We start from the raw sequence: 241368 nt of genomic DNA on the forward strand, positions 1-241368 counted from the left end.
GACACTGGCTTTACTGCTGCTACCGCAGGGTCCCTAGCCCCTTGTCCCTCTCTCTCTCTCTCTCTCTCTCTCTCTCTCTCTCTCTCTCTCTCTCTTTCGCTTTATCCAGCCGAGCCTTGCTGCATAGGTGTAAACCATCGCACGACCGCGCTTTGATTAACCTTAAGCGCATAAATAGTGGATTCAATCAGACCTGCAAGAGCTGCCAGTCCGTACCCAATCGACAAACAAGCGGCAACCGGTTCAGCTGCACTGGGAAAAAATATGTTTCACAACTCCAGAATAGTCTAGAAAATATGACACAGTAATTATATATATATATATGAAATCAAGTGGAACTTTGCTTTCATAGATCTTTCCAGTTAGGTTGATATAATATTTACATAATAAGATTTTGATTGAATGAATAATAGTTCAATCATAAGTCTTTCATTTGCAAATTTCCATCCTTAATTATAAATCTCTATTCTTTAATATACAGTAATCAATTTCTATTCTTAAGTCTTGAATCTAGCATCTTGAAGATTCAATAATAATTCCTTTTAGCTCCAGCATTATTTGAGATGATATAATAAAAAACTATAATTTTAATCCTGATACAAAACATATTTCTTTTATTAGCCTCACATAAAAAGAGGTGCTTAAACTTGAGCTATGATCCAAACTAAATAATGCTCAATGAGAGAAATATAATTCATTTTCAATTATATTGAAAGAATATTCTCTCGGTGTACGCTCCACGTGTCTGCTCTGAACAACTCATTAGGTTCGATTCTTCTTTCGGAGGCTTCGCCAGAAACTTTTGCGGCAGAGTCATTGTCATTGTTATTGTTGGGGCGAGTTGCGCTTTTGTTGTTGCTGTTGTTCGGTAAGAAGTTTGGATGCGCTTTTGTCAGGTCTTGGAAAAGGGAAATGAAAATGAAAATGTTGTTGCTCTATTGATTATTGCATATTGATTGCTGTGTGGCTCTTTCTTATCGAGGCGAGCAGCGACAAATAAAGAAAAAGAAAAAATGAATGCATTTCCACTGCACAGCTAAATTATTGATACGAAAACATTCCGAGAGCTCCCCAGCCAGCTCCCCGATGCACCGAGTACACACTTGAGGCACACACGAACACAGACGCGATCCCAGAGCCAGCGAAGTGGAGTCGCCGACTGGTCTGGCCAGGGCCAGACAGAATGGAACCGTGTGGCAACTGCCACCAGCTGTGTGTGCCATAACGATCTTGGCTGGATCTTGGACCAGCTTCTCCACACTCCACTCTCCATACTCCATACTCCACACTACACACTCCACTCCAAATGCATTTCATACAAAGTCATCGTCGTCGCAGCCAAATGACAGTCGCCACTTTATAAGAGGCTGATCAATGGCTGGATCTTTAGACTTGTCTTGTCTTGTCTGGGGGCAATGCATTTTCGTATTGTTTTGATCTGAAATTCGTTGAATTTCGAACAGAATTTTGACAGTTGCCACTCAGTTGCATTTGAAAATTCCATGGAACACTCGTGGCCGGGGACCCAGTCGAGCAAGAGTCCAGCTCGCCGGCGATAAAGTTAATTGAGTTATTTGGGCTGACAGCTGATTAGTTGAAGTTGGTCCCATTTGAGCAAGAGAGAGAGAGAGAGAGAGAGGGAGAGGGAGAGTTGTGGGGGGACTGCCGGTGGTGAGGGCCGGGCAATGGGCAATTTTATGGTGCGTGGCAATGGCAAAGTGGAAAATTATTATGCTGCCCCATTAAGTTGCCGCCATTGTCATTGTTGTCGGGCTGCGACGTCGACCCACGCGCTTGTGGCACTCGAATTTCATGCCGCATGCAAATTTTTGTGGCGCATTGCGCAGGCGTTGCAGACAACGGCAGGAAAATATATATTCATTTTTTCCCAGCGATCATCAGACATGATAAAAGATTCAATTACAAGATGGTTAAGTGAGTTCAGCTCATGATTCGTGTGACTTTTCATGCTGGCTTACCTCTTCAAAATGAGAATATTAGTTTTAGAAAGTAATCAAAAAGATTTTAAGCACACGAAGTAAACAATAATTGATTTAATTAAAATACTGTTAGCCCAATTTTCATATTGGTTTTATTTTTAGAAGCCAACCGATCACTGATAGATCTATGAAAATTAAATTTAACTCAGAGTCAATACTCTTCAGTTAATTTTACGACTTATTTTTATAAAATAATTTAATTTTCTTAATTTATAATATATTATCTTATTCAATAGTACCAGTGTTATCTTCGTTTGGGGAAACGAATAAATGGAAGTACAGTTTCATATAGCACTATATTATGTAGTATGTATATACACAAATATAGATCCGTAAGTATAGTATTTTTAATAAATAATAAAATTTCAATTTTTAAGATAATTATTAGTTTAAGAGTTATTGCCAAAGTCTTCGTAACCTTAACTTGATAGCTGGAGGTAAAGATGAAAATGAAAACGGTAGCCTAAGATTAAAATGCAATTTTCTATTATCTCTGAAATTTTTAATGAATTAAATAATATTGTTCTCAAAAAACAAATCGGAAATGAGTTCCCTAATCTTACTGCTTATAGCTGAGATCCGGGAGAACGATTTTCAAATGTCATACATTTTAAGCTGATCAGCGATCTACATTTTAAAGTTGTTCACGCTAATTTTGATTTCTTGCGACTTCATCTTGGGAGAGTGTGAGGCAGTCGTCTATCCCGATCTGTGCTGCTTATTTTGTATTTCTCGGCCGAGTAGGCCTGACATGCAAACAAAAACAACAACAATGACACATTGCACAAATGCAAAAAACCCATCAAAATGATGGATGACACTTTGATGGTGAAGTCGGTAAGTCGGAAAGTGCGCAATAGTTGCACTTCAGGAAACCGCAAAGCAATTGCCCAATCGCAAAAAACTGACAGCTGCCCGGAGCAGCAGAAAGGAAGAAAAAGTCGCTCTCATAGCAAACTGAGATCTTGGAAGTGCGTAAAAAATCAAAAATAAATTAAAAATCAACAAACAGTAGTCGACACGTCAATGAATTTGAAATGCATGCAAATGCGAGCGGGCCAATTGTCCTCGATGGGGGGTTGGAGTGGAGGTAGCTCGCACGCTGCCATTTCAAGTCAAAATTCGATCCTCGGGGTTTTTGGCAATTGCCAATATATCGGCGCACAGCTCGGCTCGATGCCTTCCCAGGGGGAGGGGGTGACTGAGATTCAGTTTCCCATTGATCGCTTTGAACTTTTCCTTTCGCCACGGTTGCAATTCTCCATTGTTGCGCAATGAAACTGTATCCTTAGGCACTCGATTTGCATATATAGATCGGCATCGGGACAACGGCATCGGCGACACGTCGCACACACTTGATTGCCCTTGAATGGCAAATGAATGCATCTGGAATTGGCAAACCTCTGTCGGAGGTAAATCGATACACAGTGGGCACAATTTATGTTAGTTAGCCATGCTGCCGATGTCAGATCTGCTGTCATCTCAAGTGATCGCGTTTGCCTTTTCTCGAATGGTTCTATGATTTCCCATAAAGATGTTCATTTTGTACTCTTGAATTGATCTTTTGTGAATGTTTGCGAATCGCGATGATCGGTGCTATGCTTGAAATTCAAAACGCTGGGTACGAAATTTAAAATATATTGAAATGAATATGGAGGGCTACATAGAACATTCTACAAGTAGTTTGAAGGGGACCTTAAACTGTGATAAAAGTTCTTTTATTAGTGCTATAGTTTAAGCTGAAGCTTATCTCGTAACTCATATGCATATCTAGAGTCTATAGAGCACCCTTAATAAAAGCAATTTCTCCTTCATCCAAGTCTTACTCCCATTTTAATTGAATTACATTTCTCATAAATAATATTACATTTCATTATGAAGATTTCCGTCAGTAAAAACATTCCGAAATTTGCATGCTTGTTAAATTAACTGTTTGCTGCTGCGGATCATCCATGGAAATGTAATTGTTCTGCTCCCATTTCCAATTCAGGTCGAATGCTCTCAGTTCCCAGTTCTGAGTTTTGGCGCCAATTTTCGTTGATTTTCATTATTTTCGTTTGCATGTTATTGCAATCAGGAAAACATTGTTTGCCATTTAATGCAGGCATCAAACCCCTTTCTTACTCTTACTCTTACTCTTACTCCTTTTTTTTGCGCCAGCCAAATGTTGATGCTCTGCTTGGCTCTGAGACCAATAAATAAACAACAAAAGAGTTAAATTCAATTGCAACTCTTCGGCGACCTTTGTCAATCCCATACAATTACATGCTTGCAAATTTTTTCGACTGAGCTCAACCTTCGTGTTCAATTATTTTGCACCTATGCGAAACGATCGAAGGATCAGCGACTGCGGCAGACTGCGGAGACTGTGATCGCAAAAACTCAATCAAGTCGAAAACCCAAGTCTCGACCCCGTTTCGAATCGTAGATATTGTTCTCGACCTCCGACCCACAGTTCCAAATGCAAAAAGAAAAAACTTAAAGGAGTAAAAAACATTTTGTGCGTGACCCTTTTCGGCAAGCGAAAAGATCTTTTCTTTTTGTCAACTGCGCAGGTGAGAGATCGCAATTTGCGTTGATCTTTCACAGGGCTTGCCCTCCGGGGCGCATTGATTTCTTGACGACATAAACAATATTACGATCTCGACCGGGAAGAGAGTGAAAAGGGTGCAGCGCCTCGCGACGCTCCCAATGACAATCGTTTGCCTAACGAATGCGTTGATTTTCTTTAATTTCGTTTGACATTTTCGGTCTATTTTTGCCATAGTTTCCTTATTTCAGATTCATAAATTATCCAATCGATCGGGAGCTTTGCATCGTGTGAACCGCGAGGGAAACGCCTCTATAAGTACAAGGATCGGCTGGATCGATCTTAGAAATTCCCACAATTTGCATGCGGCTAATTCTAATTATACAAATCGCTGCTGAGCTGCGGTCATTTAAATCTGCCCATGGCTAACTGGCTAAGTCCGCTGCTCCGCTGCTCGAAGCCGGCTAAGTAAAAGCCGGCTTAGGCTCAAACTTACTTACTCCTTCCTGTGTTTACTTTTGCACCAGCTGTGGCGAGCGAGCCTGGGAAACTCCGAGCTCCGCTCACAGGTGTTGTCATCGTTGTCATCCTCGTTGTCGTCATGATCGGACGGACCGACTGTACCTCGTTGGGCCTGCCTACCTACCTGTTTGTTGGCATTGTCTGGCTTTAGCTATCTTTTATTTGGGAAATTCCCAAAACAAATGAAAATAAAGTGAAACGCACAACAAAAGTCAAATGCCCGGGGCACGGGTTCGGCTTTAGAATTGTATTATTTTTCTTCTTCATCTCAGTCTTATTTGTGGCCCTAGGCCACTGATCACTTACCACTGTGTAGGAGGAGGCCATTGTTTTTGCTTCTCTGCTCTGCTCTCTGTTCTCGCTCTCTCCCACTCCCTCTCTTTTTCTCTCTCTCTCTCTCTCTCTCTCTCTCTTTGTCGCTTTGTGCACTGTAAGTGATCCTCTTCTGTCTTTTATTTGCTTTTCTTTCTTTCAGCCTTGTGTCTCAGCTTTTGTCTCGCTCTCTTTGTGCGTGTCCGTTCAGCTACTTGTCTGCATCCCTCTCTCTCTCTTTCTATCCCTCTTGCTTCTGTATGGCAGGCTACGCCGGCGACAGACTGTCTGGCGCGTAGGCGTCAGGGCTCAAGAGAGTTGTGGATGGCTAGGAATATATGTGTGCATTTACATATATAGAATACTTATATCAGGCATATAGGATGTATATAATGCTGAAAGTAAACAATACTTGAAATGATGTTGCTCTTGGGTGGCTGAAGCAGGGAGAGTTTGGAGTGTTGTCTTTCAGGGGAAATTCATTAATATTAGAAGATTATATGAATATGCTTGTGCATCATTCCTTTGAAGGCATCTTAATACTAATTGCATTCAGATGACTCTAATATATAAATCAATCAAAGTAAAGAAGTCTTTCATATCTCAGAGGTATTTAATATTTGTTCCTATATTAAATACATTTCAAATTTCAGCTTCTCTAGCCAGCTACATTCGTTCTCAATTGAAAACAAGAGCGCTTTCTTATGCCGTAGTCTATTTGAAATGCGTTTCCTTTCACAGTTTGATGACTTTTATTTCATTTCCACCCCAGCAATTCGGTAAGCGTTTTCTTTATGAAAAACTGCCCCCGTCCGTCTCCGCGCATCCAGCTGGCCATCAGCCTAAATGACACTCCAATTTGGAGAGGCATTTCCACATTAATAAGCAAGCAACACATTGGGCACAAAAGCCAACTAAATAAATTCCATATACTGAAAGAAAAGACCAAAAAAAAGACAAAGTACAAAATGAAATAAAAGTAAAACTGCATTTTGTCTTGGGGCGCAGTCAACAGAGAAGACAGAGAAGTCGTTGTCTCAGTGCATTCCTCTAGTCCTATTCAGCTCTCTCTTGTTCCCTTGTTCGCCTGTTTGTCACATACTCTTCTACGAAAAGCGTGGCCAACAATGGATATGGATCGTGGATCGCCTAGGCAGCAGCAGACGCATAAACTATGCCCTGGACAATGGCCACAGAGCACTTCCTTTCAGTCATCTACCAACTACCTGCCGTAGGGTCCACGGGCGAGCTGGGAACTGTGGGTCGTCTTCGTCGTCGTCGTCGTCGTCGCCAGCATGTCTGGCAAGATCACTGGCAATACAATGGATAGAGAAACAGTCGCCCTGCTGTCTGTTAGATTAGTATAGAATTGCAGATCATTCTGAAATTTCATTTCGTTTCATTCATGCTATAATCTATTTTCTTTTAAATGCCCAACAACAGCACAAACACCATGCTAAATATGCTCAATGACCCTGTCTCTGTCCCTATCTCTGTCTCTGTCTCTGTCCCTATCTCTGCCTCTGTCTCTGTCTCTAACTCCGACAACAACGGCGACGCACTGTCTGCCAGGATCGGTATTCTGCTGTTGGTTATTGTCCACGCCTAATCACCTTGCTTTATGGAATAGATAAACCATGACAATTCACTTTATATTCAGATCGACATCGGTCAGAGAGCAAGTGTATCCCTAGTTGACAGTTACAATTGAGTGTCGCTACAGCCCACTGGCAGGGCGATCTATTCAATTGACCACCCTGTCCGCTGTCGTAGTAGCCTACCCCCTGCTCGAAACAATCAACCCCTCTTGAGCGAAACAATGCGAGATTTAAATCCAAGCTTAGCATAATAAAAATTCAAGCGAGCGTAAAACGCTAATCTCTGCCACAGAGTGTGTAGCCGCCTGTATCTATGTATCTATATGTAACTCTAGAGTCTAGAGGGTCCTTTATTCTCAGTCTGAGTGCAATAGTATATATGGCTCGCACAAATTTGTTTATTGGAAAATCTGTGCAGCGATGCATCAATCTGTCTGTGTTCGCCAAATGTCAGATTAGATCAACGTTGACATCGGAAAGGGAACTAGCGAGCGATAGAGCGGGAGAGTGAGAGAGATATAGCTAGAGTCCGATGGTACAGTCATGCCTCGCCGTCCATTGGGAGCTCAATTAAAGCGGGGCAAATGCTGTCATAATGCGCATTTAGTTGTCAGCAATGCTCCATATAAATTAATGCCCTTTGTAGCCACGCCATTCAAACTTCCCGATTCCCTCCTTGGAATATCAGACGTAATAATGTCGGGGCGAAAACAAAGCGAAAACGATGCGCTGACGCTGACTCAAATAAAATATAAAACACGAAAATAAAACGAAAAGTATACAGAAACACTCGGCAACAAAAGCGGCAACAAAAACAACAACAAAAGCTACACACATATTGCGCAGGATATAGAGACAAGGACACTGCTTGGCGTTGGGGTGGGGTAGCCAGGTAAGGTAGGGTCTGAAGTACGGGGTGTATGGTGCGGGGTGCGGGGTGCGGGCACGGGGAATTTATGTTTCAACAATTTCAATTGTTTGCTAATGTTTTTGTACTGCGATTGTTGCCATTGTATTCGGGTTGTCTAATATGGCAGGCAGGAGGAGAGTTCAAAGATTATGACTACGAGGATTGAGTATCGAATTGCCGTTGTTATCGATAGCCAGCTGACGGCATCAATCGAACGGCAGTCGCTCTCTCTCTCTCTTCCTCTCTCAGCCGCTGTCTCAGTCCATATTAACATTAAAGTGTGAAATTTCAAGTGAATTTTGACAAGAAATCAGCGTCGAACGCTAATCGCTGTCCGTTGCCCGGTTCGCCTTCTCGGAAGTCTCGGCTTGGAAAATCGGGAATTTCCTGTACTCGAGCGCTGCGTCGCACATCCTTTGGGCTCTTTAATAAACCCACTAATAAGGCCAAACAGGCAAAAACAGGGTCAAGGCATTAGCATTAGGCCAAACAATGCCTGTGAAATGCATTTAGCTTTTATGCAGGACACGCGTCCTTGCCGCGGAAATACCCATTGCACAAAGCAATCTGTTTCTACTTAGCTCAACTGCTTTACGATCCCCCTTCAGCCAGGCCCGGCCCGAGACGCGCTAAGGCAGCCGCCGCCCAAAAGGTCACTTTGCCTAATAACTTTAGGTCACAAATACGCCTCACAATCACTCCTACGCGAAGCACTGACTGCTGATCCCTCCCTGCCCGAGGGTCTGCAATGGGTGTTGTGTGTAAGTTTGTCATAAGGAATGCAACACCCCAGAGCTCGAATAGCTCGCACATGATTAGGCATTCGCTTTGACGCAGAGATCTGAATTCAAAGAAAAATACGCTCGAGAGAAGTGGATAATAAAATACAATAACTGCGTATAGCAAGCAGAGGACTTCAGAAGGATCAGAGCTGATCAAATACTATAAGTACTATGTAATAGCATTTTACTATTACTACTATGTAATAGTATATTTAATACATTTTGTTTTTGCTTTATTGGCAACTTTTGGAAAGTATAAAAGTCTTGAAAATTGTTTACAACATAAAATATATTAATAATTTTTTTATGATATTTTTTATTTGATATTTATAGAATCGAAATATTTACTCCCGTAGGAAATTTCAGCGTTCTAGCTTTAAAGCTTTAGAAGATACTATTTTACCCTAACTGCCACGCCCCAACGGCGCGAAATTTCAAATTTTTAGCAACGATCGACTAGCAAAATGTCCGTTAGCATTGTATTAACATATCACTGTAAATATACTCTTATATAACAGAGGGTTAACATTATACGGTTAATAAACTGTTTTTAACGGTTTGTTAACATGACACAGGTATTGTACTGCTAATTAACAGTTTGTTAACATAATTCTGTAAGCTAAGAGTGCGGCAACAGTGTATTGCTAATATACTGTTAACCAACATTTTTTTCACCCTACTGCTAATTTGTTTGCCTGGTACTTCCATAACTTGGACAGCTATTTTTGTGAAGTAGCAGGCGCGCAGAAATGAAAAGTAGGTTGCAAAAACTTCGTCAACAGTCAGTTTTACAGTGTATTGTTACCATACTGTCATTTAACAGAAAAACAAGTAAGAAAGCTCTAGTCGAGACTGCTCGACTACGAGATCCCCTGAACCCTTGGAGTAATAGCTATTTCAATAATTTTTCGCGTCTTTCAGCTTACATACGCACACACACACACACGCACGCACGCACACACAGGCATACATACACACACATACATACACACACATATACACACACACACACACACACATACACAAAGAATTACATACATATACACACACAAGCATAAACACGCATGGGCGGCAGTGAGCGCTTACTATGAGAACTCAATTGTTTAATAACTTTTTTTGTGGACGTACGATCTTCATGAAACTTTCAGATTATGATTATAACATAGATATGCATGTAATTGCCAAAGCACAAGTCTCTAGTATTTGAAATACGCTTTTTACAAAAGTGAGGGTAAGGGGGTGAATTTAGAGGTGGGGGGTAAATTTTAACAAAAATCGAAATTGTATAAATTGCATATAAGCATACATTAAAAATTTGGACACTCTAGCAATAAAGGTGTAGAAGATATAATTTTATAACTGGTTTTCGATAAGGTTTTTTATCGATAAAAAAAGATCGGGATGAGTTATCGATTTTTAATGATAAACTTGATATGCGCGCTGTAATTACGGACATTTTAAAAAAAATTTGAAGTCTCTAGCTCTTATATCTTCTGAAATCGACGCGTTCATACATACGGACAGACGGACAGACAGACGGACAGGGCCAAATCAACTCAGCTCGTCGTCCTGATCAAGAATATATATACTTTGTGGGGTCTGCCACGCCTCCTTCTGCCTGTTACATACATTTCAACAAAACCATTATACCCTGATTTCCCATTGAAAATGGGTTCAGGGTATAATAACATAATTCTGTTAATTAACACGTTTTTCATTCGGCTACTCATTTTTAATCGCATGGTATTTCCGGAGGTTACCGTTCAAATTGTGGACCAACGGCCATAACAACAGCCACCCAAAGTTATGTTTTGCATATTTTTAACCGTTAATTTTTATCTCTCTCTCTCTCGCTTTATATCGATCTCTCTATTCCTTCCTTCCCCTTTTCAGCATCCTATTTCTCTCTATACCTCTGTCTCTCTCTTTCTATCCCGTTCGCTGTTTATATATTTATATTTGTCTCTCATTTACTCCATTTAAATTTTTCTGTCTCACTCTCTATTTCTATATTCCTCTGTGTCTGTCTCACTCTCTCTCTTTCTCCCAATCTCGCTATTTCTATTTTTCCCGCTCCCTGTATCTCTGGCTCTAACCCGTTCTCTCTCTACAACGATAATATAAAAAAAAAAAAAATAATAATATATAATATAGTAATAACAATAAAATAGAATTATATTTTGTATGTACTTTAGTCTTTCACAAAATCCACCTCTAGCCTTGTCTAATGATGTATGGAAAATGAATAAACGACTGGAAAAACACTCAAGTATGCATTCGACTAATCAGCCGTAAAGCAGTTGCTTACTAATGGGCCAAGATTTCATTAACTGCCTGAAACAAGTCCAATCAGTGCTTCTGGCCATGATTGTAGCCGACTCGAAGTTGGAAGCCGACGCCCACAAGTAATAATGCGGCTTCTGGAGTTGGAGTGGCTCAACAGAGATTTCAGCACGCCTAAAGAGCCAAAACTGAAATTGAAAATATTTTAATGTGCCATATACCAGTTGAAAGTTCTCGCTGCATGCAGCACGTGCAGATGGCCTGAATGGCACAGCGAGATCTTAACAAAAGCGCCAAGTGAGACTGAGACTATGGCTAAGGGCATTGCATCATTGGCATTGACCACGATTACAGAAGAAGGTGCAGCAGCAAGAGCAAGAGCAAGAGCAGGAGCAGGAGAAGAGTAACAAAGCCACAGCTGAAGCGATGCAATGCTGGATGGCTGTTGTTGGTATGCTAACAATATGAGAATTTATATGACAAGTCTGTCATATTTTTACAAACGCTATAAATCACCCAACGCTCAATGCCTCAAGTGGCACCGAAATGAGGAAGGTGTGAGGTTCCGTACGGCTCCTTCCCGAACCAGAGCCAGAGCCAGAGCCTGAGCCAGAGGCTGAACGCAATGCAAATATGTAAATATTGCTTCAAGGCACGCGATTCTACACGATTCCTTGCGTTGCGTTTATTGCTCAGCTCGTCTCGACTGGACTATTTTTATGGTCTACTTCGGCTGCCTTGCGGTGGGTCTGAGCACTCGCTCAGCCCAGCTCAGTTCTACTCTCTTCTCTTCTCTTCACTCATTGCTCGAAGTGTTTCCGTTGAAAAACGAAACCGAAACTTGTACGAAAAATGCAAATTTCGTTGTCTTGTCGGGACAATTGACAATGCGATTGCTTTTGCTATTGCTGTTGCTGCTGCTGCTGCTGCTGCGGCTTCAAAAGGTAACCGCCATTCAGGACAACCAGTGGAAAAAAGGACAATTGCGTATTGAGGAACATCGTTTTGGCTGAAAGAATTGAAAATGCGGCCGCAACAATTGAGACAAATGGCGCATTGTCAACGTGCCGCAGCGAAGTCATATTGGGAGGTCCTTGCGCCGCATTGTCCCTGTGCCAGAGACAAAGACGCATTTAGTGGTAAATGCTCATCAAAACACAGACTCAGCGCCCGGGCACCTGGTCAGCCAGGTCCACTAGCCCAGCTCGCCTCTCATCCTTTTGCATGAGGTTAAATGCAGCATATGCAAATCTAATCCTAGCTCCGTCCACCTGGCAAATATTCAATTAGCCCAGCGATTGGCGCGTAAAAAATGCCCGCCAAAGCCACTCGAAAGAGCGGTGCTTCAGAGCACATTAAACCCGCCATCTATGGCCATAACCACACACGTACGTGGCTCACACCCACGGCCGATTCTAGCCGCAGCTTAGCTAGTTGCATAAGTGCTGGCAGGATTATCCCTTCTGCTCGGCGCGCATTGGCAAATGTTTCCACATGCCTTGGCATTTCCGCTTCCGTTTCGGCTTCCGCTTGGCGCCAACGGCAACGGCAACGGCAACGGCTTGGCCTCGCCATCCCCATTGTTGCCCCAAAAGTCAAGTGGCGTAAATTAATTACAGAACCAGCCCCGCCTCCCTCCCACACATCTGGCTTCGCCATAGAGCCGAGTCTCTCTGATATATCTGGTTGGTTTTGTTTCTCGCACTGCCGGTCCTCTAATTGCTCCAAATCCCACAGTGCCTCACAAGTGTGTGCGCACCCGTATGCATATACACATGTATATCAGCCATAAACACGACCATTGTTCGACTTTAAAGAGATGAATACGTTCGTGTGGAAATTAAAATGTTTACAAATTGAAAATCATAGCGCAATATTTTAATTGGATATCGCGTTAATGCGTGCCTGTGCATGCTGAAGGATCTGCAGCGCCTCGGAAAAATTATCGAAATGAATGGGAGCTCCTCTTCTAACTAGAGCCATTTAGTCTGGTTATAATTGAAATTTATTTTACAAAAATTGTATATATTTGCCACAAATTGTAATCTTGTTTTAGCTAAATCCAATTAACTAATTCAATGGAACTACACTTCTAGTAACAGAACTGAGAAACCATTAACTGCCTCTGCTGACATGTAGAGCCTGGACCTGGCAATGTCAGTTCCATTAAAGAGTCACATTTGATTTCGTGTTATCATTAGTATTAATTAACTGACATCATTAGGCAGAGAACTGACCCGCTTTTGCAATAGCGGCTACCAGTTAAGTCTTGGACCTAGGCGATCCCATTCACACCAGATCAGAGCATACCCCATATAATCGCATGCTGGTAGTCAGATGATCAATACACTGATTGAAGCCATGCTAATGATGGGCTTTCTTTTCATTTTTTGGCATTGATTTGGATGTTGTTTGCTTGTGAAATGCGTCGTTTTTTCTGTTTTCTGTTTTCTGTTTTCTTCTTTCTGGTGACAAAAGGCGAGCAACATTGATGCGGGATCAGCAGCGGCTGATGCTGCAGATCGGGGATCGTCAATGGATGGCCACTAGTCCCTGACCGTTACGCGTCACACGCTCCAAAATGGAAGCGGAGACCCGTTTGCTGTTCGATTCGTAGCCGTTGCGAGTCTTTATGACATGGCGCGCCCCCTTTTGACAGTCGCCGCATAAATTTGAGTTGCGCGAGAGCCTGAAAAGGTAGCCGAGAGACCCATAAAATTAACATCTTTGACGCTAAGCCGTGATTTACTTTTGTTTTAATGTCGCCGTCTTTGTGCCCTCCACTTGATACAATGCAAATCGACTTGATTTCGATATGACGATGATGACGCCTACCTGTCTTGCCTGTGGATATTTTAACTGAATCAAATTGGATTTGCATAACGTCCGAAAATCGTTAAATCGAACAACTTGGCTAGTTGCGCGACGAGGCGAGCGTCTTCAGCCATGAAATACTCTATTTAACAGAATGAATATCACATTAAAAACACTCATTTGGGCCAATCAGAGAATCGAATAGCATAAGATTGAAACACAAGTTATCTAACTAGGGGATACCCTGGTAATTATTTTATTCTATAAGAATGACTGACATAAGAGGCACGTTGCTTTCCTGGTATAGAAGAGAAGAGAGTATTTAGTTAAACCATTCAGAATGGCATGGCGTACAATTCAGACTAGGAAACACTCTTTGATCTTATATGTTTATTCTAAAGGAATTACCATAGGAAAACACTTTTGTCTCTATTTTCAGCAGGGACTTTTGTATTAGGCCATTTAGAGAATTTAAAAATAATACCCTGTAATTTAATTTGTTTATAATATTGGAATGTCTATTGGGAAAATCTTTTAAAGAGCATTTCATTAGATTGACATGGACTATGAAATACCCTGTACTTTTAAATGTTTGCTTGTTGTCTCCAAGCTCTAGCATACTTAAGGCCAACCAGAGCTTAAAGCAGACTTAGCTAGCTATTAAATACCCTTTAATATAATAACTCATTCTATAGCAATGGCTATATGTAAACTATTAACTATAATAATAAAACAGCATTAGAAGTTTGTCTACCAATCAAATACCCTGTAATGCTTTATGTGCATTCTATAGGAATAACTTAACAGCTATTCAGAACAGGTCTCTGGAATCATGTTTGTAGTGGTATACCCGTATATTCCCTGTTGCGCACTATGTGGAATCCCTCACTTGAACTTGATACACTTTACAGGGTATCAGGTAAGGCCAATCAGAGTGTTTGGCAAACTTGTTTCAAAGCTGTTGTTGCCTTAGCTGGCTCTTTTGCACGTCTAGAAAAACATGCCAAATCCTTGTTTAACCTTTGCACCCAAACGGCAGCTATTTAACTTTGGCAAACACGTAACATGTCCAAATTTTCGCGCCGCCTCGGGGCTCAGGGAGACGCAAAGACAAACTTTTCGCACACACACACACACACACGCATACACACAGGTCTATGGTCGAGTAGAAGGGTTTAGTTGGGAAACGGGTTCGACTGGAATTCGCATGGCAGTGGAGCGCTGGCAGGGGACGTGTCGCTTATAATCTTCACGCAGCGCTCGACTCGCCTGCCGTTGAAAGGATAATGGAACATTGATTATTATTTTGATACCACCACTCAAAGTCTGCAAATTAAGTACGCATTTATCTGAAGTAATTTGGGTTCAAATGTGCGGCAACTGCGGTCAAATTGTTGCCCATACTTGGCAGGGCGAGACAGCCTCCGCCGTTCCGTTCCGTTCCGTTCCGTGGACTGGCCCTGCCTCTGGACTCCTTGCTGCCTGCTGACTGGTTGCTTGAGAATGACATTAAATATATCGTATTTAAGTAAGAAACTGGCTACAAAGGATGGTCACTTTTGTCCACTTCCGCGCATGTGTAGCAAATGGCCCGTCATAGTTTCAATGATAAATGGCCATTCAAACGGTCACAAACAAGATGGAAATAAAGAGAAACTTAATGTACACAGAAATGCCGGCAGAGGCTAAGGGCTGGGGGAACGGATGCTGAGATTTGTTATAATTTGTGATTTGTGTTAATTACTGTTCCATTATGTGAGCTGGGCAGGGCTAGACGGCCACATAAAGACGGAGGACCTGCATAGTCGTTGCAAAGAAAGAAGGAAAAGCACAAACCCCTTTTATGCATTGTGGAATTGTCCTTGTGAATGCGAATCGATTCGGGAGTAGGCCACACATCACTGAAATGCCTTCTCTTTGAAAGCTTTTCTCAGCCCTCATCTTAATCTTAATCGTAATGTATGCGGCGGCGCACAATCAGCCACAAAATGGCGTCGCACAATCAATCTGTGGCAGTCGCAGCATTGTCCAATCTTGCTATGCATAATACAGACAGAGATCTATCTATCTCTATAAGCAGCCGTTCGAAATGCCACCTTTCTCTAAATGAGACAAATGCCAATGGCGGAGACAAATGCGAGCAACGGTTTCACCAACGCTACACACACACACACACACACACACACGAACACATACGAACACAAAAGCACGTGCCACTTGACAGAGAGCAGAGACCAAAGACAAGGCAGTAGGAGCGACCCAACCCAAGTTCCACATCTCTGGACAGGGCACTTGGCGGGCTGGTTGAGTTTTTTAATTTGACGCAATTGTTTGGCATCGATTTGAAACGATTTGGATCGAGTAACCCCAAGAATTTACACAATTAATGTCAAAATGCGATTCGGCTCTAAAGCGCTTTCAAATGTCACTGGCCATGTCAAAAGATTGGCCGCCATTGATGCCAAGCCGAAGTAAAAACAAAATCAAAAACTATATAAATCTTGTTTCGCTTTTTACTTCTTTCAATTCTCTATGTATGCATATGTGTGTGTGTATGTGTGACATATGTGTTTTGTGGCTTGTTGGCTACTGCAAAGTGCTACCAGTTGAGATTGTGATGTGACAATGGTAGCTGGCGTAATCCTAAAATAGTTAAGCCACGTGCAATGTTTAACTTGTCAGAGAAAATTATTAGAATATATGAGCTTTACACACATACATTTATTGGCATTTTCTATTCATTTTCGCCCCTGAATATTGTGAGTAATATTATGGAAATTCATTTATTTTATATACCGTCTGTTGAAGAAGAAAATATACCATTTATAAAACTAACGATTGTGAAATATCTAAAATGTATTCAAAATACATTTTATAAATACCAAGTGTAATACATCCATTATACTTATTATATATTATTTATTAATATACTTTTAATATTCTTTTTCGAAGCTTTTGGCCAGAAATGAGATCTTATAACGCGTACAAGCCTATCTTAACAAAATAGAAAATTAAGATCCATTGGTAATATTTGTTATCTACAAAAGTATTTATCGTTGTCTAAAGTAGAAGTATCTTTAGTTATCATACGCATGAAAAACATCAGTTAGAATGACAGAGGAAAACGGGAAAATAGAAAAAGTCTTTATGTATGTAGAGTATGGCTCTGGACTTATAGAAAATATTCAATCGAATTAATAAATTAATACTTATATTAAAATAATAATAATTTAAATTTAATGGAGTTATTGCTGTTTAATCATCTTAAACATATTTTGGGATTGTATATATAGATTCAAACCCGGTTAGAGCATTGAGATTTCGACGTGTTCCCCCACATTTGAGCTCCTCCAACTTAAGTTCGAATTAAGTTTCTAATTGGCTTTTGTTGTGCTCTGGGTCTGTTTTGTATGTTGTTTCATTTGGCCGGGTCCGAACTCCAGAGGCTCTTTGCGTATCGCTACAGCCAATTCATCATAATTCATTATATATTTTTGACACTTTCCAGCGTTGAGCCCACTGTTGTGGAAACTAATAAAGATGTCATTGGCAGACAATCGCCTGAGTCACCAGGTCCCTTTAAGAACTAACTCTCTCTATGTCTGGCTGGGCATAAAAATGCTTTATAGGTAAGCGAACCAAGGCAATTCATAATTTTCATAATTTACGCTTTGTTTGGCCAACATTTTGGCGCCTGCGAAGATTTTCCTTTGCAATGCATATGCAATGGGGTGTGTACCATGTTTTTCCCGAGGAACCGCATAACTCAATTTTACGATCCGAAGCTACCTACTTAATAAATCATAGAAGTCCTTAGCAGACAGCGCCCGAGACAGAATGAGGCAGAGAGAGAGAGAGAAAGAACCAGAGAATGTCAGTAGAATTTCATAATTAATTTTTAATGCTTGACTGCGTTGCACTCTTTATACAATTATGATTTATAGCAGCCAAATAATGTATATATACAATATATACGATATTCAGTTATTTTTTACTTTTTTTTAATTTTTGTACAACATTCACTTGAAATGTTTGGAGTGCATTCGTCGCAAGTTGAAGCCGTTTAATGCCCGCGCAATTTTTATTGTAATTGCAAAGTGAAATGTCATTATGTATTGCATTTTGTAGCCATTGAAGCAGCGTCAAGTGGCTCGGCCTGTTCCGGTGTCGTATCGTAGCCCATACTTGGGCTCGACGGTACGGGTTGCACTCGCAACAACAGCTGGCCGCACGCCAACTCAAGTGGCCCAACTTCAGAGTTGACTCTGACTCCAAATCCAGACTCCGTTTCGATTGCCGTCGGCAACCACAACTCTGACTCATATGTGTAATGCGTGTGTGTGTGTGTGTGTGTGTGGCAAGCCTCCAGCTGCTGCTGCTTACCTTGTTGTTGCTCCTTTCTTTGGCAAACTGTCAGCTGTGGCTAATTAAATGAAAGCCCCTCAAGTGCTGGAACTCTCGCTAGTTGGTTGACTGAGTCCCAGATTCAAAGGCCCAAAGACTCCAACGGGTAGCTGTGCACGCTCACAGAAGCGCGTAATTGTCAAAGGTTACAATCGAAGCTACAACTCTGGCATGTGTGTGTGTATGTACATGTGTGTGTGTGGGTCATGTGGCCGCTTTTGCTGGCATTCCAGCCAACACCAGGCAACACCTGGCCATAATGCCCAATGCGTTGGGCTATGCTAAATGCATAAATGCATTTCAGCTTTACAACAAAAATATAATAATTAAATAAATATAAATTAACTAATATATAATTAATGCTCTACATTTCTTAAATAAAAGAAAATATATATATTTCACATACATATTATACAGAACTTATTATTATTTTCTACAGAGCAGCAATTGCTTGACCCTTTGTGCTTCAAAGTTTCCCTGTGTAAGGACATTAACTCAGTCCTTAATTACTTTGTAATGCAAGCGCAGAAGTAACTGTAAATTTAAATACATTTTTAATGCTGATTATAGCTATGAATATACATAGAATACATTTCAAATTGTAGTTCCCTTATTATTGTTATTATTATTATGATAACTGACTATAATAACTACATATAATATAATAATTGTGTTTTTTTAAGCTCATCTCTATGGTTAAGTGATAGGGCAATTTTGCAGCTCGCTTCTGCTTGAAGAATGGCATCTATTCAATTGATGTTTGGCATAGAAAGCACTAAGCACAGCTGCCCCAGCTCCCGTGAGCGTGCGTATTCATTCAGTGCCCAAACTAGCCTCGCGCACATCCTGCACTCTCCACACGGCCACAGCCCACAACAGCTGCACTGAATCGCGAGATCCTTGCCGAAAATATGCTCGTCCTTTGTACGAAATAGCTGAGTGCGTATATGAGTACACTCGTATTTTCATAGCGTCGACGCTGCCACTCAATTATCGTTTTTTTTTCTGCTTCATTCTTTCCTTTGGGAAATCTGACCCCGCGCACAAAAAAGTACGGATTTTTTTAGGTTTTCGTTTTGTAATTGTTATTTTTGGCGCACACTTTAACCTAATGAATAAATAACATTAAACGCGCTCTAATGGGCGCGATTTTCGGCCGGGTCGGAGGCGGGCTGGGTGGTGGGAAAAGCGCCGTAAACCGTTTCCATTGTGCGATCCCGTTAAGTGGGCGCACTTGAGCCATGAGCTCTAAGTCCAAGCCAAGCCCGGAGTCGTGGGCCCTGTGAGAGCATATTTTCGAATTGAACTCAAACGGAAACTCCCGGCCAGAACGCGAGTAGACCCGTGCTATGTGATACCCTGCATCTCAGTTGCGTCAAAGGAAACTCAAGTCAATTCCAATTCACATTCACATTGATACAAAAGCTGGCCAACAATTGCAGACACAATGCCAATCAGCCTTGCCAAAGCTGCGCTAATTGCCAACGCAAACGGAGTAGAGATATAATGCGAGCCGTGATCGACACAATATGGAAAATTTTAAATTCAATAATCAAACATTAACAAATCGAACAACAGCGAAAAAAGCACATTCGAAAGTAAATACGAGTACATACAAATTGTTGTGTAACAAAGAAGACTTTCAGATACTCTACATTGCATAATGTGCATTTCACTTACCAAATGGATTCTGTTTGAGTGAATGGAATGGAATGGAAGGAAAAATAAAAAATATTATTAAAAATTAAAATTAATTTACTCAGATCTCCTTTGATTAAACTAATTTTAGCTTTTATTATTTTTCTTTATCTTTTATTAATTCAGAGATAATATATAAAATATATAATTTTAAAAAATATATTTTTTTTATTTACTAATTGTATTATTTGATTATTTATTAATAAATAAATTAAGATTAATTAATTTTATTTTATTTAGTTTAAAATTGTTTTTATTTTACATTTATTTTTTTATTTAAGAAATATTTTCTAATAAATAAATAAAAATAAAAATATTTTAGTAAAATGTTTATACTTATTTTGTAATTTAAGTATATTTAAGAGTCAAAAAATATTTATAATTTGTGAAAATCCTATTTAATAATTCACAATTCAACAATCAACTTATTCATGTTGTAAATTCAAATATCAACCAAAATGTCTCTCCATGCGATAAAAAGAAGAATATTAAAATCAACCAATGATAATAGACATAAAACAGATTAGAGACCTTCAACCAAATTAGCGGTAAACGGTCGTTAACCAAGCTAATAGATTGGTCCATAAAAACTAGAGCTAAATAGTGAGTGGAAGAGTCATGGAACCGAGAGCAGGGCAAAGGCTGAGCATCACGCCCCTTTTGCCCACTGGCTAATTTCGATGCCGCGATAAACATAAAATTAGCTGTGCCACGGATGGTGGCACTGACAGAAGGATGCACGGACGTCGACTCGACTCGGCAAGGACGCAAGGCAACTGTGTGCCGATTAGCTCCGACTGATAGTGGAGTGGCTGTGCGGCGGATGAGAACGCGGCCAACTGATGGCTGACACAGATAAGCGCAGCTGAGCCGCGTTTCTCTCAAGTGGGCAGCAATTAGGGGTTGCAATTGCAGCCCGGAAATCGTCCTTGACAACAATCTACACACACGCTAACAACTTGGCTCAACTCAACTCGACTCACGCCCCAAATCAGAGCTGAGCATAAAAAACCCAAACGCAACAAAGTGTAAATAAATTTATTAAACGCGGTCAACGGAAAAGGGAAAACAGAAAAACACAGTTTTTCACACCATTTAAGCGACAGACAAAAGAAAAATCAGAAAACAAACCATTATAGAAGCAAGACTTAATTAGTCGGGTGTTAGCGACTAGGAGATGCTCCGCTTTCTGTCTCAGTGATCAAGTTGAACCGTTTGAACTTAATCAGTTCATTTTCGAGAATATAAATCCATATAATCATATAAACAGAAAACGGTTAAACCATATTTTCCTCTGGGAAGGTTTGCTATACTAATGCAAGAGCATTTGATTAAGATTCAATTGAAGATCTTCAAAATGAGCCAGACTTTAGAATTTGAGAAGAATGTCAAAAAAAAAAAAAAAAAAAAAAAAGAATGTATGCAAGTAAATTCCTCTGCCAAACATTCAGAGTAAACCAAATTTTTGTACATACGTATTGCAGAAACTACTGGAGTAAAGCTGTAAAATCGATAATGAAGAAATTGGAGGAATTATAGAAAAAGATTGACAAACTCGTTCTTCGTTTGGTATGCAGAAAAGATGCAAGTCTCTTGCTTTTGTCGTATAAGAGATAGTTTCTGATGAACAGTCGCTCGTCCTAATCGAGAAAACATTTAGTCTACGAGGTGTGCCACGCCTTAATATGCACCTCCTTTATAATTTGAAAATCCATTTTCAATGGATTTAGATACTAAAAACTCCAGTTGTATTGATTTGGAAAAACGGAGCTAAGATACATAGATATCATATCATATCATATCATAAAGAAAGTACAAAATATATATATATAAATAAGCAGACAGGCGACCTTTGGACCTTTCTAAATCGATTTAGCTTTTCCTTTTGGCGTTTATACAACTAATGCAAAATACGTAAGGTTATAAAATGATTTAGTAGGTCGTAGCCCAATGAGCACGATTTTTTATTGTCTTGATAAACAGCGTTTCATACAATATTGTAAATATAGTTGTTGTCCGGCTTATTTTACAAAGCGATTAATTCCAGTGCATATAAAATATTTAAGCACACCCGATCCATTCGAATAAAATACAAAGATCATTAATAAACAATGCCTGACGTAATTTGTTAAGCCACGTCTATTGTGTCAATTGTTTTCGATTTAATTGCTGTGTTGCTTCACGAATTGTTTAATATCTGGCCAAAAGCACAAAAACCAACTCTGTGACGTCGACATCCGCCAGACACACCTGTGCGATTGCCCATTGGAGCTGCAGGTGACGCAGTTTCACTGGCTATCGAGTGGAGTAGCTGCCTTAAGCTAGTTCACCGTCCGGAATAAGTAAATGTTTTAATTGAGATAGAAAAAAGTCAATAAAAGGTCAACAAGTTCATGCAGTTGTCACTTTTCGTTGCACTTTTGCGAGGCATTCAAAGTCAGCGAAAATGTCTCCTGTCGTCAGTTTGTGCCAGCGAAAAACGAAGAGAAAAATGGAATTTGATATATGTATGGCCCATTCAAAAAGCTGAGCACTCTCATACCCACTCCGCATGGCTCGCATGGCTGTCAGCAACGAAATGGGCCAACGCGGCATCCCGATGCTGTTGCTCCTTTTCGTGACAGTTTCGAGTCCTTTTGCCGCCAGCTTACATTGTGCTTGGGTTTGCCATTTGTTGTTGCGTTGCTCGCATTTCCATTTGGAATGCTGCAAGAGTTGCCAATCGCTGCTCACTTACTGCGCCGAGGATCGCTATTCGATTTCAGGAATGCTGACAGCGTAACTTGAGAGCCGGGCCAACCAACATTCGGACAATGGGCAATGTTTTGTCTAATAAATTCCGAAACACTAAACTTCCGTCACATCATAAATCACCCAAAGGAGAAATCACGGGCTGCCGCATGATTTGATGAGGGCTGTGGCGGGGGGTATGTGAATAGCTAACTCTGTGAGAGAGAGCGAGAGAGAGAGGAGAGAGATGGTCGGACTACCCTCATAACACAAAGAATTAACGTAATTATGTTCGCATGTGTATAAATGACGAGGTTTTTGTATCAAAATTTGCAATGGTGTCGAACGTAAACAGAAACAACGAAACGAATCGAAACGAAATCAAACAATAAAGCGAAAATGAAACGAAGCACAAAAACACAAAACACCTTTTCTGGACATGGACATCGATGCGCAAATAAAACATAATGAACCTTAATGATATAGCACCCAGCACCCAGTCGGATATATAGGTTTGGGGTGGGGCATATTGGTATATCGATCGATGATCGTTAATATACGAGCTTCTATTCGTATCATTGTGCTAAACAACAAAACCAATCGAGTGTTAAGCGGGCCAGCAGCAGCAGCAACAACAACTGAATCTGAGCAACTGAGTGGAAAACTCGTCGAGCCCTATGAATTAAATGGGCAAACAAAAGCCACGTCTACAAATGGCTAAGACAAACAGTGGAGGCGACTCTGCTTCTGCTCTTGTTGTTACTCCTCATTTGCATGCTGCAGTTGCTGCAGTTGCAGCAGTTGCATCAGTTAACCCCGTTGCCTCAGTTGCATTAAGCAGTTGCCATTCGTGTGATGCGGCTGCATCAACAGTTCCAGTTGACGCCGCCACAGCTGATTAGAAGCCAATCGAGCCCAGAAGGCGCAACTCGCGCTCTGTTTGCCATCGTTTAGTGGCAGCCAGTCAAATCAAACAAAGCCCCAAGAAACTAAACAAATTGAGCAGCCGCACGACTAGTTGACCCCGGAATACACTCACTCGACAGGCAACTGGACGAGAGCTCATGCCAACCGACATTGGTTTGAAAACTGAAGGAGAGAATCTTCAAGAAGAATTTATTGTAATTTTAGTAAATTATAGTTTTCATATATAAAAAATAATTATTTACATTTTACAAATTTATTATTATTTTAATTTTCTTTTTGTTATACATATTAATATATAATTTTATTATTTCTTGATATTTATTTTATATATTAATTTCAATTTAAATATTCGCAAAAAATATTTTCAAAATCAGTTTTTTTTATTCCTGAATCTAAATCAGGATTTTATTAAATAGTTTGTTCAATTGATACCAACTCAGCAATAATTGAAAATGTATAATATTTTTATTATTTTATTATTATTTTATTTATTTATTTTATTTTATTTATTTTATTTTCTTATTATTCTTACTACTTCATATACAGACAAGACTTTTTAAATGCGAAAGCTTGACAGAAGAAAGGCAGAAACTATCAGTAAGGTCAGAGTATGGACTAGAGCATGGAGAAGAGCAAGAGGTTGGAGTAGAATCTGCAATTTTACAATAACAAACATCATTCAGGAAGGTCAAAATGGAAGCAGGAATAGAAACAGTGAATAATGTAGATAGCGAATGTAGTCCAACCCGATTAGAGTAATAATCTAGCTGTCTATTTACATTTATTTATTTATATAAAACTATTATTTGTATTAAAATTGATTTTACCTAAGCTAGCATCTGATTTGAATTCAAAAATTAAATTATTATTTGCTATATATTTTTTTTTAATTAATTATATTCATATATTATATTATTATTTTTCTTATTCTAACTGATTTAAACAACTCTAACTCTCTGCCAACATCATTCCCCTTCATATTTTGAAATTTCTAATTCTCATTCTCTATACTCACACCAGAGTCTCATTAAATTCCTTGTGGTTACAAACGCCACTGCATAGTCGTTATACCTCCCATTAGGATGCTGGCAGGGTACACAGGCTTTTGGTCTACAAAAGTGTAGTTGGCCAAACAGTAGTGGGCCATTGTCAGCTGGCGTTGACCGGGCTGGCAGCGTTTAGTTTGCTGTTAATTGATTGTTCACATTTTCTTGATGGTTTTAGGTCTTTGATTTTGAGTCGCATTCACAGGAATTTGTCGTGTCGCAACGTGTTTGAGGCATTCGTGTAATTAACAGTCGCGGGCGCAAGGATAATGTCAATTGACTTTGTCGCGACAGATCAATGTTTGAACAGAGGCAGCCAGGAGACAACAGACGGGCACACACAACACGGAATTCCTGATAAAAATGCACGGGTGCAAGAAGGCCTTAGCAAGTGCTGAGGAAATCAGTTGGGAAATGCGATAAAGACTCTTGAATAAACCCAATTGATAGTACGCTTCATTCGGCTTTCAATTAGGCTGAGTAAAGGCTTGTCTGATGATGGTGCCACACCCATTTATGCCACTTGTTACCCACGCTCAATAGTTGGCCCACATAATTGGCTTGGCCTTTGTGTCCGTTGGCCAACCCTTCGTTCCGTAGTTTTGGCCATTTGCGTATCTTTACATAGTTAATAGAACGTAACGCTTGTCACACATGTAACCCAGCGAAAGTAGAGCCCAGCCCAGCCCAGTCCAGTTCTCTAGTTCTGTAACTCTCGCTTTTGGACCCACGCCCAGCTGCCGCACATTGTTGCAGCTTGTGGCGTGTCAGAATGCAGCTGGCGAATTTATAAAAATTTATTTTGTTCTACAATTTGTTGTGACAAAATGCAATTAATGGCAACGCGATTGCCATCGAGATTGACGATTGCGTGCCTCGCGGTTGCTCTACTCCATATAGCTGCGATTGTACAGTTAGTAAGTTGGCCAAAAGTGCGACGCTAATGAATGAAGCTTGTGGCATGCCTTGGGGGCATCGTCATCCTCAACCTCTACCTCCAGCTCTACCTTATCGACATCGGCATCGGCATCGTCATCGTCATCGCTGTTGTTATTACTTCATTAAAAGCGCATTAATAGCGATGCCGACTGCTCTTCACTTGTTCGCTCCTCGATGTGTTTAAATCAATAATGAAAACAAGCAACAACAGCAAGAAACATCGAATATATCTCATCCGAAAAAGTCGAGAAACCGATCCCAGAGACAGCCCCAGCCTCAGCCCCAACCTCAACCTCGGCTTCAGCCACTCGCACTCGCGCTCGCACAATGCCGATAAATTAGAAAATAATGCGCGCCCATTGTCCGATTGCTTTGTTTCATTTAAGCGCTTTTGTTGTTTCCCTGAAGAGCTTGGAGCACCGACTGAGCTCCGCCCCCGCCACCCTCCCGCATTCCACAAGAACTGTGCCCCATTCACCTCTGCGACTGGCGGCCGGTGGGAAGCGAAAATAAATAAATAAAGAGCCAAAAATATCGAAACGTTTTAAATGCTCTTTCCGTCAGTTGAGCTTTATGTTCATTCACAAATTTTGACACACATCGGCGAATTCTTCCAGTTTATGTCGAATATATACATTTTACATAGTTTACATATGCAAACAAACGAGTTCGAATTGGAATGCGCCTTTTTTCCAAATTTAGAAGATCGTATTATTAGTCCAAACTAGATTCTCCAGAGATAAGAATGTTAAGTATAATTTTATTATTATCCCTGAATCGAATTCTATTTGCATAACAAAATGTTTGCGAGAACATGAATCTCAATAGTTTTTAGGTTTTATTATTTGAAATCGCTTTGTATGCCATTTGGAAAACAGAAAAATAAATTAATTGTGATCGACAAATTAAGTTGATGTTGAATAAACAGTATTTAGTTTTAAAAGGGCATTTTAGATAGTTTATATAAGATCCGATGACAATGTGACACGCCAAGCGAAAAGAAAGCCCACTTCAGAGCGAACATATCTGTATATGTTATACCTCGATCTCTTTTGATTCGACTTGAGAGTATCTCAGATCGCATCGGTTCGGCTTGTATATTTGATTTAACTAGTCCCGCGGCCTTTGTGTTACACGTTTTCTGAATGAAGCTGATTACTCAAATTTGTGCTTTGTCTACGATTCGTCAAGGCATTGATGGGGCCTGCGGGACTGTGAGCTCTGTTCGCCAACTTAACGCCAAAATGTTATTAAATATTATTAGTGGCCAACAATGGGCAGCAATAATGTGGGCTCTGTCTTAAGAGCGAACCTATGCGATCCGCTCCATTGTTGGTCTGGTCTTGGGCAGGGATTTGTTCGAATGCTCCAATGGGTCGCTCGTTCAGTCGTTTCATTCGTTTACAGTTATAATCCCTAAGCTATTGGCAGTTACAACAGTTACAACAGCTGTGGCGTTTAACCCATTGAGCAGATCAAACCAGGCAGACAAACAGCCAACCCAGTTATCAATAAAAACTATTTTTGCTTCCATTTCTATTGCTATTTGTGTTTCCATTTTCCATTTGCTTTCTATCTGCTTTCTTTTCGGCTCTATCGTCGCAACGGCGCAACGGCAGCTGGCGCTCCATATCAGAACGGTTTCTGTCCATTGTCAGACGATGTGTTCCCAGTATCCGTCCCATTCGCAGTCGCATTCGCATTCGCATTCCCTCTTGTCCTCCCTCGTCTACGTCCGTTGGCCGTCGACGCTGTACGGGTTATTTGTTTGGCCAGTTCTGTAAGCAGTTTAGAGCCTGCATTTCCGTTTTGTTGCCAAAAATGTAAACAGTTCGCATTGTGCGTAATCCCCGCCTGCACGACTGCGTTATGTAATCCAGTCAGTCAGTCAGTCGAGTAAACGAAGAGTTAATTATGTCATAATAGCTCAGATCTGGCGGGGATTCCACAACAACAACAACAACAACAACAATCAACAATTGCCAGTTGTTAAGCTCTGTTTGCCGTCTCTGTGCCCGAGTACTCGCATTGTGCCAGTTGTTTTGATTGTCAGCACACGCCGTGCCGTTGGAGCCGCATCTGTGGATCAACTCTGGACAGCTGTCTCTTTACCTCTTTCTCGCTCACTCTCTATATCTCTGTCTTTTGCCCTCTCCCTCTCCCTCTCCATCTGATATAGTGACAATGCCCGGGGCTCTTTAAAGCGTGCCTTAATCACAGCACCAGCCAATCGCATATCAAGTCCATTTCCTGCCTTTGTGTATTTTTAACCCAAAATAATATCACCTTTGCTTGCTCAACATTTATAGAATAACGGCTTATTCTGAATTCAACAAAATCTTTAGCAACATCCATGAATCGGAATGGGAGAATAATGATATAAATATTCGATAAAAATTAATTTGGATTTTGGTACATTTAATATTTATTTTTATCACTTTTTTTCAAAGCAATTCCAATACAAGCATTCAAATATAACTAAATATACATATTTATTTCAAAAAAAATTTGTATAAATATTTTGACCTTACAATTTGTCAAGACTTACTGAGTTTTCATATTTCAATTGCTTGAATATTTTATTTTATAATAAATAAACTAATATAAAGAGGAAAATAAAAGAGAAACATTAATTTAAATTATCATAAAGCTGAGCCTTCAAATAAGTAATTAACGTAGTCAATAAAATATTTTCAATTTTCAAGAAGTAATGAATTATTTTATTATTATTTCATGCAATTTTTAAGAATTATTGTCATTCTCCACTTAACAGAATCAAATTACCGACATTCTACTGTATATAGAAAATTACCTATAATATCCATACTAATTCACGCACTAAAAGAAAATAGCAAGTTTTAGCTTTACTTAGGTCTGCCCTAAATCGTTTAAAGACTCAGATTTTACAACGATTAAATGCTCATATATATTTATGAAGAAAAAACACACTCATCTTCATCAGCATCAAAGGCTCTTTTGAAACGCAGCCAAACAATAAAGAAGTGACAAATTTTAAACAAATTAATAATAAAAAATTAAATTATCGGCGCGAAACACCCGCAGCCACCTCAACCACCGCAGACGGGTGGTCGGTGGTTGGCAGCTGAGCACCACAAATCAAAGGCAGACAAAAGAGAAAAAAGATGAGAGCTACTTAGACAATAGTTGGGCGGTTGAGTGGTGAGCGGTGAGTGGTGAGCGGGCGGGTTAGGTGGTGCCTCTAGTTGAGTGGCTCGCAACACGCTAATAAAATACAAATTGACGATAAAATTATTACAAATTTATGCAAATATTTGCAGCTAGCGACGTAAAATCCGCCACCCCAACTCCGGCCCAGCAAATTAATGGGCAAACACTTGAGGCTTGGCAGGGGTCGGGGGACTCGGGGTGACTATCTGATGCCCTGGTGGTGCTGGTGGTGGTTAGCTCATGATTTGGGCAATAATTTATACGCCAATGCGCACGCGGATGCGAAATGTCCTGCTGCGCGTAAACAGGAAACAAATTACGCTCGAGAGCAGTTATGAAATTCCATAAAGACCGACGCGCCTTGGCACTGCTGCGCTCCCCATCCTCCTGCTCATCCTCATCGTCGTCCACATCATCTGACTGGACAGGAACAATAATGCATTAGACAGCCACATTTATCGTCGCACAGGATGCGCTGCCAAGGATGCGACTGCCAGAAGATGAGCCCACTGCCCACTGACAATGGCTGCAGGCTTAGCGGCGGGCGTTCCATCTAATGCCGCCAGCACGTGGAGACCCATGCAAACAGGATGTGCCGCACCTCAAATCCATCCAGGCCATTGTCATGTGAACCGTGGACGCCTGCCAGCAGACTTAACCCCTTGATCAGCGAACCGCGCAGAGCTTGTCCCCTCCCTATTCGAAATGTCGAGCTATAAAGGTGAATTTTTTAAAATTAAACACTTTTGCTAGAATTATTCTTTTTATTTTTTTTAAGCACTTGCATTATATTTTAGTCTGTAATTATATTTCAGCTCAACTCTTTTTCTCTGGCTTAAGTGCTTTGACACTCGGCAAGCACCACCGCACCACACGAACGTCCAGTGGCTGCTCATCAATCGCTGTCAGCCGCCACAGAGGGTTGTGCCAGACAACCACAGAGAAGACCACAGCGGTGGCTACTCTGCTGTTGCTGTTGATGGTGTTCTTGTTGTTGTTGTTGTTGTTGATGGTGTTGTTGACGTCGCTTCGGCTTTGGCTTGACAAATGAAATGTCTCGCACCTAATCAAATTTTGTTCAACTGAATGCGCCTCGCAGTTTCCGCTGCTTATTATGCAAATGCCAAAGACGAGGCTCCTGTTCCTGCTGCTCCTGTTCCTGCTGCTGCGGCTGTTCCTGTTCCTGCCGCACGCAAATCACTCGCATCGTGTTGCAAATTTATCATCATTTAATTTCCATTTGGCGTCGTGCCATGTTAATGACGTTGTTGACATCACTCGAGAGCGCGTCTCGAGTCTCTGCACTGAGCAGAGCTGGCGAATCGCTGTTATCCTTTTGGTTTTGCCTTTTACCGTTGCTGCAGTTACCCGCTGCATTTGCCATTTGCCGCTTGCCGCTTGCCGTTTGCTTTGACGCGCCTTGACAAATTATGTCCCAGTTGGCATCGCGCATACGCTTCGTGGGCCGCCCTCAATGCTTAGTGCTCAGTGCTCAATGCTCGGTTGCTCATTTGCCTAAGTGCGCTGTGTGTAGAGGCTTTTAATTAATTGTTAGCAGCGACTTATTGACGGTCTGGTTGGTTAGCTCGGTTGCCCATAACAACAACAGCAATAGCAACAACAGCCACTGCAACAACAACAACAACAGCAACGACAAAAAATGTCAAACTAGCACTTAAAAGCCGCCACGCTTTGCTACTTGTCAACCACGCGACATCCCCAACAATATGCTTTGCGTCCAGACCGAAACTCAAGTTAAGACCGCAGGAAATTACACTACACAACAAAACTGCAGGCGAAACTATTATACATATATCGAGGTCAAATGAGAATTTGAATATTTTTTTTTATTATTGAATGTTTCTTTTATTACCATTAAATTAATTTGCTAATTATTCTTCATCACTGCAGCCTAATGTATTATTTTGTTGGACAGTGCTGCGCAAACCATCCCCTGTGCCTTGGAAAATATGAAACAGTTTGACAAAAGCAACCACCCACAAATTAGGCTGTGCCACCAGACGCAGGGCGGACATCGTACTCCTGCTGCTGCTTCAACTCCTGCTCCTCCCACACAGTCGCCATATTGCCCAGAGGCCTGCGACAGCCGTAGAGCGGGAAGGCAGCAGTCCGCCAACCCGAATGCAAACGCCACTGGCAATCTGCTTCTTGACCCCTTTGCAGAGCGCGACATTTATGGCATTTAGCCTTCCGCGTAAAAGCGATATGTTGCACTCGACCTCGCGGCAATTGTTGTAGCGAATTGTATCACCTTTATGCTAATCCGTCTCGCTAATCCGCCGGATTAGCGATTCGCTTAAAAAAACAGACGGCAAACAAAACAAAAACAATTTGGAAAAACGACGAAAATCAGAAACCAAGCAGCAAAGACATCGCGAAGAACAATCTCTGTGTGCGTGTGTGTGTGTGTGCCTCTGTGGTTAATCCGGGTCCCGAAGTGCCATCGGGACAGGTAAAACAAAAAGCAGAGAGAAAAAACTGAAGCAACATAAAGAAATAAGGCACCTAGCAATCCCGCCACATTGCACACTCCTTTTGCTTTCCGGCGACGCAGACGCTAATCCGCCAATAAAGTCGTAAAAAAAGAAAATATTGCCGCGATTTGTTTTTGTCGCATCGTCCTTTGTCCAGACCCTCGTCCTTTGTCTTGCAAAATTATTTTCGTACACAAATCGCAGAAACAGGGCTATATACTTAAAACACAAGTAGGTACGGCGTACACTATTTAATCCACAGTCATAAAAGTAGAAATATCTTTAGCTTGTTTAGCTGCTCTATGGAGTTAGCTGAGCAGAAGGTGTGATAAGAACACGAGACTTACGAATTACGATTAGCGATAATAGAAGCCTCGTAAATTAATGAAATTGATTGACTGATGAGAAAGGAGAGTTAAATAGTGTAATGGGATCTTATATTGTGCTAAAATAGATTAGAGTATATAATGATTATTATCAAAACATATATCAATAATAATTGGAATTCAAGTACAGCTTACAATCTTGAAATCTATTTTCAATATAATTTAGTAAATGTTTGAATATACATTTTGTCTATGTTTGATATTTAATATTATCTAGTTACCTAGAACTAATTAAGTACAAGCATAATTATTATTCAATTTATTCGTAGTTTTATTTATTTTTTAGGTCTCAACTGATTGATTACCATTTTAATAAGTCAAAGGAGTTAGTTGACGTATGCAGCTATTATGTATAATCCCCTAATTGGGTTATATGAAGATGTTTACAAATAAAGTTTTTTTAATGGTCGGATATATAATCTCTGTGCAACCCCCTCTGCAGCGATTTTTGGGACTCCTTACCTGAGAGCAATTTGAATTTGAATTTTGAACTTGAGTCCGACCGTAACTTAACCTAAAACTCATTCTTTATATAATTATTCAATATCACGTCAATGCTAAGTCAATATTTATGGAATTTATATCGAGAGGAGAATGATATAAGAATGAAGAGAGACACGCTGTTGGAACAACACCAACAACGGCAATAACAATGCCTATAATAACAGCAATAATCAATATTTGATATTTTAACACATTTACAAACACTCACTCATACTCTCTCACTCTCTCTGTGTCCCTCTCTATCTTGCTCTCTACCGCACTCTCTCTATGCCAGATCGCAACACAGCTTGTATAAGCTGGAAAACAATGCCATTGGTTTTATTAATGACCGCAATTATTCTTATTATTATTACAAGTTAAGATAGGAAAGAAAAAAATACAACTGAAAACTCGTTGATTTCATCGATGGACGAGGTCTAAGGCGATCTATGGATCTGTTTGCCGTCTAAAATTTCAATGGGCTCAGCCCCCCTGTTGCGGCCCCAAAAACAAAGGCCTCCTCATAGCAGTTGACTTCGACTCAGGCGACCTTTGTTGGGCATCTTCGTATACCCTAGATCATTGTTAGCCGAGGCGCAAAATAAACAGCACATTAATCAATAGAAATTAATACAACGCCAAATAGTTGTATAATTCCTCAAATGTTTCTGTGTTTGCAAATCAAATTAAAGTTTCTCTCTATGTTAGATGATAAACATATTTGGTATACAACATGAAAAACATGTGGAGGCAAGGTTAACATTGTAAGATCTCCGAATCATACAGTCATACATAAGATATATATATGTAGATATGTAAGATATATGTATGTAAATATATCATTAGAATAGCACACTCTCACATGCTTAAAATTTTCAATATGATACGAGCTATAGTCCTACATTGATTTCTTATTGACATATATGTTATACTCTCTAAAACACAAAATTGGATTCTGCTTGTTTTCTACAAAAAAAAAGGTTTTAAAAACAGAAAAATTCCAATCCGTGTATCCCAGTATATATTTTAAAACCATATATAATGTTCATTCATTTCTATTGTATATATTTTTTATTCTATCTCTTAGACATCCATATTTATATATAAAATCCGCAACATCTAGTTACGGAGTCATTAATATTCTCATACTAAATGAGATTATCATTTACTTACACACATACATATATTCTATATGTTTGACCCATGTATATATGTATGTTTACGTATATCATATTTTATGTCATCCAGTAATTGATTTATAAATAGGCATTTACCAAATCTGTTTAGTATTTCCCAGTCTGAAATCAACTTAAGAAAAAGACTTGAGTTTCTGTTGAGTGTTTTTATCATTTTAATAAATGTTGTTTTTATTCATTTTTAAATATTTTGCATTTCCTTAAACATTACGCTTTTGTTTTAATTTTAATACAATTAATAATACATTTATGAATATGTTTTGTTTTGTGTGTGTTTTTATTTATTTTTATGTTTTTCATTCCATTTTTTGGATGGTGTCTTTAGTCTATAACGAATTCACGTGATATTTACAATTTGAGTTAGGGGCACAATACTCGTAACTAGGATATGAGGATGGTGCTGGCAAAAACAACAAGGAGCACACTCTTAGAACTAAATAAAATTAATTTACAATTAGGTTTCGCTTTCGGTTTAGTGACAATAAATTATAGACAATATCATTACATAAATTTTAGGTAATACATATACAAATACACACACATATATGCATGCGCATCTGCATACATTATTGGCTAGGAATGTTTCTTATGTTATCTCCTCGATCTTGCGCAAAGATTGTACTAGACTTTTGCGAGCGTTGCTTCATAGAGGGCGAGAGATACTATGATAGAGAACTACTAGATTGTAATTGGCTTACATAGAGCTTTTAAAGATTTAAAACCAGTTGGATCACTTTGGGAACGCGTCAACAATGCAAATTGTACTTTACTCTGGGACAGTTCGGTCCGCCCAAGCTGCCTAATATAGCACTGGCACCGGCCGCCTCAGGGCGCTGTCCATTGAACCGTCCATGCCGTTGGGCGTGATGGTGCCGGGTGAGGAGCCCGGCGAGGATGTCGAGGATGAGGTGTAGAGTCCGGCGGCGGCGGCGTTCGCGGAGTGGGCGGCATACAGCGAAGGCGCCGAGATGCCCGAGTAGATGCCGGAGTAGAAGCTGCTCAACGAGGTGGGCGGCAACTGTGACGCTTGCTGCGCCTCCAGGTGTTTGTGCGTCTGGTTGTTGGCCGCCGCGCTCTGGTGCAGCTTCGACAGCGCCAACGGATCAAAGCCGGTGAAGTAGGGCACTGGATACGGCTGATCGAGGTGGTGTGAGGGTGCGAAATACGGTGGCAGCTGGTGGAACGGATTGTAGCCACCGCCCGCCGGACCAGCGCCAGCTGCTCCCAGCTTCTGTTGTGCCATATTCATGTTCATATTCATGTTCATGTTCATGTTCATGTTCATGTTGCTTTGCATCTGGAGTGCGCCCTGGGGCCCAGAGGCCAATGGATTCTTGGGCTTGCGACGTGGGCGATACTTGTAGTCCGGATGCTCCTTCATGTGCAGTGCACGCAGGCGCTTGGCCTCGTCAATGAACGGACGCTTCTCCGACTCCGCGAGTAGCTTCCATTCGGCGCCCAGACGTTTCGAGATTTCGGAATTGTGCATCTTGGGGTTATCCTTGGCGATTTGACGACGCTGCAGACGCGACCAAACCATGAATGCGTTCATCGGACGCTTGATGTGTCCCTCCTGGCCAGGCGATGTGGCCAAGCTGTGCATGGAGCTGTTGCCAGCCCCAGAACCCACGCCCGAGCCATGTGTACCCATGCCCAGGCCGCCGCCCATTCCACTGCTGCCCAAACTGCTCTGGCTGCCCAAGCTGCCGGCGGAGCCAATGGAACTGTTGGGGGAAAGTGTCTGCTGAGCAGCCACGGCGTTGTGCATGTGATGCGCCATGTGGTGGCTCATGTTGTTGGCTGCTTGACTGCTGACGCCGCCTGGACCGCCGCCCGGGGATCCGCCCATGGCTGCTAGGCTAGCGGCCAATCCACCGCTCTGGGAGTAATGCAATACGCGCTTAATATCCATGTCCATGCTGGGGCTGAGCTGGGCATTGCCTAGGCCCTGGGACGCATAGTCGCCAGGGGAGGGTAGCTCCAAACCCTGACCGGCGCCCAAATGGAAACCGTAGTTGGGATGTGATGATAATGTGGCCATTATGTGTTCGTTTAACACTTGATATTGTATGGAATAAATGTTCACTCCGTTTGCGTTCTTGTTCTACTCTTGTTTGTCACTTCACTGTATTCACAATGTATCTGTTTTTATTTTATTCTTTCTTTTTTTGTGTGTGTGTGTGTGTGGTGTTCAGTTAACTGTAATGTCGATAGTGCGTCTCTGTGCTTCGCAGTTTCTGTTGCTGTTGCTGATAATATTGCTCTTGCTGCTGCTTCTGTTCGGCTCAACAGCTACACACTGACTGATTTGTCTGCGCAATAATTGAGACTGACACGACTACAGTCAAATCCAGTTTTCTGTTATGCCTGCAGAGGCCGTTCTCTCTCACACTCTCTTTCTCTCTCTCGCTGGCAACACCAGCGACGGCGACGACGAACCGAACGGCGAACTGTGAACGACAACCAACCCCCTGCACAGGTAGCTTTGTGTGCGCGAGCGAGATGGCAACTGGGTTGCCTTCTGCACGTACGATACCTGGGCTAGCTAGCGCTGTGCTTACTCGCTCTCGCTCTCTCTCCCTTTCACTCTCTTGCTCTCTGTTGGTGCTGTATTGTTACGCTGCTTGTTGGCTTTGTTCCATTGGCTCCTTTATTTCGGCTGCCTTGTTAGTTGTAGTTGTTGCCCATTGAGGGGTGTGTTCAATAGAAAGATTGAATAGCAGCAACAACAACGACGACAATAACAGCTCGCTCACTGTTCGGCTCGGTTCGTGTCTGGTCGCCTGCCTTGTTAGTAGTTTTTGGCTGCGCTGCTCCCATTTTTTGCCGCAGCGACCTCATTTGGAGCACCCGCACTCCTGCATTGCGCTCCTACGCTACACTCACTCTCTCCCTATCTCTCTCTTTGTCCCTCTCTCTCTCTCTCTCTAAAATTGCATTGATTTTTCGCATACAGTGGGCACACAATTTCCGTTATTGTTTCGCCTGGCGCTGCACTTCCGCGGCATGTATTGTTGTTTGTCCGAAGAGAGCTTCGGCAGTGTGAGAGCCAAATATACATATACGCTCAGAGAGTGCGCTTATGATTCTGTATGCGTGTGTGTGTGCGTGGCCCGTTGGCTTTACCTTTTCAGCCAATCATAATGGCGACTTGGTGTGAATTTTTGTATACTCTGGCCATTGTGGGTGTCTGTGTTGCTCTCTGTTCTATATACAAGCCGCATGTGTATTGTGAGTGGGCAAATCTGTATATATGAGTGGGTGAATGTGTTTGTGTTTCATGTATATGTGTGAAAAGCACATTTTAGTTTGTGAAAAGGACATGGAAACACGCTTTCCATTCTATGGCGTTGTTCGTTTCTTTCTATTTCGCGCTCGAAAGGATATTACTGCAATTATTTACTTATTTGGTAAAGAAAAGTGGAAAAGCAAAAGCGACACAATGCACCACACAACACAATTACAAAACGAGAGACGAGAGATGAGAGTCGAGAGAAAGACGCACTGAATGGCTAGCCAAATTTATATAAGTGTGCATGTACATAAAGTGTACCTATATGCATGACCATGTTTGTATGGGTGCCTGTACGTGGGTGTGAGTGAGAGGAAAATACCTATCTCTGTCTCTCTCTCTCTCTCTCTATTCGTTTGGCTACACAATGCGCAAAGTTAAAAGGAATAAAAATACACACAAAATGAAGTGTTTTTCTTGGCTGCAACTGGAAGGAGTACAATATGCCCTTGCTGATAATCAATTATAATAAGTAGCGTAGTATTAAGTATCTAAGTATCTATATTTTATAGAATAGTCATGTCTTGTTCATATCTCTATTACCGAATCAATAAAGCTGTTTGTGTTATGTTCAATAAAATTAAACTAAGAGTTGGAGTCCTCTTGTTTGCATTCTACGTATGGCACTTTTAGTATTAGCATGTTGAAATATGTTATATAATATACATATATATCATAACATATCAGATCTTAGTTGAGCAGCAGGAAAATGCTTATGTATATAAAAAGAAACTAGTGAAATGGACACTTTCCTACCCTGTTTATACTAAATGATATTCATGCCAATATACCCAATGAAGCCTTTATCCAACAGGGTATAAAAAGCTTTCAGCGTTTCCTTTGTGTTGTTCACCGAAAAAATCAGAAAAAAAGAATTTATATAAAAATGGAAAGAAAAAACTTGATGTGTTGTGTAATGGAAAAAGTTTTGTTCAGCTAGCGTTTTGCTTTCTGTCTATTCTACTTTTCACTTAGCAATGGAATACACACACAGAGTGAGTGGATGAAGGAGACACAAAGAGAGGAAGGAGCTCCAACTAGGATAGTGGTAGAAAGGAAGACAGACTTTTGCTTTTTGCCATACGCATCTCGCATTTAGTATTCAAATGTTGCCATGGGCTTTTGTTGTGCTTGCAAGGAAGGAAGGAAGGACGAGGTGCCGGAGAATAGTTTTGATATTTTTTCTGTATGTATGTATGTATGTGTGTGTGTGGGGATAGTGACAAAGCCAGTCAGGTGTTATATGTACTTTTGAGCACTCAATTCGAAATGAGAACAAGTAGAATCAACAGTTCTGTAATTATGAAATCCATTATGGAAAGTCTAACCCTAACCCGTTGAAAGGACTCGTCTGCCTTTCTCTGCCTGCATTGAATCCGCTCTCTATTATTCATTCTCCTTTTTACATTAAATCCCGAGAGTCGCGCATTTCATTGTTTGCCATCTGTTGTTGTTGTTGTTGTTGTTGTTGACATTGTTGTTGTTGTTGTCATTGTGAATTCTTCAATTGTGAATTGGGGCTCTGACTCGGGCTCTGGCTCTGGCTCTGACTCTGGGTTGGCCATATATTTGTATAGGTTTGTATAGCATAGCCAGCCAAACAATCCACTTTTTCATTTTTAAATTAAATTCTCGAACAATGCGGCCAAATGTGATAAATACAATGATTATAATGAGATCATAAAGATAAATACAATCGAAACAAAGCGCACAACTTTGCCAGACTTTAATGTCAATTAAATGAGGTTAAATTGTGTTTGCTTTTTGTGAATTGATTGAATTGTCTGCAATAATCGAATTGCGATCAAAGCGTTATTTAATTGCTATTTACTTAACTCACATATGGGTCCACATGACTCTACGACCATAGAGCATACCCAGCACCTGGCCAACAGAACATTTGGGTAAATTTGTGATTTTTCCTTTCCGCATCCAGTTCCAACTGCAGTTAACTTACATTTTCTCACGTAGTTGGCAGCCGACGCATCCTTTGTTCAGTTCGCATATTCCATTTCCCACTGTCCATTTCCCAGCACCCCCAATACACACACACACACACATGCACATTTGATTACAATTTCCGAGACGTACGTGTCCATTTGATTACTTCACAGATTTTGCGCTTTTCACGTGTCATTCTAGTTAAGAGCATTTTGCATGCACACGAAATCCGAAGATTTTTCTTTTACATTTTCATTTTTTGCGTGAAAAAGAGAAAAATTATGCGTCTCTATATCACTGTGATAAATGTTGTGTTAGATGAAATAGAATTTACAAGGAAAAATTATATTTTAGTTTGGAATAAAGATTGAAAAGTAAATACAATAAATAAGTAAATCTATAAAATTAAATACAAATAATAATAACAAGAATATTACATAAAATGATTATCCCTAGAGACTAATATTTTTTGAAAGGATTCCTTTATTGTCATCTTGTCAGGGTACAAAAAGTGAACATATAGTCGAGCCATAACTAACTCTTCGGCTCATCCCATTAGAACTAAATAGTCGGGCGATAAACAATAGAAGAGAGACGCAATGGAACCCACAGTTGGAACACAGTTTACATGTGCCAGGACGACTTCCGTTCGGGTTCACCTGATTTGACCAGGTCGAATCGCTGCTGCCGCTGAGCAATTGTCATTGGCATTGTCCTGGCTGCAGCATCTCCTGGCTGCAGCGTCCCTTTGTCATCCTGCATTGTTCGGGAATTCAACGGAACTCGAATTGTGTGTGTTGTCCAACGCTGCAAATTGTTTCAGCAATGCGAAAGACAACAACACAAGCTCAAATAAAAATAATGATAAATAAAATACAATAATAAATGGGCGAGTGTGTTTCAGTTGCAGCACTTCCGGCCAGCAAGGAAATGGAAATGCATTACCCAGAACTTGCCAAACAATTAACCTCTTCGACAACAAACAAACTACATTTCACAATTTACAATATTCAATTTGCGGCATTTGGGCAAAGGATAAGCACATGTAAACGCCTCGGAAGTCAGCCTCAGCAGCCACTTCCTTGGCATTTGCTAAGTGTGAGAATCTGTGAGAAGTTCTCGCCATTAACGGCTGGGAAAATGGCAGTGGTAATGCAATTGAGGAGCTGTCAGAGCGTAGGATATCGATGGCTCTCATAATGCATGCTCGATTTGCGCTCATTAGGTGCCCAGCGGAATGCCGCATATGCGCCGCTTCCCCCACCAACCCCGCCACGACTAGATGTCATAACAGATTAACTAAGGAACGCTCCTGATATGCGTGAACCGATTCCCGATTCGATTGTTCACCTGGCAGACCGCAAGAAAAAGCCCAAAGCCAAAGCCAAAGCCAGAGCCCAGCCACTTGGCTAAACGACGTTAATTTCTCAATCAGCCAAAGATGCAAAAAAAAAAAAAAAAAAAAAAAAAAAAAGGGTTGCAGTCAAATGACGAGCCTCGGCGCAACGAAGCCAAGGCCCACTTCATAATGCGGAATTCATCTTAAGTTTGCCATGTAATCGAAACGGGCCACTTAAGAGCTGACTGACTACTTGAGCAAATTTCTATATTTCTATATTTCTTCATTTCATTATTTCTTTATAATTTTTGCATACAGCACGCTAGAGGTATTTGTGGTCTCGGGGGCCATTCTTAGGGGTTGGCCGTCCTGCCTTCTGGAGTGCTTTGGTACGTCTAATTATTGTTGTCGCTCGACCCGAAAACGTCGCCAGCCGAAGAGCCCACTCAATGCGACTTTTGAAGTGCAGCTCAGTCGCGCGATTTCTTCGGAACGTTATATCGACGCAGCCGAATCCCACGGTGTGTGTTTACGACCAACAAGCACAGTTGGAACGAATCGGAGCCGGGCGAAAATCCACAGAATTAGCTGCCCGATGAAAAAATAAAGTGTCAAAATTCTGTGGTCCTGCGGTCGCCTCGGGCCAACATCATCGCCGTTCACGTTGTTTTGGGTAGGCGTGCGAGGGCGTTGCCCAACAGCCAAATGAGGCTCAGGCACGGCACGCGGTGAGGCCTGTCACTGGCAGCTGCCAAACCCCAGATGCACGAAGTTTTAGCCAAAGTGTTGACAGGCTGCTAAACGCTTTGATAGGTATATAATTATACCCTGTATCGAGCAAGAGTACTGGGCATAATTTACTAAATATTGAGAATATTTTGGCAAAATCAGGAATCATTTCAATTTGCTGTAATATACCCTGACTGTCAGAATAAATAAAATATATGAAATAATACTACATAGAATAAATAATACATTTAGAAAAAACACTAAATATCAAATACTACTAAGAATGTCTGCACACCATTTTTCTGTTATATATCCTGTAGTGGACGAAAATATTTACATATAATATACATATATACAATCTACAATATACCCTACGGATGCGCTCCATTTCTCTATTTTCTATTGGGTACTCCATCAACTTCTTCTTCCATCAGTCGCGCATACCCGCTGTCTGCCTGCCCGCATTGCTGTGGCTTCTTGTAATTAATTTTCACTCATTTGGCAAATGGGTTTGGGGCGTATTTGAAAGTCAAAGAGTTTTATTGCGCGTGTTTAATGCCATCAAAGATCAAAGTAACATTTTTAGCGATGGGAAAACGGTTTGACGCCTTTGCTATACGCCTTTTATTCTATGCCGTACTAACCTAGCCTCCCCCACTCCCCTCCCCATTCCCTGGCTACATTTATTTATTTGTGTTTTCTTTTGAATGCTGGAATTTTTAATGCAACTTTTGATTGTGTTGCGTATTTTCACTCAAGTGATTTGATTTTGCGAATTGAATTTATTTCATTTCGCTCTTAAGTATGTATGCATACCGCGTACCTTGTATCGCCTTTCAATCCATCAGCTAGTCAGTCAGTCAGTCTGTCAGTCAATCAGTCAATCAATCAGTCAGCCAGTCAGCCATTGCCTTCTTCTGGGCTATGTTTGTTTAGCGTCTCCCGCGAGACTCAAGTGGCAAAACATTATTTTGTTCAGGAAATTCAATTAAAACTTTGCGGTTTTTTGTTAACACCCCCGCAAATAAAACCTCAAGTGGTTCCCAATCAAAGCGAAGCGTATTCGGACTGTCATACTGATGGAGGGAGACACACCGAGAGAGTGAAAGAGAGAGAGATTAGGCGGGGTCCACGAAGGAAGGTGAATTCGGCGATAGAGCGTAAGATGAATGTATTTTAGATTTGAAGTGGCCAATATGCCAGAGACCCTACTAGCCGTAGCTTGTTTATGGCTAAATTTACAGAGTAGATAATAGATTCTTCTTGCTTTCATAATATATACAAGTTAATATGATACGACTATCTGATATCAAATGTTCGCTATCCCTAATTTATATATCAGATATCTCCTAAATATATCTGATATATCATTTAGGGATAGCGAACTGGCAGCTGTGGGATCTATTATATCCTTTACTGGAAGACCTTCCATAAGCAATATTTGAATTTGAATTTGAGCAAAATGATACCAACTTACCTGAAACTAATATACGATGTAGGGCAAAAGTAATCAGCCTATTGAAAATGCAATATCTTTGGCAAATGGTTTCAAATGCACATTTGGATTTGGCGCTTATAAAGTACACAAACGCAGAATACAAATCGCCTAGCCAAGAGTCTTTTTACTCCTCAATATTATTGAATGAATGAAGTATTTCCGTATCGCTGAAACTCTCGTTTCTGCCCGGCCAGATCACCTGATTTAGCGTTCTTTGTTGCAGTCTCGGGTTGAGGCAAACAATCATAAGAATACACTATAGGGACTGGAGCATGTCGCCCTGAGTTCTGCTTGGGCTATATAATTTTCCTGATGGTATAAATTATAATGAAATAAAATAAATATATTTCGAAAGCATTGCAAAAGTTTTTCGTAAAACAAAATTATAGAAAAAGAATATCGCGGGATGAATTTTGCCCCATTTGGTATCTAAGTACATATATATGATCTATAAATAGTATCCATAATTCTTAACGATCATGATGCATGTGATAGTCGAGTCGGCATGGAATCTTTCCTACCAAGATTTCCTTCTGAACTCACAATAAATGCAAGTTTGAGCAAAGTCGGCACGTCATCTCTAAATAATGTGAGAGGTTATTCACAATATGTGTAAATGACAATCCCAAACACTATCAGGCCCCTAGCCGCTGTAACTCTTCGAACTAAATGCTGGATGTGCCTTTTGTGATCCTTGTTTAGTCATATATCACAGTCCCACGCACTCAGCTTAGAAGTTAGAGCCGAAATGCAAACAGAAGTTAGCAAAGGTCAAGCGAATCGAACTCTGATTCATCATCGAGCAACCCTTGCAATTTTCACCCACTCACACACACACACATGCCCACACACCCACTCCACTTGAGGGCTGTCAAAATAAATTGCAAGCTTTTTTTCTTCTTTGCTTTTTTCTTCGTTATTTGCATAAATAATTTACTTTAAATAAACTCGAAGAGCGCTTGAAACTTAGCAAAGCTCAAGGTGGGGCGAAGAGGGGTGAGGCGGGGCAGCTCACCTGGGACTGCTGGGCCATAATTCTTGTTTAAATGGACCCATTGATTTGAATACTTTTTGCATTTTCATTTTTTCTTCTCGTTGGCTGCCAAGAAAGTCCCAAAGGACTTTCCTTTAGATTCGTCAAGTGTGCGACGGGAGCAAAAGAACAAACGCAAACAATTGCGATAGTTAGTTTAAGTAAAAGGGACAAGCCCACAAAAAGCACAGAGAAAGAAAAAAAAAAAAACAAGAAATAGAAAATGGAAAATGGAAAAGCAATCATCGGCCCACGACTGCCGCATTTAAAAGTCATTTGCAACGCCCCTCGCAAGCCTCGCTAAACGGATCTCATAAACCTCGATTTTCCGGGAATGGTTTTTATTGTTTTACAATGTTTGTGTGCGTGAGTAATTAAACAATTTCGCCAACTTTCTCGGCCAGTCCAGAGCCAGAGCTGCAGTTTTTACCCGAGTCACAATTTTACGACTGGGAAATTAACAAGCACCAAGATCGAGAGATCTTAACAGCCAACTTTTATGGACATGGCAAAACTCGCACGGTTGCTCTTGGACTGGCAAACGCCGCGCCAGGGAGGTCACACAAGAACCTTGCTAAAATAACAACAACAAAAAATGACGAAAGAAAGAGGAAAGAATGAGGCGCACATAAAGAAATAAAATAATATCATAAATATTTTTAGCGCACACAAAAGGAAGTGGGCGTTGTTTGCACCCAGCTAAAGATTCGAAGCCCATTGCCAGCTGCCCCATTAGCGGGCACAATGGAGGCCCAACAAAGGTCCTGGCGACGTTGCTGGCAAAACATGTGATTAAATTGTCGCTTACAACGAATTCGACACCTCGCCTAGCCGTGCCAACAGACTCTATAATTACGCCGACTCTACGAGCGAGAGCGGGAGAGGGACAGAATCAAATGCCTAACAATAAGTGAAGGAGAGTCTAAAGCCAATCCAGATCTGGGAAACTTTTGGTGTGACATATTCAAATCAGCGACGACTAAACCTTTGTTGCGATCGGCAAGGGTTGCCACCATATCATTATCGCCGCTCGCCGCGCTGTGGTGCCCATTGTGCGACCGCAGCTCAAGGGTTGTAGCTGCCAACATTTCCCAGCAGCACGGCCCAGGCTGACCAAAACAGCTACACTGCAACAAAATTGCCAAACTCCCTCAATCAATTACAGGAATTGCAAAAAAAGGGTAGTTTTTACTATAAATAATTAGAGTGTGTTGAGCATTACCAACTGCAGAATACTCACTCGCGGACTTTAAATTTGGATTGGCTTTAAAAATGTAGCAGATAGTCCGCCTTATTAAACTTGTTTCGTTATTCTATAATATATAGTATATTCAAAATTTAAATTAAATTTTTACAGCATCTAAATAGTAACTCCATTTTAAGGATTTTAGCTTTAACGCTTTTCAGCATATGTATTCGCCATATCTTTACGATCTTGAGTTGTCAGACCAAGTATAAATTCAAAAATTTAAAACATGTCATTATCAACTGATCTTTTTTGGGCATTTAAGTAATTCGTATGTAATTTATATTTCTTGAATCTCTATAAGATCCTAGCATTAGCCCAGGAATTCGATTTCAGGCTCTATATATATATTCGCTATATCTATTTGATATTTGGTTATCAAGGGCAGTATTCATTACATATTCTCTGCTACTCTACTACTGCAAATATTAGTTTCTCCTATGAAGGGTGTAGGGAGCAAGCTCTAATATTCTATGCATATATATTTATAATTTCAGTCGCTAGCTTCAATAGAAGCGAAATGGTTAGCGTTCACACGGACAGACGAACGGGCCACAAGTCGAGCATTGCACTAAACCAATATACTCCCCTCACTTACGTGAATGAGTATAACATACACACTGTTTTTTCGCCGTGTATAAAAAGTTTCGCGCTGGCACAGCATGTCCTAAATTGCTCTATTCAGACGCAATTAGAGTCAAGCTGGGCAGCTGAGCAGGCAAGGCTTGCAGACTCGAGAGCTGGATCGCTGTTTCGTTTTGTTTTTTAACACTTTCAATAGCTGCAACATTGCGCAGTTTAAGGATAATGCCAACAGAGATCCTTTCTGTTGCACAACAATATGGAGTAAACGTTTCCGGTGCCTGTGATTCTTGTTTTACTTTTTATTTTATTTCTTTTTATTTTTTGCAAAATGATCCCACGCGGCAGACAGCATCGATCGCTGATCTTGATATCGAGGCATGGCCTATCACTAATGGCCATTGTTTGGCCGCACTTGCGCATGTCTAGGGCAGGTAGAGGCACAATGGAAGGTGTCGAGGGCCCCCGTAAATCTGTTGCTACAATTTCAATTACGTAATCAAGATGCCGACGATATGCGCATGACAAGGGCCTTGTTGTTGGTCCCTTTGTGTCAGGCGATAAGCGGATGTTCCCAAGGATGCATGGAGCATACGTTAAGGAACCAACACCCTCCCGCCTCTACCCATTGAAGCGGATTTATTGGCCAGACGTCCATAATAAAAATGGTTATTATCATTCAAATGTCGCATTATGGGCACCCTCTATGACGCGTCGCGCTAGTTTGTGTTTGCGATGTCGTAAAGCCGAGTTTTACGAGGCGCATTTGAATTAGCGTTAAGTTTAGCGATAAGTTGGGGTTGAAACGGCTCGTAGACTAAACATTTATTGCACAATGTGGACAAAATTTTAACAGCACAGCACAGCGAAGAGCGAAGCGTTCGATTCAATAAAACTTGAACTAGCTAAGAGTGGCATCGGCAGCGAGCCGATTCACAAATTGGATTGCTCCGTGCTATCCGGCTTTGGGGCCGTGCCGAAGAACTTCTCGTACTCCTCCTGACGGCGGCGGGCGCGCGCCTCTCGCTCCATTTGTCGCTTTTTGGAGAAACGTTGGTGGATGCGCTTCATCTCCTGCACCTCCTTCATTTCCTCCTTCTCCTCGTCCTGCAAGCAAACAGAAAGACAAGTACAGCTCACTCTCTCTCTCACTCGCTCTCACGAGCTATGCCAGCCGACTTACAGTCATATTGAGGCGCAGGACCAGCGCTCGCCTGCCATCCGACATCGACTGGCTGTAGTGCATAAAGTTCTTGAGGCGCTCGCCGGGCGGCACACTGCGCTCCACGACCAGGACAATGCGTGCCCACTGGCGCTGCCATTCGTTGCGTATCTCGGCTATCTTCTGGTAGGTGTTGCCCATCATGGCGATCAACATGTTGACCAGCAGAACGCTGACAATCACCATGAACAGAAAGAACAAGATCTTCGCCTCGTATTCGTGCTGCGTGGACACCATGGCGCCATAGTAGTCCCCGAAGTTGGTCAGCGACATTAGAAACATGGCCACAATGGACTCCATGGGCGAGGGCATGGGATTCGATTCGGCATCCTGATCCTCGGGCGCAGATGGATTGTCAAAGGTCAGGAAGATGATGTAGAAGGCCTGAGAGAAGCCCATCACAAACACCAAGTAGATAGAAACGAAACGCAGCAAGTCTCCCATTACCATGCGATATATCATCACAACGAAGGGTCCGACGGTCTTGAAGCCCCTAGAAGACCCAGAGATCTTTAGTTACGTATGGGTGCATGGCATGTGTGCATCTCACGGACCGACAAAAGAAGAGGAAATAGGGCGCAGTCGTCAGCATGATCACCACTGTTACGTGATCGTCGATCTCGGTCAGGCAGGAGACTCTCAGCCAGGGTATGGTCATCATCAGCGCGCAGGAGAAGAGAAACATGACACGCGATGGAGCAGTCATCTGAGAGGAGAAACACCTAGTTATCTATATATAAGATCATTTAGATTGTCAGCTGTTATCCCACCAGATTCTCAATGAACATTTTGTAGCCCAGGAATCGCGCCTCCCTCAGCGCTACGACCAAATAGATAATGGCGCCCACAAAGTTGATGAGCTCGGCGATAATGCGAAGCTTGGCCAGATCCGATTCCAGATTCATGAGCGGGCACTGTGCATAGGTCTGCCACCAGGCGGGCAGAGTCTCGACCTCGTTGGGATCATAGTATTCCGTAAAGTTAAGCCAGAAGGTTTCTGTGCGGGCAAGAAATTAGAACTGGAAGATCGTTTATCAAAGATAGGGAAAACAAACTGTATTCGGTGCTGGAGGTGGCACGCTTGGTCAGCTGAGTGAGGCTGTGATTGCTGTAGAGATCGTGAGTCGTGCTGGTGTTCGACGCAGCCGCTGGACTGCCAGCCTGATCCTCGTCTTCATCCTCCTTGGCCTCCGGGCCCGGGCGCAGTATGAAGCTGAACAGCGAGATGAGAAAGTAGAAGGCAAACATGTAGAACTGCTTGTAGAAGCGCGACTTGCAGAAGGTGTCCCATTTGGTCTTCAGCAGATCGATGACCACGCCATCCAGCAGCTCCAGGTGCTCCAGCTTGTCGCCGAACACCACAAAGTTCAGCACCGAGTCCTTGTTGATGTTGCCCGTTTCCTCGTTAATGGTGTCGATCATGAGCAGCGGATAGGCGGCGCAAGTGATGCTGCCCAGCTGCCAATAGATCTCGCGCTCAATGCTCATCACGTGGAAGAACATCTCGACGCGGCCGAGCTTGGCCGCCAGCGTCAAGGGCGTCAGATTTTGAACGTTGCGCACGTGTATGTTGGAGCCCACCTCGTAGCCCACGTCGAACATTTCGATTTTCTCGTAGATGACCAGCATGTGCAAGACGGTGTTGCCATTCGTGTCCTGGAAGTCTGGATCTGCGCCGCGTGCCAAAACCAGCCGGAAGCACTCCTCCTGCAAAAGTTGATGATGATGATGATGATAGATGTCCTTGATGTTCCTTCACTTACCTGGGACAGGCAGGCGGCAAAGCTCAGCGGATACTCGCCCCAGTAGACGTAGCCATCGTAGTTGGTTATGGGCTGCAGCGCCACATACTCGTGGTCGGGCGAGTCTGTGCGGGAGGCCTTTGTGTCCTCGGCAGACATGAAGGCGCCACAGCAGCTAGGTGGGGCATACGTTAGACCGGGAGTCAGACTACGCAGGACCACTTACCGTTCCTGCACATCCGCATTGGCATCCAGCAAGTACTTGACCATTGCCGGATCCTCATTCACAATGGCAATGTGCAGCACGCTCTCGCCGTAGTACTCATCGCTCATGTAGATGTCCAGGATGAGCTTGGGATAGAACTTCAGCAGACGCTTCGCCAGATCTGCGTGCAGCGAGGAGGCATTCAGCAGGCAGAGATGTAGAATCGTTTCACCCACAGCGCCCCGCATCTGCGGGCGAATAGAGAACTCAATGCAACTGCAGCGGGTTAAGTTTATCTGAACTGAACTCACGTTAAGATCCCAGCAGACAAAGCGATAGGCCGAGGGATTGGATATGTACTCCGCCTCGGAGACCTCGGGACAATAGTCGTGTATGTTAAAGTCTTCGTCGGGATTCTCCAGGGCGCGTATCTCGGGCAGTTGCCTCGTCCGGGGTCTGTCCCGATTCCGAAGCAGCACCAGCTTCGATATGGGAAAGTAACGGCCAGCGCCCTTGTTATATAAAAATGGTTCCACCTTCGTTTTGATTGCATGATCGATCTCGGCAAACTGCTTGGTTTGGCAGGCGCGCTTCATCATGTCCACCAGAAGACCGCCGCCCTTGAGATTGACAAACTTATAGAGCGCCTGGGTGGAGACTCCCGCCTGTTTCTTTACGCCACTTGTCACATTGCTCTCGGTATTTCCCATGACGCAAGCTGGGTCCTGACCAAGGTATCAGGTATCCAGTAATCCGTTGGAGATGGTCGAAATTCCTCAAATTTATTTGTATTTATTTATTTTACTTTTATTTTTGGCGAAGCGCGACATTTTTATTCTTGAACCTAGTTTTGACTATGCAAAGTTCTCGAATTTCCTGTCTGTTTTTATCCTTCGAGTGAGCATCGATTAAACATTTCCATGAAATGAGCGTTGTCAATGCAACAGCTGAACTTGAGCCTAATTTATTGTTTACAATCCGTTGCCAGGCATCGAACTTGTTGCATTTTGTTGCATATCCAACAAGTGTTTCGCCCATATCCTCTGTAATTGCAAACTTGTAGATTCCAATAAGAAAACTTGAACTTTTCGCATTGCATGTTCCACGTTTCATGGCCTTCTTCCACCTTGACATACTTAACTAAAACATGATTACGTTATTATTGAATCGATTTAGATTGCATTTTCATTTATAATGAGTGTGTTTGTGACTATCTGCTATTAAAGCATTATTTTCTTTTACTAATATTACACTTCAAAACATTTCAATTATTGAATTGCAAACTGTTTATAGAAAAAATTAAATTTTTTTTTGCGCAACTAGCAAAATTTTTCAAATATTCACGGCGAATGGTCACCCTAAGCATTTAAAATTTATATTTAGCGCCTACCCCTGTGACGCGTAATTGCGCCATCTACATTGTATAAACAGAAACTGAATTAACAGAATCCCCGTGCCGCTTAGCACTGTTAAAGACTCAATGCTACGGCACTTTTGAAAAGTACGGTCATTTAACAGTGATAAGTATTTGTCCTTAACAGCTAAAAAGCTGCTTGCTATATTACGCAGAGCAAGATATTAAAAATAATTTTAATTGAAAATAATATATAAATATATATATAATAATATATAAATAAGATTGAGTCATAATGGATTTAACGGCAATTTCTTTATAAGGTAAAGTCATGAAATAAATATGTTTTCTATGTTATGCACTAAAATATTTAAAAATTCAAAAAAATCCGTAAATGAGAGAAACAATCCATGCGAAGTTATAGAGTCAAAAGATGTATTTATTAAAATGTTATTTCCTTATGAGGCAAACTCATTAAATTTTATTTGGACCAGATCGTTAGTTTTGATTATAGATATTAGCTATAATGTTTGATTTAGTGAGCTCCTCATATGCTCAACTTAGCAATTTTAGGATTTCCGAATTTCCAAACATTCATTTGAGAGCATTAGTTGTAAGTAGTTATCATAGATTATATATGTATGTGTATATATTCGCATATCGTTAATTGATTTCTTGATGTTAATTTACTAATGTAGAAAGACTGGACTTATCAAAATATATATGTATGTATGTATTTTGCATATAACATAAATATATTTTTCTTGCATATTCATAACATTGCCCAACTGGGCGTATATATGTAACAATATAATTACTATTGTATTAGGTAAGCATTTCAAAACAATTTAAATGTTAGATTTTGATCCCTTGGCTTGAACAATGTGTTTAAACAATTGCGATATTTATATTTAAATATTTATGTAATTCTTATATATTCGAGTACCGCTGCTTCATATAGAAATTGCTGTTATCTATGACTTTATATATCCTTTGTACTTTGGGTAATTATAAAATAAAATATATTTTAGTTAAAAGCAGTTCTTTAAATCCATCCTTTCACTTATTGCTAATTGTAATTGAATGCAATTGAGAGGAAACTAATGGCTGGGAATGATGTGGCCATTGGCCATCTTTAGCTTGCCTTTCCTTATGCTTTGGAAATATATGTTTATATATATATATTAGCAGAGGTAATGGAGCTTAAAGCTAGATATCATATATTTTCTAATGGATATATTTTTATATAAATATTTGCTCTTTTCTGTTAATCACCAACAAACACTTTCCTCGATCCACAGTTGTTTCATAATTGCCTTTTAAATCGTTAACGATATAAATATATATGTATATATGTAAGTATATATATATGTCTGTATGTATATACCCCGAAATTTAGATGTAAATTTGTGCAAAAATTAAGCCAATCAGTTGGAAATAAACTTTAGGAAGTATTTTAAGCCAGCCTTGAAAGTGTTGAGGGGTTAAAACAGCTGAAGACATATTTATTTAGGCTTGGTTTCAGAAGCAATTCGGAATTTGATCTGTTATATAACTTAATATTTCGTTCCTAGCATAGTTTTAGTGTCGATATATTAGATCTGACCTCTTATAATTTAGTGAAATAATTGCATAATTGTACTACCCAATCCTTATCATATTTATGACCTTTGCCCCACATCCTTCGCCTCACAGTCCGTCGGATCGATATCCTGTTCAATGAGCACCATATTTTTGGATATCTTGTCAGCAAGCTTCGTCACCGAGTCCGAGGGATGCTGCGATATAATGGATTTGGTTGTTGAACGCTTGCGCAGATACTCCTCCTGCTGTTCCTTTCTGTGCAAGTCGCTGAGCCTAAATGCCTCCAAGAACTCATTCAGATCCACCTTGCCGTCCCCATTGAGATCCATCATGCGGCACTTCTCCAGCATCTCGTTCTTGGAGTAAACGCCAGGCATATGGGCGACCAGCAGATCAATCGCCTTCTCGAACTCATCCAGCGTTATCTCACCTGAGCCGAAAAGAAGTCAAATTTCAAATTAAACAAACTCTGATTAGGCGAGCGAGCTAAGCATATTGAACCTGAGTGATCAGCATCTATAATATTGAATATGGTTTCCAAGCTGGCTTTATTGGCATACAAAGCGTCCATGACCGATGTGCCGTCAGCCTCGGCTTTCATCTGCAACAAATCGAGAATGCGGGTCAAATATGAAGTAAATAATCAGTTTCATTTTCATTTCTTTGCTTACAATAACATCCGTGTCCAGCAAATCCAAGGTTCGTATATAGTTCACGCTTTGACTATCCGTGCCGGGCGCCAGCTTTTCGCGCAGCAGCCGCCAGGGCAGGCCCAGCTTGGTGACACTCTCCATGACAAAGCACCACTTGGCAATGGTTATGCAGCCGCTGTCATCTGGGTCGTACTTCTGAAATTCCTCCTCCAGCTCATCCCGGTGCTCGCGCATTCGCACAGCCAGCTCCTTCAAGGCCGCGCACTCCACGATGCCCATGCGCTGCTTGAAGGACAGCTCCTTGGTCTGCGAGGCGGCCGAAATGTATTGGACAAAGTGCGGCACCAGCTGGTTATTCAGGCGCATATAAGCGCCCTTGTTGGAGCCGATGGCATAGTAGTTCGAGGCAGAGAATATGGTGATGACCTGCAATAGATATATGTATACAGTTATAAATGGACTTTCAATCAAGTCTAGTATTATTCTCGCCTTGTTATCATGCATGAACTCGTGTCCATTTGGCTTGCATTCGTGCGAGCGTATCACGTAACTGAGTCGATGGCGCTTCAAGAACGATTCTGTTGTATCTGGCCCGAACCAGACACCGGCTCCACGCAGCTGATTTGGCTTACAGCCTTGCGAGGCCTGCGGATCGCTCCACATGACATCGAAAATCTGCAAACATATTTAAGCATTGAATTTATGGGTAGAGGTATAATTGCTTTAGCTCACCTGTTGCCACTCAGCCTTGTCCAGAGCCTCGCCATCCATTAGAGGGGGACGCAGAATGGAAACATACTGAAAAGCAATTTACTATATATAACTATCCCATATCCAAATTGGTTGCATCTATGCCTCTACCTTTCCCCTGTCGATGCTTTTGATGAGATCAAGGTTGGTGGTATCCGAGAAGCCGCCGTGGACAATCAGCACGCGATTGTTCAATATGGATCCCAGTGGAAGCCAGCGGTAAACCTCATCAATCAGCGACAGCAAATACTTGTGATTACGCTTCAAAGGAAAAAGAAGAGCAGGTTTAAATAAGAGAATAAGCTAGGCATATTAGCTTTACTTACTGGATACTTTCCTTCTACTTCGCGTATAAAGCCGTATCGGGCATTCATAACACTGTCTTCGTGATTACCACGATTCAGGAAGACCGCATTAGGGAATGCCAGGTACAGCGATAGCAGCAGCAGGAACACCTCCAGCCCCCTTTTGCCTCTATCGACAAAGTCGCCATTGAAGACATAAGGATTGCTAGCGGACGGCAGGCCATTCTGAGAAGAGTATGAGAAGGAATAGAGTCGGGAATTACGAAAATCTGGTTAGACATTACCTTATAGAGCACAACCAGCAGATCGTCCAGTTTGCCATGCAGATCCCCACAAATCGTCACCTGCTGGGAGACAGCAGTCGACACCATCCAAAGGTTCGGCATCTGTTTGAGCGACTTGGCAGCCTCGCGCAATATCAGGCACACATACTTTGGATGCAGACGGTTGCCCTGCAATGATAAAGCGCGGATTTAGACCGGAAACTTAAGGGATTGGGAATTAGCACGTGACTTACCCGTTTCTTGCGGAACACATCAATCAATAGATCTATGTGGCTCTTCGTTATGGGCACTGTTAGTTCTATGCGCGCCATATCGCCGCTCTCCTCATACAAGGTACCACTCTTCTCCAAGCCAGAACCTATTGGGAATTGTTATCAGTTATCAGATATTGGAGGGGAGTGAAATAGACTCAGCTGTAGGACTTACATCGTTGTGAGTTTGATTTATTTCCTGCCTCTGCGGCCTGAGGCATGTGCTTGATAAGGTCATTGAAGAACTTGTACAGCTGAAAATAGAAAGCAATCAAATATTTAATGTGACCTATATAACAAGTTCCCTCAACATATCTCTCTACATATGTAAGTCCATGCATACACATGCGTATGTGTGTTCCTTAGCTCATTTAAGTATTATCGACTTTCGAATCTTAACAAATGCACTTTTCTATTCTGGCCGAGTTTCTCTGCTAATGCTCATTCCAGCAGACTAGTTCTATTTACGAGGGTTAGCCGAACCGAAAGCATTTTGTATGCAATTGCATTAACTGAACCATAACTAAATAATAAAAAATAAATAAATAAATAAATAAATAATATTTATATTAAGGACTACAAAAAGTGAAAACTGTTGATTGAAATCGCAATTATATTTACGCCTAGAAATAATGTCAGAGGTGTTCCTCAACGTTCGATTCAAAATCTCTTCAATCATGCCTGAATAGTTATAAGATAATATTATCAAGTCGTACATACTCTCAGCCGCTCAAACTCGCTTCAACAATTCCCAAATAATTATAAGATAATTGTAATGTTTTTAAATAAATCGGATATATTCTAAGCACAATTTCACTCGAGCGAGTTCTTTTCTACATAGATAGACAGAAGATTCAACCGCACACATAGACAGAAGCAAGAATAGTTATCACACATAGGCAGGAGCAACAATAGTTCTCAAAATCTACTTGATTAGATTTTTTATTTTATTACTAGATTTTATTTAAACTATTAAAAACAATAACTAACTAACTAATAAACTTGTCTGCACACCTAAATTAATCCATATTTTAATATAATATATATTTTAAATATCAAGTTTCTACCTTTTTGATATGGCATGGACAGATGGACAGATAAACAGCCATGACTCTTTCGACTGTTCCGGGCCTAAACAACAAAAATCTATATTGCTTTACATTGTATTTACGAAACCCTTTTTACCCTTTTCTAAATGAAAATTGAGTCAATCAGTAGAAAGTCAATTCAGAAAATGCTATCCTTTTCGCTTAGCCCCTACATAAATACATACTAATACAAAACTAATAATTTCTATATGATCCAGATATAGATTTACTGCATATGCATATATTATACATGCCTATCGCATCAGTTACTTACCTCTGCCTGATCCTGTTCGCAGGCATACTCCACATTTTGAAATATCTGCCAATTGCAACGCTTTCGCATCTCCTGACGCGCCTGATGACGGCGGAACCATTTTTGAATAAATATTGCCGCACGGATAGCTGAAACGAATTTTGCATTTAAATTGAAAGGAACTCAATATAATTCTGCCATATTCCATTTGCATTTACACAACATTAATATTTAATGCTACGAGCTACAGTAATTTGATATCGAATAGAGAAAACAAAAGTCTATTTGCGTTCAGTTTAGCTATTTAGCTGTGCCGCAGCTCACATCGGGCAACGTAATTCAATTCCGAAATGCACTTAACCTAATAGGACTACAACGCACTTAGTATTCTAAAATGCACTTCAGCGAATTCGCATTGTATTTGTCTAGGTGCACACGCTTTTTTCGAGGTCCTTGAAACTCCTGTGGAATGGAGTCGAGGACGCAAAAGTTGTCACGGACAACCTAATTGAATGATTGCTCTAACGTTTTTGGATGCAAGGGCTGCATAGCATACCTCTAAGCACAAACTGCATATACGTATATACAGTATATACATATGTATATATATATGCGTGTGTATAGCATGTGCTTCCTACAAATTAAATTATTACTTGCCGTTCTCGTCCATTATTATGTAATAGAGGCGAAGAATGGAGTACTAAAACAAGAGTGTCTCTATAATGTGTGTTGTCGTTGTCCTGTTCTGTTCTGTTCTGTTATGTTATGTTGCTGTTGTTGTTGGCACTAAATTGAAACATTCATTAAACTATTTAATAATAGTACAACATTTATTGAATAGCAGTCAAAGGCCGAGTGTTTTATGGTGTTTTAATTGCAGATTGCAGATTGCATTGCATACATTCTTCTAAATTTTGTTTACGTATTTTTCTACTTTCAATACAACCCATTGATCGGTCAGCTATAGTTGATTGCCCGACTTATCATGATACTTCGATTGCATTTATATATATATAATTTTAGCACTTTCACAGAGCGCCTCTGTCGCTTTATATATTCAGAACTTGTAAAAATCAATTATTATAGACTAGGAAACACTCTTTTCACTGTTGTTCACGCGGAATCCCATGCAAGACTGCGACTCGAATGACCCGCAAATGGTATTTCAGTGGTTCTCTAGTGGAAACACCCCTCGGCCCCCTCCCCGTGTCCCCACCCTGTGCCACCTATATTTGTCTGTGGTTCTATGTGAGTGTCGACCCAGTCGATTTTGGCCCCCTCTTGGTCAATAGCAATGTGGTCAAGCAAAGTGTCCAGGGGAGGGGGCTGGTCTGGGGCTTTGGCTGTCGTCGTCTGCTAAATTCGTTTGGGGAGCCGCACAAATTGTAACACAATACAGACGGCTGAGAACGCGACAGTGGGGCTGACCCCTGGAAATAAGGCTGAAATTGGATGGGGGCCAACAGGCGGTGGGGGGAGGTCAGTGTAGTGTCGGACATGGTATTGGTATTGTTTTTATATTATTTTTTGTTTTTTGAGTGTTAAAATAAGTAAACCACTTAGTTGTTTTAAGGACTGCAATCGCTCTCCGCTCTCCAGATCAGGTTTAGTTCGATATTTTGGTTGAAGTGTCTCCCACACCCTCCACAAATCAATATCAGGAAATTACGTACGATGAGGCGTAGGTGTTACCATGACAGATAAAAATAGATTTGAAATAGATATTTCAGTCGTGATTGACTGATCGATTGCCCGATGGATAGCTTGATAACGGTCGAGTTGACTTCTTAATTGATTCTTAATTTAATTGCAATGATTAAATGACTGCCAGATTTGCTTTAAACCTGATTGACTGACTGATTGAATGGCAAAGCTGATTGAATGCCTTACTATTAATTTGCTATAATTAACTGGCATACTGATTGGTTTCCTTACTGACTGATTAAATATTAAAGGCAGACTTGATGAACATACTGAGTGAATATTTGATTGAAATGGCTCAATGAATGCATTTTTTATGTGATTGACAAACTGTCTTACTGATTGAATGGTTTATTGCTCGGGAAAACTGATTGTCTGCTTTTATACTGATTGATAGATTGACAAATCGCCTGATTCAATGAATGACAAAATGACTGACAAAGTGCCTAACTGTTTGAAATACTGAGGATTGATTTATAGCTCGATTTATTGATTGAATGACACAGCCGATTGACAACTTAAAGAGCTGACGGAGCTGACTCACTAATCGACTGAATGATTGAATATCTGATTGGCTGCTATAATAACTGAATGAAACACTGATTGACTGATTGAATGACTGATTGATTGACAAAACTGATTGAATTAATCGTTGCTTCACTTACAAACTGACTGACAATAGTTGATTGAGTGAACTTTGCTAAGGACTCTGTGATTTCCCAACACGAATATGATTGACCCGTTAAATAACTCCCTGACTGAGTGATTGACTAACATCACACGCAATAAATGACTGATTGACTAATCCTGTCAACTATTTGACTGACTGTCTATTGCCTATTTTGCTGGGCCAATCGAATAACTGCTTAATTTACCAACTGACTGACAGAGTGAGTAATCGGCTAACTAAACGCTTGATTAATTAATGTACTAATTGACTGGTTGAACGATTGACAAGCTGAATGGCTGATTGAACAAATCGTCGACTTGTGGCTGACTAATTGACAACAATTAACAAAGCTCGCTGTCGCAGCCGTCAGCTGAGTGGACCTAATGCCTCACTCTGCAAAATTAATGAGTGCAAACAGACTTCAGATCGAGATTTAAAATTCTGCATTAGCAACTGCTGAAGAGAAGGCAAAGGGTATTTTAAGAGCTGCAATCGGATACGGGAAATACCGCAGGGAGGCTAGATCAACTAGGCAAGTTTATTTCTTTATTTATTTTTATTACCTTCTACATGTTTGTAGTAGATGTTGATAGAATTTAATTAATTGAAATTGGTACTCACATTTCTCGACTCGCGTTGCGCTCATGCCTCGGAGCGGTTTGCGGAAGTGCTTGCACCAACCTTTCCTGTGGAACAGCTGCAGCAGACTGGATGCGCGCGTATTTGGCTGAGGAGCGAGCGTTTGCGGCTGGCCATTGGTGCCCAGTGTGGTTGTCTGCATGCTGGCACCGATACGTTCTATTTCCGACGAGCGGCACGAGGAGGCGTCCTCCACGGAGGAGCTGCGTCGCTTGCCACCGCCGCCGCCAGCTCGCTGCAGGCAGACACAGCTGCGCAACATGTTGGCGCTTAGGATTTGGCTAAGCCCGGACAGGCGCTAACCTATGGCCGTGCCGTGCCGTGGCGTGTCGTGGCGTGGTGTGGCGTGGTGTGGCGTGGTGTGGCGTGGTGTGGCGTGGATGTTGTATAACTTGAAGAGCACTAACAGGTCGACGATGACGTGGACGAGGACGAGGACTATGGGGCGCACCTATTGTCTTCGGCCTCCGGCACGGCCTGTCTGCCTTAATTGCAGCTCCACACACAACTCGCTTCTAGTCGCAGTCGTAATCGTGGTCGTAGTCATGCCACATGCAAGAGTGTTTGCGTTTGCCTTGGGCTTTGTTTTAGTGCCATGTGGTACGAGTGTGTTGCCCTATGATGCCCCGCACGGCGTAATTTGATGCGGCCATACCAGTCGCCGGAAAGTGCGTTGTCCGTCCCTCAACTCGTATCTCTCGGCACTTACTTTTTCCTGCTCTCGCTGCCTCCGTTTTGTCTATTGCCTACGCTGCAATTCGGTCTACTTATCATATTACTTAAATATATATTTATCTAAGTCTTGCGGTTAACTGAAAGTAAATAAAAGGGAAATTCGCTTTATAGCAACAATTACGTTCATGGCGAGTTGTTGATAGCATGTTGTAAGCCCAAATGGGCTAACAGCACATCAACCTTATTACAGAGTGTGTAATTGCTTCAATTTTTAGAGTTTGCTTTTAGGCGTTCAGCCGAAAGTTTCTGGCCTTGATTGTATGCCGTTCAAGCTAACTAAATAAAGGTCTGTATGGACCTATGTGTATATGCACCTGCAAATGTACATAGATCTATCCAGACATACATATAAACCTATGTACATGAAGGTATGCTACATATACATATATCTATGTGAATGGCTATGTATAATATACATTACATATGTAGGTACATACATAGTTACATTCTTATATATAAATATATAAATACAAATTTACTTGCGTATATGGGAATTGTTGATGAATGTATGTGAATGTGGGGATTCCCATTTATGAAAATATTGTTTGTTGGTTTTTGTGGAGAATGTATGCGTCACTATTTATTTGTATTAAATTGGAACACAGCTATGATTTGCTTAAATTGTATTGATTAAGGTTGATGTAATATGTACATGTGATGTGTCGCGCTGAAGCTTAAGAAGTGTCTATATGTATTCTTATTACTAATGATGGTAATTGAGAGATCATGTTTTATCGATAGTATCGATCGAGAATTATTGTGATGCCAGATCGCCACAGTACTCCCTCCTAGACTTCAAGTTGTGAAGCGAACGGGAAGTCTAATTGTGCGGCGAGGTCTTCCAGTTGGTTGATTTGGCATATGTTGAGGAACTGGCTGTGGTGGAGGTGATGATGATGGCGTGATTGCGATGGTAGGTGTGAGTTGTCTTTCTGATTCAATGTAGGCAGGCTTGAGACGGTCGATAGAAACTTTAGTGTCTCGTCCCTTGATGATGATGTTGAAGAATTTTGGGTGCTTGCTTTTAACTTCAAATGGACCATCGTATGGTGGTTGCAATGACTCGCGTACCATATCATTGCGTAGAAAAACGTGTGTCGACTCTGCTAAATCCTTGAAAACGAATGGCTTAGTAGTGTCATGGTTGGCTGTTGGAATTGGTCGTAGATCACTCATGATCCTTGTTAGCTCTTGTGCGAACTCTGTTTGTGGTTGAAACTGTCTATTTATGTGGAAAAATTCTCCTGGCAGGCGTAGCGTTGTGCCATAGACAAGTTGTGAGGCTGTGGTTTGAATATCAGGCTTGTATGCTGATCGTAGTCCGAGCAATATGATTGGCAACTTGTTGGGCCACCCGCTCCTATTTTGGCACATAATTGAAGCTTTGAGAGTACGATGCCAACGTTCGATGATTCCGTTTGCTTGTGGATGGTAGGCTGTTGTGCGTAGGTGGTTAATGCCAAGGAGTTGCGAAAGTTCGTTGAAAAGTTTAGATTCGAACTGTCTACCTTGATCTGTAGTTATACGGGCTGGAACTCCAAAACGAGAGATCCAAGTGTTGATTAATGCTGCTGCAACTGTCTCTGCTTGTATATCTTCGATAGGTACGGCTTCTGGCCACTTGGTGTAGCGATCGATGATAGTGAGGCAGTATCTGTATTGTCCTGATTGGGGTAGTGGTCCAATCAGATCCAAGTTGATATGTTCGAATCGTTGAGATGTGAGTGCGTATTGTTGAAGTGGTGAGTGGACATGACGTGTAACTTTTGATTTTTGACATGGTATGCAATGTTTAACAAAGTTTTTGACATCGGTGTGCATGGAGGGCCAAACAAAACGTTGTTTGATAATGTGAAGTGTTGATTTAACGCCTCCATGAGCAATGTTGTGCATTTTGCTGATGACTGTACTTCTCAATGGCTGAGGGATGAATGGGCGTACAGTGTCAGTGGAGAAATCACATATGATTGGAGTTGAAGAGTGAGGTACGCTTATTGACTTGAGTTGTAGAGTTGTAGTCTTATCTTTGAGAATCGTCTTCAGTTCAGAACAGTTGATTTGCGCTTGAGCGATTTTGTTGTAGTCGATTATATTTGAATCTACTGTTGATATGCGAGATAATGTATCTGCTGTAGTGTTCTCAGTTCCAGCTATGTGTTGAATTGATGTTGTGAATTGACTTATGAAGTCCAACTGACGAAGTTGACGAGGTGAAGCTTTTTCGGGCTTTTGCGTAAAAGCGAAAACTAGTGGCTTGTGATCTGTGCGCACATCGAATATTCGTCCTTCTAACATGTAGCGAAAGTGTTTAATGCTGAGATAGATGGCTAGCAATTCACGGTCGTACGTGCTGTATTTGCGTTGTGCATCAGTAAGTTTAATGCTGAAGAATCCCAATGGCTGGCGTTCTTCGTTGATGATTTGATGAAGGACAGCGCCAACTGCTGTGTCACTTGCGTCCGTGCTGAGTGAGAGACTAGCGTCTGGTGATGGATGTACCAGTAAAGTTGCAGTGGCTAATGACTGTTTGCACTCCTCAAAATGTTTGATGGTATCTTCGGTCCAGGATATAGGCGAAGAATCGTTCTTCTTATTTCCCGGGATGAGCTGTACCAGCGGTGCTTGATGTATGATGGCCTTGGGCAAGAATCTTCTGTAAAAGTTGATCATTGCCAGAAAGCGTCGAAGTTCCTTTGCTACTTTGGGCAACGGGAAATCGATGATTGTCTTGACTTTATCAGGCAGAGGTGCTATGCCATTGGAGTCAACGTTGTGTCCCAGAAATTTGATTGAGGTTTGACCAAAACTACATTTACCAGGATTGATTGTAAGGTGATAGCGTCGAAGTCGTTCGAAAACTTGTTTGAGATGAAGTTTGTGTTGTTCTTTGCTGGCGGATGCTACAGCAATGTCATCAATGTAGACGAAAACAAAATCCATGTCTCTGAATGCGGTGTCCATGTAACGTTGGAATGTTTGGGCAGCGTTGCATAATCCAAACGTCATATATGTAAATTCGAATAAACCGAAAGGTGTTGTGATAGCTGTTTTAGGGATGTCGCCAGGCTCTATTGGAATTTGATGAAAGGCACGGTTGAGATCTATTTTTGAGAATATTTTCTTGCCATAGAAAATATGGGTGCAGTCTTGTATATGAGGTAACGGATACCGGTCAGGAATTGTCTGTGCGTTTAAAGCTCTGTAGTCGCCACATGGTCGCCAATCGCCTGAGGGTTTGCGTACCATATGTAAGGGAGATGCATATGAACTTTTTGATGGTCGGCAAACGCCGATTTTGAGCAGATATTCGAATTCAGCTTTTGCTGCTTTAAATTTGTCTGGAGTTAGTCGACGTGGCTTTGCAAAAGTGGGAGGCCCTCGGGTGTCGATGCAGTGTGTGACATCCGATGTTGTGGGCTTGGGTGCTGCAAAGTTGAGTTGAGTGATGTCCTTGAATTCTTCCAAAAGCTTGGCGAATTGACATGATGTGTCAAACGTTTTGACAGAGGACGGCGATTGTAGACTGCAGATGCCGCTGCGTGCAAGTAGTGTTTGCGCGTCGATTAACTTTCCTTGCTTAATGTCGACGAGTAAGTTGAAGTGCTGCAAGAAATCTGATCCTAGGATTGGTATAGTGGTGTCTGCTATGATGAAGTTCCATGTGAACGGACGACGCAGGCCAAGGTCGAGTGTAAGGCGAGTTGTGCCGTATGTGTTGATTGTGGATCCGTTGGCTGCAAATAGTGGATTCTCCTTGCAGATATTTAATCGTCGGTTTATTGTTGAGGTGGGTATTACAGATATGTCTGCTCCTGTGTCGATGAGGAATTTTCGACCAGACTTAGCATCTGGAATAAACAAACGATCAGAAGTGGAAATGCTATGTACTTCAACCTTAAGTTTTGGGCTATTTTGAAAGGCGTGTTGGGGTTGCCCATCGACGCTGCCTTTTGAAACCTCGATGGGAGTGATTAGTTTTTTGTCCCGTTGTTGTTTGACTTGAAGTTGCATGGAGCTTGACAATGTTGAGCGTTGCTACCGTACTTGTTGTGGTACCAGCAATATTGATTCGCGTTGCTCTGTTGTGAAGTATTGCGTTGATTGCTTGATGAGCGGCTGCGAGATCGACGATTGTTGTTGTTGTTAAGGCTTTGTGAAAGCTTTTTGCTTATCTCCTGGAGACACTTATCTTGGTCGTCGATTCGTTTCTCTAAACGACTCATGCGAGTCGCCAGTGACGTGTCCTCAGAGTTGATAGACGTCACTGCTTGGATGTTGTCACCTGAGTAATTGAGCGAATCTATGACAGCATCAGCTGTGGTAGCAAGTTGGCTGAGTGGGGTGTTTGGTGCACTTTGAAGAATTCCAACGATGACAGCTCGAGCTGAAGGTGGTAATCGTTTGATCCAATAACGTCGAACAACAGTTTCGTCATTAGTGGCATTAGTTTGCTGTAGTTGACTTAACAGGTGGCTAGGGCGTCCATCGCCGAGTTGAATACCAGTTGCGAGCTTATCAAGACGAACCATTTCAGACTCTGCGAATTTGGCGAGAATTGATTGTTTCAGCGTGGTGTATGGATTTGAAGTTGGCTCGTTCACTACTAGATCATGCACTTGCTCCAGATATTTTGGATCTGCGTAGGTTATAACGGCAGTGTACTTCTCGTGCTCTTTACGCGTACCGATGCCCTGCAGCTCAAACCAGCCTTCGAGTTTGGTGAAAAACATTTCGATAGATGTTGTTGAATTTAGTTGAGGGAATGGTAATTTGCTTAAAATGGCATTCATGTTGGAAGTATTCTCTGTAGGTAATTCCGCATCGGTTGAATTTTCTTCGTCGGCCATCTTGTTGCGCAGTTAGTTTTTTTTCGCGTCGCTTCGTTGTGAAATAGCGCGTGTTGGCTATGTGTGTGTATGTCGAGACGGCTGCGACGAACTGTGAAATTGTTGCACTTCTTTGTTGATAAAGCTTTTTGAGATCACTGGTAATGTAAAAATAAGTAGCTAAAATGTTTGCTACCGAAGTGATTGTCAGCGTGTGTTGCTGATCAAGAAGCTCATTTAGTGAAAAACCAACGGCGCGTATTTGAACTCGGGGTCACCAATTATGGGAATTGTTGATGAATGTATGTGAATGTGGGGATTCCCATTTATGAAAATATTGTTTGTTGGTTTTTGTGGAGAATGTATGCGTCACTATTTATTTGTATTAAATTGGAACACAGCTATGATTTGCTTAAATTGTATTGATTAAGGTTGATGTAATATGTACATGTGATGTGTCGCGCTGAAGCTTAAGAAGTGTCTATATGTATTCTTATTACTAATGATGGTAATTGAGAGATCATGTTTTATCGATAGTATCGATCGAGAATTATTGTGATGCCAGATCGCCACACGTACATGCTTGTATATATACATATGTATGTCTACATACTTAGACGCATAAATGTATACATAAATACTTACATACTCAATTGCAAATTATCATAATAACGAGCATACTACGTGTATTCTATATACATACATACATCGAGTCATATATAAATAAATGCTTGCGTACATATGTACATGAATGTACTTACGTTCATTCATAAATAGTTGCATAGTTGCATATATTCTATTACACATGTATTTACATGCATGCAGGCAAACACTCGTATTTTCAGAATTAAATACATGGAAAACATTATGTATTCACACATGAATACATGCAATCACATACATTAGTAAATGAATACATGAATTCATACATAATCCATACAGACATTCATACATAGTACATACATATGTATATGTGTGCATACATGCACTCGTATTTTCATTTGCATGCATGCATACATAACGTGCACACACGCACACATATTCATATTTACTTTCAATCGTACATACATTCATATATGTATGCAAACAACATCCGTATTTACGAGTACTATACATACTCATGAACATGTATGTATGTACATATGTATATGTGAACCCCCATATTACATACTGCATGATGAGCTAGTTTAAGCTAGCTAATGTCTATCTAAATACTAACCTACATATACGAAGTTACCATACACTTATACAGCATATAGACTCACACATACATTCGTCTTCATATACTTATATGTACATATATGCTCAAGCACACATACATACAATACATATACACATCCTATATTCGTCATCTGCATTCAGTTTAAACTAAATTACCAACACCCATGCATGTATATAAACACACACCCACACACATGCATGCATACATATATACAAGAAAACACTACATCCGTTTTCTGGCGTTGGCTAACGGAAGTCTGCTTATTGTGCAGTTGAATGAATAATGATTAAAGCTAAAAAAAAGAAAAATTAAAAAAAAAAACTATAGAGAATACATAATATGCTCAGAGTCCCTGAAGCGAATATCATTCGCCCATTTAACGTTTATTTGTTAAGTTGTGGGTGTCATCGGTGTTAATTAATGTCTGTCCATGACAAAGGCTGATGGGTGTGTAAGTCCGTGTATGGATGTGTGTGTGAGTAGTTGAGAGCGTGTGAGATGATGCTGCCCCTTGTGTGCTCCATTTCCCCATGCAGCCAATAATTTGGCCATCAACAGATAGATAAAAGCCTTAAAAGCGAGCACGCGAGAGACAATGTGAAAAAAATGAAGAATTTGCAGGACATTAGCTGCAGGCAACCCGTACGTACACACGTATTCCGTACAGCAGAGCAAGGCAGGGCAGAGCAAAGCCTTCCCTACCTGCTACAGTCGGCTAAAGTCTTGCAACAAAGTGCGCAAAATGAAGAAACCCGCAGCGTGGCTTATTGGCTCCTTTGCTTGGCGTTCGACTGGCCCCAATGGTAACGAGCACCACAACACGCATAAATCGTGTCGAAAATGGCGTCAAAAGTCGTGTGGCAGGAGCCGTGGGGCATGTGGCATGCGGCATGGGGCATGGCGCAGGCAAGTGCCTGCGAAACTTTTATCAAAATTCAATTTGTAGAGAGTGAAAATGTTTCTAAATTAATTTCCAATTTGTAAATAAGATTATTTCTTTAAAAAAAAGTGCGCGAGCTGCAGACGCATCAAACGCGAGGGTCGATCAATAAGTATCCCCTAGCCGAGCAAAGGTGCTGTCAGCCCGTCAACCTTCCAACTTACAGGATGATTTATAAGTTAACTTCTCCATTATTTTCTCTTCTTTTCTTATATTTACTTATTTTCTTTTAATTGGCTTTCTGTACTTCGGCACCTGGCTTGAAGTTGGCCCATCAAATTGGAAAAGTATATCTCAATATCGATTACAAATTCACTTTTTACTATTGCGAAGCGGAACACGCAAAGCAATAAAAGAGAAATTGGATGCTGTTTACGGGCGGCGCATTTTATTAACCGTGGTTTATAACTTTCAACAAATTCCAACGTGCTCTCCGTGCACCTTCCGGTGGCTGAACATAACTTTGGCCCCGATGTCCAATTTGGAGCTCTTGGAAATAATTCGCATAATGCGCTAATCAGCCTTGATGGAACACGGAAATATTCTTTTACTCGCATACCTCCCTTCGCAATCAGAGCAAAGTCAAACATAATCATATTATGCGGTAATTGTGCACGGCCGAGAAAATTAGGCTAATATGCTGCCATCTCTTCTAATTATGGGGAAAACTTTTGTTTTAGCCAGGATATGCAAGTTACGGCACAATTTATTTCAATTATTTCCATTATGATAAAGGTCACTTACGGACAACAACTTAACTCTGGACCATGGCCAGATAATGACAGGACAGATTGACTAATGACATCATCTAACGAATAATTACCAAATGTGTGCTGTACAATAGAGATTGGCGAGAGTTAAGAGTCCAGATTTCTGGGAAATGCTTATTTGCCGGATATTACGGAGAAGCCAAAAGACAATTTTCGCCATTCACGAAATCCCCACAGAAATGTCTCTATTCTACAAATTGAGAGGAATGTGTATCGTACAACAATAAAATAGATTGTGAAATGACTTTTTCGACAGGCTTTCAGCAGTGCTGGCGCACGTATACCCTGTACATTAATAGATACATATATGTAAATAGTTTTGTCAAATATACTCGACCTGCAGAGAATGCAGTTTATGATTAATGAAGATGCTAAGAGCTTTGTTTAGAGATTTGCCAGATGCAGATCTGTTAATAATAATTGTGTGTGTGTGTGTGTGTGTGTGTGTGTAGCATATCTGGGAGTCGGTCACACTCGTCCCGAAATAATTTTGGTGTTTTGTTTTGATTTATATTTATAAATATGTAGACAGTATAGATGCATATACATATATATGTATATATATGTACGTACGTATACATATTTTCACTCATCACATTCAACTGTGTGACTAGCAAATATTTAAATGTATATAAGTAAAAAATAATAATTACAATAATATAAGGAGAAGCTGTTGTCGATTTAAGCCTCCAGCTAAGAAGATATACACACGTATGCATAATGGCATACACACACTTAAGCAAATACACACAGCGAAAGTAAAAACAAATGCCAGCGCCTGACATTTCATGGACATGTTGATGTGCTAAAGAAAATATGTAAATTATATGAGTGTGGGCATACCTTCGAGGAAGAGTTCGCGGCTTAATGAACCGCACAGATTCATCTTAATCTTCGGCAGTAGAATTAACGGCACACACATACATGATACGTGTGTTTTGTTTGTATGTGTCTGTCGACGTACGTTAACACGAACTTTGTTGCACCATCAAATGACAGATATGTTGTGTATAACAGCGGCCATAACAGAGGAGAAACACACACACACATACATGTGTATAAAGGCGGCAAATGATTAAAAGAAGCCAAACAGCAAACTGATGCGGCGCACACACTCACGCACACACAGAGAGAGCAGCAATGTTACGGTTCTTAAATAGCACGACTTGCGTTGAGTGCAGCAGCAATGCGAATATTGCTTATATGCATGAAATGTTTTTGGTGGCTCGCGTTCCGTTCCGTTCCGTCTTGTATGGAATACCGATACGAACTGAAATGAGCTGAAAGCACGGAAATCCTTTTAGTCGATGTCGCTGACGCTGCGCTGGCTCTGCTGGCGCTGTCGCTGGCGTTGGCGCTGGCGCTGGCGATGGCGACGGCGCAGTTATTGCGAAAATGAAAGAAAACAAAAATCGTTACCGAAATCAGCTGATGGAGCGCTTGCCGCGTTTTTGCTGCCCCTTTCTAGTGGCGCGGAGGCTGCGCGTTCCACACACACTTTCACTCTCACTTCCTCACATAACCAACCATACACAAGCACTTAACATACATATATGTATGTATGTATGTGTATGTATTTTTTTTAATTCAATTTATTTTAATTTTTTTCTTTAATTCAAAATCTGTCCTGAAGGACAATGTCAGGGGTAAACAGCAGCCACACCCAGGTTAAAGCGATTATCTCCGCGAAAATATCAAAACCTTTCTCCGCGGCTTGAACTTTCACGTATTGAAAACGGCGCAGTTTGTGAATTCATTTTCGTTCTGCTAGCCTGGCGTTCAAAGGAGCCCACGGCCTACGGCCCAAGGCAGGGCTTAGCGGCTTTTAGCGCATTGAAAGAACTGGCTAAGACGCGAGCGCTCCCTTCACCAAATCTGTAAACAAGGTTAAGCGGTTTATTTCCCTTTTTATAACTCCCCATTTTGATGTGGAAAACAACACGAATAGCAACTACTTTGCATTTTTGCATGTCATGTATCCGGTTAATTTCATAGCAATTGGACAAAAAAGGGAGAAAAGAAACAAACATAAACACAGGTTATTAAAAAAATAGGAACAATGTTTCATAGGGCCCCATACATGTAGTTAAGTAATTAGTAAGTAAAAATATACTATGGCACTACGTATACGGTATACCTAAGCATTCGAATCAGCTAGACCAGAAGAACTCTTCAGTTTCATACAATTTTCCATATAATATATTGCGTATATTGTGAAACTGTCAGACAGTCGGAGAATATAGTGAAAGTTAACGTATTGCGGTAAATTCGAATAGGTGTTTACCTTTTGTAGCCATAGAGAAAAAGTAGAAAAGTTTCCTGGTTGAGGTAAAATTCAGCAGCAAATTTGAATTGAGGGCGCGACCAAGCGATTTGTCAAGGCCACAGTCCGTCCGGCCGGTTATTGTGTGCGGCCATGCTATGCCTCCCGTGCGAACCGAGCAAAAGCGAAAAGAATGGAAAAGTACAATAAACGAAAGCGGAATCAGCCCAAAGAGCTGCTACCCTGTTTCCAAGACGAAATTTTAACATATTATTTCAGGAGCAAAACTTTTACGGATACAAGTCTTAAATTTTATATATGTATATAAATTTATTTTATTTACAAGCATTTATTTCAATTATCGAATGAACTTGCGAGCGAAAGAAATGTACAACTAATATTTAATCATACATATATATAATTATATATAAGATCTACTTAAATACAATTACTTCGGTCATGGACATTAAAAATAAAAGGCCGCAAACAATAAATTCTGCGTCTGTCTTTGTCTATTGTTAAAAATCCATTTATACTGAAGGTGCTAATAGTATTTTGTAGCGTGCTTACATATACCGGTTCTACGTAAGTTTCGGATGTGTTTATAAACATAAAAAACTATTTGCAACTAGCATTCTTATACGCATGTGTTACATGCAAGGGGACAACTTAAATAGATATATATATGGTATGCATCTAATTATTTTGCATTGGACTTGCAGATAAAAGCTTATAAGATAGTTACTAACATAATCGCATTAGAGACTTGTAAATATACCCGAATTATAATATTATATACAATAGTTTTAGACGTGTACCTACACAACCAGTCACAGCATAAACACTCTAACATAGTATGTTCATGCCGTGTGTATTGGATCGCAGACTTGAGAAGAGCGCGATATGAATTTGTAAAAGCTCCTAACATAAAACCAAAACTTAAAATTATTGCTATGAATATAAACTAACAACTCATTGAGTTTATTGCAGCGTTCTTGTATACATTTAAATATTTTCGAGCAGCTCTAGCTCCTGGCTCCAATCTGCAGTAAGTATACAATGCCTATCGTTGATTACTGCATTACTTCGCGGAAGCGTTTTTGCCGCTCCAGGCTCTCGACCTCCGCCCAGCAGTTGCGCATATTGCGAAATAGCTATCAAGATAAAAGGTGAACCGTTTAGATGAATACCAAAGATGGCATGACAAAACTAACCTCATCTATCCAATTGTGCTCGGCCAGCAAATCATTTAGTATTTCCGTCGATGTCTTGCCGGGGCACTGTTGCTGTTGCTCTGTTACGCGCTGCGAGCAATTGATAAACAGATTGAACTTCTCATGCGCAATCTTGTGGAAGAGATCCGCACGTGCGGCACAAATACGACACAGCACAATGTCCTGGTAGGATAACAAGGTAGAGTCAGTCAAGATTACAATTGATAAATTTATAACTAGAAATGCTTTTCACCTTCTCGTATACGATTCGTGCATCTGCAGCTATGGTCTGCATGGTGTTTGGATTGTAGGGCTCCCCAAATAGCAGGAAACGAACTGCAATGCCTGGTTGATGGCAGCCAGCGCAATTCTTCTGGGTCAAGTTGTTCTGCACCCACTCAGAGAACACATGACACTTGGGCCACGTCTCGATTGACGAGATAATGCTACGTGTCCATGGAGTGATAGCCAACAATTTCCGCTTGCAATTGTCCATTATATTGTCTATTACACGCACGCTTCCCAGAAAGTAGTCATCTGGAATTACAAGATGCAATTAGAGTACGCTTTTGTTGTAAATGATTTATAGGGATCTACCTTTCTCACGCGTTATCTCAGAGAAGAAGCTTGGATCGAGCGCTTGTGATATCATTGTTTGTATGTAGATTTCGAAATTGTCCCGATATGACAGAAAGTCCTCCATTATCTTTTCAATAAACTGCTCGGTATCATCGGCTAGCAGCTCAGACCGCATGAACTCCACAATGGTCTCCGTGTGAGACTGCAGCTGTATGCGTACGGGTGCTTTGAGGTAGAGTTTCTTGGTTTCAAGATTCCACGATGCGTACTGGGGACATAGAAATAACTTTTAGAGCTTTCAGAACAGAAATATTGGTATTTCAATTTACTTTCGACATGTTGCGGTAAAAGGTTTTGCCGTTCTGACGAAACGGCTCATACTTTTGCAATATGCACTTGGAGTCCACCTGCCAAATGGTCGGCCAGTCATTAACCAGATCCGAACGCAAAACGATAAAGTCTCCAGTCTGTGCAAGAGAAGAAGAGAGAATTTATAGTTACGGTACAGGTATATACGGCAAGCTATAGCCTACTTTAAAGTTCTCGGCCGTGGATGCAGATGCCGTCCCCGCACTGCCATAGCTAACGGCCGCCCCACTCTGCAGATCCTGCTGCGGATTATAGCCGTCGTTGGAGCCATGCAACTGTGGCTGCTGCTGATGTTGCTGCTGTACCTGCAGCTGTTGCAACTGCTGGTGCTGCTGCAAATGTGTTGTTGGCTGACAATATGTGTTCTTGCGCGGCGTTCCCTTGATGCGTCGCGCTGCCTTGCGCTTCCCATAGCCCTTGCCGTCGTCACTCTGTGTGATACACATTTACATATATATTGGTACAGTTGGGTGAGGTATGGATTAGAAACGCTAGCGACAGCGGACGAGCAAGCAAGATACACTTACATCTTCCTCCTGCGGCGTCCAAACGGGATCCGTGTCCGAGTCAGTGAACTCCTCCGGCTCACCAACCGCGCCGCCCTCCCCAATTGTTGATGTATTCAAGAGAAGTGCGTGCATGCTGCTCTCCTTGGCCTTGCGGGAGCATTGCTCCCGACGTGGCGGCAAGTTTAAAGGGTCTGTGGAGAGCACAAAAGTAGTTAGCAACATCAAAGTGGTGGTGGTGGTGGTGGTAGTGGTAGTGGAGAGCGAAACGGCAACCAAAATGGCAATGCATGCCACGCGCGGAACAACAACTACGTCAACAACATAAACCCACAGCCGAGAAGCCATCGACGACACTGCCGCTGCAGCCATTCGTCGTTTATCTCACACAGGTAAATAATAAAAATACAAGTTTTTATTTTTTGATGATTTTTTCTTTCTTTTTTTTTTAAATTAATAATATTTGTTCTCGGTATTCCATCTCAAAAATACTTATGCTTTCTTTTTTTTTTTTTAATGTTGTATCTTTTGTTTTTTGCTTTTGCGATTCGGCATTATAACAATTTTAAAAGTTAAGTTTATGTATTCGGTTTTTACATATGCACAGTGTCCATGTCCCTGGTTTAAGGTTCGTTGTCTCTGTCTCGTCTGTCGAGTCACATGGATGCGATGTGGTCATTATCGCGACTAATGCTGCCACGGCCAAATCAGATTAATAAGGTGATGATGATTGGGCGCGGCGGGAGCTGCTGCCACGCTAACTGCTGTGTTGATGGTGGCTGCCGCCGTTGGCGCGTCGGCGGCGGCGGCGACAGCGGCGGGTGTGTGATGGTGGTTGTTGTTGTTGTAATTGTTGTTGCATGGCGCAGTAGTTGTTGCGATAGTAGAGTGCTTATTGGAATTATGCTGTTGGTCAAGTAACATACCTTGACTGCCGCTCCCGCTACCCAACTGCGCGCAATGCTGCTGCACAAAATGCTGTGCGGCGCCCAGACCCGGCGACTCCTGCTGCTGCTGCTGGGCGTATGGCCGAAACGAAGATGTCGTCTGATCGGCTGCGGGATGCTGTATGACAGAGGTAGATGTTGATTCAGCGGCTGCTGCTGCGGCAGCTGCCGCCGCCACCATTTGTGCATGCGGCCTCTTTTTAGGCAGTATTTGAGTTTGTGAGAGTATTTTGATACGATGTCCATCGTCGCCGACGAGACCAGCCAAGTTCTGTGACGCCTGACCGTCTGTCGCTGTTCCACACGGTGCCGTTGCCTGCGACGTGGACGCCTCATCGCCGGCACCGGGTTTCCCTTTGCGTTTGTATGGAGTACGTGGATAATTAAGCTTGCGCGATGGCTTCACCACTGGCGGTGGATCATCATCCCGTTCACCTTGTAGAAACTTAAGGTAGCTATCCATAAATTGCGTTTTCTTCTCGCCAATGGACGTGCCCACGCTAACAGGCTTCGGTGCGGATGGACTATACGCAGACGACGTCGAACTGGATGGGCAGAGTGTTGTTGTGGCCGGCGTTATCCCATTATTACTGCAGTCGTGCGTCGAAGATGAAGGCGGCTCCGGTGAAGGCGTTTTATTAGGATTACGTATGCCAAAGTTTGTGTTGTTTGTCGAGGAGTTCGTGTTGCGTCCATTTGTTGCCAACGAATTAGCATAGCCCTGTTTCGCCAAACTATTTGCATCGGCCAAGAAGTCCAGTTCCTCTTCTATGTTTGGCACAATGACTTTATTGCTGGCTTCGGTGGCGGCAGCAGCAGCTGCCGTCTCCTCCTCCTGCTGCTGCACAGCCTCAACTTTATCCTGCTGATGCTGTTGTTGCTGCTGCTGTTGTTGTTGCTGCTGCTGCTGCTGGTGCTGCAGTTGTTGCGTATACACCTGTTGTTGTTGTTGTTGTTGCGTGTACACCTGCTGCTGCTGTTGTTGTTGCTGCTGCTGCTGCTGCTGTTGTTGCTGCTGTTGCTGCTGCTGTTGTTGTTGTTGCTGTTGCATACATGCCGTGTACTGGGATGCAATGGGCTGCGGAAACGCTGGATAGTACTGGGCTAACTGCGTAAGATGTGATTGCGCCTGCGATGATTGTAGGTGTGCGGGCTGCGGGAGATGCTGCTGCTGTTGTTGCTGCTGCTGCTGCTGAGAGGACTGCTGGTGTTGCTGGCTATGCTGCGGATATGTGGGTATGTTGATGGTTGTTGCTGGCGACACAGAAGCCGCATTGTTCTCCGTTTTCAGCGGTGTATTCCACTTGCTATTAAAATCGTAATACGTATTTTGCTGTTGCTGCTGTTGCTGTTGATTGTGCTGTTGTTGTTGTTGCAACTGATGATGCTGCGACTCCTGCGGACTGCGCACCGTACTGTATTCACTACTTGGAATAAGCGTCTTCTTCGGTTGTCGTTTGCGCGGCGTCTTTGCTGGCTTGGGCGGGGGCTTTACATCCTCCTGCAATTGTACCAATAATAGATTTTTATTAACCCAGCAGTTAAATTTGTTCTCTTAAATTCATTTATATATTAAGTTTGCATTTGGGATATTTTCTTTTTATAAGTATTACAAAGATGACATAAAACTTCCTCAACAACAACGTCACGTCACAGTTTCAAAATGACCACAAGATTTCGCCAATAAGATAATTAGCTATTTTGCTATAATTTATTGGTTTCGACAGAACGTACGTATGTATTTATATTTAACGAAAGAAAGACAAAACAAAACAAGAGAAACGAAAACATAGACAACAACGATAAGCAATAACAAAAAGTTCATAATCAAATGAGACAAAACGCCGCCACCAAAATGTAAACAGTAAAATAACAGAAGATAGATAACAGAAGTTCTTCGCGCCGCCACAAGGGGAAGAAGGTATGAGAGTTAACATAAATGCTTTGCTAAATGGGCGATCAGCCAAACAAATGCTAATAGAAATGTTACTATTCCATATATACAATAATATATACAAATACATATATATATATGTATTTGTATATGCATGTATATGTACTCGTTATTGAAATAAGTACGTTGTTATACAAATGGCTAGAAGCGGTTCGATTATGAACTAGTTCTACTCTTTGAAATCGATTGCAGATTCGTATAACAGCCGTTAGGTGGTAAACTAAACGCGAAATCAAAACACACCAAAATAATAACAAAGCATAACAAAGCAAAGCACAACAAACTTAAAAACAAGAAAACAAACGGAAAATTAATCCAAAAATAAATACATACAAATGAAATACAAACCTTTGGCACTGTTTGAATCTGTGACGCTAAGCTGCTCGAAGTCCCTGGCGACAATATCATATTAGCCACAACGTGTTGCCGCCTGCCTTGTGGCGAGCTGGAACTCTGCTGCTGTTGTTGCAGCAGATGCTCCTGGGCTACAGCCTGCGCCTGCGCCTGTGCCTGTTGCAAGGACACGGACGCGGACGAATCTACATCGATGACCGCTGGCTGATAAAACGTTTGTTTTATCTCAAGACCCGGTGGAAGATTAAAGACGAGATTCTCGCCAGCATCTGTGCCGCCAGCCGCATCATTGGCATAGTCCAGCTGCCGATGCTCTTGCTTGACATGCAATTGCAATACGCTCTTAATCTCTTCTTGCCCATCCTCTGGCTTTGTCCAGCAATGCTGCTGCTGCTGCTGTTGTTGCTGCTGCTGCTGTTGTTGTTGCTGCTGCTGTTGCAGGTGCTGTTGCTGCAGTGTGCTTTGTATCACAGATGAGTAGGCCACCGTTGTGGGCGCTGCAGACGAACCCGCGCCTGCCACGTTCATTACGGTGCGTCGCGACACTGGCGAACCAGCCGAACCAGCCGCTACCGACGCTGCCACCGGGGCCGTTGCCGTCTTATAGACAATCACCTGGGGTGATCCACCGACATCGACCGTGTGTAAATTCGTGATAGGTGATCCGTCCGCCGAGCTCAATGCCGGACTCGCATACTGCGCTGCATACGCCGGACTCGCATTCTGCTGTTCAATGTGAATCGTTTGAGTATCCTTGCGTGCCAGCTTCAGTTTTTGCCCATCTATGGTATAATATGTTTCTGCCTCGGCAATCTCATGTTGCAATTGTTCTTGTTGTTGTTGCTGCTGTTGTTGTTGCTGCTGCTGCTGCTGTTGTTGTTGCTGTTGTTGTTGTTGCAATTGGGTGAAGTAAATTAGATCGTTGTACGCTTTGAGATGCGCCTTGGTTTGTTGTGTGTTTTCTTGTTTGATTTGCTACAGATTCGTTGCAGTTGTAGGCAGTTGGTTGATTTTTGTTTTTTGTACATAAATTTGATGGAAACGGAAATTGTTTTTGTTCGGATTTCGTTACATATATATACAGTACATTACATACAGACAGTTAAAGGCATAAGTAGTTGAGGCATAGTCTAAGCAGAGTTAGTATTTGGTTGTGTAAGAGGCGCATCAAAAGGGACCCAGCATTAAAAGCTTTGAAAGACTAACTAGCTCTAAGAAAAACTTGGTCATTTCAGTTATTTTAAACAGGATTTAATGTGGAAAGACAAGAATATTGTGAATATAGTGTATGATACTCAGCTAATCAACTGTTTTGGCCATTTCTCAATTATTTTCGAATTAGAAATCCCTAAATATCTTAAGCTAAGGTTAAAGCCTGTCCAAATTCATCGATTAGTATGTGTATTGAGCATTGCTTACGGAATACCAAGGATACCAACACAGATACTGAGCCCCTTGAGCCCCTCCTCCCCGGCCATGGCCTTCTGCAACTCTGTGTTAAATATTGTTGCAACAATTGGATTTTATACTCACCACTTTGTCGGCCACTAGATTCAGTTGCTGTTGAGCTTGTTGCTGCTGCTGTTGTTGCTGTTGCGCCTGCTGCTGTTGCTGCTGCATGGCAAGGAACGTGTTGGATATCATGTTGGGCGTGTTCCACGTCAGCGATGTTGATGTTAGGGCTACCGTCGTGGGTGATGGCGAGGCGCCACTCGACGAAGAGTTCTCGCCGTAGTAGTTCGAGGCAACATTATTAACGGCAGCGGCGGCTGCAGCTGCCGAGGAGACAGCCGCCACCGCAGCCTGATTCTGAAATGAACTGAGCTGCTTGTCCAGCGTGGGCAGCTGCAGTTGCTGCAGCTGTCGGTGCGGCGTGTTGACCGTCGATGAGGCATAATGCGCAGGCTTTGGCTGCACGCTTGCTGCGGCTGCATGATGATAAATCTGCTGGAATACTGGATTGTAGCTGCCAATGGGCGATGGGGGCACAAAACTGCCGCCGCTCGCCGCAGCCGCATTGAAGCTAGCAAGACTAGCCGCTGTAATTGTTGCTAAATGTGGATGCTGAAATTCCTCCGCTGTGCTGCCCGTGCTGCCTGTGGAACCGGGGACGATGCGATTGTAAGCGTAAGACCAGGGGCTGGAGTTGGGATCCATGTGGTGTGCTTGAGCTGGAAGCAGGTATTTTGTTTGGGGTTAATTTTTGTATTCTCAGTATGGCATAAACATCAAATGCAGATTCCAGGGCTGCACTATAGACACGGTCTGCTCAGCTCGATACCATATCGAGACATGCATACATACATACATATGTACATGTGAAATTCGTATTCGTACTCGTATTCGTTTTTATTCTTTCGTATTAAATATGTATCTCACTTGCCGCAATCACTGGCTTTATGATTATTCAAATGAACTTTCATCTTACAATATGTGGAAATGAGTACATCAATACAGTTTCGTTTTATGCAGCCCTAGCGACAAGTGCATTTTTCGCAGATACTTTGATATTTATACATATACACACATACATACAATGATAAATTATGCCGCGCACAGTTTGGCGTGTTTAAGAAGGCACATTTTCTCTTATTTTTACATGTTCTCTCAAATTAGACAAATGTTTTTGTTTTTTTTTTTTTTGGGAGTATTTACATACATATGTATGCGTGTAAGTTTGTACATCAGTTTATATTTCCTTTGACCACTTTTAACATATACATACTTATGTACGTATGTATGCTTAAAGTATATGTATGCAAGTACATACATACATGTGTGCGTGCGATGAGAGATAGTCACTAGCAAAGCAACTTGGTCGTTTTACTGTTTCGTTGCGTTCACACTGCGATGGATCATCTTTATGATTAGCGTTGATTATGCACTTGCCTATTTACGTTACAATTTTAAGTAAATTTATTTTGTAAACTACTACAATTGGGCTGCATAACTTTTTTGTGGGTGAAACAATCTCCAAAATGGCCGCTCAAGTACAAATGAACTATTGTTCATTTGAACGATGCACACGTGAATCAGTTCGATGAAAGTCGTGTGCTTATGTTAGCCTGAGTGTTAGTTTTGCTTTGAATTTTGTTTGATATATGTAGTTATATTTGTTTGGTGAGTATAGTTTACGGTATAAACACAATACACACGGTATTTCCATTCTTATATACAAACCTCGTATATGCATTTGTAACAACGTGCGTAAGTATAATACTTATGTATGTAAACACGCACATATATCAATTTATTTCACCTTCAAGTGTTGTAAAATTTGATATCTTTGTACACCACTGATCAACTAAACCGTAAGAAGCATTCCCACCGGTAAAGATGTTTGATCAAATAACACATTGATGCACACATATTATTTAGAAAATACTTTATTTGTTTTAATTGATCCTTGTCTAATAAATGCATTTATGATATATTTTATTATTTCTTATCTTTCGTAGAATAAAATCCGCGCAAAAATTATTTTGTTTTATTATTTCTACTCTTATAATATCAGACAATTAATTTTAATTCAAACACGTTATAAAGATATTTACGGTCATAATTGACATAATAATTAAAAATAATATAATAATGGAATTGAAATACTGCCAATCGATACTGCCTTTAATTGGTGTATTATCGATAGCTTGTCATCTCTATTAGTGACTGTCAGTTTACTCACTACGAGTTTTTTTTTTTTTACAAAAAGAAAAGAAAAAAAACCTGTGGATAATACGTATTAAAAACATTATTTGGTCAATACGTTAAAATAAAAACTAAATAAGTTAAATTAACACTTCTCAAATAAAAACTAAAAAGGTAAGCAATGTTGTATGAAATCCATTATTGCACTTTGCTTGAAATTTACACATTCTACGTGTAAGAGAAAATACGCCCATTAACTGTAATCGTGCTCTTTTAGAGTACAATGGATTTGGATTTTGGTGACGACTTTGCTGCTAAAGAGGAAGTTGATCCAGCTGCAGAATTTTTGGCACGCGAGCAATCGGTTCTTGGAGACCTTGAAGCTGAAATAACTGGGGGATCTGCGACAAGTGCAGTTGCCGCACCTGCAACCGATGATGGACTGCTGGGCGGCTTAGTCAGCACCGGGGCCGAGTTAGGCAGTGAACTCTCTGCCAATGTTGGAGGTGGCCTCGAATCATCGACTGGCAGCTTCGAGGTGATCGGCAGCGAGACAAACGAGCCAGTTGGGATCTCAGGTCCTCCGCCGTCGCGTGAAGAGCCCGAGAAAATACGAAAGTGGCGCGAGGACCAAAAGAAGCGGCTAGAGGAGAAGGATATTGAAGAGGAGCGTAAAAAAGAGGAGCTGCGCCAGCAGGCCAAGAAGGAGCTAGATGACTGGATGCGCCAGATCGAAGAATCCATTTCGAAAACAAAATTATCGTCTCGCAACGCTGAAGTTCAAGCCGCTTCGTTAGAAAATGGAGCAGTCGAACCCGGAACCGAGTGGGAGCGCATTGCCAAGCTGTGCGATTTTAACCCTAAGGTCAATAAATCTGGAAAGGACGTCTCACGTATGCGGTCAATTTACCTGCATCTGAAGCAGAATCCCATACAAGTACAGAAAATAGCCTAAAATATACAAATATATATAAATATAAATAACCCTATTACGCACCTACTGAAACATTTCGATTTGACTATTTAGATTCTGATACAAAGTATTTTTTGTAAATTCCAATTATATTAAATATGTATTACATACGATTATTTTGCCTCTGAAGTGTTATATGATATTGAATATAAATAAAAAGAAAATCTTATAGATATATGTATTGAATTTGTTTTATTTTGATCTATAACTAGCAATTCTAAATATTAAATATGTATCGTAACTATTTATTTGTATTTTTATTATTTTCTAGTGTAATGTCTGAAGAACTGATGGATAATAATAAGGATCGCGTCGAGAGCATTGAGAACTCGACATCTACCCACAATCAAAAACGAAAAGATTATCTACCGTGGGACGATTACTTCATGGCCACCGCAATACTCTCATCGAAGCGAAGTAAGGATCCCTCTACGCAAGTCGGCGCCTGTGTCGTAGACAACCATAATCGGATTGTTGCTATTGGTTACAATGGCTTTCCAAGAAACTGCAGCGACGATGAGTTTCCATGGTCGAAGGACGAAGATAAGAATTCGATAAAAAATAAATACATGTATGTGGTGCATGCTGAGGCCAACGCAATACTAAACAGCAACTGCACCGCACTGGACGGTACGCGTCTCTACACAACGCTCTTCCCATGCAATGAGTGCACAAAGTTAATCATACAATCGGGCATCCGGGAAATATATTATTTATCTGACAAGTATAGGGATAAGCCTGTGTATCAAGCTGCCAGGCGGATGCTTGATGCAGTTGGCATTGCCTATAAGCAGTTTATCCCAACGCAAAAACAGGTTACTATCGACTTTGACTTAATTAAGTAAAATGATGTGATTATCTTTAGTTAAACGATGCTACTAACGTAGAGCAGCTAATATGAACTAATTTAATTGGTTTTGTCCTGATTGTTGTGTAATTCCTTCTAATAAAATGCATACAAATCACAATTACATACATTATCTATATATATATTTGACATAACTATATTTCTAAAATGGTCTTCGGTTGTTGCTCAACATTAAAAAAATACAAAAATTACTGCACATCTGTCGAATCGGCCATGTTTGAGTTCTCCTCAGACTTTTTTGACACGGGCGAGTCGGATAGATGTGGGGAAAGGTCGCGCAGCTTTACCACATTCCCGACTGAAACCGAATTAGCAGCTTCTGTGACAGAGTAGCCAATGTCCGGCGGCGTACCTTCCGGATAGCCTAAATAGTAATCGGCAATGCGTCCAGCCTCACGCAACCCGCTTAAATACGCGCCGTGGACAGTGGCCGGATAATTGCGTATCGTGTGCTCACCGGCAAAGAAGAGCCGCGGCAGTTCCTCGGCGTCTTTGCTGAAATGTGGCTCAAAACCGGTGGGCGGAATTACAGGTGCGGCGAGCAGATCATAGTCGCTGCCAGAGGAGCCCACTGACACATAGCTATATGAGCCGCGGGCCCATTGATCACTGCGCCAGCGAGTGACGACCGTCTCTTTAGGCTGTGGCACCGATGTATTGCCGAAGATGTTCTTCAACACGGACATACAGCGCCCGATGATGATGTCATCTGTCACGCTCTCCACGATATTGGCCGCCATGCCAGCGACAAGAGCCAGCAGCACGGGTGACGAACTGATGCTCCAGAAGAGAAACATTTCCCCTAATAAAGTCAATATTTTAATATTGTTTTTAAGGAAATTAAGAGCAAGTCAGCTACTTACCACGACTAGCTGTCGTGCTGCCCACGTGCCCAAAGAGATTCGCATTGGGATCCCAGAATATACGATCGAAACAGAGTACCACCTTGTTCAGATTGCCAAATCCCAACCGACGTATCGCCTGCTGCTTCCAGTCTGGCAGTGGCGGATCAAATTTCACGGTATTGGCATGATGTGCTTCCTCCTGTGTGACGGCTACCTTTAAAACGCCTAGCGTGAGCGTACAGACGGCCAAATCGGCCTTGTAAGTCATAAGCGAGTTTGAAGTCTTCAGATTTTCGGCCACAATCTCAACGCCCTTGCTGTTGTACTTGATTTCCTTGACCGCACTGTTTAGACGTATGTCTATATTCTCGGTGAGAGCAACTGGCACACAGGAGTATCCATTTCGCACTGTCGTATGGTGCCCAATGAACTCGAAGTCATCGTCCTGATCCCAGTGCTTCAGCGACAAGTTGTCTAGGCGGGTGGCATTGGCAAACTCCAGATTGGCAAAGTGCCAGTCGAGTATCAGACGATCACGCGAGGATAGGTAAACCTGGCTGTATGAGAGAAAGTGTAAGGATCAATGGTTTATGTCTATAGATAAAATCTGACTAACCTCGGCGCGTTCTGTTCGATCTCCTGCAGTTTCATCTCCAATTTATGGCCCTCGATGCGTTGCTCCGCCTCGGCGCTTATAGCATCCTCCAGTTTGATTTGAGTGTTGCGAATCGCGTACTCCTGGGATGCATAACTATTTTCATTGTGCGCGCTCCTTGGCAGTCGCTGTTTAACTAGATTTTGGAGATCTGACTTAAGCGTCGCAATCTTCTGTAAAGTGGCTTTCAGCCGTTTTCGATGTTCAATGATTCTTGTTTGGGCAGCAATGATCTCGTGCATATGGGCAGCTCGTTTCTCTTGCACAGCTTTGTCTTGCATATTGATGATCCACTCGAGCGCATCGCCCAATGAAACGGGATTGTTGCCGGCATAGTTGAAGTCTAGACGATGCGACAAATAGCTTGCGGACTCCAGCAGGCGGTTAAATTCACGCTCGATAACGTCATCCTTTTCTTTCGGTACCGGTTTTCCGTCGGGTCCGTACAACGGACATGTCTGCTGGATTGGCACCAGATCCATGCCAATCTGTTTGCTTAGAATGGTCATGGGATTGCCGTAGACGCCAGTTACTACCATGGCGCCAAGGTCTGCAATGTAGCTATTTTTGCGAAAGGTGGCAATGCGGCCGCCAACCCGATCTCTTGCCTCCAGCACAATGACATCCATGCCAAATTGTTGCAGCTGTTGCCCAACGGCCAGTCCGGAAATTCCCGCGCCAATTACGATTACCTTGCCAAGTTTTTTACTGGGTATTGGCGACAGCCGCTTAAAGATGCCGAAATTTATGAAGCCGTGCCGCTCCAGAAACGAGTGCACTCGCCTCACCAGATTCGGGTCACTGTCAAAGGGCGGCGGTAGTCGCTTGAGCGCACTGTCAAAAGTCAACTGTGTCTTGGGATTATCCACCCACATGTGCAGCAGGCTGTTGCGTATATTAAGGAACACTCGATGACCAAGTATGCCCGAGCAGCTTATGTCTGGGAAGCACGCCTCCTCGTTGGGTGTCATTTTGCTAAAGGGCAGACGCGACTGAAAGACGGCACCTTCCTGACCCGAGAGTACCGTAGGGGTGCTGTTGTCACGCGCTTCTCCATTGGTCCCATTCGTATCCTTTGGCAAAGTACTGCGTGATCCAGTGCCCGTACTCTGATTAACCCCAGCCTCCGACTTGCGGGTACGTTGTTCGGCCTGTCCCTGACTGCGCTTATCTGTCGGGCCCGAGCTGCTACCCGAAGAGCCAGAACTGCATTTGTCGGAGGCCGTATTCTCCGCACTGGCAGTTGCCGGTTTATTTGTGTAGTCGACCTTGGGCTTGTTACGCCGGCTGGTACGTCGCTCGTCACTGGTGGCGGGTGTGTCATTGGAATCATCATCGAATTTTGCCTTTGTATGGCTAGCAGCCTGACTACCACTCCCAGAAGGATTTCGTTTGGGCGACGGCTCGCCGTCGGAGTCATCACTAATAAGGGTAACATACTCGATGGGTTCGCCCATTTTAGTGGCACTGGTGCCACTACCACCGGACTGAGTAGGCTTCATTAAAGAACTATTGATAATATTAGAACCAAAATGCTCTTCAAATCGGAATGCGAGTCACTTCCTTATTTCAAAACTTACATTTATGGTAATACAAAATCAAAACTCAAGCCGAACAAAAGTTGATATATAGTAGCTTAGAACGAATTTATTTCACACATCTTAAATTTATTTGCCGGCATTGAATGTCGGTATGTCTATTTGCACGCTAACTGTTACTTTAATTTATAACTTTAAATGTATTTTTTTTAAGCATTGCAAAAACAAATCCTCCGATGTGCGACGGCTTTTATCGTGTACTATTAATGTTATTCTACACTGTAATTAACAGCGTTAAGCACGAACTCAACAGTGACACGAAATTTAACATTAACTTGAGTAACAGAGCTCAAAAAAAGAGATTAATTTATAGCTGAAATTGAGATCACGTGTGCATAGGAATTGAATGTCCTTATTAAAAAAATAAAAACAACAAATATTTATTTGCTTTTTATTAACTGAGAGCGCCGAACATCAAACATAATTGGATCAGTGCTGTAAAATATTTATCACTTTGTCTATCGATACCAAGTATATTATGCGATTATTTCTGCACTTCAAATATAACGGCACATGTGAATAAACAAAAAAGCAGTGCAACAATTCAATAACAGTTGAAATGCATAATTCATCTATAGCAAAAAATCTAACTGGCTTATTGTGGGTTAATAAACAATTTTTTTTTTTTTAATTTTATAAAATAAGAAATTTAAAATGTTGGAGAGTTAGGTACACGTTTTAGTCACGTCCGTCACAGCAGCCGTCGTAAATAATCTCACTGACGCAGGCTTGCACTCTCTCATCGAAGAAGTAATCCCAATGGCAAGTTTTCTCCGTAACTTCTACACCATCAACACATTCAATGTAGTTGTGGCAATCGTTACTGCTGCTGGTCACGAGCATCGTTCCGCGTCCTTCGCACCGGTTGTAAGTGCAAACCACTGAGGTGGGCTCGGCGCACATTTGCCTAGTGTCGTCATAGAAATAGCCCTCTGGACACTGGCCCCACAAGGGATCAACATCGTGAACAGCGCCGTAGTCACCGCAGTAAAAGTACCCACGGCAAGTAGCCCCGTCCGGCTGGAAACCCTTAAGGGGTTTAGATTTCGACAGGCATGCATCCTTCTTGGAATGTGCATTGCAAGCGACTAGGTTCTTAGCCTTGCAGGTTCCGCTCTCCACGTCAAAATACTGCGTTGAGGTGCAGGACTTGAGCGTGTGCTTTTTACTCTTACACTCGTAGTACTCGTTGCAATCAGTCTCTTGCCGGAACTTTGTTTTATCCGGCAGCAGCTCACATATATTGGCAACATCCACGCAAATTGAATCAGTTCCGTGCTGGCAGGATTGCGTTGTTTCATTGAAGTGCTGGGCGCCCTCGCAGTGGCCGGCCAAGGACTCTCCATTTCTACAGTAGAGATAACTGTGACAGTCAGTTGGATCGGCGACCCACATGCCGTCCAGGCCCTCGCACAGGTTGCCACAGTGCGCACTATTACTGGCCGTCGCCTTAACGCACTTCTGAGAGCTGGCGTCGAACACGAGGTCATCGGCGCATTTGTGCAGGATGCCGTTGCCATTTTTGCATTCAATGTACTCATTGCAGGAGGCGGGCTTCCGGATGTGGATGCCATTTTGGAACAGTCGACACATATCCTCAAAATTATACAGCGCTTGCAGGGGCTGAGGCAGGCACAGGGCAAGCAGGATCACCCCAATACCAAATCTCAATGACACTAAAAAACAATGGGAAATTAAACAATAGTATATGGTAATATTCGCGGGAACTGTACCAGCTGCAGATGGTACGCAGGTCGCGCAAAACACCTGCCAAATATAAATTTGATTTTTTTTGCTCACCTTGCATTGTCGATTGATTGGGAAATACCTTTCGTATTTCTGATTTCGATGTTGCTGCTCAAATTGTTAGTCTTTGACTAAATGGGGATTGGTGTTTGGAAATAATTTATATATGGAACAGAATGTCGCTGATACCTTACACCTAATACCTGATACCTACTACTTGATAACTGATTCTGCAACAAATTAGGGGTATATGTTCTCAGCGGTTCAAATCTTATCTTTGTTTTGCTAAAATTTGTGCAGCTATTGCCGAATGTAGCGCCAACAAAAATAGAGTTTTCCAAATAGGCATTTTATTGATTAAGGCTAAGGCAGCTTACTCCAAAGCATTTCAGCAGCAATAGGTAATAACCAGCTGGTCTCGGCACATAACAAAGTATTCTTCGCTCATAAATCCTTCAAACTGATAAACTGATTGCCAAACGCCGCGGCGTTCATTAACTCTATTGAAATTATTTTTAATGTGCGTAAGACAGACATAGTACATATAAATCTAAACTTTTATTTATTTTTTCACTTGTAAGGGTAAATGCATAAAATATTAAAATGTGGTATGGGAATATTTGTCAGGATCGCTCGACTTGAATATACCCTATACACTGAAATCGTACAATATATACTTATAATTAATCAAAGCTATTGAATAACACATTTCTGAAATTCATTTGCTGAATAATAATAATAATAATAATAAAGTAAAATCCTGTTGGCCTATATTCTGCATATGAATTATTTAGAAAGATATAATATGCTAAATAATACGATAGAGAAAAAATTGACTGAATGGGAGAGAGGTAGAAATAATGATGATAGACAAAGAGCGACAGTTGGTAAATGAGAGCCAATAGTAAAAACCCTTAGAAGTGGAAAATTTTTATCGAAGGAACAGATAAATGAAGGAAATATCAGATATGAGTGAAAATACAGAGTTTTAGTACACTAATACAGAGACATATTGATAAAAAATAGGGCAAAATATTTGTGAAAACAGTTACTCCGCAAGAATGCGAAATTGTAAAGAAAGAAATTATTTCCGGGTTGTCCAATCTCCAGTTTATGGCGAATCTCCCGTTTAAGCATTTCAGATCTTTCTATTGAAGCTATGTTAGCCTTCAAGAAGAAATTCTGTGAAGAGGGATGGAAGATGACATAACTTGCCCTTCGGAGTAATACATATTTCTGTGGGTGTCTTAATTCGGTCTACCCATTTCATTATGAAGAGGATATTATGTATATTATAATTGTTCAACTGCCATATTACAGAGTCCTTGATAATACGGCAATATCAAGAAAGTATATTGCAAGTATTTTTTTGGACCGAAGAATAGATGACTGAAAATACCTAACAGCTTAATGCCTAAAAGTATATTATAGAAATAATCCATATGCATTAATTACCAACTACGAATTACCAATTAAGGCTGTTCGCCTGTTCAGCCTTAAGCTCTGAAGATAACTAAATTTTGAATAGGAAAAAATGAGAAGTAAAAGTTAAAATATGTGCCACATATAAAGGAAATAATTATCCAACCAATATTTCTTATAAATATACCCAAAATACCAAAAAAAAAAAAAACTCGCTCAAAAGTATGCATTTCATTAAAAATGACTTTTTTAAAAACGAATAAAATAAAAAATAAAAATAAAAAAAATAAAAACACAATCCCTTTAAGATGATTTCGTAGAACGCATTTCAACGGAAATGGTATTGTTCGTAAACGTTGTTAATGATATGGAACGACACAATGACAGGCTCGATACGATTAGTTGACGAGTAACGCAGTTAGCTGAAGACGACGATCAATAATTGGAATGTCATTGAATTAAAAAATAATTACACACATAAACAGTTGTCCACAAGAAATTGATAATCCGGACGTCACTTGACGATTGACGATAACAAAGATGATAAATCGAACCGCGGGTAAAATAACTCAATTACGTTCGATCGGGCTGGGTAATATGATTGGAGAATGTTCGCATATAAAGCCATTCGGTAGAAATCTCAGCCCCATTGCTACTTTCTGCTACACTGAATAGAGAAAAGGGAAAATTGAGAATATGTTAGGTGAGGCAAAGCATTATCGCATTTTAATTATGGTATTTTTCAATGTGTTTCAGTTGCGGGTAAGCTTATCTGCAAAAGTGCGAACAGTTTTAATTAAACGCACCCAGATAGGCTATTAGACGGAGCTGGCAGGCTTGGCTCTCTATATAAAGCCTATCGTGCGATTGGTAGGCTTAGTATTGAGTTGGTGTGCTCCTATAGCATACACGGCTATCTAATAAGTCAACTATAACCGAACCCAACCGAACCGAACCGAACCCAACGCGATGACTGGTAGGCCTGTGATACTAAATTACTAAAAATACCAAAAATACCAAAATGGATACCAGCAAAAGGATTGGGAATTAATCAGAACGCTTTCCATTTTGCAGCTTTCCACTTGAAGGCAACTGTTCTGGCGACGGCCTGCCTAATGCTGGCCAGCCAGTCCGCTGGCTATACGATGCAGGAAATGTGTGCGCAATGGTCGGGCAGTGGATATATTGGCAATCCCGCAGATTGCAACAGCTGGGGCTACTGCAAGGGCCAGCAGCTTATAGGCTATGGCACCTGTGACAAAGATCTCGTTTACGATTCGCTCACACAGACTTGTCAGCCAGCATCCACCACGAAGTGTTCGACCAGCGCCCAGAAGACATGCAGCGCACTGAAGACAGCTGGATTCGTGGCCGATCCCAACGATTGCAGCAAGTATACGTATTGCTTTGGCGATGGCACCTCCAAGACAGTGTCGTGCCCAGCTGGTCAAACGTATGCCGCCAACAACAACTCGTGCGTGTGGGGCCCAACATGCCCACAGAACTCCATCTGCCGTTTCATGCCCGACAATATCTTTGTTGGCGATCCGAACAATTGTGGCCAGTTTCTGCACTGCGTCAATGGGTACGGAAAGTGGGGCAAATGCACAAAGGGACAATATAACGCTGCCACCGGATACTGTCAAGAATCCTATTCATGCTCCGACGACGACACTAGTAACAACAGTAACAACAATGGTAACCCAAATCTTCCACCTTCCAAGATAACAAACTGCACCGATACGCAGGATTTTATTGCTGATGGTGCGACTTGCTACGGTTACTACTTCTGCAATAAAACTACAAATGGTGTTTGGGGCTCATGTCCGTTAGGTTTGGAATTTAATGCAGCGACAGAAAAATGCGTTTCTCCCGCTAGTTTATCTTGTACTGGTAACCGTTGTGCAAATACCAATTTGACATACGCCGTTGTTGCTGATACAAATTGCACGGAGTACACATACTGTCCGACTGGTGCCAAAAGCTACTGTAATCCGGAGTATCCCTACCTCGACGAGATAAGCGGGCAGTGTGTGCCCAAAAAGCCAAAGTACCCTGTTTGTGGACCCCAGGAAACATAAAAAGAAAGCTATTTTACAAAAACGGACAAAATGGATGATAATATCTTAATGACTGTAGTGGCTTCATATTCAAACATTGCTAAAGTCAATTGCACATAAATAAATAAATCAGTTAATCTAGCACTCTGACCTAAGTATTTTCATATTTTTGAAATTTGACAGGAATATCAATTTCGGGAACTTTGGTTGAATCCAAGTAGTGGATGGATACGATTAGATAAGATGCCTTTGTCAGGCCATAAAGGCCATGTCTCGAATATTCTAGTCAACTCGTCGAGGCCAGAAATCGCTCAATGATTCAATTTGACTATTGTATGGAATTTTTCATTCAATTCAGAACCGATCGAGGGTTGATGGCATGGCCACCGAAGCAGCGAAACAACGAAACATAAAACACCGAAAAAGCGAATCACCGAATCACCGAAATAGCGAAACCCGAAAAACCCGAACAATCGAACCGCCGAGTCACCAATGGGCCATGTTATTGCCGTGTAATTTACATGCTGTGCGCTATCAGATGCGAGTGCTATCGCGCACATTGATATCTGATATCAGAGACAGGCAAAGACATTGACATCGACATTGCCTTCCTTGGGCCTGTGCATTTCCAAAATTGATTTTTTCGCTAAACGGCAATGAATGAAAGAATGAAGCTTTGCATATTTAAGCAGGTGCCGATCGGTGCCAGCGCATCAGTCAAGTTGTTGAGCTGCAGGCGGAGCTAGCGATCGCAACAATTTAAGGATACCGATAACTATCGCCGATAACCAACGATAACCGAGAACAGCATGAAGCAAGGTAATCCCTCACTCTCTCTCTCTCTCTCTCTGTCTCTTTGATTGAAATCGATTCACATTGCTAATGCCGTTAATTGTAGCTAGAGGAGTCCTGCCCCTGCTTGTGCTTGCCGTGGTCGCCCTGGCCAGTGGCAGCAAACTAGCCGACTTCGAGTCTCTCTCGATAAGTGAGATGTGCGAGCTGCTGCCCACGGATACTAGCTTCCTGCGGCCAAATACGTGCAACTATTGGGTGCACTGTCCGAGCTATACCACCGCATTGGAGGAGGGCACCTGCGCCACGGGACTCAGCTATAACAAGGAGAGGGGCCGTTGCACCGTCGCTGAAAATGTCGATTGCCCCTACGAGACGACTGCAATGAACATCAACACCATTGTCAATGCCTGTGCTAACGAAACGGATGGCACCTTCCTGCCGGATTCCACAAGCCACAATTGCCAGGGCTATCTGCTCTGCAAGGGGCGCCGTGAGGTCAAGGCCAACTGTCCCAAAGAGCTGATCTTCAATCCAAGATCCCGCTCTTGTGTCTACCCCACCCAGTACAGTTGCCCGGGCAGCAGTCAAAAAACCAAATCCCCGGTCTGTCGCTCCCTGTCTAACAACACTCGCCTAGCCAATGAGCAGCATTGCCATAAGTACTACGTCTGCATCAACGACGTGCTCTATGAGCGCGAATGTGCCGCTCATAAGGCATACGATGTCACCCTCGGCCAGTGCGTGCCCGCAGTCAATGCCACGTGCTATGCCACCGCAGCGCTGCCCCCGCCAGAGAATACCTTCTGCCTGGTTAACGGCACAGCGCGCCAGGGCTACTTTGCGGACGACGAGTCGTGCAGCCACTACTACATCTGCAAGGCTCCCACGAATGGCAAGCACGACACGAATCCCCAACATCTGCGTTGCCCTCTGGGCTTGTACTTCGACTACGAGAAGCTCTCCTGCCGCGATCGTGTCAATGTTCGCTGCCCGCTGGACCGTTGCGTCGATACCACCTTGACCTATGTCAATGTACTGGGCAACTGTCAGTCCTATGCACGCTGCTCGAACGGAGTCACCGTCAGCACTGGCCATTGCCCCACCGATTACTTCTTTGACGAACGCAACCAGGGATGCACGCCCGTTAACCCCAACTATGTCGCATGCGCGGCCTGATCCTGTCTTCAGATTATAATTCTATTTGCAACTTATTAAATTAGACCTCAATTTGGTGGAAGTCAAAGAGCATTGCATATTCCTTTAGTTCTATTCATTCATATGTATGTATGTATGTACATATATGTATATATTAAAATTCGAAGGTCCGATTGTAGTTCCCATGTCGAAATATTCAAGTTAAACAAGTACAAGTTTTCTTTAGAACTATAAAACTATCTTTGAGAGAAGATTCTGCATATAAACTGCGTTATCAGGCAGTCAGAAATAAATGTGATATTTTCGACGAATTCGAGAACTCAAATACGAATACCGTGTACGACACATACTTGATGCCTGCTAATTAATACAGACGAGCACTGATAGCATGCAGGTGCTTGTAGCAACTAACTGGTAGTAAGAGTCACTGTACTGGTACAGATAAAAGGCAAGGTGAGGTGAGAGCAGCGCTATCACGAAAACAAACTGCCGAAATATCTCATATACAAGGTTTCGGATCTCACCTTTGAGGCATCTCGTAAATAATTTTGCTACCGCTCATCGCACGGACAATTCTATGAGCGGTTCGAGCTAAACAAATTGCAAGCCGAACAAGTAGAACAACTCTACAGCCTCTTTGAAATTATTCACTACGAATGTGCTAGCAAGAATGCGCTAGTTGCAACTGCCCGACTAGGAGATACCCTCTCTTTGGGCTTTACTAACGGAAATTAATTCCTTCACTAATCATCTGCTTAGGGCAGATTCTAATGAAGGTTTTTGGTCCTGATGACACCCAAATATGTGTATTTACCAAAATCTCTATTTTTCGAATTACTTTTTCTGCGAATCTCGTAAATAGAAATTCTCTATACTATTAATTCCTTCACAGTAAATATGAATTCTCCAGCTTTAATATTACATTTTTATGATAATAAGGAAAAAAGTACATTAATAATCTTATACTCTGTAACTTAATATACTAAGTATTAAATATTAAGTATTTCAAATTTTACAACATATAACATTTAAAGTCTCTAGACTAGCTTCCTGTGCTATGAGCACATGACTAGATCGACTCAGCTCGTCGTCTTGATCTAGGATATATAGATTATCTATCTATAAAGCCTCCCACTGCCTAATACATACATATTTACAGATATATAGCTATCACTCGACTGTATGTTTATCATATTGAACGGGTTAATAGAAAATATTTTTGAAATTTAATATTTATGAGTATACACAAAATATCAAGTATACGACGGCGAGTACGCTTTCTGCTTAACAATCTACAAATATATATTATTTTGAAATGACGTAATATTTGATTATCAATGTTTATATTTAATATTAACAGTATAAAAGTTTTAGTGAAATTGAAGAATCTGAATCCATTCTAGTCTCTAATCATTTCTGGATCTACGAGCTAACATCTAAGACAATGGTCAAACAGTTTTAAAACAAGTGCTTATCAAGGTGACTTGCACCTTATATTTTTATATAAATACACATGCATATACATATATCAAATTGTAAATCCCATAAATATTAAATCATATCACATTTATATTGTGGGCATTGCCTTCAGAGCCCACACGATTTGTGAGCAAAAAATAAACTTATCAAAGTCCATGGTGAGTAAATAAATAAATGACGCTATGCTTATGAAATTGACGACTTTGTGATATGGTATTGGGATATACCACTGTGTGCGTGCTTTTCAGGTGGCTATTGTTGAGTCTTCATCCATCATTGCCGCATTTGTTGTGGATTGGGTTGATATCGCACAGGCTACATAAGATATGATCTGGTCGGTGCAGCGCTGGGTCTGCTCGTCGAAGTAATCGCCATTTGGGCAGGTGCCCTCGCCAATTTTGACGCCGTCTTGACAAATGGCATAGCCCGTGCATCCGTCATCCGATTCGTTGGCCAGTTCGATGGCCGTATAGCCCAGGCCGACGCATCGGTTGTACTCGCACTTGATGTTCGATCGGGGCACGCAGGCTCCGCCAGCGCGGGCCGTGAAGAAGCGACCGTCATCGCAGTCGCCGTGCTGGAGCAGCATTTGACCATCGGCACCCTCCCTACAATAGTAGTAGCCATTGCAGCTGCTGTCGTCGGAGATGAAGACGCCTGCCTTGGGGCAAGTGTCCGGCCCCGCTGTCAGTGGAGGGGGCTCTGTGATAGCGCACTCCACATTCTGGGGGTAGTCACAGTCGCCCTTTTCGGCGTTGAAGTAGAAGGTGCCTGGGCAGGTGTCTTGGATCACTTCGCCCTTCCAGCACATCTCGTAGCCATTGCAATTGAGCTGGTCCTTGATGAAGACGCCATCGGGCAGAATGTTGCAATAGCTGTCGGGATCCATTTTGGCCACGCACGGAAAATCACGTATGCAGGACTCAGTGCCCGGATTGTAGTTCAGTCCGGGGTTGCAGACGCCACGCTTACCCACGCCATCTGCACAATAGTAATAGCCATTGCAAGAGTACGGATCGGGGGCGAAGCCATTCGGCTCTGCCGCGCATGGATCGCTGGAGATGCACTTGATATCAGTGGACGGCACGCAATCCTCACTCTCCCTATCATAGAAGAGACCGTTGTCGCAGGTGCCGCTCACGGGCTTGCCATCCACGCACTGTATCCAGGCATTGCAGGTGCGCGGATCATTCATCTTCGTGCCATCGACGACCAAAGTGCAAATGACTTCCGGATCAAAAGTGGCTGCGACACTTGGCACTAACACAAGGCCAACGCCAAGGACGAGTAGGTAGAATACACTTCTATCTGCAAAGTATATAGCTTAGATTAGAACTCTCGAAATGCCATTCAAGTAAATGGTTCCTATAAGAGGAGTACTAGATAGGTCTGAGTATTCCAGAAAGAAGTACTGTCCGCAATAATAGGACTAGAAAATGGGTCACTTTATGGGAATAGACAAGTCTTCCTTGATGAGGTCTACATTATTTTGTTCGTATCATATGCACACAGTATTCATTCCATTTTAAATAAATTTATATACTCAATTATCAAATAGTTTACGCACTCATATTTTGTGGTATGTAAAGAGAAGCGGAGGAGCAACTTGACCGGGCTAAGACAACGACTAACTGAGCAGCAGGCCATCCGCCTATTAAATATAGCTTGTCACGCTGTGTGTATGATACGGGGCTCATAATTTTTGGAGCATTAGAACAGAGCCGAATGTGTCGCAATATGTTAAAATTAAATACATATTTTTATCAACAGACTTAGTCAATTGATAAATTGGGAAAGACCGCATGCGTTCGATAGCTAGCGCCATTCGGGAATTGTTTAAAAATACTTTAAAGACAACATCAGGCACTTAAATCATCATCCAAAACAAATCAATGATCGACTGTCGCTATCTACATACAAAATTGAGTAATTTGAGGGATTCCTTTAAATCAATATTGTATTTATTGCTTCGATAATTATTGATTGCCTTACTTTCTATAAATATTGTACTGGAATCATTAACACTTAAGCCAGCAATTATTTGAAAAAGAATCGCAAACACTATTTATAACATTTATTTATTTATATATTTTTATTTATTTTTTTAAGCGGTATATATTATATCAATAGCAATGTTTAGTAATATAGCAAGAACATAACTAATATTAAAAAAAAATAAAATTATTTATTTATATGATTTTTTATGATTGATTAGACTTTATTTGTTTATTAATAATTGTGTTCATTCTTATCGAACTTTAAGCACAGTTTGAGAACATGGGCATAGTTTTGTGTGTTATATGATTATATGATTATGTTCATATGTGATATATTGTATATATAGCTTGATAAATACATAATATATAACAGAGTGACATTATAAGTTTCCTATCCTTTAAAAGGCTTTCAGGTGCACAATAAGAGTGTTGAGAGCATACTATGGTGTCTAATCATGTAGGATTAACTCATAGCGGATCCCTGGGCAACCATCAACATGGAAGCCCATTTTTTCGATTTTAAAAACTCTTTAATTTTTCATTTCTCCTACAATGGAGGGCATCAGGCAAATGCTTATTCTACCTACTTGTTAACCCGACCCTGAATGTGCCTTCCAATCTGCTTGGTGTCTGAGTGCAGATTCAGGACCATTTTTTAGTTATTCGCCAAAAATGAACACCTTATAGCCCGATCGGAAATACGCAGTGTAGTTGGCATAGATTGTTCATGTGCCTCTGATCAGACCGTAAGCTTAGCATGCTTTGGCAGCATTTTCCGTTTCAACTACCTTCGCGTTGCATCTTTTTTAAAAGTATATAAAGATAGCGCTGCATTTGGACCTGTGGATCAATACAATACCATCCAAGCAATAAATGAATAGTTTAATCGAAATTTCAGCGATAATGAGATCCTTGAGTTTATTTGTACACGAGCTGTATAATCATTTACACCTGTATAAAAGATTTTTCACCTACATGATGAATCATTGATTATGATTACAGTGAATGTAGAATCATAGTACATTATCAACAAGAACCGGCCGCACATTGTATAAAGAATAGAGTTATAATGTCGAAATTTATAAGACTCCCCGCTGCTGCCTAAGAGTATACTACATGTTCGAGGCTTGAGGATGATTCATTCCTATGAAATTTGCGTCTCTTGTTATTCAGTGTTTCTTTCTTTATCGCATATTTAACCTCTGGCGCGACAAGTGCTCAAAAATAGGTTTTCATGTTCCAATTAGTGTACGCATAGTACTCTTTAATGGCTGCACCCAGCGGACGCTGGGTGTGGGAACCCGGCCTTATATAAGGCTCGACCACGAGGTAATCATCAATTGTTTTTCTCAAAGTGTGTGAAATCAATAACAAACATCGCTAAGAACGTCGCATGGAAATACGCATGCATTTTGCATTGCTTGTGGGCATCTGTCTCGGGGTGTCCCAAGCCGCTGAGCAGCCGATTCACCAGGAACTCGCAGATCTGAGCCATGTAAGTGCCGGAGTTGCGTGCAAGGGAATGGCTGACTTATCAATGGGGTTCTTTCCAGATTTGCGAGGGACGTGCGGATGGCCATTTGGTAGCCCATCCGCTGGATTGCAGTGCGTACTTTGCCTGCCACAAGGTGACCACGCTCTTCTACTGCGACCAGGGCCTACATTTCGACCCGATTGAGTCCGTGTGCGATTTTCCAGAAAAGGTGAATTGCACTCCAGCGGATAGCATTGCCACCGTCACTACCTCCACGCCTGGGCTGGCGAATGTCGACTACAATTGGTGGCTGGGCCGGCCTCAGCCGGTCTTTGTGGCCGTCGATGTGGCAACCGGCCTGGCCGTGAGCCCCATGGACCGCTACGACCCGGAGCACATCGAGTGCCGGCACTTTGGCGCCTACTTTCTGCCCCACCCCACCAGCTGCCAGCTGTACTTCATTTGCGCCTACGGCCATCTGCACCGGCACCAGTGCGGACGTGGCACGCACTGGAACTACAGGAGCTCCGAGTGCCAGCTGAGTAGCGTCGCTGAGTGCTATGCCAACAGCCGTAATCCAGCTCTGGCTTCTACTCAGAAACCAACCGCGACGCCTGGCCAAGTCACAGTGTGCTACATTGTAAACGTCAGCAGCAGCAGCAGTAGCAGCAGCAGCAGCAGCACTATGCCCAGCTTGCCCAGTTTGCCCAGCGAACGGGAGCCGACAACAGTTGCCGTCGCACCAACTCCGCCAAGTGTGGCACACAGCACCTTGAAGTGCCCCTCGGAGCGCCAGAGCTATCTGCCGCATCCCGATGACTGTGGCAAGTACTACATTTGCATTGCGGGCATGCCGGTGCTCACCGCCTGTCCGAAGGGCCTCTACTGGGACCAGAGGGCTGGCTACTGTGACCAGGCCAAGAATGTCAAGTGCTTTCAGAACTAGCAAATAAATGCGTCCAAGAGCTATAAGCGTCCGTCTTGAACTGTTGACCGAAGTCTACCTTAGCGAACAGTCCAGTACTTGATAGGTCTTTCCCCTGCAGTCTATGCATTCGATGTTTCCGATACCTAATAAAATGAATCATCCATTCGATTACACTTTATTTGAACTCGTCTCAATAATAGGCTAATGCATTTCCTACAAAATCCTTGCCATAGTCAGCCGCTGCCATATCTCGCGTCGCTTTTGTATAGTCTCCGGAGTTTCCACCTCTGGCTGCGTCTGCTGCCAGTGAAAATCCGAGAAGCTGGCCTTGACACGCTGCCAGAATGTCACGGAACTGTTCTCCGGATGCGACTCGCTCACAAATCCCAACGCAATGCCAACTCCGCAAAGCCAGAGCAGCAGAGCACACGTAAGGCGAGGACTGAAGGATTTCGATACACTCATTCTTGTCGCTGGATTTGTACTGACAGATGACTACAGCGCGTTGTGGGTTTCTTGTTTATCAAGCTATCATATCAAATAAATACATAAATCGTATCCAAGTCAAGCTGCTTATCAAATGGCAATTGCTTTACAACGGATGATAAGCTATCTTAACTGCAACTCTTACAAACGAGACAACTTTTTTCGTAACTATAATGAAATAGACTTGGATAAATATATATATCATAGCTAAGGTTACCTCGTCGCTCTAAGAACCAAACGTCTCAGACTTATTGAGAGAATGAATGTAGGTCCAAGGCTCCGTACTTACGATTTACAAATTTCTTTAGCAAACTCAAGTGCTCAACTGCTTTGAGAATTGTCAAGCAGCTGGACAACGTTGCTTATTAAACCATTAAAAGATTCCAAAACAGCTGCTCACCAGAGGAGCAAGCGGGCAAGTCGACTCTGGCTCTCGTTGCGGCCTCAGCTTTGATAAATGATGTCCTCCGCGTGCTTTATCGCATGTCCTTCACTCGGCTAGCCAGTGCAATTATTTATATTCTTAAAGTCAACATTTCATTTCAATTGAGAATACAGTAAGAGTGTGCGAGTCGGCAGTGCCCGACTAGGAGATGCCCTAGTCTATATCACAAACCATATTTTGCAAGAGATTAGATCTGAATACAGACCGTCAGATAGGCAGACGATGGGGGCTGTTGATGCTGATAATGAAACACAATCACTTGATGATATCAGCCACGCCTCCTCCTCTGCGAGTCGCAGACACTTTAAACAAACACTGAACTCCAATTATCAATTAGGTCAGAGCACAAATTTAAAACGGATCAAATCAACGGCATACTATATATACGGAGTTGCTAATTATATAACACGGTTCATTTAACATAATTAGCAATCAGTTTTTATCTGTGATATTGTAGGACAACTAAGAAAACTCTGCACGGCAATGCCGACTTGAAAATACTCTGCCTATACCCTGAAGAACTTATTTGATTTACATTAAGTTTAGGTTTAAGGGATGAACCAAGGATGAGCCAATCATAAGTGCATAGGGCAATCTTCTAGTGTTGCAAAGTGGAGAGAGAGTTGACCGAGGCCGTAGCGGAGAGGCAGTGCTTGAATTATATTAATTAATTAATTAATTAATATATCTATGGGTTAAACCAAGCCTTCTACTGGCTGATATATTTACATTAGTGTTCAGGATTTATCTGAATTTATTCTGAGATCAATTATGATAAAAATAATCCTGAATCCCATCCAAGAAGTAAATTAGAATTAAACAAGTAAGAAAGCTCCAGTCGAGACTGCTCGACTAGGAGATACCCTGAACCCTCTAAGCTGATATTCTAATCATTCTGCACTTCTTTTATGCACACATAAATACAGATGCATCCACACGCACGCATATGCCTGCGCTCTGCTAACTGCGCAGTAAGCAGCGACTGCGCTTGGGCTGCGCTGCAATGTGGGCAATATGATGAGAATTTATTTGTTGAATAACTTCTTTTGTAGACATACGATCTTAATGAAACTTTTAGGGCGTAATCATATGGTAAATATGTGTGTACATTCCAAAGCTCAAGTCTCTAGTACTTGAAATGCGTCTTTTACAAATTGGGGGTGAGGGGGGCGTGGTATCCAAAATCTGTAAATTACAAAATCTTTGTACCGATTAACTTTATATACAACGCAAATTTGAAGACTCCAGGTCTAAAAATGTTCAAATTAGGCCAAAAAAACAAAATCAATTTTTCGATTATTCTCGATAAAAAAGTTATCGGACGATTTATCGAAAAAATAAAGCAAACTCGTACTGCGTATGGTACTCACGAGTATGCATGCCAAATTTCAGCTCTCTAGCTCTTGTAACTTCTGAGATCGACGCACTCATACGGACGGACTGACGGACGGACAGACGGACAGGGCTATATCGACTCAGCTCGTCACGCTGATCAAGAATATATATACTTTGTGGGGTCTGCCACGCCTCCTTCTGCCCGTTACATACTTTTTCACAAAACCATTATACCCTGATTTCCCATTTTCAATGGGTTCAGGGTATAATAAAATTTAAACTACGATTAAAAGACGCAAAAAATGAAAACTTTTGCTTTGTTGTTGTTTAATTCATAAATTCTTTAACATTTTATACATATGTATGTAAATATTACTAATTTACTGGTGTAAATAAAGCTATTTTGTATTACGCTCTTTACTATGATTAGTTATTGTATTTTGTAATGAATACATACGTATGTAAATATAGTAGTGTGTCTGTGTGTGTGTTTGTTTATGTAAAGGTAGGTAGATTGCGTCTTGGATGCATCTTTTGCAAAAAGCATTCAAGCTTGAGTTATGCCTGATAATATTTATAGAATCTAATCAAATAATTATATATGGATTGAAATACCCACTATATATATGTATATGTATGTGTGTAAGTCGCAATTTTAGAGTGCGGACTGGCCATGATATTTGACTCTATAATAATATATAATAGAATGTACTATTTTAAAACACATTTTCAATTGCACACTAAATAATACTGTGGGAATAGCTTTTTGTGTTCCACATAAATATATCTATACATATTTATATATCAAATTAAAATACGTATTTAAAATACAATTGAATTGTTTATTAAATAATATTCTAATATTTAAGGTGTATCCTTTTTGATTAGTAACTATGTATATGTATGTATATATATATATATAAACTCATATATTTGTGGATATATTTGTAGGTGAGTGTATACATTTTTCGTAATATTTATACAAGTAAAAGTTGTTCCTTGTTCTATTTTGTGTACAATTGTTAAGTACCGTTTCATGTTCAGAAATTTTGATTTAGGCATAAACTATTGTTTGCTGTTAGCCCCAATGATATCTTAAGTATTATATATAGTCTAAATCTGTAATACCGCATATAAATATATAGATTTATGCATGAATGTATATACTAGATGCCCGATTTAATTCAAATTTTGTGGAATCATTTTGAATGGCAGGAAGAACGTTTATCATTCCTTAGGCACTACATATTCTATTCCAAGCAATTCTCTAGTACAAATACAAACAAAGAAAAAAGTAGACCATTATTATTTACATTATCAAAACTAGAGTGTGTTAAAACCTTCATGAAGTTATTTTTTGTACATTTTCTTTTTTGATGTTAAATTTGTATATAAGTTATCACATATTTTTGTGTCCAAAAGATATTGAAACTTATTTCAAATCGTTGTTTAAATCGCTGTACTAAATTGCAGGCAAATGAAAAAGCATAACGAACATCCCACTCGATGTCAAGTTGTTGGGGTATGCAAGATAACGGGAATAATTTAATAGGATCTGTCATACGTAATTCTAATTAATATTTGATATTTCAACAATGTAAATAGATGTTTTCTGTGAGCCCGCTCTGCTTTAAGTACGTTCTACACTGCCTATAGCGAGCCAACTCCACAGAAACTCTATTATAAAAGATATGTCACAACTCACTTCTCATCAGGACAAACTAACGGGTTACATTCAAGAAAGAAAGAAACAAAGTGGGAAACTGATTAGAGGCATGATTTTATCTGAAAATATAACTACATAGTTATTTACTGTTGATAGATTATGAAATAAGAAAACGAATAGGGCGAAAAACTAATAATAGAGTATATTTTCGTTAGCTTTATCAACAGAATATAGGAAATTATAGGAAAAATGGGGCCAAAAGAATATCTACTTTAAATTATGGTTACTATCTTTAACAATATGCTTCTACAGTTGCTTAAATGTTTTTGTAAAGATTTATAAACATGCTTACATACATATTTGTGTATTTATTGATTAAAGATATTTTTACTAGCATTTCATAATTATTTCTTTTCCATGGAAGAATGTAATCGTATAACTGTTTAATATGATTATAGTGTATGCATATGCCGACTTAAATATGGATAGACAATGGGAATGGTAGCATAGCACTTAGATGGAATGTTGATTATATTTGTATCGTATTTGGACCCAAAGGTGCAGTATTAGCGATTATGTACATTGACCGACTCTATTCAAGGAATCGCCGATGAGTACGGAGTACGGAGTACAGAGTACTGCTTCTCTTGCTGATTTCCATGATCTAAAGCTAAGCTAATCTCTCAATCAGTTGGCTGTTGGCCAGTTGTCTGCATTAGACGTCCGTTTCATTGCTTAAATTCCGCTGGAGGTCCAAGTTGCTTTGATTGGTCGTTTGCAGGGGCAGCTGGTGCGATATCTGTTTCTGCAGGAGCCTGGGATCAACATTGCAGGCGTTGGTGGTGCTGGGCGAATGTTGCTGCGATCGCGGGCTGGGCGGCGTGGGCGTGGCTGGTATCTGATGCCAATTAATACTGTTCTGCGATGTGATGTTGCGGGTCTTCAGCAGTGGTGGGTTCTTCGTGGACGTGGAGAATGCCATGCCCCGTTTCAGCGGCACTCTAGAGACACGAACGAACAGGTACGCATTTAGGTGGTGGAATGCATTAGGATTCATGTTGATGGACCGTTCGTTACGTAACACATGTTGATGATGCGAGAGACATGCCATTTCATGAGACATCATGAGAATATGCAATGCAACATATATGCGAATATAGAGAATTGACACAGAGAGATATTAAACGACAATGATGCTATGTACATATGTATATTTATATTTATTTCAGTTGCTCCCGTCTTCTGTTCGGACTCACCTAGTTGGACTCGGCGGTGGATAGGAAATGCCGCGATGACTGGGCGACAACAATAAGTTACCCGAGTGACTAGTCGTTGTGCCCGGCACAAGCAATGTATTGTTACTATAAGTATGTTAAATTTCACTTTAGAACCGATCAGACCATTAATTCGCTGGACTACATTGAACTGAAGCATTGAACGAACCAAAACTCAAATCATTTGCAGCTACATTCTCAGTGGATCAACAAAGATCTAGAGATATCAAAGCGCGTGCATTTACAGAAAGCTCGCGGTTATAATTAAACTTGGGAATAAAATAAAATTTACAAAAGTATATAAATCATAAGAACATTTCTACATCAGTACGTACATATGTATATGGGAGTCTCAATAAAAGTATAAGCTATTATTTGTGTTTATTTATTTTTATTCTTAATTATTTATTTTTCTATATTAATGTCTCAATGTAAATATACTTCAATAGATCAATAACGAAATGCTAATATATAAAATTAAAAAAAAAAAAACAGGAGATACCAATTCGGTACCTGCTTTGGTACATTTGTGGAAGCCACTATAAATACTAAACTTATTTAAGCTAAGCTCTCTATTTTAGTAATTTTTAATTGTTCTCCATATTCCTATGAAATTAAAATGCAGATCACAAATGCGAAACATAAGAGAAATGTTGATTATGATGAGATCGCAGGCAAATTAGAACTTGCGGTGAGTATTTGAGGAAAAAAGCGTTGTTGATGTTGGCTTCGATGAAAGACACGAGTTAAACTTGACTTTACATTATATGTATAATAGAATATATAATATATTTATTTTAAAATTGTATGCATTACAAATAAAAAAATATATTCTAAATTAGACAAACTATGCGTATATATATAAATAGGTTTTTTTGTTTTTGTGTTTTGTTTTTTGTTGTATGTGTATAATAACATTAACGACGTATACGGACGGTCTTAAGGACTTAAACAAATGACTGGAAAATGCTAATCAGAATCAGATGAATAGTGAATACTTGTGTATGCGATTGCTTGCTCGTGTGCTTCTATGAAGCAGGAAGCTGATCATTGTCTGTGGCGACTTACGTTTGGTTATGTTGCAAGTTCAGGTTGGGCAAACTCTGGCCCAGATGGTTTAACGGCTGTACGGACAGGGTATTCGCCGATGTCGATGCGATTGTGCCAATCTTTGGCTTTGGCACGCCCCTAAGCAAGTGCTGCTTGCCCTTCGGTGCCAGGCCCTGGTTACCTGCAATTGAGTGAAAATTTAGTATCGTAGTGCTCGCTAGCGTGAACTACCTGGATTTACCCAGCAGGCTGGAGCCCTCGTCGCTGGAGAGCGAGTTAGTCTTTTCAAAGTCAACGGATATATTCCGGGAATCGTTCCACTCAACGCTGCCGCTGTGGCTGTTGTTCGCACTCGACACATGGCTGCCGATCGAGGAGTTGATGGGCGACTTGCGCACACCGAGGGAATCGCCAGTGGCACCGCCAGCGCCGCTGCTGCCGTAGCGTATGCTGTCGCCCCCATTGCCCTTCTTCAGTCTTTGGTAAATGGTCTTGGCGCGCCACAGCGCGTCGTACCAGTTCTTGGCCTCAATGCACTGCAGCGTAAAGCCCGTGGTGGCCACCTGGAACTCGTTGAGATAGACGCAGTTGAGCGTGTTGTTCTGCCCCAGATGCACGATCAGATGATCGGTCAGATATGGCTGGCGAATGACCTTGAGCGCACCCAAGCCCTTCTTGGCGATGCCCTTGCACACGAGCAGTATGTCAGTCAGCAGAAAGCAATGCACGTCGCTTTTGCCGACATTGTCTTTGAATTTGTGGTCGCCCTCCATGAACAGGTGGCGCACCTGGTTGGCGGGACAGCCGCGCATGGGAGCGCACAGATCGAACATCTGGCTGTGCTGCTTGATGAGCTTGTCCAACACCTCGTTGTTGGTGTCCTGCAATATGATATCGCTATACTACATGCACACATGGTTGTATATATTTGAGGATATCTACCACCACATCATAGGATTCGATGCGTGCCATAACACCCTTGAGGCGCTCGCTCTCCTGCCGCATCGTCAAGTGGTTGTTGACGCTGCCAACGAAGTTCTCCACGCTGTGTATCATCATGTCCATCACTTCGATGTCCTCCACATCAGTCATGTGCTTCTTGATGGCCGCCAGCAGAAGGCTGTACTTGGTCAGCCGCTGCATGGGACGGACAACGATGTCGGCCAACCGCAAGCGGTTGCACATCTTCTGCGACTCACACCAGGCCAAGTAGACAGTGAACAGGGCGTTGTTTTGATTAAGCTCCTTGCAATAAAACTGGCAGGTGCTCTGCTCCGCACAGTAAACCTAGAGATCAACACAAGATTAGATCATCAACGGGAAATAATAGATGTAAAAGTTGCTCCCACCTTGTAGGGCGCGAAAATCGAAGCGAATGCTATGAAGCCCTCTTGGAAAAAGGCATATCTCAGGGGCTCGCGTGTCCTTATGCTGTGTGCGACCATCGGATATAGATATTGAGTCCAAAACTTAATATTTGCCTCGCACACGGATCGTACGTTTGAGAACAGTCTGTGCTGATCGACATCAGTCAGCAGGCGTTCCTCCTGCACGGCCTCCAGACAGGCAAGAAAGAGCTATAAAACAATCGGAGTATAGATTGAGGATGCCCTACTACAAGGATTTAATGGAATGCTTACGTGCGTAACCGTTTGCAGGGCGTGAATGTAGTAGACCTCTGTGGTGACCAGCTCCCATATGGCCGTTTGTATCCTAATCTCGCTATCACTCATTGCATTGCTATCGACGAAGTCGCGCCACGACTTGTCCATGTTTTGCAGATAGTTCAGGGCTTCAGAGATCGCGGGATTCTCGGAGTTGAAGGCATCTGGGCGCTGGGGCACGCCGTTCTTGGCATAATTGTTGAGCAGATCGTAGAGCTGATTCTGCTGCGGGTTCTTTAGGCCGAATATGGAGGACCAACGACCGAGTATTTGCTTGCTAGGCGCATTGCCTGATTCACTAGTCTCCTCTGTTGAGGCGGAGGACAGGAGGCGTGGAGGTCGCTGTCGAGAGCCCTATAGAGAAAGAACACTCTTACAATAACTATATATGTGACAAAGTCTGTGTCAACCTACGAAGGATGCTGCCTTCTGCAAAGACTTCCGACTGCTGTCGCGTTCCGTAATAACCAGATGATGTCCAGCCAAGTTCTCAACATCGGTATGCTCGTCTAGGAGGGTTGTCATGTTCGATGGACCTATGAAGAATCAAATGCCATTTATATCAAGTATTCATATAGGCTAAGAGTATCTACCTGTATCTGGATAGCTATAAGTGGGAATATTGTCTGTAATTTTAATCTGCGAAAAGCTAAGATTTCGCCTGTGCAGCATGTGCCTCAGCGCATTTCTGTAAATAAGGAATAGGAACTCTTTGATGTATTCTTATTAAATTGACTAAGTATATCCAGGACTCACTGTAATGTTGTGCCTTTGGTCGCCGGTATGAACTCCTCGTCAGGACATGGCGATGCGTCCAGGCAAAAGGATACCGAAAAATATTCCGAGCTTGAAACCTACAGAAAGAATTTATTATTATCAAAAAGAACTCGACAGATATTAAGCCTATTTCCTGCATGGACCTGAATGTTCTAGTACCCTAGCTAGAATATATACATATGTATAAAGATATCCCGTGCCACTCATAGTTCCCTATATTATATCACAGATTATATGCCAAAAAGATCAATTTGAAGAAAGTAAATCCCCTTTATGGGCAATGATTGATGAGAGAGGATGAAAGAATAGATGTCAAAACAAAGCAGAAGGAGAATCGAATTGTTTCACATTTCGGTCTCCATTTGAGGGACCCTGCTTGAGTGCCACTCAGTCTAGACTCCTCCACAGACTCCGCGTCTTGTCTGGCTGGATGACTCACCTCGCTGCGTGTTAATAACGGTTTCTTGCGATGCATTAACGACGAACTCATGATCGTTGGGGCAACGCTCTTGGAGCCACCATAGTGACTATATGGTATCGAAGCACCTGAACCAATTGCCGACGTTTGCAAGCCATCGCTGGAATGGCTCTGCAAGGTCTTAGACGTGGGTGTTAAATAGGTTGTTCCGGTTGCACTGCTGCACGCCGGGTGTTGGGCGGAGCTGGCGCTGCAGCGAACACCTGATCCGATGCCGGCCTGACTCGGGCTGCTCGGCGAGAGCATCAGGGACGGCGATCGGCGCACATATTGTGGTGTTTGCGTATAAATCGTGGGCGGTGGAACAGTTGTGGGCGTGGTGTGTGGTTGTTGCGGCTTGGAGACCTTGGGGGCTTGTCGTAGCTCCCCCTACATGAGGTATTCGTATACATGTACGTATTTATGCAGGTATGTACGTGAGTAGAAAGTAGCATTTAGATTGGAATGGATAGTTAGAAAATAGAGAAAGAAATCAGAGTAAAACGTAGAGAGAAAGACAAAGAGAGAGAAAGAGAGTGAGTGAGAGAGAGAGAGAGAGAGAGAGAGAAGAGCATAAGCATAAGGTTTTGGCATATCTATAAGGAGAGAAACCAATCGGAATGAAAAATAAGAAATTAAATAAAAGCTAAACACTTCTAATAGAAATTTAAAAAAAAAAAATACCCAGTAAAACTATTAATCACAACTTAAGCAGCGAACATATTGTATGATGAGCGAGAGACAGAAAGTCTAGTTTCCGTTGATAAGAGGAAATCAATGAATGTCGCAGATGCGAGAAGTGGAAGTGTGGAACAAAAAACATAAATCGAAAATAATACGAATTGCTTTTTCACATTTTCACAATTTGGATGTGTGCCACTAGGGGAATGGCCAGGTGGGACGGGAGTCGGTTGGATATACATAGCATGTTGGTTGGCATACATATCTACTTGACATACACACACACGCTATATGTATGTGTGTGTGTATGTCGTATTTGGGGGCATGCAGTGTTTGAACTAAATGCCATTTGTTTTTGCTATCGTGAACTGTTTAGCCATATCTTCACTTACCGATTGCGTCTGCCGGCCAGGCGTGTCCGCTGGCGCTGACATGGCCGGGGTCGTGGAGGTCTCGGCGGTAGACGTGGGTGCGGCAGCACCGTGCTGGCAGCCTGGCACCGGCGTGTCGAGGCCATCTAAGTGGGTGAGACTTTTTGATTTCAGCTGAAATGGAATAAATGAAAGAAGTGTGTGTGTGGTTGTGTGTGAGTGTGTATGAGTGACAGAAAGACGAAATCCGCAAAGCGTCGACCCAATATCCGACATATTTATAATCAAATTGAATACGCAACTTTGTCAACCAAATCGGCATAGTTGAGTGCGTACACACACACATATACATATGTGTATATTTATGTAGTGCATAGATAACATAAAAATTAATAGCAATTAGCCGCTTTAATTTTGAAAGATTGCCTTGCTGGCCGACAATCCACAAAACCAAACCCAGATCCGTTGCCATAAATCAATGAAATGGAATGCAGGACCGTCCAAATAAAAAAATATGAAAAACGAAAGAAAAAACAATGATATACTATGCAAATTCCTGCATTTGCATGTTTCCATTTCAAGCTGATTGCACCTGAAACGAGCCTGGCCAATCAATAAAATAATATTTTATTGCGCTTGACTAGTTACAGCTTGACTACACACACACACACACGCAAGAAAATAGTAAAATAAATGAATAAAAATGATTCAGTCAGGAAGAAAAGCTCTCGAAACAAGATAATTAAAGCACTTAAAGCCCATTCGGGAGGAAAGGACGCGAGCCATTCGATTGGCAAATAAATTGATTCGAGATATGTTTGCAACAATAAATGGGCAAGTTGGGACAATTATGATGACAGCAACGAATCTCCAACTTCTGTAAAAGAAATTCCCATGTTACATTGTTAGTTTTCTTCATGGTTGTGCCGCATACACAAAAATACACTTACTCAGACTTCTGTAGTACATATGTGTGTGTGTGTGTGTAATACATAAACTAAAGAGCGAGCAGGATGAGAATCGCATTTCTATAATCGAACTTATAATTCAACAGTTCCTTTCCAGATATTTTAAGAACCAAACAGTTTAATATAGAAATAAACAAGTAAGACGGTTACAGTCGGGTGTTACCGACTGCAGAATACTCATGCACTCATACGAAACGCTGCCAGCTCCACTTTCTGTTTTGCCCCGTCCCCAATTGGGATATATATTTATATCATGTAAGACAAGACTATAGTTAGAATTCATAGAGGACTTCGTTACAGGTTGTAACTGTAATACTATAGAGGATACATTTTTTAACGATTTGTCATATCCGCTACTGGCATACATCAATTCATAGGTTATATATTAGACTTAAAATTTAACTTGAATTAAATTCAAATCACGCCCGTGATGAGAGGGCACAGCCCATCCCTATCTAATTCTACTTAAAATTGTGGACATTTATGCTTAAAACTGAATAAGCTTGTCGCTTTATCAGCCGAGGCTACACACGAGTCTATATCCCAAAAGGAATGTTTTAACTTTATGCGGACAGATGGACAGGCAGCCCAGTAGACGGACGATCATTGCACAAACCCAAACCAAATTCATAAACTCATTTCACTTTCGCGACCTAATATAAAAGTATAAGATATACGATTATTTATTTAGATAGTTTTTGTTTTTCAAAGAGCCAATTTAGCTACGTAGACAGACAGACGGAGAAGAGGCTTTAGCTACAGCATTCCGTATCCTCGGCAAAATGATAATACTGCTCTCTGCGAGGCAAAATAACAATAAATGAGAAAGTGATGACAGCTGGCGTCTCACAAACTCTTATGAAAACAAGAAGAGGAAGAAGCAGAGACAGAAGCAGAAGCACAAGTAAATAAAACAAAGAATGAAATTGAAAAGTCTTTATTCGCATGTTACAAATTGTTTTCCGGCAAAGGAAAGTGCTGTGCCATGCCGTGCATTGCCTTGCCGTGGCCCAGTGTCGCCGGTCGCTGGTCGCTGGTCGTTGGGTCCCTTGCTGGAGCTAAACACTGACTCACCTGCAGTTTGCTTGTCGGCGGCGACACGACCAGACAGATTTTCATTGTTGCACGTAAAAACTCCTCGCGCTTGCTCCTCAGGTCCGCCGGCACTGCGATTGGCGCTGATGTGGCGGGCAGAAAGGGATTCAGGTTGCGCACCAAGGCGCTCGCGTTGAGGTTCTCGGTTGGCGAGGCGGACATTTCGATTTTCTGACCCGGATTATGTTGTTGCTGCTGTTGTTGTTGCTGTTGTGGTTGTTGGGTTGCCGTTGGGCTGCTCTGCTGATGGTGCAACAGACGCGTGGGCGAGTTCAGGCTGAAGAGCTTGCGTCTATGCCGACCCGGCGTCGAGGAGGAGCTCGACGCTGGGCTGGGCGTTGGTCCCTGTGGGCAGCTAACACCGCTTTCACTGAACGTCGACTCCTGGGAGCCGGCGCGACTGTAAGCAGGCGTCGGCAGCTGCGCGGATCGCGTGCCAGTGCCCCAGCCCGTATATTTCACAGATGTCACATTGCAATCTAGCTGCAGCTCCTCGGGCTGCAGCTGGCCCTCCTGCAAGTCGTCGTCCTCGTAGGTGCTGTGGTACGTCCGTGCTGTAATTTCCGGCAGAAAGGGATTGTTCGGAGAGGTCAACGTATACTGATAGTAGGCGCCAGCATCGCCGCTCTCAATTGGCAATGTGGGGTCCACGTCGGCCTCATCCGGCATGTCCTCCTCGGGAAAGGAACCCGTGTTCAGGTCGTGCAGGCCACCAACGCCGCTGCTGCTGGATATCACATGGGCGCCCAGCTGCTCCCACTCGCCGGACGACGAGTTGAACGAGGAAGCGGTGAAGCCATCATTCGAATGGCCCTGACAGCTGCGAGAGCTCTCATTGCTGCTCCTGAAGAGAAAGTTCTGCAGGCGCGTCATCCGGACGGAGCTGCTCTCACTGGTGATGCTGCAGCTGCGGCTGGCATTGGCCGGAACAGCCGACGGCTGATCGCCCATCCGGCTGCTGCTGCCAGTTGCCAGCTGTTCCACTCGTCGCTTACCCTCCCTCTGCTCCGGCGCCTCATTCTTGATGGCGCTGCTCATCTCGCTGCCCATTTCAAGGTTCAGCTGGCTGCTGGCCCAGTGGAGTCCCTCAGCCTGGGAGCCGCGCAGTTCGCTCAGCTCAAAGTTGCTCTCCAGCGAGCTGCTGGAGTTCGTATTGGTAGTAGCTACGCTGCTCAGGTGCTGGTAGGCGTACTCCGGCGGCGTGCACTCGTCGGGGCTGTCCAGCAGGAGGGCCGCGTTGATGTGCCCTCCTAGTGCCAGGCCGGGCAGGTGCAGTTGACTGGCGACCGAAAAGGGTATACGTCCCGCTAGATTGTTGTTGTCTAGCTTGGGCAGCGGCGCCGAGCCGGAGCTCTTCGTTGGGCAATCGTCCGACGTAGATTTGACCTCCAGAGAGCTGTGCACACTGCGCCGAAATGAGCGACGCAATCGTTCAGCTAGTCTTGACTGCTTGGGGGGCTTCTCCTTTGACGGCTTCTCCTTAGCGTTGCCAAGAAGATGTACCTTCTCAGTCTTTTCTTTTCGTGTCTCCTCCACTATTTTCTCGTGCATTGGTGCGGCCTTCGAGTGCGTGCTCCACTCCGCCAATAGCTCTGATTGCGTTTCGGCGAGCTCCGTTCCTCTGGCGCGTTTCTCTGGATTGGCGTATACAATAGATAGCGCCGCAAGGCCACCACCCATTACGTTGAGACTCCTCCGTCGTGCTGCTCATAGACAGTTCGACAATTGGACAGTTCCACTTTACATGGATAGCAGTACGCACACAGGCATAGACATACAAATATATATATATGTATATTCAGCCCTGATTGGCTTCAGGATGACTCAATAGACTTAATTCGCTCTTAATTTGTAATTAACTTTACACTCATTAAGTTAAGAAGCGTTTGGTTTTCCCCAACAGAGACACAATGAATTATTCGAATTCGCTTGTGCCCTATTTTAAGTGTTAAAACTATATATTATTTATATGCATTCTATTGCTTAATTAGTTCATTTAAGTTGGTTAATTGTTGATTAGCTGTAAGTAGACAGATCACAATCAGAAATCAAATCAACGCCCCGTCGTAGCCGACTGTAACCCGGAGGGAGCTCAACTTATTATTGATAACTATCTATTATTATGGAAACTCAACAAATGAATCAAAATAACATCAAATAAACATAAGTAAGTAATTCTTGACAACTCAAAATCATTTATAACTGAGACAAATCGAGCTCCTCTCCTGGTCCGCTGGAGCGTATCCCCGGCCATTACTCACCTTAGTTAGTTTAAAAGCATTTTGATATCGGCTTATTTATACTTTTTGCGCGCTTTCTTCCTTATAGCGAGTGCCTGCCTCTTACCGTACATTTATTTTTGAAAAATTATTTGTTGCTCGCTTCGTTGCGTTACGTCTTCACACACACACACGCGCACATAAATATCTTGGATGGAGTATGCCATATGGATTTCAATTACCTACAAGAGAAAGATAGGAATAGTTCTTGAATATAAAATCAATCGAAATTGTCTTAGCTTAACCCGGCCACAGAGCATAGTTAATAAGCTAGCTATAAATAAATGTGCCACCTATTCAGACTCAAATGGAAAAGCCCCGTTCCATGGCCAGTCTCTTCTGGGCCGAGAGCCGTGCGAGGCATTTAGCATTTACCACTTGCCTCTGATGTCATTTCTATTAGCCATTTTGCACTTTTTGTCAATCATTTGATTTATACCGCTCACTCTGCCACGAAACTTTTGCTCAACCGAGAAGCAGCGGGCAGGTGAAGTGGTTCAGTGGTGCAGCCACTGGGGCCACCACCCACCCACGTAGAAGGCAGAACGCAAAGCCAATAAAAGTAGCCAGGCTAACCAAACCCTTGCCAAGCCAGGCCAAGCCAAGACGAGCCGAGCAGAGCAGAGCATATAAAAACAAAATGCATTCTTGCAAAAACAAATTGTGGTCAAGAGGCCACGACTGAGTCATACTCTATTCAGTATATAATACACAAGCAATGAAATAAATAAGTAATTAAGTAAAGAATACTTTAATTTATACTTTAATTTTCGAACCAATTAAATAAACAAATTGTTTTTAAATATAAATTATAAAAGTAAATAAAACATAGTATTTATTTAAATAATTTTATCTTATTTATTTTATTATTTAATAATTATTACTTAGCATTCATAATATTTAATTAAATTCCTGTACTGTTAATTAAGAATAATTATAAAGAAAATTAATAAAATCAAATTATTTAAATAAATAATTATTCCTACTTAATTTAATAATTTATATTCAAAAACAATTTGTTTATTTAATTATTTTCGAATTTATATATTTGTTTGTTATTTTTTGGTATCACTAATTATTCTCAATTAATATTAAAAATTATATTTACACATCATCACAGTTCAATTAATGCACTAACATAATTAGTAAAATTAATTATTAATAAATAAATAATATTTATTCCTTTTATATGTTTATTCATTTATTGATTTATTTTTTATTATTATTACATTATATAAACTTAATTATATTATTATAGTCATTATATTAGTTCATAATCGTAGTTCAGAATACCAATTAATAGCAATATTTGTCAATATTAATATTTGTTTCAAATTCAAATCTAAGCTTTGACTTTGTCGCTTGTTCAGAAAAATAGAAATATTAATGGAAAAATACTCTCTACTCAATTCAAAAGTACATCAACTGTGTTATAATTAATGGATAATATTAATATAATTTTTGCTTTTAATTTATAAAATGAATACCAATCATCAGTTGTCATAATATAGATGTACATATATTTATTCAAAATTTCGCTAATTATAAATATATTAAATTAAATTGCTTAAGTAACTTAAAAACATTAATTATATAGAAAAGCTCTACTTTGCAGTAATAATATTAATGATCGTATATGATTATGTATGTGATATATATGTATATTAATAATAATATTATTACTGCAAGGTGGAGCTCATCTATATATATATATATATAGAGAGAGAGTAGAGTATTTTCCTTTCGGTATTCCAGCTATTCCCATTCGGCTATTTCCCATTTTTGTATTCATGTAACACAAATATTGACTTGTAAAGTAATACTTTACGGTCGTAGCACACGGCTCGAGCAAGTTGAATGCTAAGGAATATATCTGGGTTATTTTTAAATATGATAAAAGAAACCTACATAAATTCTATTTATAATTCACTTTTTTTATGAAGGGCTTAAAACCATAGAAACAAGACATGCTTAATGCATTTTACACTCTCCACGCTTTGTGCTTAAGGCGAACCAGTTTCTAGACTCAGGATATAGGTAGATATGCAAGTACGTATGTATGTACGTATTTCTAAGTAGAGCTCATTAAATTTGCGGAATAGTTTTGACCTCATTGCACTTCCGTTAGGAACGGAACGGAAGGACTTGGCTGGCCTTCCTCTGAAGACTTCTTGTAGCAACTTGTGAGGAGGCTATCTACAAATTTTAATGTGTCAAAAGCTGTTGACTCCCTCGATGGACTGGAAAATTCTAAGGTTGCTTCGAAATCGATTTAAATGTTTTGCTTGCGTGTTTTGCGAGTAACCGTTACTGTTACCATTACCTTGAAGGCCTAAGTATGTATGTATGCACAGTAGATGTACAGTTAGTTCTTTATGTTGTATGTATTAAGGTGGGCCAAACTGTCTGATTCGATAATACCCTATATGCGCACACAGAATAACAATAAATGATGCTATAAAAATGCACTAAAATAGCTCGGCTCACTTTCTTATATGTCTGCTATAAATGTAACATATTATGCTCCATTCGCATCGAGACAGCTGACATGATGATACCCTGTAATTGCGAAGGCCTAGACGAGGTCGGGCAACTATTCGCCTTATGGACCTCAAATGTTGCATGTGCCGTTTGCCTGCGATACAACTCCGTTTACATTCCAATTTATGATTACAGGGTAGACGCCAATACTACTACTATATATACATTGCCTTAGGCTCGCCGTAAATTTCGCTTAGCTCATTTTGATTTTCGATAAAGCATACCACGGGGAATAGTATGCTACGTGGTGGAAACTAGAGTCGAAGTTCGACTATGCTTTAACTACCAATTTAACGAAGAGCCAGAAACAAACTTGGACGAATTTAATAAGCGCTTTGTTGTGCAACGTAAACTTTTCTTTTCTTTCTTTTTTTTTTTTTTTTTTTTTTTTTTGCCTTTGCCTTTGGTTTCTTTTTTTCGGGCTTGCCAACGAACAGGATGTTTGCAGGACATTTTACTGCTTATTAACGCCGTGTGCTCATTTCATGGAAGCTCTTCAAGAATAAAAGTAATAATAAAGCCATGAAGACTTTGACAGGCGAATCTTATTTATGTAAAGAAGCTCGCAAATTCATTAAATTCTTAAAGTTGCGAGTCTATTCTTTGTCAAAGAAGTGAAAAGTAAACAAATATTTACAAATGAGAGCACATATATATAAATATATATATGTGTGTGTGTGTGCATGCATATTCCTATATCTGAGGGCATTTATCTAATTAAATAGCTTTACTTCAAACGAATGTATAATTAATTTGCCATTTTACAGCGTATTTGCTGGTCGAGCACTGTCAATTTGAGAGTTTTCATTTTATAATAATGGCAAGAAGGCACGCAACACGACAGGAAATTGGATGCACTCTCTAGCCGAACAGGAAAACTATTCCGCGGCGGGGCCACACAGTGCTGGAAAGCCAATCAGCATCATTATTATTATTACTTTCTATAAGAGAACAAAAGAACTACTTCACAGCTCACAAAAGTTAGAGTTTGCTTTAGCTTTTGCCCGATTTGCATATTTTTCGTTCGCCCCAGAGCCAGCGATAACGACGAATAAAACGTCCGATGGCACAATTTGCTAATTATATAATATATATAGCCAGCGCATTGTGGGTTCAGTTGCTGAATCGACAATACCCTGTTGACCCGAGACTCTTCTCTGATATCCCAACTCGTCTCAGGCCTTTGCTAACTTTCACGTATTTCGAAACTGTTTGGGATGCTTCCCAAATTCGGTGCCAAAGGCAAATTAATTCGCTTCAGCAGACGAATTGTCAGACAATCAAATATCATATTTAAAATTAGAAAATTTCGCTTTCGCGCGCGCGTTCTTCCCTTCTTGCATTGTCTTACGTCATTTAATGTAATTCACGGTGACTTTGCCGCAGCGTTGGCAAGGCTAGGGCCCCTGTATGTGTCATCATTATCGCCCTCGCCTCACGTGGCACCACCTCTGCCCCTGGCCCTGGCCCTAGTTCCTGCCCCTCCCCATGCTCCTGACTCTGTCTCTGCCTCTGGCCGTGCCTCTGCTGCTGCCTCTGTCTCTGCCCCGCCCCGCCAACCGCTTCCACTCCCTTCATCCGAGCCTGATGGCCCTTCCAAGCCTTGCCAATACCAAAATCGATCGTTGTGGTTCCTTTTCGTGAAAAGCTATATATTTGTTATTGTTGTTGCTGTTTCTTTTTCGCATTCGCAGCTATTTTTTGTTGTTGCTGCTCTGCCCTGTCTGATTCTACGTTATTGTTGTAAAAAAAGAACAGCAACAGCAACAACACAACAACAACAGAATAGAAAAAATTTACGTAAGTCGTAGGTGGCCCAAACCTCAGATGCCACAGAAATGTTGCACACGCAAATTTGAGTTGCTCGAACGTCCGTGCTGTCCAAAGTTGCCTTTGTTTGCCAATTTTTATGAGCTCCTTCTGCCAGCACCTACCTGGTCAAATTCTTCACACGCCTCGTGCATAAATACACCCAAAAACACACACACACACATACGCAACACCTGTAGACTAATTAATGACAAATTTCTCCAGCTACGTGTGTGCGTAAATTGGTATATAATAAAATAAGAGCGTTACGCCCTCCCAAATTCCATTTGTTTGCAAATTGTGTTAACGTTGATTTAAGGTGATTCAATTAGTTTCCCTAAAATTGTGAAATTATGGTCGAGCTGCTTAGACCGGCTGAGTGAGCGCACGTCTAAGAATGTAAATGGTTTCTATTTAAGCGCAATTGATAATTATAATGCCCACAGGGCTCCCCTGCCAAATTATTTATCACCCAATACACGTCTTTTGGCTAGCCGAGAAGACTATGCAAATTGCGACTTTTAATGATGGTTTCACACTGAACTGAATGTAATTACGATGCTTTAGGGAACTGCCTGGAAAGGCATCTACTCCCCATCAATTAAAGACGCTTAATGCGCGGCCTCTTTATTGTTTTACCACATTGCGTATATATCCAACTATAAAGTATTTTTGTTATTCAAGCATCAATTCCATGTAAATATATATGCTCTGAATACTCCAACTGGACTCCAACTACTTATTACTGCTCCATTACTGTTCTATAGGTCCTATATGCACCTATATGCACGCTTAAAAACGTGTTTAAATTTGAGCTGACTAACGGTTAAGGCCAGCCTAGTGCATAAAGTTTCGATGATATACTCAGCTTTACCCACGACTTCTGTACCGCTACATATACATATATATAATCTATAGTGCGATAGTCATATCTCATATATTATATTCAATAAAATAAATTTTGTAATAATTTTATCCGTTAGGACGATGTAAATTTTAATTTAATATATTTTTTTGTTAATATATTTTCAAGAACAAAATTAGCTGAATAAGTGTTAAAAACTTTAAGTTTAATTTGGGATTGACTAAAAACGAATATGTATGCTAATATTTTAGGCTCGGACAATACAGAGCATACCTGTACAGATTTTGAATATTTAAGTCCTCTGGGATATTGAAAGGTTTGATAATAGATCAAACCAAACCATTGCGCCGATATGATTCAAATTTTGCAAACATTCAAATATAATAATACAAAACAAATAAATGAATAAAATATGTAAAACCAAAACTATTTTTTGGAGCACGAACGAAATTCTCTCTTCTATAGATTATATCGTTAATCTATTAACAACACACTATAATAAATAATGATCCTTCAGCCCAGCGAATGGGAAAATGTTGAAGTGGGCAAGGCCAATATGCTCTTATCACTCAGCTTACGAAGTATACGAGTTTATTAAATTTTGCCTACTCAGCTAATACGAATTTTCGATTCATAGGGTAATCGGAACATTCATTGTCAATCTTCGCAATCTATATGCCATACATATGGTAATACAATAATATAATCTATATGCCATACATATGGTATTGCATTCATATGCTAACACCCTATTAAATTTTTAACGTAATGCGGTTGTAAATCCGCAGAAGATATCTTTGCATATCCCCAATGTGCCCAACATCGTAAAAGGAGCTTACACAAAGCCAAAACTGTACCAGGAGTTAGCTGACAATTTGTCTTGGGTCCTTATCAGGGGCCTCAAAAGTATGAAAACATATAAAATATGGGTAAACAGAAGATACGTGATGTTTGCGTATAATTTCAATGTTTAGTTAAAGTGTGATAAAAATTAATTAAAACATTCATTGCATTTTATGATATCCTGTTTGGCTATGGCCACATTCATAAATAACAGTACAAATATTTATGCTTTGGTTTGTTGTCGAAAAATTCCACCGACCGCCCTGCCCGAAAAATGCGGCAATATTTCTCAAATTAAATTTGATTTATGACTTTTGTCCCATCCACAGCCGCAGCCACAGCCACAGCAGGAGCAGGAGCCGGAGCCGGAGCCGGAGCCAGAGCAGGAGCTGGAGTCAGAGCAAGGAGCCGAGGACCAAAACGTAATATTTACCAGTCGCGCTTCGAGCTGGAACTGGACATGTCTTCGTGATACTTGTTTGTATTTACTTTGACTCTCATCAGGTGCCCATATGAATGAGGGGGGGAGACGTGCTGACGTCATCGCTCGCACAGCCTCCAAAGATGTCTGATATGGCCATTGAGGCCATACGGCAGACATGACCGCAAAGAGAGCAGGAGCAGACAAAATCTCTTTGTGTGTACCGACTGGGTGCACTGCGCGAAAATGCGTGCACGAAGATGGAACATGATTACGTAATCTAATTATAGCTTGCGTAACATTTCATTTCAAATTGTATTAAAAACTGAGCATATGAAAGCAACAAAAGAAGTCTTTAGCTTCTAGCGAATCTAATATTGAATATATTTGAGCAGTTTACTCGGTTCACAAGAGGAGTAAAAGATTTGATTTCACATTCTTTGTTAATATCTCATAAACATGTATATTGTTTTATCCGCAAACAATTTGAAATTTTGAAATAAAACGTTTTGCATTGAAAATATATGCAAATCAGTGAATTTCGATTATTTCGCTTATATTCTGTGTGTCTTTTGCTCAAGATGCATGAAATATTTGAAGGCTCTGTGGCTGCAGGCTCCCAGAGTGCCTCGCTCCTTGGCTCCCTGGCTGCCTGGCAGCTGGCTGACCTTTCCAAGCTGTGCGCTCGTAAAGATTCTCGTATGGCTGGCAGCAGCAGGAGGAGGAGCGTAGCGCGTGCCTGCTCATAAATATTTTTGTTCATTTTTTTTCTCTTTCTTTTTTTTTTTTTTTTTTTTTTTTTGTGATATTCTTTCATATATTTTTATTTTGTGCGCGCTGGTCGGCAGGTGCTTAGTTTTATTGCAGCCTGTCTACGCTTTCACCTTGCGAATCGAATTGAGTTTCAGAGCATGAAGCCAAAACATCACTGGAGGCCAATTAAAGAGGCCGTTCAAGTCCACGCTGGCGGACTTAACTGCTGCCAAACGTAATTAGCATCTAAATGCATTGACGAGTCACGGACAGCAGCAGCAGCAGCAGCAGGCGCTATACTATATATACTCATCGGGCATCTAATGCATATTACAGCAGCCAGTGTGCCAGAGAGACATACATATGTATGTGTACATGTACGTGTATATGTGCTTATATGGCTGTGTGCAGCGCGGATCGCGTGGGCTGCACCAATAAGTATGCTGCATAAAATGAAATTGGGTTATGCATATTTGAAAGGATTCGTACACCTTACTAGGGCTTGCTGCATACATACATGCACACATATATGGCTGAGGCAAGCATGCATATAAAGTACATTGTCATCGCCATAGACATCGCCCTCGTCGTGCACAACAACAGCAACAGCAGCAACAACAACAACAAATCTAACTAAATCTCATCATTTAACAGCTCATTTATTAGCGAGCGTAATCGATATTATTTATCATATTTATGCCGGCATCGTACACTTTATACAATGACTAATCTCCTGCATGCATATGTATGTACTATTATAATAAGTAATAAATTATAACAGACTGAATTAAATGATCAAAGTGACCAAACAAGCTACAGCCAAACCTACATCGTCCTTAATCAAATACGTTTTTATGTTGTTATGCATGCACATAAGTGGTAATATATGTAGGTTGTCAATCCGGCTTTCCTTCCTGCCCCTGCCAGCGTGTGGGCCGACGGCTGCTGCTCCTCCTGCCGATGCTGCTGCGGCTGCTGATTCTGATTCCGATTCCGATTCATCCCGTCACTATTCACAACAAATCACTTTATTCACCCACTTGCATCTGAATCGAGAAATCAGTTATTCCTGTTAATTGCATTAGGGCTTACGGCCGCCAATAACTACCGTATTTACATGGCCATCAGGTTGGGATGCAGATTCTGGAGGCATTGAAAGGTTTTTGATTTTGTTATTGTTAATGTTCTGTGTGTGTGGGTGTTTTTTTTTTTTATTATTTATATAATTTCGTTATTCAGCGCGCTGCCTGCAGAACTTGTAATTCATTACATATACACTCGTACATATAAGTATTACGCTGCACTTAGGTTTGTTTGTTTTTGGTTTTTATTTGTTTTACTTTCATTTCGTTATTTTTATTTTATTTTTATTTTTTTCAGCTGTTCCCCGCGCAAAAACAACCACAGCCACAACAACAACAGCACAAGCACAAACACCAACACCAACAACACAAAAACAGAACGTAATCGTTGTGCGAATGCAGAGAACTCGTAGTCCTAGGACGTGGGACGTGTCGTGGGTCGCGAAAGTCCTTTGGTTGTCCGCACAGCGCGACGTACCGCAACGAACTAAAGCGGCGGAGGACATATCGGTTCGTTTAAAGGACGAGGGCGACGAACATGGCATTGGCAGCGTGAAAGCTGAGAAAACACACACGCTTGATAAGGATAACGGCGTCCAAGGACATTCGAAGAGAACTTTCGCAGATTGCCTTTCAATTGACACGCATGCAACTCTCTCTTAACTCACTCGCCTGCCCCTGCCTCTGAGGGATGATTTGTGGTCGAAGACGCAACCATTTCAAACATTTCACCTTCAATCTATGCGAGTTTTTGCACTGAATGACAAAGTCTAGCCGAGACTGCTCGGCCTGCAGATGCCCTGCATGACGAGGCAACGTAATACAGAGCTAGTAAAATAATTTTATATTTATTTATCTATTTTATTTCAAATTATAATATAAGACAAATATTTCATTTAACTTTCTACTGCATATGCTAGTAAAGCCCTTCCTCAATTACTTTTCGAGCACGACTCGCCTGCCAGCAGCGAAGAGACGCTGCGCTCTCTCGCGCTCTCTTGCGCGCGCTCTTAAATGCGGGAGCTTTCGGCGAGCTTTTCGCGATAAGCCATTGGTAAACAAACGCTACGTTCATTCATGGAAACAGCAACAACGAATTTTGTCGTGCCCAGCGCGAAAATATAAACATTCCGACATACATACAAACATATACACAAACATATATATGCACAAATATTTATATATATATACACACACACATGTGTGTTCATATATGTATGTATGTATATGTTTGTATTTTTATATAGACGCCGATTTGCAGATTCGGTCGACTCAAAAGAAATAATCAAAATAAAATATGCTGAAAAGCTCAAACCACGGCGCCATGTGCCATTGGCTATGAGTCATGCCGCTTGGCCCGACTTACCGTAAATCATGGTTCGCACTTTATAGAGCCCTCGAATCAAATTATTGATGTGCAGCCACAACTTACGGGATGACAATTTTACATAATTAATTACAGCCATAACGAAACATTTTTTCTAAATTTTGACAATACTTCAAATTGATGTACAATCGAAATAAAAATACATACATATGTATATGCATATAAGTGCTGGTTTATATATAGTAGTGTGCATAGCCTCTATGGAGATCATTATAAATTCAAAGTTTATGCAAATATATATTAGCACAGATATTTATTTATACCTATATACACATGTTTCCATGTCCGTCGGCCCACTACACATGTGAGATGCCCCTGCATTTGTATTCATTTAGTCATTCAAATACTCGTTGTTGTGACACGCCTCGAAAGCTCTAAACGCCGCCTACTGCGCCAGCGCTTATTGTTATTCCTTGGTTGATTACGAGGGGCGTTTGAAAAACTTGTGCGTAGACAAATCCTTTGGGGAAATATTGTTTTTAGAGGGTGTGATATGTGTTTAAAGTTAAAACTACTTAGCTTACTTGAATGACTGATTGACGGACTGTTTAACAAAGGTCCGTAAAGTGAAGGTCAAAGTGGAAGCCAGAAACTACTTTAAGTTTATCAAACTAATTTTTATGTTTTAATTTATTTATAAATTATTAAAAATAGTCGAAAAGCTCTGCATGCTGCACAGATGTGAGAGGGATTACGACACCATTTGCTCATATATATATATATATATATATAGATATCATACAGATATTTCCCAGTAATCTGTTGAGCTGCCCTCGTATGTGCCGGCTTTTACTACACACTGTGCCAGCGGCACAAGCAACAATAACGACAACGACAATGCCGTGATTCATCGCAAAACTCAGCGAGACATATAAAATATATATGTACATGTTTATATACAATATACTACACAGATACAATACAAATATATATAGAAATATATAAGTATGTGCATGTATCCATATAAGATTCCAAAATTAAAGTCTCTGTTTGAAGTGCATGCATTCGAATAAGCGTGACCGGAGTTTGCCTCCGATTTTGCAGCTGCTAATTATGTGCGAGTGTAAAAATAAAACTTGGAGCAACAGCAATTGGGATTGCAAAAGTGGGACAGCTCCTAGCACCAAATCACTATTTAATGGTTAAGTCTAGGTCTTGTGCTTAAGAGAAATTAGCAAAACTTTAGTTTTTAGTTAGCGATTTGGCAGTATTAAGAATAGATATTTATAGTTCTCCATTTAACCAGGACTAAACTGTACTTAACCTAAGCATCATATAAATATATCTTTACATAATATATATCTATAAATAAATGAAGTGTAACTTATATAGCAGAGCTCTACAACTCTATAAGAGAATCAAAACGGCGGCAAAATGAAATAATCTGTTCTGGTTTTATTTATAGCAATAATACTGAAACGAGTTTCTAGAGCGCAGCTCGCTTTGTGTCCAAGGTTAATCGATTTGAAGGTCTGCAGTTGCCAAATATTATATTTATCAAAATGAGCTGAGAAAACAAAGTGTTATCAATGGACAACAGAAGCGCTAAGTTTTGGGTTGCCTTTTGAATGTTGATTCCGGCAAATTTTCAAGATCAGACTGAGTTATATTGGTAGGCCTCTACATCTTATATAGAAACTCATATAAATATAATTATACAACATAATTATTATTAATTTAAAAAAGTCATTTGCAGAACCATAAAAAAAAGTGCTCTTCCAGTTACACATATGAGCAGTGAATAATAAAATTTGATTTTTAAGCACCTTAAAATATTAAATATAATTTTGTGTGTTTAAAATTTTTTAGAATTTTTGTTTTTTATTTTTATTGAAGCTTTAGCGCATATTGCTGAAGCCCTCAACTAATTAGTCGGTTAGTATGCCGGAATTATTTATTTAAACCTAATTATATTTAAATATCAGTTGAGAATCTAATGATCCAGAGGATGATTTAGTGTTAACACTGCTATGATAAATTTTTTTGTATGGTATTATATTCCAAAGAGTTTTGAAAAGTTATGTAAAAATTTAATTTTAAAATTGAAAAACAAAATTATTTAATAAACTTTTTTATATTAGAGAAAATACAACCAAGTTAACTCAATCCAGAAAGAGTTCTTTAAGAGATATTCGCAACCTAAATACCAAATAAAGCGCTAAATATTTAAAAAGTATTTATTTATTATTATTATTATTTATTTATTTATTATTATTATTATTATTATTATTTTTTTTTTTTGTAAGTCCAGCTGCTTCTATTTAATGGATAAAATTAAAATTCATTCATTGAGAAAAAAAAGTACAATTAAACTGAGTTAATTTAAAAATTCTTTGAGGCTAAATTGAGCCTATAAAAGAATTGCAATTGTTTGCTTTGCCTTTAATTTGAAAGCGCCTTTATAAGAAAATTTGGATTCAGCCGAATATTATTACGCGAGCTGAAGAACAACTAAGCGCCGTCAATGATGACGTAACTAGCTTTATTTCCGGCGCGCGGAATGACGAGCTTGTCGCTGTGTGGTTGGCCATGATTAATACTTTCCGAGGTATATAGAGTATATAGTACATATGCAGGAGTTATACTGCAAACAGAAATACAGAGAGAGAGAGAGAGAGAGAGAGAGACTAATAGGTCGACATAACGGAGTTTAGTCCGATAAGGCATGACAGTTCCAATTGCGATAAGATAACGAGGCGAACCGGCGCATGCGTAGGCGCAACAGCAACACATTCGGCACAGGTTAAAGCGATTTCGAAACGCACTTGTAATCTGGTCGCCTTATCTTATCGGGGCACCTGGCCAAGAGATTGCAAAAGCTACAAATTCCTGTCACTTGTTTTCAAGTTTTTATCTGCTGAGTATTCAGTTGAGTAGCGACAACCAAACGAATACGAACTCAAATTCGAATAGAAAACGAATACAATTGGAGTGTGTGAATATATAGAGAGAACAAACAATAAATATGGTATCTGTGGAAACAATTGGTTCGATTTTCATCAAAGCACTTAAGCTGGTAAGCCTTGAGTTCAATATTTAATAGATACTAAGTCCTGGCCGCTCAGTGACGAATTTTTGCCCAGCTTGGCTTGGAAAAATGTTGAGCAATGCGACTAACTCTGCTGGCCTTATCGGCCTTATCTGTGCCTGTGCCTGCCTGGGGTGGGTTACTTGTTCGTAATATTACTCATGTATACGAAAAGCACAAAATTAAAAGCGGGTCGTGAGTGCGCAATAGGTCTAGCGAAAGCTCCACAGGGCGGGGCCAACGAAAGATCGTTACAAGGTCTGATTCATTAGCCATTGGAAATAGCAGCTAAACCAAGCCAAGTTAATTATGAACATTTACATTCGATTTATACTCAACCCTTGCAGATCATCAATCTGGTGGTGATCTTCCTATATCGTTGGGGCGATGGCGGCGAATTCCTGGGCATTGGCGGCACCTGGAATCTGAACGAGGAGAAGAGCGCCGATGCGGAAATCGTGGCCTCCGGTGTGATGGTCGGCTTCTTAATATACACGGGGTGCCACACAATTGCCTACTTCTTTGGCACCACCAAGCACAAGGGGTAAGCTCAGCTCTGAATCCTCTCTATCCGCTCGACCCACTCTAATTCGAATTCCCTTGCTAACCTAGCGAGCTGTGCGACACCATCATGAATGTGGTGGGCACCTTTATGTGGATCGCCGTGGGCGGTGTGGCGCTGCACTACTGGAAGGGCTACATGTCCGACGAGGGCTTCCTCTATGTCAACTCGGAGCGTCAGGTGGGCATCGCCATGGGCTCGCTGTGCGTCATCGAGGGCGCACTGTATCTGCTGGACACCGTTCTGGCCTGCATACACTACTCCAAGGGCGACACCGACTACACGCAATGAGCAGGCAGCGAGAGTGAAGCGTCGCTGGAGCAACTGCCGAATAACTGACAACATATTTTTTCCATTTTTACAAAATTCAGTTAACTCTAAGTTCAAATTAGTTTTTAATCTACTTATCGAGCCTCTCGCGTATGATTCGCTCGTTTATCGTCGTATCTTATTTACCCACTAGCAAGCCATTTAGGTTTCGCTTCAGCTATACACGTTGGCTAATACAAATTGCTAAGATCAATACAATGAAACAAACAAACAAACAAACCACAATTGATTGTGTTCATATTTGAAAGGGAAATATGGCTATAATGTACATACTATATATCTCACAGAAAACCTGGCTTACATATTGAGATTTGTGCTTTGTATTTGGCGTTCAGTTATTATAAATTCTAAACAGCTCGTGCGTGTGTTTTATAGGTCTTGTAACCTTCCCTGAACTAGCTCAGTTGCATCTTTAAGCGACATTATTATTCAAAGCGTTGTCCGCTCGCCATAAAAAGCGAAATATTTTATGTTTTACCTGTAAAGGTACATACCCGTATATATATACGAGCGTAAGTATATAAGCAAAGGGTTGTCTGTATACGGATCAAGGCTGTAAACAGGTTTCGAGCTAAGCCGCTTAGAATCCGCAAATCTAATGTATTTCTGAAGAAATCAAATCTGTGAAACTGCTCTAAGCACTCAATTGAATAATCTCTGTCTCCTGTTGATGGATATTTCAAAAAGAAGTTTTCTTAATCCGGCTAATGCAGAATGCTTTACATAAGCTTTATTTTTAATTTTTTATACTGCAGGCTCTATGGCAAAATATGAAACGAATGTCCAAGTGGATTCCTAGCAACCGTCAAAGATTGAGGGAAGTATCAATAAAAAGCTTGAAGATGACGTTACTATGACTAATTGCGATTTGTTGGCTTCCATGAGAAAGCTTCTAAATTGATAAGCTTTGCAAAGTTTTCTTATTCATATGTTCGATAGGACTATAAGAGCTTGGAATCATGCTTGGTATATTTTGATACTTCATAATGAAGTTTTTTAATGCTAATGCTGATGGGGAACACGGACAACCTGTTGTTGATGATGATGAAATAGATGTTGCTGATGATAATGATGATCTAATTAACAAGATCAATTACTCACATCATCATTATTATCGAAATCTTAGTAACAATCATCATTATCTACAGTTCCAATATCATCAATGTCAGCATTCACTCAAATCATCATCATTACAGTTATTATTGCCAGTATTATTAATATAATTGATTGTAAATACTTAATTATAAATATTTAAAAGTTTTACCAGGCGAAGCACTGCACTACGACTGACTGATAGGAGGTCAGGGATGCGACTGAACAAAATTGATCGTTGCTTCACCCTTTTATAGGAGACAACTCCACTGCGAGTAGAGCGTATTACTCTTTAGTCTTACTCTTGTTGTGCACACTCACGGAGGGAAAGAGCTTATTGGTTTTATGCGATTTCCGTGTTGCTGTTCATCTGTCTGACCGTATGAATATGAACTATTTTAACGCAATTGAAGCCAGACGCTTAAAATGTAGAATGCTTCCATTGACAACCTAAGATCGAAATTTTATGGTAGAGCATAGCAAATGCGGTAAAACTGTATATTTTAGAGTTCTAGTTGAAAATTCAAATTTTAACGAATACGTTATACACATATACGTTATAAATATAAATTTCAAGCCTCTTAAATAAAAACGTTTCTGAGATTTTGCGATTTGCCGCGCCCCCGGTTTAGTGGAGTTTATTTTTAAAATGAACTAAAAGCCAAATCAGTTGAAAACTTGGAGTAACGTACATTTCGGGTCAGGATAACTTCTATAAATCTCTAAGTACTTTAGTACGCAATTGATTAAAAATAGGTGGACTTAAATAAACTTTTTACAACTTTGCTTGCAACATATATTCCTGCAGATATGTTCCTAAGACCAGTAATACCTTAAAATATTCAAAGCAAGAGAGTATCTAACAAATATTTATAATCATAAAGAAATAATATTTATATACAGTCGAGTATCGAAAATTCGCACCCCGTTAAATCGAAGAACGGGATAAAACGAACAAAAATTATATTCCCCTAAAAGAAATTCGTTCCCAATATTCCTTGATAATTTGAATGTCTGTGTAAATCGAAAAATAAAATTTATCCCCTTGCCATTTTCAGTTGTCGGGATTCTATTGTACTTACAATAAAGATAATACGGACAATAAATATATTGTATATAATAAAATATTTACCATATATATACATAGTAATAATAAAAAGAATAAGAACTCACCTGTATTTTGGGCTTCCCGCGCCCATCCACCGCGTCGCGCTGCTGCTTGAAGCTGTTGGCTCTCGCGACACTCTGGGCGCAGAGCGCACAGCGCCGGTTCGCAGAGCCATCCTCCAGGTTGAGGGCGTCGAAGAGCATTGGCTGGTCCTGAATGAAGGAGTTGCGCGAACGCTGATTGAGCAGCTCCAGGGTGCGTGAGTCCAGGCTTTCGCGATAGACATTGTGAACTCTGTCCAGGTTGTGCTCGAAGTCCGTATCCAGGTTAAAGGAACTCTGGCTGCTGTTGCGCGTCGAGGCGGACTGCTGGCGCGCGAGCGCCGAGCTGCTGCTTCGCTTGCGTCGCATCACCACTGTCTTCGGCGTGCTCTCCATGGATGAGGAGCCCACGAAGGAGGGCGTGTGCGGCAAGGGCAGACTGACAGTCCCAGCTCCAGCTGCACTCCCACTTAGTTCGCCCAGGGGCGAGGATGAGTTGAGCTGCGAGTGGTGGGTGGTCAATGGCAACTGGAGCGTGTGGGCGGGGGGCATCTGCTGCTCGGCTAGACTCATGATGGACTGCTGGCGCTCCAGCTGCTTCTCATAGCCATTGAACTTGTCGTAGTCAATGAATGACATATTGGCATAGCTGACCATGTTATCAATCGCTTGCAGCGATTGCAGCGAGGCGCTCCACTTGGGATTCAGCTTGTCTTTTTTGTCTTTCTTCTCCTTCTTCTCTGGCTTCTCCGTCAGCCCAATCAGCGTGCTCTTGAACGACGCGATGAGCGTGCTGGAGCGACGTTTCTGAAAGTTGAGCTGCGGATTGTAGTTGCTTTCGGCAGGTGTCAGTGATATAAGCGATGGCTTGCGCTGCATGGATGCCTCCGCGGAGTCCTCGACGGGTGTGGAGGTCAGCGCCTGTGTGGACTGCCGTCGAGCTGGCGTATTTATTGAGCTGGAGGTGTCCGCACGGCGTCGCAATATGGGCGAACAGCTGGTATTGGTTGCGCCGTCCTCGGCCAGCGAATTCTTGCGCGGCGATGCTGGCATCAGTGGATCACCCGACTTCTCCGCCTCCTCCGACAGCTGCTCCAGCTGCGGCTCAATAAAACTGCGCCGATTCGGACGTCGCAGCAATATCATCGAACGACTTCGCGTGAACGTGAACGGCGTTTTGCCCGCCTCATCTTTGGACTCGTCGCTGCGCGCCAGATTCTCCTTGCTGCCAGTGAAGTTGTTAAAGAACTTGGACATCTTCATCCGAAAGCTATGCGTACGCTCCATCTTGGGCACTGAATCCACCTGTGACATTGTGGCACGTCGCTCTGCATCGTACTGTTCCTTAAACATTTGCGTAATGTTTGGTGTCGCTGCAGCTGTTGTTCCGCTCATCGATTGCGAATTGTTGTTCTTGTGCACCATGTTGTTGTTGTTGTTGTTGCTATTGTTGTTGTTGTTGGTGCTGCTGCGATTATTGGCCTTTGAATCGTTGGGCTTGAGTTTTGCATTCGTGGCAGCTTTACAGATCCCGTTCTTAGTACTATTTATGGTTGGCTGTTGCTGCTGCTGTTGTTGTTGCTGCTGTTGCTGCTGTTGTTGCTGTTGCTGCAGCTGTTGTTTCTGTTGCTGCTTTTTGTTGGTCTTTTGTAACTTCTTTTGTCCCTTCACGGTGCTCTTTGCCTCTTTGCTGGAATTCATTTTGCAGCCAATTAACTGGAAAAACAAAAAGAGAGTTAGACAGAAATATAAATACATGATAGGTAAGTATATTAATAGCACAATGTAACTCCACTCGCTCGCTCTTGCTGTTGCTCTCTCTCTCTCTCTCTCTCTCTCTCCCTCTTTCTTTAGTGTCTTTGCAATGATATCTGCCATTTGCCGTGAGCTTTCCTACATATAAATCGGCAATCCAGTAGACTTTTCACAGAGCGCCTAAAGCGAATATGGATAATGATATCTCATTTTGTGACTTGTCTAATCTATTGCCTGGCTAATAGCCCACGCAACACTTTAAAATACCCTGTAACTAATAGCAGATGGATGGTTCACTGCATTATAATAATAATGTATATAATATATAAGGTATATAAATAATTAACAAAATTCTCATTTTACAGGAAAATTATAAGGATTTCTTACTAATAAAATTAAATAATCAACTATTTAATTATAAAATATATTTTAATATACATATATATTTATATTATATCTACTTTATATAACCTTACGTATAACAATGTCAGCTTATTTGAATTGACTGAATTTAATTTAATGCAATTTTTCGATGGCGGTTTGAGAACTTATGATTCGCCGTCTTTCTTCTGATATGATGCATCAATTCCCATTCCATTTGTCATTATCAAAGGGGAAGTTGGCGAGAAATCAGCTTCGGTTTATTGATAAGGCACCAGAATACACTGAAGCGTAACTCTTCGCATGAACTAAAATTTCGTAATGCATGCCACATTTCTCTTCTTTCCCATTCCCTTGCAATCTGTGTTTCGCTGTTCGTGGCAGTTATATTGGAAACAGAACGACATATCCGAATCTGTCTGTATAACCCCGAAGGATCGTTGGATTTGTAAGGACTGTTTTTAGTCACCGAGAGTAATAATGAGAGCTTCCAATGGACGTGTCGCAGTTGAAAAACAGGCGAGATATCAGTTTGGCCAACGGGTCGACAACAATGTCAAACGACGCAAAAATTGCCATGGAGTATAGAGTGTGGTTGTGTGTGTGTGGTTGTGTGTGTGTGTGTGTGTGACAAGCCATGGACACCAACAACAACAACACAAAGAGCCAAACTCTTATCTAAAACAATTCGGTTTTTTTACACCCCCTCACAGCAAAGCTCAAAAACAACAGTTAACAGTTTGATAAGATTTCAAAAAGTCACACACAAATTCACTTGTCTGCGTGCTTCGCAATATGCCATTTCAGTTACCTGGTTAGAGTTCAAAAATGACATAAAACTAACGAAATACTATAAATAATCTATCATTAGGGTATATATACACTTAAGTACGTACATACTATGTGCGAAGCCTTTTCTATCAAGATCAAGATCGTCATTTAAGTACATAAGGAGAAATATAAGAGAGAGATTAGGTAGACGATTTCGTGTGAGGACTAAATCAAAGACATCAATTTAAGATCATATTATGTGTATGTCGTTGATAGACCATATAATTATCTAATATATATCGCTATATAATTATCTTTCCTCTCTCTCTATATATATTCTCTTTCACTATATCTTCTCTCTCTTCATTTTCTGTTGAAATGATATACATATATAAATATTGATATACTATAATACTAATGTTAGTTGATATGAACTGTTTTATATTTACAATTACAATTATAATATTATTAGTTCGAAAAAAAAAAAAAACCAAAGAAAGTGCATCTTTCACATTTTCTCTCTACATGCATCTGATATATTATTGCATAGATCCGTATAAGTATTGTATTACAACTTGCTGTGTATATTGATCTTATTCGAAAACCAGTTTGCGGTTTCAATTAGCGATGCGTTGTTGCTGTTGTTATTGTTGTTGTTATTGTTATTGTTGTCGACACAAGATATTGACACTGACTGACTTGATGAGTATTCATTTAAAATTTTTCCTAATGACACTCACTACGAAGAGGTACAAAGGTATTTCAAGCTTAATACAGAGCTTTTCTGGAATAGTTAATGATATTATGATTTGCTCCTATGAAAAATATTAGCATAAACTAAAATCAATCGACTCCTTTCAACAAGAGAACACATTTCATAATATTTATATTCATTAATTACATTTACTTTTAAATTAATTTCAAGTAAATTAAAAAGAAGGGACTTTTTTCTTTTTATTTATATCCATTATTTATTTATTCAATCATTAAATATCGCCCGGTCTACAGAAACATCCATTTACTGTACTTGTAATCGCATATATTTATTTCGCATTCGCTATGTACTAAAAAAGAGATTTAAAGAACTCTCTTATCGTCTTTTAAATCCACTTTGAGTTCATTTTAAGTAAGTGTGTGTGCGCACATGTCTGTATATATCTTTTTCATTTTGTTATTGTTTCTTGTGTGTTTTAATTCAGCTGCTTTAACAGTTCATTTGTTTATATTTTGAATTAACATTCGCACATAACTGCGACACAGGCCCAAAAAAAAAAAAAAATACAAAAATTGCTCTTGAAATTTAATGTAAGTACGTATGTATGTATGTGTCTACATGTGTGCGCGTGTGCTTGTGTTCGTTTAGTTAGCTTGGGATCTTTGTCAAGTGCGCGGCGCAGATGTAAACAAAGTCGCACATACAATTCACTTAGTATACTAATACATTTTAGTAATAGTCCACATTTGTGGGCATATGTACATTTGTATGTACATTCTGTGCCATTATGTACATAGTATCTATGTAAGCATTTATGTTTTCTTCAGGTCTTTGAGTGCTATGCACACAATATTGCGTGGCCACTTGCGCAACTTGACAACCAGCTGACAATCTAGCGTGCACTCTTGCGCTCTGTTTTGTGCTCTTGAACGCAAAATATTTTGCGGCCGCTCACGCTCTCTGTCTCTCTCTCCCGACGACGCAACGTAAGCACGCTCAAATATTCAACTCGTTTTCGTTCGTTATTTATGTATGTAATTATGTGCTCGCATACAAACGTATGGATATACTATGTACGTACATACATGTGTACCATAATGCTCTTTTAAACATTAACATTTTATTAGAATTAATAATTAAATAATCTGGGAAATCACATGCATATGTTTGCATTTATAAGTACATATGTATGTACATATGTGTATTTGCAGCTGTGTTCATATTTGTCATCACTTGTTTGCCGGTTTCCTGCCACCACACACATTGTCGCTAAAGCAACAATAAATTTTCTTTTTCCTTGTGTTTTTTTTTAATTCTTTATTTTCACTTACCAACCGGCCTATTGTCACAGTCAGTTTTGTAATTTAGATTCATTTATCATATATGGCACCTTTACACCTTTATACTATGCCAGTTGCGAAAATAAAGGAGACACTTTGGCACGATGCGAATTTTCTGTCAACGACGCGCAACAACGCTACTAACGAACACCGCGCGCGCGGGTGACTAGCGGTTAACTGATCGACAGGCGACTTCACAGCTGGAAGCATGGAGAGTGCTGAACAAGGTGACGCATTGCGCATGTCCATTCCTCATCGCACTCTATGAGCGAAACACATTCACTGCGTGTGACGTCTCGCTCTCAGAGTGCTACAGCTGCTCTAGCTACAAAAGCGCGAATCTTAAGAGCGTGTTGAGTGCATCTGTGTGTGTGTATTTATGTGCACCAGTGCAAGCAAATCAACAGAGAGACTATGCAGGTACAGGGTATTTCTAAGTCCGAGCTCAGTTGCATACTTACTGACCAGCGACTTGGTAATCGATTTCAATTTGATCGCAATGTCATCGACTTACAATCGACTTTTAACGCATTTATTTTACATACGAAATTTAATAAATATACTTGTACAAAATTGAAGCTTATATTTATTTATCCATATATTTGGGTTTTATATTTATTAAGCGCAGTAATTGAAATTATACATTCATGTTTTATATACTCTTAATTAAAGACGCTGAATCGCGATAAGAAACAAAACAAAAGTTTACTTCTACATCCATACATCCATACATTCATATACATATGTATATACACGCATTTCCATGTGTGCGAGAAAAGTTGATTAGATTGTTTTAACAAAATTCAATTGAAATCTATAGAACAGATCAACAGATCTATAGAACAGACCAGTTGTTCGGTCGTCAGTTAAAGTGAATATAGGCATGCATATGTATGTATTTTAAGAGTCTGGCAATGACCACAGCGAAGCCCGTGCTCTGTGTGGGCTGCACCGTAATTGACTTTGTGACAATCAACGATAGTTTCCCCACGGAGGACACGGATCGACGATGCCTCGACGGGTATTGGCAGCGTGGAGGGAATGCCTCTAACGTTAGCACCGTGCTTCGATTGCTGGGCGCGAATGTCGAGTTTTTTGGTATGCTCAGTAAATCGAACGGCTTCCGGGTGCTGTTGGATGATTTGGATCGGCGTGGCATCGGCACACAGCACTGTCCCAAGACGGAGAAAGATCCGCCGTTCTCCTCAGTGATAATTGTCAAGGAGACCGGCTCGCGAACCATTGTGCATTGCAATAAAAACTATCCGTATATAACGTATGAGGACTTTATGAAAATAGATCTTGATCGCTACGGTTGGGTTCACTTCGAGGCACGTCATGCGCACGAAACAATCAAAATGATAAAAGCCGTGCGAGAGCACAATCGAATTCATGGCTCCAGCATTCGTATCTCCTTAGATTTTGAGACAATGTTTGAGAAGAACCTACCACTTTGCGGGCTATGTAACTACGTTGTGTTTTCCAGCGAGCTGGCCAAGCAGCAGGGCTGGAAGAGTCCCCGGGAAACATGCTATGCTCTTGCCAGCAGCGTAGAACCCACATGTCCTAGCATAATTTGTCCTTGGGGCAGCACAGGTGCTGCATGTCTGGATACAGCTGTCAATGAGTTCACCAATGTAGCCGCCCTCAAGCCTGATCGTATCGTGGATACCCTTGGTGCCGGTGACAGCTTTATGGCTGGCTTCATATACGCCACCTACGTAATGCAGAGCAGCCTGTCGGATGCTGTAGGCTTCGCTAATCGCGTGGCGGGTCACAAGATTACGGATTTCGGATACGATCACATTGCGGGACTACAGAAAGATGACAAGTTTACAACGGATTGAACATGGTTATATATTAATTATATGTAAACAGAAATAAAATATAGTTCTCAAATATATGAATAATGATATACATATGTCGGAAGAAAGGAAACAAACATATAAGCGAAGCTCCTCTAAAGCCGTCATTTCAGAATTCCAAGAATCTTCATTAAAATCGCCATTAGACTACGACAGTTTCCACAGGCACACCACAGATGAGTATACAGCCCAGTGCCTATGTATATTTGGTGAAACATGCTCCTTTGTCATCTGAATCTGTGGTCCCTGCCGATGAGGAGGCGTTGCCGATGCCGCTGGATGCGCTGCCATTTTTATCTTTCTTGCTTTGCTCAATTCTTTTATCAATTAGCTGAAGATTACAAAAAGTTGCTAATTAGAAAGGGTACATGTTCATTTGTAAAGATCTATTACCTTATCACGCAAACGGTTGATTTTCCGCAATCTCTCAATCCAGTTGGATGCATACAGACTTTTTTTCGCCATATTTTCATAGACCAGTGAGGCCAACTGTAAGAAAATAATTTGATGTTTGTATTATTTCTGGAATTATCGCCTAACTAGCACTAGTATTGTGAATATAATATAATATAATAATATATGCATACATATATAGATGAAATGGAGAAAACCCAAAATACTAGTGCTAAAACATCAAGTTATTTCTTGGAGAGGATCTAAGTCAAATATCACTCACATTTGCGTGCAGCGCCATCTGTCGGGCTAGCAAGGGAGCACTGCGATCGGAGACTATTCGCTCCTTTGGATGGCAAACGTAATTAGTCATCTCTTCGCGTGCGTCCACATAGATACGATTCGAATTTAGCTCCAGCGGCTCCACAATTACACAGGCGTGGTTAAACTGGCCCTGTAAGAGATCGCTCATCAGATTGTACAATGCTATTATTGGAAAAAAAAAACATACTGATATCGTATTCCTGTCATATTTCTCTCCACTTTCGTTGTAAATGATCTTGACATAGTCATTGCCAATATGCTTTTTCTTCTCCGTGCAGTTGGGATCGTCCTGCAGATTTGTAGGCATAAGAGTAGCCACATGAAAAGTAACCTAAGCGGGAAAGCCGGGAGGAATTAGTTGGCATATTTATTTAACAAAATGTGTATAGGAAACAAACCTGCATTATATCATCCTTCCAGATGTAAGCGAATTTTCCATCTGCCCCACTTTTGTCCAGATGAATAAACAGGTTATTCTGCTCGGCGTCCTTGAGGCTAACCAATGTTCCAATGTTGCGCACAAATTCAACGTAACGGGTGCTGCCATGGGAGTTACGCAAAATTTCTACAGCATTGTTACACTGATTTGGGCCAACATACAAAACTCCGATCTTATGCGTCTCAAAAGGTGGTACAAGATCGAGCAGTCTCAATACGGTAGGCTGATCCGGCCCCACTTTAAGCGGTGTCTCCGTCACCGCCTGCTCACCAGTGCCGTAAAGCTGCAGGAAAACAAAGCTGGGATTCATGCACAGCTTGGCGCTGATCGGCGGCTTGGTGGCACCAAAGCTTCTGAAAGCTTCGGGTGACGGGGATCGCGCTTTACCGTTGTTCACCTCCCGCACTGTCGAAATCGTTTTAGAGCGACCGCGCATTACGTCACCACCGCCATTATTATAATCGGGGCCGCAATTTTTACTGCTATAGCCGCTGCTATTGGACTTGGCTAGACCGAGACCGGGGCCAGCTGGAGTGGGCGACTGTTTGGGTGTAATAGCTGTCTGCACTTGACCCGGTGATAAGGGTGGCTTACCCACAGCACCCTGCTTCAGAGAGGATGCTGACGCAGAGGTCTGCACCGTGCCCGGCTGAGCTCCGCCCTCTGACGCCTGGCTGTTAACATCGTCGGCTGAGTGTTGCTTGGGCGGCAATGTGCCAGCTCCTGGTTGCAATGGACCCTTCACAACTTGGGCAGCCTGAGGCGGCGTTGAACCAGCTATCTCCTCGGGTATAGCTTCGCAGCTGACCCGCATGTCTTTGGTGCTGTACTGTACGCTCTTCTTCTTCGACGGCAGCTGGTGTTCTTCGAAGGCCGCCTTGACGGCATCTCGCTCTTGGGAAAGGGGTGCTGGTTTTGAGGCCAGGAATGCCTGGCGCCAGCTAGAGGTCATTTCTGGACTAGAGTTGACCCGCCGCACCGGATTTCGTACTCGACTCTGGCCATCACCAAATGCCAAAGCATCATCGTCGGCTTCACCATCGCTGACGCTGCCACTGAGTACTGCATCTTTGCCCCTCTTGACGCAGGCGGCCAGGCGTGGAATATCAATGGCAGCTGTGCCGCCGTTGCCTCCGCCGCCGGCACTGCTCACGGAGTAGACCTCCTCCTGGCGATACAGTGCCCGCGCCTTAGCCACCATTCGGCTGCGAATTTCGGCGTTTTGCGCCACTGTCGCTGGTGCAAGTTCTGATTCTGCTTCTGGTGCGGGTTCTGGTACTTGTTTTAGTACAGGTACTGGTACTGGTACAGGTTCTGGTACAGGCTCTGGTTCTGGTTCAGGTCCTGGTACTGGTTGTAGTTCTTGCTCCATCTCGAGATCGGCCTCTTGTGCTGCCTGAGTTTGGTGTTGCGTTTGCTGTTGCTGTTGCTCCTGCCGTTGCTGCTGCACTAGCTCCTGCATTGGGTTGTCTGGCCCAAAAACGCCGCCAAAGGCAGTGGGCAGGAACAGTGAAACGACGCTATTGAAGGGCAAATCCTGACCAAAACAGTCGTTGGCAATGGGATTCTCAATGCGAGTTATCCATGAGACATTGCCCGTAGGACGTCTTATGAAGATTTCGGCCCAGCTGGTGCAGGCACGCACGCAAACCGGTTGCTGCACTGCTGGACCCGGTCGCGTGGAAGGACCAACGCTAGCCGTTGACAACGAGAGCGAATTGCCCAAAAGCGAAGTATTGCTACCTGTGTGAGAGCCCTCAACTAGGCCCCCAGAAGCCTCTGGATTGGACCCGCGTCGCGAGTACGTGTCTAACGAGATCGTTGAACTGTTCGATATCTGCCGATGCGGATGTGCGGTTGCCTCCGAATTCGATGTAGATGATGACGAAGTGTGCTCCGTGCTGCCGGCGCTCTCATTCACGCTGCTATGCTGAAAGGTCATTTTTGTGTAGCGCCGTTCGCGCTCCGGCGACGAAGGCGGCTGCACTGCATCACTGAGACCCTTCGAGTTCAGACTAATGCTGGGCGCCTTACCCATTTGCGCGCAACGCTCGCAGAGGCCGTTGCGTGTCGGTCCCGATGGACAGCCTGATGTGGTAATTGTGATCAAATTATGACCCACCAGCCATGTTTGGGAGACGCCATCTTTTAGCAAATAGTCAATAGCCGGCAAGCTGTAGTTACGGAGATTGCACAACTAATAGATTCTCGAGCATTTCAATCATATTTACCGCTTGGGTAGGGAGGGGCACGGCGAGAATGTATGACGCTCCAGAAAATCAAAACACGTCTCAACCAAGTCCGCATGAAAGTTACGCAGCGTATTGTCCATCGTCGGACGCATACCTGCATCATTGCGGGTCATTGCGCTATTCCTACTGCCGCGTTCCGTAAGACTCGTGCTGCGCTTACGACTGGAGGAATCTTCATTCACGTGCAACGAGTTAATGTTGGCTATGTCATCGTGAAGCATCTTGGCATTCGACTGCATGGACTACGAAACAAGAAAATAACAATTAGGTATATGGATTATGATAATGATGTGAATATTGGCTTACCGATCTGATATAGCTTACGCAATTCTTGCGCTGCTCCAGCTTGATCTTCAGAAACCAGCCCGCTATCACATGGTGAGCCAATAATACGGTATAGTGGTCGTATCGATGAGGCTTTGTGTATGGCAGCGATATGGCAAACACATACATATTTTGCATGAGCGTAAAGTTGGAGACCAGATGGTTCGGCAGATGGGTCAAAACTGTCAACAAAAATGAGTTAATGAATTACAATGAGCACGCATTGCTTTATCATAGCTTAGCATAAACCACTCACGGGATAGAAATTCCAGAACTGGCAGGGCCACCGCAGTTCTGTCGGACAATTTGCTTATTTGCCACAAAATATCTGGCAGCTTACGCATCAGGGCGTCGGGCATCTCCAAGATGAGAATGGCCATTGTATTGATGCAGACATCGGCAATGCCTGCCGGTATGAGGAGGTAGAGGGATGTAATGATGCTGTTTTGCTGCGGTGGCAGTAGGCACTCGTGATAGATAACTAGCGATGCGATTGCCGGCACCACAAGGCGGTGGAATTCGTTGGCGGATAATTTGAACTTGTTGTTGGTAACCGAGTTGATTTTGAGCAATGCGTTGGCTAGCTTCTCTATGTCGCTGCCTTGCAGAAGGGCCTTATTCTGCAGCACTGTGGGCAGCTTCGTTATAACCAACTCAAACACTTTGAGATTGGACTCGTGCTCTAGACAGCGGACAATCAGATTACAGGCGCGTCGCATAGAAACTGATGCTGTTTGCGTTGGTGCTTGCGCTGACAGTGGCAGCTCGATGCCCAAATAGTGGCTAAACTTTAAGGCTTCCGTGCCGTTTTTAGGATATCCAATGTGATAGGAGGCATTCGCGCGAATCTTGAGCAGCCATTCGAATATCTGCAAGGCATTGCGTGCTGGATTAGCATATATAGAATAAATATATACAATTTGAAATCATTTTACCTCATGCCGCACACTGCTTGCCTGCTCGAAGACCTTTGGCCGATCGTAGTGCAGCTCTAGATGATCCATCAATATATTAAATATCTTAATGGCATGTGTGGCCGGCTGGCGATGCAGCTTAATGGTAAACACCTTAACAAGCCCATCGACAGCAGCGGATATATCCTCGATCTCCGTCTTAGCTTTTATGACAATGCTGCTGCCCGCCTCCGCTGGGCCGGCCTCAGCCGCAACTTGACGCATCTGTTCGAAGGGGCGATTGATGAGCGCCTCCAATATGTCCAACAGCTCCAGGCAACGCTTCGTATCACAATGAATCGCAAAGTTAGAGAGAGCAGAAGCCACTGCCTCGCGCACTTGTACGCTCGGCTCCTGGTAGATCTGCGCCAGCTGTGGCACAACCACCCGATCGAGTATCTCCTCCTCATAGCTGTATCGATTCTGGTTCATAATCTGCTCGAGCGAATGGATGATCTTCTTGCGCACATTCACGTTAGACATGCGGTAATAGCGATGCACAAACTGGGACAAGCACGTAAGCCACTCGGGTCGCGTTGCGGACACCCGTTGCGTTCGATAGTCGATTAGGTTTAGGACAGAGGCCTCAGGTCGCCGATCAGCGACCCGTTCGATCAGATCGTAAATGCGATCCACATTGCAAAGTATTTGTGTGCGATCGTTTTTCAACAGTTTCTCAATGCAGTCGATGTTCTCGTGGAAATTGATTTGTAAGTGGTGCAATCGATCCTTGTTAACGCCCGAGCGCTCTGCAAAATAAGATATATTAAACAAAATTGACAATTGGAGATCGATGAGCGCTGATCTCGCAATACGCACCATACTCCTCGATGTTGTCGACAATCGCCGACATAATGTCGCAGATCAGATCCCATATTATCTCGGAGAGTTCGTGTCTGTATTTGTTGATCACCATGCGCACACTGAGTATTACCTCATAGGTCACGATCACCTCATTGCTATCCAGAGCCTACAATAGTAAATCAGTTTATATACATGGATAATGACAGACTCTTGGCTCGAGCAAGTTACATTTCGAAAGCCCATTAATACGTTGGTGGCGTAAATCATCGATGAGACCTGAAAAATGACGTTCGAGCCGAAAATGTTCATGTTGAGATGAAATACGGCGCCTCGCAACAGCTGGGCATCCTCATACTGTCCCTTGTCGTTGAGTATGTTGCACATTATCTTCATGGAGTGATAGCCCAGCTGAGTGCCCAGCAAGTTCTTCATGATCTAAAAAATACAAATCAAAATTAAAAATTTAATTTGTAATCAAATTCCTTTGGAGGCTCATTTATCATTTGGCACGAGACTTAAAAATTACATTCATAAAATTCCAAAAATATGAAAAAACAGATTGTTAAGGAGTTCATAACTGTGAAGAAGGTGCGATATCTGCCAAGAGAGGAGCCGCCACCGCCTCCGCCGCCGCCGCGCCGAGTGCTCATAGTGGGTCGCTGTACCTTGGATGTCATCAACATATGCAACGAGCAACCAAAGCCCGGCATCATCGAGCGCACCGATGAGGGCTTCTGGCGCCTTGGCGGCTATGCTCCGAATACATGCTGCGTCCTGCGGCGTTTGGGCTCCGCCTGCGAGTTTCTCGGCCAGCTGACCAAGGTGCCCGCCTTCGAGAACCTAATGAACAGCTTCCAGGCCATGGGCATCGAGATTTCCAATTGCCCGCGCACCAACCAACAGCCGCCGCATCGCATCATCGTCGCAGTGCGCGGCCAGGTTCAGCAGACGACCGTGGAGTACACCAATCATTCACACGAGCTCACCTATCAGCAATTCGTGGGCGCCGTTGACTACCGCCAATACTGCTGGATACACTTCGAGTCGCGCAACACCGGAGAGACCATCCGCATGGTGCGCGCAGTGCGGGCATATAATGATCGCAGTCCCGACGCTTACATTGTGCTGTCGGTGGACCTGGCCGACATGAAGCCCCACAGTTGTCTCATGGCCGCCTTGGCCGACTATGTGCTCATCCGCAAACAGCTTAAGGTGGACAACGGCTACATGAATGGCCGAGAGACCGTGTGGGCAGTGCGCGACGTGATGGATGTGGCACGCAAGCGCTGGCAGAGTATGCAGCCAAAGAAGAGCCCATACATAACTGAGGACATACCAGAGCTGGATCCAGTTACGTGCAGAAAGATAACATCTCACCAGCCGATTATAATATATGACAACTATGAAGAGGGCTCCAGTTGCCTAATGCCCGACGGCAGGTACTTCAAAGTGGGCCCCCACAAGCCGCAAAAGATCGTCGATGCCATTGGCGAGGAGGAGACCTTCGTGGGCGCGTTCATCTATGCCATGCAGGGAGACAAGATGTCAATGCGCGATGCCATTGAATATGCCACACGAGCTGCCTGCTTCAAGGTCTCCATATATGGCTTCGATCAAATGCGCTGCATGCCCAAGGATCTAGTGGCTTGCTATCACGCCTGATGCAACGGGTGTATCTGAGAAATGTTTGTTATACAATTGTATGAATGAAAAAGCAATGCATTTTCGATTGTTGGTGAATCATAGAGTCGACATATGTAGATAACGATACTCATTTCGGAGTTGATGTTTAGCTGGTTAATTATCAACCCAATTCGCGGTCGATAAGAAACTGTAAACACCTGAACAGGGATCAGATAAGGTGTAAAAGAACATTCTTCGGCTGACTATCAACTAGAATTTCATTACCATAAGCAAACAAATTGTAACCCCCCAATCTGGCATCGGAAATGAGCTGATAAATTCATAGCCAGCCAGCATTTAGTGCCATAAAAGTGGAGCCGATATCAAAAGTGTGAAGCATTCCACACAATTCCCTGGACAAAAGTAAAAAATCATGAAGAACTGTAAGTTTTGGTTACATCAATAATCTTTGATTTTGCAATCAAGATATTCCTGGTCTTCCAGATCAGCTGCAAGCGTTCATTGTGCTATTGCTGCGGCTGGCGAAAATCAGAGGCGACTCTGAAAGCGATATTGAAGGGCTCTGCGGCAGTGCCTCAACATGGACTATTATGCCGAATAAGCAGCATTGCGATAGGTTCTATGTGTGCACGGGCATGAAGGACAAGAGCTACCAGGAATTTCAATGTCCGCCGGAATATCATTTCAACAGCCAGGAGCAACGCTGTGTAAGAGGCTCGTGCTCCACCCGCTGCAATACGACGGGCGTTCAGCGCTTGGAGGGCGATTGTACGCACTTCAAACGTTGCTCGAGCCAGGGCGAACTCTCAGTTATGAAGTGCTCCTATGGCTTCTACTTCGATGCCAGCCGCAAAGCCTGTCTGCCGGTAAACGTAACGCCAGCTCATCAGTGCAGCTGCATACTGCCAGAGCACTCAATGCTAGCCAACTCGAACGACTGCCGAAGCTATTATACTTGTGTCGGCGGGCAGGCCAAGGTGCAGCAGTGTCCTCAAAATTATTATTATGACGCTAGCGTTAACAGTTGCCTGCTGGATATGAAAGGCGAATGCCAGCCAGCTTTTCAGCTGGTCGAGCTGCCCTTGAAAGAGTGCCAAAAAGAAGGCAGTCGGCTGGTGCCGCACTCGGAGGACTGCAGCCGATACTACGTCTGCATTGGCAGCCAGGCCATTGAATTGAGCTGCCCCATGGGTCAGAAATTCGATGTGGTCTCCCGTTACTGCACAGCTGATACAGACTCCCAGTGCTTTACAGCAACAACTAGCACGCAAGCGACGCCAACTACAACTCAGAGAGTCAGCAAGGACGTGCAGAAAGTCAACAGCAGCAAGCAGGCTGATCAATTGAGCGCTCACAAGGCCAAGCCTGAGGAAATTAGCAACAACAAGTTGTCATCAAAGTTTTTGTTACATTAAAAATTATATTCAATCCGTGTTATACTTGTCTGCCCCAAATAAAGTAAACTAATAGTCTGACATACCTTATACGAAGCCTGGCAATAGTGATTGCTGTTCACTGTGCGGCACAGTGTGACGATGCACAGATGCAACGGCTCGCTGGGGAAAATGGTATAGCCGATGACCATCTCCAAGACGGTCAGGCATTGTAGTCCAATGTCATCGTTGGGCACCGTGCAGCTCAGCTCGCAGGCATTTCTGAAACACAGATGCAATCAGTCAGTTCAGATAAGTCATATTTGCAATGTCACCCACTGCACTATTCCAACGAGCACATCTTTGTCCAGGTGGGCTGCATTGAACTTAATGAGATTAATCATCATCTGTAGATAGGGACGCAATAAATCGGCATCTGTGATAGCTGGTATCCAATGCAGCATAAATTTACCAATCTGCAAGCAGACAAGTCAAATATATATTTGAGAATTGAAGTTCCATGGGGACCCATTTCACCTTCTCTTCGAAATTGGTAATATCTTTGCCGTTTTCTGTGAGGGTATCGAGCAGCTCCAGGAGATGCGGGAGATCCTCGTGCGCCTCATGATTCTGTATCACAAGGAAAAACTTTTCACGCATTATCGTCAGGTTTTTGTATTGCGTGAAAATTAGACGCTTATAGAAGCTCAAGGTGATTTGGCGTGTTTCTGCCGGCTTGTTGGGCACGATGAGATCGTTGGTTAGTTGCCACAAATTGGTTATGGAGGTCTGCAAGCGAAACAACATCAATATTTATTGGTTTATACAACTTGCCGGCTAGCGAAGCCATTTGCCTTACTTCATCCAAATTAATGTTCTGCAAATGCAAATCACCCAATTCTTTTAGCATTTTGCAGCGCTGTGCAATGGGCTGCTCTGGTTTCAGCTCGAGCTCAAACTCTGGTCGCAATGTTCGCTCACCAGAGTTTCCTGCCAAAATACAACATCCTTATCAAAGCAATTGTTGCATTTATTTTGATCATTTTTACCTGGTGATTTTGTGTTCTTAAGAAAATTTTTAAACTTTGATTTATCTCTGGAACCCATCATAAATCGAGGTTTTTGCGTTGCTAGACGCCTAACTATCTATGGTATACTTAAAATTCGTTCACTTCAATTAAAATAAACAAAAAATAACACATTTATAGGGAACTGCAGCTGGTTTGTAAGCAATTTGGCCCAACTGAACAGAAATAACAACAAAATAGTAGAGGGAGTCCCTTCAAAAAACCCTATTTACATAAATTCAATAACACATGTGCTGCCAATTAATAATAATAAAAAAAAATATATATATATATATATATTAAAGAAATAATAAGAAAATAAGCGAAATCATTTTATGAAGTACAGAAATTATTGCCATAAATGAAAGTCAGTTAAAATGTTGATTTATTATTACAGTATAGTTGGTTTCTTTCCATCCCTGAGCATATTGCTCGGTTCATCATCATGACAGCATTGTGATTATGTTAAACAACAGTAGTTCTTCGAATAAATTGTCTGTATATCGAGCTTAAAAGCAAACATTTGATTTTATTCAATATAGAAATTCATTTTTTCAGAGCGTTAGAAATAACTTGCCTCGAATTGAGAAATTATAACAGTAAATTTGTGACTTTGCTGCTACACTGACCAGAGAACACATAGACTAGACATGTAGAACAAATTTTTCTACAGCAGAAAATGTTAAGTTGGTCGACCACTTTACTTCGTATTTGCTCGGCTCGGTCGCTGGAGGTTCGAGCAGTGAAAATATTGGACGACAAAAATAGTGCGCTGTGAGCGCTCAGACGAAATGGTCGTGATTATGTATGAAGCACATCTATGTGCCATTTGTCCTAGTCTCTCTCTCTCAGTTCCTCTCTCTCGCTCTCTATGGTCGCTGAAATCATCACTCTCAGCGGCGCACAAAAATTGAAATTTTTGTTCGCGACGATCCCAGCTTTTTCCTTTTGAACGAAGGGTATACCTAAATCATAAAAGCGTTTGTAAGGCTCATGCAAACAAAATGTAGCGTTTAGATGTATATTCGTCGGAAGGGTATGAAAGCGTTGATACGCATAAAGAATATGATTTCGCGACGGGCAAGCACACACACACTTGCAGTCTCTGGAAACATGTGTGAGCATTTGTGGCCTGCGTGCGTAACTCTTGCTGCCTGAGCAAATTGTAATGCCCAAAATTTACCGTTGATTGGCCTTTGAGGGAGCACATACATTTGCATACATATGTGTATGTATGTATGAGATGGGATAATAATTGTCTGGCGATTCAGTAGTTTGTCAATTTTGTATTGTTTGAATTGTAGAGTGACTGTCAAATGAGCCTTTATGACTTAATCAGTAATTTCGACATGCGTATTTCATTTCAAGTTTTTATAGTCCACTAGCCAATATATTGTAAAGCATTTAATAAACATACATATATGTAAGTGTATCCCGATAAAATTTTTTCGGTTGAAATTTGAATAAAATATTTCATAATAATTATATATATGTATATATACACTCATGGTCAAATTAATAGGTGTGAAATTTTTTTTTTTTTTAAATGGGAATAACGTCTATATTTTTTCATGTAACTAAAAAATTCAACTTATATTTAAAAATAGACACATCATAGAATAACAACAACAAAAAACAAGTTTAAAAAATAATAATTTTTAGCATAATTTTGGCATACTTCACAAAAAACTCCAAATTTTGCTGGCCAGATTAATAGGTGTGCCCAGCAAATTAAAAAAAAAAATGAAAAATTTTCAAATATTGTAGAATATTTAGAATATATTTAGATAAGTATGGTTAATACCCTGTATATCCGCCTTTATTCGCAATGACTTTGCTGATTCTTTGGGGCATAGAGGATATTAACTTTCTGCACATTTCCACAGGAATGTTGTACCATTCCTCCCGAATATTTTCCCATAATTGGTTCTTATTGGAGCATCTAGTTTTGGAAAGTCTCCTTTTAAGGTGTCCCCAAAGGTTCTCAATCGGATTGAGATCTGGAGACTGACTTGGCCACTCAATAACGTCAATTCTATTTTCATGCAATCAACCCTTAACTACTCGGGAGCAGTGTTTAGGATCGTTATCCTGTTGAAATTTCCATTTCAGAGGCATGTTGTCGTCGGCATATGGTAGCATAACACTACTCAATATATCCTTATACAGGAATCTATCCATGATGCCGTTAATTCGATGAATCGGACCAACGCCTTGCCACGAAAAGCAGCCCCAAACCATTATGCTGCCTCCTCCGTGCTTAACCGTCTTCTTTGTATATCTAGGATCTAACTCTTTACCTTTAGGTCTTCGGACATGTAAATTTGAGTCATTCCCAAACAAATTTATTTTCATCTCATCACTCCAGAGAATGTTCCTCCATTTACGCTCTCCCTCTAAACCACACCAGGCCTTGTGAGTTTGAGCAAAATTAAGCCTCATCCGAATATTTGATTTTCGCAATAGAGGAACCCTGCGAGCAACTCTCCCAGGTAGATTCGAGCTTAATAGCCGTCGACGAATAGTTCGTGCCGATACAACATTGCCCATTTCGATGGCAATCGCTCTCGAAGACTTAAATGGGTCCCTTTTAGCCAAGGTGACTATACGGGAATCCTCTCTTACGGTAGTTTTCCTCCGGGCACCCGGCTTCTTTTTATCTTTTTTTGGTTTTAGAGCATTTGTAACGAAGTTCTCCGATCGTCCCATTAGTGAGGCAATGTATTTATAAGTTTTACCCTCTTCACGAAGCTTGAGAACGAGATTTCTCTCTTCAGCACTGCAGTGAACTCCACGACCCATCTAATTTTATTTAAATGTTGCAAATGAAAATTTTTATGCTTCAATCAAATTATATTCAATAATAATACTACCTTTGCTTACTCAAAAACGCTTTAATATTTTAATAATTTTTTGTTTAGTTAAACACACCTATTAATGTGACCAGGTCAATTTTGAGGTAGAGAATGTATAATAGCCAAAACTTTTTAGCGAGTAAATTTTTTGGGGGGATTTACCTATTTTCTTATCAAATAGTGTGGCCATACCTAACAAAAAAAATTTCGTGCTGATAGATGTTGTCATACCGTAATTATTCAAAAATATGCTAGAATCTTTGGGTCACACCTATTAATTTGACCATGAGTGTATATGATTAGATAAATTAGTATATAAATGTACGTAAATATGTACATATACATTTGCGTGAAGTGGATATCCGTAACACCAACCAACCAGTGGCACAATGATCTTTACTGCCAAAATTACTGATTAAGTCATAAAGGCTCATTTGACAGTCACTCTACAATTCAAACAATACAAAATTGACAAACTACTGAATCGCCAGACAATTATTATCCCATCTCATACATACATACACATATGTATGCAAATGTATGTGCTCCCTCAAAGGCCAATCAACGGTAAATTTTGGGCATTACAATTTGCTCAGGCAGCAAGAGTTACGCACGCAGGCCACAAATGCTCACACATGTTTCCAGAGACTGCAAGTGTGTGTGTGCTTGCCCGTCGCGAAATCATATTCTTTATGCGTATCAACGCTTTCATACCCTTCCGACGAATATACATCTAAACGCTACATTTTGTTTGCATGAGCCTTACAAACGCTTTTATGATTTAGGTATACCCTTCGTTCAAAAGGAAAAAGCTGGGATCGTCGCGAACAAAAATTTCAATTTTTGTGCGCCGCTGAGAGTGATGATTTCAGCGACCATAGAGAGCGAGAGAGAGGAACTGAGAGAGAGAGAGTAGGACAAATGGCACATAGATGTGCTTCATACATAATCACGACCATTTCGTCTGAGCGCTCACAGCGCACTATTTTTGTCGTCCAATATTTTCACTGCTCGAACCTCCAGCGACCGAGCCGAGCAAATACGAAGTAAAGTGGTCGACCAACTTAACATTTTCTGCTGTAGAAAAATTTGTTCTACATGTCTAGTCTATGTGTTCTCTGGTCAGTGGCTGCTAATAACGATTGGCGGAATGTTAAGTTTTCGCTGGACAAAAACATATGTTTTCAAATTATGAACCATATGATGAACGACAATAAGTGACTTTCGCTCATTTTGTGTTCCATTGAACTTATTCCGATTGATCAGAGGACAACTCTATTTTGTAGCGTCTCCAAAAAAAAAGTGAACAAATTGCATTAAGGAAAAAAGAAAATTATAAATTTGTGTACGACTGTCATAAAGTGCTTAAATACGCATCTGGGAGAAATACATTTTAATTCGCTTTTTATTGCAACGTCAGTGTGTGTTTACAAATTTTGTAATTAACTTAAAAGCTCAAGGCGTACGGCGTGCATGTGTTCTTGATTGCAAAAAGAACGAAAACAACAGTTACTTGTCACATTTGACGCATCAAGCCAGACAAAGGTAAAAATTCATATTCATATACATACATACATACTTGCTCATGTATTTTGCATAAGTATAAAATCGTAACAATATTTGCACATGAGATTAATACGATTATATTACGTTTCGCCGTCGTTCGCACTACATATTAGCAAGTCTATGTAAATACATGAATACAAACTTGCGTTGCGTGTGTGTGCACACAAAGATGTGCACATATGCGAGTGTGTGCGTGCGATGTTTCATGAAAAGTAATTTCATCGGACCATTTTCGCTCGCTTTTTAAATTCAGTTGTCCTTGTCGCGTATGCACGCAGTTTAGCTCGTATTATCGCCATATTTACAATTTATATTGTAACAATTTTGGTAATTTCTTTTTTTTTTTTTTTATTTATTTTTTTTTTTTTTTGCAAAAACATTGTCATTGTATATTTAATTAACTGATATTTTAACATAGAACATCATGAGCTCAACTGAAGAGAACAGCCCGGCAACCACGCCACAGGAAAACGATCCAACAGCTGAACAAGCCAATCCCAGAGATTTGGAGAAAATCGAAGAGGAGAAACTGAAGTCAAAATATCCAAGTGGAATGCGTGTGCCTGGTGGTCATTCTGCCTTCCTTCAAAAGCGTCTTCAAAAGGGAGTAGGTTCTGTTTTCACCTGTTTCATCACTAACAATTCTAACTTTTCATATTCTCTTCATAATTTAAGCAAAAATTCTTTGATTCTGGAGATTATCAAATGGCAAAGCAAAAAGGTGGCAGTGTTAAGCAGGTGTTTGCCAATAAGGTGACTACCGGCGAGGCTATACCAACGCCAGAGACGGTGCCTGCTCGAAAAACGTCGATTATTCAGCCGTGCAACAAGTTCCAAACGACGAGCTAAGCAACATATTATACTGTTTACCTAGAAGCTCCTCACCCCTTGATGCGCTCCAAATGCTCTTTAATTAATATTCTAGTTTATTACTAAGTTGGCTGATCTATGATGTGCACTTAGCCTTTGCGCTGGCGCTCGGTTTGCCGAATTGTAAACATTTCATTCTCAAGTTTTCTTTGATTAATTTATTCCCGTGAACCCGCATTTGTTTATTTTTCTCCTTTGCCTTTGCTCCAATAAAATTTCGCGTATCTATATATCGAGCTTGCGCCAATCTCAAGAACATTGAATGTATTATGGCACTCCTGAAGCAGCATGTAACTATTCAAAAGTTCTAATTAACAATATATTATTCTGATCGTATGTAGCTGTAAGTTATTGAAATCGTAATAAACTTAAGTTGTAACCAGTTCAATTCAAAGTGTATTTAATTACTGGTAACATATAACTTTAAATCTTGATTACAAGTCGATCATTTTGTACATCGTAGGGATGTACTCCGTCAGCAAGTATTGTTGCAAATCAGACACAATGTAGAAACACACATAAGTATTTAAATATGTTTTTGATAGAAATGCCAAAATAAGAAAAAATATATATGCAATCATAAATAATATCGTCTCACGGTTACACGAAATTGTTATCGATGAATACGATTAGTAACATCAGGTCTTCAGTCTCATCTCCAAAACATTCAACGAAAAAAAAAAAAAAAAAACAAACAGTTCAATTTATTTGCAGTAATTTTGTATTGGAAATTACTTGATCAATAAGCTGTATTTTTTTTATTTTGAATGGAAGCAGTTTGTAATTCCAACGAGCCTGTTGTCAGCTTAGTCACGAAAATAGTTGCTCAACTTTCGCGAAATGAGCGCGCCCAAACGGATGAAGCAGCTGCAGTGCAGCCGTCGCCTGCTTCCATTAAGGAGAGACGCAGAAAACTCTACGAATCGCTACTGTCATCTCAGAAGTTTGAACAGTGCACCGACTTAAATTGTGCGCTGGGCAACAATATTGAAAAATGTATCCAAAACATGTATACCACCCTGGAAAAGCAAGAGACCGACCGGCAACAAAAACAAGAACTACCAAAGTCGGTTGGCTTACGTAGGAAAAGCAATATGATGTTGGCCAAGCCTCTACGATTGCAATCGAGTCCCTGTTTCGAGGAGCAGTTTCCACAATATGCTGCTGACACAGCTCCTAAGATTTTAAGATCAATCGAGAATATGCGGGACTCGATGAAGCCGGTTGTTTTCCGCTCCTTATCAACTGTGTATTTAAAAGACATTAATGCGATGCGCAATGCCCACAAGAATCAGAATAAATCCAGCTTAAAGTCCTCAATACTGAAGGATTCAATGGCACGTATGAACGAATCCAAGAGAGGGACAAGTCGTGTGAAGATTAATTTGCCTTTACGGGATAAAGATGAACCGCCTTCAAGTGAATCCGTGGTTGAGAAAGACTCATCGACTAATGTAACATTGGAGAAGCATTTTGTTTCGGATCTGCTCTTGAGCAACGAGCTGAAATGGCACCAGGATAAGACATTAAAATTAACTTTCATTAAGCTGCCACTTCTTATCGAGCATCTAAAACAGGCTGCAGGTGCGCAAATATACATTAACTAATATTTCAAATAATTAATTAAGTTCTAATTATCTAAAGCGGGTCTGCAATCAGACACAATTGTGTGCACAGCCGAAGGAAACTTTATGATGAAGCCCCACATAACTCTAGACATTGTTTTGCCCGAGCTGCTGGCTGAATACGCAGAACCATTCCTTGTCTCTGGCAGAGCCTACCGTCGACTCAGTGCGCGCACTCAGTGGCAACACGAATCGATTCGCAATGAACGGCCTCTCAACCGAGTGAGCACAAACATATAAAATTTGAAGGTTTCGTCATGCAACCATGATTTATCTTTACAGGCTTTGCGTCAGGCAATAATTAATTTTATTACGAATAGCCGGCTCTTTCTGCTATCGATACCTGCCGAAAATTTAGGACAGTTGCTGAGCGGCGCAGGCCCCACCATGGAGCTGCTAAAGCAGATGGACCAGATGCTTGAACAGGAGCAGAGTAAGATAAGATGTCCAGCAACTGTCCTGCTGAGCTTTAATGTATTCGAAATTTCAGTATGCGATACGGAAGGAATAGACGGCATGTGCGCAATGAATCTGATGAGCTTCGTTTGGTCGTTCATCAATGGGGGCATCGATTGCACATTCTCACAATTACTCATGTACCTGCTGAGCTCGCTGTGTGAGATGTACTTCGCACAGCTGAAACGTTGGGTTTACCAAGGCGAACTCGACGAGCCCTTCAACGAGCTCTTTATTAATTCTTGCACGCATAAATTGATGCACGAGCGCAGCAAAGAGTATTTCGACAAGGCTTACTATATACGATCCGATCTAGTGCCTGGCTTTCTAATGGGCTGTGAACAGCCCATACTCCAATGTGGAAAATACAACCGATTTCTTAAAACCTATAATGCGCAGGTGAGTAGACACAATATATATATTTAAAAGATTGATTAATAGATTAATTACCCTTTAGCATCCAGTATTCAGTTTAAAGCATCCCAACTTGGTTCTCTGCCTATCGGAGCAGCAGCTGATGAAAATGCGCCAGGAATTGGAGCTGCATTACGATCAAATACGGCAGACAATCAAACCATTTAAGATGCAAACCATCCTCGAGGAGCACGTAGAGAATAGCCGACGCTACGGCAATCGTATGTGGGATTGCACTCAGTCCTTTATTGCAACTTGGAAGCAGGATCTGCTTGACTTACAATTAGAGGCGGACATCAAGAAAAAACGTCGCTACGAAGAGCTCAATGAGCAGCGAGAGCAACAAGAACAGGTGCGCTTGGAACAGCAACGCTCTGAGCTAATGCTGGAGCTGGAATACCAGCACAAATCCAATAAAATGGAAGAGCAACGTTTGCAGCAGAAGAAAAAGGAGTTGGAAGAGAAAGTTGCTGAGTTAAAGCAAAAGATGACAACTCCGCTGGTATCGACTGATGTTGCCAGCCCAAACGATAGCACAAGCAGTAGTCACAGTTTTGTGTCTTGCGAGGAACCAGATATAGAGATAGTGGCGGATAAAAGAGAGACAGCAGAGATGACACAGCCCAATCCAATTAAAGTGGCAGAGCCCAATCCAGTTGAGGTGACACAGCCCAATCCAGATGACATCGTAGAGCCCAATCTGGCAGATGTGCTCAATTCGAATGAGAGCGACAAGAGTTTGGAACGCAATCGTATGCGCAACAATTCATCCGAACAGTTCCAGGAATGTCAAATGAAAGTGCAGCTGCACCAAGTGGCACCCACCAGTGCAGCTTCTTACACAGACGCGGAGCTGAATCGTATGCGAGTTCTCAATTGCACGGAGCAGCAACTGAGCACTAAATTGCCGCCAGACATGAACATGAATATCGAAGATCTCACAGACCTGCAGCGCAACCGTTTGCGCATGCATCATCATAATAATTTCAGTTCGTTTAACCATGACGACGAGGTGAATAGCGAGTCTGAGAAGCGTCTGCTGCTCTCAGACACGGAACTTGCACGAAATCGCCGTCGCGTGATGGAAGGCGACTTCACAATCAGTGGAGGCTTGGGCAACACCTTGTATTTGCCATTGCAGCCACAGGACCTCAGAGTGGAGTCCACATTAGACAGTGGAACGCCCATGTCCATTACATCCGATGTGGAAATCGATGTCCAGATTCCAGAAGAAGTCATTGACGCGGCTAACAACAATGACGCAAATAGCAGAATTGTGATCAGTGATCAAGAAGACCTCGAGGAGATCGAAGAGGCATCCGTAGTAACAGAGCCTGCGCCCCGAATATTGCCTGCACGCCGAATATTGCCTGCACCGAAAGAGAAATCCGTCTTTAGCTTACCCATAACACGAAGCGACGGGGAGCAGTCACAAGCAGCGAGTCCGACAGAAGAAATCGGTCATAATCCGTTTTTAGTCAAACGATATATGCAACTCTCTGTCCTGTTGCCAGTTAAAATGCATTTGTCGCTGTTGCGCAACGAGGTTCTGCGCATATTTCATGAGCAAAGGATTTATGATTATTTTTGTGATCTACGCAAATATTTCTTTTTGCTAGACGGTGAATTCGGAACTGTGCTTATTGGCGAAATCCTGAGTCGCATTGAATCCGGCTCAGTGCCACATAGTCTGTGCCAAAAAGGCGTACTGGACTCCATACTCAACAATGCGCTGGCCAACAGAGCGATAGAGGGTTCTGAATCGGCAATAGTTGCCGATAATTTGGCCTTGAATTGCACGACCATTCCGGACAACTTTGATCTAATGGACATAAATGCCTTGTCCATATTCAAGCTGGAGTGCAAGATGGAGTGGCCACTGAACTTGGTGCTCAGCGTAGAGACCATGGAGAAGTATGGGCAAATATTCTCTCATTTGATCAAGCTGCGACATATCAGCTTTATAATGGAGCGGACCTATCAGGACTTCCAGCAATCATCGAGACTCTATGGTCGGAGGCTACAGCAATCGCCGCAGTATCGCCATTTGCAAATGATTCGTCACAAATTGTCGCACTTCGTGTTCACGCTGCAGAATCATCTAGTCACAAATGCATTAGAGGGCACGTGGAAGACCTTTACTGATGATATAATCGCGGTAGGCTCTGTCGAGGAACTTTATCAACGACACGTCGACTATTTAAAGGAGATTGCATTCTTTTCGCTACTCAATCGTCGGAGTGTTAAATTTCGGGAAACCATCGATAGTATACTTGTGATCGCCCTGCGTTTTTGCAAGTAAGTTGAAATTTTAAAAACAGTATATGCGCATTTTTTAAATCATATTTTTGTACACATTTCCTACATTGCAGAATTCTGAGCTCGAAGTCATTTGTTTTGGATGAAGATAATCAGTTTGTTCATCCACGTTATAAGCGATTAGTGTTCGAAGAAACGGAATTTGAGAAATTCATTCGTTATGCCATCTACTTGGGAAACAAGGTTGCTGCTTCAGGATACCAAGCTAAAATAATTGATCTTATACGTATCATTAATTATAATAACTACTATAAAGTATCTAGCAAGAATTAAATAAAATGTTATTAGTCTATGTTCTATTTAACATATATTCCATAAAAGAAATACTATAAGAAAAAGTCGAGCTTTACAATTCAATTGCCAAGTATTGTGATTTCATTGAGCTAAATAAACAATTCGTTTTAACGGAAAGAATTGAAATACAGATCGTTGCTCACAGAGTTATTAGTATTTTTTTAGCAGCATTTATGGCCACACTGGCATGGACTTGAAATTCAAATATATCGATAACATTTCGATAAATAACAATATTTTGTTTACCGACTGGTGCGGCAAAGCGAAGCGAGTTAGTTATTGACTACCTGCGCGACGAATCCGCGTATCACCCCAAAAATATTCAATTCGGAAGAAGCGGATCGCTGACAGGTCAGCAATCAACAGGCAGAGCGATTTGGCCATATTTGTAATGCTCGACTATAGGTCGACACTGCATATAAGTACAGCACGTTCAACGTACAACATGGACAGAACTTCGGATGCGGATGCGGTAAATACAGTAACCACAATGGCCAGTGTCGAGGTGCAGTTAAATAGCTCCTATATCCTTCAGTGTTCAATGTCTTCGCTAGAAAGCGAGAGTGATTTATCGCTGGCCCTTGAGCACGACATGGGCCAACCGGTCGACTGTGATGAGCTGCCCGCTTTCGAAATACGGGCTTACTCTCCTCATGGGCGCACGCCGTCGCCAATTGATGATTTGAATGCATCGGACTTGGAAACGCCAAAGCAGCTGCCGTTCCAACAGCAGCGCAGTCCTGGGCGTCAGAATAATCCAGAGTTTGTGGCCTTGCACGAGATCAATGCACAAATTAGTGCACCCAACAACAACGAAAATGCAGATGACTCAACAGTGGGCCTCAAGCATGCCAACAGCTTGGAAACCATTTTTGAAGGTGTCTTTTTGCACACACCGCCGCGTGAAAAGCTGAACAAAAGCGCAGGTTATGGCTCGAATCCTAACTCAGCAAATCGCTACACACCAAAACGCAGTCGCGCTAATTTGATGGAATTGGTGGCCATGAATCGTCTGCACCTTGATGGACAGGAAAATCAATCGCCAAGCAAGCAGCTGCAAGACGAGCTCACCTAGTTTCCGTCCTTGGGGCAACTGGGGCCCAAACCAAAGCCATATATGACACATTTGCTTAGACTGCCACAGATTTCCTAGATATAAGAATTTACGTACACTTTGTGTATCTCAATGTATAAGCATTACTTTTATATAATTTTATATTCTGGATGCTGAATTTAAATAGTAAAACATCTGTCTTTCCATGTTTTAAACATTTAAGGGCATGCGTGATTTATTTTATGGCACGGGACTGGGCTGCATTTTCCATTTCTCTGTTATTTACAGGTAGGCGAATCATGCGGATCAGGTAGTACCCGCATTCATTACCTGAACGAATGGTGGTGACCAATGCGAGGATGTATTAGGATTAAACAGCTGACAAGCTTTAGAAGTTTCGATCAGCCAGTTTATTCATACATCTGTTTTATGCGTAGCAAATGAGATTACAAATTTACAAAATGCTTAGCCTACAAAATTATTCACAGATTTGAGTCATTTGACCATTATTTAAATCGGAAGAACGCTTACGAATTTGAAGTAAGATTAGCTTTGAATCATATTCAAATCGCAGACCCTCAAGTAGCATGATTTTACACTTTTAAATAAAAACGGCGTTTTTCGTTCCCTTATGTTAATTTTAATAGTAATATTTGGCTTAAAATTAAAGATATTTAAAATTTATGTTCTATAAAGTTTTTCCTGTACATATATACATATATTTTTATATATTTAAGGGAAGTACTTTGTCTTTTGATTAAAAAAATTAATATTTTAAACTTTCATCTTACTTCTCTCATTTTTAAACATCCATAAACCAAGCTAAAGTTTTGATTTTTTATAAAAACCAAAAAACGAAAATACATAAAAATAACTTCATATTCAAAAAATTTAAAATATAGTAATTATAGATGAGTAACTGGATAAAAATGAAGTTGTGTATATAAAACAAATATATGTATATAAATACATATAAATATATATATGTATATCAAAAACACTTCTTCATATTATCCTACTTATAAAAGATTATTGAAAACAGAGGAGTAATAACGATTGGGAGTGCTTATTAAAAAGTGTGGGGAATGTCTGATGAACACACAAAATAATACGAATGTATATATCGTTAACTGTTAATTTCGTAAGAGTTCTTATACAGAAATTTGTAAGTGAGGTGGCGCAACTAAACATTTGCTGTCGAATGCTGTACAACTTAATGTATATATTTATATATAGCATTGTTTCATTGAAATGGTTAAAAGTTCTTAGAGTGACGTGACGCCGAAAACACTTTGACTCGTAGCAGACCCGGATTGACCTCCTGCCAGCTGAAAAATATTACAAATTAAACATTTTACATTTTGTCAAATGAAAGACGTACCGCAAATGTCGTTCAGCCAATCTAGCCTTTACATGTTTCTTAATGGTGGATACTCCATTTGCACTGTGTAGACCTCGGCCCGTTATGATGAAGACATGCTTATAGACCCGTGTGCCATTGCGTAGCACATTTATGTGACGATCCAGGAACAGATCGAGACTGCTAACCGCCTCTATGGTATGCAAATAGTGTAGATCGAGCAGATCCGGATTGTTTTGTGTATGCTTGTGCACCTCCATGATGCAGTTGGCCGCGCGATGATTGAACACGTCGATCTTCTTCTTGTGCAGCTGAGCAATCTCCGAGTAGTAGAGCGCAACGCTTCCATTGCCTTGCTGTATCGCCTGCTTGGCCTTCAGGTTACATTCGGCTCTCAGCTGAGCGTGATGGGCGGCCAAGTTGCGTGTCTCCTCAAAGTCTCGCAATGCGGCGCATTTGGCCTCCTCGTGCAGCTGCGGAGACTGCGCTTTGCCATTGCCAGCAATACGAGGGCTGGCGACTTTCGGCTGGGACTGCTGCGGCTGCTGTTGCACTTGTTGATTGAGCTGTTGTAGATTAAAATTAAATCAAATAAGAGCATCATTGATTGGTAGTGATTGCGCTGACCTTTTCGTTTTCACGCTGTGCCTGCTCATAGAGCTCGGCGCTGGTTAATTCGACCTTCGCATTGCTGTCCAGCACCTCCACGGTCTTCGCATAGTTGTTGTCCGTGTCCGCAAAGACCTGCAGCAGCGTATCGCGTGGAATTTCCGGAAATTTCTCGCACAACTTCATTTTGGTTAAGTGAGTGGCAATATCATTTGGTTTATTTTGAATCGCATGATTTGCTGCCTGCTGTTCGCTGTTGTAGATGCTCCAGGCAAGCTCCATATCCAGCAGCTCATTAACATTGCCAGGCGATTCGCTGCAGTCGGCATATTTAGGATGTTTGAGCAGACGTGCGAATTGCTCGTCGTCTCGCAGTGTCTGCTGACGCTGTTCCTCGAGCTGATTGTGCACCGATTCCATCCAGATCATGTAGAGCTGTTTGGCCTGCTGTCGCGGCAGGAACACTTTGGTTGGCAATGACTCCGACTCTTTGGGCAGCATTTCACCCTCCCACTGAAAGTGACTGCGCAGCTGGTTAATCAAACATTCACCCAGATCCATCTCTAGTAATGCATTATCCTCCGAATCATCGTCGTCCTCATCAGCAGCAGAAGATGGACCAGCAGCAGTAACCGTGATTGGTGCTGGCTCCACGACCGGTGGTAGCGGTTGATCTAAAATCCCATTGCGTATGTCTCGTATCTTGCGCGTATGCTCCGAATACTGATCATCGCCCAAAACGAAACAATTCTCGATCTCCAGCTGCAGCTCCCTGTTGGCAAAACCATTGCCAGCATTGCGTTTGACACGCGGCTGACGCTGCGGCTTGGCCTGATATTTATTGGGTATCGGTGGGGATAGAGCAGCAGCGGCAGCAGCCACAGCTGGCACTTGAAAATTGTTCCGGTTGCATTCGCATTGAAAATCATCGACTTCCTGCAGCAACGTCTCGTCAGAATCGCCCGATTTGAGCTCATCTTCTTTGATCAATATGTCCACGGCCCAATACACATCGCCGTTGCACTTCCCATACAAATCCCAAAGTCCACTCAATTGCTTGTTCGGATACATTTGACGTAATTGCGCAAAGCCAGCCGCCTCGTTTGGACAGTTTAAGCTGTGGCGCTGCAAGGTATTCTGAGGAGCCTCTATGCCCGATGCTGGATCCACATTTACCACTGCTGCCGGTTGCTCATCACGCAGCAAATCCAACAGCGAGCATTCACCTGTGGCCCCTGCAGCACTGGCCACAGATGTCTGTGCCGGCAGGTCACTCTGTTGAGCCCAATAATTGTTCACATTTTGCTCATACGGCAGCCAAGTCTGAGCATTAACATTTAGTTTAAAGCCATCCAATTGGCTTCGGGATCCGGATCGTTCCGGTTGTTGAGATGGCGTTAATGGTGCTGGCAGCGTCGGTAACGGCGGGTGTAATCGCAGCTGCGGCAATGACACTGTGTATTTGGTATCTTTAAGAAACTGTTTATTATATAAGTACATTAATAATAATATTAGCACATATGCATCATTACACATACCCCGATTAGCTCAGACACGTTGGTCTTCTCATAGCGATCTAGCATGCGTTTGATGGCATCTTTCGGCACCTGGTGCACGTTCTTTTGGGCCAGCTTTGTAGCGGATTTGGACCAGCTTGTTTGGGGCTCCAATAGCTCTATTAAATAGCCATGCTGCACGGCGATCTGTACGTAGGGCTGCATTTCCCATTTCATAATATTCGTATTGTCAACTATGATGGGGCTCCAGCCAGCTGCCGCTTTGCACTTCACACGCTCCTTATTCCAGTCATGGGCTTCTGGTAGAATACTGGGATTAAATTCGTAGCCACGAGGCGTGATAAAGTAATCATCGGTGCTGTATACGAAATCCGTAATGGGATGCTGATCCAGCAAATGAATTTGATTCAATATTGATTTGGCCATTGTGGATTTGCCACTGCCCGCAGGTCCCCGCATAATGATCATAATTTTTTGGCCAGCTTGCGCTTTTCTACAGATCTCATTGATTTCCTTGGTCTGGCTGGTGTTCATGCTGTTAGCGTTCTTTTTTGGCGTAGCAATTGTTTCTGGCACAATATGTTTGTTTGTGTTACAATTGTTGTTATTGTTGGTGGTATTGCGGTTGTTGTTGTTATTGATGGTGTTGGTATCGTTCTCTTCATTTACGGAGAGTTTTTCGCTAAGCCAGCATGCAATATTTTCCGCTTGTTCAGCAAAGTTTCCCGCCGCTGACATTTTTGTTGTGCTCGCTGCTTTTCTCTGTTCTTTGCATAAAGTTTTCGCCTGGCATCAAATTTGAAGGACATACACACATGTGCAGAATACATATACATATGTAAATAACTGCGCAATTATCTTCTTTAGTAATGCTCACAGCTATAGCGCCAATGGATGATCCTCAAAAATATTTAGAGTCAAAGTATTAACCTCACCTCTAATATCAATTAGTTTTGAATTCAAGATGTACCCTAATTGTCGATGTGTTGCACAAACAGTCGTACGTCGTACTCCGCATTAATTATTTTATAAATTACTGATTTCGTTGCCGAATTCGACCGAAGTTCTTAAAATAAGGCAGTAAATTTTCCAAAACATTGTACAATTTACTCTACGGACCGTCGACATATTCGATAGTGGTATCGATATTCTATTATCTTAGAAATTGGCAACTATTAATTGTATCATCCCTATCTGCAAGATTCTGCCAACAAATATCGCAATACAAACACAAAGCTACATTTTAATTATTCAATAATTTTGTTTATATTAAGATATTAAGCGTTTTATATATTCAAATTTAATGCTCTTCTCATAATTAATTTCCATTCAATGGTCTAATTTGCGTGACCAGCATACTAAGCGGAACGATATAGCTATATATCGTTATCTTTCAATGCACGCATCTCTATAGCAAACAGCTGCATCAGACATCGACAGTCTATCCACGCTTTTGTAAAGCTCATTTTGAATATAAAAAAAAAAACAGCAAAAAAATTGAAAAAATGACTGACTGGGTTAAAATTGCTGAAGACCAAGAGATACCGAAATTCAAAATTGATTTAAATGCAGATGAACCGGCTCCGACAACAACGGCTAGCAAAGACAATGAACCCGATGTTGCGGACCCAGCGGAAACGAGTCTACTTATAAAAATATTGGGCAAGGGATTAGTTAACACCAAGCAGTCGTTGGATATTCAACAAAAGAATCCAAATTCACCATTGCATTCAGTGAAAACATTTGAGGCACTACATCTTAAGCCCGAACTACTGAAGGGTATTTACGCCATGGGCTTCAATACTCCATCAAAAATTCAAGAAACTGCATTGCCAACTCTGCTTGCTGATCCACCACAAAATATGATAGCACAAAGCCAATCGGGTACAGGAAAAACCGCAGCATTCGTCTTGGCAATGTTGAGTCGTGTAAATGTTGCCCTGGACCATCCTCAAGTTCTATGCCTATCGCCGACATACGAGCTTGCAATTCAAACTGGAGAAGTCGCCGCACGCATGGGTCAATTTTGTCCGGAAATTAAACTAAGATTTGCAGTTCGTGGAGAAGAAGGTAATTTATTTTCTTTCAAATATATTTGTATAATAATTTCATGTATGTTTGGAATTAGTTGATCGCAACTCAAAGATTACGGAACATATTTTGATTGGAACGCCTGGTAAAATGCTAGACTGGGGTCTCAAGATGCGTCTGTTCGATATGAAAAAGATACGAGTATTCGTATTGGATGAAGCAGATGTTATGATTGCTACACAAGGACATCACGATCAATGCATTCGAATCCATAAAATGCTCAGCTCACAATGCCAGATGTTGTTCTTCTCGGCAACCTACGACAAGGAGGTGATGGACTTTGCACGCTTGATTGTACCGGAGCCAACTATAATTCGATTGATGCGCGAAGAAGAATCTCTGGACAATATTAAGCAATATTATGTAAATTGCAAAAACGAGGAAGGCAAATACAATGCCATCCAGAACATCTATGGCTGCATCAGCATTGGCCAAGCTATTATATTTTGTCACACACGCAAAACAGCCGCTTGGCTGGCAGCTAAAATGACAGCCGACGGACACTCAGTTGCTGTTCTCTCTGGCGACTTGACCGTGGAGCAAAGACTGGCCGTTTTGGACCGGTTCAGGTCTGGACAGGAGAAGGTTCTCATTACCACGAATGTTCTCTCACGCGGCATTGACATTGAACAGGTGACAATCGTTGTTAACTTCGATTTGCCTGTGGATCTACGCGGTAACGCCGACTGTGAAACCTATTTGCATCGTATCGGTCGTACTGGACGATTCGGCAAGTCGGGTATTGCTATAAATCTGATCGATGGAGAAAAAAGCATGTCCGTTTGCCGTGCTATCGAGAAACACTTTCAGAAAGATATCATTTACTTGAACACCGATAATGCTGATGATATTGAAAAGATTGGTAATTAATTCATTGCAATCATTCCTCTCATTTAGCATTAAGCCAGCAAGTATGTGAAATTTCGTTCGAAATAAAAACATTTTTGAATTTAAGGTGTCACACATTTTTATCTATTCAACAAAACAAAAGTATTAGGATTTGGAATTAAAAAGCGTCAAAAACTATGAAAATTTGTTTTCTTAGCAATAACAGCAAGGCAATATTGTAAGCACATAACTCAAAAGGTTTATAAAATTGATAGCAGATGAGTCGACCATCAGCATTCGTCCGTGATCTTGGGGCCCATAAGACCTAGGAATTCAAAATCTAACAAGTATTCTCTGATATAAAGTTATTAAAGTTTAAAGAGGAAATATTAAGTTACTCCAAACCTCACTGTCTATCTACTATACATACTTATGTAGGTAGGCTAGCTTATATAGGTAGATCTTTTTTGCGATTACTACTAAAATTAATATCCATTCAATTTCAGCTTCTTCACAATTATTTCGTGTTCATTGGATAGATTTCTAAAATATACATTTGCATAACATTTTCAGACTCCAGATCGTGCACTTTGTTAAGCCAATTACTAGATATATTAATCCCTTTACCAAAGGTGGTACAAGCATACAGATTAATTTTCCCAATATGAAAAGCAATGGGGGTAAAATCCTAAGAACACATTTTCCTACGGTTAAAATTAGGATACCCGAATATTTTAATATAACAAAAAGTACACCTCCGCATCCCACAAAAACACAAAGTACATTATCCCAATTAATTGAATTACAAAAACTCTCGAATGTTTCGTTTAGAAATCTAAATGTAAATGAATTTCTGCTTTCGCTGTTATTATATTGCCTATCATAATTGGCACGCAAGACTGGATCGGATAGCACTAAATAGGCCCCAAGAATTTTTTGGAACTGCTGCTTGACTTGGGGGTTATCACTACTACCATATTTAGCAGCCAATTTACGAAATGCATTTTCAATATTCTTAGTTGTAGCACCCTTTCTTATTTCTAGAGTTTCATATAAGTTCGTGTAGTCTTGATCGGCGTTTTGATATTGGGATCCATTGTGATAACTATTCCTGTTTGTATGGTTCCGGTTTTCCTGCTGATGGCCATAATAGTTCCAATTGCGATCGTCCTGATGGGAGCTTTGATTTCGGTATCCATTTTGATGACTATTCCAATTTCGACTGTCCCGATTTTCTTGCTGATGGCCATAATAGTTCCAATTGCGATCGTCCTGATGGGAGTTTTGATTTCGGTATCCATTTTGATGACTATTCCAATTTTTATTGTCTCGGTTTTCTTGCTGATGGTTGTTCCAATTGCGATCGTGATGATATTCCTGATGTTCTCTCTGCTTATCTCTTTGTTTGTCTTGATTTTGATGATTTTTTTCATAGTTGCGATTATAGCTCGATTTCGAGCTATCGTTTTGATAATGGCGTCCATTTGACTTGTCGTCTTTTGTCGGGCCTGGGTTGCCCTGTCTATTATTTTGATCATGATTATAGTTCGATTTTGTGTTCTTCTGCGAGTGGTGCGACTGCTTTCCTTGCTCTCTATATTGTTCATTTTGTTTATTAATATATGTCCTATCATATTCTCTACGTAGCGCCGGATCTGAAAGTACTCTCTTTGCTTCATTTATCATCTTACTCATTTTCACAGCATGTTTATTTCCTGGATTCTTATCTGGGTGCCAAATTTTGATATGTTTATAATAGGCTGATTTGATTTGGCTTTGGGTCGACTTTTGCCCAATCTGAAGAGTTTTATAGTGATCTTGAAATTTCGGTCCCATTTCAAAGCATGTGTTTCTTTTGAACGGCTAAGCTGCGGATGCTTACGTGCACTGGTTAGTGTTACGTGTGATCTCCCGAATTCCGCTAGCCTTGCTACATGTTTTCTGTTAACTTAACATTACTTTACAAGTTATTAACAGCGAATTAAAGTTATCGGAAAATATCGAGAGTATCGCGGTTTTAAAAGCGGGCTTTTAGAGGAGGGTATTAATGTATTAGCCGAAACCATGGAAAACATAGTGTTATACTTAAATACTTAAGAAAACAGAAAATATATATAAAACTTCATTGAAAACCAAATACTCATATTAAACAAAGATAAGAGAGCGAATCATTGATTTTGGCCTAATGAATCTAAAGCAACGGATCTATCAAAAGCTTCGGTTTTTTTAATAGTTCAGTACACAATTAAAAACAATGCTACAAAATGAAAAACAATTAACCATTTGAAATAGTATTGTATAAATTATCATTAGCTCAAGAAGTTAATTTTATTGCAAGGTTCTTTCGAGTTATTCAACCCTGACCTGATGCCCACTTCCATATTTTAGACAACACATTAATAGAAGAAGTCGTGGTAGATAATGTAGAATCACCAGTTTGCGAAGAAAGCTTGCCCATAGTCCATTGCCAAGCCTTTGAAAGTGGGCCAACAGACGAAGCCATGGCAGAAGATGTTGAGTCTCCACTTTGAGATGACATCTTGTTTGCGGTCCACTGCCAAACGCTTCCTGCCGATCCTGTTGTCCATGACCAAGCTTTTAAAAGAGCTCCGGCAGTAGAGCCTGCAGTAGCACTAACAGACGAAGCCACAGCAGAAGATGTTGTTTCTCCACTTTGAGATGACATCTTGTTTGCGGTCCACTGCCAAACGCTTCCTGCCGATCCTGTTGTCCATGACCAAGCTTTTGAAAGACCTCCGGCAGCGGAGCCTGCAATAGCACTAACAGACGAAGCCATTGCAGAAGATGTTGAGTCTCCACTTTGAGATGACATCTTGTTTGCGGTCCACTGCCAAACGCTTCCTGCCGATCCTGTTGTCCATGACCAAGCTTTTGAAAGACCTCCGGCAGCGGAGCCTGCAATAGCACTAACAGACGAAGCCACAGCAGAAGATGTTGTTTCTCCACTTTGAGATGACATCTTGTTTGCGGTCCACTGCCAAACGCTTCCTGCCGATCCTGTTGTCCATGACCAAGCTTTTGAAAGACCTCCGGCAGCGGAGCCTGCAATAGCACTAACAGACGAAGCCACTGCAGAAGATGTTGAGTCTCCACTTTGAGATGACATCTTGTTTGCGGTCCACTGCCAAACGCTTCCTGCCGATCCTGTTGCCCATGACCAAGCTTTTAAAAGAGCTCCGGCAGTAGAGCCTGCAGTAGCACTAACAGACGAAGCCACAGCAGAAGATGTTGTTTCTCCACTTTGAGATGACATCTTGTTTACGGTCCACTGCCAAACGCTTCCTGCCGATCCTGTTGTCCATGACCAAGCTTTTGAAAGACCTCCGGCAGCGGAGCCTGCAATAGCACTAACAGACGAAGCCACCGCAGAAGATGTTGAGTCTCCACTTTGAGATGACATCTTGTTTGCGGTCCACTGCCAAACGCTTCCTGCCGATCCTGTTGTCCATGACCAAGCTTTTGAAAGACCTCCGGCAGCGGAGCCTGCAATAGCACTAACAGACGAAGCCACTGCAGAAGATGTTGAGTCTCCACTTTGAGATGACATCTTGTTTGCGGTCCACTGCCAAACGCTTCCTGCCGATCCTGTTGTCCATGACCAAGCTTTTGAAAGACCTCCGGCAGCGGAGCCTGCAATAGCACTAACAGACGAAGCCACTGCAGAAGATGTTGAGTCTCCACTTTGAGATGACATCTTGTTTGCGGTCCACTGCCAAACGCTTCCTGCCGATCCTGTTGTCCATGACCAAGCTTTTGAAAGACCTCCGGCAGCGGAGCCTGCAATAGCACTAACAGACGAAGCCACTGCAGAAGATGTTGAGTCTCCACTTTGAGATGACATCTTGTTTGCGGTCCACTGCCAAACGCTTCCTGCCGATCCTGTTGTCCATGACAAAGCTTTCAAAAGAGCTCTGGCAGTAGAGCCTGCAATACTATAGACAGATGAAGCAATTGCCGGAGGTCCTTGCACAGTTGCGGTAACAACGGAGTCAATTGGCGACGATGATTCTACAGTTGACTTTTGATTAGTTATTTTCCATATTTTATCTGCTGATTTCAATATCCAGCTCCATGATTGTGGTATTAGGTTAAATGTTGATGTCGACACTGAATTCTGTTCTGTGATTTGTGGTGCCACGATGAAAGAAGAGCTCTGCAATGGTTGCTTATTTAAAGCTGATCCGAGCTGATACATTTTGTAGGCAATTAGGCTCGCCAAAATAGTTCCGCCAGCAAAGTAAACCACACTCAAATAGTTTGATCGATTCCATCTGGGCAGAAAGATACGAGGCATTCGTAGATATGAGTTCTGCGATGGTGCAGTAAGATCTATTTGTTCCATTCCACTGAGTACCAAATATGCATACACAATTTGCTGAAATCGTTTGACATCTTTCAAATAGCATGTGGCCAGGAGTTCGCGATAAGCTTTGGTAATTTCTCCTCTGGTCGCACTTCTCTTTATGTTGAGAATATCGTAGGGATCGTAGCTGACCATGGCGGCGTCAAGTGTCCTAATGGCAAGTGCGTATGTTAAAATTAATTTATTTAGCAATGATGCTTACAAGTATTATATATATATTTTATACATATATTTTACCGTGATTTGACTTTTCAACTTTGTTGTTTTCATAGAATAAAAATCTTAACCAGAGACCGAAAGACGATACTGTTGCCGTTATGTTAATTGTTTGCAGCCTGTCTATCGATGGCAAAATACGATACTCATTAGGATAGTTAATCGATACTTGAACGATGATCGTCATCTTCAGATTTTGAGATTCAGCTAAAACAATTAGTTAAAATCTTGTATTTTTTTCCCAATATGTAAATAAATAGGTAACAATATTAGTTTCTTTTTGGAACATATAATCTGTCGAAATTAATAGATTTATTCTAATTTAATCTACACAGATCATAGTTGGGCTTTTAACAGCAGTATATCGATGAATCGATTATTGCTGTAAAACGTAAATGTTCAGATTTAACTAACATGATGGACCGGGATTGGGGGACTTACCGATTTGCACAATTACTTGGTCACCCAAGGTTTCTTCTCTTTGCTGGTTTTAATTTTTTTTTAATTTTAAATTCATCATTTAATGCATTACATTTTGGCTTATAATCTTAAAATAGAAATAGTGTAAATAGTTTTGTTAGCCCCAGACTTATACATACATATGTAAATATATTGCAGAGGATACTACACCTGCCCTATCCCTTCTTTACGAAGCGGAAACTAATTTACTGCAGTGCAGCAACAGAGTTTCCGTTAATAGCAAGAAGTAAGTAATAGCTCCTTAATCGTCACGACCAAAATATTTATTTACATTCCATGATGAAATTAAGTTTTGAACAAATGTCCAAAAAATTTTTTAATTTACTTCTGCTTAATACAGAATTTTGTTCTTCGCATCCATATTACCAAATTTTACATACAACAATAGAAACAATTTTATACGTATTTCTTAACAATTCTGCTAAAATTGTGAATAATTAATTATAATTTTGGAGATTCATTCACTGTCATCATTTTTGCGATCCGCATTAGGTTTCTTGGTAAAATATTGGAATGTTTTGAATGCTGCAAAAGCAAACAAAACTGTTCCTCCAACGGCGCATATAAACGGTAGCATATCAGCTGATGGTTCTGCGAAAGTAGTTTGGCCAAAGCCGTTTTTGAGGCCTTCTGCTCCATATTGGTCGTATAACTGTCGTTTTTCCTTATCTGATAGTATTTCAAATGCTACAACAATCTCCTTGAACTGGTCTGCAGCCTCTGGGTGGTCATTTTTGTCTGGATGATACTTAAGGGCCATTCGCTTGTAAGCTTTTTTGATTTCCTCATCAGTTGCCGTCCTGTTGATGCCCAGAATCTGATAATAATCTTTGCCCATCGTATTAATAATTGTAAATTTTGTTTCTTGGCTTATTTATGTGATGAGTAATATGTAAGCGTTGTATATTGCACAACTAGATTTTGATCACAGCTTGAAAATATATCCAAGTGGGCTATCGATATTTAATAATAATATTGACGATTTGGAATAACGAGAGTGGTGTTCATTTCATGCATGCAACGTCAATGCGACCACATCGGTTTTGTCTGTTCTATGTTTTTGGGGTAACACTGTTTTTAGAGTTGAGCTATCGATTAATTATTAACAGTTGATCATGGTTTCTATTAAAATATGTTTACATCTATTGAATTGAATATGGAAAATTTTATGAGGATTCCATTTATTTAAGATAAAGACACTAATGGCTAATATTCGAGATCGATTAGATGATAATTGTGGCAACCGATGTATTTTGTATATCGTAGCTACAATCGATAGATTCATACGGAATATCGCACATCTCGTCCATTTGGTCCAAGTCACCACCGCGTATAGTTTGTGTTTTGGTAAGTGAAAAATAAAATCTTGGAAAATAAATGCCATCCTTATACTATTATTTTGTAAAATATGGAATTTGAAAAAATTGTGTAATTATGTAAAGCATAGTAATGATATATTTGAATTTTTGCAGTTCTTAAATTCAATCGAGTCCCTAATACAGTTACAAAATGGTTAGGGAGAACAAAGCAGCATGGAAGGCTCAGTACTTCATTAAAGTTGTGGTATGTTGGCTAATATTTTTATAGAATCTTATGCGTATGAATTTGCTAATGAAATTTCTTGAATGTAGGAACTGTTCGATGAGTTCCCAAAGTGTTTCATTGTAGGCGCTGACAATGTTGGCTCCAAGCAGATGCAGAACATCCGTACCAGCCTCCGTGGTCTCGCCGTCGTACTGATGGGCAAGAACACGATGATGCGCAAGGCAATTCGTGGACATTTGGAGAACAATCCTCAGTTGGAGAAGTTGTTGCCGCACATCAAGGGCAATGTTGGCTTTGTGTTCACCAAGGGTGATTTGGCTGAGGTTCGCGATAAGCTGTTGGAATCAAAGGTGCGTGCACCTGCACGTCCGGGCGCCATTGCACCATTGCCTGTCATTATTCCGGCCCAGAACACAGGCTTGGGTCCAGAGAAGACTAGTTTCTTCCAGGCTCTGTCCATCCCGACCAAGATTTCGAAGGGTACAATTGAAATCATCAACGATGTGCCCATCTTGAAGCCTGGAGACAAAGTTGGTGCCTCTGAGGCCACTTTGCTGAACATGTTGAACATCTCGCCATTCTCGTATGGACTGATCGTGAACCAGGTCTATGATTCGGGTTCCATCTTCTCACCTGAGATCTTGGACATCAAGCCCGAGGATTTGCGCGCCAAGTTCCAACAGGGCGTAGCCAATCTGGCTGCTGTCTGTTTGTCTGTCGGCTATCCAACGATTGCTTCGGCACCTCACAGCATTGCCAACGGATTCAAGAACCTGTTGGCCATCGCTGCTACCACAGAGGTTGAGTTCAAAGAAGCTACCACCATCAAGGAGTACATCAAGGATCCCAGCAAGTTCGCTGCTGCTACCGCCTCTGCGGCACCAGCTGCTGGAGCTGGCGCTGCCGAAAAGAAGGAGGAGGCCAAGAAGGTCGAGTCCGAATCCGAGGAGGAGGATGACGACATGGGCTTTGGACTTTTCGATTAAGCACCACAACAATCACCAGCGATTGAGCGCTCTAATACAATTTTCCATGTTTACATTAATTCGGGCTAACTGCCTGTGCAAATTATTGCCGCGGCTTGACAAGCCCAATGGCAAGTTGCATGTGCAGTGAGCTACCAAAAACAACAACAATAAATATGTAAACTTGATATTTGTATACAAACTGTGTTTTTAATCTTGTACAATAGCTTCGATTCAATATTCAAAAGCTCTTGCATCAATAATGAAAATTGTTACTGCAAGCGTTGACTTTTTCTCAGATGCAGCTCTCGACATTGGCTAAGTTCGGTGCTCGCACTTATTGTTGCTAGCAACATTTCCGTCAGAAACATTGTTGCGTAATGTTGCTGAGCAGGCGAACAGATGTTTCGCTTGGCGATATTGTTGCTAAACATATTCAATAATAATACTGCCGGAATTCTAAAAGCAAGATTGCAGTAACTTCGCATGCAATGCATATTTGTACATATATTCAAACAATTCGTTAGCGTTAAGTTCTATATTTCTATATTTATTGTATATATTTGTTGTTAACCTTTATAAACTGAAGGTGCAGAAGGTTATTTGCTCCAAATTTCAATTCGATAGCTGCAAAAAATAATCTTTTCATTTCATAAAACAAACGAGGTTAGGTTAAGGCATTTCCATTCATAATAAACATTGAAATGAAATCTTAAATTAATGAATTCAATAAGAGCAGTCTAAATCATGCCAATTATGATTTTATATTTATCGTATCTATGTATATATTTATTTAAAGCTTAAAACCATACACTATAAGCATTTGTATTTGGAATATTTGTAGATCGACTATGTTGATGGCAAACTGTATTCCTTGTTGCATGTTGCACTCTTTAAGCTTAATTTTCTTTTCTTGGCTTTTATTTTACTTTTTTTTTTTGCCAACAGCCATTTTATTGCCCTCTTCAAATGGCCAAAAGGCTGCGTGTGCAATCCACGTAACGTTGCGACGTCTGCTGCTGCATTGTCTGCCACCCCATATATTTACAAAGTAATTACTTGTGATAAAATGAATTTCACAAGATGAGAAAAGTTTAAAGTTTTCGCTTGGCTCTTGCTGCTGTCGTTGGGGCTGCGACGCGTCGCGACGCCTTTTGATACTTTTATTTTATTTTTACTTTTTTGCAAGAACGTCGACGGCAACGGCGACGCCGCTCATAAAAATTCAATTTGTCTTGACAAAATACGCAAGAAATTAAGAATGTGCCAAGTTGCAGCAGCAAAAGAAACTTTATTTCCCTTTTATTTATTTTTATTTTATTTTTTTCTGAGGCGAAAATGAGTTACGCGGCTGGGGCGTGAAAATGAAAATGCCACGCCCCTCAACCAACAAAAGCCTCGGGCAAAGTTAAACACTGCATAACTAGCCGCGACCGAGAGACCGACGACCGGAGTTACTATGGATAAATAAAACCAATTTACAGACCATCTGCAACAGTTGAGCACGTGAGTTCGTCTGGCTACGATAGTTTCTAGAGATGAAGGTTGAGTAACCAGATTCTGAACTCGAGCCGAAATTCTGTTGAGTCTCAGTTTGGCGATAGCTTCAAGATGTGGAGGTAAAATATCCAAAATAAGATTGATTCAAAATAAAAAAGATTGTAACAAAAATTCTATTCAGATTTAAAATTTGTATCCTCGTATGCGTTCTATTTTTAATTCTTGTTTGTATAACTAGGTACCCTTTGCAGAAGTGAACTCTTATGCCGCCGAATTATATATCATTCAAGCGATTTTGAAAGACTTCCTCTAAATTTAGAGAACTATAAAAGTGTGTATAATTAATCATATCTAAATGGATTAACTAGTTAAAAAAATAAAAATTTAATAAAACAAGTAAGAAAGCTCTAGTCGAGACTGCTCGACTACGAGATCCCCTGAACCCAACAACTGATATTTCAACTGAGGGGGTGAATATAGGAGTGGGGGTAAATTTTAAGAAAAATCAAAATTGTATAAAACACATATAAGTCTAAATTTAAAATCTGGAAGCCCTAGCTCTAAAGGTGTAGGAGATATGGAGGGATGAACAGACGGACGGACAGACAGATGGATCGATTTAGCTCGTCGCCCTGATCAAGTATATATATTTTCTTTGTGGGGTCTGTCACGCCTCCTTCTGCCTGTTACATAATACCCTGATTTCCCATTTTCAATTGGTTCAGGGTATAAAAATATAATAGAATTAAGATTTAGTTTAGTTATAGATTTTCACTGATTTTATTCTATTTTCTCAAGTGATATTCACCTTAGATTTTCTCCTAGTCAATTTAAAGTTTACGTAACTAAGTTGATTCAACGTGATGTTTTTCAAGCCGAACCAAAGCGGCTTTACAGATTATAGAGATGACCGGCTCGATAACAATTACTTCACACAATATCTATTAATCACGTACCCATCACTAGAGTTTTCATTTGGTTCCCATTTGGTTGGTCGTAAATTAATAAAGGCATTGCATAATTTCAGGCGCCGCTGGCGGCAAATACACAAAAATTAACATAAATTGTGGAGGGTTGGCCGTACGCCCGCCCACCCCCCGCTGCCCAGCTCACCACATCTAATATCAGCACCGTCACTGACATTCGAAATCAAAATGCGATTGGCAAAATGATTTGCTTCAATTTTTGTGATGCGCATAACAAATGAAGTTTGGACATTTGGACAATTGATTGGGACGCCACGAAACGGACGAGCAAACAGCAACCAGATTTCAGAGTCAGAGACCAGAGACCCATATACATAGACAATATTCGATAGCACACACACACACACTATGCTATATCACTATATACAGACATGTACACACATACAGACACATGACATGCACAACAACAAAATGTGGAACAGTCGCCAGATTTGAGTTTCGGACTGGCAGTCTCTCCACTCAACTTGACTTGGTTTGGCTATCAATACGCATAGATAGATAGATTTGTATGCATATTTTTGCTTTGGCATTTCGTTTGTGTGCTAAACATGTGAATGCCATCGATATAACGATGATGCTGCCTGTCATGCATGTTTGTCTCGGCCTCTCAGCCGCCCAGCCTCCCAGCCTTCCAGCCTCCCATCCTCCGTCCATGCGATTTGCGCTCAGCTGAGATTTGTTTTGCCAGAAGATTGGCACACAAAACAGTTGCCCAATGGCCAAACAAATGCCACTAAATTCAATTTACGACTCACGTCCAAGAAAACAATAAAGTTATACAATACTTTGAAAAATTTTCGAAAGTATTCAAAATCTTCTGAAATTTCGTACATACAAAATAAATGTTCTCCGTGTCAATTTTGACCTGTGCTGTGTCATGTTGTCACCTAGGCAATTTAATATTATGCATGTGGTATAAGCAAGTTCCCAGTAACTCGATAATTTCATATAGCATCATCCAGAATATAACATATCCACATCCCAAAGCAACCCATTCGAATCGAGCTCTCATAATAGGCACGTGAAAATAAATTCCCAGCAATTGCTTTTTAGAATTTTCGGGCCGAGCACGAAGGGCGATAACTGCTCTTACACGAAAGGGGTGTGTGTGTGCGTGCGTGTGTCTGGCTGTTTTTGGGGATAGGACAGTGAATGTGTGGGTGTGACTGAGCGGTGGGGCTTGTGATTTATGTGGGCTCTCCTGTTCTCGTTTGGCTGCTGTTGGCAACTCAAAACATATGCATAGATAAATTATACGCGGTAAGCGCCCACAAGCCCCAAAATTGTTGACAACAACAGCAACAAAAACAACAATGACAATGACAACAACAACAATAACAAGAACTGCAACAATAACAACCACAATATGGAAGTGGAAGAGCAAATATTTTGATGTGACGAAACTAAATTGGGCGTGGCAAGGTGAGCATCACATGCTAAACAGTAGCATCGAAATTGTTTACCATATTTTTATACCCTGCTAAAGGGTATACAACATTGACCATAATATATGTAACACAAAGAGATGAATCATTGCCGATCTACATATATGCTATATGTTTATTGAATATATAATTACCTTCTGAAAATCATATAACTTACTGTATAAAATCTTGAATATTTTATCAAAGCATTTTACAAACCAATGTAACTAATGTAAGGGTATATAGTCTTGGTTTCCTTCTTTTCCTGACTGTGCATATAAACTTGACATATAAATACATATATTTATATATACATATGTACACATTTATATTACATATGTGTATATAAATCCATTTTATTGTTTATTTATTTATTTACTTCTTTCTTTTTTTTTTTTTTTTTTTTTTTTTTTGCACCATGTTCGAATATATTGGCTGTCAGTCAGTTAGAAAATAGATTTTCAGTTATCATTGAAAGGTGCAGCAGCTGCCGGCTGAAAGTTCTGCTGTCAGGACTTCCACGCTCGCCGCCCCTCCGCCCCCTAGCGAGTCCACCCACAACTACATCTGGCCAACAAGTTGAGCTGCCATCAATTGTTACGATTCCACCCCGCATTCAGATGAAGTTGAGCTTTTGTTTTGCATTTTGCAAGTTTTATTTTCTGCTGCTGCGCTGTCTGTCCTAGGGCAGGTCGTGGGCAGTGCAAGTTATGCATAGTGAGCCATTTGCTGATGCTGCATTGAACTTAATCAAAGTTTCAGTCTAGTTTCCTATGAAAATGAACTCTTCTTCTTTTTATTCTTTGTGCAAAATTAATTAATTAAAACGGACGCAATGCTTGTAGTTAACATGATTAATTAGACTGATGCTGATTTAGATACAGATATTTAACTGAATTACATACCGTTATGCCACATATTATATATTCAAATATGGGCTTCTCGAATTAATATTTTTATAAAATAGTATTTTATATATTGTATTAAGTTATATAATTGGGTGCAGATACAATTTTCTGTGATATAATTATACTCTATTTTAATAATTCTTTTTTATATACAGACCTATATATTTATAAGTATATTGCCCTTACTCTACTTTCCATAGTCCTCCATCTTGCTAATCTATTGAACTAACTTGTATTTCTGAGAATCGCAGAGTAAGGCATGCTATGCGTGCTATGACAATGCGTGAAGGCATGCAAATGGACAAACTCAGATTGAAAGACCCACTAATCCCAAAGGCGAACGTAGTGCATTAGTCTTGGATGCGAAATGAAACCTCATTATGTAGCTTCGCTCAGTTTGGCCATATTTCAATCAGTTCGCTCGTCAAGGATTTGCAAGTGGGTGGCTGCGTGCGCGCTAATCCTATTAAAATCGCATCGCTTTAATTAGAGACGAGAGCCTTGGCCATATTTCGTTGGCTCGCAACGTGAGAGACTGTAACGGTAACAATAAACGACAACATTTACGGCGTGCGATGATTGCAAGGCAAACGAGCAATTAAAAAGGCCATGCGCCAGCTGCCGAGCTGCCTTCCTGGGAGCAGAGGACACAGAGAATGACAGAGAAGAGAAGAGAGAGAGATCGGCAGCGACCTCGGCCTAAAGTTTAACAGAGGGGGTGGGCGAGGGTGCACAAGCGTACGCCTTAACCCACACGTATATGGCACAACCTTCGGCTCACAGTGAACAACAGGGAACGCATTTGGCAGCTCTGTGCTTAAGGCATTTTTACAGCTTTCTTTCGCAGCTAGAGAATTTACGTTGGGTATTTGAAATATGCACGTAATATTGCAAAATTTCAAGCGTATATCTTTGCATAATTAACTGAGAAAATACTTAGCACACACACACACACACATACATGAACAGCAGTTGGAGCATTGAGGCGAGCTCTCTGCCTCGCAGGCATTTTTACCGCAGCATCCAAATCGCATGCAGCAGAAAAAGTAAAATGAAAAGCGAACAAAACTTTGCAATGATACTTTTTCGGGCCCCACTCTCTAGCAATGTAGTCGAACACCCAAAACCCAAACCCAAACCCAAGCTCATTCCTCGTCCCCGCCCCGTCGCCCACTTTCAGGTTGTGTGGAATTTTTAATCTGCTCCAGCGGCAGCCAAACAACCACCAGGAGCTGGAGCAAGAGCTGGAGCAGGAGCAGGAGCAGCAATAGAAACCACCTTCAGCAGTTACCCTCCGCCCCCACTCACGCCCTTGTGCCAGCCATGTATCTTTCTTTACTGCAGGGCTTTGCATCTTTACGCTTTGCTTAAATATTTTAATTTTTATTGGCTGAAGTTTGCCAACTGTCGCCGGTGCGGTGCCAGTTAGGCTGCCATTTGATAAAGCTGTTAAAAATGTATTTATTTTGGTGCTAAGGTCTGCGGCAATGGAACTCGAAACTCAGCAGCTCAGGCAATCAGCAGCGGCTTTTGATAAGCGCATTTGCGGCACGGCTAAAGGACGCCACTTGCCCGAGAACTCAGCGAGAAAAGGTATTTAGAGGTGTGCGGCATGGGGGCGCCAGAATCTCAATTTATTTAGCGAATTAACGAACATGGAGCAGCTACAGATCACATTGATCTTATTTATCCATGAATAATTATTTCGTTCTGTATAAGCAAATGTATATTTATAAATCATGGTTTGCATGATTGCAGATACCCTGCAAAGCTCAACTTTCTTCAAGAATCATCAAGAATTTGTGGGAGATGCTGAGAGGTTCCCTTAGGCTTAATAGATCTTTGAATTGTTTTGCTGGTTAATGGTAATTAAAGAAAATATATACCAAGGAGATTACACAATAAAAAATTCCGAAAATGGCTAAATCATGATCAACATTTAAAAACAAAAATTATTATTTTACGTACAAAATGAAAAATATAAAAAAGGAAAACATCGGTAATGGAATCTCAGCTTATAAGCTTAGTTCACAAATACGGATAGATACAGGCAGGGTAGATCGGTTCGGCTGTTGACGTTTGTAGACAATATTGATTCAGCTTGTTATAGAATTTTAAACATAATCAATATTACCCGTCTTCTCATTATTATTCAGCGTATGTGATACAAAAAAAAACGAAAAAAAGGGTAGGTAAATAGACGACTTATTTTTTTTTTACCGGAAATGCAAAGAGAGGATAGACTTTTATTTGCAATTTAAATTTGTAAATTATATGTAATAAAATATGATTTTTATATGCTACTCATCAGTTGTTATATTAAAATTAAATAATAACTTTTATTTGAAAATTTTGATTATAAAAAATTGAAAGTAAAACTTTGACTTAATTTTTATGCTAAAAGTTGAAAATAAAAATATCTTAAGGAAATTGGAATAGTAGACGAACTAATAAAACTTAAGAGCAAAAAGTAGCTGCCCCAAAAACCTCTAGCGAGAGAGCTGAAGCACAGTTAAACTAATTATTGTGAGAGAACAACTTTTGGTCTCGCAGTCTAAAAAGCAATTAAGAGTTGAGCATCTTCTTTGGTAGAGTTTAATAACCGTGATCCGAGTAAATCGAACCAGAGTATTTTCACCAACTAAGCGAGGAGATGCTAACCAGGATGTGGTTAATATGCATTTCTTGCTGCCGGCAAGGTAATTCAATGGGTAAGCAACCGTCGCGACCCCACTTGACCGCAAATGCTGGCGATGGGGCAAATTGCTGGCCATAAAATCCCTTGAACTGCGGATGGGCTAAGCTCATCTAACTCGCACTAATAGCCATAATCATAAGCCATAATGACTCCTGCTGCTGCTGCTCCTGCTGCTGAGACTATAGCTCACGTTGCACAGACTGAATGAGCCAGAGCTGAACGTTGCTGGGTCCACTGTGCGTATGCGTAATATGCAGCCAGAGTGGAAACTTTGCGAATGACATCGAAACCGAGACGAGGCGCCTCTCTCTTACTCTCTCTCTCTCTCTCTCTCTCTCTCTCTCTCTCTATGTGTGTCTGTTTATGTATTCGCGTGTGTGTGTGTGTGTGTGTTGCAGTGTCATTTGCATAAAAGTAAAGTTCACCCACTCGACGGCAGCGGAAAATTTGAATGCAACCTGCAAACTTTTGCCAAATTTAAATTATAAATAAGCTAGCGGCTCCACTCGCCTGACTGAGGCTGACTCTAGCTCTCTGGCTCTGGCTCTACTTTGGCTAACGGGAGTGGCAGGGCGGGCAGCGTTTGGTTAGGTTGACGTTGTCGACTCTAAACAAAACCTCATATGCATCGAAACGTAACGGCAAAAAGGATTTTAAGTGAAGTTGAAGTTGACTACACGACCGCATGCCACCACAGACCAGCTCGTAGCTGCAGCAGGCTGCAACCATTCTCGCATCTTAGTTGCCAGCGTGTCCCCTGGAGACCACTTACATTGCAGGAGCAAAGTTTCGACTTTGGTTCCGGTTTCTCCTCACGGCCGGAGGAGGGGAACCCCAAAAAACTAACATCGAGAAAATAAGCACAAAGTGAAAACTACACGCGCATATACCAATTCCGCCTCACTAGACAAAGTGCAAAGCGATGTGCGTGTGTCTTTCGGTGGTTGTGCAGACCACCAGACACCACCGCCACCGGCAGACAACATCAGACACCATCAAACCACTCGAACGCAGCGTCAAAGGGCACGCGTCTGCCAGGCACCGCAGCGCAAGTTTAAATGTCATGTAAAATGTTTCCACTTACACAAATTAATGTGTAGAATTTAATTTCTCTGCTGCAATAAGACAAGCAAACACCCAGACTTTCTCCACACTCTGCACATGGAAATGAAAATGAAATGAGAGCTGAGCGAAACCAACTTGCACCACATAGCGCCGAGCCATAACTATTTTAACACCACCAGCATTAATAAACAAATAGTCCTTTAGCGCGGCTAAACTGGAGAAGTTGTGTCAACCTAATGGAAATGTATTGAAATACCTGGTAAGCACTATAGTATTCCTTCCAGTTCTTTAATAATATACAGTGAGAACAATAATAATCATAATATGATAATAATTAATAATAGTCGAAAATGTCTTTTCGTATTTGTAATGAAATAATACAAATTTATGATTTCTAGAACATTTCTTTTTGGTTTATACTCTATATATCAGCTGAAATTTGCATTGTAATAAATAGCATTAAAATGTTTAATTTATAAACACATTCATTGTCCTTACTATTATGATTATTTAATATATTCACTAGTAAGCTTAGCTTAGCTTAAGCTTAGGTAACTAAGTCTGCCTCATCATTAACTTAGTTAATCTCTTTGAGTCCTTTCTTATTCAGTTCAACAGGGTATTTAAGGTCACATCGCTCTAAAATTTAATAGAATATTTATTTTCTTATTAAATGCTAGAGTTTATATAAAATTCAAACTAAGCTATAATTAAGCACTGGCAATCCAAGAATATATACATATAAAAAGTCTTATTTACAAAATTAAATAATATATCAAAATAAATTTAAAAATAAATTCAATACACCCGGTTAAGCGGGTTCAGGGTATTATAAAAATAAATAAAATATGTCTGAATATATTAAATAATAAGTTGAGGAATAATAAGGTGAGGAATAAATCTAATATAAACATTTTTACCTTTTTATTATTGTATATTGTATTTTTGTAAATCATATTTAAAAGTTAAGAGCTGTTAGCTCAGGTTGGCTTGATTCTTGATCAACGGACAGCCCAATCTGCTTATTGCCACCCAGTTGTCTGTCCATTTGTCAGTCAGTCTAGTCAGAATTTAGACAAATTGAAAATCAAGTCATTGATAACTTTTGTATTGAAATAAAGTTTTATTTGAGTTTATTTCACTCATTGTTTAGAATTCGACTCACGCAATTGGGCATATTGAATTATATAATGGGTATTATGACTTTTTGATACTCTTACCCCATTACTGAAATCGTTTATGACTAAGCAGTGAATCGTAGATAATTGGAATGATTTAGAATTATCAAAGTAAGTATTCCTCACCAAGATAATAAAACTAAATTTAAGGAAAGAGAATTAGAGCAGTGAAGCCATTTGATTGCTAAGAAAGTGTTAATTAAAATTCTTTAAATAATTCATTTAATTGTCATAAAAATAATAATAAAAACAATGATGATACAAAAATTGATGACGGTGTCGACGACTGTTTAATACTCGCATACGGTTACCAAAAAAAAAAAAACAAAGTCAAAGCTAAATTAAAAATTGTATTTGCTTCATATCGATTCGCACATTTTATAAGCTGTATTTAGAGGCCAGCCTCAATTGTCGCCCCATCTAAATGCTTAGTATATAATTAGGTATATAATTACTGTCCTATAAGAGGAGTCAAACCATTCCTATTTGCAATCCTAACTGCACAACTGTGTAAGATGGTATTTAATACGCTCCCAATAGATATAGATTACGCACCGATAGATAGATCTTAGGTTTCTAACAAATATAATAATGATAATTCATATTACAACTAACTTTAAATATAAATAATGGCCGACATTAATAATTGCCATATATAGTATAAGAAGAGCATTTGCCACATTTGGTTCATTTGCAATGCCATGCAAAATGGTAGCAATTTATAACTGTTATGTTAGGTGTGCAGCGCATTTAAATATCCACAATGTACAGCACTAGGAGCCGAGTAAAATACATCAAATGCAAACCAAGTGCTCAAATTCATCACTTAGACAGCAGACGGCAGACAGCAGCTCCAGCTGCCATTAGAAGGCTCTCACAAATGTTTGGCCAAATGAAGCGTACTCCCATTGGCTAAAAGGGTTTAGCAGGAGGGAGAGGGAGGACGAGAGTTGGCCTGGGAGTTAGACTGACTCTATATGTGATATGCTTGAGAGACTTTTAGCTTCATTGCTTGATTTGTTTAAATGCCTTTGCTGTGTTTGGTTTATGGTTGTGTCATTGGGCATTGGCTTGGTTTTCTTGTTTTTTTTTTTTTTTTTTTTGGGTGCTTTTGTTCCCAGCAGAGTCGTGGGATGGGTCTCTCTGGGGGGTTGAAGGGATTGCGGGCTGGAGAGCTTAGTGCTTAACTTGTCTAAAAATCTTGTTTGTCTGCTTCTGCATGTGTTAAATGAAAAGTTTTTGGCATTGCTGGTGCATTTGTTGATGGCCCCATAGATACAAAAGTTATTTGCCATTGCTAAACCAACTGAAAGTATTTGAATCTGCCCCCAGAACCCAGACAACCCCTAAACAAATTTCTCTCTCTGGCTGTTCATGTGTGTCTACTTGCGTGTGTGTGTGTGTGTAAATGTCAGCATATGCATATAATAATAAAAACAAATATGGCCAAAAGTCTCGGGCTCAGCACATTTGCTCCGCTTTGGCCTCCTGCTGCAGATACATTTGTATCCGAATATTTGCTGGGTACATAATACATAAATAAATACATGACTCAAATTAATTAATTTCTTTACTAAGTAATTACATGCTAAACATGCTGTTGATACAGTCAGCGAAAGTGGAAAAGGGAGAGGGGAGGACGATCGTTTACCAATCCCTAACCCCTTCAATAAAATTTGCTTTTGAGCTGAAAGTATTTGTGAAGTTTAGCAAAGTGTATTTTGATTATCTCAAGGGTCTGGTATGCTTAACACCAGATTCACCCTAGTTTCTCTCCCGTTTTATCGGTGTATTTTTTCTCTTTTGGTAATTAAATTATATAAGTATTTGCGGTATGCTATAATACTCGCACAAATTTCACTCTGTTTTTCTTCTGGTATTTGTTTACTCTCGAGAAATCCGTGCTCGTTTCAGTTCATATTTTTCACAAGCAAATTACAAGCACAGCAAAAACAGGAGGAGCTTAGCCTTTGCTAAGAGCTGGAGTTGCAGCGATTGGGGCTGATGAAGAGGTGGTGGGGGCGTGGCGCAGGCACGGGCGCAGGGATCTGCAGTTTTTGGGTTGAGTTGTGAAAATGCTTACGAAACTTGTAACAAATACAAAAGTCAATGGCGCTGCAAAAGAAGTTTTTGCCTGGCAGCGCACACGGTAAATCTTGCAAGCTAAAACTTTCGACTTGCTTAAATAAACTCAGCACACACACACACACTCACACACATACACAGTTGCAGAAAGATGGAAGCACACGTACTCGCACAAATACAGCCGCATATAGACAGAGACATGCTGAGATACAGATACTCAAATGCGTTGCTATAAGCTGCTTTTCTCATGCACACACACACACACACACACACATGACGATTCCATGGCTTCGGTCTCTGACTTCAGCTCAACTCCTCCAACTCCCTGCACAGAGAATGTTTCCGATTGTCCTTCCTTCCAATTCGCATTTTCAGCAATTTGATTACAAAGCACACTGACACGACTTGCTGTGAAAATATTTATATACGAGCTTAGACTTGTATGAATATACTAAATATATGCATTCAAAATGTGAGAAATAAATATCATAATAAATCATAATACAATAAATGTCATATGGAACTGTAAATAAAATGCGTTTTTCTTTCTATTTTTATCATTCTCAGTCAATCTTTGTCTCTGTATAGTCTTTTTCTCTCTTTCAATTTTATTCACGCAATCTTTCCCTATGTTACACTCACTCTCTTTCGTTTGCTCTTCTATCTCTTGGTCTATCATTCTCTCCATCTCACATTCTCTCTCTGCCTCTCTCTCTCTCTCTCTTTGTAGCTATGTAGATTTCTATAATAATATCATGAATCAATCAATCAATTCGTGTTTCTCCGATTTGTTCACCTTTTCAACGGATGTGAGTCCAGTGTGCGCTATTTAGTTGCTAGTTTGTGTTTGCCATGTTTGTTACGCCTTGCAAGCGACCTTGCCAACAACAACAGCAACTAGCCGAAATCAAACCCAAAAGCCAAAAGAGCTCTGAGCCGATAGAGAGGGAGAGAGAGAGAATACGTCTATAGCCATTGCCATAGCCAGAGCTATAGCCATAGCTTTAGCTGCATGCTCAGCATTTTCAGTTGCTGTTCTTGTTGAGTTTGACTCGAGTCGAGTTCGAGCTGCTTCCGCACTTTGAGGATATTTGTCTGCTGAATTAATTGGAATTAGTCGCGACATGCTTATCCCAAAGTCTAAAATAAACAATAAAATGGATACCTATTCAAATAGGGCGCGCAAACAGAAGCACACAGCGGAAGTCAGGGAGCAATTGAAAGATAGAGAGAGAGAGAGAGAGAGAGAGAGAGAGAGAGAGAGAGAGAGAGAGAGAGTAAGTAGGATAGCACATCATGCAACAGAACAGGACAGTCTCGCTGGGGCTGGGCGGGGAGTTGGTGTGGAAAACAATGCAAAGTTTTAATGAATTTTGGTTTAAGTTTTCAGCGGGTAGTTGCGCCTTTTGCCCTTTGCGATTTCCTGTAAAATGTATTTTAAACGAGTAAAGGAAATTGCATTATTTCAATTACAAATTCGTTAGTCGGCGACGACGATGATGACTACAACGGCAAACGCGCCTCGTCTCAGCTGAGATTCGAGTAGACAGCAAACGCCGCAGGCAATTAGTCGTGTCAAAGCTTTCATTATTGTTTTGTCATATTTGCTTTGTGAGGGTGGGCCTTCGCTTGTGTGTGTGTGTGTGTCTTTGCGTGTGTGTCAGTCACACTCTAAAGTCTTAATTAATGTATAAATATGTACTCGTCTGCTGCGAGCACATACACACACATATATATACACATAAATGTATATGTGTGTGCTATAGGAAAACAGAATAGATTTTATATTTAATTAGTGCAAACTGTGCAAAACTTGGCCTGACACGATGTCGCCAATTGTTGTGGCAACAAAGGCAAACAAATGAACTGGAAGTGGAACTTTTGCCTCAACAACTCAAGCTAGCAGCAGCAGCAGCAGCAACAACAACAGCAACAGCAACAACAGCAACAGCTGTGTGCACCACGGGGCGACATGACAAAAACGCCTCAAGGCAAGCATCAAGGGAGCGACAACTGGACCGAGTTCCAACTCTATACAATAGTAATAGTATACTCCATAGAAATGACACTGTGGCCAGCCTCGACACGGCATGAACGATAGAGGTGAGCCAGCAGAGGATTAAAAATTCTCTTGTTACTCTCTCTCGCTCTCCTTCTCTGTCTTTCTTATATGCATCGATTTACCTTCATCACTCAATCTCACTGTCTCTCTCTCTCTCTCTCTCTCTCTGCGTTCACAAATCTTTCCTTCTCGCCGAATGACACAATTAATTATATGTGAGAATCGTATAGTAAGGCTGTATTTTATGGTGGCGCACGCCACTCACGAGGGAAATCGAATTGAAATCCATCACTAGCCGAGCTGCTGCTGTCCCACTGAGTAGTTCGCAGAAGTGCAAAAAGTTTAACAGCTGAATCCTGGAATGCCCTGCGGCAACACTAAAAGTATTCATCGATTGCCCAATGGATATTCAATGGGACTTCTCCCAGAAGGCAGCAAAACTCGCGACAGATTTTAAATGAACTTTGCTTGAGTATGAATTATGTAAATTTCTAGAAATACTCGCCATCTGCATGAGGTATACAGACACACACATACATATGAAGCCTAACTGAAATGCTAAGGCCCAAATGATTTCTCTCTTTAGTAGCACCCACATAATTACAATAATTACGGCTAAATTGAATACATCCAACGTCCATTAATAATCCACTTGAATGCCTTAAATCTATAGGCATATATGCATATGATTGCTGGCATATATCGTCTTAATGAATTTCCACAAATTGTGTGGCAATAATTAAACGTTAACATTTCTCCTTGTCAAATTTCATTAGTTGTCGCCCCTGTCTGAGTGTAGCATAATTACCGTTACATTTAGCCATAGCAGCGATAGCTTTTCTCACAGCTCCACTGTCCAATACATACATAAATACATATATAAATATTTTCACATTGACACATCAATTGGCATGATGGCTATAAAAAATTGAATGCAGTCAAAGAAATAATTTCCACTTAATACTAATTAGAGCGCATGCCGCTGATGGCCGTACAATCAGGAAGAGCTGCAATCAAAAGCTGGGGAAGTTCCCCAATTGCCCGGCGGCGGGTGGAGCTTAGAATTGAGTTCGTTTAAGTAAGTCAGTGCAGTTAGTGGGTTTTATGGCATAGGCTTGCTTCATTAGACAGCATTTCAGGCCAGCAGTCACTGGCAGATTGGGCACACATTCATTATACACTCGCCCATATACAGGCGATGCATCAATGAATGTGCGCCTGCGTGTGTGCGTGAGTGTGTGTGTGTAAATGGCACTTGACTTGTTCGACATAAACATGAAAATGATGATGTCACATTTGCACAATTGTGCGTACAGCAGAAACAACATCAACAACAAAAACAAAGATATTAAAGTCTGCTTGACCGACAACAAAATACCCTGCATATTTCACTTTCATGGCATGCAGAGTATCACAACTTTCTATTGTGGTATTTTCAAATTATATAAAATATTTGCACACATTTAACTCAATAAATCGGCTTCAAATGAAACTGCTTAAATTATATTTTAAAATTATTTTAGTTGCATCAATAGATTCTAGACTTGGCAACTTAGGTTTGCTTTAAATTTGATAAGCTAGATTATATATAATATTAATTATTATTCATCGATCAAATTGTATTTATTTAGTGGCGAATATATTTAGTCTGTTCTTAGAAAAGAATTTATGTAAAGATGCAATAATAAATATAAATAAATAAATATGTTGTATATCTTAGAGATAATACCTTATGTGATGGCTCTTGGCAAACTTTAATTTTTATACTCATTCACGAAAGTGAATCAGTATATTGGTTTTGTGCAATGTCCGTCTTGCTGTCCGTCCGTCTGTCCGTCTGTCCGTCCGTCCGTCTGTCCGTATGAACGCAATCTATTTCGGCGCTATTGAAGCTAGAGACTTGAAATTTGGAACACATACTCGTGTATATCTCCGATTTATAAAGTGTTAAAATTTTCCCGATCCGCCCACTAGGGGCGTGGCAAATCGGAAAATGCATTTTCCGATATACCAGAAATCATGTTTGTTGAAGAGCTAGAAAGCTGAAACTTGGTATGTAGGTCCGCGTTGACCACCCAAGATCACGAGCTATGGCGGATATATCTACGCCCATTGGGGGCGTGGCAAATCGGATAAAACTGTATCTCCTAAAGTTGTAAACCTAGAATGCTGAAATTTTGCACGTCAGCTAATGGTATGATTCTATAAAGTCTGAAGATAAATTATAAGTCTACGCCCGTTGGGGGCGTGGCAAATCGGACCTAAAGATATAGTGATTTTTTAAATTCTCCTATATTTTGGACACTATTGATGGCAGAGACCTCAAATTTTGTATATACTCGGACTGATCACCCAAGACCAAAAAGTTTTGTCGGATATATGTCCGCCCACAGGGGGCGTGGCAAACCGCAAAAGTTTATATCTCCTAAAGTATAATAGCTAGAAGCTTCAAATTTGGATAGTTGAGTTACTGGTAGCCTCCTCTATCGATTCCCCAAAAATAATTTTTACGCCTCTTTAGGGGCGTGGCATATCGAAAAATACCCTGTAATTTTCACATTTTTTTAGGGTAAGCATTCAAACTTTGCAGTTAGGGTAACGTTATCTCTTTCTAAAAACTGACCAAAAATGAGGTGTCTACGCCCAGTTGGGGCGTGGCAAATCGGAAAAACCTGTATATTCTACAGTATTAGAATGAAACTTAACTACTAAATTGTTGATGGGATGTGAATGAGTATTCCGCAGTCGGTAACGCCCGACTGCAACGTTCTTACTTGTTTAGATCATTTTTATTCTTATCATAAATAATTTTAAGGCAAGAAATTTGTAATCTTCGCTTAAGAATTCAGTACTCATTAAAATATTAGTAAATAATGAATGATTTATTTGAAAAGGGAAACTACTCTTTAATAAGTGTAGTTTTTATATTTTTATATTTTATATATCTAGTTGATAATTTCATATTTTCAAAATTCAATATACACTCCTCAATAGCCTTTTTCACAGAGTACAACGACCAGTAATTGTTATTGTTGGGCTTGCTTTGGAAAATGGAAATGAATTTTCCACGCGCTCCTGCACCAATTATTTTCCTCCTTTTCCCTCGCCTCGTCTCACCTAACCGGAACGTTTCGCAGTGCACTTAATGTGCGTAGTAGATCGTGCAAGCGTGAATCTGGTGATATGGCGATTAAAAATCGCATTGCCAAAACGAATAAAAAATGCAAAAAAAAAAAGAAAAAAAAAAACGAAAATAAAACGGAAAAATATGAGTACGGCAATGACAATGGCCGAAATGCAGCTGAAATGCTGGACTCGGTTTTTTCTACATTTCGCTTGTCGCATTTTGTTCTGTTTTTGGCATCGACGGGCGCCGTGCGATAAAACAAAAGCCGATTTTCAGTTGAAAAGTTTAATTGAACAATGATAATGTTGCCAACAACAAGCAACAAGCGACAACAACAACAATAGCTATAACAACAGCAAGACTGAAAACAAAATGTCACTGAATGTAAAATCGAACAAAAGAATTTATATTGGTTGATAAAATTGCGAGAATTGGCACTTGACATAATGTAAATTGTTTATAAATGCTCAATGCAATGATCATTAAAAGTCCCGAGATGAGCTAACAATAAATTAAGATACAGATAAGAGCTTTGGGGAGGAAGTATAAGTGCCTGATGAGAAATTAGGATATCTTCTGTCTCTATTCACTATTCTCTATTCTCTATTCTGTATTCTTTCTGAATTCTGTATTCTGTATTCTGTATTCTGTATTCTGTATTCTGTATTCTGTATTCTGTATTCTGTATTCTGTATTCTGTATTCTGTATTCTGTATTCTGTATTCTGTATTCTGTATTCTGTATTATGTATTCCGTATTCTGTATTCTGTATTCTGTATTTTGTATTCTTTATTCTCCATTCTCCATTCTCTATTATGTATTATGTATTATGTATTCTCTATTCTTTATAATATCAAATGTTCTCTCAGGTCAACTACTACTCAAAACTAGATTTAAGATATGATTTCATATCATATGTAATTCTAATTAAGTAATTTCTAGTTCTCTCTCTAGTAAGACTTTTGTGGAGACCGGGTAAGGGAGACTCAAAAAGAGCTAAGCTACTCGATAATTGATTTTCCTTAAGAAATGCCTGAAAATCGTTTCCATTCTATTGAATTTTCGATTTCCCCTCCTGCTGCCCCGCCCACAGAGTGCAGCCAATTAAAAAAACTCTCTCTGCCCACAAAAAAGAGAGAAGCAACCACTCCGCACCATAAAACTGCAGCTGTTCATTTTATTTGGCGTCATAAAAACAAATATTAAAATTGCAGCCATGCCACAGTTTCACAGTCTTTGGAGCCACAACAACAAAAACAAGAAGAATGGGAAAATAAATAAAAACAAAATAAAAAATAATAAAAAAAAAAACAGAAAAAATAGTAAGAACGCCAACGCTTACTCGGACGCCCATTAAACAATTTATGTTTGTAGCAGCACTTAAGTCCTACCAATTGCTGGCAAATTCGACAAAATACACGCAATACAACAAAAGTGCACCACCGAATAGTGATGCGAGCGGGCCAGCACGACAGGCAGACAGAGAGAGAGGAAGGGAAAGGGAGAGAGAGATAGAGAGTGCGACACCCACACAGTTTACATTTATTGTTTTTACGAGGCTCGAGCTAGCACGGCTAATTGAAAAATACTTTGTTGTGCAGTATTATCTGCCTCCTGCTTCTGCTCCTGTCCCAGGCCCAAACTCAAGCTGACTCGATTTGCAGGGAATTGATGCGGCGCCTCGCTCGTATTGGATACGGCCATTGGCACAGTTTTGCGGACCAGTTTCAAATTCACTTTCCATACAAATTGGCAGCGCGTCGATGGCGCTAATGAAAATTAACATAAAATGCTGCTGACAGCAGGCAATCGACCGAGCACGGGAGCCAAATGCATGCAGGGCAGTCGGCGGGCTCGAAAATTGCAGTCAGTGAAGATGCACCAACTGATTTTAATGCGATTCAACAGCTCTGCACGCGACGCCAAGCCAGAAAACGTTTTGATAGCTTCCCCCAAAAACTGTGGCCCTAGCCGCAACGACTACGGGCCACCGCTCTTCTCCTACATATTTGGCCAATGCCTCCGGGCCAAGAACTGAGCCGCACGGAGCGCCGGAACGCCGTTGCATTTTGATGATGCCTGTGTGGCCTCTCTATGTCCCTTTCTCTCACTCTCTCATTCTCCCTCTCTATCTTTCTCCCTCTCCGTTTCACTCTGGCTGTCGGCTGGGCTGGTCGTGCCATTGTTAAGTTTAACCAAGGTAATCTCTATGCTTCCATCGCCTATCGTGACAAACTGACATAAATGCCCGGCGGCAGGCACAGAGAGTCCAATCAACGCCAGCTACTTGCAGGGATTCATCCGAAGACCCAATGACACTGGCTGCAGACGGCCAAACTTTGAGATTTATCTAACAAACAAAGGCAATTTCTACTTGTAATAATCGGCACTAGAAAAACAATTAGTGGAAATGCTCGGTGTTCGCCTAGCTAAATGGAAGATCATGAAAGCTCTTGATAAGATTAAAGATATGTTGTTCTCTTGCAGTTGCTAAAGTTATGGAAAGGTAGCAAAATGAATACGTTTTATATCTTGTATATTTTTATATACTATCAGATTCGCAGAAATGTAGAGATTACATAAATCTTCTTTATTTAGAATTCATTTGATCTCTTACAGTCTATATATAAACTTAATTTCTTTATTGATTCAATAGGCAAATCACATATATATTTTAAAGAAAACAATTTTTTTTATTATTATATTTTATATTAATGCCTTAAGCATTTATCGTAAATTTCTTATTATTTATATATTTTGCAATTTCAACAAGTGTCATTGCATTAGAAATCTAAATTTTTTTCCTTTTTTTTTTTTTTTTTTTTTTTGCTGACGACCTCTCGTCCTGCGCCCCGCGTAGCTGACAGTCTGTGCCATGCGGTTGCCCTACTAACTATTATTATGGTAGTTCCAAATTTCGTTGCTGTTGGTGTTTCTGGTTCGTGCACTTGGCAAAACGCCGCGCCATTTTAGCCAGCCATTGCCTCGCTGCAATTGACGGAAGTTCATTGGTTAGCAAATGGCAGTTTTTGTACGCTCATTAGCATTATTTGTCAGTCTGCGGTAGGTTTTTCGGGTAAAGTGATTCAAGTGGATGCACTGGCCCCAATACACACAGATACGCACACACACACACACAGATTCGATGTGGGTGTTGTGTATATGTATAGCTCATACACTGGCCAGAATGATATGTTTGTGTTGCGCTTGAGGTGGGAAGCTATCGACTTTCCCTTAGGGCAAACCCTATTCGATTTCTAGCTTGATAGTTAAACGAGTTTTGCTTTAAATGGTTGTTTATATATAGTGAAAGTATAAATTAGTTTTTCTTGATATTCGTTTAATCATTCAAATCAGATAGTCTCTGTTATATTCTACTAAATTTGATTTAAGTCTTTCAGGTACAGCAGCTTACTAACGCAAAGCTAGCTTTTACATTAAATAAATATCAATATATCATTTTTGTTGTAATTCTTGAAAGTAAATATATTATTTTTAGCCGCACTCAATAGTTGTATTGAAAGCGAAAAATTAAATATTTTAATATTTTTATTTGGCTAGCTTTTTACATCAAATAAACATTTATAAAAATAAAATTTTTTATATATTGAAAATAAATTTATATATTTCAGTCAAACTAAATAGTTGCAATAAAAGAAAAAGGGAATATTTAATATATATATATATTTATATATATATATATTTATTTTTGGCTTTCTATTCATATTGAATTTGAATTTTTACAACTTTAAAAGCTCTTATCATCCTTTCATCAGCATACTATTTCGGCAGACAATTTTTTGTATTCTGTGATGAGTTCTCTATCAGATTTATTCATGCATTTTATCAATAGCATTCATGAAAATTTATTATTTATTTATGTTGGCATTAATTTCTAGGTAAGAATTATCCAGCTGCTATTTTATATGTAAATCATATATGAGGAAAAACTGGCAGTATTTAAAAGTATATATGTATAGGTCCATATATTATATTATTGCTCAGCCGTTGGAGTCTTAGTTATATCAGAATAAATAATAGCACAGTCAGCTTCCCAGGAATTGGAACGGTTAAGATCACCAGAAGAATGTTTTGTAGTACCAGAAATTTGTTATTTAGATTCATATAAATCAAGTTGGAGCTTGGTACACGTTTTCTCTCTGCTTGCCTGAAAACTTCAATGTTTGTAAACTCAGCTTGATGTTTACTTCAGCGCATTTGCTAGTTCAACAAAGTCTTTCATCTTCTTGGACATGTTCTTTTTTAACGCCGCTCCACTTCGTACAAAGTTTCAGTTTTCCAACTAATCAGCGCAATGCAATGTCAAGTTATGCTAAGCATGGCTGTCGGAAATTCCGCAAAGTAACTTGTTAAATTTCCATGACATTTCCAGCTAGCTGGGGGAATAAATATATTTGAGCACCTGATACGGCTTTCGAGATGCCAGCTGCTTGGCTCGTTGCTCGGCTTGGCTCGGTCAACTAAGCTACTCAAATGGCTGCTCGTTAGAGCTCAAGTGATTCAACAGAATGCTTAACATGCCTAATGTCATTTGGCGCAGCGCTCAAATTAATAGCCGTCACTTTTCACCTGACCAGAGCACCCTCCCGTGCCCCGCACCACTCCGTATAGGAAAAAAAAAGAAAAAATACTGTGACCCCAACGTTTCGGGACTCGAGCACTTCAACTTTTTATAAGCAGTGCCCCCAAACCAGATGAATACGTAACATTCCTGGCAATTGTTGGCGGCTAATCCGTGGCACGCAAAAGCAAAAGCAAAAGCAAAAAAATGAAAACAACGAGGAAAAATAAATATATTTAACTCAAGTGGCGCGCGTTTATATCAGTAGCCTCGACTGGAACTCATATAATAAATGGGACAGGCGGTAACAGAATGAAGCTTTCATCTGGGAGCTTGGAACTCGCTCAGAGCTCTCTCTCTCTCTCTCTCTCTCTCTCTCTCTCTCTCTGATTTTTATGCGTTTTCTCAAGCTATACAGTATTGTGCTGCTGCTTGGCAATAAAATGCGAATGCGATTGCGAATGCGAATGCGAATACGAAATGTGAGCAAGTTGTTGGGGATCTGTGCCACATCCTCGATTATATGTACGGCGCGCCTGGGCAAGTCTGGGTAGGCAACAAAAGCGCTGCCCATTATGACTAATGGTTGACATTTAACTTAATCTGCTTAAGATGATTATTGAAAATGAGTGCCACTTATGCCAAATGTTGCGTCATAAATATTCATGCACTCACGACTGTGTGCGTGTGTGTGAGTGTATGTGTGTGTGTAAGTGAGTAGTACCCAATGGCAACAATAAAAATCTGTGGCAGGAAGAGCCTACAAAATATGTATACCATTGTTATAGGGGCACAGCAGCAGAAGCAGCAGCAGCAGCCGCCTCTGCTAATAGAAAGTCTTTTGGCCGGCCGGCAAACGCATAAAAAAACTTGCCAACATGATTTATATATTAATGTATATACATATGTATGTATGTGTGTATACATGTATATGGTATTTATGCTGTGCATAAGCACAAACACATCCATTCGTAATGCATATGCCTGGATATTTTTATGTTCTCACCAAAACTCATTTCGAGTGCGGTGTGCGTATGCGTGTGTGAGGGTATGTGTGTGCATGTGTGTGTGTGTGTGTGTGCGTATGCGTGTATATGGGAGATTTGATTTATTGGAATTTGGCGTATATTTTACAATTTAGCGGCTATAATTCATTATGTCGGTTTTGGCGCTGCGCTTACATCGAGTGGAGCATTAACATATATAGAGACAGTTTGTCATATGACAGTGAAGCTTAAGTATAATGATTTAGATTCTAAAATTAATCCTAGAAAAAGAGAGATCATAGGGCAAGATTATTTCAATTTAATAAAATTGAAAATTGTAAACTAGAGGTTTTTTTTTTTTTTTTTAAGTTTATAATATAAAAAGATAAATTAGATCTGATATAAAAATATCCACAAAATTATAACATAAGCAATTTATAAAAAAAACATTTTATTTACAATATTTTAATACTAATTATATTCAAGCTATGAGTTTTAATAGAAATAATATATATTTTATTTACAGTTTTCTTCAAATTAATTAATGAATTATATTTTATATTTCATTTTTTAAATTTACATTATATTAATATAATTATTTTATATAAAAATTTATATATTTTTTTCTATTAAATATTTTAATTTTCGTATTATTTTATTATTATTATTATTTTTTGAATTGAATAAATTCTGGGCTTTCAATACATATAATAAGGATAGATTAGTTTTTTTTAGGTGAAATTCAAAATGAATTATAATTATTATTAGTAAAGCCCATTATTATTTTGCTAAGTACAAGATATAATTTCAATATAGCTATAATTTAATAAACATTTTCGTCTACAATCATTTTAGGCTGAGCAGCCTATCTGCATGACAGAGAAATATTACTAAATGGTTAATCGTTCTCCAGGTACTCTTGTTTGAAATAGCAATTTGATAATAAACTGTTGCATCATCGTGGCATATCGTGGCATATGGGAATCTGGCATGCGGCATGCCAAGCCGTGACATCCTTTTGCTGAGTGCAGCGCCTGACCCCGCCAGCTGTTTGCCGGTGACTGTTCACGTTGCGGTCGGGTGGAGCAGGAGGGCAGGAGGAGCAGTGGCGGCTGGGCGTGGATGGTGTGGGGCCGGGAGGGCCTCGGGCATGGCCTGCGGTTATGTTAATGAGCTTGCACACAATTAGCAGCTGCTGCTGCCGTCACTAGCAGGCAGTCCGACGCCTGACGCTGGTTCGCTCTGGTGCTGGCCTGGGCCTGGTTCAAGGGCTGGGTTCTCGGCCAATGGTATATGGTCTATCCATGTAGTGGCATTTGCGCTTGTCACTTCAATTATGGTAAATATTTAATGCATAGCAACTGAGCAGCAGTCGACCTAGGAGGGCGGCAGGTGGTGGGGGCCGGTGTGGTGAGGGCCGGCGTGGGGCGGGCTCGGGCGTGGCATAGTGTAATAATAATCAACGCAAAATCAGTTGTGCGTTCTAATAAATAAATAAATAAGCCTGGCGTTTGCTTTAATTACAAAACGCAAAATTAAATTGAAAATAAAATGCTAGCCGCAGTTTGTGGGCGGAGCTTTTATTTCAATACGGTTGCGAAAAATAAATTGCATTGCAATTTTGCAATTTAGATTGGAAGCTGAAACCCGAATGCCCGCCATCTAAGCCATGTCTGACAGCAGTGGATGGCCTGGCCGGGTCTGGTCTGGTCTGGTCTGGGTTGCATTTGAGCTATTGAACTGAAAGATTTCCTTTTAAATTATAAAATTGCAAATTAAATGGCTGCCAATAAAGTGCAGCGACAGTTAGCAACTGGGGATCCGCCCAGCGACCAGCCTAAGCCCAATCTCGAGCATTGAATGAATGAACGTACAGACGTTCAGAAGACACTTGGCGCATAATTCAATTCAACACGAAATGTATGCAATTTCTTTTTGTTTGGACCCTCAAGAACTGGGAGGAAAACGTACCAAGCAAAAGATATAAGTAAAACATAATTGAATTCAAATTTGTGCAATCGTAAGTAACTAAGATACAATTATGTACGTGGCTGGCTTTCTCTTGCTCTCTCTCTTTCTCCTTCTTTGTAGCGCTGTCTCGCTCTCTTTGCATATCTGTTCTGTATGGCTGACTGTCAAGTCTCGTCACGGCTACATTTTGACACACAATTGAAAGGCACGCACACACACATACACATACCCCAGCCACCCTTAGCGTGGCCCTCCCACTACCACCACCCAACTACTCCACCTCCCATTATGGACGAACTTACATGAACAGACCCCAGCCAGACCTAAAGCCAAAGCCAGCGACCGGGGCAGACAATGAAACGTAATCACACTAATGGCACCGAGAGCAATGAAGCGCATGTAATTGGTAAAGAGCTCGAGAGTGTAGAGTGTAGAGCGTAGAGCGTAGAGTGTAGTGTGTAGTGTGTAGTGTAGTGTGCTTTGCGATGCCGCTCTGCGTTGCTCTGCTTTGCTGTGCAGTGCAATGAAGTGAAATGCAAAACAGTGAATTATCGTGAAATATCGCAAGGCCTTCGCAATTCAACTTATTGTTAAAGCTTACAACTGTTTCAATTAATACTAATGTGTATATTTATTATTTGAGTTGGAATATCAAATGTACTATTGAAATGGAAATGTTTGGAATGTAATTAGGCAAGCTTGGAAAGTTTAGTTAATTTAAATTGATTATAGATTTACTTTTACTTTAATATGACTATTGTTATGAATATAAAAATTAGATATAGCTAGGTATATGCAAATGAATATAATATTAGAGATATTTTCTTTAAATTTTTATTGAATAAAAGAGATGCATTGTGTAAACGTGTGAATTTAACTTCTTTTAACATTCAGGATCCGAAATATTGATCTTTACAATACTAAGAAATAAACTGTTAAGTTAATTATAATTCTTCTGTTTGGGTAACATATGAATACATAACCGAAAAATCAACAAATTTTAAATTATATTACTAGACATTTTATATCAACTGGGTTATTAAAACGGAATTAATTTTAATTTCAGAATTAAACACAAATACATTTTTACATACTGTTTCATAACTTTACTAATTCGTATACTAAGCTTCAAGCGATGCCAATAAAAATTCTTGTTTGGCTTTAAGCGAATGCTTACATTATTAAAAACCCTAAATTACTTTATTTATACTTATGGAAAAAATCAAATTACTGAAAAAATGCAGATAGCTATTCAAGTGTACACAATTTCCTGTCAACACGAACTGATGAATTTATAACTGTTGATTAATCAACATTAATCACACACACACATGTTTACATATTAGTGATAATTAATTTCATCGTTTGCATTTTTACTATTTTGTTTTCTCTTTTTTTTTCGTGACATATCGCATGGACGCTGTGAGTTTTTAACCATCCCTAATGAGCGGGTGCGCGATTTGTGGTTGTCTTCGCTGCATTTTATAGCATAGTTTTTGGGGCGTAAGCAAAAGTCGTTGACGCAACCGTTACCGTTACAGTTACAGTTACCGTTACCTCAGATGACATGTGATGTGAAGAAACCGGCGGCGCTAAAGCAATGCAATTACACGTTACCGTTGCTCGCGCTGCATATGTGTATAACTGTTTGTGGCTGACAGTGTGCGTGTGTGTCTGCTTTATTAATGAGTTGGCCTCTGTCTGAGCGTCTGTCTGTGTGAGTGTGTGCGCCTGTGTGCGTGTGTCAAATGCGCGTTGCATGAGCCGAGCAAAGTTGCAACATCATATTGAAAAATGATGAAAGTTTTCGAGTTTTAATGCGAAAATGAGCGACTGTCAGCTGAATAGATGGATAGATACATGCTTAAATACACACTCACAAGCACACACACTCACACACACTCACACACACTCACACAGCTGATGTGAGTAATGAAAAGTTGAGGTTAAGTAAGTATCTAGTGGAGGTGTGCAGTAAATTAAAAATCAATAACCCATTTGCCAACAACAAAGCGACGAAAGTTGTCACAACCAATCATAATCTTCCTGATGATGATGAGTAAATCCAAAGGTGGAGCCTTTAATGAATTGAACTGGAGCGACGTGTACAGCGCGATGAGTGCGAGCGCTAAGGGGTGAGGCGCGGCAAATGCTGTTTTAATATAGAATAACTAATATTATGACAGCGCTTAAAGTAAATATTTTCCCAGCTCGTCAAAGTATTCCATAGATATTTGTTTAACTTATTCAATCTTATTCTTGCGACTTTATGGTGTGTGTGTTCAGATAATATAAAATATTATATATGTAGTATATAGATAGTAGATATATAGATACTAAGATACTAAGATACTAAGATACTAAGATACTAAGATACTAAGATACTAAGATACTAAGATACTAAGATACTAAGATACTAAGATACTAAGTGACTAAGATACAAAGATACTAAGATAGAAGTAAGACGGAAGTTTTTGTATAATATCTAATTATACTTATTATTATGTATCGCTACTTTTTCATTTTGGCAAATGAGCTTTGCTAGAGATTTGTTTTGAGTGAAATATATAACCTACTAGCTGGCCCGGCAAACGTTGCATTGCCCTCTATATTATTTCTAGGTAAAAAATTGTTGAAAGCTATGTTGTTCAGGCTGGGATACACTGATAAATTTATTAATCGGATTTTCATTCAAGCACCTTGTTGTAAACGACATTCTTCGTTTTTTGGTCGGGTGCAAGAACAAATAATGCGGATCGTTTGCCAACACGTGAGCATGCCACGTACAATTGACCATGAGAAAAACACGCATTTTCTAGATTGAGGCCACAAATAGTCAAAGATTGGCCCTGTGACTTGTTGATCGTCATGGCGAAGGCAAGACGAAGCGGGAATTGAATTCGTTTAAATTCAAAGGGCATATCTGTTGAGCTCATCGGAATCCTAGGAATAAGAACTTCCTCATCTTTAAATTTTCCTTTGAGTATCAACGCGTGAATCACATTGCTCATCAGTTTTCTTATCACCAAACGCGTTCCATTGCACAGTTTTGGTTGGTTTAAATTTCTAAGCATGCAAATCATGGAGAATTGCTCTTTTCATAGCTGTGTTCATTTCTTGACGCCGGTCAAGTTGTTCTTCCATATTGCCCATGAAGTATATTTGCAAGAATTTTTGCTGTGCATCTTCAATAGGTTGCAATGATCCAATGCGATGGCAAATCTGGCCTTGAATCTTTAAATTCAAAGCCATAGTTATTATAGTTATATTTACAAACACTATTTACAGAAATCTAACAAACTACATTATTCAAAATTTTTTTTTGGCAGTCATAGAAAATAAAATTTTTAACGTAAATTACCTTAAATATCCGTCTCCAATATTTTCCGCCCCAAATTATGTCATTTGGAAACAGGCATTGTATTTTTGAGTGTTCGCTAGAAAATGTCGTGATTCTAGTGTTTCGCCATAAAGCAGGGAACGCAATGGCTATGGTGACCGCTAATGGCAATGTCACTTTACCACTAAGGCAGCACAAACCGGGCGTTTCACCAGCAAACTTCAATGCGCCACAATGCTAGCAAACAACGTCCATTGGACCAATGCAAACTAAACGATTCAAGCTGTAATCAATGGTGCAATCATATCGAAACGCTGCTCGATTCAAATCAATCCTTGAACCATTTCTTATTGCCATTTCACGGGCTGCCTCTCTTTGAGAAGCACGAATTAAGGCCCTTCTTTGCTGGGTACTAACGCGGAGCCTTTCTCGGGCGACTTCTCGCTCCTCGTCAGATAATTGACTCGCGCTATTCCTTTGCCTAATTGCATTATGGGTACGCCGGGAAAGATTAGATCTTCTAGGACGCGGCATTTTTATTAATAGTAATACTGCCTTCGCACAAAACCATATAAAACAATCGAGAAATATAAATATAAATAATTTACACAAATTTATGTTTGAGACAAACAAATACCTGAACTTTCGAGATATTTAGCTTTTGTAAAAGTCCAAAAATACAATTTTTAATAATTAACTTTTTTTTTTAATTTCGAATTTTGAATTTTGAATTTTTTATTTATTTTTGATTGTTAGGTTTTAATCTTTTGATTTTTTTTTTAATTTTTGCAGATTTTTGATTTGAAATATTTATAAAGTTTAAAAGTCCGAAAATATAAAAAGCCAAAAATACACTTTTTAATAATTACCTTTATTTTTTTTTTAATTTCGAATTTTTAATTTTTTATTTATTTTTTGAACAGTCAGGTTTTAATCTTTTGAATTTTTGCAGATTTTTGATTTGAAATATTTTTCCTTTTGATTTAAAAATTTTTTTTTTTTTTTTTTTTTTTTTTTTTTTTTTTTTTTGAATAGTCAGGTCTGCTCGAGGTCAGGAGACCGTAGACTGACTGACTACATTTGTTTATTTACTTCTACACTATTGTCAAAACTGTCACTGTTACCAAGCCTACTGGGTATAAAAAAAATTTGAACATTTGGGGAAAAAACCGCGTTTTTCAAGTATTCGGCAAATTTTTTCAGTATTTTTAAGACCCTATACTAAACTCGTTGCGGAGACAAATCCAACAAATCAAAAACCATGAAAATTGGTTCAGCCCAAATCAAGTTATAAGCAGTCTTCACTTTTACACAACTTTCTTTTATATATATAGATTTTGCTATCCCTTTTTGTAATAGCGCCTCTTCAGTTCGGCTAGGATTGCTCGAAGTTTTCATTTGTTTTTGCTTGTAGATTGTGTGGAGCTAAAAGTCATTTGCATACATATCCAATAGTTTGTCAAAGCGATTCGCTAGGAAAACATGTTTTTTAATACCTAGCCCAGCCACAAAGGAAAGGAAAGCACTAACGTTATATCCTGGTTAAGCCTTTTATCAAGTGCTGCTCAATATGCAGCTCCAGCTGCTGCTCCCGCTACAACTGCTGCTCCCGCTACAACAGGCAGCAACTACTTTTACTCCTTGCGGTTTCGGTTATCGCACAACTCTCAGCGTCTGGCCTGGCAGCTACGCATCAATTCATTGCCTAATCTATTTGCTGGTGTGCTCCTGGAGCTACCTGCTGTGGTGCGTCTCTTTCTTTCTCGGCGTCTCTCTGTCTTTGTCTTTGCCTTTGCCTTTGCCGGTAGCTCCATGTCTGTCTAGCTGTATGTAATTTAAATCCCTTAGATGCTGACAGCGGAGCGTCTGTGCGTGCTGGCTTATCGGGGATCCTTGTGGTCCTAGTTGGCCACGTCTTCGACTGCAATTCGAATGCATTTGTATCAGCAGGGAGCCAGCTGGAGGCAGGTTACACGCATCCACATCAATCAGCCGAGGCAGCGGGAGAGATTTGCCTGTTTGGCTATGCAAGCCACAACGCTGACCGCCTGACCCAACAAATTACTCAATTTCATTGTGCTTTCGATATCCAGCGCCGGCCAGTCAGCTGGGCATAGCTGACGAGCCGAGGCGCCAGGAGGCAGTCATCAACAATCAACTTGATGACGAGCACAATAAAAATGAAAACCGAAACCGCCGACAAGGCAACGCATCTCATGCCGCAATCCTCAGCCGTGCCTTTTCTTTGCGACTTTTCTCTCTCTATCTGACGCATTATCAATTCATCTTGCCGTCTCTGTTGCTCTCGAGTTATTTGCTAACTTTTATTAATGTCGAAACGTACGACAACGATTTACAACGACAATAAAACGCGCGTCCTGCTATCATATCGCACAATGTCGCTCATAGTCATAGTCATGCCACTTGCCTCGCTATCTAACCAAGCCAAGCCACGGCAAACCACACCAAACCCAGAACCAGAGCCAGAGCCAGCCCCAAACTCAAACCCATATTCTTCGCATCGCCTCGTCCTGACAATGCCAAAGAAGGTGCGGATCTCGATTTATGTGCACTGCACGCAGCACCAACAGAAGTCCTTTGAATGAATGCCAGGAATCTCAAGTGATGGACCCAAGGTTACCCTTCAGCTAGGCATTTAGGGTAAGCATTAAAACATAGATTACTAAACTACATATGAGTTGGATCTATGATGATTTAGAAAATTATAAAATATTACAAAGATTTGGGTAAGTAAAAAATGAGAAAATAAATCTTAAATAAAAAATAAAAAAAAAGCTTAAAATAAGAATCTAGCTGTGAATCGATAAATTAAAAATTGGAGAATAATAAAAGCAAGCAAAAACCTATATTTTATATATAAACAGTAGTTAATACTAAAGAAAATGGATAAATTAAATATATGTATATTATTATATTAAAATAAAGTTCCACGTTATTTTCTTAGAATAAATAACCACATAAAATTCATATGCTCAAAATGAAGAAGCTTTCTTAAAGCCCAACGGCACCCCAGCTGAAACACAATATTATAGGGTATTTATAAAAAAGAAAAATATATGACTCGGCTCTGTCGTCCGTCTGTGGCAGACACAATGCATGGAATGCGAAAATCTTAAAGACTTTTGAATTGCTCGCCATAAATGCGCATTTATTTCTATGCTCAAGTTACAGCTGGAGCACTGTGGAGGCGTGTGTAGTACAATGCACAGAGCGGATCAGATCTGGGCAGAGCAGCAGCAACAGCAGCAGCAGCAGCAGCAGCCGCAGTTGGCAGCGCTGTTTGAAATCGGCAGTAGGATTTTGGTTAGTCGGAGCAGCCTGGCATCATTTTGTCTCATTTTTGTGCTTCGCTGACAAATACAGCCGTGCATATGGTACCCAGTCAGTCAGTCAGTCTGGCTGGCTGTCCCACTGGCTGGCAGTTCCACTGCCAACTTCCTCTAGCCACCCTCACATATGCATTGAGTTATATCTTCTTTTGGTGGCGACTGCTGCTGCTGCTGCTGCTCTCTGTTCTGGCAGTCAACGCATATTGGTAGCTAAGTTATCGCATTTGCGACAACAATGCTCTGGCTGGTGGCGGTGGTGCTGCTCGAGTTGGAGTTGGAGTTGGAGCTTGAGCTGCATTCGCCAGTTGCAGTTGGAGTTCCGCAGACGGCCATCTCTTACACTTGCTTGCATATTTTTGCCATTTGAATTTGTAAAATCAACATCCATTAATCTGGGCTCGGCGCTGGCTGGGGCACTGCTGCAATTCTGAATCTTCGTCGCCTCGTTTTGCATGCTCGGTTACGTTTTGGAGCTGCGCACATTTTTCGGTAGTTGTCGGTCCCCAGAAGCAGCACCAGCTCTAGCTGCAGCAGCTAGAAATATGAAAAATCTAACAGTTGAAAAAAGCTCGCAGCAGTCACTGGCAGTTGCCATCGTCGCGACGCCGCATCGTTGCATTATTTGCATTTTACGAGTTGCCTTTCGTTAGGTTTGGAAGCCTGCCACGTTGCGGACTGCTGGAGTCGTGCGGGGGCAACGGGCCAGGGCAGGGTAGCACAAGAAACACCTCGACACCCTGCGCAAGACCCATGTGGCCCCGAGGCTAAAGTGATGAAAGTGTGTTAGGAAGCCCTGCATCACAAGGGTTTCAGTTCTAGGCGACTGCGAAAGCAGCTATACAAGTTGCATACAGACTTGGTGTCTTTAAGTAATAATGTTAAATATGATTAAATAAAATGTATATTGAATAATAATATTAAATATATTGTAATTAATTGCAATTAAAATTAAATAAGATTAATAAAAATAATAATATTGAATATGATTAAATAAAATTTATATTGAATATATTTATATTGAATGTTTTGTAATTGAAATTTTAAAGAATATTAAATATATTTAATTATGATTTAAATTAAAAAATGTATATATATACAAATATATATTTAAATACCACTGAAATTGTTAATAATTAATAAAATTACACATAGCTTGCCTTGCCAATCAACTCATTATTAAGTTTATTTTTTGATTTGATATGAATTGTGGCTGCCTAGAGGAATAAAGAATAATTTTCTATCGCCGAAGGGGCTGCATTAATTTTAATTGCTTTTATGTACATTAATTAGTAATTGAAATACATCATTTATAATTATGTTAATTTACTTATCATTCTAGCGCATGCATCTTATAATAGGGATGACAGAAGACGTTGATATTATTGATATTATACATATATGATATTATTTAGACTGCTGTGAATAAATTTGGTATTGAAAATGTGGCTTGAACATATTCTGTCAATAAAAATAAAATATTATTTTAACTATATTAAAATAGCGCTTACTTTGTATACATATTACATATACATGTTGCTTAATTACATTTCCTATTTTATTATGTTTTCTTGAATCCATAAATAGTAATCGAGAAGCAGACTCGTTGAAGCGTTGATGTTCAAAATTAGAATGTAAAATTTGAATGGCATTACTAGGGTTTCAAACTAAAGGATGACATTATTTGGTAGCTTTGGGCTATTTTAATATATAATTTCTTAAATTTATTATTCTTAAATTTATTATTGAGCAAATTCAGTTCAAAGTCTAAACCGAAAATATTTTTCGCTGCCTTTCAGTATGACAAAAATTTACAAAATTCACATTTTTATTCTAATTTTAGAACTTTCAATATTCCATATTTATGTATGGCAAATATTGCTGTACATCAGGCAAATTTGTCATAAGAAATGCTAAACTATATATTTAGATACCAGTTTTATTATATTTGTTGTTTGTGTAGTAGGTGTATAGAATTCATTATAGGTATCTATACTATGTGATAAATTGATTGCTAAGTTGAATGGGACACACAGACACACATGCACGTTCAATGTCAAATTGCAAGACAGATTGTTGTGATAAATCATTAGCGAAAATTGCAATGCCAAAATCAACTAAAGCCGAACTTTGATGAGTTGCCAACAACTAATGGACATTTATCATGCCACATGCCTCGCTTGCAGCGCTTAGGTGTAGGGCAGACTCGCATATCGCTGCCTATGGCAGTGTCGCCTTCACAGTCATCGCAGCCATCGCTGCCATCGCTGCCATCGCTGCTTGGCATCGCTGCGTTGTCAACATCGACGGAAGTGCATGTGTTTTTCCGTTGGAATAACTCCATTGTGTGTTTCAGAGCATTCAGGCGGCATCGAGGGCGGCACCAGACAGCGAGAGCCACCCCGTTTGCCGTTCGCCGCTTGCCATTTGCCACTTGCCACGGTTCGCTCCAGCTATTGCTTTTGTGTCGCCTGCCAGCCAGAGCACAGCCGATACGTATACGTAACGTAAGCCAAAACGGCGCAGCAACTTTACGTAATGATGCTGCAGTCAGTGATACAGCTACTGGCCCCCGGGTGCATGGGCTGACAGGCAAATGCCTGCACACATGTGCCACATGTGGCAGCATGCAGAAGAGCCGAGAACTTCGCTGCAACGTCAATTTTTCTTTAGACATTTTTAGCTGCGATTTGCGTGGGGCCGTTGGGGTTCGCGTCTTAAAGTGCTGGCAGGAAGCTGAAGCTGAGCTGGCTGGCTGGATGGCAGATCCTTTAAGGCTCTCTTGCCTGCTGACAAACTGTTGCCACTTGTTTATGCCACATGCTGCTGCCTTGCGATGAATTATTGTTGGCGCTGGCACAAAAAAGCTAAAAACAATTGGATACATAAATCACTTGTGAAAGTTGCAAGTTTAGCGCACGACATAAATACAATAACTAACCAGAGAGTGAGATGGAGACAGAGAGAGAGAGAGAGAAAAATAGTGAGTGAGTGCGACGCAAATATACGTACATATATATATAATTGTAAATAGCCAAGGCAGCAAATGTACACAAATGCTGCCGTTGTTATTATTGTTTTGGGGCCCCAATCTCAAGTGTCAAGCGGTGGTCTAAAGTAGAGCTGGGGATTGCTTTGCACACGGAGACATTCGCATACCAACATAAATTGTTGAAAAGTGTGAAGAGAACATAATTGTAACATTCCACGTTGGCCTAAAGCAATGCACACGCCCTGTGTCCCATTGTTGAGTGCGAGCCCATGCAGAGGCTCAGGCGCAGAGCCAGCAATAGCAGTAGCAGTAGCAAAGGCAGCAGGAGCAGGAGCAGGAGCAGGAGCACCAGGACCAAGCCCAGCCAACAGTCAGCAGTCAGCAGTAGGCACATGGCACGGCCAGGACGTTAGAAGGCAACCATTTCGGCATTGTCGTGGTTCGTGTTGCTGTTGTTGTTGTTGTTGTTGTTATTATTGTCGGTCTGGCAGGTCTGGCGGGCCTGCCTGCCTGCCTGCCTTTTTCAAGCATTCAATTATGTATGTCTGGGACCTGAGCCTGACACACACACACAGCCACACACACACATTCTTAACCAGGCACACACAAAAACATGGCAAAAGTTTTGTAATGCCCGCCAAAAAGGGCATGCAAGGTGTTGGAGTGTTAGTGTGCCAGCGTGTTAACTGCATTGAGGGTATTGCCAGCTGGCCATTATGTTTGCAATGCTTCAAAGAAATACGCCAGCGGCATCTGAGATAAGTTCACGTGAAAAGCTCTGAGCTGCTTGTTAAGTACAGAAATGAGAGCGCTTTTGACTCTTGCTGTTTACTGTCGCCTTTAATAAGTCTTATCTAAGCATCTCACAAGAGAGATAAGCCTCACCCAGCATTTCAATGCACAATTGAAAGATGTAGTCTAACTAGCATTTCTTACATTATGAGCAAATGGGGCACATCAGAGAGTGGAATGAAATGGTAATTCAAGTTTTGCATTGAAGTGGTTTTTCTTTAACAAATTGACACAATTTCAGAAAGCTTATTTTATGATAATAAAAAATATATTCATAAATAGAATAAATGCGATTTACTTTTGTAAAAGAAAGTGTATCAAAATTCCTTAAAATTCTGTTAGCTTGAACGAAGAACTTACGACTTTAAGAACTAGAAATTAATTTATATACAAATTCAAAGACTAGTTTAAATGACTTGCATCAATGTATTATAATATTAGTTTATGTTATGGAAAAAGAAAAAAGCTTAAAATTAACTTATGCACACACAAACTATATTTCTGCATATTCTATAAACACATATTTATTTATTATTACTGTATAAAAACAAAGACAGATTCAAATGAGTGGATTCAATTCAATTCAATTTATTATGTTGTCAGCTTCTGTTATGGCAAAAGAAAAGAGTCTGTTGCCAAAGACACATATTTTACATATACATACACACATATTAATACATACATAAATTGCATTATTGAGCAATATTAAGCATAAAGCAATCAAATTAAATTGAAGACAAGCTGAAATGAACTGGATAAATTTATTATATTGTTAGTCCATGTAGGACAAAAGAGAAGAGCTTGAATATAAGCTGTACTGAAACATTTATATATAAACATATTTATGTACTTATTGGTTTACATTTTGAGCAATTAAATTGAATTAATTAATTAATTATAATATTATTATAAATTATTAAAATTGACACATTTTACCGCAGTTGTCATTGCATCAAACTTAATCAGTAAAGTAAATTAAGTACAAAATTGTTTATGCTGAGGCACTCAGCAGCTTCCAGCATTTGGCATCTCTCCTCTTGATTCTCTTCTTCAATTTGTTAGCAAGTGTGTAAATTGTTCGGCTTAAGCAATTTCAACTCTTCATTGTAGATTATGCCGTTTGCAGAGTGTTGTTGTCGCTGCGCGCCATAATGTAAATGTAGCACAAACCTTTTTATTACGCCGACACAAACACAGACATAGACAGAGTCGGACACACACTCACACACGCACGCCGGGACAGGCACACATGGCAGGAGTTATGTCTGCGCTTTCGCTTTTTTCGAGGCGCCCCGCCTCGACTGCGCCACATATAAAAAATAACAACGCAACAAACGTTGTGAAAAAGTGGACCAAAAACTTGAAATTCGAATGGCGAATGAGCCAAGTCAGGCAGGCAGGCAAGCTGGCCCTGGCCCTTTGGCTTGGCCTGGCCAAAAACAAAATATGCGTTATTTTGGCAGCTCCTTTTGTTTATGTGTGTGTGTGTGTGCGAAAAACTTTGCTATTTAATTCCAGCCAGCTTTAGAGCAGCACTTCAACTGTGAAATCAGCAAGGCACGCAAACAGCTCAAATGGCAAAAATATTTTGTTACTATTATACTGACTATAGTGGTCAAAGTTTATGTTAACATAGAAAATATTACATAAATAATAAATGAGCGTTATTTAGGATATGCCAAATAAAAAATACCCTTTTGATATGACCGATAAAATTGTTATCTATGTACAGTCAATTTATATATTTTACATATGGTCCCTCTGATATTCATGTAGTTGCTGATGACCAAACCACAGTGATATAGTTTTTGATAATTATCTTTTAATTACTGCTTAATTTACCGATAGCAATAAGAAATTTAAATGTTTAATAAAATGTAAAATAAGTTAAAGATTTTTCAAATTATTTCTAAGTATTTTCTTTTAATATTTCCTGTCAGATTTTGCTCTATGTATTCCTTTAAGTATTCCCTTCAAGTATTTCTCCAAGTATTTTCTTCAAGTATTTTCTTCAAGTATTTTCTTCAAGTATTTTTTCAAGTCTGTCTCTTCAAGAATTTCCTCCAAGTCTTTAATGCTTAGCTGAACTGATCGCACACTTCACCTCACTTTACTGCACTGAACTAGTAGCCCCCATCGAGCCTGGACGACTGAAGAAATGCTGTAGCTGCTGCTCTTTTATATAGGGCGACTTTCATTTAAAGTCTGTCGCGCTCAAATGTTAAGCCCGACGTCAGGTAGGCTTCGTTAAAGTCTAACCTTAAGTGACCAATGGGAGCACACTCTGCTGCTCCAAGCACTATAGCTTCGTTTTACTCAAATATAAATACTAAATGAGTTTAATGATCTTCTGCAGTGCTTCGTATAGGCTGACGGACAGGGTGACGGACGGAGGGAGAGAATGTGAGATAAGCAGAGATACAGAGAGAGAGAGAGAGAGAGAGAGAGAGAGAGAGAGAGAGAGAGAGAGAGAGAGAAAGAGAGAGGGAAAGAGAGACAGAGAGAGAGGGAGAGAGATAGATAGAAAGATGGATGGAGAGAGGGAGAGAGAGAGAGAGAGAGAGAGAGAGAGAGATCTCTACGGATATACAATTAAACATAGTTAAATCGGATTAGCTCATTACGCTGCTCAAAAATACAAAAGCCTGATAGCTAAATGCCTTATATGCTCAATAGTTTATGTACATTTATTTGTTTTTTCTTTTTTCCAAATTATTATTATTATTGTTTGTATACATTTTAAAAGGATTTTAAAAGACAGCAGTTTCTATAGCTCAATAGCTCTCCTCAGAACTAGAACTTCTGCATAGTCGCATCAATTTTTGGCTATTCCATTCCACACTTAATTATTTGCAATAGGCGTATGCATGTTCTGTTTCCTGTGTAAGCGGAAAAGAGGCGAAGAATTATTGGAATATCAGTTTCTCGTTTCCCCCTTTTATAGGTATTCAATTATACCCTTTATATACTCTATCCTAAATAACTTAGTTGAGCAGCGTAATATGATAAATGAGTGTATTTTTGTTGATGAGATGTTAAGAGAGTCAAGCGCACTTGACAAATGACAAAGAACATGTGTCATGTATGTACTTGATTTGATATGTTAAGTATACTGAGTACATATATACATAATGTACTTTTAATAGGAAATATAATATGAACATTTCTTGATATAATTCACTAAATATTTCTATCTGCTGATATAAAATATATTAATTGCAAATGTCGGTAAGTTCATCTCATTGTAAAAAGAAAAAATATTTGTTTAGATAACATTTTATGCACATACATATGTATGTTTGTGAGGACAGACAATTATTCTTTCAAAATAAATACATACAAATAATAAATATGGTCAATGAAATCTTCTATGCACTGCACATTTATGGCTTAGCTGATATGCTCACCGCATAAAAAGTATAGTCTACATTCATATAAAGAAGTCAGAATATCAAACTCAAAATATATAATACAAATGTATATACACGTATATATGTAACATGTTTTTTATTATTTTACAATTCAAATTTATAAAATGTTTTTTACTATTCGAAGCACCAATGCAATGGGCAAATATTTGGGCCATCAATTGAGCCATAAAACACCTCTCTGCCTTATCTATTTATATGGCCGAAAATAGTTGCACAAATGACTAAGTGGCATCATTTGTGACACATTCTGTGCGCTGCGGCTGGGCGTCAGGTTTAAGTGCTTGATTTATGGCTATTTCAATTGCTCCATACATAAATATTGTAGCTGACAAATGGTATTAGGCGTTCAACATTCGGTATTCGCTAACACTCCACGACAATCGTTTGCTGAAGATGTCAAGATGCTTTATGGGGCTTATTAAGAGACGAGAGTTTATCGTTGCGAGGGTCAGCTTTCAGTACGCAAATGCGGTCGGCGGTCTCAGATGCTGTTGGCTGCCGACAGCTGGATGCTGGTCAAAGCAGCAACATTTGTGCATCTGAGAAGAAAACATGTGGCATTAGAACATGGAATATATAAATAAAGTATAGCTAGAAAAGCTGACATCTAAGGGAATATGGTGAGACTAGGACAGCTAAAGCTGTGTTAAGTACAGAAGAAACTTAAATATATCTTTGTTCAGCAGACTTTTGTTAGGTTTCCTACTGAAGAAATATTAAAGTAGACTAATAAAGCCCAAAATCAAATCATTTTTTATCTAAACAATTTTTGATAACCATGAAACACTACTGTTGTCAAAGATGTTTCAAATTCATGCATAAAGCTTCCTCCAATATCTATTACTAATATAAATATATAATATACTACTTGAATGTGATTCTAGTGCAACACAATCCATAGTCATGCTATAAATTGTATTTTAATGAACCAACACTCAACGCATGGCTTTATTTTGAGCCGTGTTTTCTGACCTGAATTACATTTGGCATTGGAAATATGAAAATTTCCAAATTTGATTAAAATTTGCTGTTTGATTTGCTTTGCGGTTGGCCAAGACAGCAGCAGCATTGGACCCACATCAAGGGGGTCTTAGCACATTTGTTTGAAGCCTCGAAAGACGTCTGCTGGAAACTTTTGTTATAAATAATTGTGACCTTAACACAAGACGACGTTCCAGCTAGGCCAATGCAATATGGCAACAAAGCGAGGCAAATTAAATATATTTGCCATGGCATCAAAGCCAAGGAAAAAAGAGAAACGAACCCTTAAAGCTTACAAAGAAAACTGCAACGGAAACCGGAATTCCCAGCGCAAGATGTCAACCCAGCTGTACCAGAAAGAAGAAAAAACTCACCAACGAAAACTGAACTCGAACAAGAAAAAGAAATACCCTCATCACACAAAACGCTGGCCCACGCCTGCCCAACTGTGACCCATTCCCACTCGCAAAAGAAAAAAAAAAAGAAAAAGAAGAAAGTAAGAGCGGAGCGAATCCGGGCAGCGTTTCTTCTAATAACTGCGCAAAAAACGATAACGAGTGCGAGACAGCGGCAATTTCGCTTACAAAATTGCCAAACCAAAAATGACTTTGAATTCCAATTGCGATGAGCGGCGGGCCAAGCGGGCTCGCTCGTCAGTTCAGTTCAGTTGAGCTCAGTTCGGGTGGGTTCAGTTCGGTGTCAGCCTCTGTTTTTGGCTTCATCTGCAAACGCAAACGCAACCGCAAAACAGGCACAGACGTGCACGGACGCGTCGCCAACCAGCTCGACCACGCCCACACAACGTTCCACCATAAATCATAGGCAAAACAGAAAAAAAATAACCCAAAATAGAAAACGAGATGAAAATAAAGAATAAAGTGAACGAACAACAGAAAAAATAGAATCTTCCAATATCAGCAATGCAAATTTTCAGAAGCTACGCTGAGGGATATACGAGCCAAGTAATCTGGCTGGGGCTGCTGTCCCTGCTGTCCTGATGACGCAGCCCCCCTCCAGGCCGGTGGCCGGGCCAGGGCAGGCCATTGAAATCTATGCAGCGCCCAGCAGCTAAACTATCAGCGATGAGTCAATAGACTCAGCCTTTTGCTTCCGGCCAACAGTGGGGTCCGACCCATCAACATGTCGATGGAAATTCCTAAAAAAAACTAAAAAATAACCATAAATAATTCGCAAGAATGTCCCCATAAGTGAAAATGTGTTTATTTACCGAGTGGATTATCACGATTCAATCAACTTATTTACGAGGCAAAACTTTGCAGCTCACAGTCATATTGAGTTATTTAAATAATTTATTAACATATAAGAATGTATGAGATGTGCTCTTAGGCAGTGCAGACTTTTTTTTTTTTTTAAATTCAGCAACTCTTGGTTTTAATACTTTTTAAAAAACATTGAGATAACTTCCTGATTATTCTTGAAAGAGCTGGCAGATCCAAGCAGATTTTACCAGGACTCAGTATATAAAGATTAAAAATGATCTAAATAAATTTGTAAAAATTGTATTATAGAAATAATCTACATAGAGTAGAAAATATATTTTAAATTGGCATTAAATTTACATAGAGTAGAAAATATATTTTACATTTAATGCCAGTTTAAAATATATTTTCTACTCTATGTAGATTATTTCTATAATTTTGTCTTTGTATTACAAACATTATATTACAGTTCCCGATTGTCCGAAAATTACCTAAAAGATTACAAATGCAATTTTTTATTCATTTACTTTTTTATTTAATTAAAAATACATATGTATGATCAAAATCCACTCTTTAAGTTTTAATTTGAAGTTGCGCTTTATTTATTTATTTGATTGCGTTTTATTCATATTACTAGTCTCATTACTTTGTATTTATTTGAATAGTTTTGTTTTAATAACACATTTTTACACAATTTTATTATAATAATAATTTAATAAACTATATTGAAGCGAAAACTCTAACATGAACTTTCTTCCTTGAACTAGGTCTATTCATTGCAGCTTTTACATAAATATCCAACACTTAATTATTTCGTTTCAATATTTCTTTAAAAAATTGGAATTAATTACTTAACACTATAATATAATATTAACTTAACACTGCAATATAAAAATTAAATACTAAAATAATAAAACAATACTAAACAATATTGGTTAAATTTGTGAATGGGTTCCACTGTTTAAGGGTTAACTGCAATTGTAAGGGGTGCGAAGGGGTGCAGCGCTCATTTGAAGAGCTTTATGCAAACGTCTTTTGCATTGATGAAAATGCAAGAGGGCCTTTGTCGAAAGTAATTAAAAATGCTGCAGTTGATGCTTAACTAGTTTTTAATAAGTTTTTAATTAAAAATAAATATGCATTTGTGTGTAAAAATGATGAGTGCGCACCCCCTGCTCCGCTCTCCACTCTCCTCTCACCAATCTCCACGAACAGCCACGCACGTGGCTGGTGTATGCCACGTGGCATGGTGCTGCACGGGGCAAGGCACAACACGGGGCAGGAGGCATGCCAAAGCTTTCCCATTGTCAGCGTCATCGTCGTCGTCGTTTTCGAGCTCGTTTTAGTCATCATCTACGCGGCGCTGTTGTTGTTTGCGCTACTCATTACATGGCGTGTAGACAAGGCAAACACAATTGAATTAGCATGGCGAGCGTTAAAAATCACGCATACGCCACGCCCGAGGGGCGCCCATTTGGATACCGTTGCCAATTGGATAACGCTTGCCTGAGCTGCTAGCCTGGCAGTCCTCTGTTGTCCTACAATTGCCCTCAACAATCTAAAGTGGGGGAAAAAACTTGAAAGGAAACTTTTACCTATCAGACCGAAAGCAATATACACTTTAACTGATTGAATTCATAATAACAGCAGAGAATGAAAGAGAGAAAGAGATAAAGCAAATATTAAGTTTACTTTAAGTGCAACTTTGGAGTGGAGTAGAAGCGACATCGTCTTTATATATTATATTGGAGATATATATATTGTAAATATTTTAGATATAATATCAATAACCATTCAATCAAAGCTAGGTTTTAGATTTTTTATCGTTATATAGATCATCCCGATTGGAAATTGAATGAACCTTTCCATATACGCAGCTGCAATGATGCGTGTATTAAATGTAGGCACCTAAACGAGGACTCTGCATCGGAGTGCCCAGACCTGAACAGCTGCGTATTTGCTTTCACTAACGAATGCAGGCAGCCAGGCAGGCTCAGGTCCTTGGGGGTCTCGGGCCTCTCTTTTGGGCCTCAGGAACTGGGGTCTCTAAACGTCGCACGGCTTACAGCTGAATTCAAGCGCAAAATTATGTAGCCACAGTTACACACACATACACACACACAGACACACATTCAGCCTGAGATTTAGATACAGCTATGCGATTCACTATGTTTGTGGGACAATCAAGCAATGAAATTTCATGCGTTTGCACATGCGTTTGCCCTCATCCCGGCCGTGCAGATGCCCGTGGCGTCTGTTGGCCGCTTCATAAACAAGTAACACATTTTCACTTCCTTTGAACCTGTTAGGAATTTTAAAATTTTCGTAGATTATCCGCTTTTAGCCAACGCCCGCCAGTCACACCCCCCACTCACACACACACACACACACACACACACACACAAACACAGAGAGAGCACGCGTCAATGCCGCACAATGCACAAAAGGCACGTACCGAAAGTGAGTGGGGCATGGGCATGTGGAGATCTAGTTGTACAATTTCAGGGCCATATTCAGAATCCCTGGACTCGGCTTGCTCCAGGACCTCCTGACCGACCTACCGACCGGCGGACCGTTCCGTCCGTGCGTCCATCCGCCCGCTTCGTTGTGTGCAAAAATATTACTTGACTGACATTTAAATTAACACAATCACAGTTATTGGAGCATTGGAACTCAGCCGGAGGACTTCGGGCCTTTGCCGGGCTCAAAAGCCACTGCACAAATAAGCAATGAAAATGTTTTTTTAGTACGACCAAAAATCAAAACGAGCACATGGAACACTCTGGAGCGCTGAGAAAAAACGATCCCAATTCCCAAGCAGAAAGCAACTGTAATGAAAAACCTGATGAATGATTCGTTTTTGTATGCGGGTGTACGACTAGTTTTCTGATTGAGTTTTAATACGAAAACTGGGGCAAGTGGTATTATGACAAAGAGCGGAGCATACACTGCATATTAAGGCATGCCTCGACTGTGTTATGGAACCACAAAATGTACCACATGTAGAGATGCATGCATAGTCATAAAGTAAACCTTAAAGCTCCGTCAGCCGAATTTAAAGTGTGTAAGGTTTTTTTTAGCTGCGTTCGCCCAGAGGATCTTAAATATTTTTGTACATATTTTTAGATGGAAACATTTCGAAAGGTATTAGATCCACATATCATTGAATTGCCTTTTTACTTGTTTTATAGTCAAAAATTAGGAATTTATATATTATGTATTTATAGATTAAATATTGATAGTCCATTTATAACTTTCAACCAAATTTTTATATTATATATAGCATATTTAAAGAAATAAATATTTAATTAAATAAGTAGATTAAGTGAGTTTTAACAATTTTAAATAAATTGTATTGTATTATAATTGATCTTTTATTTTATTTTTATTTTTGATATATGATTAGGTAAGGCATTTTCTAAATATTTGTATTAAGCTTAAGATTCGTTTTCAGCTTCGATACATAGTTAGAAATAAATGAACTTTTTAAATTTTACAATTTGAGTTTGAATTCAAATATGCTGTTAATTAATATAATTCTGGCTGAGTTAAGACAGTTCTCCTTTTAGATTACATAATTGATTCTCTTAAATCTCATCCGATTTTATTTCTTCACCATAGACAGATCTGGATTTGGCATTTATCATTTTATTGGTTTTCTCTCCCTCTCCCTCTCTCTCTCTCTCTTTCTCTCTCTGCATATCGACATCCATTTATTCACACAGTGTCGAATAATTTGCTCATATACACATCTTTATCAATGGTCCGTTTCGATTTATGTCTAGCATAGGGCATTTGAGTAACGCCCAGTTCACAGTTTACTTACGACTTTGTTTTCCTTTTCTATGGCACATTTTCTTTGAACTTTTTGTGCGACATTTTTGGCCCCAGCATTTGACTCTGGCCTGGTGGGCGCTACGTCTATATACATATGTGCCGGTATCAGTATGTATATATGCATTGCCGTACTAATATGGGTCTACTAGCACACAGTCTCTCTCTCTCTCTCTCTCTATCACTGCATCTCGCTCTCTCTCTCTCTTTCTTGTAGTTCTCTTTCTCTCTGTACGTAGTTTAGCCGTGCATTTGTGCGACTTACGCGCGGGGGCGTTTTTTAATCAAAATGTAACAAGCCAAAAGCAAACAAGCGCCGCCTCCTGCCATGCCCTCTACGTCTCACATGGTCCTTGCACGGCTACGGCTTGGGTGGGAAGGAGCCAGTGCCATGCCCTGGATTAGTAGTGCAAAAGAAACCAAAAACAACAATAACAACAACAGCAACAACAACTAAAAGGCCCACAGATAGCCGACAAAAGCTATGGAAAGATAGTTGCTGCCATCGCTCTTTTTATTGGACTTTATGCGCTTTTGTTGTGCCCCAGCACGCTTTGTTCAGGACCACCAGGAGCAAGAGGAGCAAAAAAACAAATAAACGAAGGGGAATAAAAAAGGTAGCTGAATCATCTAAAAAGCCATGGCCGGCGGCCAAAGCAACTCAATAAGCGAGCCATATGAACTGAGTCCAGCTGCAGCCGGGCTAAAGGGATGTCCCACTAATTTGTAGGACACTGCACTGAAGTTGATTAAATATGTGAAGCAGCTATCGATTGCACATTTATTGAAGTCCACTGGCCGGCATTGGAGCAAGGATTGGTTAAGGATTCGAACACACGCATTCGAGCTGCTCTGAAGCGTTCGAGCGTGAAATTGTGCGGTTCACGGACTACAGACAATTCTCGGGTCTAGTGGCTATGCTTCAGGATCCTTGGCCATGGCTAATTTGTAACTAAATTTACGAAACAAAAAGCGGGACTAGGGCTCTCTCTCCCTCTCTCTCTTTCGCTCTGTGTGTTTGTGTTTGAATGGGATGCCGCAGCTAAGCACATGTAAGCACTTGAATGCGCCACTTGACGTTGGCCCAGTTGTCCTTTGTGGCATTGGCCAGAAATTAATTAACTAACATGGGCCGGTTGAACTGGCAGCTGTGAGAGGTCTACGCTGTAAGCCGTACGTAGGCAACTGCTGCAGCCATACAATAAAACAATAATAGGAGTTGGCCGCCATCAACGCATTACAAGCCACTCAATGAGCTGCCACCGATGACGCCTAAAGTGCCAAATACACTGGGGCCAGGCACCGCAAAGACGATGACGATGACGATGACGATGACGACGACGTTGATGATGATGATGAAGCTCGAATTGGAGCTGTAATTTGCTATACGTACGATGAGTGCTTATACTCTGGCCAACATTCATAGCCAGCCTAACACTCACACACTTGCAGCAGTGGCAGCAGCAGTGGCAGCGGCAGCGGCAGCGGCAGGTCACTCTGTTAAGGCGTTCTCGATTGGGTCTTTTGTTCTGTGGCATTGCCCCGTTTGCCTAACTGGGCTGCCTAACAATGGGGCATCTTCTGTGGCCGTCCCAAAACGTATTTCAATGGACGCATTCGGCCGTGTGGCTAAGATTTTTGTGCTGGTCATGTTGATGGCCGGACAGCAGCACTCGGTTAGGGCTAGGGTGTGGCACCTCCTGCCAGAAGGTAACTAAGAGTGGGTTGCTTTACCAGTTCTCGTCTCTTTCACTTTTTTCTTTTCTTTTCGTTTCTTTATTTTCTTTTTTGAGAATGGACATAAGTGGGCTATTATGATATTATCGCTTGGGATTAGCAGGAAAAGGGAAAACATTACGTAAAGGCGTAACAAGTCAGTTAAAGACAGCGTAAATGTTATGATCACAGGTCGGTATTTACCTGAGCGAACAGGTGAGCCGCATACAAAGCAAAGCGTAGAGTCAAACTTAAATTGAAATGAAATAATTGAAGCAGAATTTCTGAACAATAGCATCGATGATAATACATAGAGATGTTCTGGGGCTTATGAATTGAAATGTGAATAGAATGAATTCGAATAATTCAATGATATATGATATTGAATTGAAGAAGATGTTACCTGAGGAGGTTGAAGAAGAGTGAAAAGAGGAAATATAAAGGCCCGAAATGTGACAACAAATATGTATTTGAAATAAATGAATCTATTAGTTAAAGTCAATAATTAATGGAGGAATATTTCTAGAACTAAATATACAACAGAAATATATAAGATGGAAATTTTGTGATAAATCATTCGAGCAAAATATGACTTGAAAAAAATGATATAATAGATTATATTCTAGTTAAGTAAAACGAGTCTCTCTAAAGATTTAGAAATTCTTTCCTAATAATGCTGTTTAACTTGTTGATTTGTGGCTGGCTGAGAATTGGATTAGGACCTCGTAATGGAAGACCCAAATAAAGTGAATCCGTTTGCAAATTGTTGACTGACTTTATCCACTTTGCATACGAATACTTTTCGCACCACCCACGCAGTCGGCTTGATGGTAATCAAGTGCCTTTATGGCTAACGATGTGTCGAGGCGCATGTAACGTCTTTGTTCTGTTTGCGCTCTGTGCGTGCCAGTGTATATTGGGATTAAAAACAAAAGACCCATAAAGATTATGTCAAAAACAAACTATTCAATTAAGTAACTAAACTAACTGACATTTGCACACACAGCACACAGTGAGAGGGAGGCAGTCTCGATCCTCGCTCGGCATCCACATGCCACAACTACAGCTACTACTATTACTGCTGCTTCTACTACTTGCCACATGCCAACTGTCGTCCTGTCCAGTCGAGAACATGCGGAGGCAAGTTTCGGCCTTTGTCAGAGCAGAGCAGAGCAGAGAAACAACTTCACTAGTTGTCGCTTTTTGCTCTCTATTTGCATAGAGCTGCGTTCCATTTTGTTTTCTGATTAAGTAAGCTGCAATGACGATGATTGGAAGGAGTTTGAACATTCATGCCCGTGTCAGAGTCTCAAGTTAACAAAATATTATTAATGCAACCAGAGGGAGGGAGAGAGAGAGAGAGATAGGGAGAGCGTGTGTGTGTGTGTGTGTGCTTGTGGGCGTGTAGTCCACTCTATGATTATTGGCATTATTAGCAAAGGCTTAGGGTCCTTGCGCGTGTCAGCGCCTTTGGCATGTGAATGCTTCTATCTCTCTGGTCAATGGGGTTCCAGTTGCTGCTGCTGCTGCTGCTGCTGCCACGTGTCATAAAATAAACAATAATCCTGCAGCGGCTGCCATTCCACTTTAGTGCACAATGCTCGTAAATTGTATCTAATAATATGGGCCGTGTGTTCTGTTGCGTTCTGTTTGCAATGCTCAGGCAGCAAATAGAACAAACAATCAATCAATAGACAATATTTTCTCGTGCCGGATTCCGATTGCCTTAAAACAAAAGCGCCCGTTGCAAAAATATATACAAAAAAGAAAAAAAAAAAAAAAAAAAAAAAAAAAATAGATAAAAATATAACAGAAAAGGAAAACGTATTCGAAAGAGTATATAAAACAGGAATCAAGACGATAGAGAGTAACGAAAAAAAAAAGATAAATATTTATACCCGGAGCACAGTGCAGGCAACGCTCGACTTGTTTTTTCAGCTTCGCTGAGCGTATAGAGTGGAGAGCACAGAGCACAGAGCATTTGTAGATAATAAAAAACAAGTAGGTAAATACAATATAAATGCTGGTAGCTGCCACCGGCTCTTACCTCTGTCTCTGCCCCAGTCTCACTCTGAGTCTCAGTCTCAGTCTCAGATTTAGCCGGTGCCACTGTGTATCTTGCAGATACAATTCGGTTGCAGCCAGCACTTTTATTACATGCGACTTTTCTACAATTTGTGAACCATTGTCTTCGGATGCAGACCTCGCTGTCTCCCCTCTCTCTCTCTCGCTTCGCTCTACGTTGCTCATGGCCAAAGTGTTTGAATTTAGTAGTAAGCGGAAAAGCAAAGAAGAATGAAATGAACTATGACCCCGGCTGCTGGCCCGTAGCCCCCGGCTGCCCCGGCTGAAGTCCAGCACCCAGCTGCTTGCTACCAGGTTTAGGATGAGGTCCTTTCCAGCGCCGGAGTACTGCCACTTTTATTTACCAGCCGCGCCAAAGCAAAGTAAAGCGCTTAGAGCCACCTTAAGACAACGTGGAACGAGTATAAACATTATTTTGCTTGATTCTGCAATATGTACACGCACCACGCCCAGCGGCTATAACCACTATCTACTACCATTGGCTGCAAGACATATAAAATATATATGTATGTAAATATGTCTGATTGAATATTATCATATATTTTATATGAGTTGGAGATAAGGCTTTCATTTGAGGGACAAATAATAAATAGAGCCACAGTTCGGATTCGAATTTCTGGATGACTTGACATCGTGTAAGTATGTATACTTTTTATTTAATTAATTAATAAAAAATAAGGGAATTCCATTGACATACAAATTGATTAATAAGTGAGTTGCATACTAAATAAAAAGCAGCTATTATATTTGCAATAATATTAATTTGTTGTTTTCATTTTCACAATTATATATGTACTATTAATTTCTTCTGTATTAATCTGATATTCGACTTATTTTTTGTTTGTTTAATATATATTATTAATAATAAATAATAATTAACTATTTTATAGTAAATAAAAAATTTTAAGTATATGCAACTTTATTAATTTGTTTTTTTGTTTAAATATATGTATTAATTAATATTTATAATTAAAATATATATAATTATAATTACATAAAAAATTATAATAAAAAATTTTCAATTTTATATTAAGAAAAAAAAAAAAATAATAATAAAAAATAAATAACTAAATAAAATAAAACAGACTATTTTAAATATTTATTTTTTAATAAACTTAGTATAAAATATTTTTATATTGAAAAATAAATATAACATATATGCAATATCGATTTTGTTAGTATTATTATTATTCATATTTTCTTTATTGGTTATTTGTTTATCTATAGTTATTAATTACTTAATAAAGATATTGAATTTGGAAGTATATTTAATTTTATATTATGAAAAATATATGCAATTTTTTTTTAATTTGATTTTTGTTTAAGCCCATGTATTTATTTCTTAACAATAATTTTTAAATATATATTGAAGTAATTTATATTAGCTTTCAATGTCGCGTTTTTAAAGGGTATCTGCTGATGGTTCAGCGCATTTTCTGCTCTTAGCTTTGGCTCTGTCTAATGCTATTTCTATTTGTTGCTATTTTGTAGTTTCACGGAGCTTTAAGTGCAGATGCTAGCCGGCTGCGCCTTTATTAGATAGAGCCACACAGTGAACGCACAATGTGAGAGCACAATGTTAGAAAGAGACAGAGAGAGCGGGAGCGAGTACAGCGGGAGAGTGCGGAGTGATACAGATAGAGCCAGTTGGGTATTTGGACTGCTAAGTAGTGGGCAATTATTTTTACGACAACTAGTTAAGGGTGCGACGATGTGTGGGCCACTTGAAGTTGTTGCGCGTCTCTAATTGCGGACTCTTGCCTTTCCCATAGACAGCAATAGAAAGAGAGAGAGAGAGAGAGAGAGGGAGAGAGGGGTGAGAGCGAGACACAGAAAGTATACCAATTTATAACGTCCTGGGATGATGGCAAAACAATGGGTGAAGTCCAAGTGTGCTGATGGTCAGATATAAAGTTAGGATTTCCTTTTGCCAGCGATGACAAAGAACGCATTAAAGACAGTTTATTTTGATATATAAATGTGTTGTATATGTGGGCTGGGCGATCCCAAACGAACTTGCTTAAAAACTTGCCACAGATAATGAGTTTTTAAGACAGTTGCCAGCCCCTCAGTACCTCTGCCACCTATTCTTTGTGAGTGTGCGTGTGTGTGTGTGTGTGTGGGCAGCGAATAAACTGCCCTGGCCAAAAAGATTAACTCAATGCAGTAAATATATACGAGATATATATGTATATGTATATGTATATGTACATATATAACTCTAGCAGTTGAGCATTTGAACTGTTTTGTTGTTTTATGACTCGACTTGACTGTTTGCCTGACTGTGATAATGATAACAACGGTTTTTGTTACAGCACACACACATACACACACAGACAGAGAGACATACACACACCCCTCTACACATATACAATGTAAAGAAAGCTCTAAAAGCAGTTGCACCCGAGGGTTTTCATTGTGGTCTCACAAATGTCAGCACTTGGATGCAAAGAGCCAAGAATCTGTTCAAGACATTTTTAGGGGCTGCTGATAGCTCTGAGAAAGAACTTGAGTGTATCGCAGAGATAGCTTTGTGAATGCAGCAATAAGTCGAAACAATCAAAGTTAAGCATTTCTGTCTAATACAACTCGCACTCGCACTCGCACTCCACTCACAAAGCACACGAATGCCCGAGCTGAACTGCTGAAAGTTGTGCAAACAGATTAAAAGATTTTCTGAACGTTTTCAACTTGTACATGGAGTCGTATAATGTTGTGTTATTCCACAGGTAAACGAGTCATCTCGCAAGCCGGGCCAACAAGTTTAATTAAAGTTCCGAGTTGTGGATTAGAACTCCATTTGAGTTACGCTCTCTCTGTATCTCCCTCTCTCTTCCTCTCTTCCTCTCTGATTTAAAGAGTTGCTGCAGCGTCAAAGTTAGCTGAGAGCATTTCTTGCAACTGCGTTGCTAATTAGGGATATGGCTTATCATTTCTTTACGTTCTCAAGGCATTTGTCACGATATCTGAAGGACCAATTACCATTCAGATTATTTAAGCTAGATAAGTGTCAATGCTGAGTCTGTGTTGAAGAGTCTATAGGTTTTTAGTTTTTACTGAAATTAACTAAACTAAAGATTTCTTTGAAATGACTAGTCAAAGTTTTTGACTACTTTATAAAATCTGTAATCAGTATGGGAATTTTAATCATTTGTCAACAATTTTACTAAATTACACAACGATGTATTTTTGTTTTAAGTTAATTTCTTGATTTAAGTAAAAATGATTTACTTTTCCCAATACTCTGAGTACATCGAGAGTGGATAATGCTTGTATGCAAATGCAGATGTGTGTAGCAAGCAGCCGGAAGAGAAGGCGAATCCATAAATTATTTGTATTATTGATGGGTTCGCCTAGCTGACTTGCTCCGATAATGTCTCTTTGGCTATCAGTCTTGGTGTTCTATGTAAACTCATACAAGTTCGTCTTGGTCTTTCGGCCCTCAAGTAAAAACAGTGATATACTCTCCCATTTGAGAGCAGACTATAGTCGTCATGTAAGCACAATGCCATCGGCGTATTTAACTAACTGTAACTACTATCGATGCATTTTTGTTCTACACTGTCTATTATTATGTTATTATATGTTCCGAGTTGCACTAAAAACTTCACAAAAAACGAACGACATTATGTAAATAGTTTTAAAAAATATGACACATTTGATCTAATATAAAAAATTGTAACAATCCTTATGTCGACCACTAAAAAATCTGTATATATATATAAATGAAACGTGCTCAAAACCTACATTTAAAAGCTCAATTTATTGAGCGTTTAATTTGATTTGAGTGTATAAAAACATGAATGAATAAATAAATAAAATTAACTCTTAGTAATTGCTTAAATTATAGTAGTAAGAAGTAAAAATCTACAATGTCCAGATGGAAAAATTAAATACTAATATTTGCTGTCATAGCTACACAACATGTGAAAATTTTCGTTACTAGGTTAGTAGCAACATTTTCAAAAATATCAAATATTTTACTTCATAAAAATAACATAATATTATCTATTCCTTACAAAGGAACCCCTTTAACATAAGTGCTTCATCTGTGTGTGTACACAGTAGCTCCAAATTGATTGAAAAAGAAGCTCATGTGTATAGTATTAACTGCATAAGGCGCCTCTACATAATATTAAAGCATTAAAATATCTGTAGCCAAAATAATAAAATAAAATCATATAAATCGGCAGACACTTTAAACTAAGCTAATATTTAAAGCTATGATTAAACTAATAATTAGCAAATTTAAAACGATATGCATATATACCTATTATATTTATTTATAGTTTGATAAATGTCAATATTTTTTTGCAGTTCAGTTTCACACGCTTGGGGCTGCTCGGATTAGGCCATCATCAAACCAATTTTGGAATTTTGCTTCGTGTTCTAATTGAAAAGCTTTGTGACATTGCTGTTGACATTTTTCAAATTTTAATTAAATTTATGACACTATCCTGCATATGTAGTCGTTAGTTAGTTCGCTTGTGTTATTTACATTTTTTGTTGTTGCTTTTTTTGGTATGTTATTATCTATTTTTCAGTTGGTCGAACTGTCGCCAGTTTATGTTCGTAACTGTCACAGACAGAGCTCCAACAAGAGTGCGGCGGGGCAGCTGTACATGCCCCAAAGGACCTGGGCCTACTCCACCCTTAAGGTAGTTACAAATTATGCCACGGACCGCCTGCATAGTTCTAACTAACTTGTTATTCAACATTCACGCCATAGTTCTCTTCCTCTCATTTTTTTTGCAATTTGTATCGTTAGAATGTTTTTTGTTTTCATAGGGTGACCACAAACTGCAATGTTTTAATTGAAACTAAATGGTGCCCTTGTGTAATGTTAAAAAACAAACAAGTCGCGCTCTGAAATAACAACAAAACAAAGAACAAAAAAACAAACAGCAATAATAACAACATTGGCAATTATAACTGCATCGAACACTGTACGCGTCCTCATCTGAAATGAACAACAATACAATAAGTGCCAAGAATGACATTGAGCGTGATAGGCATGGAAATACCCTAGAAGAAGTAATAGAAGTGGGAGTATAAATATTGAGTAGTATCAGTAGAAGTAGCTAGAAGTAGTAAAAGTAGAAGTAGAAGTAGTTAGTAGTAGAAGTAGAAGGAGGAGTAGAAGCAGTTAGTAGTAGAAGGAGAAGAAGGAGTAGAAGTAGTTAGTAGAATAAGCTTAGTCGTAGTGGTAGTAGTTTCAGTAGTGGTAGTAGTAGAGAAGTATTAGTAGCAAAAGCAGTAGTAGTAGTAGTGGTTGTATTAGAGTAGTATTAGTAGTAGAAGCAGTGGTAGTAGTAGTGGTAGTAGTAGTAGTAGTACTAGTAGTAGAGTAGTAGTAGTAGTAGTGGTTGTATTAGAGTAGTATTAGTAGTAGAAGCAGTGGTAGTAGTAGTGGTAGTAGTAGTAGTAGTACTAGTAGTAGAGTAGTAGTACTAGTAGTAGAGTAGTAGTACTAGTAGTAGAGTAGTAGTACTAGTAGTAGAGTAGTAGTACTAGTAGTAGAGTAGTAGTACTAGTAGTAGAGTAGTAGTAGTAGTAGTAGTAGAAGCAGTGGTAGTAGTAGTGGTAGTACTAGTAGTAGTACTAGTAGTAGAGTAGTAGTACTAGTAGTAGAGTAGTAGTACTAGTAGTAGAGTAGTAGTAGTACTAGTAGTAGAGTAGTAGTACTAGTAGTAGAGTAGTAGTAGTAGAAGCAGTGGTAGTAGTAGTGGTAGTAGTAGTAGTAGAAGCAGTGGTAGTAGTAGTGGTAGTACTAGTAGTAGTACTAGTAGTAGAGTAGTAGTACTAGTAGTAGAGTAGTAGTAGTAGAAGCAGTGGTAGTAGTAGTGGTAGTAGTAGTAGTAGAAGCAGTGGTAGTAGTAGTGGTAGTAGTAGTAGTAGTGGTAGTAGTAGTAGTAGTACTAGTAGTAGAGTAGCAGTGCACACTTTAACAGCTGTTAGGCTCAACAGTGGACTGTTATTCAACATTTTGGGTACAGTACCTTAAAGTTTGGAGTTTTATTAAGATGTTAACATAAACATATTATAAATGTTCATACTTCGCAAAAATGACTAAATACCCGAAAAACGGCAAAATTCCCCATAGTGCAGTGGTAGTAGTACTAGTAGTAGTACTAGTAGTACTAGTAGTAGAGTAGTTGTAGTAGTAGTACTAGTAGTAGAGTAGTAGTAGTAGTAGTAGTAGTAGTAGTAGTAGTAGTAGTAGTAGTAGTAGTAGTAGTACTAGTAGTAGTAGTAGTAGTAGTAGTAGTAGTAGTAGTAGTAGTAGTAGTACTAGTAGTAGTAGTACTAGTAGTAGAGTAGTAGTAGTAGTACTAGTAGTAGTAGTACTAGTAGTAGAGTAGTAGTAGTAGTAGTAGTAGTAGTAGTAGTAGTAGTAGTAGTAGTAGTAGTAGTAGTAGTAGTAGTAGTAGTAGTAGTAGTAGTAGTAGTAGTAGTAGTAGTAGTAGTAGTAGTATTGGTAGTAGTAGTTGTAGTATTAGTAGTAAAAGCAGTAGTAGAGTAGTAGTAGTAGTATTGGTAGTAGTAGTTGTAGTAGTAGTAGTATTGGTAGTAGTAGTTGTAGTATTAGTAGTAAAAGCAGTAGTAGAGTAGTAGTTGTAGTATTAGTAGTAGTAGTTGTAGTATTAGTAGTAAAAGCAGTATTAGTATTAGTATTGCTAGTAGTAGAATAGCACTAGTGGTACGACTAGAAGTGTAGATAGTAGAAGTACGAGAAGGAGTAGAACTACTAATAGAAGTAGTAGTATTAGTAAAAGTAGTAGTAGGAGTAGCACGACTAATATCAGTAGCATAGCAGAAGTAGTAGTATTAGTAAAAGTAATAGTAGGAGTAGCACGACTAATATCAGTAGCATAGCAGAAGTAGTAGTATTAGTGAAAGTACGACAAGGAGTAGCAATATTAGGAGTTGATGTAGGGATAGTATACGTAGTAGTTGTTATGAAGCTGGTAGTAGGAGTGGCACTAGTAATTGAATAGCAGTAAACGTAGTAGGAGTCGGTGTAGTTACATAAAAATTCCAATATGATTATGTCTATAAGTAATATATATAAACTGGCCATTTTCTCGGTACACTCTATGTTATCATTCATTTGCGTACAGGGTATACAAAATTCCCGGAAATCCGCTTTGCGCCCAATCCACGTGCTTTTAATGCCGCACGCATGTCCAACGGGCTGTCTGGGTCTGTAGCTGGTTTCTAGCAGTGAACAACTTTTGTCCACAGTGTGCGGGTGGTTGGGTGGGCATTTGTTATTATTTGTATGCCTTTTTAAGCATAGACTTCTGCCCTGGGGCGAGAGAGTCACATTGAGCCACAATACAATGCAGATTAAGAGTAGGATTTTGTTCTGGTTTTATTTTTTTGTTTTTTTTGCTGCTGTTGATTTACAATTGAAAAGTTCAATAATGAAAAAAATCATAGATAAATATTATGAAATGCAAGTTAAGAGTACATATTTATTCAATTTAAAGTGCAATTCAGAATCAGCAAAGCTGATTACAAAAAAGGCCGTGGTATATGCTAGGCGAATCCGAGCATGTTTGTGTCCATAAAATTCATGAAGCACAATCAGAATTTTCAATAATAATTGTCGGGATAGAGCAAGCCTTAATTGTGCTCATGATCAAAGCACATTTTTAAACGAGGGCAAACAAAATTAATTATTATGATTTTCCAACACACATTTCATTTATCAAATCCCTCAAACGATCCAAATCAGTTGACATAAATATTTCATTTTAAATCTGAGCAATATAAAAACACAAAGAAAGAGTTCATGAATGGAAGCGCTTTTACATTTGATCTACTTGCATACCCTTCGCAAGGATAATGATTTAAATTGCATAAAGTAAAGCATGATGGGAATTTTGAAAGTTCATCAGAAAAAATTGATTTTAAAATTTCGCTTTTATAAAGAGAATACACTTTACATACTTTTTTCAGTATGTGCAGATTTCTGGCGATTTGTGTATATTAATCTCGAAATATATTTTAAAACTTTTCACTGATCAATGTTTTTCTTATAAAATCGACCAACTAATAGCATTTTGGTTTATATTGTCGCCAAGGCGATTGCAACCGGTTCAGTAATTAATTCTCAGTTGATTTACTATACTATCCTTATCCAATGTGCAAGCAATAGCTAAAGAGTTACACAATGATAAAGATATTTTATGATATAAACCAGCTAATCAAATATACCTGTATTAACAGAGCGAGAATCAACCAAATATGAAGGAAGCATAAAAATAATAGTTGAAACAACATTATATCTAAAACCATATCAGAATTATTGCTAATTCCTTTGATATTACTGTATTTGCTCTTATTGTTTTACTTTATCCCACTTTTCTTTACTAACTTTAACTATCATAATATTCCTACATAGTCAAATATTCATATGCTAAATCATTTCGCTGTATGATTTTTCCCAAGGGTATTTCAGGCACGGACATGCAACAGCAAGGCCTTCAATTCACTTCTGTTAATTTTTTTTTTTTTGTTTTTACGCCTGTACATAAATAGCAAAGAAGCTTAACAATTTGTATGTGTTTAAGCCAATAAACAAATTTAATTGTACGATTACCTTTTTTGCACCTTTTTTAATTTTTTGCTATTGCAATTGAATCTTCGTTATTTTATTTTATTTATGCTTTTTTGAACGTTCATTACAAAATGTTTAAAGGGCAAAAGCTTAAGCCTTATGTGGTCAACTAAAGCTGGCCGCAATGGGAAATATAAACATGGGCTTTCTGCCATGCTACAGTGGTGCAAATAGAATTTAATTGGATTAAATAAATTTTATTACATTTTTGGTTTTTAAATAATAATAAAAAAATAAAAAAAAATAATAATAATAATTAAATAATATAATGGTACAGTGGGGGCCGCAATGGGAAATATAAACATGGGCTTTCTGCCATGATACAGTGGTGCAAATAGAATTTAATTGGATTAAATCAATTTTATTACATTTTTGGTTTTTAAATAATAATAAAATAATAAATAAAATAATAATAATAATTAAATAATATAATGGTACAGTGGGGAAAAAATATGTCAAATCAATTAAAAATACTTCAGTAAATTTTTAAAAAACATTTTCAAAATAAAATTGTATAAAAGATAATTAAATAATAAAAATAAATAAAATAATACTAAAATAATATATTGGTATAGTGGGGCAAATAGCATTCAATTTAATTAAATATATTTCATTAAATTTTTGATAGACTAAATTAATAAAATGGTGCAAAAGATAATCAAATAAAAACATATTGAATCAAGTAAAATATATATAATTTGCATCAAATAAATTACAATTTGTTGCACTGTTCGCAGAGTAAACGGCAAACACGTACAATAGGCATTGCGAACTGAGTGCCGAGTCCTTTGGGTCCAGCACATAAAAATGCATTAAATAAAATTTGTCATATAAATCTTGCAATTTATATGTTGCCCTGGCAGCAGGAGAAATGTAATTTACAAACCAAAAGCTGTTGGATTCATTTCTTTTATATTTATTTTATTTCAGTTGAGTTTCCCTTTAGTATTTTTATTTTTTTTTATATTTTTCTGCTCTAGGTTTTTGCGTATAGTTACTCAAGAGCGAGTTGTCGTATAACTCATTAAGAACGCTTGTCGCAGGTGCTAATTCGTTAAAATGGAAATCAGAATTTTCCAATTAAACTGGATAATAAATTGGCCAACCAAGCAAGCGGGCAGGCAGGCAGCTTGGCCAGGAGCAGGGAGCAGGGAGCAGGAGATGGGAGCAGCAGCAGAAGCAGCACAGGAAACTGTTTTTTGAGGGGGTTGGATCTGACCAGCAGCTGCCAGAAAGGAAATAAATTATAAATACGCCGGAAGTTCCAAGTCAGCATGAAAGGGCGAAAACACACACACACTTGCACGCACACCCATATATATATATATACATATATATAGAGTGTAAGCAGCAACCCCGCTCTTGGGCCAGGTTTGCAATTCCGTTAGCTAGCTAATTTGTAAAAAGCTGTTGACCAACACACACAGCACACAGCTGAGACCTCACTAAGAAGATAAACTATGCGTCGTATATAAGCAGATACTTTATCTGCTGCCCAAACGAGCGTCTGCGTGTGTGTGTGTGTGTGTGTGTGTGTGTGTGTATGTTTCATGTACATGTGGGTTTGGGGCTACATGTGGGCGAGCAATTAGATAAAACAAACGCAGCGCTGACAAAGGCATCGCAATTTTGCTTGCCATCCACAGCAAAAGTTGCGCGTCAGTGTAAAAGTATCTATGAAATAGAGTTGAGATGCAGCAGCCGCAGCTTCAAGTATGCGTGGTTGCACCACCAACTCCAACTCCAACTTCGACTCTCAATCCCGTCCAGCGCCAGCTTAACAATTCAATTTAAGCTTCGTGCGCAATTTGCGGAATAGAAGTAGAAATACTTCTAGTTGTGAAGGAGGGGAACGGGGCAGAGGGGGCACTCTGTCAAGGGCGTTTGTGCGTCTCATTCTGTGTTAATTCATATAACAGGCAACGCCTGCCACTCCCATGGCCTTCAGCACTACGCTGCATGCATCTTATATAGCATACATTTCGGAGCCCTGGCAATTTCGCCTCGCTCGCATGTGTTGCAAGTTCTTGCCGCCTTCACGCTACACTGAAAACTGAACGATGCAGCGCAGTGCCGCTAGACGCGTTGGCACAGAAGTGTTGCCGATTTTTTTGAAGTGTTAGTTCTAGCTGAGGCAAAACTGTTGTTCATACTGACTTTAATATGCGTTAGTTGCCCACATTTTAGATGTGCTTATTTCAATTATTTTCTATTTAACCAAAGCGAATTGTTAAGCTCTTAATCCATGTTCAAGCCACTTTGGCTGCCATTCAATAAATTTGACGAGATCATTAGAAATTCAAATCATTTGCAATGCGAACTTTGAGCAGCATAAATAATTGAGTTGTCTGGCTTTGCTCGACTCGACTGTTTGTCTTTTTGCAACTTAAAGTCAAAGTAAATTTTAAAGCTGGGGCTAAAATGCCTAAAATTGATAAAGTCGTGCCAAGTTATGATCCTCTCATAGTCAGAATCACAATCTTATATGCTCTTTAATTTATCAACCCAATTGTTGTGCTCTGATTAGAATATTTATATATTCAGGAAAATCGTAATAGTCGACTTCTTCAACTTTTCTACTTATACACTATTATTATTATAATAATTATTATTAAATTAAATGTTCAATATACATATGTAATACAATATATGTACTGCATTGATTAATGTTGCAACTTGAATTTTTGAATGTAATGAAATGAACGCAAAATGCCATTTCACTTTGGTAACGATCTTTTTTATATTTATTTAACGCCATTAGTGGCAACTTAAACAGATTTTACATATAAAGGAATAACTAAAGATCAAAGATGATGTATTCCTATTTTCATATTTATAAAATTTATTTTTCAGCTTAAAAAGCAAATAAAATATATAATATTCATTACAATTAAAAGTAAGTGTAAGTTATTGAATGAAAAAATAAACGATTTTTTAAAGTGATAAAAAATAATATATGTATATTATATTATACTATTATATTGTATGTAAAAAAAAAAAAATAAATAAAATAAAATGAAATAAAATAAAATCAATAAATAAAACAAAAATAGATAAATAAAAATATCTAGGGTTTCTGACAACATTTGGGTTTCATTAAAAAATTACCGATTTAAATATTTGGTATGTTATTTAATATAACATAATGTTATACACTGTATATCCACTGTATATATACACTGTACGTCCAATGCAATATCAATGCATTGATAGCCCCGTATACGTCTTTAGATCGTAAGTAATCGATAGCAATATTATTATAAAATTGTACTGTCTGCTTGTATTGAACAGGATCCGCTATGAGTGAATAGACATAGCTTTAACAGCTGTTAGTTACTATTTAGTTATTAATTCATCACTGTTTTTATTTTTTTAAATTCAATTACTATCAATTGAAATTATTCTAAATTATTTTCGATAAGATTTAAAAATTGTTTTACAAAAACCATTATAGGGTATGCTCAAAAGATTTCCGTAGAAATCGGAACTATAAGTAAGATCTGCTTTAATTATTCTGCCAGAAATGGGCTAATGCAAAAGTAAGTGTCCTGTTAGTTTTCCTCGCTTCGCTTGTAATCTGCGCATCTCTAATTTTATTCATATATATTCATATATAATCATTATTAAGTTAGATTAATAACAATAATTTATCTTTGCATCAAAAGTGCTTCAAGTCCTTTTCATGTGTGTGTCCTGTGCATTCGATGTTTTCCCACACACATACACACAAATATCGAGTAAGGTTCTGTTGAACTCTGTGAACGGTTGACAGGCTGCAGTCATCTACGTGTGTGTGTGTGTGTGTGTAGCTTGTTTGGTTTTTGGCGCTTATCGCTAAACCGTTTGTTTGTTTGTCTGTGCGTTTGCCTGTTTCCTGGGAATCCCGCAACACACAAGAGTTATTTGGCTTTCCAATGGTTTAATTAAAACATTGTTACTTCATTGTGAAAATGCGCAAAGTGTAATTATATAAAATTTGCACAGCCACAGAGACACAAAGATATGGACGAAGGACAACAAGAGTCAGGCGCAGCGCACAGTGCATGAGAAAGAGAGTGAGAGAGGGAGAAAGAGAGTGTGGCAGAGGGACATGTTGCTGCCACATGCTAACAAACAAACAGGACGCCGCACAAAGTCTTCTACATATGTTGCGAGCGCAAGCGAAGCTGCTTTGAGCTTCACATTTGTGCAGATTTGTATGTGTGTGTGTGTCTGTGTGTGTGTGTGCACAGGCGTAAATCGCTTGGCTTCAAAAGTTGACACGCTCATATGTAAGTAGGCATGCAAACATATCTACACGTTATAATAGGCAGCAATAAAATTAGACCCCAAGTGCTGAGCCCCAAAAAGTATGCTACAATATTTGCACGCCACGCATAGCAGAAGTTTTAAGCCCCAGTGCACTGGGGAGCGCTTAAGTGTGCTTGTATATGTGTATGTGTGTGTGTGTGTGCGTGTGAATCGTGTATTGAATCAGAGCTGCTCATGCAATGGCAGCTTAATATCTTAATTGAGGGGCCCGCTTGAAAGATGCATGGTTATCCTTTGGCAAAGGTTGACGTCGGAAAGTCAAGTTAAGGCCAACAGCAAAGGCTTGAAATAAATTAACTTTTCGCTGTTGATTTTATGTAAATCATCATGTTAAAAAAACAAGAAACAAAAACAAACAAAAACACAATTTCAGGCAGTGCCTCAGCCAGAACCAGGAGCCAGAGCCAGAGCCAGAGCGAGTGTCGCTGGCAGACAGAGCGGCGTCCCATTTATATTTATTTAATGATGTGACCTAAATTTATGTCTGTATGTGAGTGTTTAATTAGACGGTTCGCCTCACAGGCGACAGTTGTTGGTCTTTACGACTCAGTGGCTTCGCCCTGTCTCCCTCTCTCTCTCTCTCTCTCTCACACATAGAGTCTATGCGTGCCAGAGCCCAACGAAGTCCTTAAATGTTAGTGCTGCTCTCAAGGTCACACGTTATAAACACGCACATATATATATGTATATATATATATATATTTATACATAGAGTATAGCGCTCCCTTTTTCCAGTGTGCGCATTGGGGTCTTGGTGTATCGCTTATCTTGGAGGCGGTGGCCTGTGCCAAAAATTTACGTACTGTTAAGTAAAGGATTTGTGGTTAATGACGGTCGCCTGGCCGGGGGTCGTGGCACTTGGCCGCTTTCCAATGCCATTTCAAGCTACATATGTTGTGCGCAAAGCCTTCGATGTTATTTTTCGCTTAGTGTGGGAGAGGCAGGGTCTGCATTCGGGAGCTAGGCGGCAGAGGGCCCTCTGCTGGCGATGCGGGCTATAAATTTGACTTGTAATCAAATTTAAATTAAAGTGATGGGGCTGGTCAGACTTGAGCCTGGGCAGGGGATTTCGTGACTGAAGTGGAATTGTTGTTCACTTTAAGCATTTCACATTTTTGGGCTCGAAATGCGGTTGAACACAAAAACTATGCGACAACCGAAAATGCTGTTGGATTTGGTTTGGCTTTGACGAAAATTTATATTCATATATTGAAAATTCCGAATGCCCTAAAAGGCATTCATCATCAGCTATACCATTTTTTTTTTTTTTTTTTTTTTTTTTTTTTTTTTTTTTTGTTGGGCTGAGGTAGGAAAAAATGCTTTATGCACCGTCAGTCATGTCGTCACTTTGACCGGTGTGTCGGACTGCATAACTGCTTACCGACTAAAAAATCCTCCTCTTCTGGGGCTCAAATCCACCTTGGAACCAGGAGATATCCCGCATTAACCTTCAAGGTGGAACCCCATTGTGTGCTCTAAATGAGCGTTGCCCTCTGTGTGCCTGCGTCCAGGTCATACTTCTTCCGCCGCAGAACCTTTTCGGCGAAGTCATAGACTTTTTTCCAACCGTCTATGCTGCTGCACATTTGCTGTACTAACGTCTCTACTTTGACTTCACCTACTGTATCTGCCAGGTCGATTCTTTCTTCCGACCATCTTTTGCAATTGAAGAAGGTGTGTTCTGCATCGTCCATTGCATTTTCGCAGTAAATGCAGCTGGATTCGGCAGTTTTCCCCATTTTATTTAGGTACTTTCGAAAGTATCCATGTCCGGAGAGTAGTTGTGTCAAATAGAAAGACGTTTCACCGTGCTTTCTATTTATCCACTGCTCCAGATCGGGGATTATTTTAGCGGTCCATCTTCCATACCTTTCGCATGACCATCTCGCCTTCCACGAGACTATGGTTTGCTGTCGTATGCTCTTTGCCGCATGTTCTGAGTATTCTCCTCTTTGCCGAAGATTCCATATTTTTTTGCGCTCTTGGGCAAGCAAGTCAACCGGTATGACTGCTGCTATCACAGTCACGGCCGCCCCGGAGACTGTGCGGTACGCCGATGTTATCCTTAAGGCTGCTCTTCGTTGCACAGCTAGCATCGGTTTTCGCCTTACATTCGCCTCTAAGGTATCCGCCCATACTTCACTGCCATATAGCAGTATTGCATTTGTCGCTTCCATGAGGAGTCTCCGTTTTCCTGCCGTCGGGCCGTCAACGTTTGCCATCAGTCTACTCAGAGACCCCGTTGCTGTCGCTGTTTTCCGCGTGGCATACTTCAGCTGTTCCCAGAAGGTAAGTTTACTGTCCAGCCTAACGCCTAGATAGTTCACTGTCCTCTGCGTCCTTATCAGGTTTCCGCTTACTCGCATCTCTATTTCGGTTGGGATCTGCTTCCCCGTGAACAGAAGTAACTCTGTTTTATGGGTGGCAAGCTCCAATCCTCGAGAGCTGAGCCATGTCTGTGTGCGGATCATGACTTGGGTAAGTCTCTTTTGGGCCTCTATGGTGTTTCTGGCAGTAATGACGGCTGCGATATCATCGGCATAACCAATAAGGAAGGTGTCTTCAGGCATTTCCAGTCTTAGGATGTCGTCGTAGCTGATATTCCACAGGTCTGGTCCCAGGATTGACCCCTGTGCAGCTCCTCCAGTTACTCTGTATCGTTTTGTTCCAGTTTGCGTGGAGTACAGGAGTATTCGATCCTGCAAATAGCTCCTGATCATATTCATGAGGTACTCCGGTATCTGGAAGCGGTGTTCCAAGGAAGTAAGCATATCAGTCCACCTTACACTATTAAAGGCGTTTTTAACGTCCAGCGTTGCTAACAGAACAACTGGGCGCGAGTATGCATTTCCTCTTTGCGTAGCTCTGGCTGCCTGAACCACTTCATCGATAGCTCCCATTGTGGATTTTCCAGCTCTGAACCCATGTTGCCTAGGGCTAAGTCCTCCAGCAGCCTCTACTGCTGCGAGTAGTCTAGGTCTTATGAGCTTTTCTAAAAGCTTCCCAGCTGTGTTTAACATACACAATGGGCGATAAGCCGAGGGTGTATTGGGATCGCCTTTGCCTTTGCTAATGAGCACCAGTCTTTGTTCTTTCCACGCTTCTGGGAATATCCTTTCTTTTAGACATGCGTTATACATCCTAAGTAGAAAAGTGGGACGTCCTGATGCTATCACCTTCAGTATTTCTGCCGGTATATTATCTGGTCCCGGCGCTTTCTTGTTCTTCAGGGAGAGAGCTGCAATGTTGAGTTCTTCCTCGGTGAAATCTGGGACTGAACCATCGAGCTCTACGGGTGCTCGCTCATGCGCCTCGTGGATGTGTGCTGGAAATAGTGTTTCCACTATGTGATCCATCGTGTCATCATCCACGTTTGGCACTGCTCCGTAGTTTCTCAGCTTTTTCATGACTATCTTGTAGCCAAGTCCCCAAGGGTCTTTATTTATATCTTTGCAGAGCTCTTTCCACTTGTCATGCTTACTGCGTGTGATAGCAATCGACAGTTCTTTTCTCGCAATCTTGGCTGCTAACGCTATCAGCTATACCATTTGTACTATCGTATTATCTAACTATATTTATCGTGATTAACAATTTTGTTAACCAAATATTTATATAGGGAATGTAAGGTAAAAGTGCTCTACTTGGTCTGACTACTAGAAAAACTTTACACTGTTATTTTATATATTCATATTAAACAACTGCTGCACCAACACATCCACAAATATTCGCAGTTGCTCGTCTGTGGTCTCCTGGACACTTTATGGTGCTATTGTATTGTTTTTGCTTTATAGTCTTTACTATGGGGAATCAATTATTAAATAACTTTTGTTTTACATTCACTTGGCTAATAAAATGTTTAGATCATAACAATGACATGACTGTAAATGATAAACATTACAGAAAACTTAATAAAATAATTTGTACAAATTTGTGATTTCATAAATAAAAGGTAGGTGCAAGTATCTTTGCTCTAGAATTATTTAAATATTCAATTTTCAAGGAGTTGAAGCTCTCTACAAAAATAAATGCAATTATAAGATATTATTTATAAAATGAGTTGAAGCTAAAAAAAAAAAAAAAAAAAAAAAAAATAAATAAAAAAAAAAAATAATAAAAATAAAAGAAAATAAATAAATAAATTAATTAAAATAAAACATATAAATAATTAAATAAATAATAAAAAAAATTAATAAATAAAAATAATAATAAAAAAATATAAAATATATAAAAAGAGAATAATAAACAAATAAAAAAATAAAATATATAATTAATTAATTAATGAAATTATTTCCCATTTACAATGGATATAAATAATAATAAGCTCGGCGTATGATATAAAGAAATATATTTATATTCAAGCTTTCGTCTCCAGCTTTTGTATTTCTATCTGCATTTATAAGAGGTATATACTTTACTTACTTTCTCATGCCTTATTTTGCCAGTTCAAAGGAGTTCCAATTATACTGATCATTATTATTTGATAATATTAACGCAATAATCGTATACATTTTCCTAGTTTTAAAGGTTTCCACTTACCTTTACGTCAGTTCACAATCGGTCAATCAATCATAAAATATGTAAATTAAAGTAAAAATGTTTCCTTATACTACAATGTCTTAAAGCTATGATTTTCAATAAATCACGATAATGGAATACAAAGGACTTTCCGATTTGTTGTCAGAAAAGATAACAGAAATATAATTGAAAAAAAAAACCCAAGAAAAAAAAAAAACAACTTGTTTGTAAAGAAGATTATGCAGAGAGTTTGCGGAAATGAAATCCTGGCATAGGTGGACCTGGATGTCCTGAGCAGCCACGTCTGTGGAAGTGTGACAAATCCGCCAAAGGACTCAGCTGGCATGCAAAAAGCAATTGCATGGGCTTGTGCTCAGCCTGGCCCTTCGATTAGAGGAACGCCCCAGTTAAGCCCCGGCTTAGATGTGTTAGATATGTTCAACAGCTGCGCTATTTTTTAAGGCATGACAGCTTTCAATTTCCATGCTGCGGCTGCTTCAACTTTCCCCCGTCTTGATGCTGTGGCACTGGCACAATTTCAATTTGTCAGCTGGAGTAGAGCGCACGCCTGACCACGCCCACCAGCTTAGAGGCCAGCAATATTCTAATCCAATCGCCGCATTTATCAGGCGCAACCGATCAACATGGCAAACTTGTGACTTATGCATCAAAGTCAAGAGATGAGCTGCCTGAGATACAATCCCCCTCTGGCCAATTACCCTCTCAGTCATGAATTTTGATGTTGTTTCAGCTCGCTTCTTCTTTTGTTGCTGTTATTTTTTGTTATCCTTCCATTGCTTCTTCATTCTCTGCTTCGCTGTAAATGCAGCATTAAATCAAATTCGAAGACAAACCCCGCCACATGCCAACAATTTGGCTAAAGTTGACAAAAGCCAAAAGCCGTGTGAAAAAGAAAAAAAACAAAAAAAACGAATGTCATAAAATTGAAACAAGTTATGGTGCACTGAACGGCAATTGATAGACTTGTGGATACCCTGTAGTTGCTCAATTGGATAATTATGTAGTTCAGCTTTAGTTTTTGCAAATATTTCGACGTATAATAAAGATTAGGCAAGGTAAAGAAAGGTAAATTGGCTATGGTGCTCGAGTATTAGATACTCTGTAAAATATACAGTTAAACAGATTTATTAATGTTTGAGCACTTTTAGATATTAGCAATAAATAAACTTCAAAGGATCACAAAGGTAAATAATTCAAGGTATATTTCACCAGACATGAGTATCAGACTTCAAATACCCTAACGTCCATGTAGAAAAATCTAGAATCAGCTGTAGGCATAATGTTATATCATATATAACAATCTGACTATAAAATACCCGAGCTTCTGTGCAGAAAAAGCTATATGGTTCGACTGTCAAATACCCTAACGCCTACTATACATAACACTATACATAACTATCCGACAAATATCAAATACCTCAACTTCTATATTGTTAGGCTTCTATATATAAGTACATATATACCTCATATAATAGCGCGCTTCCTTCTATCTTTTACCCTCACTATAAATCATCCAACCCCTTTTCGAGCAAATGTTCAGTGGGTATAGCCCAAAAAGCCAAACATATCGAACAATTTTGCAGTAATGTCCGCACATAAAAAATACGCAAGAAATATAATTTTTCACTTGCGTAACGAATCGATTGGCATGTCCATGCTCATGTCGTATCCCAGTTAGAGTCTCAGTTTCAGTTTCCGATTTGGAATATCAGACGTAAGCGTCGCTCGATCTATCGTGCGAGTGTGTCAAAGATGAGGCCATGCTGATAAAATCCAATCACTATGAATTTACGCTCCTTTACAGGAAATGAAGCGGAAGAAATGTGCAAAATGTATTGGCATACTCTACCCTCTCGCCCTGCACCGCCTCGACCACTCTCGACACACTTGCCACTTGCTGCACGCTGTTGGGGTTGTTGTTTATCTGTCTCGCTGTCTGTCTGTCTGTGGGGTCGTGAGGCCCAACTCCAAGTTATTGCCATTGCAATTCATAAAACAAATTGATATTGCCTGCTATTACACACGTCAAATGCCAACGCCCACACAGAACCGCAAACGGCTCGGCCCCATCGACCGAATTAAATTAAATATTTACTCTCGCATTTGCGTGCGATTTTTATTTTTACTTTCTACTTTTTTTCGCTATCGTTTTATCGAAGCAATTTGCCTGCGACATGTTTTGCTTTGATTAGCTCTCGCCTTGGCGATGAGGTAATTTGTGTCAGAGCATGTCAACGCCCAGACAGAGCTCTCGGCGCCTCAGCGTCACGAATGGAGAGCTCCTGCCACAAAAATCCCAGGCATTCTAATTATATGCAACAAGCGAGCCAAGTGGCCCAATCGTTTCAGCCTCAATTCCAGCTACGACTCCGGCTCCGGCTCCGGCTCTGGTTCCGTCTCCCGGAACCGGGGCTGTAGTTATAAAATAATTTCTTTCGAAATTAATAAATTGAAGCCTGCCTGCCGAGGCCGGACAGGAAATGAAGGCCTTTGCAGCAGCAGCAGCTACCAATTGGGGGGCTGGCCAACTGGGCCAAGCCTGACTGGCCATCATCAGTGTGGTGGACACGTCCTTCACTTACTGCATATCATAAATGCGGGCCAGCGGGCCACTTGACAACAATTTCAACAACAACAAGAGCAAGAGCAAGAGCAATATCAGTGGCGTAGTCAAGGAATGCCAAAAGGTATTTCAACTGAATTTTTGTTAAACTTGTTGCTTTACTCCATTTTGCTGAGTCCACAAAGGCTTTGGCAAATGAAAAGTTGCAGGAATTTATGTCGAATAGAAGCAGAAGTATTGATTGAATATCTATTTGCCCTTCTCTCAGGTATTTAATATTGTTTGCTCTGTTATTCAAATAAAAGTCAAGCCAATTAACTTGTTTTGCTCTACTGAATGTTAAATATAAACTCAATTCAAGCCACAAGCGAGAAAAATTCAAAGAGACGAGCTTTGATGCTATGTAATTGATTTTTATTGAATAGCCTTATGTAAATATTGTTTGCTAAAAATGGAAATGTTTTTTTTTCTTTTTATTTGTGATATCAGAAAAAATTCTGAATAAAGCCAGCTGTTTGAAAAATATATTTTAATTAAATATACAGTCAAAGATTAATTTTTTTATTTTATTTAATTTAGTGTCATTTCTTTTTTTTTTTTTTTTTTGATTTAGTTTATTTGTTGCAGCTCGTAGTCTTCTCCTCTCTAGCGCATTTAAATTAGAATATATTTCTTAAATGTCTATTCTATTAATATTTATACATTAGTTTTTTAGTTTACCTGATTTCTCGACAGTTCAGCGTATGTAAGCTTCTCAACCGTTGACTATTGTTGTTGATAAGCCCATAACTTGTCAATATGGTATATTTGGCGTTCTCTCACCTGGGACTGCATGAGGTCCAAGATCCCTCTGTAGCACTGAACTTAGTACGAACCAGTTAGCTCCAGTCCAGTTTGGCTTATCTGACTCATATTTATGACTAAATGCAGTTCACTTTTTATGCTGTTATATAGGGACTTATTAAACTCATTTTAAAGCTGCGATACTAACAAAAATATTGAGAGTAATTCAAACTAAAATGAAAATAAAGTTTAAATTAGTTCGTAAATATAGAAATTTGTATATTATATATATATATATATATATATATATATATATATATATATATATATATATATATATATATATATATATATATATATATATATTCGTTCCATTTCAATTTTAGTCTTCAGCCTCCTGAATGTTTCTTAATGAAATAAATCTTAAAATTATTTGCAATATATGGAAGGAACCACTCTTAGCTGGTTTTAAATAGAGAACAAATATTTTTGACTTATATCATCGTAGCTTATTTCATAAACAATATTGTCAAAAGCTAAGTTATCTATGCCCTATCTTTATTCTTAAATATTCATTCGCTATATGATTTTCATTTTGACAAGCAATGTTTCATTCCTTAAAATTTAAAGTACTGGCAAATTTTCCTACTCTAACTACTCTACTCTACTCTACTCTAACTACTCTACTCTACTCTAACTACTCTACTCTAATGTAACTAGGTATACTATGCCCTGCTCAATTTACTACTCTCGATTCTTTGCTCTATGAGTATCGTTGCTAATATTGATTACCCAACAATTTGCCCACATTACAAAAACATTCCCATCGTTCTCAAAAATTAGAGCTGTAAAAGAAAAAAAAAAATGTATAGGCAAACGGAACAAAACATGAATCGAATTAATTTAGAGCAATTGTAACGGTTAAGTGAGTCAGACTTAGTTGGCACGATTGCTGCGACTGCCCCCCTTCAATTTAACTGTCATTCATTAACAATCGATTAGTCAAACACTTTCCGCTCGGTGCTACCATTAATTATCGTCCGTCTGTCTGTCTGTCTCTCTGCCCGTCTATGCGTCCGCCAACCCCCTTTGCTTGCCACGCCTATGACTGGCAAGCTTACGCATTGACTGACTGATTTGAGGCACTGTGGTGTTCACAGTTCCATATTGTCGCCCAGTGTCGCATTTTTCGAGTGCAGGGTTGCCAATGCATCGCACATGCGAACGCCCCTTTATCTAAATCGGGCAGACAGACGGAGATGTGTTATGTGTTAGATGCGAGAGGCTGAGTCACACACTCAAAATTGTGCTGCTGAGAGCAGGGTCTCTAATAACACGCTGCCAACCCCTAATTTACCCTAATTTCTTAACCAATTTCGACCATTACGACGGGTGTGCAATAAAAATTAAAATCCATGCCTTGCCCCGACTTCTATCTCTTTTGCACTTTACCTCTCACTCGCTCTCTCCCCCTCTCTCTCCCTCTCTCTCTCTGGCTCTGTCTCTGTTTTCTCCTGCCTCTTGCCGCAACATAACTCGTTCGCTGACTTTGACTGCGACTGCAGCTGGGTGTCGTGGCTGCCATAATAAACGCTGTCCTCTGACGATGAGAAGTTGCAAAAAAAAAAAGTGCAAGGATTGAAAACCTTCCTTGATACACCGCAGGTGAAATGCTCTATGTGAATATTTGACAGCAAATATAAGAATATAAGTTGCTGTGGAATAACTTCTATCATAAAGATATTCTATTCTAACATATATGCTATAATACACTACTTTTTATGCTCTTATTATCGGTATATACGATAAACCGATACCAATATCAATATTCCAGTCTAATATATATGTTATATCAAAAGCATTCGATTGATGCTAATCTGATATACTTACCTAAATAAGTTTATATGAATCATATTATCCACATTATGTTATCCATTTCCATATTATGTAATAAATCAGTTATATGAAATATATTATACATAGTGCAGTCTATAAATCATTGAATTATATGAATCATGTTATCCATGAATTATATTATCAATGAAATGAGCTGCAATAGCATTATTATCTCAGCTATTTATATATAGAGCCCTGTTCAAGAGCAGCCTTTACATTCCATATTAATTTTAAATATTTTCTATATTCTCTATTCAAACCATAATTTGTATCCAAAATTTGTTTTCTGTCCGGTTTCCTCTTCTTTCGTGCATACTACCTTTATATCAATATATACCCCGCATATTTGATTTCAATATAAACATGCTTCTGTTCAGGGCACAAAACAATATTTAGTGAGTCCAGAAGGACTTGGAGCTGGGCTGATGTCGTGTCACGATGATGAAACCTGGACTTTGACTGATATATAAAAAAATCATTATTCATTGTAATAAGTTGGGGACATACTCCATACTTTATATTGTCAAAAAATTAGTTAAATATTTAATGCTTTACTGAGAAAGAAAAAATTATGGGAAACATATATTAAAAATCGTAAAAGAAATAAAAAATTAGTTATATTTAAGGAAACATTATTTACTGATTATTATTTGCAATTTTGTTCCATTACCCATATTATTAAAATTCTGTTTTGTTTACTCAATGTTTTTTATTATTTATTCAATGGTATTTATTATTTGAATATTTATTTATTTAGTACTTGTAAATATAAATGGAATCATTTTAAATAAAGTACATCTCTGACATATCTCAATGAATATTTCAAACTTCAAGTAGAATGAAGTTTGTTGTCGCGTGTCACGCGCTCATCTCTAATATTTAGGTAGCAGCTGTTCAGTTGGTCAGCCGTGGCGCATGATTGGCCGCACAAACACGCAACTACTGTCAATTATTTGACTGCCATTGACGCACTGACTGGCTGGCCGACTGACTGATTGACAAAGTGACGTTTCTTCTTTCCATCAACCGATGTACATACCCTCTGCCTGCACTAGCATACCACAATTCTGGCCATTTCTCTTGACATTCGCACGTGTCCATCTAGCTGGACGTCTATGTCTGTCTGTCTATGTCTATGTGTGTGTGTGTGTGTGCGTGTGTGTGTGTGTGTGTGTGTGTGTGTGTGTGTGATGTCTCTTGTTGCTGTCCTGGCAGTTTGTGCTTGCTTGACTGGCCATCAAGTCGCTAACCGATGTCGTCGTCCTCGACGTCCTCAAAGTCGTCCTGTACAGGTATGTATGCATTGACGCAACTGCGACAAATTTAAATGCGGTTTTGGTCACGACGTCTCCTTTCTGTGTGCCTGTGTGTGTGTTTGTGTGTCCGTGTGTTGGTCGCGTTTGCTGCCACGTTGCAGCAATCATCATTAAAACTTATTCAACGACCCCCTTTCGTCCTCATAACGTCCCCATTGTTCTGGCCTTGTTGCTGGCAATTTGGCGCTGCTTTGCAAAGGCGGGCACATAATTATTTAAATAAATTAAATTAAATTTGTACACGTCAAACATGTGTCGCAAACAATGCGTGGTTAAATTGTGTCCCCAGCTCCACTGTCCACTGTCAAGTCAATAAAAAATTAAGTTTCTACAGAGACAAAAAAAATAAAAAATAAAATAAAATAAAGCTGGCGGGGCCGAAACTGAGCAGCGACAACAAAAGTGACCCAAATATTTTGCAAGGACAATGCACTTGCACAATGGACAGCCACACACACACACACACTCACACACACACACACGCACATAGACAGTTGGACAGACAAAGCATAACAGCAAAAGGACACAGAGAGACGAACTGCAAATGGAGTCGAGTCGGGGGAGCCACAGCAGAGAGTGAATGGAAATGGAAATGGCAGTGGAAAGAACGAAGCTTGGTAATGGCCAAGTAAATAAACAAAAGTAATTGCATAAAATTTATATAAATTAATGGAAATGCATCATGCAAATGGCCACGAATGAATTTAAAGTGCAAAAACTTATTCAAGCTTTTCATTTCCACTAAATGATGAATGATTAATTTCAACATATTTCTCAAATGAATAATTATCGAGTTATGCTTAAACGAGCTCTATGCCATATTTATATCGAGTGTGTGCACAAAT

At 40.3% G+C, this 241368-nt stretch overlaps 26 protein-coding genes and 3 long non-coding RNA genes across 58 annotated transcripts; 16 read left to right on the forward strand and 13 right to left on the reverse strand.

Annotated features, from left to right (window-relative positions):
- The first annotated feature begins 28382 nt into the window (after positions 1 to 28382).
- LOC149269408 (uncharacterized) lies at positions 28383 to 31601 on the forward strand. The gene is made up of 3 exons (XR_016269697.1): positions 28383 to 28682; positions 28795 to 29405; positions 29500 to 31601. It is a non-coding gene; the product is annotated as an uncharacterized LOC149269408 (long non-coding RNA).
- A 1856-nt stretch (positions 31602 to 33457) lies between these two features.
- D (Dichaete) lies at positions 33458 to 35578 on the reverse strand. Its single transcript, XM_018008927.2, has one exon. The coding sequence runs from the start codon at positions 35283 to 35285 to the stop codon at positions 34044 to 34046; it is 1242 nt and encodes a 413-aa protein (XP_017864416.1). The 5' UTR covers positions 35286 to 35578; the 3' UTR covers positions 33458 to 34043.
- Positions 35579 to 38246: 2668 nt separating this feature from the next.
- LOC149269409 (uncharacterized) lies at positions 38247 to 39367 on the forward strand. The gene is made up of 2 exons (XR_016269758.1): positions 38247 to 38979; positions 39037 to 39367. It is a non-coding gene; the product is annotated as an uncharacterized LOC149269409 (long non-coding RNA).
- Positions 39368 to 45648: 6281 nt separating this feature from the next.
- Positions 45649 to 49267, reverse strand: nan (transient receptor potential cation channel subfamily V member nanchung). Its single transcript, XM_018005291.2, has 8 exons — positions 48385 to 49267; positions 48095 to 48321; positions 47890 to 48043; positions 47182 to 47833; positions 46897 to 47123; positions 46681 to 46832; positions 46088 to 46619; positions 45649 to 46011 (listed from the first exon to the last, which is right to left on the reverse strand). The coding sequence occupies exons 1-8, from the start codon at positions 48781 to 48783 to the stop codon at positions 45838 to 45840; spliced, it is 2517 nt and encodes an 838-aa protein (XP_017860780.1). The 5' UTR covers positions 48784 to 49267; the 3' UTR covers positions 45649 to 45837.
- Positions 49268 to 49845: 578 nt separating this feature from the next.
- rdgC (retinal degeneration C) lies at positions 49846 to 67378 on the reverse strand. 5 transcript variants are annotated; one of them, XM_018006366.2, is made up of 13 exons: positions 66942 to 67378; positions 57588 to 58417; positions 54617 to 54744; positions 53430 to 53508; positions 53237 to 53361; positions 53004 to 53171; positions 52741 to 52944; positions 52526 to 52675; positions 52397 to 52462; positions 52154 to 52339; positions 51683 to 52090; positions 51513 to 51612; positions 49846 to 51441 (listed from the first exon to the last, which is right to left on the reverse strand). In XM_018006366.2, exons 2-13 carry the CDS (start codon positions 57865 to 57867, stop codon positions 51089 to 51091), a joined length of 2247 nt encoding a protein of 748 aa, XP_017861855.1. In that variant the 5' UTR covers positions 57868 to 58417; positions 66942 to 67378; the 3' UTR covers positions 49846 to 51088. The 5 variants fall into 5 exon arrangements, with proteins under 5 accessions (XP_017861855.1, XP_089325156.1, XP_089325155.1 ...); XM_089469030.1 differs by lacking the exons at positions 57588 to 58417; positions 66942 to 67378 and adding exons at positions 55253 to 55381; positions 55497 to 55749; XM_089469029.1 differs by lacking the exons at positions 57588 to 58417; positions 66942 to 67378 and adding an exon at positions 56269 to 56505.
- Positions 67379 to 68658: 1280 nt separating this feature from the next.
- Positions 68659 to 77703, reverse strand: LOC108613141 (uncharacterized). 10 transcript variants are annotated; one of them, XM_089469016.1, is made up of 11 exons: positions 77465 to 77703; positions 75818 to 76455; positions 74279 to 75259; positions 71956 to 73477; positions 71051 to 71223; positions 70688 to 70954; positions 70484 to 70621; positions 70173 to 70422; positions 69829 to 70112; positions 69576 to 69758; positions 68659 to 69515 (listed from the first exon to the last, which is right to left on the reverse strand). In XM_089469016.1, the coding sequence occupies exons 1-11, from the start codon at positions 77475 to 77477 to the stop codon at positions 69435 to 69437; spliced, it is 4530 nt and encodes a 1509-aa protein (XP_089325142.1). In that variant the 5' UTR covers positions 77478 to 77703; the 3' UTR covers positions 68659 to 69434. The 10 variants fall into 10 exon arrangements, with proteins under 10 accessions (XP_089325142.1, XP_089325147.1, XP_089325143.1 ...); XM_089469021.1 differs by lacking the exon at positions 77465 to 77703 and adding an exon at positions 77174 to 77312; XM_089469017.1 differs by lacking the exon at positions 77465 to 77703 and adding an exon at positions 77059 to 77200.
- Positions 77278 to 79079, forward strand: Clc (clathrin light chain). Of its 2 annotated transcripts, none has more exons than XM_018006388.2 (2): positions 77278 to 77404; positions 78207 to 79079. In XM_018006388.2, the coding sequence occupies exon 2, from the start codon at positions 78213 to 78215 to the stop codon at positions 78882 to 78884; it is 672 nt and encodes a 223-aa protein (XP_017861877.1). In that variant the 5' UTR covers positions 77278 to 77404; positions 78207 to 78212; the 3' UTR covers positions 78885 to 79079. The 2 variants fall into 2 exon arrangements, with proteins under 2 accessions (XP_017861877.1, XP_089325157.1); XM_089469031.1 differs by lacking the exon at positions 77278 to 77404 and adding an exon at positions 77922 to 78103.
- Positions 79080 to 79172: 93 nt separating this feature from the next.
- Positions 79173 to 83099, reverse strand: Su(var)3-3 (lysine-specific histone demethylase Su(var)3-3). 2 transcript variants are annotated; one of them, XM_089469026.1, is made up of 4 exons: positions 82851 to 83098; positions 81232 to 82779; positions 80634 to 81172; positions 79173 to 80572 (listed from the first exon to the last, which is right to left on the reverse strand). In XM_089469026.1, exons 2-4 carry the CDS (start codon positions 82770 to 82772, stop codon positions 79959 to 79961), a joined length of 2694 nt encoding a protein of 897 aa, XP_089325152.1. In that variant the 5' UTR covers positions 82773 to 82779; positions 82851 to 83098; the 3' UTR covers positions 79173 to 79958. The 2 variants fall into 2 exon arrangements, with proteins under 2 accessions (XP_089325152.1, XP_089325153.1); XM_089469027.1 differs by having other exon boundaries at positions 81232 to 83099.
- LOC108613135 (putative deoxycytidylate deaminase) lies at positions 79178 to 79873 on the forward strand. Its single transcript, XM_018006391.2, has one exon. It carries the CDS (start codon positions 79178 to 79180, stop codon positions 79745 to 79747), a length of 570 nt encoding a protein of 189 aa, XP_017861880.1. The 3' UTR covers positions 79748 to 79873.
- Positions 83100 to 83463: 364 nt separating the features above from the next.
- On the reverse strand, positions 83464 to 84821 carry LOC108613127 (peritrophin-44). Its single transcript, XM_018006379.2, has 2 exons — positions 84669 to 84821; positions 83464 to 84544 (listed from the first exon to the last, which is right to left on the reverse strand). Exons 1-2 carry the CDS (start codon positions 84673 to 84675, stop codon positions 83547 to 83549), a joined length of 1005 nt encoding a protein of 334 aa, XP_017861868.1. The 5' UTR covers positions 84676 to 84821; the 3' UTR covers positions 83464 to 83546.
- Positions 84822 to 86602: 1781 nt separating this feature from the next.
- On the forward strand, positions 86603 to 88246 carry LOC108613126 (peritrophin-44). Of its 2 annotated transcripts, none has more exons than XM_018006378.2 (2): positions 86603 to 86739; positions 87111 to 88246. In XM_018006378.2, the coding sequence occupies exons 1-2, from the start codon at positions 86733 to 86735 to the stop codon at positions 88115 to 88117; spliced, it is 1014 nt and encodes a 337-aa protein (XP_017861867.1). In that variant the 5' UTR covers positions 86603 to 86732; the 3' UTR covers positions 88118 to 88246. The 2 variants fall into 2 exon arrangements, with proteins under 2 accessions (XP_017861867.1, XP_017861866.1); XM_018006377.2 differs by lacking the exon at positions 86603 to 86739 and adding an exon at positions 86854 to 87012.
- A 510-nt stretch (positions 88247 to 88756) lies between these two features.
- Positions 88757 to 90134, forward strand: LOC108613125 (peritrophin-44). Its single transcript, XM_018006376.2, has 2 exons — positions 88757 to 88915; positions 88995 to 90134. The coding sequence occupies exons 1-2, from the start codon at positions 88906 to 88908 to the stop codon at positions 90065 to 90067; spliced, it is 1083 nt and encodes a 360-aa protein (XP_017861865.1). The 5' UTR covers positions 88757 to 88905; the 3' UTR covers positions 90068 to 90134.
- A 1463-nt stretch (positions 90135 to 91597) lies between these two features.
- LOC108612411 (peritrophin-48) lies at positions 91598 to 93652 on the reverse strand. The gene is made up of 2 exons (XM_089467774.1): positions 93093 to 93652; positions 91598 to 92833 (listed from the first exon to the last, which is right to left on the reverse strand). Exons 1-2 carry the CDS (start codon positions 93220 to 93222, stop codon positions 91770 to 91772), a joined length of 1194 nt encoding a protein of 397 aa, XP_089323900.1. The 5' UTR covers positions 93223 to 93652; the 3' UTR covers positions 91598 to 91769.
- Positions 93653 to 94801: 1149 nt separating this feature from the next.
- Positions 94802 to 96102, forward strand: obst-F (obstructor-F). Its single transcript, XM_089467776.1, has 2 exons — positions 94802 to 95017; positions 95076 to 96102. Exons 1-2 carry the CDS (start codon positions 94916 to 94918, stop codon positions 95940 to 95942), a joined length of 969 nt encoding a protein of 322 aa, XP_089323902.1. The 5' UTR covers positions 94802 to 94915; the 3' UTR covers positions 95943 to 96102.
- A 2393-nt stretch (positions 96103 to 98495) lies between these two features.
- LOC108613117 (uncharacterized) lies at positions 98496 to 131502 on the reverse strand. Of its 8 annotated transcripts, none has more exons than XM_089467765.1 (14): positions 131288 to 131502; positions 126359 to 128050; positions 106152 to 106304; positions 105061 to 105468; positions 104601 to 104698; positions 104438 to 104532; positions 104259 to 104380; positions 103821 to 104198; positions 103530 to 103757; positions 103123 to 103467; positions 102422 to 103061; positions 102199 to 102361; positions 101113 to 101217; positions 98496 to 100857 (listed from the first exon to the last, which is right to left on the reverse strand). In XM_089467765.1, exons 2-14 carry the CDS (start codon positions 128033 to 128035, stop codon positions 100572 to 100574), a joined length of 4698 nt encoding a protein of 1565 aa, XP_089323891.1. In that variant the 5' UTR covers positions 128036 to 128050; positions 131288 to 131502; the 3' UTR covers positions 98496 to 100571. The 8 variants fall into 8 exon arrangements, with proteins under 8 accessions (XP_089323891.1, XP_089323896.1, XP_089323892.1 ...); XM_089467770.1 differs by lacking the exon at positions 131288 to 131502 and adding an exon at positions 131152 to 131235; XM_089467766.1 differs by lacking the exons at positions 126359 to 128050; positions 131288 to 131502 and adding an exon at positions 108173 to 110434 and having other exon boundaries at positions 98496 to 99911.
- Positions 123021 to 124318, forward strand: Ssk (smooth septate junction protein snakeskin). The gene is made up of 3 exons (XM_018006392.2): positions 123021 to 123189; positions 123549 to 123745; positions 123814 to 124318. The coding sequence occupies exons 1-3, from the start codon at positions 123139 to 123141 to the stop codon at positions 124052 to 124054; spliced, it is 489 nt and encodes a 162-aa protein (XP_017861881.1). The 5' UTR covers positions 123021 to 123138; the 3' UTR covers positions 124055 to 124318.
- A 266-nt stretch (positions 131503 to 131768) lies between the features above and the next one.
- LOC108613130 (ketohexokinase) lies at positions 131769 to 133217 on the forward strand. Its single transcript, XM_018006385.2, has one exon. The coding sequence runs from the start codon at positions 132190 to 132192 to the stop codon at positions 133141 to 133143; it is 954 nt and encodes a 317-aa protein (XP_017861874.1). The 5' UTR covers positions 131769 to 132189; the 3' UTR covers positions 133144 to 133217.
- On the reverse strand, positions 133129 to 143435 carry gig (TSC complex subunit tuberin). Of its 3 annotated transcripts, none has more exons than XM_089467764.1 (18): positions 143312 to 143435; positions 143130 to 143230; positions 142717 to 142838; positions 142527 to 142657; positions 142205 to 142456; positions 142007 to 142143; positions 141775 to 141949; positions 138879 to 139085; positions 138666 to 138816; positions 137829 to 138595; positions 137150 to 137762; positions 136876 to 137075; positions 136549 to 136811; positions 134277 to 136491; positions 134066 to 134209; positions 133838 to 134008; positions 133555 to 133650; positions 133129 to 133492 (listed from the first exon to the last, which is right to left on the reverse strand). In XM_089467764.1, the coding sequence occupies exons 3-18, from the start codon at positions 142775 to 142777 to the stop codon at positions 133358 to 133360; spliced, it is 5718 nt and encodes a 1905-aa protein (XP_089323890.1). In that variant the 5' UTR covers positions 142778 to 142838; positions 143130 to 143230; positions 143312 to 143435; the 3' UTR covers positions 133129 to 133357. The 3 variants fall into 3 exon arrangements, with proteins under 3 accessions (XP_089323890.1, XP_089323889.1, XP_089323888.1); XM_089467763.1 differs by having other exon boundaries at positions 143130 to 143242; positions 143312 to 143418; XM_089467762.1 differs by having other exon boundaries at positions 143130 to 143364.
- LOC108613124 (ketohexokinase) lies at positions 139109 to 140372 on the forward strand. Its single transcript, XM_018006375.2, has one exon. It carries the CDS (start codon positions 139197 to 139199, stop codon positions 140310 to 140312), a length of 1116 nt encoding a protein of 371 aa, XP_017861864.1. The 5' UTR covers positions 139109 to 139196; the 3' UTR covers positions 140313 to 140372.
- On the forward strand, positions 140511 to 141778 carry obst-J (obstructor-J). The gene is made up of 2 exons (XM_089467777.1): positions 140511 to 140716; positions 140778 to 141778. Exons 1-2 carry the CDS (start codon positions 140707 to 140709, stop codon positions 141707 to 141709), a joined length of 942 nt encoding a protein of 313 aa, XP_089323903.1. The 5' UTR covers positions 140511 to 140706; the 3' UTR covers positions 141710 to 141778.
- Positions 143436 to 146726: 3291 nt separating the features above from the next.
- endos (endosulfine alpha) lies at positions 146727 to 148413 on the forward strand. Of its 2 annotated transcripts, none has more exons than XM_018006394.2 (3): positions 146727 to 147134; positions 147574 to 147762; positions 147831 to 148413. In XM_018006394.2, exons 2-3 carry the CDS (start codon positions 147580 to 147582, stop codon positions 148002 to 148004), a joined length of 357 nt encoding a protein of 118 aa, XP_017861883.1. In that variant the 5' UTR covers positions 146727 to 147134; positions 147574 to 147579; the 3' UTR covers positions 148005 to 148413. The 2 variants fall into 2 exon arrangements, with proteins under 2 accessions (XP_017861883.1, XP_089323904.1); XM_089467778.1 differs by lacking the exon at positions 146727 to 147134 and adding an exon at positions 147270 to 147482.
- A 141-nt stretch (positions 148414 to 148554) lies between these two features.
- Grip163 (gamma-tubulin complex component 6) lies at positions 148555 to 153196 on the forward strand. The gene is made up of 6 exons (XM_018006363.2): positions 148555 to 149609; positions 149670 to 149872; positions 149933 to 150083; positions 150141 to 150505; positions 150564 to 152818; positions 152893 to 153196. The coding sequence occupies exons 1-6, from the start codon at positions 148793 to 148795 to the stop codon at positions 153110 to 153112; spliced, it is 4011 nt and encodes a 1336-aa protein (XP_017861852.2). The 5' UTR covers positions 148555 to 148792; the 3' UTR covers positions 153113 to 153196.
- Positions 153197 to 153280: 84 nt separating this feature from the next.
- Positions 153281 to 154409, forward strand: LOC108613134 (uncharacterized). The gene is made up of 2 exons (XM_018006390.2): positions 153281 to 153605; positions 153669 to 154409. Exons 1-2 carry the CDS (start codon positions 153525 to 153527, stop codon positions 154206 to 154208), a joined length of 621 nt encoding a protein of 206 aa, XP_017861879.1. The 5' UTR covers positions 153281 to 153524; the 3' UTR covers positions 154209 to 154409.
- A 165-nt stretch (positions 154410 to 154574) lies between these two features.
- LOC108613119 (uncharacterized) lies at positions 154575 to 158827 on the reverse strand. Of its 2 annotated transcripts, XM_089467771.1 has the most exons (5): positions 158609 to 158827; positions 157695 to 158459; positions 156175 to 157635; positions 155569 to 156113; positions 154575 to 155515 (listed from the first exon to the last, which is right to left on the reverse strand). In XM_089467771.1, the coding sequence occupies exons 2-5, from the start codon at positions 158409 to 158411 to the stop codon at positions 155443 to 155445; spliced, it is 2796 nt and encodes a 931-aa protein (XP_089323897.1). In that variant the 5' UTR covers positions 158412 to 158459; positions 158609 to 158827; the 3' UTR covers positions 154575 to 155442. The 2 variants fall into 2 exon arrangements, with proteins under 2 accessions (XP_089323897.1, XP_017861853.1); XM_018006364.2 differs by having other exon boundaries at positions 157695 to 158827.
- Positions 158828 to 158886: 59 nt separating this feature from the next.
- Positions 158887 to 160718, forward strand: Dbp80 (putative ATP-dependent RNA helicase Dbp80). Its single transcript, XM_018006374.2, has 2 exons — positions 158887 to 159743; positions 159802 to 160718. Exons 1-2 carry the CDS (start codon positions 159179 to 159181, stop codon positions 160632 to 160634), a joined length of 1398 nt encoding a protein of 465 aa, XP_017861863.1. The 5' UTR covers positions 158887 to 159178; the 3' UTR covers positions 160635 to 160718.
- LOC108613132 (uncharacterized) lies at positions 159123 to 165370 on the reverse strand. The gene is made up of 2 exons (XM_089467773.1): positions 165214 to 165370; positions 159123 to 165127 (listed from the first exon to the last, which is right to left on the reverse strand). Exon 2 carries the CDS (start codon positions 162426 to 162428, stop codon positions 161136 to 161138), a length of 1293 nt encoding a protein of 430 aa, XP_089323899.1. The 5' UTR covers positions 162429 to 165127; positions 165214 to 165370; the 3' UTR covers positions 159123 to 161135.
- A 543-nt stretch (positions 165371 to 165913) lies between these two features.
- Positions 165914 to 166765, reverse strand: LOC108613137 (dnaJ homolog subfamily B member 4). Its single transcript, XM_018006393.2, has one exon. The coding sequence runs from the start codon at positions 166508 to 166510 to the stop codon at positions 166130 to 166132; it is 381 nt and encodes a 126-aa protein (XP_017861882.1). The 5' UTR covers positions 166511 to 166765; the 3' UTR covers positions 165914 to 166129.
- A 159-nt stretch (positions 166766 to 166924) lies between these two features.
- On the forward strand, positions 166925 to 168384 carry RpLP0 (ribosomal protein LP0). The gene is made up of 3 exons (XM_018006384.2): positions 166925 to 167019; positions 167145 to 167235; positions 167304 to 168384. Exons 2-3 carry the CDS (start codon positions 167182 to 167184, stop codon positions 168201 to 168203), a joined length of 954 nt encoding a protein of 317 aa, XP_017861873.1. The 5' UTR covers positions 166925 to 167019; positions 167145 to 167181; the 3' UTR covers positions 168204 to 168384.
- Positions 168385 to 195394: 27010 nt separating this feature from the next.
- Positions 195395 to 197502, reverse strand: LOC149269410 (uncharacterized). 3 transcript variants are annotated; one of them, XR_016269872.1, is made up of 2 exons: positions 196964 to 197502; positions 195395 to 196649 (listed from the first exon to the last, which is right to left on the reverse strand). It is a non-coding gene; the product is annotated as an uncharacterized LOC149269410 (long non-coding RNA). The 3 variants fall into 3 exon arrangements; XR_016269871.1 differs by having other exon boundaries at positions 195395 to 196645; positions 196732 to 197502; XR_016269870.1 differs by having other exon boundaries at positions 196732 to 197502.
- Between the last annotated feature and the right edge of the window lie 43866 nt (positions 197503 to 241368).

This window comes from Drosophila arizonae, chromosome 4 (genome assembly GCF_054131065.1).
Source record: "Drosophila arizonae isolate 15081-1271.41 chromosome 4, UAZ_ARI_1.0, whole genome shotgun sequence".
NCBI lineage: Eukaryota > Metazoa > Arthropoda > Insecta > Diptera > Drosophilidae > Drosophila > Drosophila arizonae.

Bases quoted from the DNA above. Each gene is read 5' to 3' on its own strand.
- LOC108613135 (XM_018006391.2), top strand. From the start codon at position 79,178: ATGTCTGAAGAACTGATGGATAATAATAAGGATCGCGTCGAGAGCATT.
- Grip163 (XM_018006363.2), top strand. From the start codon at position 148,793: ATGGAAGCAGTTTGTAATTCCAACGAGCCTGTTGTCAGCTTAGTCACG. The intron at 149,610-149,669 runs GTGCGCAAATAT...AATTATCTAAAG, and splicing joins GCATCTAAAACAGGCTGCAG to CGGGTCTGCAATCAGACACA. The intron at 149,873-149,932 runs GTGAGCACAAAC...TTATCTTTACAG, and splicing joins ATGAACGGCCTCTCAACCGA to GCTTTGCGTCAGGCAATAAT.
- RpLP0 (XM_018006384.2), top strand. From the start codon at position 167,182: ATGGTTAGGGAGAACAAAGCAGCATGGAAGGCTCAGTACTTCATTAAA. The intron at 167,236-167,303 runs GTATGTTGGCTA...TCTTGAATGTAG, and splicing joins AGTACTTCATTAAAGTTGTG to GAACTGTTCGATGAGTTCCC.
- LOC108613124 (XM_018006375.2), top strand. From the start codon at position 139,197: ATGAAAAAACAGATTGTTAAGGAGTTCATAACTGTGAAGAAGGTGCGA.
- LOC108613119 (XM_089467771.1), bottom strand. From the start codon at position 158,411: ATGTCAGCGGCGGGAAACTTTGCTGAACAAGCGGAAAATATTGCATGC. The intron at 157,636-157,694 runs GTATGTGTAATG...TATAATAAACAG, and splicing joins ACGTGTCTGAGCTAATCGGG to TTTCTTAAAGATACCAAATA. The intron at 156,114-156,174 runs GTCAGCGCAATC...AATCTACAACAG, and splicing joins CACAGCGTGAAAACGAAAAG to CTCAATCAACAAGTGCAACA.
- gig (XM_089467764.1), bottom strand. From the start codon at position 142,777: ATGATGGGTTCCAGAGATAAATCAAAGTTTAAAAATTTTCTTAAGAAC. The intron at 141,950-142,006 runs GTGGGTGACATT...TCTGTGTTTCAG, and splicing joins GTGCTCGTTGGAATAGTGCA to AAATGCCTGCGAGCTGAGCT. The intron at 138,596-138,665 runs GTGCGTATTGCG...CTTATTTTGCAG, and splicing joins CGACAACATCGAGGAGTATG to AGCGCTCGGGCGTTAACAAG.
- nan (XM_018005291.2), bottom strand. From the start codon at position 48,783: ATGGGAAATACCGAGAGCAATGTGACAAGTGGCGTAAAGAAACAGGCG. The intron at 48,044-48,094 runs GTAAGTGGTCCT...TGCCCCACCTAG, and splicing joins AATGCGGATGTGCAGGAACG to CTGCTGTGGCGCCTTCATGT. The intron at 47,834-47,889 runs GTAAGTGAAGGA...CAACTTTTGCAG, and splicing joins TTGCCGCCTGCCTGTCCCAG to GAGGAGTGCTTCCGGCTGGT.
- rdgC (XM_018006366.2), bottom strand. From the start codon at position 57,867: ATGTTGCGCAGCTGTGTCTGCCTGCAGCGAGCTGGCGGCGGCGGTGGC. The intron at 51,613-51,682 runs GTAAGCAAAGAA...GATTTGTTGCAG, and splicing joins TGCTGGACACGGATGTTATT to ATGAAAGCCGAGGCTGACGG. The intron at 51,442-51,512 runs GTTCAATATGCT...TTTTCGGCTCAG, and splicing joins TATAGATGCTGATCACTCAG to GTGAGATAACGCTGGATGAG.
- LOC108613117 (XM_089467770.1), bottom strand. From the start codon at position 131,220: ATGTGTGTGGTGGCAGGAAACCGGCAAACAAGTGATGACAAATATGAA. The intron at 104,699-105,060 runs GTGAGTCATCCA...TTCTTTCTGTAG, and splicing joins CGTTATTAACACGCAGCGAG to GTTTCAAGCTCGGAATATTT. The intron at 102,362-102,421 runs GTAAATCCAGGT...ACTCAATTGCAG, and splicing joins CGAGGGCTCCAGCCTGCTGG to GTAACCAGGGCCTGGCACCG.
- Clc (XM_018006388.2), top strand. From the start codon at position 78,213: ATGGATTTGGATTTTGGTGACGACTTTGCTGCTAAAGAGGAAGTTGAT.
- LOC108612411 (XM_089467774.1), bottom strand. From the start codon at position 93,222: ATGAGCCCCGTATCATACACACAGCGTGACAAGCTATATTTAATAGGC. The intron at 92,834-93,092 runs GTGCGTAAACTA...TATACTTTGCAG, and splicing joins TTACATACCACAAAATATGA to ATAGAAGTGTATTCTACCTA.
- LOC108613132 (XM_089467773.1), bottom strand. From the start codon at position 162,428: ATGGGACCGAAATTTCAAGATCACTATAAAACTCTTCAGATTGGGCAA.
- LOC108613141 (XM_089469015.1), bottom strand. From the start codon at position 77,052: ATGTACTTGCATACATATACTTTAAGCATACATACGTACATAA. The intron at 70,622-70,687 runs GTAGGCTATAGC...TCTCTTGCACAG, and splicing joins CCACGGCCGAGAACTTTAAA to ACTGGAGACTTTATCGTTTT. The intron at 70,113-70,172 runs GTAGATCCCTAT...TTGTAATTCCAG, and splicing joins TGAGATAACGCGTGAGAAAG to ATGACTACTTTCTGGGAAGC.
- LOC108613130 (XM_018006385.2), top strand. From the start codon at position 132,190: ATGTATTTTAAGAGTCTGGCAATGACCACAGCGAAGCCCGTGCTCTGT.
- D (XM_018008927.2), bottom strand. From the start codon at position 35,285: ATGGCCACATTATCATCACATCCCAACTACGGTTTCCATTTGGGCGCC.
- Ssk (XM_018006392.2), top strand. From the start codon at position 123,139: ATGGTATCTGTGGAAACAATTGGTTCGATTTTCATCAAAGCACTTAAG. The intron at 123,190-123,548 runs GTAAGCCTTGAG...CAACCCTTGCAG, and splicing joins TCATCAAAGCACTTAAGCTG to ATCATCAATCTGGTGGTGAT. The intron at 123,746-123,813 runs GTAAGCTCAGCT...TTGCTAACCTAG, and splicing joins GGCACCACCAAGCACAAGGG to CGAGCTGTGCGACACCATCA.
- obst-F (XM_089467776.1), top strand. From the start codon at position 94,916: ATGGAAATACGCATGCATTTTGCATTGCTTGTGGGCATCTGTCTCGGG. The intron at 95,018-95,075 runs GTAAGTGCCGGA...GGTTCTTTCCAG, and splicing joins AACTCGCAGATCTGAGCCAT to ATTTGCGAGGGACGTGCGGA.
- LOC108613134 (XM_018006390.2), top strand. From the start codon at position 153,525: ATGCTCGACTATAGGTCGACACTGCATATAAGTACAGCACGTTCAACG. The intron at 153,606-153,668 runs GTAAATACAGTA...TATATCCTTCAG, and splicing joins GAACTTCGGATGCGGATGCG to TGTTCAATGTCTTCGCTAGA.
- endos (XM_018006394.2), top strand. From the start codon at position 147,580: ATGAGCTCAACTGAAGAGAACAGCCCGGCAACCACGCCACAGGAAAAC. The intron at 147,763-147,830 runs GTAGGTTCTGTT...TCATAATTTAAG, and splicing joins AAAAGCGTCTTCAAAAGGGA to CAAAAATTCTTTGATTCTGG.
- Dbp80 (XM_018006374.2), top strand. From the start codon at position 159,179: ATGACTGACTGGGTTAAAATTGCTGAAGACCAAGAGATACCGAAATTC. The intron at 159,744-159,801 runs GTAATTTATTTT...GTTTGGAATTAG, and splicing joins TGCAGTTCGTGGAGAAGAAG to TTGATCGCAACTCAAAGATT.
- LOC108613137 (XM_018006393.2), bottom strand. From the start codon at position 166,510: ATGGGCAAAGATTATTATCAGATTCTGGGCATCAACAGGACGGCAACT.